General features: G+C 43.2%; 5 protein-coding genes across 6 annotated transcripts; 3 read left to right on the top strand and 2 right to left on the bottom strand.

Annotated features, from left to right (window-relative positions):
- The first annotated feature begins 1,314 nt into the window (after positions 1 to 1,314).
- LOC139337471 (transcriptional enhancer factor TEF-3-like) lies at positions 1,315 to 40,690 on the top strand. 2 transcript variants are annotated; one of them, XM_070972061.1, is made up of 12 exons: positions 1,315 to 1,457; positions 11,471 to 11,824; positions 26,353 to 26,417; positions 27,906 to 27,968; positions 29,431 to 29,565; positions 30,147 to 30,190; positions 30,482 to 30,543; positions 30,740 to 30,870; positions 31,609 to 31,782; positions 35,941 to 36,081; positions 37,383 to 37,535; positions 39,730 to 40,690. In XM_070972061.1, exons 2-12 carry the CDS (start codon positions 11,818 to 11,820, stop codon positions 39,841 to 39,843), a joined length of 1,089 nt encoding a protein of 362 aa, XP_070828162.1. In that variant the 5' UTR covers positions 1,315 to 1,457; positions 11,471 to 11,817; the 3' UTR covers positions 39,844 to 40,690. The 2 variants fall into 2 exon arrangements, with proteins under 2 accessions (XP_070828162.1, XP_070828161.1); XM_070972060.1 differs by having other exon boundaries at positions 27,906 to 27,977.
- Positions 40,691 to 42,730: 2,040 nt separating this feature from the next.
- On the top strand, positions 42,731 to 44,813 carry LOC139337069 (MANSC domain-containing protein 4-like). Its single transcript, XM_070971420.1, has 3 exons — positions 42,731 to 42,950; positions 43,083 to 43,217; positions 43,945 to 44,813. The coding sequence occupies exons 1-3, from the start codon at positions 42,731 to 42,733 to the stop codon at positions 44,811 to 44,813; spliced, it is 1,224 nt and encodes a 407-aa protein (XP_070827521.1).
- Positions 44,814 to 45,659: 846 nt separating this feature from the next.
- mrps35 (mitochondrial ribosomal protein S35) lies at positions 45,660 to 53,245 on the bottom strand. Its single transcript, XM_070972124.1, has 8 exons — positions 53,082 to 53,245; positions 52,142 to 52,194; positions 51,783 to 51,950; positions 50,827 to 50,887; positions 50,579 to 50,718; positions 48,416 to 48,525; positions 48,238 to 48,307; positions 45,660 to 46,047 (listed from the first exon to the last, which is right to left on the bottom strand). The coding sequence occupies exons 1-8, from the start codon at positions 53,212 to 53,214 to the stop codon at positions 45,778 to 45,780; spliced, it is 1,005 nt and encodes a 334-aa protein (XP_070828225.1). The 5' UTR covers positions 53,215 to 53,245; the 3' UTR covers positions 45,660 to 45,777.
- Positions 53,246 to 56,737: 3,492 nt separating this feature from the next.
- Positions 56,738 to 156,945, top strand: kcnq1.2 (potassium voltage-gated channel, KQT-like subfamily, member 1.2). Its single transcript, XM_070972190.1, has 17 exons — positions 56,738 to 57,231; positions 67,644 to 67,734; positions 72,979 to 73,105; positions 73,257 to 73,335; positions 73,431 to 73,527; positions 74,933 to 75,073; positions 77,372 to 77,482; positions 77,779 to 77,874; positions 78,430 to 78,567; positions 81,014 to 81,158; positions 86,194 to 86,250; positions 86,360 to 86,477; positions 151,920 to 151,995; positions 153,089 to 153,183; positions 154,630 to 154,670; positions 155,711 to 155,772; positions 156,904 to 156,945. Exons 1-17 carry the CDS (start codon positions 56,738 to 56,740, stop codon positions 156,943 to 156,945), a joined length of 2,010 nt encoding a protein of 669 aa, XP_070828291.1.
- Positions 156,946 to 224,043: 67,098 nt separating this feature from the next.
- On the bottom strand, positions 224,044 to 226,976 carry cdkn1bb (cyclin dependent kinase inhibitor 1Bb). Its single transcript, XM_070972971.1, has 3 exons — positions 226,227 to 226,976; positions 225,847 to 225,975; positions 224,044 to 224,405 (listed from the first exon to the last, which is right to left on the bottom strand). Exons 1-2 carry the CDS (start codon positions 226,666 to 226,668, stop codon positions 225,860 to 225,862), a joined length of 558 nt encoding a protein of 185 aa, XP_070829072.1. The 5' UTR covers positions 226,669 to 226,976; the 3' UTR covers positions 224,044 to 224,405; positions 225,847 to 225,859.
- Positions 226,977 to 228,230: the final 1,254 nt, after the last annotated feature.

Below are 228,230 nucleotides of genomic sequence, written 5' to 3'. Positions count from 1 at the left end.
ACCTATCAATAATCATTGTTGTAAATAAGCGGCCAGGCCCCCCTTAGTGGCTGGGGGCTCCAAGCAACTGCCTGGCTTGCCTGTCCGTAAGGCCCTCCCCTTGCAGTGTGTGGGGTCACTGCTTGAAACGGTGCTTGAAACCAGTGAACCAGCCCTGTCGTACCCACAGTATCCAGTGGAGGTCTCTGTTACCCACTTCATGTCACCCTGCATGCGTTGCCTCAGCAGAGTCCAAAGTTCAGAATCACATCTCAGACAATCAGGCCTCCACGCCTTTAATCACTTGCACAACATGCCCAAGTCCAACAGTATGACTGCTTTTGTCTCATGTGAAGTGAAAACTGGGACAGGAAAAGACTGACAGAGGGCATTCCCACCAAAACGGAAGAATTTAGCTTAACTTACATTTAGCTTAAGATATAAAATATAAAGCTTCAAATATATAAGAATTTTCTCCTTAACTACTAAAACACATGACAAGAGGCAGCAGGGAGGGAGACTTAAAGAGGGTCGAAGAGCCTTTAAATTACTCTATCATATATAAATAATGTGGTGAGTGGGATAAAGGAATTAGTGTTATGACAGAAAATAAGTATAACACACTTAATTCCAGTGTTAAACATTATCTGCTGGGGGTTAAAGCGTAAAGTCAAAGAAAATCAGTTTAGTCAAAATAAAATATGAACTCCTGTTATTGCTCATAAAGCAACACAGCCTAAGTCCAATATTGATTTTCAATAATCAGCAAAAAGTTGACCTTACTACCAAAATCATTCACAGTAGTTTGCTTATTAAGTTCTCATCTGGGACAAAGTTGGATCGTTGTTTATTTCAAACTAATAATAAAGTTGAATAAACTTTATTCCCACAAGAAAAAAGTCTGAGTGTGGACACAGTTTAGCAGCATTGTCACACACACACACACACACACACACACACACACACACACACACACACACACACACGCTGTTGTGCACACCCATCGTAAGTCATACTCAGGAGTGCTGTCATGTGTTTGTTGCTCCTCATGAAGGCACTGACAGTTTTCTCAGCCTGCTCCAGTATTTTTTTATTCTGATGATATTTCCTTTGGACTCACCACCCTTTCCTTTTGCTTTCCCTTCCTTTCTGGAGCCCTCCTCCTCCTCCTCCTCCTCCCCTTCGTCATTGCGTGTTGACCGGTCAGACCTGCCTCCCTCCCTCCCTCCCCTCCCCTCCCTCCCCTCCCTCTCTCCCTTGGTCTTTTTCTCTGGCTTTTTCCAGGCTTCATGTCATACCACGGCTAATTCCTGAAATTCCTGCCCTCCTCTCGCTTCAAACAAACGGCTTCAGGAAGGAGACGAGGCAGCAGAAAACAAACGAAAAAAAATTGAAAAGCCCTCAGTCAGTCTTTATTTTATATTTAAAAAAATCTAAAACTGCTCCACCTGAGTGGCGGACAGACAGAGCCTCAGCAGGTAAGCTCCAACTGTTTAATCATTTTCTCTCAAAGTGCCGCTCTCACGTCAAGCCTTTCGCCGCGTCTTCTGCCGGAGCGACAACTTTGCTGAACATTGTGGATGTGAACTCAGTGTTTCTCATCGCTTTCTGTCTCTGAATCAGTCTCACTCACTGTAGGAGATAACATTCCTCAAATATTTGGCATTTCTGCGCTCGAATTCCGACATTTTTCCCTTTAATTCCTGCGCTGGTGAGCGCGCGCCGCTGCGCTTCCTGCGCTGGAGCCGGAACTTTTTCTGCTGTTTTTTTTTTTTTTTTTTTTTTTTGCGGACTAACGTCACAGCGGTGCGGTCAAACATTAGCGCCTGTCTGGGTGAAGTTTTCCACCGGGAAACTGAGATAATTCAAACGGTGTATTGATTAACTTGTTTAATTCAGAGGAGTTTACCTCTTCTATCAACAAGTGTGAGCGGACTGGAGGTGTGACTGCTGCTGCTGCCTGTGTGTTTCTCGGTCTGTGACATGATTTAATTGCCTTTTTAGACAATGTAAACACCTGGATTTAATGATACGATATCATGAGCATTCCAAGAGGTGTTCGCATCATTTTACTCAAGTAAAAGTAGAAATACCACAACGTAAGAGTACTCATCATAAGTTCAAGTCTGGCGTAGAAAGTGAAATAGTATCAGCAAAGTGTACTTAGTGTAAAACTATTCAACACGCAGGCGAATAGTCTGTGTCAGTGATATCATCATATTAGGCTGCTCTTTGATCTTTATTTAATGGCTAAGCAGCCTTTTATTGTTGTAGCTGGCTGAGTTGGAGATGACCCCTGCTGTTGTTCTCTAATCATGCGTTTTTAAAATGTTTGAACTGTCGAAGAAAGTGCAGTAAAAAGTAAATTTCCCACTGAAATATAGTGAGATGGAAGCATGAAGAAGTAGAAGGTAAAAAGGAAGAAAACTCCAAGTGTACTTACAGATGACTTTCACTAGTACACAGTATGCTTAGCACATACTATATGTATCTGTACAAACCTCCTCGTGCAGAATGGCCCCGTCCTAAACATAACAGTATCATGTATGTATTGATTATTAGTTTTATTTATGAATTAAGGGGTTATTTTGATATTGTAGTCGACTGAAGTGGACCAAACGTTAACCATAAACTCTTGAGCAGTTGAGTGCATCATATTGTGTAAATTTAGTTTCTAAATCTGAATGTACGAGTACTTCAGAACTGTCCCCTTACGTAAATGCACTTAGTTACTTTCCACCCCTGGATGTCACATAGTACTGAGTACATACTGTTTATTTTTGCTGAACATGGATGGTATCATGTGCTTCTGTCATGCAGTTTTTTAAAATAATGTATGTTACTCTGTTATTAAATTGTTCTGAATGTAATCATCTGCTGATACACTCCACATCATGTTTATTCAGAGTGATGTACGATAAGTGCATCCAGCTGCAAACCAAATAAAAATCAGACACTGCAAGTGCTTACAGGTTTTGTTTCAGAGGGAAATATTGTACTTTTTACTGCATTACATTTGTTTTACAGCTGTATTTACAAGTTACTTTGCAGATTAAGATCTTAAATATAATCACCTCAGAAAATAATGTGATTGTTTTCGATTAAACTAGTTCAATGAAGTCGACCTCCACCAACCACTTTATCAAAATTCTGCTTACAGCGTTTTGCCTCGTCAGCGATAATCCTTCACTATAATAGCACCGAGTTGAGTCATTCTGCTGCTTTATAATTTGTTTTTGATACTTTAAGTTGATCTTGCTGATAATATCTCAGAATGCAGGATTTTTCCTATAACTGAGTATTTTTACCTTGTGTTACTGCTACTTTTAAAGATCTGAATACTCCTACCACGGAAAATGAGACAGAACAAATGAAATGGGATGTCAGGGGAGTCAGAGTCTGTGAATGTACTTCATGTGGGTGTCTCCAAAAGCAGGGTTAAGATATTAGGAACCCCTTAGTAGTACAAAAATGTGTAAATCTGCTCTACCCTGCTGATAAAGACTTGAATAAACGTCTCGTAAAGAGTGCTTTACAGTGAGCAACATTTCAATAAGTGTATTTCATGATTTCCACTGAGAAGGCAGCTCAGATGTGTTGGAGAACAAAGAAACCTTCATCAATTAATGTGATCATTATTTTAAGAATTAATGGTTGACAGTACAAAATCCAAACATTCAATTTTATCATCATAAAAGACAAAGAAAACCAGCAAACTTTCACGTTCGAGAAGCTAAAACCAGAGAATTTTGGCCTTTTTTGCGAAAATGTTTTCATCAATCAACTCTTCACATCATTGTATACAGCATGCTTTTAGATCTTGTGACAGACTCAACTCAACTTTACCAAATGTGCTTCTGAAATATGGTATTCTATTATTATATATATTGTGCGACATGTCAACAGGTCCTCTCTGCACTGCAGAGCTGAAAAGTCGGCGTGCGAGTGAATGTTGTCAGTCAGGGTTCGAGATAGCTAACACAGGGCTTGCCAGGCTTGTGTGTGTGTGTGTGTGTGTGATGGTGTCTTGCAGGGCAGCTGAGAAGAGTGTGTTTTCCAGAGGGGCAACAGGTGGAATGGAGCAGGGTGACAGTGTGTCGGGGGGGTAAAAAACACACCTGTCAAAGCCTCCCTGAAGTGTCTGACAGCCAGAGGAGTTTGGGTTTTTTCCAGGCCTTGACCCTTTTGTTTTCAAGGCTTTGGGTTCACGATTGTCTCAGACAGATGAATTATATTGTAATGTGAACTTGTATTGTTTGGGTAGCATTTGTGTTTGTGTGTGTGTGAATTTGTGTGTGTATGTGGGGGTTGATGTGTGGGTGGATGTGACTGGGCCTGGAGGTGGATGTGTATGTGTTTGTGTGGGTGACTGAGTGGAACAAGTAAGAAGGGAGTGAAACAAAAAAAAGTACGAAAAGGTGTGTGAGCAAGCAGGAAAATTTGTTTTTTTGTGTGTGTTTGTGTGTCGAGTTGCCCTGAGACAGGTCCTCTCCACAGCGGAGGAGGTTTTTTTATTTTTTTTTTGCTGCGCTCATCCCACATAGCGATCATTCCTCCTCCGCTCGCACGAGAGAAACGGAATAATGCCTCAGATATGAGCCTTGTAGAACAAAGAGTTTCTGCCTCCCCTCCCCTCTCCTCTCCTCCCTCCTCTCCTCCCTCCTCTCCTCCTTTTCTACCAACAGCGCTGTGCACCCACAGCTCTGTGCAGTGTGTGTGTGTGTGTGTGTGTGTGTGTGTGTGTGTGTGTGTGTGTGTGTGTGTGTGTGACTGTGTTGTCCATTGATTCCAGCCAGTCTGATGGATCTATCTGTTGGATTATCTGGGGCTGATCTGATAGACCCTCTGTCCACTCTGGATGCCATTAGATAAGGAGCTGGAGCTGTGGGGTTTGTGTAACAGTGAAAAAAAAAAAAAAAATCAAATTTCAGCTTGACATATTATCACCTCATAAAGTTGATATGTTAAACTTGTTAGCGCCTGTTGACGGATCCAGCAGGAACAGAGTAAAACTAGCATGTATTTGCAGTTGTGTTTCTGGCCACCTGATGAAAGTAATCTTCACACTTCTTGTTGGCTCTGTTTTGGTCGCCACCGACTCCAAAGACAAATATCTGGCTCTTCAGCAGCTCACTATGTTCACCAGCTGGTTTAATGCAGCAACTGATGGTTATTGTCATTATTGATTAAAGCACCAGTTTGAGCATTTAGTGGCATCTGGTGGTGAGGTTGCAGACTGCAGCTAACAGATTAACACTCACCTTCTCCTCCCTTTCCAAGCATGTAGAAGAACCTACCATTGCTTTCAGGGGTCGTAGAGACATGAAAAGCCAGAGTCAGTGTTCAGTTTGTCTGTTCTGGGCTACTGTAGAAACATGGTGGACTCCATGAAGGAGGACCCGCTCCCCCTGTAGAGGTGAAGAGCTCATTCTAAGCTAGCAAAAACACACTGATTCTTATTTTCAGGTGATTACACATTAATGAAAACACTCCTATGAATATTAGATTTATTTATTCTGCCAGTAGATCCCTCAAAAGTTTAGCGATAAATTGATTAGTCATATAGTTAATAAAATGTTAGAAAATAGTGAAAAATGTTTGAGTGCTTTTGTTAAAGACGAAAACAAAATATGAGGTTGGCTTTATTTTTTACTCTCCAATACTGATATCCACCTCCATCACATATAATTAATGTAGAGCTGAAAGGATTAATGGACACGTCAATCGACACAAAATTATTTTTTTAATAATCAATTCATTTAGCTTGAGTAATCTTTGCTAAATTGTCAGTTTATCAAGTTCCAGCTTCTCAATCCTGATTATTTGCTGCTTTTCTTTGTCTTATGTGATTAGAGGTCGAATATCTTTGAGTTTTGGACTATTGGTTGGAAAAGCAACTTGCATCTGCATAAAATAAAGTGTGATGGTGTATTTACTGCTTTGAACATTTTACATTGGCAGATTAATCAACAATGAAAAATAATCAGTGGTCGCATCCCCACAGTCATGCTGTAGTGTTTGTGTGTGTGTAATACTTCAACTTTTCATATCATTGTGTGCATGTGTGTTTTGAAGGGCTTGTTTGCTCTCTGCATGTTCAAATGAACACGAGTTTCTGCAAAACACTGGTTTGTTTTTGTGTGTGTGTGTGTGTGTGTGTGTGTGTGTGTGTGTGTGTGTGTGTGTGTGTGTGTGTGTGTGTGTGGTGGTGGTGGTGGTGGGGGGGGGTACAGAGCTTGGAGACTCCCACTGGTGTAGCCCAGTGGGACTCAGTGCCAGAGAACATGTGCTTTCAGCAAAAACCCGACAAAACAAACCCGTTTGTCTCCACCAGCTCTCACCGCGACTTTCCATCGCATAGCCTGATCCCATACTGCTGCCTTAGTTTCAGACTGTTTCCTGCTTTTACATTCCTGGCCTGATTAGTGGAGAGTGTGACCAGTTCAGTACACACACACACACACACACACACACACACACACACACACACACACACACACACACACACACTTGGCCAAACAAAAACATTCTCAGACCGACAGACATACTACATACAATGCATAAGTCACAGCAGGTACTGTAGTATTCTGGAGCTTTTGAGTACTGGAGGCAAACACAAACCTACCCAAATAATTAAGGCTTACATTTCAATATTCCTCTTAACTATTGACCTGTTCTACTGCACACTCTGACCTTTGCAGTTCTTCCTATTGATTGCTGATAATCACAGTCACTTCCTTGGAATTTGGTCGTGCTTAGATGCAACATTTGTCTTGTTAAATACCAAAAAAACAGAGTTTACAGCCATGCTAGCAACTCTGTGAGGCTACAGTAAGGCACTGTTGTGCAGTAGAAATGCTAACACGCAGAAGCTTAGCAGGCATAATGTTCACTTTTGTCACCAAATTTGTTAAGCATGTTAGCATGTTTATGTTTACTAATCAGTATTTAACACAAAGTACAACTGAGGCTTGTGGGAGTGTCAAAAGTTTTGCAGGATCACTGAAATTATTGCAGTTTTCATCCTGGGCAGGGACATGAATGTGTTTGTGTTGTGATTTCATGGAAATCTGTCCAATAGATTTTGATGTTTTCAGTCTGTGGGGTCCATCCTCTGAGGACCAGGAATGTCTGTTCAGTAGCTGTTCATATATTTTAGTCTGGACCAAAGTGGTGGACAGACAGACTGACATTGACATCCATAGAACTATGCTGTTGGCCTGGCTAAAATTATCAAAAAATATACGGTACCCTCACGCAGACTCGTGAGTTCAGGCCTCAGTGCCACTTGTAGCCTAGCTACCAGCCCACCTGGCTGGCACGGTGCAATGCAGGGCAAAGGTGAACAGCAGCTCAGCCACCTGCAGCTTCTTGAGGTGTTTGCCTCTGGTTTAGTGTGTATGTGTATGTGTGTGTGCGTGTGTATTGCAGGGAGGGCTTTATTGTTTGACCGCTACAGTGTGTGTGTGTGTGTGTGTGTGTGTGTGTGTGTGTGTGTGTGTGTGTGTGTGTATATATTGCAGGGAGGGCTTTATTGTTTGACCGCTACAGTGTGTGTGTGTGTGTGTGTGTGTGTGTGTGTGTGTGTGTGTGTGTGTGTGTGTGTGTGTGTGTGTGTGTGTGTGTGTATTGCAGGGAGGGCTTTATTGTTTGACTGCTACAGTGTGTGTGTGTGTGTGTGTGTGTGTGTGTGTGTGTGTGTGTGTGTGTGTGTGTGTGTATCTTTCAGCCTTGCATATTCTGCGTTTAAGCATCTGTGGCTCATGAGTGATATGTGTGGGCCCCTCTTTGTTCATTTTCCCCTCATGATTTGATGCCATGAGTGTGTTTGTCTCAGCTGGTCAGTGTGTGTGTGTGTGTGTGTGTGTGTGTGTGTGTGTGTGTGTGTGTGTGTTTGTGCATGCAGACGTGTTAAGGGGTGGAGGGCAGTTGGGGGGTTACGTGGCCCCCTGACCGCAGCACCAGCTGGGGGATTATCCTGTTGAGCTGATCCAGGGAAGAGGGGCCTCGCTGGGGATGGATGAGGGACTGGGCTGGACGGGTGAGGGAGGGAGAGAGAGGTGATGGGGGAGTAGGTGGAGGGGGGTTGTTTTAAGGCCTGGCTTAGGTTAATTAACCTCCTGGACACTTTGACTGAGGCACTGAGCAGCACACTAATGGTTTATGGCCTCCACAGATCTCACAGTGACCTACAGTGGCCCTGAGCTGGAGCTGCAGTCACTTTAAAATCAGTTACTAAAATGGTGGAAATGTCAAATTTGAGTCATGTTTTGCGATTTATTTCAGAAAGTTTAGATTTATAATGAAGCCATTGGCTCACTGTCACGTTGCTGGTCGGCTCGTGATCAAGATTAGGGAAGATTACTGGATTGTGCACCAGAGAGATTGTGAACTAATTTGAGTTTTTAGGGATGAAGGGTAATTGACAAAAGTTGTATTCACAGAAGGAAAACTGTTAAACGTTGTCTCTATTGAATTTAGTCAAGTTGATTTACATCATCTGCTTCTCTAATTTGATTTTTCATGTTTTCAGTCATTTGTGTTGGTTTTCTTCATGGCAGAGCTCCGAGATCTGCACTAAAACTGTAAAAAATATGCAGTAACATTACAGCAGGTGTAGTTCTACCAGGCTGAATATATGCATATATGTTTTTTAAACATAGGCTGTAAATGCAGTCAGTTAATAAAAGCTTCACAGCCTCTCAAGAGACGACCTGTTAACTAGTTGATTGTGAACAATGTTGCACTCACTTCAGTGTGTCTGAACTCTGTGTGACCCTAAAGCAAAATCTGAACTATCAAAGGTTCGACTGCTGTTTTCATACTGCGCAGCAGTCAATAGAGATTATTTCCAGGGCTGAAACTCAGTTATTCTCATTATTGATTAACCTGTCAATCCTTTTTTTAATTAACTCATCATTAATGTTGGCTATAAAATGTCTGAGAATACACAGAAATGTCCTTCACAGTCTTAGAGTCCAACTTTTGTTTGTCATTTTTCACTTTGGTGAAGTTTTCAAAAGTTTTTGTCTAACAGATGGTCCAAAACCCCGAAGATATTCAATCTAATCAACCAAAGGAATCCAGCCAAGATTCAGAATTTAGCTGTATTTTTGCTCAGAATGACAAAAAATAACAATCAATCAGAACAGTTTCTGATTTATTTTTCTGTCCATCAACTAATCAATCAATAATTTCAAGCTTTAAATATTCCCACTTTGTTGAACAGTGAGACCAATAATCAGCTTCTCTACTTTGGGGCCACAGCTAAAAAAAAACATTTCCATGATGGAATCTTTTTAATTTATCATTCATGTTATAAAATATCACCAATTCAGTCCAAGGTGATGTTTTCAGATTGCTTCTTTTGTTCAAGTAACCTTCTGACAGATATGGTGGGAAACAGAAAAGCAGGAGTCCTCACATTTTTAGAGAAGTTGAACCAGCAAATCTGAAGGACTGAAATGATTGATCGATCCATTTTGTCCTTTGATAGACGTGTTTACCAGTTACTGTAACTGTATCAGTGCTACATTACTTTGCTCACGTGTTGAGATTACTTGCTCCTTGTACTTAATACTACCAACTCTGATTTCAGCCTTTAAATGCTCATATCAGTCATACATATCATGCCCGTCTGTGGAGACTGTGGAGGGAGTGCAGCTCTGAGTTTGTTCTGTCTGCTCTCGAAGTATTTCTGCCTGTCTGTTAGTGTGTTGGTGTTTTGTTTGTGTGGGCATGAGCTTATTTTATCACTCTGTGCTTCCATGTCTACATCTCTTTATACACCTTTGTGTGTGAGTGTGTGTGTGTGTGTGGGGGGGGGGAGAAAGAGATGGAGATAATGGCCGCCTGGCCGGACACTTTACAGGAAGTGTTGTGGAACATCAGCAGGCTCAGAGGAAGAGCGAGGGGGGGAGCCGGCCTGGCTTGAGAGTCTTACTCACTGTTAGACCCCCCTGTACTGCCTCCACACGTAACACACACACTCATGTTTGGGATTATATCTGACGTAACGGTCACCGCTTTTCTTTTTGTGGCCCTAAATGGACACGGAGGCCTCTCGGTTTCACGGTGGCAGGAAAACGGTCGATGACGAACACAGAGCTCCGCTCGCATTGACTCATGTGTTTGTGAGTTCCTTCTTCAACGCGTCTTACCATCCGTTTCCATTTTTCTCCTGAGCGTCCGCCGAGAGGAAGAGGTGGAGCCGATGTCTGTGTCATGCACTCCACCCAAATGTATAAGCGCTGTGCACACATCCTAAACAAACTGGCGTGTGGAGAAAACAGGATATGAATCTGCTGGGAGACATTTTGCATGCTGAACATCCCCATGCTGCCATTTTTTTTAAAGAGCTAATGGAATGTGAAGTTAATCCTTTTAATTAGTCAGCTGGTTACTGTAATGCTCCCCTACCCAAAAATGATGCACAAACACATTGATCAGACTCTCAGCTGAGGATCTTAAGTCAAATAAAGGAGTCAGATGTATACTGATGAAGAAATGGGCAACCTGAAAAGCCCCCTGGCCTTAATATCCTGGCGTGATCCTCCCTGGCATGTGTGTCTAAGTGTGTCTAAGGACCGTGATCCCACTTTAATGCGTCTCCTCATTCGTTGACTCGAGGCCTGTCCCGCTCCTGCTCTTGTCTCAACACAAGGTGCCATTTCATTTGTTTTCTCTAACTTGTTTAATGTTCTTTCCAAGTCTGGATTAGCAGCTGTGGGGTGACAGCGATCGTGTACTTCAATCTGCCATATGCTTCATATGACTGTCTTAACAGATGTAATGATGTCATCTGCTCCCTGACATTTATTTTACAAAATTTATGGTAAAAAAAAAAAAGTTTTCATTTTAATTAATGGGGAATTAGATCTGCAATCTGAGCTCGAGACCCTGTCAAACACCACTGAAGAAACTCTGAAGGACTAAAAAATTCCTGTATTGTTGACTTTTTGTGGGTTGCTTTGAAAATCAGCAACTTTTTATAAACAAATGTTTTTGTGGGTTTCAGCTCCTTCAATATGAGAGTTTGCTGTTTTTCTCTGGTGTATTTCATTATTGACTGTTATCTTTTGGGTGCACAAAACAAATAGTTTGAAGACATCTACTTTGGTTATGGTGAATTTCCTGCCACTATTATTTATATTTTAAACAATTCATTGATTAACCCCCCCCCCCAAAAAAAAGATTAATTGATAATGACAAGTAACCAGAAGCTTGTTTGAGTTGTGTCTTTTCTTTTTCCTGTAACTTGTAAAGTTTGCTTGAATAAGTTTTAAAACCACATTTTTTTTCCACATGATATCAGCTGACTTCAAACTGAATTATGTAGCACATTTGTAAACAGTATAACTCTTGTCAGAGAGATAGAAAAAATCTTTACGGTTTGAGCAGTGTTTGAAATCCTTGGAAAATGTTTCCTGGATAAATTTGGATTTGAAAAACTCCCGATGTTCACTTTATCATCCTTTTCTTGCTTTCCCAGGACTGCCCTGCCACATCCAGACCATCTTCGTGACATCTGTGGATTTCATACAGGGAGGCACACTCCTTGGAGCTTCCTCCCTTTCTCCTAGCCTCATCTCCCCCAGCCCAGACCTTCCACCCCCTGCTCTGTGGTCCCCTCTCCGTCGTCCCACCACGTCTGCGGAGTGGGTGCCGGCTCCCTCCCCCAGGGGTGGGAGTGAGGAGCTGGGGGACGCCCTTGACAAACCCCTGGAGAATGATGCAGAGGGTGTGTGGAGCCCGGACATTGAGCAGAGCTTCCAGGAGGCCCTGGCCATCTACCCACCCTGTGGCCGCAGGAAGATCATCCTCTCTGATGAGGGCAAGATGTACGGTACGCCCACCTTTATGGTCATACTATCTGTGTGCACTCGCTCTTCTTGAATGGGATGAAAAACCTGAGGATCAGCTCATGTGCAGGAGGATAGTCAGAAAGTCATTCCATAATATTGTCTCTTAACATGTACATTAAATGTTTATACTGAAATAACACAAATCAGCCATTTATTTTTTATGCATGTAACTTTTATTCAATCACTTAGTCTTGCAGTTGATGTAGTTAGCTCTTCATTTTGCTGACAATAGATGCACTCTGAATCCATCTGACAGCAGCTGATGCTTTTGCTAAGAGAGAAAATAGAAGCTTCAGGAGCTAAAGTGACTGACGAGCACCAGCCTGACTGTTAGCTCACCAGCTACAGCAGTTCACCAACTAGTCCTACGAGTAGTCACTCAGTGTCAAACAGAAGTCACTTTTTGATGGGATGAGCCCTACTCTAGTAAGAGCTTGTTAATTAAGTTGCAGCAAAGGTGGCTGCAGTTCACCAAAATCTGTCTTTTCTGACCCCTGGTATTTACTTCATTATGGTGTTATTTTCCTCAATACACTTGGGCTTTGCTGCATAATTACATTAGGCAAATATTGAACTCGGTGTCATCATTTGTTGCAAAAAAATTGATCATGTTAAACAAGCTGTTTTGAAGAGAAACGTGAAGGAATAACAATAAATAGCCTTTCCTGCTGCTTTTGAATCTGGAGATATATGGCTCTGTAGAGAGGAATGTGATTAGGTTTGGCACGTAAGATTTCACTGATATGCAAATGAGAAGTGGGGTGAAATGTATATTTTAATGGGTTTAGTGAAAGGAAGTTGTAAGCTGTGAACCTCTCCTCATACAAACACATCTGCAGTATTGTTGGGCAGAAACAGGCAGACATTTGTTTCATTTAATCTCTCCAACACACACGCTCCTGTTCACCACCACTCATGTTCATGTTTCACATCACTCCTGTTTCCTGCACAGCTGTCAGCTCCACCTGGTCCCGCAGTGTACAGTATGATGGCATGATGTGTCAGAAACAGGCGCACACACTCCTTCTTCTGCACATACATGCACAGTATGCCTCTCATGCAGGCTTCAGTTTGTTCATCCACTCAAAAAAATGTCTCCACCTGAAAGCTGCATTTCTATCCAGGAGCTACAACAATGACGAATGACTGAAAAGTAAAGCATTAAACATATCACTAACACACAGCGAGACATTTGGGCTAGACCTTTGTCCCATTGTATTTCTGGCAGTGATAGTGGAGAGACCTTTACAGCATTCCTGTTACCAAAATTAGCCCCAAATCACTCACCCCAAACAGGTTCAGAGGAGTGGGGATAATTCTCACTTCCTACCCATGGTGCACTGCCTGTATTAAAATAGCATGGATGCTAACTTTGTATGTTGTTTCCTCAGGTGATCTATCAGAACTTTTGCAGGAGTTTTCCATGCTAACTGTAGCTCAACCGGATATCATGTTTTTAATGTTATTTAGCCACAGATCATGCCCTCATATCATTTTCACTCAGCTTGAAAATAATGATTTGAGGTTTGAAGCAGCAAAATTACATTACTGCAGGTCTTTTCTCAGCAAATCTTTGGGTAATATCATTGCCAAACAAATGTCAGGAAGTTGAGGTGATGTTCCTCCACGGCATCTTGCTGAAAGATGTTTGGTAACAGATGGTTTGGCCACAGTGTGCCCTCCTGCCTGAGTGTTTGATAAGGGATCTGGTTGGTGGAAAACAGGCGGATGGAGTGGATGTAGTGGTGCCATCAGATAGCCTCTGTCATCGCCTTGTTCTGTCACTGTGCCAGACAGCTCCTTTAACTGTTAGCTTTGCCTAGCCTAGCTTAGCCACATATTGAGGTCATGGCCATCCTCTGATCAACACTTAAACCCTTATAAAGCCTGTAATAATAGTTGGAGGGGGGCAGAGGAGAGAGGGGCAGGTGGCTCATTCTGTGTCACGGGGATGATGGGGGGAGGCTGGATGGGCAAAGGTGGTGATGGTGGGGTTTTTGGCAAGGCAAGCACTGAGGTGCCCCTTCCTCCCTGTGGGGGTCAGGGGCAGGTGATGTGCGCCAGGGAGCGCGTTGGCCCGCCAGGAATGGCATGTGCACTCGGGAGCCGGGGGTTCAAGGCAGCTCGGCTGTAACCCTAAACCAGAATAGACGTTTACCCTTTGAGCGCCTGGGGGGGAGGAGGACGGGTGGACAAATAAACACCAAGGTGGGCAGTGGTGTCTTGCATGGCCTCGGGGCTCAGCAGAACTGTCTCACACCTGTCCTTGGTGTGTGTGTGTGTGTGTGTGTGTGTGTGTGTGTGTGTGTTTGTGTGTATTTCAGAGAAGGCTGGAAGTTGTGTCTGTGCTTACCACCTCTGCTCCCTGCTATTTCTGTGATTTACCTACCTCTTATCTCTTTGTCTCAGACTCCCTGTTTCTCTTTGTCCTTTACGAACACCCTCTTCTCCCTCCCGTCAGTCCGTCCGTCTGCCTTTCAGTTCACCTCCAGCTGCTCTGAGTTCAGCGGCACTGCAGCAAATCCAGATTTATGACTTGAGATATGAGGCAAGGCTGAGCCTGTGCATGGCCCGCTGTGCCCCCATTGCCCCTAAACAGCCCAACCAGCCCTTCCCTTCCAGCTCCCAGCAGCTCCCCTGTCCTCCCCTTTTATCACCATCCCTGAGGTCACAAGTGGCCAACAACTCAAGTCATTCAAGCAACCACAATCAATGCAAAGCCACTTTGAAGGTCTTTAGTGTTGTTAATGTTGTTAAAGCGCTGATGGGTGGTCTTAAATCAGGTAGCAAATCAAATATCAGCCGAGAATATCTTTAATGGCATACATGAAATGGTGAAGTGATGACTTGCTGGTTTTAGTAATGTTATTTAGTCTTCCTGCATGGGCTAAATATGGCTACATAGACAAAACAAACTAGCAGAATAACTGTCCGTTGGCCGAGAGCGACATACTCCAAATTTTAGGTTGAATTCCCCTCAGAGGAATGAATGCCATTCTTTGCTAAACAATATGATATTGAGTCTCCGAGCAGTGAAACAGAGGGAATGTGTGCTTCCATCCATTGTAAATTCCTAAATTGAATGGAATGTTTTTACCCCATATTCCCCGTACATTCACTGCATTTTCTTCCCATAATGCTGTGCATAGCTCTAGTCCTCGTGCCCATTACTCAACAGACCTATTAGCTCGCTTATTAGGGACGGTGTCACAGATATTGTGGAGGTTATGTGCTGCAGCGGTAATTCGATGTGCATCTGCCAAGGAAAACATTTCCTGCCTTGTGTGGCTCTCGGCAAGAGACGTGCCCTGTGGTCTGACCGAAGGCCTCATGCTGCAATAATGGAAAAACAGTCCCAAACTTGTAGTGCAGTGGAAACCAATGTGCTGACAGCTCTTGCTAGAGGAATGTGGCACTGGAAATATGATTATCTTCCTCTTTATTTACTGTCATATAGCTGCCACATTAATTATGGTTGTGCTTTTGCAGATGTAATTGTTTTATTTTATGACGTGTTTTCACTCGTTTTTATTCAGCAGCGTTAAATCTTGCATCACATCATGTTTTATGCAGCTGTTTGGTTTCGTCACACTTGATTTCCTGACATCTGTGAGAGGACCAATTTTCTCACATTTTGATGGATCCTGCTTCCTGTGGGGGGGGGGGGGGGGGGGGGGGGGATGCTGCATTAGCGTAGTGGATAAAGTCAACAGTTTCCCTCAGTAGTGGCATATTTTTCTGTCAGTTCAGAACAAAGAATACCCACACAATGAATTACGCTCGTACTAAGTTTCGCTTGTGCAACATGGCGAGCCATTGTGGGTTTTTGTCAGGCGATGCAAATATGTTTTCATCCCAAGTCATTCTCATTAAGAATGTGATGTAAAGGTCAGGGAACAGCGAGTCCTCACCCGGGTACAAACTTTGGCACTAAAGTGAGAGATTCAGCAGTGTCCTTGATCTGTTGACCTCTGAAGAAGCCTCTGGGGCCTGTGGTGTCCTTTTGTTAACCATGCCGCAGTTCCCTGCCTGAAGACGTACACGTCTGTATTATGTTTAGCTAATGCTGCAATATGGAAGAGATGAATAGGGAGGGAAGATTTTCTCATATGGATGTACACTGAGTTGTCAGTTTATTTATTAATGCAGTCTAATTCAACAGTCCTGAAATAAATCCTTCCTTCATGAAGGTTATTAATGTTCAGCTTTTGCTGAAACTGTTTGAGATTCTCCAGAATGATCAGAAAGCTGAAAAAAGACATTTTAACCGTCATGAAGGTCGATTAATTGCAGAATTGTTGAATTAGAATTGAATCAGGTGTTACCTGAGTGTATGTTCTGCATTAGCTTCAGTAATGTTTACACAGGAGAAAGTGTTTAAAACATGGTGCTTATTGGTAAATGGACTACATTTATATAGCACTTTTCCAGTCTCAAAGTGCTCATAACACATGCCATGCACACACCACTGACACAGCATTGGGAGCAATTTGGGGTCCAGACTGCATGTTTGGTATTTTGAGAAACTTGGGAAATCTCGGGAATCTCCACTAGAAGTAACAGAAGTTAACACAACATATGGCTGTTGAAGTACCGTAAGGTTGCATTAAATATCTCATCTGGTCTTATTTACTTATTCTTTGATGAGATGGCCATTGTTAGATTATTTTATCCTAGAAAATGTGCAGGTGTTTGGATGCTTTTAATATTTTATGCCTTGTTTGGATCCTGTTAGCTTTCACGGAGAGGTTGCTCGTCTTCCTGGAGTCCAATATTTGAGTTTGGCTTCTTTTGATTGAATTAAATAAAAGGATTTTGTAATAGAACGTGCTACTATGAATTAAAAAAAACCCCAATGCTGGATGCCCTGGCAGCTTGTCTAGAAAATAAATAAATAAATAAATAAAATTTTGAAAAAGAATGTAAGCCCAGAGGATCAGAAGGACACATTTTAAGAGTTTGTGTTGCACTGATGGGGGACGTGGGAGCCTCCATGATGTGCTGTTTTTTTTTTTTTTGGGGGGGGGGGGGGTCCCTGGTTAGGGGGGTCATATGAGCGGGGGGATGAACCTGAACCTCCAACCATTTAATCCTGAGACAGACCTTCAGGCTCTCGTGGGATTTGGTGCTCTCTGGAGGGTTTCGAGGAAACCCCCTGCTGAATATGAACCCAGCTCCCTCCATCTCAGTCACTGTCTTTCTGTGCGTCTTCATATCTCATAGTGTAACCAATAGGACGCAGTGAGCAGTGACACATTCACTGTCACCTTATCTAGACATCTCAGATCAGCAAGGTGGAAGGCAGACGGATCCAAACAGGTCAGACGTCTGTCGATGTGTCTGTGCGATTAATTTACGTTGAGCCTGGTGCAAACTACCAAGTGCATAAATCTCTGTAACTGCACAGACGCTCGTGGCAGGTTGTGTTAATATAACATGACATCTGTTAAATTTACTCCTGCTAGAAATACTATACTTTGTTGAAATCAAGACCAAACTTCAGATTTGGCTGGGACAGCAGTGCAACTGGTTACCAGATGATCAGAGACCAGGTCACAGAAATTGAGTTAATAAGGGAACAGGAGGAGGGGAAGTCGCACTTTATTTTTACTGATCCTCTCCTTGCTAATAAGAAGACTTTGTTTTTACGTTAAAAACAGTTGTTGAATTCCAGATGAAAGATATGCTCCCATCTATATTTATCAGTATTAGGAGCCTGATTCAGTGCATATGTTGAATCTTTTTCCTTGAGACAGATTTTTGCATCAGCTGTGCACTGACGAAAAGAACTGAGCTCCATTTCACCTACTGTATAGTTAATACCAAGCAGGCCAGTTTTTCCTTCTTCAGCTGTGAACTTATGAGTCTGCATGATTTTAAAGACTTTTAAAGACTTTGTGGGCAGTAAGTTGTTGATTAAATTCCTTTAATTTTAAAAGAGCATATTACAATTGCACACATTAAAGAGAAATAACAGAAGGTGATGATTTGCTAATCCTTTCTGACATATACTCAATTGAAAACAGTACAAAGACATTATATTTAGCATTTTGCCCAACTTTTTTGGAATCGGGGTTGTATATTTCTAACATAGAAACAGAGGTTTAGAGCTAGGTTAATCTTGAAGAGGTTTTGAAAGGAGAAACAATAAATGAAAATTGAAAATGAAAGAGTGTCTAATTACAAACAGATCGCTGGGGTTGGAAGCCTGCCAACCTTTCAAACCACTGCTTGTGCCATGTTGTCATGTCTCCACATGTCCTTTCATGATGAAGTTAAGCATTTCCCCACACTTATTATGCATGTTCCACTTTGATATATTCACATTTATTCACTACGCAAAGGGAATGAATGAAAAAAACTGCAGTTCAATTTATCGTTCAGTAAACTGCAGGAGATGAACCAAAAAAATATGTATGTCCAGTTATCACTTTAAATAAATGATTCGGTTCTGTCTGTCAGTGTCTCGTAATCTGTCTTAATGCTGCACCAGCTGGGCTTTTCCATCACTGGCTCTATCCCGTTGTAGCACTTGACTTGTTGCTTTTCTCAAGGCTTCATAGAGGTCTTTTCAGAGCTCAGCAGGCTGCGTTCAGGCTCTATCAGAAGGGAAATGACACCCAGCCAAGACATTCCTGCAGCCTAAATGTGACCTTTGTTTTCCTGAGCAGACACAGTGGGGCATATGTGCTGCTGAGGGGAAACGTATGGCCGGCAGATGTGTCTGCAGAGAGGATGGCAGTTTGTATACAGTTAGACACACAGGCACAAATGTACACATGCACACACGGAACAAATGTTATAATTACTCTAAGGCTTAAATTTGGTAGATTAAACTGTGTAAGCACAGAGGCTCACACAGGGAACAGTGTTGTTCTGCAGAGATGGCTGAATCGTACAAGGTGTTAATTGATTTTGAATTTGGAAGATAATTAACAGACTTTGAGGCCTAATTTTTTAAAGTGAGGTGATAAGCAGTTCCTTTGGACAACCATGTCACAGGGAGTAATTAGTTCCTGTCTATAGGGGTGTTGTTGTACACACACAAACACGACTTGCACCTGTGGGGTGATGTCGGAGCAGCAGATGGACGACCTGGTGTGGACCAGTCAGTGTGTAGGAATGTCAGGAATGCTCCGGCCTGAGACAGACACTGAGGAGAAGAGGGAGAGAGATCAGAGCAGGCCAGTGATGACCGCAGCCGCAGTGGGAAAGGGCAGATTTACAACCAGCCAGGCCCAGAGGTTGACTTTGGATGGGACTCTATGGGCTGTCTTCACTGAGCTGTCCACCTCCTCCTGACCTCTACCACCAGGCCTGAGGAGAAGGACGAGAGGAGAGCCGGAGGGAAAGCTGGTGAAACAGTGTTTGTAGGCTGTTTTGGATCATCATGGCTCCAGAAATCCAAACTTTTGTATGTTTTTTGTGCTGAGGTGCCAGCCTAGAAGAATAATGCATTACTTGTTGCACTTTAAATATTTACATTACTGTCAGTTTTCTGACCTTAAATATTAGCTACTTGTGCTACTGTTACAGTAGGTTTTAGATTATTATTTTACATAGGCATTTCAGTTTTTTTCCAGGCTCTGATAAAATTTTAGTGCTACTTACAAAGTAGTGTCTTTTTAATGGTGGTCTATGGGAAAAATGCTTTTTTCCTTCCTGCAGTTGGCTTCAAGGACAAATTGTAAGCAAGGCTGACCCTGCTTTACCATATTAAGTTCTCAGAATACACCCACTCTCTCGCCACATTGCATAGTTACGCCATTGTTAAAAGGGCTGACCCACGAGAATCTTGGGAAATGAAGGGAATTCAATGCACCATTTTCCTGTAATTACCACTTGTGGCCACAGTTCAGCAAAGGTTACACAAGCTAACTTTAAAGTGGGCCTAATAGATATAATGATATAATAATAAGGTATGAAAAAACAAAGGGAAAGTGACTGCTTGATGGGCCAACAACTTTACTGTTAGGATTCGCTCTCACAGCATCATTTTCAACTGCAGAAAAAACAAAAAAGCTCTGAAAATCTGCTTCGTCCCAACAGCAGACAGTTAGCGACCAACTGGTGAACGTCATTTGAATGAATGATGTTTCTTTAACTGCTGGATGTGTAAATAAGCTACTGTTTGTCATGTTCAGATCTTGATTTGCTGCACCCAGGTGGCCACAAAAATCAGGTATTGCAGGCTGAAATTAGAAATATAGAATTAAAGGTGTGCTTCGGGACACTTGAACAGAGAGTGTTAGACATTCACTTTTGAGTCGGGTCAAAGACAACTGTGCTGGCAGTGTGAAAACTAAAAATATCACACAATCTGAAGCACAGACCGGAAACTTAACGTTTACCAGCAATAGAAATATTCCTTCTAAAGGAATATTGAAAATATGTTTTCTAAGTTGCGCAACCCGGCAGCATCCCTTGAACCCGTGGACTTTGCTGCTGCGGTCAGTCACTTTTCATGCCCTTCAGACATTTTCGTAGAATCAGATTTCCTCCAGACCAGTCTGTGACTGCAGGCAGTGTGATAAACAACATCAAACTGTGGACCAGTGGGTGATGGTATAATGTTCCTACTGACTTCCCTGCAGCCTTTGCTGGCACAAGTTCCTTGTGCTACTCCCGTTGGATATCATGATCTCATCGCTGTGTGACTGAGTCCCCTCTCTGATCTCATGGGTGTGTTGGAGGGTATTTTTGATGAGGCCCTTCCCCAGGCTCACACTAGGAGTGGCAGGGCATCTGATATGAGTGCATGAAGCAAAGACTGTGACAGCCCATTGATGAAGCTGTTCAATGTTTGCAATGCATACATGGTTAATTTTGAATGGGGACACCATCATGATAAAGCAGTTTGTCCTTTGCTCTGACAAAAAACCTTTTTCGTTTTAATGTAACAAACAGAAAAGAAACGTCTTTATAATGCCAGACATGCATGTCAGTACTTCCACAGAAGAACTTTGAACTTTGAAAGGCCATGAAAGGCTTACAAATCTGTACCAGAGTCTGTAAAGTGTCTGGCTACCAAAGTGAAAAGATGGCCTGTTTTTCTGAATTCACAAATAGTTTTTATTCATCTGTGGAGACATGCTCACGCATCTGTGTCTGCTGCTTTGAAAATCCCTGTTGGATTGGATGCACAATGTACATCTTACTGTACACTGAAGTTTCCTGAAGATAAATTGCTGGGAACTGGAAGAACTCACTGTTGTAATGTGAGGAACTCGATACGGGCAACTTAATGTTCATTTGAGGTCAAGTACTGTGAGGACTTTGACAAAGCGCTCTGTTCGTCTTTTCAAGAGTTTGATTGCGAGGAAATGTGGAACACTTTCTTAATCCCTGGGGAATTAAAGAAATATGCATTTAGGGGCTCAAACAATTGGCCGGCGAGTGCACCTCCCGATAAACACTAAACGGTTGAGGAGCTACAGCTCTGAAAGGAAAATAAGATTGAGACAGAATGAATGCTGTGACTGGGGCTGAAGTGTGTGTATGTGTCAGTTTATGTCTATGTGTGCGACTGGGTGTATAAACTGGAGTAGACGGCATTTGAGAGAGGGTTTTAGTTCACAAAAGCTTCACACAAAGGCTGTTCTGGGTAGTGTGCGTGTGTGTGTGTGTGTGTGTGTGTGTGTGCGTGCGTGCGTGCGTGCGTGCGTGCGTGTGTGTGTGTGTTTGTGTGTGTGTGTGTGTGTGTGCTTATATTTCAGGGACCTGGAACTTTTCAAGGACTCTCATCGACTATTTTCTTCTCTTTTGCTCTTCAAATCAACACTGATTCATTCATGGATTACATCACTCCGTTGTATAATCTGAACATTTTTAACATTTGTTGTGTTGTCATGGAACTTGGGTGAAAATCCATTTTTTACAGATGTCAAGTTGAAGTTAGTTTGCTTCATTTAACCACGATCCCCTCAGGATAAGCTTCAGCTCTTTGCATCGAGTCCTGCTTACATGTCATAAGACTGTATAAAACGAGGACGTAGTCTCCGCGACATCACCCATACAGTAGATTTCTGAAGAGCCATTGTGAAACTCAGTGTCAGTGGCTCCGGCAGTCGCCATCTTGGCAGTGTCGGACTCCGTCTAACTCCTGGCTGATCCAAAAACGAGCAAAGAGGTGGAGCATGGGTGGAGCTGAGGTGGGCTGAATGATGCCTGGTTACTGAAACTTAGTGGCTAGCTGTCACTCAAAGCGGCCATGCCCATAATTATGCTGAAGATTTAATATCATTTGAATGAATGAGTTGTAAAATTCACCCTCTATACGGCGACATTAGTTATAGAGAGCAAAACTGTTTTTATACCAGGCTGTAAACATGTTTATTTTTTCTATAAAGTTTTAATATAGGGGTCTATGGGATTGACTCACTTTTGGAGCCAGCCTCAGGTGGCCATTTGAAAAACTGCAGTTTTTGGCACTTCCACGTTGCCTCCTACATATTAACATATGAAATAGTCCATACAGCCTGTTGATCAGCTGTTCAAGTGTAGATGCGTCCGTTGAGATTGTCCTCCCAAGAAGAATGACATGACCCAACAATGTTCAAACCCAGAGAAATCCACAATTTTATTTAACAGTGTATTTCGTTCAGTCGCCTGTTGCTTCAACTTCGGTGAAACACCAGATGATACGTCTGAGTGAGGATGAAAGTCAGTAGACATGACTAAACTTCAATATGATTTCTGCCAGAGTCACGTCCCATAGATTTTCATCTTATTTGACAATGAAGACAACAACTCCTACGATGCTTCATGAACTCATCAACATCTCCATCTTTTGTTGTTGTGTAAGGCAGATAGGACGACGCTGTCCTTTTGATAGCAGCGTCAGAGCAGACAGCTCTGCCATTGTTGGCAAGGACATGAACAAAGGATCATTTGGAGAAGTTGTTGGTCCAGCTGATTCCACATAGTGGCACAGTGATACTGCAGGCTGCTCTTCAGCACAGCATGTTTGGCTACAGGGATTTCCAGATGTGCGTCCCACCATTCGAAAGCTTTGTCGCGAGTCTTGTGCAGCTGTTGGGGGCCGGTGGTGAAGCTCACCTGAACAGTTCTGTCAAGTGTGGAGGATCAATGTCAAGAAAAGTTATTTACAACTACAATTAGAATAAAAGTGTTTCAATAATCTGACTCAACTGTTGGCTTGTTCACAACCTGTCTGATCGTCTGCCTGCTCGTGTTTTTTGTCCTGTCTGACTCGCTGTGTGCGCTGTTGTGTTTCAACATGTCAGCAGTTACTTTGGGGAGTACCGTAGAAACAATGGCACAGACAAAGAGTTATCCATTAAGAGATCATGTTTTGATATCTTGGTTGCAGTTTGTACAGGCAGACTTCTGGCTGACAGGCTGTCAGTCTGTACACCCAGCAGGGAAAATCTAAGCTGTTTCTGTAAGGACTTAGCAACAAAATTCAAATGCTTTCAAGCATTAAGAGGGAACACATGTCTGAGCTGACTGCGAGGGCTGCGACAGACTTTCACATGAGCACCGGCAAGAAACTGTGTTTTGCATTCCGCGCAAAATCTGATCACTTTTATTGGCTGACGAAATTTCTGATGGCGCTTCACCCAAGCTTCAGGTTTCTTCCGTTCCCCGTGTGGGGCCGCGGTTTGTGGAGCGTTGTGAGGTCTGACCCGAGCGTCACTATGTAAGGGAAAATGTGAGGGGTTTGTGCCAGGCTGTGTGTCGTGACTGATCTGTGTGTTAATTCACATGGAGATGTGGTGCCAAGGGAAAAATGACCGTGTTTAAGAGGTGGTGCAAAGTCTAGCAAACTCTTTGTATTGGGGGGTGGGGGGGTTGGGGGGCGTGAGAGACCTCCTTTGAGAGTGCTGACTAACTCCAAATGAGCATGTGTGTTTGTCTGTGTCCTTTTATTAGTGCCTGTTTGTGCTGTTCTCTGTATAATTAACACTTATTTAAATTTCTTTACATAATCTATCCATCCATTTTCTATACCGCCTATCCCTTTCGGGGTTGCGGGGGACTGGAGCCTATCCCAGCTACAATGGGCGAGAGGCGGGGTACACCCTGAACTGGTCGCCAGCCGATTGCAGGGCCACATGCAAGGACAAACAAACATTCACACTCACACTCACGGACAATTTAGAATCATCAATTAACCTAATGAGCATGTTTTTGGTCTGTGGGAGGAAGCCGGAGTACCCGGAGAGAACCCACGCATGCACGGGAAGAACATGCAAACTTCACACAGAAAGGCCCCGCCTGACCCGGGGATTGAACCGGCAACCTTCTTGCTGTGAGGCACGCACACTACCTGCTGCGCCACTGTGCAGCCCTACATAATCTATTATTTCTATTTTTCCTCATCAATCAAATATCCAAAAATTGTGCAAAATGTGGTGTTTAAATTGCTTCTTTTGTCTAACCAGCAGTCTAAAATTCAAAGATTTTTTATATATTATATATTTATTTATATTTATATTTATATCTATAATATATAAAAGAGAAGAATGCAGCAAATATTCAGTTTTTAGAAACTGCAACCAGATTATCTGTCAATGAACTAATAGATTATTGACTAATGTCACTAAACACTGTCTACAAAAGTATGTATGTTCCATGTACAACAGCCACCAATAGCTTTTATAGTCAGCCTCATCTTGCATGGCTCTACTCCGGGGCCCCTCACGCCACGTTGTTTCATTCACAATCCTATCCCTGAATTACAATCCATGTCTATTTGTGTGTTTTCTCAATCTTAGCCATTAAACTAGAGGTTTAGTTTTGGAGAAGATGGTGAAAGAAGCCACGTGACCGTTGCCCTCCACTGTAACTGGAGACTGTGGATGGAGGAAGGTGGAACAAGCCCAAGATTTACTGCGGGCGTAAAGGCATATTCCATAAACATTGACACACAGACCAGCTGCCTGGCTGCTTCTCCAGACTGGGCCCCCTTTGGTCACCGGCCTGTGCCGTGTCTGTCCTGAGTCCGGTGCGAGGATCGCATGGCTGCAGCCTCCACCTGCTCTGCCAGTGTGACCTGTCTGTCAGCAGTGGCAGCGCACAAACACACACTCACTGTAGAGATTCGAGCTCAGTGTACACTCAGGGGGGTCTGACTGAGTCTGATGCAGATTCTCAGACACAGATGTATATGCCCAGTGATACACTTATGGTTGCACTTTTCAGCGTTGACACACTTGACAGCCTTGAGTCTTGCTTCGGACGTGTGTGTTTGCACACTCGTCCATATGTACACGCGTGCAAAGTCTTCCAAATATGTGTATGCACACGCAGATATGAATACAAACATATTTTAGGCAGTTAATCTAGCTAATTATACAGTGACTGCAGCACACAAGTATTTGTATAAATATGTGCACAGAAATATACATGCAGCATATACGTTTCCTCATTCCTCCCTCTCATACCTTCTCGTTTGGCCAGGCATGCAGAGCAGGCTCACTAATGGTGACTTAATATTTAGCTTTGAGAAACATTTAAATTCCTGCACGCCTAGCACATGCTGCCCCTCAGCCCCTCACTTTCAGTTTAAGTACACCCAGCCAGAATGAAGATTTCCCTGTTATGCTATGTTTTTGTTTATAACAACAAAGAGGAAGAGCTTAAGAGAAACTGTACGACTGTTGTGTCTTCTTGTGTATTTAGTCTCTTTAAACTTTTCTCCAGTTTGTAGAAAAAACAAATGCAAGTTCTGTGCTGGGAAGTTTTTGATGAATTAGCAAATCCTAAAGATATCGATGCCTTGTTAGAAATCACCTAATGAGGCACACACCTACTTTCTTGACTGCACCTGTGACAATTATCCAGTGCTGCTCTGATGTCCTGGCAGCTGATCTGTGCACATCTGTGAGCTTGTTTTCACATTCCCTGATGAAGACTGGCATGACGCATTGAGTTGATTTATTAAAGGATTTTTATTTTTTCCAAAGCAATGTGCCTTGGTTTTTTACTTGTTTGTGACTTATTGATCACAAAGCAAAGTTCAAGTGTCACATCTTTCTTCCTTTTTCTCCAATTAGTCGTATTTTTCTAAGATTTGGAGGAGGTAGTGGGATGTGTTAAAACACATCATATGTTCTAGAAACGAAACATTTTTTCAAAAGTTGAACTCTGTCACAAGATGGACAAGTAATTGGACAAATGAGCAGGTATAACATGACATGAAATAATGGCAATAGAATCTTTACTTTTCCATCCTGTACTTTTTTTCTGCTTTAAATTAAAACTAACAAGCTGTTTTTCCCCCAATAATTCTCCTTATTGCTTCAATATGTGCAATAAGACCAGCGGAAGCTACACTGCGTCATTTCTTCTTCGTCAACCTTTCAGTATTTAACATGCGAATGCTCTTTCCAGTGTCTCCAAATTTGAAGGAAAAATGCAATATGAAATTGAATGTCAAACTAATTTAGAATGATGTTGAGCTTGACAGTAGCTGAACTGTGGCTCAAAGCTCCAGGAAGTGGCAATGTGCGCTAAACTAAAATGATTTTCTGTTCCCCTGCAGGACGAAATGAGTTGATTGCACGGTACATCAAACTTCGCACAGGGAAGACGCGGACCAGGAAGCAGGTACGTTTGCTGCAAATGCCTTTTGAAGCTGCCCCTATTTTTGGAGCCCTCCAGAAAGCCCTCTCTTGTTGAGTGATGCCCTAACACCCTGGGCACCCCCTCCCTCCGTCCTATGTGGAGGACTGGAGATGACGATTGATTTAGGGCCAGGGCCCAATGCACAGATGCTATAGGATCATGTGTCGGTGTTGTTTCTTCACCACCTCATGGATCTGGTGCTTGTTAGACGGGGGAAGAAGCCGGGGAATATGGTGACCTGGATGGGAGGATGAGGTGGGTCGGGCGAGGGATTTGGAACTCTATCCTCACTACGGTATCTGATATGGAAGGACTGATGTATGGGCAGTGATGGATGTGGAGAGAAAGGGTTCCTGCTAAGTCATCTGGCAGAGTCAATGTGGGAATGAAAAGAGATGAGTGGAGATGGGGGGGGGGGCAGTGAGGGATCAGAGATGGATGGTTGGACAGGTTGGAGGGATAGAGGGACACCTGCTGGTCTGACAGCAGTTATCAAATGACAGCTGTGTTGCTTCTTCAGAAAGGTAGAAAATCTTACCAGCAAAGATTCAGAGTTAGGAAGGAACAAATGCCATTTTTTCAGTTATTGTAATGCATATTTAATCCAGGTTGTAATCGAAATTGTGAGATGGGGCAAAGATGGGGCAAAGATGGGGCAAAGCAGGGTAAAGTAAAAACACAAAACATTTCAGCAATATTTTATGTCAAAAATGTGTATTAGTGGTGTGGCTCACATTCCCTGAAGGAGCTGCTGTAACCCAAAAGAAAACAGTCAGTTTCAGTCTGTGGATTTTTTTTTTGGCTTAATAAGGTTTTTACAGATGTTTTTTCTGCTATGATCTAGGCGAATTAAGTTCATCTATATTACAAGAAGATACTCTTCTACTTGGTTTTAGTGGTATCACTGCATACATACAGTTTTGTTTACCAATATCCCAATATGATGGAGGTGAACTACTTTTGTGGAATCATCAATTCATACTGAATTTCAGACAAATTCCAATTTTGCATTTTATTTATATTTATTTTTATATTGCTTGCTCACATTACCCATACTGTACATCTGTGTGTAGTGAGGCCTCATGGACCAAAGAAACCCCTTTGGAGTTAAATTAATGCTGACTGAGCTTCCATCCATATCAATCTGTTCATCCTGTAATTGGTTGCTGGGATCTTGGCGAGGGAACTCTGTCTTCAGCTTATTCACACTCACACTTTTAGTCAGTTTAGAGTCTCAAATTCACCTGAGTGAAGGTGAATCTTTTCTTATTTCCTGTGGAGGGAAAGTGAAACATCTGCAGGAAGTCCAAACACACAAGGGTTAAAAGATAAAAGTCCCCATCTGGACAGGTCAGGTTTGAACCCAGGACGATGTCACTCTGAGGCCACTAAGGCAACTCATTTTAGCTGGAAACAGGTCACATAAGTAAATGCTTGTCTCTGCTGTGTGGTCTGCTGTCTGTCTTTCAGGTATCGAGTCACATCCAGGTTCTCGCCCGGCGGAAGGCCAGAGAGATCCAGGTGAAGCTGAAGGTACGCTACGTGAGTCAACTGCTTTTTTTTACATTCCCTAAATGTTTTGGAAGATTTAACATGTGTTGATTTTGTTTAATGCACTTAAGAGAGCAGAGAGAGTTGAGGATATTTGGATTTCATGTGTCTGAATTCTGCTGTACAGGTTCTGTTAAATAGTTTTTCCCTATTTTCACCACCAGACAAAAAAATAGTCATTGCTGAGTTAAGGGGGGGCGATTAGTACGTTGTTGTTTTTTATTTTCATTTTGAGATTGTTTAGATCATAATCAGAGCACAGTGCCTGCATTTGGTCGAGGTTGTTATCATGATTTTAATCATGTTGCGCAGAGAGATGGAAAGAGGGTGAAATTGTTATTATCCTGTATTATCTCCTTTTATAATGAAGTTTCATGTTTTGTTAAAGGTATTCCAACATTCATGACCCCTTCGCTGACACATATTCACATTCCATTAATACAAAGGCACAAACGATTGGCTATTTTAATTGCACCCTCTAATTGATGCTACTTTAAAATGGGATGCTGACACATTTCAATGAAATGTGCACATATTTCTAGAAGCCCGAGGCTTAGTGTGCACGATTATGAACAAGATGAACCAAACGCAGGAAACAAATTAATCCCTGCGTTATTCCTTCCAGGTATTACATTTGATAAGTTCCTCAATAAAGGCTCTCCTGTATGATTCACAGGGCTTACACATCCCTGTATCCCCAGCACTTTCTCAGTTTACATTTCTCATACACCCACGTACTTGGAGTCACGGCAGGCAACAGGACTCTCCCTCACCTTGGACGGCAGCCATGACGGTTCAGCTGGCAGGGTCCGGCATCGGTCACAGGGCTGGCCCCTGTGACAGCCCTTTTTAAATGCGTCTTTGGTGTAACTGAGATCCCTACCACATGTACCCCCCATATTTCAGCTATGCCCTTGTGTTAGCCAGTTCTGGGAAGAAGAATGTGCCTGTGGCCTTGCCCATTAGGGCTGGGCGGCAAGTGCTTGTACTCCTCTGTGGTTTGGAAACTGCTGAAGGAGTGGATTCAAAAACAAGAGGTGTATCGCTTTACAGTGCAGCAGAGGAAGTATGATTCTGGCTGTCTAAAACTTTTTTGATTGCATGAGTGTTTAGCAATTTTGCTACAATTATTAGAATATTAACATGTCACCTCATTGCCTGCCTTGTCTTCCAGTTTGACCTCCAACAGAAGCTAGTTGTCATCACTGGCTTGCCCCTGCCAAAGCAATAAACTTAACTCTTGACCCAAAGGCCCTTGACTGTAATATCACCTTCTCTTCAGCTCTCTGCCTGGCAGGGATTCACCGATGATGCAAGCTGGCCTCAGCCCTTCGTTTCCCCTTTTAGGGCTCTGCTTGTGTTGCCAGTGAAGTGGGGCGCCGACTTAAAAGGAGTCTGATGAGTCCTCTCCCCTTTGCGTAACTGTTTGTTTCACTCTCCATAGGACCAGGCTGCCAAAGACAAGGCCCTGCAGAGTATGGCCACCATGTCCTCAGCCCAGATCATCTCGCCCACGGCTTTCCAGAACAAGATGGCTCTCCAGGGCCTGTCGAGGCCGGCTTACCCCACTACTGGTGGGGTGAGTCCCTGACCAGTGTCCCCCACACCATTTAATTCAGATTAACATGAAAGGCTGAGCAGTTGCCGCATTTATTAAATATATACCTTTGATTTCATCCCAAAGTCAGTCGTTTCTGCTTTGCTAATTAATACCAATTAGCAATATTTTTCATTGCTCAACATTATGATACATGTACAGCATTTCCCTGGATGTTGGTTTGTTTTATCTTGTGTCTGCTGTTCCTCTTGGTAAATTAAGTTTGTCTGAATTTTACATATTTGAGACTGCTTCCTATCACTATTTTGCACATTTTTGATTCAAGAAACTGTAGTTTGCCCGCAGATGATTTGACATAAGCTACATTAGAGTTTAAATCCTATTTTAAAGAGGTGTTTGCAGTATTTTATTTATTCCACCTGTGAATAAAAATACATTCAACTTTCAGAAAGATCAAGTTTCATCATTTTGATACAACACATTTCAACTCTGTGCTTCTATTTTGAAATGCAGAATAAACACAATAAAAACACAGTTGATATGTGAGACTGAGTGTCGAGGTGGAACAAAGTAACAGAGTGTGCACTTTTTGTTTTTCCCAGTTTTGGCACGGGGCTCTTCCAGGACAGCCAGGAGGCCACGAAGAGTGAGTCTCCATTCTTTCTTCTCTGTAGAGCTCCAGGATCCATCAGCAATTTCTCACATGCTCACATAATAACCATCAGATAGCTTTCAGTCAGAGACCGAATCTCAGAACAAATTCATACGTATCAGTGCAATTATAAAGAAAAGTCGTCAGCTGTCTGACTTTCAGCATACCGCTCTGCCCCCTGTGTCTTTAGAGGTCAGGTGGTCCAATTAGTATGTGAGATGGGGTCATGAGGCCGAGACGGTGCATAACATGCCTCTCCCTCTCTTGTCTGTCTCGTCTCTCCAGCATTAAGCCCTTCTCCCAGCAGAGTTACGCCATGCAAGCGTCCGGCCCGGCCCCCATAACAGGTGGGTGTTCTTTCGCCCCTGCTGTGTTGACAGAGGGCTGTCATGCCGTCAAAGTGACGAGACAACCCAGCTCATGATGAAGAGCCCGCACAAAGCTCAGAGAAATGCCTTAAATATCACTGCATTTTGCTTTTAGGCTTTTTCTTTGTCGCACTCAAACCACACATTTACACACTCACTGCCCTCATGTCTGCAGGTTATGAAAGCACGGCAGGGCTGTCAATGTCTCCCGGTGCCCCCCCTTGGCAGGGTAGAAGTATTGCCAGCTCCAAGCTGCGAATGCTGGAGTTCTCCGCCTTCCTGGAGCAACCTCAGGACCCAGAGACTGTGAGTAGACAGGAGATAATGTTGTCTCAAAGGGTTTTTACTCTCCACAAAAAGATTTCATTATTTGTTTTTTATCAGTACAAGGTCCTTGCACACTAGAAAGTCTTATTGACACTATTTTCTTTGCTCAAAACTGCTTCATCGTCTGAAAAATTAAAAAAACATTTCATACAACACAAGGCTTTTGTGACTGACTTTGAGAACAAGACTCCAATAAATATAGTGTCTGTAGCTGTCTTTGTTCCTGATTAACACTGTATATTTAATTAAATCTCTTACAGACGAAGACGCTAGTAGTAAGCATGAGCAGTGATTCAGATATTCTGAAATCAAAGATAAAGAACTTTATGGTCTTGTACAGAGAGAACACATTGCACTATACAATGAAATGATAGCCAGCAACATGAAAATAACAAAGCTACCAAAAAGGCATATTCTTTAACAGAAAGACTGGATGTTATGGTTTAATACTTAAAACTGCATATGACAGCAACACAAACATCACACACAAGCACATTTCACGATTATGAATGGTGGACAGTGAGAAGGAAAGGGTGCGACCCTTGAGACAGGTGATGAGATATTCTAATAACTATGATTTAATGGAACAGCAGGCTGAAGCTGACAGATGTTCTGGAGCGCCTAACCATGCGCTTGGTGTGAATGGCAATTTAGCAAACTCGACATTTGTCCTTTTTGGCTCTGTTCACCTCCTGATATGCACTTTTGTCTCTCCAGTTCAACAAGCACCTGTTTGTGCACATTGGCCAGTCCAACCCGAGCTACAGCGACGCCTATCTGGAGTCTGTGGACATCAGGCAGATCTACGACAAGTTCCCAGAGAAGAAAGGAGGCCTGAAGGAGCTGTTTGACAAAGGGCCACACAACGCTTTCTTTCTCGTCAAGTTCTGGGTAAAGCATTTTTCTGCATTTTCTTTTAAAGCTTTTTAGAGAAATCCCCTTCAGTTCAGATCAGTCCAAAGCCATTTTGCCCTTTTCACTTCCATCCAGTTCCTCTGAGTTTAGTTTAATTCTTTTTATTCCATTTCGACTGATTAATCACTCATTTCAATTAAAACCCATTTGACTTGTAAAGCTCAGTCCGATACTCTTTTTGTGCTATTTTTTCATACATCTCAGCATGTAATCCTCTCCAAGTCATGAAGGTGAAGTGAGAGTACAGTGAAGGCTGTTGTTAATGTTTTGTAGCACCTGTTGGCTGTTAATGGCCTAGCGGTGTTAACTGTGTTGAGATAGCTGCAGCCTTGGAGTTAAAGGAACTTAAGTGTGATTTGAAGCTAGAATGAATGGAAAGTCATTGCTCCCATGACCTGATTGGTGGTTTATGCCTGCAAAGAAAGCATTACTGCACAGCATGCATTAGATGTGGGTGTATTTGTATGGATGTGTCTGTGATGTGTGTGTGTGTGTGTATGTGTGTGTGTGTGTATGTGTGTGTGTGTGTGATTGTGTGCAACAGCAGCCTTGGGGAGAGTGGCAGGCCTGATCTTTCACTAGGGGAAATGTGAGCCCAGGCACCTGTCTCTGTGCTATTAGACTGAGTCCAACCCTCATGCCCCCACCACATATTTATTTATAGACAACCCCCCCAAAAAACATACATGCGCACACAAACACATCACACGCAAAACTCACCATTACACACAGACAGAGATGAGAGTAAAGCATGATGAAAAAGTCCACTTAAGGTGCAGGCTTAAGACTGAAGGTAGAAAGAGGAGAATGTGTGATATCATTCAAAAGAGTGGAACTTTGCAAATGGACAGTCTGAAAGGGACATAAAAGGAGACTGGGAGAGACACACACACGCACAAACAGAAGTGGAGCACAAGGGTGTAATTGGACACGTCCATTTTGTTCATCTCAGCTGATCTGGCCACCTTGCCTTACCTCAGGACAAGACCTTTGGTATTTGTATCACGCACAGCACGTACACACTTACAAACCCACGAGTTCTTTACCTCAGAGCACCTCCCTCTTCACATGCATTCACTCCTTACTAAAGTGACTTTTGCTAATGATAGTCCATGGCATTTCATTCAAAAGTTTTGCTCCGCTTTATGTGGGCATGTTGGTTTTACGGCAGAGGTTAATCATGATTAAGACACAATTTTGACCACATAGGAAAATTAGAATAAAGACATAAAGAATTAAATGAATAAATGAAAAATACCCAACATCTAAATATCCATCCATCCATTGTCTATACCCAACTATCCCTTTTCGGGGTTGCGGGGGGGCTCGAGCCTATCCCAGCTGTCAACGGGCGAGAACATCTAAATATGATACAGAAATTTGGGTGAAACCAAATTATGAACTGCTTAAAGTTTCTTCTATTCATTAGGGGTGGGTGGGCATATTGCTGCCATATATTTAGAATATGGACATATTTAATGTCCAGTCTTCAGGTCCATCTACTGCAGGGACCTACAGTTGCCAGTGCTCCCATGGGGCACACTGTAATATTTTTTTGCTCACTATGGGTAGAGGTTAACCTGCACCAACCTAAACCTTGCTGGACCGAAAGAAACTCATGTTTTGAAGTATAAGGGACATGTTGACCGGAGTCTCGAGAGGTCGTCCACCGTGATGCATGCCTGTCTAGCTCTTCATCCACTATAACCTTCTTCTTCATTACTCGGTGACTGGCAGGGCCATTTCAGTCGCACCTGAGTCATTCATGTACCACAGAGCACACCAGGTGACCCAAACACACATCCTGTCCAAGGATCCTTTAACTAGTGTGGTTTGGAGATTGGATGCAGATGGTGGAGGCACACAAGGCCGTCTCAGGGAAAAAGGATGTCAAACCATCATCTTTACTGCTGTGAAATATTGTGAAACATGATTGCTATCATCCTCTGATCCACTTTGTCAAAAAATGTGTTGCATTGAGGCCACTGGAGACTTGGAAAGCAGATATATATTACAGTTTTAACCGCTGCGGTTCAAAGTGCCAAAGACGTGCAGAGTTCAAAGTGCCGTCTTGCAGTCTCAAGCCACCAGATGGCTTTGTATGTATGACATTACCCTTCTCACATGTTTGCCTGCCACATTATTTATTGAGGATAGATAAAAGACATTGGTGAGTGACACCATTTGGGAGGTAGGCTCCTCCAGTCCTTGGAGGGAGCAGCTGGTCAAGTCATGGCATTTGATTCAGGGGTGAGGGAAGGTGGAGATGAGTAGCCCCGCCATGCATCATAAAGAGAAACAGAGCAAGACAGCAATAAAGAGGAAGAGATAGAAATAGGGACACAGACAGAAGAAATATGGGACGGCAGGAGAAATGGTGGGTGGCATGTAACTGACAAGTCATTCATCAGTGAAATATTACTGTCTTGATTCATGTCAAAGCCTGTTCGAGTCAACAGTTATGACATGTGCAACTTCCCACCAGAGGAAAACAAGCTCATAACACTGTCCCCTCTCAGTCTGTTCATCTTATTGTATCCCAAGGGGGTCCTCCAGTTCTCAAGGCATCCATGACAAAACACAGAAATGCTACAAAACAGCTGGGCATTTCAACACCCATGCTGGAAAAAAACAGCAAAGATGCTCTCGGCCATGAAAATACGCAAAATGAAATCCTCGACACATCTGAAAATACGATAACTTTATTTACGTCGTCGTAAAAGACAGGAAGAGGCTATTTGATGATGCCGCAGTGGCACAGCCACGTGGCAGGTCATGACTTGGGGGGGTGTGCTGAGGAGCAGGTTGGCATGGTGACAGTGACAGGCTGCTGGCCCACCTCCAAAGCTATGGCATTCTAGATTGAATTTCCAGTGAACCCCCCCTGTCGGCCGCTGGCTGCCCTGCCCCTCTCCCCACCTTCCTCCTCACCCCTCAGCGCCCGTGGCCCTGTCCTAACGGATTGTCTCACGCCTTTGAAGTGCCGAGGGAATCCGATTTGAGCTGGCTCTGCTAAATTGTTACACAGCCAGCCTGCCCACCGTGATCTAATCAGCCAATTGCACGCTGATGATTGTAATTGGATGAATTCCCTCGCAGGCTGTTAGGGAAGCAGGGAATGGCGGTTCGGGGAGGGTCACTAGGCCCCAGGGATGAAGACAAATAGAGGAATTACATGAGCCAGGGATGAAGATGAACGGGGTGATGAAGAGATGAGAGGAGGCTGAGCGGTGTCTCAATGGCCCATTAGGAGACAATAGCCCGACAGGGGAAAAGGTAAAACAGCCCAGCTGTCTGACGGAGGAGACGGCACCTCAGTCTGATCCACAATCAGATTATACTTGCCTCACTTCAAACTTAAACTAGTGGGAGGATCAGAGATAGGTGAATCTGCATCCACCTGAGGGTGAAGAAACTTTATGCTGCCTTAAAATTGAAGTTGAGGTCATATTTTTGACCAGGAAAGTCAGAAAGTCACAAATAACCAGCAGCGTGTGTCAGATGGAGAACGTAGAAAAGAGAAAACGGTAAAAGATTTTGTTTACTTGATTTAAGTATCACAAAAAAACAACAGTGTCAGCACATGTCTTGTGAACAGGTGAGCTGTAAGACAATTTCCAGCTCTCTGGGTTGTTCAGTGGACTCATGAACGGGGTAAAGACAACAACACTTGAATGCACCACAGAGAGAGATAAAAATCATCTGTATTAAACCAAAACACACACTGGAACACACAAAGAAGTACACAGCATCTTGGCAATCTTGAGGCTGGATTTCACAGCATTATATTGGGTTAACAAGGATCTGGCCATTGAATGCCTCTTGGCTTTGCAGAGAATCACTCTCAAGCTTTGTTGAGCCATAACACTTTTGGTGATACCTTTGTCAGACTGGCACACATGTTTCTTGACATCCATATCTGTGAGCAGAAAAGCAGAACCTGATATTTTGTTATAGATTATGGAGCTGGAACTGTATATCAGCACACATGTCTCCAGTTAAAGAAGGGCAGCAAATCCTCATCCGTGCTCATACACCACCTGGCCGCAGTCACGGTTCCTTTTGGATCAGACTGACAGGTGTATATTGATGTAAGCTGATCCACATGACACGTTGTCTGTTTCTTCACTCCAGGCGGACCTTAGTGTAAACCTGCAGGATGACAGCACCTTCTTCTATGGTGTTTCCAGTCAATATGAGAGCTCTGAAAACATGATCATCACCTCATCCACCAAAGTCTGCTCCTTTGGCAAGCAGGTGGTGGAGAAAGTGGAGGTAAGGCAAAGATACTGGGGGCTAGCAAGAATCCTTTCTCTTCTCTTACCCTGCACTTTCTTCACCCTCAAACCAGTTCTCATAATGTTTAACACTGAAAAGAAAGCACATGCAATTCCACTTGTGCTTGAAGGGCAGCAGCATTTCAATAAGTGGTTTGCTGAGGTGCTCATCTGTGTCACTTTGTTATCATTTGCTCACTGTTTTTGCATGGGTGTTGCTTCTAGGGAGTATTGCCACACTAAATAGAAAGTCACCTGAACTTCTGACACCCAACATCACAGCTGGGTGATATATACTCTATGATATAGAGTGGTGGTACAAGTTCTCACAGTGACCAGTAAGCCTGAATCTGCAGATACTGCGCAGGACTACAAAAATGTACCACAGCAGTAAAAATACATTAATCTATGTTTTTGTTTCGATGACTAAACTTGAAAGCTAGGCAGTAACGTAATGCGCTCTTGATATGTACACGCCTTGATTTTTGGTTTCAGGTTTCTGTTAATTAGTCTAATTTTCAGTAGGACATAAATACAAATTCTATATAAATATAGAACTTAACATAGCATATTTAATTTTTTTATTAGACTACTATTACTCTGGAAGGCACAGTGAGTGAGTGGTTGTTTAATGTCTTATTCCTGTGTTTTCATGTTCAGTGTTTTGGGATAGTATTGTTCCTACAATGACCACACTTCAAAAAGTTTGCATCACTGAGGGATATTTCAACATTCAAGAGGTCATGACCATCAAAAACCACTATTATCATGCAAAGGAGTGAATAACTGCTACTGGTGGAGAAGGATTCCAGTCAATTACCACTGATCTGTGGTCAGGAAACTGACGTGGTTTCCAAATCTCCCCAGTATGACTAACTGTTATGCTTCCCGTTAACTAGACACAATAGTGGCCCTGCCCCCATCTGCTGCTGATGGATTGTACAATATAAACACATACACACACATCCCTAGGTAGAGCCATCTGCCTCAGTAGGCCACATGATGATATTTAATGGCTTCATCATTTGATTACGTTTGTCACGAGAAATATGTTTATTGTCATATCTGGCATGCCATATGCTGCATTAGATATATTATATTACACACATTGCAGCTTATCACATAGATGTTCATATCTAATGTATCTAACTGAGTTTCAGTGGGATGTGTATCCCTGTTTTTTGACCATAGATTTCACATGTCATCCTTTAATGTGTTTTAAATTATCTTTACACATGGTATATGTTCACATAGATTAAACTTTGTGCTTTTATTGTGCATTGTATCCCTCTTCCCTAGACGGAGTATGCACGTTTCGAGAACGGGCGCTACGTGTTTCGAATCCACCGTTCCCCATTATGTGAATACATGATCAACTTCATCCACAAGCTTAAACACCTGCCGGAGAAGTACATGATGAACAGTGTACTGGAGAACTTCACTATCCTACAGGTACCCACAGGGATCAGGGATATACAGGATATGAGTGTACAGAGGCTGGAGATTTCAGTGCTTCAGTCTTTGTATGTTACTCTTCTGGTATTATATATGATATTCAGGTATTCTGTCAAATAATAAAGAAAAAAAAAACTTTTTCTTGCTGAGAGTTAGATGAGATCAATGCCATACTCATCTCTAAGCTAAAGATGAAGCTATAACCAGCTGCTAGTTAGCTTAGCACAAAGACTGGAAATTGGGAAACAGCTAGCCTTGCCCTGCCCAAAGGTAAAAATCAACCTTGCAGCACCTCTAAAGCTCCCAAGTTAACATGTAACATCTCATTTATTTAATATGCACAAAAACAGAAGTGTAAACACAAGACATTGTGGCTTTACAGCAGTTATATGCTAGACAAGATGCCTTTTGAGTCTTGCCATCACAGTGAACTATTGCTTTAAGAAGCCTTTTAAGTTTGATATCATATTTTGGAAAACTTAATATAATATGCCACTGCAAAATATGAACTAATGAGTATGTTTCCCGCTCACTGCAGACTGTGTTACTCTGTCACCATAGCCCTGCTCTGAAAATGTTGCCTATGTTGTAGATACAAAGAGGCATAAACATCCTATTCTTACTTCAAATGAATTTTGATAAGAGTCATTGTCTGCAGCACATTGATGCATTGAAACTCACCGTCCTTCATCATTCTTGTAGTTCCTTTCATGCCATTCAGAGACGATGAAGCACACAGGGCCACATAGACGTTCAGTATGTGTGCAAATACTTTCATTTTCAAAGTGCCACCTGTTGTGAGCAGTGTGAACCAGAAAAACTGTTTGGTCTCTAAATGAATATACTTGTGCTATGATGAACAGTTTTTCACTGCATTTTGACCACTGAAGCATTTTTTACGGTTTCTCATGGAGTTAAAACATTTCACCCATTCCACTGTATGACTTTTCTGAATGAGCCGGTGTGCTCCTCCGAGAGGGAGCACAGAGAGGGGAGTGTATTGAGTGGAGTGTATCACCACAGTAACAAAGTGGTCCTCAACACCAGCGTTCAAAGACATTGGTGTCCCTTCCATTGGCGACTGCATTCCTACTTGCCAAGGGACAATGACCATATTGAGCCCACACTGACGACTACATGGCAGCATGTCATTAGGTTTCTCAATGGGCTGATTTAGCTCATACTAACCATGGACAGCTCATTAACAGATGTGCACGCACACAGACACGCACACACACGTAGACAACAGATGCGGATTCCACATTGCAAGGCTGAGCACAATGGATCGATATGCCTCATGTAACAAGTGCTGTGTTCAGTGCGACAAAATTGAGCAATAATGAATTGCTGAAGTTGTGTGCTTGTTTTATGCTTGCTGCCACACTCCCCCTGCTGTATTCGCAGATACAAATTCGTCTTGTACACAGAGTAATGCAACATTTACAACCAGAGAGATCATGTATATTTTATTATTCAATATTAAGTCAAAGTATAAAATGCACTGTTTAAGGAACACTAAATGAGTGTTACTTACAGTGCTGATCATCATTTTGTCATTGTGTACATAGATTTGTTTGATGTTTCTCATATGGCCCAGTGTGGCCATATACATAGTGAACAAGTATGTGAAAGTATGATCATGCAATGATTGTTTAAGAGGAAAAATTATGTTGAAAGGAAAAGCTCATTCCACATAAGAGCTGCTGTTTTAGAGGTAGCCATTTGAGAGCAAAGAAACCGAACCACATGCTACTGTTATTAGATTTTAATGACATTAACATAGTATTATGGTTTGATAATCATTGTTTTTCATGTGTGAATACAATTTAAAGGCATGTATGAACACACCTAAACCCATAGCTCAACCAAAACCACAAATAGTGGCAAATAAAGAGTTGTATACAAGATGAAAGTTAATTTTTATCAAGAAACTCTTTGTATACTCAGTTATTTCACTTGATCTGAGTAAAGTAAAGGTTTTTTTTTTTTTTTTTTAAAGATTTCAGTAGATTCTTATAATTGTCTGCATATCGTCAAAGGCCCCTCCACTCTGCAAAGGACTGAAAACGTCTCTGCAAACTTGGAGATTGCAAAGAGATTCAATTTTAGATGGCAAAACATGTGTAACCAAGGTTATAGGTTTTCATCCTCTATTGCATGACTGAACAGGCCCTTCTGTGTTTGTCCACAGGTGGTGACTAACAGGGACACACTGGAGACCCTCCTGTGCATAGCTTACGTCTTTGAGGTGTCCACCAGTGAGCACGGAGCACAGCATCATATTTACAGGCTAGTCAAAGACTGACACAGTCACACAGTTGGAACTGCTCTAGACCCATTGTAGCGCCTCAGTGAGCAACAACATTAAACAATGGACTACTTCCTCCATAAGCTTAAAGCTGAAACCACACAGCTCGGTCAGGAGCCCAGAAAAAACACTCGTTTTGTTAGCATGCCCAGGAACACGACTACTACTGCTGAGGAAGAGGTGGATTCGGGATTGTGGAAGCTGAAACAGGCTTTGTGTGAAAAGTGGCAAGAAAAAAAAAAGAAGAGGACCCTGATACACTGTGGTCTCTATACCAAAGGAGCCAAACCTTGCCAACAAGACCTGCATGAGAAAGTTGTCATTGGTGGTGTTTTTCATCTCATTTTACTAGTGCTTGTTTTTGATTTAGATTCTTTTACACACATGCATGTGCAGGGGATGTTTGTTACAGAGGAGTTCGGCTGCCTCAGAGTGCCACCTAGTGACGTAAATATGAATAATGATGGGGAAAAATAATAAAAAGTAGACTGAGAGTCCCTCCTTTGCACATCCATAAAATATCACTGTTTTTGGTGCCAATCTTTTTGTGTTATTTGAGCATTTGAGTAATTATGTACAGTGCCACATCATCTCCTCTAAACAGAGTTACAAAGATAAGAGGCTAAAATGATTTAAAAGAGCTATTGTATTCACTTTGTTTGATGTTTAATGTAAAATGTTTCTTGTATTGTCTTACTGTTTTTGATTGAAAATGATCTGACTACAACAAAAGGCACATAATAACACTGCTAACTTGAACCAGGTGTAGATCTGTAAGCTGATTACAGAGGTTGACTGTAACTTGTCCTGAAGTGTCAGATGAAAATACAAGTGTTTCTTACATAACTCCTGAGTTTGTTGCGTTCTGTGCGATGACTGCAGCGTACTCATTATGTACTCCTGTTAGATATAATGAATTTAATTCACAAGGGGAAACACAGCCTGTAGATTTCATGTTGATGGGCGCTACTGACCCACAATGTAGTGCACGAAGGAAATGGAGGAGCTGCCTGCAGGTGCAAAAAATGAAAACTAATCGTGTATGGTGGTGATACAGCTCTGGGAAGACACCATAAAACAAAAAGGTAAGTATCTAGAGCTGCAGCTTACAGTTATTTTCAGCACTGATCAATCTGTTGATAATTTTCAACCATTTTTTTAGAGTCAAAAGTCAAAAAATAGTGGAAAATGTCTGCAAGTTCTTAATGTGCAGTATAGAGCTGGGGTTCGGTTATAATGGAATGACCATTGCCATCTGGTGGTGATGAAACATCATTACACTTTTCCTATCCACATCAACATTAGCAATTTAAGACACTGGCCCTTTTAGACAGGGGTGAATGCTCTGATACTCAGACTGGTTATTTGAGTTGGACGTATAAACTTAAGCCTTTCTTGTGAGGCTACTACCTGCAAGCGCCAGTTCCCATATAATCCAATGTCTGTTCCAAAGAATCAGTGTAAAGTTCCCACTGCTATGGGGAAAAAGTCCAGCTGGGGCACAGGTCACTATATACATGGTAGTCTTACTAGTTGCTTCTCTGAGTCACTCAAACCACATCAGTCATTTTGAAGAGGTTAACCTGTGGAATCTGACACCCAAAAATATTTTTATGTCAGCTGAAGCACCTGAAATGCAATGCTATTCTCTCAGTTTGAGCAGTACTATTGATTTCTACTTCAAAAACTTACTGCAGAATAATTCCCCCTTAAATTGTGGCCTTTTTCACCCTGCACTCCATAAGCTCTTTATCCCAAAAAGGTGCTTTCAACTCCCAGGTGTAAACTGAGAACATGGCACTGTGATGGAGAGACAAGCTCACAAAGGGTGAGAGGAACAGCCTAACAGGTGCAGTGGATCCAAAAGCAGGGAGCAAAAGGCTTATTCTGATAATCCCGCTTGAAAGAAATTAGGCAGATTGCTCCAATTAATGGCAATCCACTCTCAGATGTCTGACCTCGCTGAAAACAGACCACTTGTTTGGTCACAAAGAGAACAGAAGTTATTGGAATTTTCTGCCATGTTCCTGCTAAAGCCAGAGCAATATTTACGTTACAGTGAGAGCTTTGTGTTGAAGCTATAGCTGCACTGTGGAGATCCATCCAAACCTCATCGACGTCAGTGTTCACAGGGCTGAATCATGGCTGAGTTACAACATTATCCTCCATGTTTACAGGTCAACAGAGATTTTAGTTAGACTGAGAGTCTAAAGAGCAAAACTGAGGAAATTCCCCAAAATGCTCCCATACAGATACACAGGGGTGGCCACAATAACATGAACACCATACTGTTTACAAAGACTGAGGTTGAAAGGTGTTTTTTTTTTTGTTTTTTTTTGACATTGGAAACCACAAGGTATTTTTCGGTTGGTGTTTTCAAGGTAAAGAAATAACTTTCCGTCTGAATTCCCAGCCCAACATGGACAAGAAGTTCTTAAAATGATCAAAAAAGATATTTCTTGCAGTGATGTTTGAGAGACATTTGATATTACAGCTTAATGTACACTGATTGTAAGGTATTTGTGACTGACCTGTATTAGTATCATATCTCTCTTTATTGTGTTTCTTACTACAGTATTCTTTAAATGATATTCTTTATTAAAAATCTAAAGTAGTTGGTGCCATCCTGTCTAAAAAGTAGCCTCTTAAATTGCTAACCAGCGTCTATATAGCTGCCTTGGCACAGTCTGGATGCCTTACGCACGGCTGGGTCTCCACCTCCTGCAGGTGCGTAACTGTGACACACCTGCAGAGGTACTGACACCAGTAAAACCAGACCACTGGCTCTGCTTCATGCCTGTCAACTCCAAGTAATCAGCGTCCCAGATATGTCGGTGCTCCGTCGAGATTGCAATTTAACATGGTCTGATTTCCATTACGCGCAATGAATGTCACATGGGGTTTGCTGACGGTTTTGAGTCTGGTGTGCCACACCGAGTCCAGGTGCTCACCGACCTCTTACTATAAGAACTGCTGGATTCGACGCTTTCCTGGGATTTTCATCGACATTGAGGAGTCTCAGAGGAGAGGAGCGCAGCTTCTCAAGTCCTACCAGGAGGAGACCGCGCTGAAATGCAGCCGCACCTGTTGCCTCACCAGAAACTGTGAGTCCTGTTTCTAAATCAGCGTAAAGGACACACATATGTTGGAGTATGAAGTGGCATTCTTTTCCCTTTCATTCATTTGTAATGGCCTATTATATAGCCCATCCTGATTTATCGTCTTTCCTCTTGTAGTTTCCTGTAATATGGCCATTTTTCACTACGACACCACTCAAGAAAACGTGAACTGCTTCCACCTGCACTGTCCCACACTGGAGAGCTGCATCCTCAGCCACAGAGGCAACGTTGTCCTGTACAACATCACAAAGGGTAAGCGAAGTACTGAAAAGGCCTTTCAGTACTCTGATTCACAATAATGTTGTCTGTGGTTGTATGTTTGTAGACTTATAGCCAGGGTCTATTACATTCTAATCAAATGCGTTTTTCAACATACTAATGCTGCATTACTAATACCAGACTTATTAGTTATGGAAAGTAAATAAGCAGTACATTTACTCAAGAACTTATTTTAAGCTATTTTGCTTGAGTATTCCCATTTCCCGCCTCTTTATATTTCTCCCTCACTGCATTTTGGAGGGCAATATTGAACATTTTACTCCACTGCATTTGTTCGTCAGCTACTTACACATAAAATATCAGTGATAATAATCCATCCAATAATATTGCAGAATAAGAAGTACTTTTCATTCTTTATATATTTTTACTAACACTAATTCTGCTTTTAATTAAACTTTTTTAATATCTGTTTTTAAATGCTTTTACTTCTAAAGTAGTATTTTTCCTTTTCCTTTTACCTGCGGCTCATTTGCTGCGTGTCGTCCCCTCTCTCTCCCCCTTTCCTATCATACCTTCAGCTGTCTCTATCATAAAGGCTAGAAAAGCCCAAAAAATAATGATAATAAAAAGGATCTTACTACTTGTTCCAATGAGACCTGCTCGTACTATTACTAATAATAACAATGATAATAGTAAAATTAATGTCAATGAATAATTCTTTCACAGATTATTATTAAAGTGTCATTTCTTGGTTTCATAGGTGTGGATCCTGACCTGTTGGTGTTTGGAAAATACTTCACCTCCAATGTGCGTGTGTTACCCCACCACTACAGTCGAGTCAACGCCTCAGAGCCGCTGCCCTCAGACAAACGGCAGTTCATTCACCCACCTCCACCTGCTGCATCGCCCCTGACCTCAGCACCTACAGTTAGACCCCCTACAACAGCAAGCAGAGTGATCCCTGCCACCACCACCACCACCACCACCACCACCACCACCATCACCACCACCACACTGCAGAGCACCGATCAGCCTTCAACAGTTCCCATAACTACAGCTGCCTTATCTTCCACTCCAAAGACTCCACTAGCTTCAGGGAACCATGCACAAACAACCCCAACCACCTCCACCATGTCCCTTGCACCCAGCTTTACTACACCTCCTACATCCACCACAGCAATCACCCTCAGCTCTTACCATCCCAAGCCCACTCCTGCGTTTTCTACCACAACTGCACAGCCCTCCAATTCCCCTACCCAACATCACACCACCACCAGCCCTCCAACTTCCACAGCCGTTCTGGGCCATATAGAGAGCAGCAAGCAATACCCCAATGAAACCAAGGGGAATCTGGGGAAGAACCACACTGCAGGCAGTGAGGGGGACCCGAGTGTCAGCGGAGAGGACACGTTCGGGGGTTTGGGACCCGGCTGGCATGTAGCCACTCACACCCTACTGGTTGCAGTGGCCATCTGCATCACGGTGCTGCTGAGCTGCTGCTGCTCCATTCTGCTGGTTGTGAGCTGGAGGGGTCAGAGGAAGAGGATGGGACGCTACCGAACATCATGGAGAGGCAAAAACGGCTCCATGCGTCTGATCAAGTATGTGCTGGTCAGAGAAAACACCTGAAAGATGGGATAGAAGCGTGCTGGAATTTGCCTTTTGTTTACAGCTGTGTTTTTAATGAAAGAGTCCAGGATGAAGAGACGTAAATTAGCATAAGTAGTGTTATATTTCTATAAAATAATAATTTTCACATGCTGGATTATGCTAATAGCAAGGATGCTGCTTTATTTTGAGAAGATTGGGATGAAAATGTAGTTACTGTCAACTGATACAATGAGGTTACAATTCTGTGTATTTAAACTGAACAGAGACATATTCCATGGCTTAGATGAGATTACCAAATACATAGTTGCAATGACTTTGGACAGAAGAGCTGAACTCAGCCAATGCATTTGACCGCAGCAATTTGCCTCAAGAAAGACGATATGATGTCCGTTTGGCTGACCGACATTTTGATGTATGTTTAAACTGATGTTGACGCCAAACCTCAAGGACTTTGGACGGTTGTCTACGCTGGTCTTAAGTAGGACTTAATGGCCGCTTCCAAGAAAGAAAAAAAAAAGAAAAAGACAGCTATAATTAAAGGGTTGTTCAGATCGTCAACATTGCACAATGATGGACTACTTCTTGCTTTGTGGCCTTCAGTGTTTAACCCTCATGCAGTGCAGCACATCTCCTCACTGCATTGGGTTTCTTCTGACCTAAAAGTGCACGGACCACAGACCAAAACTCCTTAAGAAGGGTGAGGTACTTTTCAACAACCTGCTGCTGAAAGCATCCTTTCACTGGAGTGCCACTCCTCGACCTGACAGGGACGAGAGTGGGACGGGAGCTGAAGCTGGAATGGACTGAAAGGGGCTTTTATCACGTACAAGCTTCAACCATCATGCACAGGAACAACTTTCCAACTTAGAACCGCAGATATCAGGCTTTTATTTTTGTATTAAAGACAGCATCATTCACTTATGACAGTACATTTATTTTGGAAAATAAATACATTAGTTGAGACTGTTTTCATATAAATGTGTCACAGGTTGAGCACTTTCTTCACAGCCTCTTTGTACTGCAGTATGACGCTCTCACTCTCTCCTTCGTTCTTCAGCCTTGTGACGCAGTCCTTGTACTCCTGCACCTCTTTCCTTCCCAGCAGCTGCTCTCGCACCTCCTCGCCTTCTCCTTCCCCAGCCACTTTCATGTGTGCTAGCATGTCCAGGATATTCCTTTGGGACGGGCTGTCCTCCCAGCTATACTCCTCCATGTCGGCCACGGTCTTCTCAGCCTCCCAGTCCTCCGTTTTCTGACCAATGTGGAAAACAGATGTTTGTTATCTTTCAAACACAGGCTGCAAATGGAAGATTTATACAACCTGACTTTTCTGCAGCATTAGGTTTGAATGGGAATATGTGCTACAGCAATACCGTCACACTAATCTGTCTACATAGTGCCAACTGTGGAAGGTGTTTTTTCTGTAGGATAGCAAAAATCTATATTTTTTAAAGGATCTGGCTCAGTTTGGAACACAGTATGGCAGCAGATGTAAAATGGGGTGGAGGCGGGGGGTCACCCCTAACCCCTTCTTTGATGCTCCTCTCACAGAGATAGTATTTCTCCAGATGTAGCGCTCTGTCCGCTGCCTGTCTAGCTGTCATCACGTTGCCTTGAGAACAATACGCCCCGTTGTGCAGCAGCTTAAAGCAGGGCAGCAACAGAGCCTCAGCTCTGCTGCTGTCCAGGTGTTTGAGGTTAATGACCATCATTATCGTGATACATATCTGATCCACCTAACGTCCAGTCTGGAACAAGTCCAGATTCTAGTGAGTGAGGATCACTAGATAAAAAATATTTTCTGCAGTGTGCCTCGCCGCGACAAACAAGGGTCTGCAGATTATCATCATAAATCGAGGCAATAACATTTGATTTTAAGAGGGAAAGTTCAGTCATACTGAACTAAAAGGCTGATTGTACTGAAAATTTAAGCTATGTGTTACAGTAAAACTCCAAACTTCTTCCTGATGCTGCTGAGGGTTTAATACAATATGTAAAATTAAAGCAGTGACAGCATGTCTGTCTTTGCATCTGTCACAAAGTAGTTTGGTAAAAAATACTTAGTGACTTCCACTTGTCTATGTACCTGCTGAATAACATGTACAGTGTCAGTAAGGGGAAAGGACAGGTGTTTGGGATGGAGTGCCTCTAGCGGCACACTTCCCTCAATGTTGGAGGCAGCTTCGCACCATCAGCCCCAGCGCTGGCCTGGATTAGCGCACACTGGAATTAGCAGGGAGGGTCCGTCTCCCTGAGTGGGGAGATAAAATCACCACCATGGCTGCTAACAATTGGCCTCTTTGTGGGCTTGCGTTACAACCTGAACGCTACGCCACTCTCACAGCCTCCACCAGCCTGCTGGACAAGCACTGTGCCTTCCATTGTGTGTCCAAAAGGGCAGCGGACAGTGTTCTGCTTCCTGGCTCGGACACCTTTCACAACTCAGAGAGCTTTTTTTTTTTTTTTTAAACGCGGTTAAGCCTTTACGGGAAAAGCTCCTAAAGGCAAAGGTTGTGCAATAAGAGGTGGTCATTTTCTTTTATGTGGCTGGCACCTTGTGCAGATTTCTCCGATGTGGCTTGGTCTGCTTAATGTGAATGAGTATCAGGGTCAACACCTGATAGCGGAGTCTGTTTTCCCCCCATCTGTGGAGAAATGTCAACTGGACAATGCTGCTGTTTGCCATCCTGCTGCCCATTCAGGTCTGATACCTCCCTAATGGGCTTAGTCTCTCAGATGGACAAGAATTCCCCTGGTAAAAAGGTGCTGTGCCATGTCGCCCGCCATAAGCAAATGTCACCAATGACATTTTCTAATCAATTAATTAAGTTTTTTTTGTAAACATTCTTTCCAAAAATATATCATTAATACTGATTTTCCTCGTATTTTTACAATATCTTAATGCGCACCATTCAGGGCCATTGGCTACAACTTTATTTATCCCTACAAGGACAATGATATGCAACAGTTTGCTACCTTGATCAACCCATGCACAAACAAAAGAGAAAAAAAAACTTGGTAACTGTAGCTTCACAAGTGAGTTATCCTACACCACATCATAAATCAAGTGAGGGTGCTGCAGTTCACGCAGGCTCTGTGATATCTTTTTATAATGCACGCTGCAGCGAGTCAGATCAAATGTTATCGTTCATCTGAACGCAAACAAAACCTCTCAGAAGGGTAAACACACTGAAGTGACGGCAGATCATCAATACTAGTAATGCTAGAGAGCAACCAGCCTATAAATGAATGGCTGTGTGTTGAAAGAAGACAAAAAGGTCAGCAAACAAAAAAGACTGAGGAGAAAAACAAAGTCACAGGAGACGTGACGAGAGTGGACTGAGAGGAGGCAGAGGTGTCTCAGAAAGCCCTGCTCGGATTAACATATGGACCATTAACCACAGTGGACACAGCTGAGGAGAGAAAAAACACTTTAACTCACCCAAGACTCGTGGTAGAGGACAGTGAGCAGGTACATGGCGTAGTCCTTATTCTGCTGTCTCAATGGACAGCTGGTGGAGGAAGAGAGGAACAGACAAAAGGGGAGAGAGTTAACAGCATCGGTTTCATTTCCTCACTTTATCATGGGGTGTACTGAACTCTAAGCAGGGACTGTTTACCTGTCAGTTTTGATGGTGAGCGTATCAGTTTTCTTGCAGTATCTTTCCCCAACGAGTTTGCGCATTTTCTTGTGTGCGTGGTCGTCCAGATTCAAGCTGGACAGCTTTACCTGCGAGGGCGAATGACATGACCACAGGAGAAACGTAATCGCTCAGGTCCTGGTGTTTCCACATAAAGCTTCGTGATGTAAAGAGAACGACACGAAAAGATTTGGACAGATGTGATCTCATTATGTGCTCTATCTCCTGCTTTATCTCTTTAGATAAAATAAGACCACAACACAGACTAAGAACAACGTTTGTTTTTTTTTTTACCTACACAGGGCTTTGACTGTGGTGATTAAAATACTATACTTTTTACAGATCACAGCCTTTATGCTGTGGCCAAGAATAACCTCTAAGCCCCTCGAACAATGGAAAGTGGGAAAACAGAGATTATTCCTTGATTACGCTGTTTTTCATGGCTCTGACTTGTATGACTTGAACAATGCAACAAAAATGCATTCATAGGAAATACAAGGTGCATGTGAACATGTACTCTGTGTACTTCACCTCATGTGCTGACAACACAGAGCGAGGTCACTTAGAGGAGATGTGTTGAAATTTATGTCTGGCCAGGATCAAAGCCTGCCACAGATTTTGTTTCCAGGATTTTCCTCAGCCTCCCTCACCCTGCCTGAATAAACAACAGAATAACCCTACGACATATGTGCGTCGCTCAAAGATTAAATGAATTTTTGTTAAACTGAAAATGGGATCTTGGTCCACTTGTTCAGAACCCAACTGTGGGAGATTCACTCTCCAATCTCTCTCTCTCTGCCTAATCCACCTGGATTAATGTATGAATAATTCCCACCATGATGATATTATCTAAGGCAAAGTGTCAGTGGAGCAGATGGCTGCTGATTAAATGACACATTACCACCTGGGAAGTTACAAATTGGTCAAAGGTAGTTTAAATTCCTGAGTATCTGTGTTGTAAGGCAGGACTTCTTTTGGCAAGTTTAAGGGTGAAAATGCTCAATTGATTAACTTGTTTGAACAAGAAACCTCAAAAAGGTTTTACAGAACAGAACAGTATTATTATTCTCATGTGGAGAACAAGGTAAGCAGCAAAAAAGTGAATAAGAGCATTTTTCTTCAGCTGCAAAGAAACTTATGCTTTGCTTAATATAATTGAAATGAGTTAAATAAAAATACACTGTACGTTTGTCACAAATGGGGAAATTAGCTATAGAGACCTAAACCTTTTTTGTGCCAGGCTGTTTATTTCTGCTGTAAAGTTGAGAATTCTAATATGGGGGTCTATGGGGACTGGTCTACTTGGAGCCAGCCTCAAGTGGCCATTTGAGGAACTGCAATTTTTGGCACTTTGGCATTGGATTCATTTTTCAGCCCCAGAGGTTGCTGCTTAGTTTTGCTCTCTTTATATCAAACTGTGCAGCTGTAAAACGAGGCCAACACCTTCACACAGACGTTTTGTGATTGTCAAATTGTGATTTGGTACATTAAGCAAAGGACCTATTTTTTGTTCAAGCGCCAAAATCTCTTTAATTACCATTTGCTACATCTGTTATACTGTTATATTTTACTGACCAATTTCAAATTGTATTTGATAGTTTCTCAGATGGAACCTTCAGTGTCAATCGTCTTTTTCAAGGGTTGTGGTTGTTTCCTGTTATCACATGTATGGCTCTGGTCTGTGAGGAGGAGTGCATATTGATGGATTAGTGTTGGGGGGGTGGGGGATTAAGAGGAATATCAAAATGTCCCAACAAATATTTCAACAATTAAATATTTTGTAACTTTTGAAAGAATGAAGTTGTAAAAAATACAAACACATTTCCAAAAACCAACACAACAACAGCAACAGAGCTTCAGCACATGCTTCAATATAAACTGATTCTCTGGGACTCTAATCTCTCTAAGACTTAATGGCATGATTTCTTTGGTTTGAGGTCACTGGACAATGACGGTCTCTGTAGATAAGTCACAGGGATGTCAACGGGTGATTATGCATCCCTGTAAATCTCTAATCTCATTTTACATGGTGGGTTTCCCCACACTTAACTTTCTGTCCATTGATGAGACCCAGTTAAAGTCCAAGATCATCAGGTCACAACCTTTTTATGGAAGCTGTAAAGGAAAAAGTGGGAAACCTACACTGAGATGGACAATACGAGCTGAAGGGTTTCTGAGGGACGGGCCGGCGGCCACGTAGTCGGTGCTCTTGACTTTGATGGGGAAGTGCTCGTCACATTTGGCATCAGTGTCCAAGGCAGAGGGCCACTCTGTACAGAATGCTGACAGCAGAGAAAACACATTTTTAAAAACACTTAAAAAATCTGGACGTGTGTCAAAGTAAACACCACCACAAAATAAAACACAATTAAATTAAAGAAAGAAATTACGTTTCAGAGCTTCACAGTGTTTCTTGATGGCTGTCGGTGTCAAATGCAGGAAATTAGGTATCTGAAAGAGATAATGAGCGAGAGATTATGTAAACGTGTGAAACTGGTCATGCAACAAAAACATGAAAATGGCCAGCAGTCTTAATGTCAACACCCCAGAAAGGTGTCAAACAAAGCTCACATCACAGACACAAAATTTCTGGGTGATTTCAGAATACACTGGTTTTAAAGGAGATGGTAAACACAGTGGAAAACTACATCAATCCTCCTTTAACTAAAGGATTATATACTGTGTAATATGTACAATCATGTCATATATTCTATATTGATATCTAATGGGTCAAATTATTGGCTTGTGTTTGTACACAAACACATCAGCTACGAGTCATGATTAAAACAAGCATCAGACATAAGTAAGGGGTGCACGGCAGCTTCATCCCTCGTGGCAGGCCGAGAGACTGAAATCCATATCGTAAGGCTGCACGGCAGAGCTCCAGCTGTGATGGGTGACAGTAGTGGATCTGCAAGTGGCTCAAGTCCAGATGGAGCAGCTGGTGTCTGGACACAGCAGCTCAATAATCCGGGCGCAAACACAGAGCCATCAGAGCCATGCAGCAGAGCAAAATGCGCTCTATCAGTGCTGCAAGAGCACTGGCTGGCAATTAACTCAACCAGTCACAACGAATACTGCGAGGTAAACGCTAAGATAGACAGATGGGACGCACACAGCCCACAGACAGCCGTATGAGGTCAAACTTAGTGTGTACAAGGCCTTAATCTTTTGAACCACGTGCAGCCCTACACCTTAACTCAGTGCTTATTCCATAAGTATTTGTAGTACTTCTTCATCAATTTTTTTGTAGTTGTCTTAGCAGGTGATTGCCTGTTTTTCTGATTTAATTTCTAAAACTGCAAGCGCCCATGTGTTAGAATTTGCCCTTATGCTGTTGTCTGACCTTGATTAGCTCCAAGTTGCCCTTCTTCTCTGGAGGAACGCCTCCCTTCACAGGGTAGCCCATCCTCACTGGAAGGGGGACGGAGCTCCATTTGAAGGAGGCTGCTGCTGGATAAACTGCAGTCCAGTCCTGATCCACGGGCATCTTTGCTGTCCTGGGCTGCCCAGGCTGATACAAACCACAGAAAGGGAGGACGCCAGTGAGAATCATGACAACTCTCGTAATTTTTTTAAATCTCAGTCATCAGTGCGACTATGTTCAATAAGAAATGTCATCAAAAGTCTTACTGAATATCTTATTTCATTTTTAGTATGTGCATCTTATTATATTATATTCAGTCTTGAACGCTGCACACTTACATCTCTCTTGGGTTTTCTAAGAGAAGATCCATGATCACCTCTATAAAGGGCGCCTAAAAATGATATTTAAGTTTAGAGACACACACACACACACACACACACACACACACACACACACACACACACACACACACACACACACACGCTTAGTGTGAAAATAAAAAATAAATGCAGTAACAGCATTTCATTTGCAGATGCAAGACACTTTACCTACCACATATATTTCATTTCTAAAAGCCAATTTCTGTATTCACGTGTCATATTTACTCAATAACACACGTACTCATTGATGCCATGTATGTAGGCTGTATGTGACAGGTGCATTTTACCGTCTATACAGTGCGATGTGTATTGTACCTGGTTTATTTTTCATGATTTCTGGCTATAGCTGAAAATTGCTTTAAAAGCTTTGTTGATTTGAACTTTGTCAATGTTCAGGAATAGTACTATAGTACATTCAAGAGTATATAAGAAATTTGATGGCATCACCTTGAAACTGTGATGAACATTTGTCACTGCTTTCTGACATATTTCAGTAATCAAAAGCAGATTTAAGCCCCAGTCCACCATCCCATCTTCTTTTATGCCATTTTAACTTTTTGTCTGTGGGGGCTGGTGGGAAGATTATGATGGGGAGAGAGAAAATGCCATCCGGGTAGTGACATAATGAACCAGTAAAATAGACACAGAAGTCCACACGTAGTGCCCTGAGACCTCCCGCACCGCATTTTGGAGTAATATACAAATTACTACAGTTACAAATATGTTTCTACTCACAGTCAAGTGTATACGTAAAGTTTAGGCACTCTGAAGTACATCGCTGTCAAAAGACAGGAGACACCCTAACTAGCCTTGGCATCTGCATTTCAAGCAGTTAGCTTAGCGTGCAGCTACGGTTCTGAATCAGCGTGAACTTCTTTACAGCGACAATGAAACTCACCTTTATTTACATTAGAAGGATTTACAGACACGCCGGTCGTGTATGTGGCTCTGCTCACTGATTTCTGAAATGCAAGACCAGAAACATGTATTCGACCTAGGTTAAGAAACGCCTTGCTTGTGTGAGAAGCCATTTTTTTCTCCAAATGACTACGGAAACTAACAAGGGACAAACTACATATTTTGCGAAACGTTTAAATTGGCGTCGAGTGAGTATTTAGTGCCTCCTACAGGTGAATACAGGTGTCGTATCACAGCTCATGATGTAAAATGGGACTTCAATCACGCAGAGGTAAGACTAATAAATATCATAAATTCAGTTATTTAAAGTTTTGCGACTCTTCTTCAATCGTCATTTACTGTATGTGCACGCGCGCGATCATCCTCGTGTAACCAGCGGCTGCCCCTCCGCCAGCTGCTGCTTTTTGACACCTGTGGTGCGTTTACAACCCCCCGTCCAATTTCCGACGAGCAAATCGTGAAAATGGCTGGGGCCTTACATCCATGCAAACACACCTACATTAACTTAAAAAGTGAAGCATGAACAAGGATTTGCTTTCAGTTGGAACCAGTGTCTACACACTTAAAATGTATAAGTATTTGTTGTTATTACATGTGTTGAGTGCGTGTTGAGTGGCACACTTCGGCAATTTTGGACAGTATGTGTAAATATTTACAGAGATAAGATTGCGCGAAGCGGAGCTAGCAAAAAGGGCCTCCATGTGGGGTACATTTGCAGATATGTTAGCCTTATTTGTTTGTATTGAGGTTAGCTAACAGCCAGATTGTACAAAAAACTGCTAATTTCAGATTACTTTCTTTAATATTTTGAAGACAATCGTAACAAGTTTTTGCTCTTCTAGTGGAAAACTCCGTTTCATGCTGTTACATTACATGGATATTGACCTAGTTTTATATTCACAGTCAGATTAAGTTGTTAGGGGGCAAAAATAGTCGCAAGACCCTGGCTAAACATTCACCTGTCGCCCAACCTCAGGTGTTTCTCATAAGACTAAAGATTAATACAGTGCCGCTCTACCAGACAGGGCCACAAAATAACATAATTACACACATGGTTTGACATTGTACCTTAGTATTGCTAAATAATAAAAAGAAAGATTATTTCATTATTCAGATAGTTGTAAATTGCAGCCCAACTACAACTAGTAAACACATACTATTCAAATTAACACAAATACATACTCTGGAGCCATACATCGACAGGCGTGGCTAAGCTATCACAAACAATTCTGCCTACAGTATATATTATATATTTTTTGCTTTGCATTTAACTTCATCACATATACGACACTAACTACGGCCTTATATTGCATTTTGTCTACGTGGTAGCGAGATGTTTCCAGGGAATCGTTTATTCACTAATGTTGTGGTTACAAATCTCCCTCAATCCGTGAACGCCTCATCCAGGCACAAGCTGCGATGCACTTCAAAGGGACCAGTCCTCCGGGCAGCAGCCGACCAGAGGCTGGAGCTTTCACTGCTTTTCCGATATTAGGATTTGTTTTTGTTTTGTTTTTTAAGTTCTAATTTATATTATTAAGTTATTTTACGACTAGAGATTGTTTTTAATTGTAAAAACAGCAAAGCCGCATTAAAAAAAGTCCACGTTATTCACGACTGACTACAACTTGAGGTGTGTTTCTGCAGTTAAAGGTAAGATTTGACATATTGGGTTTGACATACCATTATGCAGTTTAATTCGTGGAAGAGTTTGGCTATGTACAGTAGCGTTTAGCATTAATAGAGGTAAGTATACAGTACATTTGCTTGATTATGCAGTTTCACTATACAGACCTGTTCGGTTTTTTTTTTGTTTTTTGTTTTTTTTTCCTGGAGGTTAGTTAAACAGATGAAATTAGGAAAACGAAAGTCTTTTAAGGAGAGGGATATAAATGCTCTTAATTTAGTTCACCCCACATTCTGTCATATAATTTGTGTTACAGGTCCCATGCCAGGGTCGGTTCAGTTTAATGGAAAGTCACACGATGCTCTGTAACTGAGTCCCACCGCAGCCTATGCATGTCTGACAGTTCATTGTGTATCTCATGACTGTGTAGTTTTAAAGCTAGAAACTCTATCTACAGGCAGACAGCAGCATGTGCCTCTTGTCATCAGCTCATCCTTAGTTGAGGACAGATATGGTCTGGGGTGGCCGCCTCCAATTAGCCTCCCTCTCATGTCCTGTGAGACTTTTTCCGATCCTTTTAGGCAACATCCAGCCATCTATCACACTACCTTTCCAGAGTAGATACTCAACCACCTCCACTAATTAATGGTACATAAGTCAGCAAGGAATAGAATTCGCTTTGTCCTTGCAGATGGAAAGTGTTTTTGTAAGGTTGTCATGCTGTCCAGACTTAGTTACAGGGTTGATGACATTTGCAGGCATTGGGAGTTTAGATATTAGACACAATATTTAGGATTTTCTCCTGATGTGCAGCTCCCATTGCCTAATTCACACAGTGAACAGCTTACCTGGACTCAAATAATTAGTTTCCTTCATTACATCTATTTTCAAAGGCAGGTAGTGGAGGGCTTGGGCTCACTTGAAATTGTGTGTTTGACTTTTACCTTATCTGACAGCAAAAAGGTGAAAGACAAGCTGCAAAACAATCATTCACGTGGCTCCAACTATCCACCGCTTTAATCAGTCTAATTTTCATCTGCCTGCATGTTGATTAAGCCTCTGTGATGTTCTGTGTAACTGTTGGGAAGGTCACGTTGTAGCTATAGTGGCTTAAAATGTGTCGCAGGCTTGTAAACACACTGGATTATTTTATCTAAATGCTACCAGAGTGCATGCTGAGCATTTGATTTACATTCACAGATGGAAGACCAGACAAGGACAATGCAACAGGATGCTGTATTTACAGTAGCAAATCCTCAGAGACATTCGGCGGAAATGGACTTGTGTTTTGTCGCTGCCACATTAACTATTGGATGATGCTGTTTTTGCAGTATTAATGCCTGTTACTCCTGAATTAATTACAGTGTGACAGCCTACCAGTATAACCATTTGCAAAAGTTCAAAGAAAATTCTTGCTATTCCTTCTCTTTTTACCTTCACAAACATGGCACACACATGCTGCTATACCTTCTGTAGATATATCTGAGAGCAAGAAGTAGGACTGTTACACAATGAGAGGCCCTAATCGGCATCAGTGGCGTAAGCACAACAAGCTTCTGATCTACAGCTCAGAAGTATCGTGATGATGGGAAAGACCTTCAGTTTTTTTCAGATTGTAATGTGATGATATTTTCTCCTATGCTTGAATCTGTAGCTGCTACATAAGATGTTTATGTAGCAGCCAGGAAATTTAAGGGGTTTTTGTATTAGTTCAGCAAACTGAGCTTTACGCGTCTTGTATTCTGCATGACTGATGTTAAATTAACAAGGTAGAGGGCAGGGCTTACTTTTAGTCATACTATCTCCATGACTCGTGTCACTTCTTCCACTGCAGGTATGGACACCCATGCAATACAGCAGAGGGTCCTCCTGTCAGCAGCGGGGTAGCTAGCCATGCCTAGCTAGGAGTCTTATCCTGTTGGGTTGTTCCTTTCTACCTGAACCTTGGTTATAACCTCCAGGACTAAGTCCCCCTCGGCCCTCTGAACAGGACCATCTTGAGGGGCATCATGGGTGAAAGGCGGACGCACTCCTTTCACATGACGTGCCACGTGCAACGCGACTATGGCAGCAGGATGGCGAGCTCCTTCATAAGTTGCAGGCCCAATGGATATGCCAGCACAAGCCTCAGTCTGGACAAGCAGGTGGATGCTGGCCCTGCAGCGTCTATCGACACTACAACTCCTTGCTCTGCCCTACGGGCTCCTGCACCTGACAGAGGCCACTACTCTCCTGTTTCACTGGAACTGGACCCCGCAGCTGTGAATAATGGATCAGGCATTCCCTGCTGTCCGCCAGCGGATACAAAGGACCCAGCGCGGATGGCCATAGACAGCCAGCCCTCTATCACCTCTGTCCCTCCATCTCTCCCTCGTTCGAGCTGGCTGCATCACCATCAAAAGGATTTCCAGAGCCCTTACATCAAGACTAGCATGCAGGGCGATGTTTACAACTTCCTAGAGAGACCTGCTGGACTGAAATGCTTCCTCTACCACTTCCTTGTGTGAGTACCCGTCTAGTTCTGCACATTTCAGCACAACCTTGATAAGGCTTTATTACTCAGTGTAAAAGCTTTTGTTATCAGCGCTGAAAGCTGTTTAAAATTCAGTTAACAGTCCAGTCTGATACAGCTCTGGCACGCATCTCTGTGGGTTTCCCTTCTTCAGTTCCAACCCCTCTCTTGTTAATTACATCTAGTGCTGCTCCTTCTAGTATTAGGTTCTGGTTCCCAGTAACAATAGGAGAGGTGTCTGTGGCCTGCAAGCCGTCTGCGCTTGTTTTAAGATAGCCCAACAGAAGCAGGTCAGTGTCATCTGGTCAACCACACCTCTGGCTTGTTATATGCTGCACTTCCTTACGGTCAACAAATCAGTAGCCTCATGCATGAAACATGGAGCTTCCTTCTTGATGCTGCTAACCTGACCTGCCAGGGGAGCACACTGACCCACAATTAAAACATAGCCGATGATTCATCGCATGAATCATTTTTTAACTGACACGTAGGAACACTGTCACTCCTTTGTTGGTATTAATATGCTTGGCTGTGATAAAGTGTGAGTGTTTAGCATGTGTGGAAAAGACCGCGCTGTGGATTGGGGAAATATGTTTTGGTGTCACATCCAAAATGTAGTTTATGCTGTATTGCATCGCCAGTCCAAAATGTCTAATTTTGACCTCATGTTTCCAATATTCTGCAAAATAAACTGAATATGTAGTGTAAATAAGTTAAAGAAGCAGTGAAATAATATAAAAATGCATGGTTAAAAACTTGGCTGGTATGTGCTTAATATATTAAAAAGCAAAAATAAATATTTTAAATTCCAGCCTCAAAACATTTAATGTTATCACATTAAGAAGTTAGTAACAATTAACGTGGCATTTAGCTTACTTTTTGTTTTTTCAAAAATTAAAATAATACTCTTAGAAATCAATTTCATGGCCAGGAGTACCCTCCTAACATGTGACTAAAGGATCTTCTGTGATCTCTGAAGTATCCCACAATTTAGTCCCAGACATCACAGTAAGCCCTGAGCCCGAGGATTTAGACCAGATTAGATGAAAATATGAATGATAATAATAGAAGTTCAATTGAAGATCCTCTTCTGAACTCTTCGACATTCTGCTGAATTACACACTGGGTAACGATGACAGCAGGGCTTCAGTGTTCTGTGTTTTAAGGCATTATTTTGCTGTGCTGCACCAGCCACAGTGGACTGTACTTCACTTTTTCAGCTCCTCCATGGTGTTGTTTAGGTACAGTAAAAACAGGCTAATGCAGCATCCTGCTCTGTTTGTTTCCAGCTGACTTTGAAAGGGTGTAGGGAGGATTAGCTGCTGCTTCTGCTGCTATAGTTACACATGCATCCTGAACTGGATCATTAATTTGCTGAAAGGTGCCTGCTATATACCATGTTGTGTCTAAGTAGACCTGGGCTCAGGTCAAGTAAAGCAGAGCACCGTGTGGTTACAAAAGCAAAGTTGTGTCCTGACAAACAAAGGGACTCCAAAGCACTTGGTCAAATGGTTATGGGTTGTTAGACAAATCCATTTATATGCATATATTAATAGAAATAACACAGCAGGAGCCACTGCACAGTAGTGGGAGTATTATCCACATGTTTTTCCACATTAGTTGCCAATTTATTGTCCTGTAAGTTATTATGGTTAACTTAATTTTTGCCAGTAAGGCTTGCACATCCATTATGGTCCCATATGTGTGAAAAAATCCCACACTTTTCCCAGAAAATGCAGAAAGAATTAAACCCGCAAGCATATATATGTGTATATATATCTAGCATTTAGTTGTCATCAGTTTTTCCACCACATGTTCACAATGTACAACACAGCATCTCACATTTGTGGTCATGACTCAGCAGTAAGGCAGCTGTGACCCAGAATAACCACGAGTGTTTGGCAACAATCTCAAAGACTTCAGAAAGTTCCCGTTCCTCCCAAATCATCCATTATCCAAACACATGTATCCCCCCTCTATGGCGCTTTAGCCGAGTTGCCTTCAAATAACCTAATTGTTTAAACATAGTCCAGGCCTAACGTTTATTCATTAAAAATGGAGTGTACGCCGACCACTTTTCACCTCTGTCTGTTTGAAGTTGTGCTTGAAGAGAAGTAGAATCAGTCGGTCTCATTAAGATCTTACTTTTGTCAGTCAAAAGATGATGGAAACACTGCTGAGATTCATTGTTGTACCGTATGTACAGTGTGTGTTTTGTGCGCCTTGCATTGCTGATAATCCGTCCCCGCAGTAATTGAGGCTCTAATGTTCTCTGCTCACAGAGAAGAGAGAACCCGAGCCTTCATTTAATATTAAACCCTTCTGACTGATCCCCACTGACACTCCTTTAAGTAACTCTTACTTGTCGATGGTGATCGCTGGTGGCCATCTATTCTCATGGCCTCTTTAGAGATTGGCAGAGGAGAAGGGAGGCATAAAGGGCCGTACGCAGCACTCATGACAGCCCTAATTGGCCTGCTCTAATAGACCTGCTCTACATTAGGATGACACACACGCACACAGCAACACACACCCACACAGGTGGTTGCTCAATTCATCGCCGCTTTCAGTGTGCCAAGGCCAGGATCAGCAGCGTTTCCACAATTCACCACACACAGACAGAGTACATGTTTGCATGCATCCAGCCAACACACACACACGCACAGATGTGCAAATGTGGTCGGATCACAGTACAATAAATTGAAGGGAAAAACACAGACATACTGGCTCACACGGGCTTATGTATATCAGAAAATGCACTCATCAACGCTCCAGCTGGCTGTTTCAGAACATCTGTCCAATCAACAGGTAGCGTAAAGGCATGACACAGATCTATGGGTGGCTGTGACACAGATGCATGCTTGCACAATACACACATGTGCATTTAATGTGTGTATTAATGTGTATATAACCCTTAAATAGGCCTTTTCTGTAATAGCGGATGGCTTTGACCAATTTCATTGGTTTCTGAAAGCTGTTACATGATTTTAGATTAATGTTGCAAATAGCTGAAATTGTGCACTAATATTTAAACATCGTAGCAAAGAAATCAAATGAGTTTGTGATTGACTGATGCTGTTATTTCTTTTTGTAAAACCCTTTCATAGGGGTTTACCGGGAAAACAGGGAGGGAAAACATTAAGCCTTTATTAATTTATGTTTTCTAAACGACTTTATTAATTTTGTTTTTAGTTTTTAAATCTTTACCAAAATCATCATCATAATTATTTAATGAAGGATTCTATGCATAAAACTAATTAAAAGATAAATAATTGAATGAAACTGAAGCAGTTTCAGTTACAGAGTTCATCGTCAGGGAACGTTCTCTCTCCTCTTGATGTTGGAAAACAATGAATTGTTAATATAGACTCATTTAAACAAAATTAATCTATAATATATTAAATATCATGTCTGTCCAACCCCAGAGCAGACAGAGACAAACACTAAGGCATGCGCAGGCCATGCTAATGATGACGGAGCTCATCAGAGTGGGTAGAAATCCCTTGGACCCGAGACAACATATGAAAAGACTGTTCTAAAGAGTCTTATGCAATGTCATGCAGACTCAGCAGCACACAGACAACCTGCAGCTATGATCCCCTTCACGTTTGGGCCACTCCCTCTGAGTCTTTTACATAACCAAAGGGAACGAACATGTACGTATGTCCTCATGATTCCCAAATGCCCTTCTCATACTGCAGGCAGATTACAGCCGTACCTCTTCACCCTCTTATTGACCAAATCTAACAGTCGAGCTTCTTACACTGTGGTACAATGCAGACAAATCCATTTTACACAGAAAGCAGGAGAGAGAGCAGCTTACAGCCTGTTAAACACAACCCTTATCTTTTCATTTACAGTGTTCGCAATCAAAATGTCATGTTCTGTTAAAGGTTAATTTTTTTCCTCTAACATCTTTATACCACAACCAGTTCACAGGGGAAGAAGCATTGCACCTGTTTATCCTCGTGAAAACACAGCGGGCCAGATGTTGTCTGGAATCGTTGGTTATGTCGTGTGTTTTTATATCTGGACAGATTATTGAAATGGCTATAGTGAATCCCCTTCATCTATGTGGAAACGGCAGAAAGGAAACCTCCTGTTGGATATCTGCTTACAAGAGATTACTGACTGAATGAAGTGTACTCTATGGGTCACTTCCATTTCTCAGTTCATGTTTTCTTCAGTTGAAGAAGCAGCTTCTCCAACATGTTATAACAATTAAAAAAGTGATGCCTCGTATAACATTAAAACATATGATGACTTATTGAAGGCTAGCTAGCAACTGAACGGATAATACAGTGACATTCTTTCATTTTAGGTACAAATGGCCACTGTCTTTGCTGCAGATCTCTCCTTCTGTTGTACCTCAGCAGAATTTAAAGCTGCTGAACTCTAAGGTCCAGTGTGTAGGATTCAGGGGCACCTAGTGGTGAGGTTGCAGATTGCGACCAACTGAACACCTCACGCTTCACTCTCCATTATGGTGGCTGTGAAAATGGAAAATTTTATTTACAATAATTTGGCTGTAATTTACTTTAATTTACTCCTTTCCAATACTGCACCAGCATGACATTTGTAAACTTGATCCTCTTGACCCTCCTGCAGCAGATTATGCAACCCCAGCATCCTTCACGTTGTCTTGGCCTTCCCTTGTGCTGCTTTGATGTTGGTCTGGATATTTAACCTTGTTGCATGTTTGGCCTTTTGTAGCATTATCTGAAATGCTTGCAAAGGTGTGTAAATATACAACTGAATTTAACAAAGAAGCTGAGGGGATTGGCCTCTGGCTTTGCACGTTGCTGATGCTGAATCTGGTTTGTACTTGGTGAAGTTACTGGTTATGAATGATGATACCCCTCCTAACCATTTCTCTTGTCATTCATCTTGCCCTCCAACCTGTAAGGAGATTTACATGTATTTTCCAAGTATTTGGGGACAAGATGATAGCTAAGCCAGGATGGAATATCCATGTTTGTGACTGGTGGCTGATGTGGTGTAATCCACCCTAAGCTCCTCCATGGATGGGATGTGGAGGGGGGTCAGTAAAGAGGGTTGTGGAGGGCAGTTCTGTCACTGACCATGCTCGCTGACAATGATGGTCAGGGCAATTTGTGTGCTCTGGGCTTGAAGTTTGTGCTTTTCTGTGTCACATGCTCTTTTTTCATGCCATGCCTGTGAAGCAGCAGAATAGAGAGGTCCCAGACTCGGGCAGAAATCTCAGTGTTTTGGAAATATGTAAAGATTATGGGAGTTAAGTCAGTCACAGGTATGCAGACTGTGTAGGCAAAGTTAATACTTGGATTTGACCCTGTGCCTACGGGTGAATGCTGGACCAGAGATCGGCTAATATGTTAAATGAGCAGCAGTAGCAGTGATATCAGCTGTAAACTGAGGAGTATTACATTCTAGCCGTAGAATTATCACCTTAAAAAACATGGCAGACAGTACAGTTAGTGCCAGAAAATGGCTGTGGCTAAAGAAAGCAAGTGGCTTGGGTAAAGGTAAACAGATGTAGGTTCTCTAAGCTGGAGTTCTAATGACTTCAGCTGTTGTAGAGGCAGCTTGTTTGTTGGTTTGCAGGGGTAAGCTGGTCCAGGTGGTAAAAACTACTGTTGGACTGTGATGATACCATTTCTGTCTAGTTTTGTGGTCGTGGAAAGATTAGTTTTGGAGATGTACAGTATGCTAGAAAAATGCACGGTGTCATGAGTAACTGTGTGTCCTGATTGATATTTAGCATGTAAATGCCATTATGAGACCTGGCTGAAGAGGAGGAAGAGTTGTTCGATACACAGTTCTGGTTAGTTTTTGCTTTGGACGGCAGCATTTAGTGTGTGGTTGCAGGTCTAGAGGGTTGGGAGGTGATTCTGGGACACTAGAATGGTCCAACTCAAAAAAATAAACCTAAGGAGAAGTTGCCAACTTGCCAACATCATCGACCTCATTCATACACTCTTCTATATAATAGAGAGGATTAAGACAGATGTAGGCACATTACACAACCCACTGTTTTCACTCTCTACATCATTTAAAGCTTTTGATACCAGGGGTGTTGATTTCAGCTGCAGTTTGTAGTGGATCTACACAAATTCTGCTGACTGGACACTTGAGCTGGACTTGGCTCATGATTTAGAATGTAGCTCAGGCTTAGCAGATGCAATGTGGATATGGGACTAGCTGAGCGGACTCTGTACTCTTTGCATATTTATATTTAAACACAACCAAGCCAATGTTGGTCCAGAAGCTTAAAGTGTGATATTAACATGCAAGTGCTACTGTTGGTTGGCTTCATTCGTCACAAGCCCCAGAGTGAGAACAGAATCCAGCAAAGCTGAAATGATTAGTCAATGAATTGATTATTTGATTGGCAGAAAATAAACATAGACAATTTTGGCAACCAGTTAACTGTAAAATTAATTTTAAGCCTGTGCTCCTAATCCCCTTACATGAGATTAAAACGATTAAAACTCTATTATAGCTGCAGACACTGAGGATATGGACCTGCTGGTCAAATAAAGTAAATAATAATAAAGTAATCAAGTGGCTTTTCTGCTGTATTTACAGAGGAACAGCTGGATAAAATAGACGTAATGGTCCTCAGTGATTAGCAATCAGGCTAATGTTGGAAAGTTCTGCTTCTGTTTTCAGTTCATACTGTGTGTGTGTGTGTGTGTGTGTGTGTGTGTGTGTGTGTGTGTGTGTGTGTGTGTGTGTGTGTGTGTGTGTGTGTGTGTCTGTGTGTCTGTGTCTCAATAGTATGGGACCAGTGTAGAAAGTGTGTGAACATTCACCCACACTTCTGAGCTCACAGTGTCCCTGCGGTCTGCAGCTCCTAAGCTTATATTGCCTTAGTTTCACAGTTGATTGAAGGGAGGGTTTGCTGTGGCTCAACACTGTACTCATTTTAGTGAAGCTGGACGGATCTGTAGTCAATAATACTCGCTAAAGCCCCAGCTGTTTTGTTTTAATCAGATCCCAGGGGTTTTGGCCCGGCTAAATAAGGTTGGCTAATGGTGGGGAGTGACCCAGTCCTGTCTGCAGCAAACACCTCCCCGGGGTGTCAGTGCAGAAAGGTTTAGGATATGACATTAGGAAAGTGCTAAATCACTCCGTCTAGCTACTGTCTGTGCACACCCTGACTGAATGCACCACCTTAAAACATTGCAGTTCAGTTATTGTCACATGTAGTAGAAACGCTTGTGCTCTGACTCTCCGTGCCTTAAACACAAAGGAGGACACACACTGCAGATTTGTGCAGACTGTGTGCACTGTGACTTCGTACATGATGTACACAATATGCAGTACACAATAAGACAGGAGTTTGAGGTGCAACCATCAGCTGTTCAGCAAACTGAGTGCCTGTGGAAAGAAAGTGTTACTGAGATGGGTAGTGTCTGATTCGATGCTGCGGTAATGTTAGATGCATCAAGAGAAACTTGAAACCATGACAGCATCAAGTATGAGCTATTTTATTTGCATGTTTAAACTCTAACCTCGTAATCTTATGAGAACAGTGCATAATGTGGCAGAGTGGTCTGTTATTAGTAAACACTATAACTATAATATTATTCACTCTACCTAAAAAATATGATCTTCACTTCCAATTTAATCAGTGATTTCTGTGATCTACAATCTAATCTGCATTAATGGTTTCCTATAATATATTTAATCTACTGCCCTGTATTCTCTGTTTTCTCTGATATTCATGGGGAGAGTGGCAGGAGGCTTTGGACAGCTTTTATCAGCTTGTTTTATGTCCCAGAATGAACAAAATGCAGCATTGTACAACATGGAACAGGAATGAGTGTGGACATCATCAGTCCACTGACGGCACTGTGTGTTAGAGGGTTAAAGCTTTTAACAGCACAATGGGACATTTTAACAGCCATTTACACAGAACACAATATATAAATAAACAGAAATTGGACTTCATGCCGTCGATATGATTAATTCAAGAAGTCTTTGATCAGCCTGATCCTGATGATGAGCTTGGGACATCCTTCTCCATAGATCCTTGTGCTAGATGGCCTTTCCAGTGAGTCCTCATGCAGTATGTGGACTCCCACAGATACCACATTGCTCTTTCATCCTCTCAAAACACAGCAAATGCTAACTCCGAGTCCTAGTCGAGCGCAAAATAGACAGTTTTGCAAAGACTTGGATCTTTTTTTTTTTCAGGACTTTAAAAACGGGCTTTTTTTTTTAAGTCCAAGAGAGGGAGGAAGAGATGTGTGTGTGAGTGTGTGTGTGTGTGTGTGTGTGTGTGTGTAGAGCAGTAATCCTAAGAGACTAAAATCACTGTCCCATCTGGCCAGTGTGTCATAGTCCGTGTATAAGGGGAATCCTCCTTTAGGAAACTTACCCTCCATCACCCCACTTTGTCTTGTGTCTCATTCATCCACCTGAGAGGACAGAAATGTCCTCTTTTCTGTAAAGCACACCCTCTTTCTGGAAATGAACTGGGTCATATGAGCGTCCAGTGTACAGGTGTGGCTCACATGGATGTCTGATACAGTAACATGCTTCTCTGTTGGGAATACTCAGAAAATGAGGACAAAGGCGAGTGAATGGTGACTTCAGTGCTTGCAGCTTTTGCAAATCTTTTGTGTGGGAGTATATACATTTCCGCATTACTTTGTATGTTCCATGAATAATAATAAACAACAGATACTTACATAAGGCTTCCAGCATATGGCATGTAATCCTTCTCGTACACAGCATCATAATGCACCCACTGCTGTGTGTTTTGAAAGTGAGCGCCAACATGATGGTGCTGCATGCAAACACTGAGTGTCATGTAAAAGCACTTTAAAGATGTGTTCCAAGGATTATTTCTGGTGTGGTGGAAATGCACACAATTGACTCATAATCCTGCAGAGTCAGGAAAGGCCAAGCAAAGCCCCTCGTGAGCCTCTTTGAAAAATTTGGTTGAATAAATGAACAAGGAGATGGACAGCACAGTGGTTTAAGAATGAATATAGCTGTTGTCTAAGTTGGAAAATGTCTCATTAATGTTATAGATACCCAATCTCAGTCACCCCTCTGCCTTCACTATCACTTTAATCCCATCTTCCCCTCCATCCTCCTCTCCCTCCTTCCCTTTCTTCTTCCTGTACCTTCATTTAGGTGTGCTCGTAGTGGATGTTCAGCCCACAAGGCGTTATTTGTAGACTATGTATGTACACTGACAGATGGACCGTCTCGTTGGAATGTTTCCTTGTTGCGAGGAGACGTGGAAACATCCTGTCAGCTGTTAATACGAGCAGATTGATGACAAAAAGAAAAACAGAGACACAGAACCTTGAAGTCTTTGTAGGACAACTGGTTATTCAACAGCTTGTTTATTTTATTTTGTAGAAAAATGTGTAAACCCAAGTAAACCCTGTGTAACAGCTCCCATCCTTCACACCTACAGTTAACATCTTGCCTCCTGGTTCCCTTTTTAGAGTCTCATTAACCAAAACAAATGTGTCCTGTGCTGTCCTCTCTGAGGAAACGGTCACTGAAGCTCGGCATCCTTTCATTAATTTGTGTATGTTTCTGTTTTCCTGGTGTGCTGTGCAACTAGTTACCATTTGGCAAACAAATAAAATGACTGCTGGTTTCAAAATGTATTGAGGGTGAATTGAAGGTAATTATAAAGATAGATACACCCTAACCCTGATTACACAAAAAGTGTGCTCCCTGTGCAAGTGAAGGCCAGCAAATTCAGTTTTTGGCTTTAGTTTACTACTACGGAGGCTCCTGTAGAAATATTTTGAATGTTGTTGCACCATTAACAGAAGTTTTGAGGGGTTTGTGCTGTTTGTTGACAGGGTTTTGATGCTGTAAAGGCAACATTTTGCTTCCTCTCTTTCACAACCCTGATTCCAAAAAGTTTAGATCAAACAGAATTGGCTAATCCTTTTGAAAACAGTACAAACACAATATGTTTAACATTTGACCAACGTCACTGATTTTTGTAAATATCTGCTTATTCTGAATTTGATGCAGCAACACGTTTCACACAAGTTGGGACAGGAGCAACAAAAGACTGGGAAAGATGTGGAATGTACGGAATTCCATAGGTAAACAGGTTCACAGGTGAGAGTATCATAATTGGGTATGAAAGGGGCATCCTGGAAAGGCTCAGTCGTTCACAAGCGAGGATGGAGCGAGGTTCACCACTTTGTGAACACATGATTGGATAAAGGAGAGTAATACATGAGCTCAGGAACACTTTGTAAAACTGTTGCCGGTAAACAGTTTGTTTGGAATCGAGGTTGTAGTTGAGTGAAGGTCAGATTCCCAAATCAGTGATCATATAATGGTGTTGTCAGCTTTGTTATTTTCTTATTAGTGAAACAGTGAGTGATATGTGATGATGACTGACTGAAAAAAACTGTTCCCTCTCCCTCCAGCTTCCTTATGGTCCTCGTGTGTCTAATCTTCAGTGTCCTGTCCACCATAGAACAATATGCAGACTTCGCCACTGGAACCCTCTTCTGGATGGTGAGTATTTTAATCGTGCAGGTACATCAAACAGAAACCTTTCATAGCTTTCATAGAGCTCCACACTTGACAGCTACACCCAGAAGCATCTTCATAATTCCCTCATGTGAATTGTACATTTAAGATCGCATCAGTTAAAAGGTGCTGCTCACAGAAATAAATGATATCAATTACTGTTTTAAAGGCTTTTATCCAAAACACTTTATAATTTTCCTTTCATTCACACTCACACACTGATGGCAGTGAGCTGCTACACAATGGCCAAACACTTCTGTCATTGAACCATGGGTGTGCACGCCCTTTAAAAACACACGCATGATAGTAGTCGTGACAAAATTGATCAATTAATTGGTTCATTGGCAGAAAATGTGCAATTTTAGCAACAGATTAAATGTGATGTTAATTTTCAAGCAAAAAAGCCAAAAAATCACTGTTTTCAGCTTCTCAAATGTGAAGATGTGCACCTTTTTTATTTCAGTGTAAATTGTTTTATTTTATTGGGTTTTGGACTGTTTGAAGCACAAAACAGCATTTTTAAGATGTCACATTACGCACTTTGAGCCTCTCATATTTATTTTACATTCCCTAAGATTAACAATTATAAAACAGATTAAATGGACGATGACAATAATCACTGCAGCCCCCATCATGTCACACATATCTGTTAAAGACGTTGTTATCACTGCTATTTTTTGAGAAAAATGGATTTCACGATATTTTCTTGACAATTGAGAGTTTCCCTGTGGAACAAACTGTTTTCTTATTTATAAGATTAATACATATTTTCTTAGAGAGACGGATCGAGTGACAGATGGCTTGTCTGAAAGTATTAACGCTTCACTGCAGTACCCCCCTGTATCCCCATGATGGCGACAGAAGATCTCGTCTGGGAGGGATTCTACCCGCCATCTTCTTACACCTCAGCTCAAAGATATTACAAAGCTCAAAAAGAGTAATCACTTTCTGTTATTGCAAATACCACAAAACACCTGCCAGCTTGTACTGCATTCATCCAAAGCTCTTGACGGACAGTGACATGCACATACTGCACATTACTGGCATGGGAATGATCCGGAGCCTGTGTTTTTTAACCTGTTGTGATGACACCAGTTATGCAGAATCATTTGGCTCCACACAGACTGTGCTTGCTGATACTTGCTGGTAAATTGACTTTTTTGTGGCTTATTAGGCTGTTAAGGCTCCTAAGTGATGCAATAAATCCAGGGCTTACAACAGGTAGAGGAAAATTATGGCTGCAGTTTGGAAACCCTACAAAGAGCTTGCATCATCCATCTCTCGCTCGCACACTGTGAATATAAATACACACGCAGCTACTGCGAACTCGCACAGTTTACACAGACATTTACACAAAGGCTGCACATACACAGACATACACAGGCGCACACAATCACAAACTACACACATGCACCACCTCCTGAGTCCCGGGGGTAAACAGAGGACAGAGTGGACACTGTGTTCTGTAAACTTTTGGCCAGTGCCCTTTGAAGACCTACTATCACGGTTATTCATTTATTTTTACCCAGGAAGAGCCAAATACTCTCTATCATTATCCCTAACTCTCTTTCTGTCTCTGTCGGTTTCTTCTTCGATCTCTCCCTCCTCCTTCCACCTTTTTTTCTGCTTTATTACTCAAGAGACCAGCAGGAATCAGCTTCATAAAGTCAAAGAGAGAAATTACTGTTAGTCTTTAGTCTTGATATGTCGAACGCTGCTTATTTGTACACCTGGTCGTGTGTTCCTATGTGTGTGTGTGTGTGTGCATTTGTAATGTCTGGTTTTAGTTCAATATTAATTGTGAGATAAGATAATCCCTTATCTTGTGTGTGTATGCATGCGTGCACTTGTGCCAGTGTATGTGTGTGTCTGTGTGTGTGTGTGTGTGTGTGTGTGTGCGTGCGTGCGTGCGTGTGTGTGTGTGTGTGTGTGTGTGTGTGTAAGGGGGGTGGAGCCCTGTAAGCAGTGTCATGGTGGCATATAGTGGTGGTAGTAGCTATACTTAGAAAGTTCAGGGTTAGCTGACATCCGTGAATCACAGGCTGCTTGTTTTGGACAGCAGAGGGGACATTAGTCCTTGAGGATATTTGGCCTTCAGGGCAGCTGCCAAAGTAAAGCTGGCCAGGCTGAGCGGGAGGCACAGAAGCATGTACACACACACAGTCTCTCTCTCTCTCTCTCTCTCTCTCTCTCTCTCTCTCTCTCTCACACACACACACACACACACACATATTGCATGGACCTCTTCTTCACCTGGTCATCACGTACTTTAAAATTTCAATGCATATTTCACAGCTGTTCTTCTGCCCTCAGTAAGTGTGTAAGTGCGGAGATATGCAGCTGAACACACCCCCAGCCTTTGAGGATTTTACTGCAAGCAGTTGTGAAACAGTGAAAGCAGCATTAAACAATAAAATTGATGAAGAGTAAAAGTTCCTCAATCCCACAATGCAGTACGCTGTGCTTAATATATTTATTTAAATTACAGTTGTTCGACTCAACAGCTGTCACTGATGGTGTGACATGATTAGTGTCTGATATGTGAATTTGCTGCTCACTGTTGAGTTTCCTTTATATAGAGTGGTGAATGAGTGAACAAGGGAGGCGTTCTGGATACAGCCCTGTGCTGTGAGGGTTAGGGGTGAATGTGTTCATTTATCAAATCATGAGGTTTTGGTGACCCCCTTACTTTTTATGGAGTGGCACCCGTAGATTATGTCCACTACAAGAAATATTGAAATCTAATGGGAAAATTGACAAGAGAATGTAAAAGGTTTTATGGCAAATCTCATTTTGAGTGACGCTGGCAGGAGCAGTAACAGCGGTTATTGCTCCCACAAGCCATTCATGTGTTTACAGTCATTATACCAGTGAACCACAATGAATGAAAAGGACCTAACAGGAACCAAACTGGTTGGTGAGATGCAATAATTTTGTCATGTGATTTGGACAGAATCATACAGGCTAGAGGAAATGAAATACATCAATGTTTTCTCATATCCTTAAATCTGTTATAAATAGCTCACCTCCACCATTAACATCCATGACTTGAAAAAGCTTTATGAAGTTTATGAATGACTTTGGGTGTATGTGTGTGTGTGTGTTCCTTATAGGGACAAAACACAAGTCTCCATAATGTAAGTCATTAAATTCTAGGCTGAAGACGTGGGTTTAGGTATAAGGGTTAGTATGAGGCAAGTGGTGGTTATGGTTATGATACAGTCAGGGTTAGAGTTAGAGTTAAAGTGTGTGTGTGTGTGTGTGTGTGTGTGTGTGTGTGTGTGTGTGTGTGTGTGTGTGTGTGTGTGTGTGTGTGTGCCTGCGCATGCGTGCACCTCCCATTGTAGTGGGGCACACAGATGAAGCAATCTAATCACATTTTCATCTGATACTGTAATTCTAAAGCGGCTCCTCCAATGAGCTTCATCCTCGTCTGGCCTGATGAGATTATCGCAGTGCAGGCTGTTTTCAGTAAACATGTAGTTGCCAGTTTCTGATACACACTCAAAAACACCCCAACATCTGGGTGACCCATTTTATGGAATTATTATGACTAATCCCTTCAAATTCCCCAAAATCATGCATACCTTTGACTTTCAAATGTTACCCAGATGTTGTAATTACTAAACTGGATGAATTTGGATTCTGTCAGCATTTTGTGTTAGTGTTGATGTTTTGGTCTGTGTGAATGAGGTTTTGTGTCTATCAAAAGTTCCCACCTTGTTTGTCAGTGATGTATTCAACTCTGTATAGTTCATAATACAAAGAATAAGAAATACTTGTGCTGATATAAGCTCATCTGCCAGAACGAGCAGCACCTTTCAGTCAGAACTGTCCATGGATTATACAGTGTTATACAGACAAAGCAACAGGAACTTTAAACAGTCTTTTACTTTCTTACACAAACAATAAGGTTATGGCTGACTGGGCAAGTTCAGCTGAAATGGATGTAATAGGTAGCATGGTCCCAGACCTCTGAATGGCTTCCCAGATCTTTGATTTGTTCAGTGATTCAAATCTGAATGAATGAAGTGAAACCAAATGGTAATTCAGTCTAATTATCAGGCAACCATATAGAGACTTACTGAACCATTTCTGCCTGTCTCTGTCTTCACTTCTGCCTCTTTATCTGTCCCTCTCTTTGTCTATAACTCAGTGACTGAAAATGAGCAATTCATGGAGATGAATAAGGGGCATAGGAATCCCAGGCCAGACGACTCATGTGCAAAATCTAAAGCTGTAAACATGGTTAATTAATGAAAATGAGCAAAGTGGAAACACAGCACTATTGCAAAAGTATCACTAAATGCACACATCAGTGCTTTTTCTTGATGTGCTGATAGTGGAGCGACACTTTCGCCAGGCAAAATAGTGTCTGCTTTGACTGACAGGTCATTGTTTTGGGGGCTCCGTGGTGCCGTGTTATTGCAGCAGGGCTCATGGTATTAGGTTTCATACAAGGGGCGGTCAGGGAGCAGCCAGTTCAAGCAATCAACGAGATGGCCACCCACACGGCCTTAGGTTTGAACAGACAGTACGGTGGCTAAATATTATGCATGCACGGTGGCCAGGAAAACGATCTCCGTCAGACAGGCTTAATTAATTCACAGAGGCACACATGCATGCACATAATGGAAAAACATATGCACAGTGGCACATATTGGAACATGACTTCAGCAACCTCAGCAGATATGCAGGTGCATATAATTATGATTCCAAATCAAACCCTTGTGTTTCATTTTTTCATAGTGAGTATGGTTATCAGTCTTCAGGTTGTGCAGAAATGTTTAAAGTTATGACGAGAGCTCAAATTGATGATTTAGCCTTCTTATCTGTTAGGCAGCAGTTTGATGGCATTTCATCCTGTGGCTTCAATCACTTAGCCATTGACCGTGTCTCTATATCAGCTGTCATCAGCCATGTTATCAACCTCCATCTTTCCGCCTGGGTGGCTGGGTGATCTCGGTACTTCTAGACCACCTCAGTGTCGCTCTTTCTCTGTCTCACACACCTGTCGTTACCCACTCATATCATGCCGTAAATGTTAATGATTGATTATAATGGCCGTAATGCTTTTAGATTAGTCTTAATGCACACCACAGTGCTATCAATGCATTTAATACCTTATCTCCCTCCACATCCTCTCGTCCTGCATGTGTTTCACAATCGTTGTCTCTGAAGTGGTGGATTAATATAACCCTTGCTCTGTGTTTGCATTGTGCCCCACAGGAGATTGTGCTGGTGCTGTTCTTTGGCACAGAGTACGTGGTCCGGCTGTGGTCTGCAGGCTGTCGCAGCAAATATGCAGGCATCAAAGGACGCCTCCGTTTTATCAGGAAGCCCATATCAATCATAGGTGCACCTGGCATTTTCCTTTGCTCCCATGTAATACAGCGGATGTTGTGATTGTTCTTGTAGATCAACATGCAATGTAGCACTTCATTTAATACAAGGTTTCATTGAAACTGAGGTGATTGTAACCTTGATTTTCTCTCTCTTTCTCACAGATTTGATAGTGGTTATCGCCTCAATCATCGTGCTCGGTGTAGGGTCCAATGGCCAAGTGTTTGCCACGTCTGCCATCAGGTAGAGAGTCTTTTGTTCTGTGTTGTATTATTTACTAATAGCTGGACAGGGCTGAGAAGATAATGAGACCGATGAGGGGGTGTTGTGTGTTGCAGGGGCATCCGTTTCCTCCAAATCCTGCGAATGCTCCACGTGGATCGACAGGGAGGGACGTGGAGGCTGCTGGGATCTGTAGTCTTTATTCATCGACAGGTGGGTTGAAAGTGTTCAGGTGAAAGCTGTTTATTCAGTGTTGTATGGTAACATATTAGATTAGAGGAGCTCCTGTGTCCGCCTTCTGGGTCCGGCTGTAATTTACTACTTATTACAACAAATCCAATGAGCACAATCAGAAGTACATACACACAGAAGCCACAGCAGACCTGGCTTTATAAGGAGATCATCAGGGTTGCCTTGACTTTTGTTTCGCTGTATCCTGGTACACTCGTTTTAGCATTTTCTCAGGCTGATACACAATGAAGTCAGAGGATGTAATGTTCTTTTCTTAATCCCCGAGGAAGACCGTGTTCTTTGGCTATAGTCAAACCTGACATTCACTTCTCTTTGATGCATAAGAAGAACAGGACTGATCAGTGAGGACTGTGTGCAAAGGTCAAGAAAACAGACGTAAGATGAATCTAAGACAAGCCTAATTTGATTTGTTGCCTCTCCCTGCTGTCAGATGACCGCTTTATCAAATGACATGCTCTGTTTAGTGGAATATATTGCCTTTAACATCTTGCCTTCTGTGTCAGTAAGTTAGTGGAAAGGATCAGACTAAACGCATTAGGATGTGTGCTCGGGATAGCATTTGGTTTGAATGCTTCATTTAGCAATATTTCCATTTCCATGTAAATGAAGGTACTGACACGCTTAGTCAAAAGCATTTTCAGAAACAGGACACATCGTATCTAAATCATTTACTATGTTTACAACATTTGTTGTATTTTACCTGTATATACAGTAAAACAAGACAGATACAAGACAATGGTTACATATCATAACCCTGGTTTTATGAATGCAGGTGAAGCCCTCTAACAAAGCTCTGGAGGTTTAGACACTGCACTTATTGACCTTTGCCAGTTAATCAACCTATTCAACATTATGGGGCTGATTCTGGAAAAGACTCTGTAAACTATTTCTCATCGTTTACAGCATGTCTTAAGAGACAGAAAGGTGACTTGTTGGAAGTTTCCACTTGAATTCATTGAACTATGGTCCTATTTCACATCGACCTCTGACGTGTCTCTGTAGGGCGGCCCAAACGTTTTCCCTTTGACGACTAAAACTTTAGTTAAGTTAATGTTGGGCTTGGCCAAAAGCAAACACCTATTGTAATGTCACCAACCTGGCTCCCTAATGCAAAATTCAATGATTAGGCCATATTGGCAGTCGACAATATCCCCTGTATTCAGGCACAGTCAGCACTGAAAGACATGAGGGATCACTGGTGGGTCTGAGCAACATGTGGGGCAGAATCTTTGGACAAAGCCATTTATGGCTGAAGGAAAATAGTGAATTTTTAGTATGGTGATACGGATGGCCAGGTATATTTTTCATAATCTTTCGTTCAGCATTTTCATGGTATCGTCTTTGGTCGACTTAACGTGTTTTTCAGGAGCTGATTACCACCCTGTACATCGGCTTCCTGGGTCTGATCTTTTCCTCCTACTTTGTCTACTTGGCGGAGAAGGATGCTGTGGATGAGGAGGGCAAGACGGGCTTCTCCAGCTACGCCGATGCCCTGTGGTGGGGCGTGGTAAGCAGCTGAACTAGACAGTAGAAACTGATTGTGCATAAGAAGTCCTTCACTAATTTAGTTTTTTTGCAATGCATATATTACGTGCCTCCTTGAACGTGACTTGAATTTCCCAACATAGCCTACATACCTGAAAGGTCACATCACATGTACATGAAAAAGGATTCTTCTCTCTGAGGAGCTGTTACAAATTATCTGCACAATGTACCCACAAGTGGAGTCTTAACCAGATATGGAGATTGCTGGCCACCCTGGTTAGACCAATTATTGACCTCCTTGTGTTTTTATTCTCCTCATTGGTTCTTCGTATTGCATGCATGTGTTGCTGCAGCACTTAACGCAGTGGCAGGTGTGTTGATGTTTTCCGTGCGTAAAGCTGGTTTTGCTTATTTCCCTCTGTACGGAGGCTCGGGTTTCCAGAGCAGTTAATTAAACATTTGAATTGAAAGCGCAGAGTAATGAGAAACCTATGGCAGCCTTGTGCAGGGGATCAGCGTGCCACAAAGAGACGGTAATAAACCATTCACCTCTGGGCTCTTTGGCTCAAAGAACTTTTAGAGCACCAATATAAAGTGTCAGTTCCCTTAATTAAAACTTTAATTGTGGGATTACTACCTTTATGTAACGAGGGTTAGAGGGGTCACATTGCTCCTCACTGCTCTTTGGAAAGTTGAAGAAAAGCTGTTATTTGTGTTGCTCTGTTCACAATGTTGAGACGAGAGTCGCGGCTGGGGATTTGCACCTTTTTGTTTTTCTGAGACTGTAAACTTGAGGGTCACGATATGCTATCACAATAGGTTCAGTCAGGTTTGTGAATGTAAGTGTGTTTGTGTGTGTGTGTGTGCTTATTGAAATGAGATTGTGCTGATTGGAGAATGCTAAGCTCTCCCAGCGTGTATGCCTTTCTTGGCATGATTTCCACATTCGGATGTGCAGGTGCGAGACACAGCTGGAGGACAAGCCAATGCCATGATTCATATCCCCCTCTCTCTCTCTCTCTCTTTCTCCCCGTCTCTCCCTTACCTTGCCTGCTTCTCTCCTTTTGCCAATTGCTGATGGTTTGGTAATGGCTCTCTGATTTTAACAACCTTCACTAACTTCAACCAGGACGCAGTGCTATACTTGCCATTTTGTAGTTTTGGTGCTTATGTGCAATTTAAAGTGGGTGTAATCACACATACAGTACGTATGCATGCAGATTAGTATGCATGTAAACAGACATGCATGTACACACACACTTACACATGGTCAAAGTCCAGGCTTGTGACCTTTGTGTAGACATGAGGAGGTTTTTGCCACACACACCCTACAGTCTGAATGAGAGGAGTGTTTTTCAGGAGACCATTCCCCTCTGATGGTCAGGAGGACATTGTTTAGTCATCGGATTTGTGGATGAGGGATTAAATCCCCCGCCACTCCACCCACCCCCAACATACACCCACCCGCCCTTCCCGCCCCTGCTCCTTCTTTTTTACTCCCAAAGCCCTTTTAAGTATCTCACCTTACATCAGCCGCTTTGTGTTAGCGCTCCGCGGCGGCTCACGCGGCGATACCCCATAGACACCCACAGTAAGCCAAGTGTGTTCTGAATGTGTCAGAATTGGCTCGGCTTTCAGAGCGGGTGTACATGCAAATGCAAGAGGTATTTGTCCCCCCCCTCACCCTAGCAAATTCCTACACTCACTGAGGATTAGTGGTCGGGAATCTTACTCCCTTTGAGGAGCAAGAAACTCGAAATGCTCCGGCCATCGCTGACAGTTGTGGAGCAAGACCAGAGCCGCTGATGTACTTTTTCTTTATTGTCTCACTCCCTGTTATAGACTGCTGTGGTAACGCTTAGAGAGCACTGCACTGACTGACATTTTCATTTCATCTGCAGCTCTGTGAAAATAAGAGGGAATTTGGATATCTGTCTGAACAAAGGTTAGCTTAATGTAAGACTGTAATGCTTAACAAGTAAGGCGAAATTACTTCCAAAGTGAGGTTCACTTGGGTAATAAAAGAGTTTCTTGTTACTTGGCTGACTTTGTCAGTTATTGAATTGGATTATTGAATCTCATGAGCAGATTTTTGGGATATATGAAGAACAGATGCCCTCTGGTTTGCTGCCTCAACCTGCACTTTGTGTAGCTTTAATTTGGTTAAAATCACATCAGGCCCAAATGTTCTGACTTTTTTTTTTTTTTGCACCACTGAAGGGGCCATGTATGCTGCCGGACTTTTCTTTCAGACAGCTGTCACACATATATTTGCAATCTTCTCATAATAAGAGGAACTTCATCCACTCTCTATCTTTAGGTGACTGTCACCACAATCGGCTATGGAGACAAAATCCCTCAAACGTGGATAGGCAAGGCCATCGCCTCCTGCTTCAGTGTCTTCGCCATCTCCTTCTTCGCCCTGCCTGCTGTAAATATAATTTTAATCTGAATCATATGAAATTTATGAGCTGTAAGGATTTCTTAACCTCATTTTGCTTCATTTAGTTCCAGCCTTATTACAACATGTTTGGCTCGTGTTTTTCATTTTTAGCTCAGATGTCGCTCTCTGAAGAAGTTCAATTAGACTATTTGTTTATCGCCATCCTTTGATTTTTTTGTATGATTCTGGATCTACATTTCTAACCTCTACGCTGACTGCTCCAGCTTTAACACAGGTGCAGATACAGTCTAACCTAATTGTCCAACCTAATTCCTTCTGATTAGGGTATCCTGGGCTCGGGGTTTGCCCTGAAAGTCCAGCAGAAGCAGAGACAGAAGCACTTCAACAGACAGATCCCAGCTGCAGCCTGCCTCATCCAGGTACACTTTAGCATCGTATGGTCCTATCTTGGCTTTAAAATATGCGGTGTAGTAAGCCAGAAGGTATACATTAAAAACCAGGTCAGACACAGTCCATCAATAATTGAACAGTAGACACATGACCCCTATACCACAGTTTGTACTGGACTGTGAACATGGTTGCAAAATCTCCTCAGTCTGATCCTGATTTTTTCAAAAGGTGCAAACTTGCACTTCCACATCTTGCCAATGTAAGCTTCAGGAAACACTGGAACCTGAACAGAGAAAATGAGTAACAGTATTTGTTGTCTGCAAATTCCTCCTGAGCCATGGAAAAGGTGAGCTGCATCCCACTTGCCAAGAGTGAAATGGTAGACGAGCAGGCTGCTATGTTGTGCCAAAAACTAACCATTACAAGGATTACAGTTACCCTGAACACACTGAGACACAACCACAGTTCAGACACCTGTGACACAGAAACACTTAAATGTCTGTGAATGTGGAGGAAAATGGGCAAATTATGACAGGTTATGTGGATCAGCGCATTAACTTGCATTAATTCTGTGTCTTCCTCAGACGCTCTGGAGGTGCTATGCAGCAGAGAAACCAGGCGGCTGTGCTGCGACTTGGAAAATGTATGTTCTAACTCCGCAGGCTGTCACCGTGGTGGAATCTGACAACTTCAGCCCTAACATCAGGAAACTGAACATATCGGTAATTATGACGTTCAACGTAAATTCAGAGCCAAGGGTTATGTTTTGTGCATTTTTCAGTCGCAATTGATTTGACCTCAGTTTCCTTCTGAGGCCACTCTGTATCCCTTAAACAGGAAGTATGGCTTTGATGTTCTGGGTTTTGATCCAATCTCTTTGTTTCTCTTTTAGTCTTCCACTGTTTATTGTGTCTCTTTACTTTGATCCAATAAAGGTGAAACCCCATCCAGGAAACAGCATCCAGCCTTTAAACACTTTGCTCCTATGACCGTTCACTTGCTCATTTTCCTCCTGCAGATAACTCATTTTGAAATGACAAGACACATATGTGGTTTTTTTTCATATGTGAGACAGACGTTTTCTTTTCCAGTCGACATTTGAAAGACTCTTTTGAGCTTGAGGTGCGGAGCATCACGAAGTCGACAATGGAGCGTTGTCAGAAAACGCTGTCAGACTGCGATACCGCAGGGTGGATTTGCATAAGTCTGGCCCATGCTGTATTGTCTCCTTGTGCAGTTCACCTTTCACAACAATATTAGCGATGTTGTGCCAAGGCCATACAGCATAAAAGGGCAAGTTAAGTTCCCACAAACATACACACACACACGTGGAAGGACACACAAATACACTCACACACGGCAGCCCCACCCCCCTCCCTCCCCCAAGGCCTGACTCCACCAGGATGACTCGGGGCCTTTGTCTCCGCCGGACAAAGACTCAGTCAGTTGAGATGATGTCACTGCCGCCTTTCTCATGGGAGTAAACCTTTGTCTAGTAGAACAACAACAAAAAAATCTTTGTGTAGCATTGAGCCCACATGTATTGGGGAGAATGAAGGCTGCTTCCGCTCTTTTCTGTTTCAGCATGTGACTTTCTCCTCTGACTTCCCTCTGTCTCCCCTTTCCTCCCCCTGTCGTTCGTAATTCCTCTCCTGTTTCTTGTCTGTTTAACGGACTTTATTTCACCCTCTTCAAGTTTTCTCTCTGCCCGTCCATGCCCTCGTCATTGTCGTTCACAACGGTTTTCTCCCTCTCCCCTTTATATCTAACTCCATCATTCTCTGTGTCTTTATCTTTCTCACTCTTAAACTCAGTGTCTTACAGTCTTTCTTGCTTTTTCCTCTTTCAGTCTTATGACACCGACACCCATCACCGCCTCCCTCTCTCACTTTCTCTGCTAATGAGTCATTCAAACCTCGGGTAGTTGGATTGAACTGCTGGCCAATTGTCAATGCCAAAGTCTGATCCACTGAGTCCTAATAATTGAGTTTCTATAAAGGCCACGTCCATGACGTCGGTGTGGGTCAGTGGGTCTAAGGATCGGGCTGGAGGCACCATTCAGGTCCTCAGAAACCCACTGACTCATAGCGCAGATAGCTATGATCTCACTCAAAGAAACTGAGATTAAACATGTACATCTGACGTCACCAGCGTGCGAGAATAAAAATTTGGTGAGATTATGATGTATAAGAACAACGTGAACTACACATGTTCCAACAGAAAATCCTGTGTTTCGACATTTCACTGTTTCTTTGGAATAGCATGGCTTTTTAACAACTTGCTGAAATGGCTCAGTAACTTCACTTAATCTTCAGAAAATACATTTCCTGGACAATTTTGAACCCCTGAAATGTATTCAAGTTTATTGTGTTTATTTATTTATAATGTTCAGTTACAATGTTGCAGTCTTAAATTTGCATAAAACATGTACATTTGTTAATAGAGTATAGATGATTTACAGTAAGACTTATTGCAATTCCTACCCCAAACACACAGCATTGGAAACAAGCAGACTGTCGAGCAGCACAGAAAAGATAAATAACCAGCACTTTTCAGCCAAGAAGTGCACAACCACAACATGCATCAGCAAGCAAAGTGACGAGTGCTGCTTCAGGTTACAAAAATGGCTACTTTGTCTCCACTCTATGTTAATTGATTTTGCTTGTTGATCGTGCATCTTCAATACTGAAATTTCAGTTTGAGCTTTTTTGTTTATGAGATGAAGAGCCTGTCAGGAAAAACACAAAACACAGAAGCAAATATTATAGACAACACTTAATCCAAATAGGAATGAATCGTTTTCTCAAATTATTCTGGAATATTTTCTCCTTGCATGAATGAGGCCTTACAGACAAAGTCACTGACAACCTACGAGCGTCCTGTGGTAAAGGAGTTTGCATGCTCCAGTGACTCATGGAGCTTTTTTGTTGGTCTCCTATAATAATTTTGCCTCTGAGGGGCCAAAAAAGAGCCTTTCAAAGACTTTATGGATTTGGAAAGGGAGATCCCGCCTAGATCCAGAACTGTAGCAGGAGCTTGCTGGCGAACATTTGGTTTGCAGAGCTGGTTCACCTCTGCTGATCAGATCTTGTAATTGTGATTAGAGTCTATCATAACAGTAGTGAAGCACTTCTTTTTTATTAACTGAGTTGATATTTCCTCTGGCAGAAAAGGGGGCCCAAAAGGAGGGTGAAGCCCAGAGGTAATGGCTCTATGGGTGTGGCCTCAGAGAGGGCCGTATCGATCCCCCAGATCACCTACGACCACATTGATGACTCTGTGGAGAAGAAGGACGTCTCGTTCTTCCAGGAAAAGCCAACAGGGGCTGTTGAAGGTAATACACTGGAAAGAGCGCTGCTCGTATGTTCATGTAATGCACAGTATCAAAACAGTTATCAAACACATATCAGGGGTTATTGCTGCTTGCTAATTTTAGCACATGTTTTTCAAAGAAACCTCAGCTAACCTCTGTAAATTGCCTTTCTTCCAACAAGTCCGGCCCAGGCAATTCAACTAGCCAAGATTACACATGAAAGCTCTGAGCCCTGTTTTATTACTGCTTGATTAAACTGACTTCATTTTGGAGCTCCTAATAACAGATTTTTTTAATCTAAAGCTCGACACCTCAGAACGCCGTGTTCTTTGAAGAAGGTGTTTTTGAATGGCGCTGAATATCGTTGTGAAGTTATCTTTGCCGTTTCAATACCGTTCAAGGCCAGCTGGCAGTGAAGCCTGTGTCATGTGGAGGACATTTGACGAAGTGAATTACTGCAGTAATGAAACCAACTTTTTTCTGTTCCTGTTAATACAATTTTGTTTGATGAAATAATGTGTGTTGAGGGCCCTGAGATGATGTCATGCTGCCTTAAAGGCCTTAGAAGTCCATTATTTCAGTAAAAGTTTGATGTGTTTTTGCATTCAGTGCATTTAATTGGCCAAAAAAAAAAAAAAAAATTCCATGATGATTTTTATAGCTCTTGCTTTATAAATATTAGCTGTCAGCTTGTACTTTTGTGTTGGCAGGGGTTTGTCATCCTTATTTTGAATGGCTGTGAAAATAAATCCTGTAGATAAAGAGATGAAGATAGATAACATAAGATCACCCTAAAAATTATGTTGCCAGCTTAACAAATCTAATAATGCACTTGCATATTTTTACACTTTTAGGCTAATAGAGTCCAAACTAGAAACTAGAAAACAAACATTTTACTGATTCTTATAGATCTGAAGGCAATGAATGACTAGAAAGACGGTGCTCACAGCTGTAGGATTATGCTAATGATTGCTTCTGATATATCCTGTAGCATTTAAAAAACACCACATGGACATTTTAACAAGGTTAGAAACTTGATTTACATGGGAGGGGTCCCACACCTTTACTGATATACGACCAAACACCTGTAAATCCAATGACTGTCCCATCAGCTGCTCTTTGTGTTTAGTACTAATTAGTAAATGCTATCATGCTAACATGCTAAACTATCATGGTAAAAATTGTACCTAGCATGTAGCTCAAAGCAGTGCTCTGACAGAGCTGCTAGCATGGCTGTAGACACTTACTCTTATTCAAAATTCTGTCATTGTCATATTATCATCGTTGTTCCAGCTTGAAGTTAAATGTAATTATAGAACAGGCGACCATAATGTGGCTTTTAAAGCTAACCTCTTGTAGTTTGGTTCTCTTTCATTCACTGTTTCATACAAACTGTGGAGACCATTACACATTATGGGAGGAGTTGTTATGTGCCGCTTTCTCATTTTCACACAGTAAACAGAGGCCCTATCCTGATCCCCTTAGACCCAAGATGGCTGCCAGGTGTCTTCAGTAGGCCAGATGGAAGCTATTACAGCCTCAGTGGTGATTAGAGGTCATGGTTACAAGCTCTTTACTGCTTCACTTGTCCCTTTTGCTGGCCACAGACACTCGAACTGGGCTTAAGTGGAAAAAACTTTAAAATACGGGCTTATCAAGGTTACAAGTGGGAATTTCTCGTAATACCACTGCAGTTTACCAATAATGCTGCAGTCATGCCAAAGCCAACTTAGCAACAAAAAGCAAAATGACGATGTTGATTTCAGATATTTTAATGGTTCCTAATTGTTGTCAGCACGCGTACATAATAATATAAACTGTTTATTTTATTTTATTATTTTTTTAAATGCGTGTCTATACACACAATATATGATTGATGACTGGTTGGTCAAGGGGCGGCGGTGGTCTACTTCCTGTGTTAAAAGACATCCCTGCTAAATGAATTGACCCAGACTCCAGGTTAATAAATGCACTTTATGAGTTTTTCCTGTCAAAGCGTAGTATCATAAAAGGAGCTGGAGTGGCATAAACTTGACATAAAGGGAGACCATCACTAGAAGAACAACCACTTATGAGGGGAAAAGTTGTTTAGTTTCCTGCTTAATTGGGTGGATCTTAGATAATGAAGGGGAACACATGTCTTCAGTGCATGTGGAAAAAGCAATCAAATCAAAGACAGAGCACTTAGATTACATGTACATTACAGAGTACATTTTATCCAGTGTTACTTCTCTTTATTACACATGTTCAAGCTGTCAACATGCATGAATTGTATGTTGTAATAATTTTATTGTTTTGCTGATATATTCAGTAAATAAACATTAATAGATGCTGAAACCATGAGGGGGAAAAAGGAATTGGCCAAGCTGTAGATGGCATAAAACCATGTAAAGAAGCCTGCAGCCTGCTGTCACTAATGATAATGTGTAGAGTTGAAACAGCGTGGGACTGTATGATCTCTGCTTCAGAGCCAGCCATAAAGTAGACATCCGCAATGTTAACTGTCTGCACCAGGGCTGCTGCTGCTATTTCATTTATTGTTTTAACTTCACAGTTCCAGCATGGTGCCGGGCTGCTGGATTCATTAAAAATGAGTGAGATGCAACTGTTTTTTTTTAATAGTTTTATTAAAATACGTTCTAGATTAATTTAGATTTTTCTGTCAGGGTTTGCGAGTCAGCCAATCTAAGTTGCATGGTAATGCAGTTTGGGTGTTTTTGTGATTTGCAAATTAAGTACATGGTTGCATTGAAAGAAAATATGGATGAATAGACAATCTCATCTGTGCTTCATGCTTTTCCTATACTGTCATGGACACTTTTTCCTATTGTCAGTAGCATTTCAGCCACTTTTGAGCTGCGGAAAAAAGTTGTAGACATAGCGTTGACATCATCACATTTAAGTTGATATGGTGACTTGTTAGCAAGCAGTTGCTTATTACAGGCTACATTAGCATTCATTTGGAGTTGTGTTTCTGGCCACCTGGTGATTGTGAATGCAATACTGACTCTTTTTTAGCTTTGTTTTTGGTCTCCTCCGACTCCTGATTGAAGTATCAGGCTCTTTAGCTGCTAAAAGCTGCACTACACTCACCGGCGACTCAATAAACTGTGTCTGTTGGCTGTTTGGTGCTGAACAGGGAGAGTGCACTTTATGTTTGGAGCTTCGTCATTGAAAATAGCTCACTGCTTCATCTGAAAATGATGCTTTGAGAGCAGTGAGAGTGATGTTGTAGGCAGCTAAACAATAAGCTGAAGTTGACATTATTATTATAAAAGTATTGATAATAGCCACTTTAAGTAAACGCCTTCAAGTGAAGCATGTGATGGCAGACATCCAGTATGTTGTCCTTGTCAGTGAAGGAAGAAATGCTGTTGTGTTGCAAAGCAGGAGCTGATAGAGATCGTGGATTACATAAGTAGGAAAGATGTGACCTTTCTGCTTAAACTGTTGAACACTCCAGCCATGCTGCAGTCCCATATTAACCACATTTCTGCCTTTCTTTGCAGGAATCATCAGAACGATCAGGCAACCAGGTGAGTCCTTCTCGCTCCCCCATCGCAACTGATCCCAGGAGCTGGGTTATGACCTTTTGTTACATCATAATATCTTAATGCATTCTTGGTCTCATGGTAGCTTTATCAAGACAAGAAAACAAGAATGTGTGTTTTATGTACCTGTTATCCTTTTTCAAAAATACAGACACAAAGGGTGAATATATAGTGTGTATGCAGTCACTACACTGTCAAACCAGTAACCCCGTCCACTGGTTAAGTACTCCTTTTTCTCCTATTAAAAACTCCTCTGTGTTAATCATTAGCTAGCCTGCCTTTTTAATGTGGCCCAGACAGTATTTTAATTAGACTCGCTGGCTGGCTGGGCCTTTGTCCCCAACCGGACCAAACCAGAGCCAAGCAGAGAGAGTCAGACACTGGTCCTGAGTTGACCTGGCCTGTTTTCTTTACTGGGTGCCCTGCCAACACCACGGGTGAGGAACAGGGCTGGCCTGGCTAGGAATGGACAGGGGCCCAGGGGACTGTGGGGACCCAGACTGGGACACTGAAGTGAGGGGGTGTGGAGTTGATAAGCGGCCATTGTGGAGCTCCAGTGGTCAGAAATAAACTGGTCATTGTTTGATTTAGTCAGTGTCCGGCTTATCGCTTCACTTATCTGTCTGGCCGCACCCACCTCCCCGTCTGTGAGAATCTCTCAATGGAGCGCCTCTCTCTCTCTCTCTCTCTCTCTCTCTCTCTCTGTCTGTCTGTCTCTCTCTCTCTCTCTCTCTCTCTCTCTCTCTCTCTCTCTCTGTCTCTTTGTCTCTCTCTCTATCTTTCCACCTCTCCTGCTCTTTGCTCATATTCTCCCAACCAAACACGTTTGTACTGATGGGCCAGATAAACTGCATGTTAATAAACCCTTATCCTGTTTGTGTAGCCGATAAGCCAGTTCACGTCTCCTTTGGTAAGCTGAAGTTGAGGCTAAAGGTGGCTCTTGTTAGCTCTGGTTACCCCCTCCCCCCTCCTCTCTTTCTCTCCTTCCCTCTCTCTCTCTCTCTCTCAATTGCTGTCTCTGCTTCCGGATTGGACAATGTTAAACAAACTCGATGATGGAGTGCAAGAGAGGTTGAATGGATTTTGCTTGAATTGGACTGGTCATTCTGTTCTTCGGCACAGATTTGCCTCCATTCTCCATCACAATGGAGGCCTGGTAGTTTGGAGGAGAGTCTTGTCAAACTCACATCTGACCGTCTGAGTGCAGGTCAAAACCCAGCTACACACGTTGTTCCTTGCTGTTGTTTTTAGCCGAGCCACTGCAATTTCTGCTTCCACATAAAAAGTCTTCAAAAATATGCAATTTAAATACTTTATCCCAGCAGACACAAGATAATTCCACCCTAAAATCACTCCTCAGATATAGAAGCTTTGCATCCTCTTTAAAACCTCCATGTTAATGCTAATATTAATGTTTGTTTCAACTTTTTTTCCTTCTCCTGTTTTTCTTTTCTGTTGTTTTACCATATTGTCTTGCATGCCATCAGGCCCTCCTCATCATTCTTGGTCGTCTTTCACTCTGAGCTGCCCTGGCTCTCCAGGTATCTTTCTGTCTTCTTGTGCCTTTTTTCACACAAACTCACATATCTGCACTTCTCATTTTGCCTCAGACTGTAAATGTCATCTGTCTGTCATCTGTGCTCTTTGCAGTAAAGAGGAATCATGATAACAGCACTTCCATCGACATCTCCCGCGCCAACAGCTTGACTGATGAGCTCGACTACATGAGTGAGGACATTCCCCTGCCGGTGGTAACTAACAAAGCTCAGTAAGTCCCAAAAAATGTCCCCGCTGCTCTTCTCTAGAGCCCTCATCTCCCTCCGATCCATCACCCATGGGCTGACCTCCATTCTTTGATACATATAATACTGATTTCCTGACTCGTCATAGTACCTAAAGGCCTTTTGTGGGACAGGAGAGCCCCTCTAGCTGCTCTCTAAATGAAGTTGTTTTGTTGAACTCTCTTGAGGGTTAAATAGACTGTTGAGGACCAAGGCCATATCAGGTACAGAGAGTTATAAAGGGGATTATCCCTTTAGTCTTGAGGGAAATGTCAAAGAAATCCCTCTCAATAGGTTGTAGGACATGTTAAGGTACTGGATGGCTTGTCACCAGATGCCCTCATAGGATTGAGACGTCACTACCTTTGGTTGCTGTGTGAATTGTGAATGTGCTTTGATGCTGTTCCTTCCTCCCGCTGACCCGCTCATTCAAATGAGTTTCCTTAATGTGAACCAAAATGCGATTCTGATGTAATTAGATTTTCTTTGCTTCCTGTGTCAACGCGCTGCAGCAGCGCATGTTAATGACGGCTGCAAAAACAAGTCACTCCTCATTATTTCTCCGCTGACTCCTGTCTTTTCACTGGCATCAACAAACTAGCGCTCCCACATTGTCTTTCACATTGTTTTTCAAAGTTTGCACTATCAACAGTAACTGCAAGCGCTCACATAGAAGCAAAGTGGAGCGACTTTGCACAGACAACATGTCAACACTATTGTTTGGCTTAATCCCAGTAGTGGGAGACTGCTGGAGCGCTTTTCCCACTGGGACCGACTCATATTGCGTTATTCCATCCAGATTTGGTGATTACATACTGAGCAGGCAGGTGATACCAAGTCCCATTGGTCTAAATGCAGAGGGTTGGAGGTTTCAGTAGATTATGGGCTTTGGATGCTACACAGGGCTGGAGCTGATGTTGTGTACATATGGTTGTTCCCTTTCATTAATTACAGATATGGTTAATTCATAGTGAACATCCATCACAGTGAGCTGCAACGCCCATTAATGCCTCAGATGGCAGCATATGTGTGAACTGAGAGTTTGTGTTTTTTGCTTGGTTTTACCTGTAATGTTTCCTAGCTGTTCTTTTGGTCAGAAATGTTTATCTATAATCATTTATGTCCTTCTTGTGCTTCCATTTTCTGACCAATCTCAGTGGGTATTTATGGGGCATTCTTAACTTCTAAAGTGCTGTACAGAGAGCAGATAATGTCTTAAAATGACAAAATGACGGTGTTAAAATGAGATTGCCTTTCTAGTATTTTATTTAAAATCTTTTTTTTTTTCCTTTTTTTTTACTTATTCTCATTATGTGCGTTTATCCTCATTCTGTAGATGCGTGTCAGTAAATGCTGTTCATGACTACAGGCATTGTGCTCCCTCCGTTAGCCCTGCAAATTTACAGCCACCTCCGCTGTTCAGCTCCACCTCTGGCCTTTTGCTTTTTTTCTTATTCATCCTACGTTCCCCTCTCTGTGCCCTCTTGAAAACAAAGAGTTTAGGCCACCTTTTGTTCATTAACATACAGGGCGAACACCTATACACAGTTTCCCCCAATTTGCAGTTTTCGTTCTCCACCCACAGAGGATCATCTGATCCTTTAATTCAAGTAAAAAGATTAACAAAACAAACATTCACAGTAGAACAATGGTTATGAGCAGCACAACGCTTCCTCTCTCTCTTTCAATCTTTTGACCTGCACGTTCGTGGCATTGGTCCAGGACTCTTTCTCCACACGGCACTTGAATTCCACAAGTTGCAGCACTGGTTCTCCCACTATTCTTCTTCTTCTTCTTCTTCTTCTTCTTCTTCTGCTCTTCTGATCTTATATACTGGTCAAAGGGAGACTATGGAAAACATCATCTGTGACACATCATAGAGACCATGACTAGCCACTACCCAAACTCTTATTAATCATTTAAAATTGAATGTGTGTGCCGCTTCTGGAAACTGTGATTACATTTTTTATTCTGTGGGCTGTTTTTCTTTTTTAAAAGGAACCTGTTGTTATTTATTGATTCCTAAGAAGACTCTGCTTCATGCTTGAAACTTTCTGCCACAGCCAAACATTTCCACTCACGCATGTTTCGTGCGTACTCTATTCATATCTGAGCTTATAGTGACCATCTTTGCATCAAGGAAGATGTCATTGATAGATGTAGAAAAGAGATGATATTATTTATCAATTACTTTAGTCATAATACATTGTAGCACGCTACAATAAGATGATAGATATAGGATTTCTAGCCAAGGCTAATTTGTGTGACACTGAAACCCAAAGTGCTTTTATCGTGGCATCGAATTCTCTGTGAAAAGATGCAAAGAGTGTCATGTCTAATAGTGATCCAGCCCTTATTCTCCTGACAGAAGGTGGTGCAGCTCTTTTACAGTATGCAGGTAACATGCTGGAATAATATGCCATTAAAAAGCCTATAGCCTGTTGTTTTAGAGGCCCTGATTGCTCATTGCAACATTAATACAACCTTTGTTCCAGTCAACTGTGCAGTGGACTATTTCAGAACATTGTATGCCACAATTGGATCTTACACAGTCAATCACAGCATAAACATATCGAGTCTGCCAGTTGATTGATAATTAACATCCCTTGAACAGATGTGGGAATCATCTGATCCTTTATTAAAATGACTTTCATGGTAATCTGTCAAGGAAATTTCAGCACGTGTCATCTCATGGCTGGGATACACACAGATTTTTCTTTAATCACCTTTTTTTGTGTGTGTTTGTCTGACTGTTTGTGTGTGCATGTGGGCGTGGGACCACTGGATGTTAATCACTGAGTGTGTGAGAGAGTGAGTCTTCCAGCTGCAGAGACAGACAGTGTCTATTTGTATCCATTGCAGGGCCTCTGTGCCCATAAGTCAGCTGTAACAGCCAAGCTCAGATTTGGGCCATGCTGGGCACATTCCCATAACAGCTGGTTTGTTTTGTCCCTGGTGTCACGCCACTGAGGACAGCACTGCGATTTGGCATCCTTATCTGGCTGCAGCATCCACCCATGCTGCCTGAGGCGGCTTGCACGCACACACACTGTATTGGTTTTCTGTTTCTGTTCAGTCTCCACACCTTCTAGCCTTAATGTAAATTTGGCATGAGCTGGCACTTTCCTCAGTTTAGCTTGGTGCTTGTTCAGCCAGCGTTTATTCCACATTTCTGGGGCCTCTATCCCTCTTATTTCTCTGACCGCACTGACTGGAACGCTCCGCTGTTTGTTTGGCTTTGCGGAAACACACTACCCCAAAACTGAGTGTGTGCGTGTGTGTGTGTGTGTGTGTGTGTGTGTGTGTGTGTGTGTGTGTGTGTGTGTGTGTGTGTGTGTGTGTGTGTGTGTGTGTGTTACAGTAGTTCACACGTGAGAAGCATCAGTACAGCTGGGCTTTGACGTCTCTGGACTTCTGAAGAGGAAGTAGTGCAGGGAAGTGTCCGCACGCAATCATGTCTTTTGCCCCTCTCAACCCAAAACATACACACACACGCCCCCCTACACAAACACACAAGTACACTTTTTCCCCTCTCAGAAGATAAATCTTCATTTTTGCGTTATTTGTTTGTGTAAAACCAGCTTACAGTGATTTGTTGGATTTCATGTAAAATCTCAAACAGAAAAAAAAACAAAAAGCTCAGACACTTGTTCCACCACCATCAACATAGTACTTCCCTTTCGACTGTAAACACTACTCCTGCACTATTTGTTTACTTGGCCCTGTGTAAATGAGGCTTGATTTTGTTATGATTCGGTTATGGTACAGTGTGTGTACAGCAGTGTACACACACACACACACACACACACACACACGCACACACACTTTGAGGACGTAAATTTCTTAGATTTACTGATTAACTGTTGAATGAAATCATAACAAACTCCAGCGGGGCTGCTGATCCTAAATCCACCCCAAAGCAGATTGACATTTACCCTCTTGGAGAATGAGTAAATGTTTCCAAGTACACTTCTTAGGCCCCAAACAGAGGAAGGCCTTGTTTAGGTGATTGCAGTGATTGTGTCCTATCTCTCTGCATGTCCTCTGCTGTAATACCCTTGTTTCTTATCAGTGCATCATCTCTCTGCCTCCCCGTGAACATGAAAGACACCCCAAAATGAAAAGAACTTTCCTAGCGCTTCTCTCTGTCGAGCAGCACGAAATCAGTAATGTCTGTCGTCTTGTGACCTGGGGCAGTTGCTCCTTCCTCCCATGGGTGTGGCCAGGTTTTCCGCCCCTTCTCCTCCTCCTTGTCTCCTCTCAGACCCGTAAAAGCCTGCATGAGCCACCTGCAGGCAGCTCTTAATTAGTTCCCCTCTTACAAGCTAGCCGGAGATAAACAATGAAAAGCCACTGCAGCGCCACAGGAGGGATTGCAGGCAGAGACACATGCATCATGGCCTGTCCTCTTCAAGTAGGGGCCTCTCTCTGCTGAGCAACTGGCGTCTTTTGTGCAGAGCTCTGAACAAATTGACTTTTTGTCTGCGTGGCCTCTGTGTGCTTGTCTTTTACACTGTACTCTGATATTGATGGCACAGAGGGGTGTTTCAAACATATGGTGTTTAGTCAAGAGGAAAAATCTAAAATGCATTCATGGTTTCCTGTCACAGGAGCCTTCTTAAACCTTGAATATTGTCACTTTGACAAATGTTTGTGATATAAGTTCCCCCCGACAGCATACACCCCTTCTCCTCAACTTTGTGCTCCGAAACATGTGCTGACTAAGGAGTTATTTTATGGGGCTTCATGCAAGATTCAGCCGTGAATCTAATGTGAAAATATCCAATAAATCCTCTTAATATTTTTGGCTTTACTGCCAAGTATTAGAATGACAAACTAGACTAGGCAAGGGCCCCACTTTGGGCACAAACACACGCACACATGTGCACACAGACAAACGGATGGGGTAAGATCTCTGGCCTCCTGCCCTGCAGCAAGAAAAGCTGCCCGGGTGCTGCAGCTTTATGAAAAGATAGTGAAAGAAACTGAAAAAGAAAAGAACAAATTGTGCCCCAGTATCTTGACTTTCTGCCAATTTTGAACGCATAAAAAAGACAGAAAACAGTCTTGGTGCAGTAAAACAGCCACGCACTGATTCATATTCTCTGGACAGCAGAGCTGTGCATGGAGGGATTCAGTAGTTAATCTCATTACAGACTCTGGGCTTTTTATGTGGTTGCTGACCTCCACTCTACCTTTACTCACTTGGACGTATTAGAATCAGTTTAATTGCTCTCGCTTTTCCAAAATACAACCAGCATCAATGCTACAGTTAAGCTGGCAGCATACTCGAGTCAAAAATTGAAATTGGCTTGTTCTTACAGGCAATATGTTGGTCGGGGGTGTTTGGGGTTTGATTGCTGCAGTGTGTGCAGGCCTTGTGGAACATTTTTTATGTGTAAGCTTAAGGTAGATGTGTCTAGTTGACCTGTTACTGTTTATATTATTTCTGCTTTGGATAGATGGAAGGATTGCGACACAAAGAAAAATCCAGTTTCATGCAGCTTGGAGAGAAATTCATCATCTGAATTAGCTCGTATTTGGCAAGTTTTTTCAGTGTATTTCACAGTACCACGAGAACATTTTAGCAATGCATGCATTAATTTCAGTTTTCTGCTAAATTTGGTGTCGACAGTCTTCTGTTTCTGGCATCGGACTGCAAGTTTAAGTGTCATCTGTCACCAACTTTCATTTAGAATTGAAGAACAGCGTTTTCCACCAATGCCTGGCGGTGAACTTTGACTTATAAAGCTCTGCCCCTTTCTCGCTGAAAAACAAAACTGTATGCCGTTTCTTCTGCATTGCGTTACGCTGACATGTGACGAGTCACTCATGGGGCAGCATCAAACAGAACCGCAGGTTCTTTCCAGAAATCAAATTAAAGTCATGACTTGCAGTTTGCAGTGCATTTAGCCACAAATCTCTATATGTACAGTCAAACTTGGAAGCTTGAACAGTGACCAACAACGCAGCTGCAGACTCCTTCTTCTTGTTCCAGTTTTACAGTGGATACCGTTGTGCTACAGCTACACTTTCACACATTTCTAAAGTGAATGATGGTTTGTGCCCTGCCAGCTGTTGGTCAGTCAGAAAGAATGAAACTGAATAAGTTTACCAAATGCTAAAAACTGTAGTGCAACAAATTCTGGGTTCTCTGTCACCTCAAAACTCATTCTGTCAGAGCAAACTTCACAATGATGGGAAAGTCTTATGCTGTTTTACACAGAGGGAGCACACCATACGTCATTCCAGGCCACAAGGGACTTTTCTTGTATGATTTAACTTGCACATGCACGAGATGGAACATATCCAATGTTACAGCGTGGCCTACTGCAATAAACGTCATGAGATTTTTTTTCTACACCATATTTATTTTTGAGTGTTATATAGATTTGTTAAATGTTAGATATGTGATACGTGTGAAAAAAGTAACTAAAATGTAATACTCCTTGTAAAACATGTTCCTGGTTGGATCGGGCCACACTAATCTAAATCACACACTGTATACTGCAGAGAATAGATGATGCCGTGTGTTTAAAATTTTACTGTTCTTCCACAGAGAGAGATCACTGGCAACTGGAGCCAACTCTCCTACCAGGGGCCAAAAAGAGAATCAGCAAGCCATCTTTTATGACAGACACGTCACACCCAACGCAATAAAGGCATTTTCATGAAGTGCTTAATTAAAGAGTGCCTTTAGTCGGGCTTGACACTGGCCATCCCGCATTAATGAAGGCCCTCGTGCTGCTCTTATAAGGGGTGAGAGTGTTTACTCCTCTTCAGTGGTGTTGGTGGTTCTGGGAGGGTTTTATGGCCAGGGACCATCAGTGACTGGGAGAATGGGCCGCTTTATGGCCTCTCACCGCAGGTTGAAAAATCCAGAGACTCAGCAAGCAAGTACTGCATAAATAAACCGTCCAGACCAAATAAAAAGATACTCTCACCAACATGATCTCAAACTGCTGCATCCATGTTATTGACCGGTCTGTGTGCAGTGGCTGGAAATGATATTTCGGCTCTGTTAGCCCCACTTAAATCCGCCTGGATTGCATGCAGCGGTAGAGTGAAGCGAGCCTGTCACGGCATGCTGGTTTAGTGACTATCCTGGTGTGGTGTGGTGGATCAGGGTCGAATCCAAAATCAGCATGAGTAACTACCCATGAACCAGACTGAGTCAAAGCCAAAAAATAGAAGAGTTGAGTTCATTCACATTAGTTTTTCCTCTTATCTGACAGTGTGTAATACTGCAGAAATGCGTGTGGGTGTTTTCCCTTTCTTTTCCTCTAAAGATTGATCAAGTTGGGTTTCTTGGGATGCTAGCAATTTAGCAATTCATGCTGATTTTACTGTTGGACTCATAGTCACTTGCTGTGTTTAATAACCATCTAATATACTCACAACTGAAGCTTTTATTCACTCGAACAATGAGGAGCATTCCAGTAAATATGCCCCAACATCATGACTTATTCAATCACCCGAACGCTGCCTGATATACCAAGTGGAAAGATTTGGGTCCAAAGCAGAAATGAGCTGTGTGTTTTTGCATGCTTATGGTTTATGTGTGTGTATGCATGGCCCTGCATCGCTTTGTCTTTGGCGTCAGAGTCTCTTCACCACCACGAAGAGAGAGAAAAAAAAAAAAAAAACAGATAAAGGAAAAGGAAAATGAACTCAGGAAATTGCTGTTTTCGCAACGTGACTCACCAAGCCGCTCTGTGATGTCATAGCTGCTCTCTCTTGTTTGAGGGCAAAAATGAAAAAACTGGAAAAGTGTTTGTTGTGATTAGGCCTGAGTGCTGTTAACAATTACACACTCATGGGACAATATTAATGACAATTCGTGTTTTTGTTAGTTGCCTTTCTAAGTTCGTCGCTCCATGCAGCACTTTGTTCGACTATTTGGAGGGTTTTTATTTAATAATGCTTGTCCTAATGGATTGCAGCACTGAGGTTAAATATACAAATTAAACTAACGAAGCAACACAATTACACAAAGTCAAATTATTCGGGCCCTATTAATGGAAGTCAAAATCAGGTCGCTCGAGGGTATTTATTTCCTCACAAACACAGCCATAAACAAACTGATGATAAACTCCAGATGATTTGGAAATGTTTTTCTTCTTCATTAGCCATCGCAGAACTCGTTGATGACTGAAGAGGAAGTAAGTAGTCTAAAAACAACATCGCATTAATTACTGAAAAGGGCTTTTATTTCTGAGATCACACAAAGAACAGTTAGATTGTTGATTAACGTTTTCAAAGAAATATGGAAACAAAACAGCGTAGAACAGCCAGTACAAACCCTTAATTCTAATTGACAAATAGCATCAAATAAAAGAAAAAAACAAAATGTCAAACAGAAACAGTGGCTCATTAGTTTTGTAAGCAGATGTTATTCCAAGGATCTTTTTTTTTTTTATTATTTTTTTTTACATTTTTTGAGCTGTCGAGAACATTTTAGAGGCCGAGTTCTGCTGAACTGATCGACTCAGTGTGCAAGCAGCCAGATGACGTAATACCTGATGTTTGGTAAGAAGGATGTTGTGATTTTTGCTTGACTGGAATCTTCTGTGGAGGGTTCGGCACACTAACGCAGTAGTAGTGGTAATAGAAGTAGCAGCAGCAGTGGTTGTAGTTGTAGGGATGCCGTTGAGGAAATGTGATTGCGCCTACATTTGTTTGCTTTCACTTGTTGCACAAATTTATTTATACCTCTAATTTCAAAGCATATCATTAGTGTGTGACTGTGTATTTAGATTGTGCTTCTCCAAATCCCGGCAACTCCTACTCTGACTGCAGAGAAATCAAAGCAATGCCCAACCCAGTCCTTCACTTGGAGGATTCCCAGACTTGGTATAGATGCTTGCCTGTCCCTTCGAGGTGTGTCTCCCTCCTTACTTCAGTATTAGAGGCACCTGTATAAATACACTCTACCGTCTTTTGTGTGTGTTTCTCTCCACGTTCTCCTCCTCCTCCTCCTCCTCCTTCTTCTCCTGTGCAGGGCTTGGTTTCTTCTTCACGCCCGTTAATGAAAACAGCAGTCTGCAGCAGCACCTGAGTGGCCTGTTTGTACAGCCAATCCTGCAGCCTTCCACAACTTTTTTTTTGCTTTCTTTTTTGCTCAGCTCTCGTGCTCTCAGGTTTTCAAATAGGCCAGCAGTGCCATTTGATGTGGGCCGGGGGGCGGGTTTATTCAGGTGTGGCGACCAGCGCTGCCGCCACCTAGCCTCTGATGTTGCGTCCATCCGCAGCCAGGTGCCGGAGCTTCGTCAGAGAGCCCAGTGTTCCGGGCCTGGAGATGAATAGAGGGCCTGTTGATGGAGCTCGTCTGTGGGGCCCTGTGGTTTCACCCCTCTTACACGCAGAAGCAGGGATATGCTACAGGCCGGGGCGTTTACCTGCTGGAGAGGAGAGGGGTTGACTGAAGGGGAGCTACAACACTCCAGCCAGTGCTTTGACCCCAGGGAAACTTATAATATGGATTTGTGTGTGTCCTTGTGTCCCCATGTGTATGTGCGCTTCCACCCTGGCAAGTGCCTGCCCCACCTGTCTGAATGAACACCTTCTGTGTGTTTGAGCGAAGGCTGGGTCCGGGTCAGCAGAGGTTGAATTGGCTAAAATGGGCCACCTGGCACGGCATCAAGCGTACTGCCTGCGATCACATTATGAGGTGGGAGGGTTTGGGTGTATTTTCTTTGGGAGAGTGCTCTGAAATATCCCTTCCCGTTATTTTAGATAGGAGAGGTGGGTTATTTATATAACACTGACATAAATGTATTTTGGTTGGCCAAATCGCACTGAAATATGCATGTAACACCCAATTCTGAAAGAGGAATGGAAACTGTTCTTTAAGGAAAGCTCCAGAATGTGAATACCTTCACTGCAGGTTCATATTAGACTTCCCATAGAGGAATTTAAACACTTTGCATTCACTTAATACACCATGAAAAATCTTAAAAAGTGTTGAATTTGTTTTCTTTGTGGAAAGAAAGGCCTAGAATTATTCATCTATCCACCAACTTTTTTGCCATCAATTGGTTATTTTACTAGATATTATTGTTATAAACAGTTGGGTAGTACTGAAAAAAATGTGGTATAAATTTGTGTAGTTAATAATTAACTTTTTTTTCTAATTTTTTTACACGACTGTAAAAACGGTATTAAATTGCGTTCTGCATGGTGTTAAAAAGGCTGTAAAAAGTCTCAAATTTAATTTGAACACTGCAGAAAGCCTGATCCTGCACTTGTTGCTGAACGGCATGAATAAAAGTAAGCAAAGTAAATTGAACATGTGTTATACACAGCGTTACTTTTCTGAGAAGCAGCCTGTTTCAGGAGCTTGAACTTCCTGGTGGTACCTGGTAGCAGAGTTTAATCGAATGAGATTTCTCTGAAAGAAAGTTTGTGTGTTTTCAATTGAACTCTAATCCTCAGAACTTTTCTTTATCACTGTGACCACTGTGAAAGACAACAGGGGGCTGGAGTCAGTTACCCGAGCGCTGCCTCTATCGCACCATCACCGGGCTTTTTTATAGGCGCCGCTCACAGCCACACATTTGCAGCTTCACCACAGTGAGTATACTGCAATTTGGTGCGCTCTTTGCTTCTTAGAGAAATCCAACCACAGTGTTTCTGTGGTCGAATTTCTGACTAGATGACATCTCGGCGGTACCAGGAGAAAGATAAGCAATGCAGAGGATTAAAGCAAAGAGAGAAAAATACTTCTTGTGCTGCTCTGTATCGTACGCTCGCTGTAGCTGGAGATTAAGAGGCAGTCGGCAGGTTATCAGTCAAGACCTTAAATGCCTCTGGAGCCAGATGTTTTAAAGCAGTGGAGGGAAAGAAAAGCTATAAATCATGGAAGGGGAACAGGTAAGCATTGGCCATGTGTCTGTCACCTCCACTCCCCAAACTCTCTCTCTCTCTCTCACACACACACACACACACACACACACACACACGCACACACGCACACACAGACACACTTCTTTCTACTCCCCCGGTATATTTTTTCCACTGCTGTTAATAGGAGCCATATAGAACCCAGTTCATAATGAAAGACCCCCCAGGGGCCAAGGCAGGGACTAATAACCCTCTAAATAAGTCTCTTCTAGTGCTGAAAGGCCGGCCTCTTTATACTCCTAAGTGTATATGTGCTGTAAAGTCTTTTCCAGCCTACTACTGTAATTTTATGGCTCTGTTTTATCCTTTTCTTTCAAAGCCTGTCAGAGAAATTGGGAGGGAAGTCAGAGAGGGTGTCCGTGGATCAAAGTGCTGTAAGCCCTCCCAGCTCTCTGAGAAGCAGTAAAAATGCGTAAAATTACTTTAAATATCATGGATGACAGTAAAATTCAGAATTTCCATGCTTTGATTAAGAAGTATTTATATGCAGATGGTGCAGATAGTGTTCATCGTGTGTTTGTGTCTGACTGCTGAAAGCCTCTGCTGGCTGTGTAATGAAGAGAGGGTAGAAGTTACATACAATCAAAAATAACCAAAAATAAAATATAAGTATAAGCCACTAAAATCTTAAACAACAAACAAATCCTGGTCCTTACATCTAGACATTTATTTCTAAGAACTGTAATATTAAATAGGCCAAACCATTGTTGTGTTCTTCTATTTTAGCGGTGTGACACAGATACCACAATACACCAACATAATATTAGAAGCATCAAAGCGGTACACCAAAAAAAAGAAACGATCAAACAGATTCAGACTACAGTACAAATAAAAGGAGACCTTCACAAGCGTGTGTTTGAAAGGGATCCGGGCACTAAACTGGTGTGTGATCTCATCAGAGATATTTCGATGGTAACAGAGGTGATGATAATGTTCCACAGTAAGCTCATAGAAATACTGTATATACACACAACATGGTGGTGTCAGCAGAGCAGAGCAGGGTGGTGCATGTACAGTTAATGTTACATAGTGAGTCAGAGGCTGAGGATGGAACAAAGTGTGAAACATCAAACAGCCTGATGCACACTGAACAGATCAACAAGGGTTTTTCCTTTTTTAAAAAAAAAATCAACAACATTTGGGTACAATTAAAACCGCCGTCTAATTTTAAAATGCATTTAAATAATGATTAGTCGCATTTTCTGGGTTTTTAAAATTCCTTTAAAGGCAGTGTCTTCCAGATTTTCCCAACATGCTTATTTAAATGAAATTTCAGCGCCACTGTCACCAAACAGGCAGGAATAAAAGTTTGATAGTGAAATAATGAATCCCTTTTTGTTCATTTTTTGCTTTGAATTTCAAAATACTAAATCTAAAAAGAAAATCTAAATAACACACACACACACACACACACACACACACACACACACACACACACACACACACACACACACACACACACACACTCAAAAAAGTAGCATGTGTATCATTTAAGAGAACAATTTAAAATGCACCAATAATAACTAAGAAATAAAAATATCCAGAAAACTTTAACGCCAGCTACAGCCCTGCAATCGCCTCTGTCTTAGTAAAGTGTTAAAAAATATATAGTTTTGTTTTGATGACTGTGTATAAATGAGTTTAAAAGTAGTACCAGAAGGTGAGGAAAATCATTTGAACTGTGAAAATATATCCCATTTTAAGTCACTAAAAAGTGCAGCAGTATTTCATCAACACTCTAAAGTACACCAAGTGTGTTTGTGGATTCTGTGCAAAATGTGATAGAACTAAGAGGACTGACGCGGTCATGTGTGGTTTGATATTGTCCCATGCAGGTGTTTTTGTTTATGCTTGTTTTGCTGGTGATGAACACGTTATGTCGGAGTAAAATGCTGAAATAACAGCAGCGTAAAAAAGCCAAACGTCAGCAGTGCTGCACGGTGTGGAGGAGGGGAGCGGAGTGGAAGGGTGGATGAATTCCCCTCTGTGGCCAGCAGGCTGTGCTGTAGCAACACCACTCCTCCACCCCCTTCACTTCTCCTCAGTGACAGGCAGGCTGCAATCATTGAGCTCTTTTTTTCCCCCCAATGTTTCAGTCTAGATTTAATAATTCTGCCTCGGCTGGATTTCCACGGAGAGAAAGGAGGAAATGGTAAGTGTAGGGTTGAGCTCAAGTGGAAATGTCCTTGTCGGGGTGTTTTCATGAGTTTGGTGCCTGCAGCCGGGGTGTGCCCATTACCAAGACCATCAACACCACCGCCACCACCATCACCGCTGCTACCCTGTTCAACCTCTCCTCCTGCCTGTAACTCATTATGCTGCTATCCCACTTTTCCGTTATGGAGCGAGAAAAGGAGAAAAGAAGAGATGCATGAAAATAATTGACAAAACCACACTTTCCCTCCTCTATCAAAGTTTTTCTTTTTGCGGTCCAACAGTGTTTTTTTTTTTTTGGTCAGACTTGGTCTAGCTGTGAACAATAGCTGTGGTGTGCCAGTTCCAAAGCAGTTGATAACAGTTTGGTTTGAGATAAAGACTCCGAGCAGGCACTTTTATCTTTGAATATAGAGCTATCTGGGTTGGTGCAAAGGGCTGATCAAAAGCTACAAATGTGTGTGCGTGTGTTTGCTTGCATGTGTTTCTTTGAATTTGCAAGCTCCATTTGGTGTGTCACTCCACTATTTACAACATTTTTCCTGACTGTACTGTAGGCCGAGTCACCCACTTTCTCTCTTTGTCTCTCTGCCTTCCCCCTGTCTCTCTCTTCCTCTCTTCCTCTCTCTCTCTCCTTCTGCTTGTCTCTTTCACGTTTGGTCTGGCCTCAGTACAAGTCCTCGCAGTTGTCAGTTTCAGGAAATGCACTGCGCTCTGTTGGGAAGTGAGGTATCTGCCCCTGGGCCAGCCGCCCCCTTTTTTTTTTTTTTTTTTTTTTTGTAATTTTTATCGGCTGCTTACGGGAAGCAGAGCTCCTCCGTGCACACAGGACTGTTCACTCAGCCCTCTTTTCTCTTGCTGTTTTTCTATGCAGGGTGATACTTACACTGGCTGGATGAATAGATAGCTATTCAAATAAATGGATAGCTGGTGGGTTGTATGCAGCACTGTGATCCCATGCCCTCTTATTGTCTTATTACGAAGTGTGTATATGTGTGTGTGGCGTGTGTTCATGCATGTAAGCCCTTATTGTGCATGTGCACACACTCCAACCAGGCACTGTTCTTCCCTCCCAGTAACCCAAATGCTTTTGCACTTTGTTTGACTTGTGATTTCTACGGGGTGCACTGCTGAGCAGCAACTTCAGCCCACCACACCACCCACAACCATCCTATACACACACACACACACACACACACACACACACACACACACACACACACACACACACACACACACTCACACTCACACTCACACTCTATTGCCTCTGCACCACCAAACAGTGAATCTGGTTAAAAGTCTATCGAACAAGCCTTATATGATTTGCAGTTCTGCAGGAGTGTGCACAGAAAAGCAACAAAAACAAAGCTGTATGTTTTTGGCTGGGGCCTTGAGTGTGATGTATGAGCAGTGTATGAGCAGTGTATGAGCGTGTGTGTGTGTGTGTGTGTGTGTGTGTGTGTGTGTGTGTGTGTGTGTGTGTAGGTAGGTGTGTGTGTGTGTCTGTGAAGGCAGCTTGAGTCCAAACAGGATATTGTAGTACATGGGGGCACAGATTCTTCCTGCGGCAGTTTGGCTCTGTGGGTTCAGGACAGACTCTGCGACAAGCAGGCAGCACCCCCTACGATGACACACACACACACACACACACACACACACACACACACACACACACACACACACACACACACACACACACACACACACACACAGAATCTCCCAGCCTCCCATCAGATAACTGACTCAATAGCCAGCCTCCCTTTCTATGAAGGAAACAATATTATTGGACTCAGTGACAGCTTCCTGAGATGAGATCAAGTTCCATAGAAACAGAATAAAAACCTCTTTCATATCGAGGAAAATAGTTATGTTTGAATGCAAATAAGTTTAACAAAGCACATTATCTCAATCTACACATATTAGACTATGTACTTGAGCAACTTGACAAATGCAATCTAACTTGAAATAATTTGCTCCCTTAAACATTTAAGCTGCTAATTGTCTGGGGTTGATGTAAATAACAAGTTGGCCTCAGATGTTCCATTTAAGAAGGTTTTCTCTGTGAAAATCACACCACAGTGAACAGGATGCAATCTGATCACAGAAAGCATTTGTCAGACAAGTAACAGAGATGTAAGAGCGATGTTATTTGAAGAATAAATGGGGGCAGCATGCCAGAATAACCTTGCAGCAGTCAGCTCCTACTCATGTTTGATACAACTGACTTCTAATGGAGCATGGGCACCCCCAAACTTTCTCCTTAAGATGTCATTTATGCACAGATTGGAGCAGAGGGAGGAGGCCAGGGAGGATGTCTGCGAGTGGAACAGATTCACCTCGCATTTTAGACCTGAAGGGGAAAGATGAGGGCGAGAGGAGCGGTGTGTGTGTTGTGCTAAGAAGGGGTTCATCTCACAGGGCTGTCAGGAGCATTAAAACAAGCTGTTTGTCAAGCGCCAAAGCCGGCGGCGCCCGTCCACTTGCTCCAACCTGGGTCCCTCATCCAGAGAGACTACATGGATTTTTGTGTGTCCTTGTCTGGATAAATAAATAGACAGACAGACGGATGTGTTGCTGGATTGTTAGATAGGTAGAGAGGAACATGTCTGTGCACTGGAGGGACAAAGTTCTGTAAAAAAAAGAGCAGATCCTGAAAATAAGCACTGAAACAATTTGGGCAGAATGTGAGAGCTAACTAAACTATTAGCTTTGGATTAAGACCAACAATTCCCGTTTTCTTCCATTCCCCTGCGTTCTGCTGTGTTTCTCGGTAGCTCCATAAAACATTGTTTGGACGAGAAAGCAGACATTGTTATTTGGCTAAATTTTATTAGTAAATATGACTTTATGAGCCCCTAGTTTCCATCATTTTTGAGCCATTTGCATTTGGTCATTTGTTTGCTATGAAATTTAAATCAAGTCCTCATTTGTTGCTTAACACTAAGTATTTTGTATTGAAACAAAAGAGCCATAATGTTGTTAATTTTGTGTTTCCAGCAAAATTGTTTATGAAACCATCATTAATCATCGTCAATTTGTTCCACGGAATCTGGGAAGAGTTTTCATTCACAGTTTTGTGTAAAAACTTGGCAAAAGAAATTCACTGTCATTTAGTCAGCCCAATCATGCACATACACCGTGGGAATGGCCGTCCAGGCTTGCATTGATTCTGTGCACAGTGTAATTGAAGACTTTTTTTTCTAAAGTCTTGTTGCATCTTTATTGTCAACCATTTTTTTCTTCATAGTTCATTAAAGTTATCAGAAAATCTAGCAAGTGTAATAGTTTAAGATCCCGTCACACAAACACTTGTTAGTTTTTTCTGATTATGAGTTTATCTTATCGCTTCCAGCCCTGAAGTACACACTGTGCTCAAAGCTTTTTCTCTCTTATCCGCTGATTTATACATTGCAGTGTTAACATGGACATTGTGAAACATTTTCTTTATTGAACATGGAAAGGAACTGAAAACCTTTCAGTGGTATTAGGCATGAATAACAACAATAATGCCTCACTCACGACCTGCAGCCTTTTTCCTTTTAATCTTGAGTCATTCCTCATGTGTGCTTACTTAATTGCCAAAGTTAGGACTGATGAAAGATGAACCCATCCCGCTGCCTTTGCTGGGAGTACATTCATACAAACCCCCAAGCAGGGAAAAGCAATAGGAAGCCAAAGCAATAAACGGCTTTGACATTGATGGGCCTGTTTCCCAAACACTTAGGACCTTAAGTCGTCTCCTCTCAAGTCTGGCTGGAGGGGCCGGGGCTCCACTTCTTATTGCTGTGTCTGACCAGAGTCGCCATGCCCCAGAGAGGGTCGACGCTTGGTCTTGGCCCCTCAGTTCCTGTCTGTCTGTCTGTCTGTCTGTCTGTCTGTCTGTCTGTCTGTCTGTCTGTCTGTCTGTCTGTCTGTCTGTCTGTCTGTCTGTCTGTCTGTCTGTCTGTCTTGTCTCTGAACATGCTACAGAAGTTGGCGTGGTGGTGGGCTAAGTGGGTGAGGAATTTCTGTGTGTGTCGAAGGCCTTCAGCAAACAGCTCTCACAGTGTGAAAGCAAATACAGAGGCCTGTTCTCTCGTGCAAAAAAACGTCTGACGGTGTACTGCTCAGTCACAAGTGCAAAACGGAACAAGGGGAAGAGTGGTGGTCGTAACCAGAGAATATTGCGTGTTGCTTTAGGGTGCAAACAACTCAATTTGCATAGAAATGTTACAGGCACCTATGCAAAAACATGAAGGGCAGCCATAGAGAAATAATCATTTTCGGCAAGAAAACTTAACTTGGCTTCATTTTCATGTTACTTTGAGAGGATTAAAAACCAACACAACCTCCTTTTTTTTCAGGTTCCTGTTGAACAACTTCTTAACCTCCTCCGTCCGTCCATTTGGCTTCACTGGCTGGATTAGGTTCATGCACAAGGCCCCTACTCATGCCAGTGGATTGCTTATGACAGGCCCTTATGCAGACACCTTGACTGCCATGAGCAATTACTTTAAATACACAGGAGAGGGCCAGAGCTGGGCTGACCTGTGGGAGGGTGAGAGGTGTGGAGGGGGCTAGAGAGACAGAGGGAGAGAGGCACTTAGACAGAGGGAGAGGTGAAATGGGAGGGAGAAACACAGCACAGATAATTCTACATTATGTAGAATTCAGTTTTTTTCTTCCCCTGAGTAACATGTAAAAGCATTTTATGAGAGTCACGGGTGAAAGATGAGCAGAGCAGGAAAAAAAAGACACTATTACGCTATACGTCTAGAAAATCTTCAGCGGTGAATAATCGGATAGCGCTCACGTCGCATTCATGCGTCTGTCTCTCCCCTGCGCTGCTTACAACCTGTTAGCGTTACTAAAATCCATCCATGTCACTGTTCATTGCTACAGTTCAGCTAGACTTACCTGTCTGTGCAGCTGACAGTGGCAGAACTGACAGCAGTCCTGATCCCTCCCAGTCTCCTCGAGCCCAGTCTGTCTGTCGATCAGGTTTCATACAGATCTGGACTAGCTCTGTTACACTACAGGCCTTGTCCCCGCTGCTGGGTTTTTGCTGGCTCTGCTCTGTTTCACCTAAAATTAGGGCGGGTGCTCAGACACTGACTGGGTGCAAAGAGTTCATAGGGCTGTTGGTGTTGAGGTATAGTTTGCAATGTATATGAAAGAGAAGGACTTGTTTGTAATGAGGCTGTGAAAGGCAGCGGTGCTTTGGGTGTGTTTAAGTTCTGATACCACATCCATCACTCTGTTAGTGGTTGTAAGGTTCAGAAAAAAAGAAATGTTAGTGTAGAGGGAAATATTATTTGTTACACATATATACATTTTCTCCTGAAGTGCTGCACTGCTGCTAGTTTGCTGTCAGTAAGATAACATTACACTCTTTAAGGTTATTGTTGAGATGTAGAAACTTCGCAACATCACTCAAAAAAGAGAGCCGGGATGAGAAACATGAGCAGTTAGATCAGACAGGTTTTAAACAAGTCTATATTAACTAACTATATTAGCCGAGACAACTAAGACAAAGACATCCGTTACAGGTTCAGCTTTGACCTACAGTGCTTATTTTAGTTTTTCACACATTTTGAACGCGCTTACTTTCAGTTTTTACTGTCAAATAAAGTGGCTGAACTGTTTGCTTGTTTACAGCTTTCCTTTAGCTTGGTTGGGTTTTGTGTGTGTGTATGTTGTGAGTTAGGGTTGCCGTATCTAGTTTTTGGACAGTACTGTGAGAGAATAGTTGATGAGGGCGTTAGATCTGTGTGAGAATGAAGTGGTGAAGGCCAGAGTTTGTGTGAGGTGAACCAAAGTTTTTGCACTTCACCTCTTTCTCAGCAAACGTCTTTCTCTCTGACTCCCTCTCTGCGACGTCTCCTCTCCTCCTGACACACACAAACACACACACACACACACACACACACACACACACACGCACACACACACGGCGTAATGACGAGAAGTGTGTGGAGCTGCTGAGCTGTTCCACATGTGTAGGGTGCGTCAGATCAAATTAGGCCTCGTTGACAAAGAGCCTTTTACACACAGGTGGATGATGGGGGAGCGGGGGTTGCAGTCAGCCGGTCAGTCCAAAACCCAGCCAGTCAGCAAACCGACCAGTCAGTAAGTTAATCAGTCAACCTGCCACTCAGACAGCAGGGACTTCAGCTGCACCGTGTGTGATGTTTGGACCGCTGGAGTGCGATTTGACAACTTTTCCCTCCGCTCAAATGGCCCTGAATGTGTGGATTTTCTTGAAACGTCTCATCATCGTTATCGTCATCATTTTGGAACATCTTGAACCCTTCACACTATCGTACTTCTGTGATGCTCAGCCTCGTGGACTGCAGCTTTTGAACGGAGTATCAACAAGCTTGGCCTTGACACGTGCAGTCCACCCCGTCAAATCATAATACACAACCCAAATCACAACAGCATGTCAACTGGCTGCGTTTGTGGAATGAAAAGCGCAGTTCCCAAATTTTTGGGACTGTGTTTACATCTCTTGACCAAAGTTTATTACGTTCTCTTTCCAAGTTGTCACTTTTCATATATGAGCATAAATCCCCCCATGGCACACACACATAGACAGAGACACACACACAGAGCGACCCCCTGGGTGCCGGGGTAACCATAATGCAGCTGCGGCAGTGCAGGCTGAGTTATTACGTTTAATCCGTCTAATTGTTGAGTTTCATAGAATGGGACCCAGTCTGCCTTGGAACTAATTCTGTCTGGGCATTCTATTTAATTCGCCACACTGGGCCCTAAGCTCTTCTAAAGGCAGGCTGCCCCCTCCGTTCCCTCCACCCCACCCTTTAAGAATATAAACCCCTTATCTTCTCCTCTCCCTCCCTCTCTTGCATGGCAGAACACTGGGTGACTTGTGCTGGAGAGTGATTTCTCAACAGTCCATAAAACATTCTTCTGACATTTTGGACATCCACTCTAATGAGGCGGGATAATGGGAGCAGAGCTATCATGAGAGGCAAAAAGGCCCAGACGCACCAGCCTTGCCAGCAGACACTTTTAAACAACAACAATATGCAAGTTACATGAAGACATGGGGCAAGGCATGAAATGAATGGAAATTGAGATGCACATCTTGGAGATGGCTAAAGAGAAGCGTATTGACGGCGTCACGTGTGCAACCCAGACCGCAAAAATACCCGTGTTATGACACAAAGGGCTTCTAAAAATAAATCTGGTCTGAAAACCAGTCGCGGATGTTGGACGTGTGTGCTCCAGCTGGCTCTTAATTGTTGCCACTGTACCAAAGTAAAACAATGAGTCCGGCGTAGCATAGCTGACGTGCTCACAGTCTCAACCAAAAACAATGCTGCTTTAACTGGTCAGATTGGCGGGGGGTTGATTGGTTGGTTGGTTGGTTGCGTGGCTGAACGGTGATAATCCGCACTTGCAAATCCCATGCGTTTAGTCAAATTATTCCAGGCCTTAAGGCTCCCATTGTGGCCCACTGGCTGGTGTGCTGCTGTCTGAGCCCCCCACAGAGACAACAATGCCACCATTCAAGGCCACTCGCTGCTACCGACTGGCAATTTCAGGTGTGAATTGGCTGTGTAGCCAGTGGCTTATATTAAATGACCTGAGACGTGACCTCAAAGGGTAAGAGAGGATAGAGAGGGAGGGGAGAGAGGGGGAGAAAAAAAGAGTGGGCTTTTGGAAAAGAGAGATTATGAGAAAGAAGGGCAGCGCTCCAGTCATGTCAAGTTCTGTCATCATTTTGCTCTGATCGTCTTAAAAGCTGGCAGAAGCTGCATTATTTGGAAAAGGGATGAAGAATGAGTGGGAATATGTGAGAAAGTTAAAGAATGATCCCTTCGGCCTGATATCCTCTCTTCTTTTCCCTCCACTCCATTCCTGTTAAACCTCTCCTCTGTCCTCCCTCCTTCCCCCAATAATGTGCTTTTAATCATATCTCCTTGGCTGGCTCGCTTGCGTGGGTGAGCGCTGCGTCCAGGCCCTTTGATGGGAATTTGTGATGCACCCAAAAGTCTTTTGAAGTGGCCGGCTGGGGAGCTACAGGGGGGCTAGCTATGGGGCCGGGAGCTTTGATGTGCCAGGGTCTGGAGAGGCCGGCTGCACGCTGCCCTGCACCGATCTGTCAGTAGCACAGCTGCACTCCTCGCTGGGGAGCCCCTGCCTCCAAACCTGACTGACTGGTTGGCTTTCTGACTGTCCGGCTGACTCACCTAGATGACTGTATACACTATGTACCTGCCGAAATAAGTGCCAGCACTTAGGGAGAGGGCAACTTTAACAGAAGGTGAATTGCTTGATGTCACTGTGTGTCAACTTCATATATAGTGTAACTGCACTGTGTATGCATTTATTAATACGCTGCTTTGAGTGAATACATCCCCAGAGTTCATACAAATCCAAGTCCTGCTGCAGAGCGCAGAGTTTCATTTTTTCTTTGCTTCTCCTGCTATTTCCTTTATTTCCTGTCAAGCAGCTCACAGAGAAAAAATACGTAGTGGACGGCTGTTTTCTGCTCAAAGTCTATGTAAATGTGCCATTGGGAATTTTTCAGTTTGACTGTTGCCAAATGGAATCTGTTTTCTCTGCAGCTGCACGAAACCATTAAAAAGAGAGACCATGTGTTCTAACCTGTTAGGTTTCAGTCGAGCTCAACCTTGGCTCAACTCTCCACCTGGAGAGGAGAGCAGTTTCCAAGGCCGAAGCTATTGACACTTAGCTCACTGCACAGCTTTTCTCTCTTTCAGAGGGAGGATGCATTAATTGCCTGACTGCAACTGAGAACATTATTTAATGGCGCAGATATTTCTTTTATATGCATTGCTTTCCCACATTTGGTTTTAATATGATTTATTTCAATCTTCCATATTATTGCATATAATAAAGGCTGTTGCATTATGATGAATGCTACAAAGGGAAAAGCATTACAATGACAGCCAGTTACTTAAGCCTTTGGTTAAATAACAGTTGACTCTCTATATTTTTGCATTAAGTCAAGACTCTGAATACCAACACTGCAAGCTTTTACATGTGTGCACTTCATGCAGTAGCCTGAAGAGGAAGTGTCACTAATTTCTTTCCCATTTTTCAGAAGTCTGAAAATGCAGCCAAAAGAAGTCAATAAGATGCATGGTCAGTATTTTAACACTTACACATTTTCACGCTGGGGATTTGTCCAGCATAACAGCACAGTGTGTTCTGTACTGCTATCCGCTGAGCATTTCCTTTGGATTAGTTGGCGGCTGCCTACTGTAATGTCACAGTAGTTGCTGAGGTAGAGGAGAGCATTTTTTACATTTGCTTTTTCCTCTCAGGTTTTTCCCAGCCTAGTCCAGAATTCACACCTGCAGACACGTGGCCACAAGCCAGCTTCTGAGTTAGCGACATTTGTTTAACAAAGTGCTTCAGCAACTACCGTGATAGTAATGGAATATGGACAGAAGGCTAGATAAATGACAAGAGACTAATAGGAGCCGAACCCCTGTAGGAGTCATTTATTCCTGAAGGATTAACTTGACTGTAATGACAAATGACGGCAGTGAATGGCTCTCCAGTGGCAGTTAGTCTGTTGACATTATTTCTGGATCCTCTCCTCCTCTGAAGGAAGGATCATCCTCAGTTGACCTCAGCTTCAGTGAACATCAGAAGGATTTATGACTCTCCTCCTCTCACCTGTGGTAGAGGACAGCAGGCATGACTGATAACCAACACCAATTTTAGCCCCAATCTGTCAATTTGTGGGATTAATTGGAAATTTTAAATGCGTAGTCTTGCTAGAGCCATGTTTCACTGCCTTGTTCCTCTTTTATTTCTTAAGGTTGGAAAAATCGTCTAATTTGTCATTGTCTCACAGTTGCATTTATTATTCTGTATTGGCTTGTTCCAGCTCTTTGTAGAAGCACTATGACGTTTACACAAGACCCTATTTTTATGGCTGCACTTTTCCATTGAAGAGCCCCTCTACTCAAAAATGTGTTTTCCTTATGTTTAGTGTGTGTCCTTAAATGTCTTACCTTGGTTGTATTTACCGACTAAACAGGTGTTTATAAGGGCCATTCCTCTCCTGAAGAGAGAGCACGTCGCTGAAATCTGACATTCAGTCGTCGGGCAAGCTAGATTTGATATATCACAAATTTGAAAGCCAATCACTGTCTAATATATGAATTCTGCTGCTGCCAATGAGCCAGTTCCCAGGCAAACCTGGCTGGCTGTCAAGATAAACAGATATATGTAGTGTAAACCTCAGCCAGATGAAATGTATCTTTCTGCAAACTTCAATTAGACCTTTGGTGTGTAGCTCTGTATGTGATAATGTGAACACACTGTAGCATCGCAGCAGTAGTTATTGCATGTTTCAGAACCGCTAATGCTGTATCAGCCACTGCCAGTTACAAGGGAACAAACAGCATAAATGAATAAGAGATGCTAAGTACACTTCTGATGCGTCTGTGAGACTCCTCACCCGAGTCTCGATCTGACTGAGGCTCAAACTTGAAAGGCTAAATCCCTCTGATGTTTCCTCTAACGCTCGCCGTCGTGATGCGCACTGGTCTTTCTTCAGCCAACCTAGCGCAAGCAGCAATGGTGGAACTTTACATCTTTTCTTGAGCATCATTTTTACAAATTTTCTCAAAATTCAGCCTATGGTGTTTGCTATCTTTGAAAACATTGTGATCTCCTCTAGAACTCAAGTGAAGTTTTGGGAGCATGAACAGTGCATGGCTCTTCTGCACAGTTCATAATGTCTGACCCACCAATGGGTCAGCCCAAACCAAGCCTGGAGATCTGACCCACCAGTGGGTCAGTGAGGCTCAAGGGGTCCCACAACTTGCTTGACCATGTTAGAGGAGATCTGAACTGCCAAAATTTTCACATTCACCTTCGGTGTGATTTAAGAGCCAACCAACTTAAGTCTGAGATTGCTTCCAAAGTGTCCTGGCGCTGCTCCGACTCGTGTCAGGCTGAAGGCAGAAAATGAAATATGGACCCTTTGCAACTGTTAGTGAAAACTCAATTCTGTTGGTGCCGGGCTCATCAGATGCCCTCGCCGTGACCTGTGAGTGCAAACCCGCTATCTTCAACACATCTGTGCCTAGTTAAATGAAGGTTGTATTTTAGGCCTATTATAGTCAAGGAGACAACACGGTCTGACTGCTAGTTTGACCACTCACCCCTATCTGACTCGCACATGTGGTCAGTCACTATGGCAACGTGCTGAAAAGACTGCTTCCTGAGACTTTGTTGTGTTTGGGGCTTGGCAGGGCATTGTAACCTAGATATTATTTTTAGTCCGTCAGCGAAGGCCCAGTGCGTGTTGATTTAGGATGTGAGCTGACTGCCTCTTAGTGAGCACACACATACAACCCCTTGAGTACACAAATGCAGAGACCTACAGAGCCTGACAATAGCAGACATTTTTAACTTTTGCAATACAGCACTGCAAAATCAAGCACTGACATTTTGCATCTCTGAAGGCGCAGACATCTGTCAACCAATCTCAGGTCATTGAAGTCATCATCAGCAGTGACGGTATGAGAAAAGCTCTCTGTTTCTCTGTTCGTCAGCTGTGTTGTCCCACACCCATCTGTGGCTTTTTATTGCTTTTCTCTCTCTCTTTCTTTCTCTGAGTCTGTCTCTCTCTCCCTGTGGCAGGCAGTAATAAAGGTCTGACAGGCAGAGCGTGAAGGTCATGGTTATTAGATGGTAAAGGCGAGAGCCACAGCTGGGCTGGGCAGGCCTCCTCTCTGGCAAAAGTGATGAGTTGTGTGCGTTGGGACCCGGGGGGGGGCTCTTATTTGACACAGTGTTTTTTTTCTGTCCTTACGGCCACCTGGTTTGGTGAGGGAAAAGCCCCAGGGTCTTTTGATAAAGTGCAGGGTGTGAGCGAGAAGAAGGGGTAGTGATTATGAGCAAGCCAGCGAGTTGAAATACTGTCCAAGTGGTGTGTGTTTGTGTATGTGAGCTCGTGTGACAGCCCCAGAGGCGTTCACACCTGCTGCTTCTTCAGCTCTATTTGAGCTTCTGTGGCCAAGGTTGCTCGAGCTAAGCTGTGACACATGTAGACACATACACACTTCAATCCCTTTTTGATGAGAAGGTAGCTTTTCAAAACCCGTAGTGGCTCAGAAAGCTAAAACCAAGCCCTGGAGATCTTAAAGTTTCAGAAAAGTTTACTTGAAATCAGTGTCTTCCAAAGTGGAAAATGGATATTTTAGCTTGAACTTGAGGCCTTCCCTTCGGCAGCCCAGCAAAGCGAGAAAGCACTTTGAGTCTGCATATTCGGAAAATGGAGGTCTGTGCATGCAGTCCGCTTTCTTATCAAGGATCATTGCCAAGCTGTTGTGGCCTTATATAGATGCCTAAAGTACATACTGAGAATTTAGCTTTAGCCTTTGTAATTTTACACAGTGGACCCAGTTTATGTTCATGGATGCAAAGCGGTGCAGACCTTCAGTGTTATTCATGAGCAAATTCTTGTCCTTATCACATTTCACCATTAACAGTATTGAGCTTGTGCAATCGAACAAGGAATATAAAACCACTGTGCTAAAAATTCGTCCAAATAGCAGGTTGTAGCTCTGCCTGAAAAATCTGAAACCTCTGTTTTCAGGTTTTTGGAAAAGGCTTTCTTGTTGATTTATCACAAAGGAAAACAATAGCTATAACTTGATACCCATATAAGTGGTCTTCACGAGGGAGCACAAGCACAGAGAATCAAACAGAAATGTAATAAGTATAGATGGTTTGTCTTATGTCCTCTTTTTATCAAAAATATTGTCTTTGGGTGACATCCAACTTTTCTCCGAGCCACTGCCAAAATCTGACTCCTCCAAACCTCAAGTATTCTCAAGAGGGCTTAGAGCTGTTTTGGAAAAATAGTGGCGAGAGAGAGCAAAGTGGAGTAGCTCCACATTGTAATGAATGATGCATTCAGCAGAGACTGAATCAGCCTGCTTTTCTCTACCCTGTACACAAATCTCATTCTCAGAAAACCTAGCATCTCGCAAAGCGTTCTAGGATGAACTCCCCTCCAACCTCATTTGCATTGATATGAAATTTGGACAAAAATCTGATAAAGGGGGGACACCCCTGGGTGATTACGGGGTCACTAGCCAACCATAAAGGAGAATCCCTACAAGCCGCCGTCGCCGAGGCCAGGAAAAGAAGCACCACGTCGGGCGAAAACAAGACTCAGACTAGGCTTCATTGTGTCTGCTATCTGTTGTTACACAATGAGCCGTCTCATTCTTTGGGATGGGTGTCAGGAGTTCAGCCTTTATCGCCACGACCTGCGTTTGACCTCCCAGGAGGGTAGAGATGCAGCTGAAGAGGCCTCGTTGAAGCTGTGGAGACAGAAACACACACCCCCGGGTGCTTCTATTAGGCTCATCACTCAGGAGGAGCTGGGAAAACAACCCCGGCACACAGACGCAGTCAAACTTACAACACACAGAGACCTAAATACACTTACACTTCACAGATGAGTGAATGAGAATACAATGAAGAAATATCTACAACATGTCAACACACCGTTCTCTGCTGACAGCTTATGATGAGCAGATAGAGAGTTTAAGTAAACATCAACAGATACAGAGAGATGTGCAGCTGACAACAATGTTTATTCTTTTCTGAAGAGAGAGGAGGTGAGGGAGAGGATCATGGAGGGATACGAGCTAAGCATGACAGGGTGTCTGCCATGTCTGCAGCTGCACAGCAGGTTGGGCTGGATGCTGCCCAAGTCCAAGGTCAAATGACAGTCATCTTAGTACACAAACATCTGCTCATATGCACACTTATATGCACTTTTTAATGATTTATTTTTTCGTTCTAGTGCTGACGCTACACCTGAGTAACCAGACCACAACGATAAACAAGTTCAAACTAAAGAGATGGAGCTTCTCGAATCTGTTATGTCGAATGTGCCTGAATAAAATAGTCTTAAATGTCAGTTACACAGTAACACAGTGGAACATTTAGCAGCTAATAAGCCATATATTTCCATCAGGAGTTGGTGCAAACTAAAACAAAACTAAAATGATTTTTAAAGTGGCCAAAAAAAAATCTGTGATTGCAGCTTTAAATCAAGAACTGTCTAATTAAGACATAACTTTGTGTATAATTTCTCATCACCGTCACAGCAGCCCATACTCATTATCATCCTCATTGCTCATCATTTTAGCTGTCATCAGTTCAACCTCTAATTTTTTTGTCAGGATGAATTACCCAGATCTCAACCTAACCCCAGCATTATAGTGTTATTCCTCCATAGGCTAGAACCTCGCCCCACCCAGCTCTCTCTCTCTCTCTCTCTCTCACACACACACACACACACACACACACACACACACACACACACTGACTTCAGTCACTTTTGGGAATATTACATAGATATACATTCATTACCTATAGACTTACCCCAACCGTAACCACTGCTTGGCTAACCCTGACACTGGCCCTAACAACACATTCTCACTCCTAACTCATCACATACGGACATGTAGTCAGGACCCCTTGGCGTCACTTTTTAAGGCAATGAGGACCCCTTTACCATGATTTTTCAACATACAGGGCTCCACATTTAAGTTAGCAATAATAAAAATACAAAACTGAAATTAACATTACAAAACAACAATATGGTCACACTGTGTTCTGGTTTAGGAACAGATCATGGTCAAGTACAGTAGTTCCGTACGTTGTTTACATACATTAAATTACTTTTGTTGCTTAACTTCTAAAGGAAGTAAACACACGCTTCATTTTTGGATGCACACTGGACATAAGCTCCAGTCTCCTGAGTGAAAGTCCGGCACATGGCCCATCCAACCACTCCACCTTCTGCCAAACGTTGGCTGTTCTCGCTCTTCATACTCTTTCGTACTTCAAGTCATCTCACACGTTGAGAGTGGTTGTTTACAGAAATCTATCCGACTACCCTGCACGTTGAAAAATGACGCTAAAACTGAACTGGCGCCTTAAAAAGCGATGCCAAGGGGTCCTGACCAGCATCTATATGTGACAGGCTGGGAGTGAGGACGGGTTGACCCAGACCTTAACCACTGACCCCAAAATCAGCTGTTTTATCATTTCGGTTCTTGGCTTTTGTCCTGTCCCCAATTAATTGACTTGGAAATTTGTCTTTAGGGGGGAACATATGAAACTGAAATAATCCTCAGCTCCTTACTCTAACCTCAGCCATCACAACTAAATCCCCAACCCCGAGCCTTACCATACCCGCAACCTAATTCTAGCCTTACCTTTAAAACCAAGTCTTAACCCTCAAACAGCCCATTGGAATAGTGAAGACCTGCCAAAATGTCTACCCTAAAATTAGTCCTTACAGAGATAGATGTACATGCACATGCACATGCACATGCACACACAGTCATGTTTCCATAATTTCTGGGGACATTACATAGACTAATTTCCTAGAGACTAAACATAACCACTACTTGCTTAATTCTAACTAACTTTACCCTAACCTTAACCCAAGTCTTCACTCTAAAATGTAATGATTTACATTATGGGCACTTGCATTTTGTCCCCATAGGGAAGGCAAGTCCCCACAATGTGACTGCGTAAACAGATTTATGTCCCCACAACATGAGGAATACATGTCCACACACACATACACTCACACGAGTCCTCTGCGAGGGAAACTCTCTTGTTTGATTTCCACTGGTTTTGGAACAGATTAAATGGCAGAGCTCGGGTCTCGGGTCAGCACCGCTGCTCATACTGTACAAACATCCCACATCCGTCTGAGGGCAGGGCGGACCTGCTGTCAGTCAGAGAGGGTGGAAAACATTTATAGTCACGTCATTTGGGCGCCCAGCAGGAGCTCATGGATACACACATCAGCCTCACCTTCACACACACACTTGTGTCAGTGGTGTTCTCACCACTTAACATTTAAGCTGATTGGCCCTCCTTTGTGATCAGTTAGGTTAGTGGTCGGTGGATCGTTTGATGTTCTGTGAGCTGTTTTGCTCCTTTGATCAGCTCCTGCTCAGAGCTGTCAGGTGACGGTGCACCAGTGAGAGATGAACTGTACTCCATAGCTGCTGACACCAACAGGTGGCTGTTTGCAGCTGTTTTAGTTTTACACCCCACATCTCGTCAGTCTCTCTGTTTATATGTTAAAGTGTCCTGTTTCGTGCATCTTAATCGTATTTCAGTGCTTGCTTCATTGTGCTGTATGTGTTAGTTACTCTTGTCTCTATGCTGTGTAGTCACACCAGTCTGTCTTTGTTTCTCTGTTTTATTCTGACTCACATTATTTTGTGTTCTGCCTTCTCTTTTATTGGTCCTCTGTTTCCTTTTCGCCTCCTTTTCACCTCACTTCATATCACATGTGAAAAAGACAGCTGCGTGTTGGATGTGGTTGTGTGTGGGTTTCTGTTTGTGTGTGCACATCTCGCTGTTAATTCTTAGCTGAGCATGTGCTCAGAATCTGTGTTGTGCGCTGTGATGTGTTTGTATGTTTGTGTGTGTGTGTGTGTGTGTGTGTGTGTGTGTGTGTGTGTGTGTGTGTGTGTGTGTGTGTGTGTTTGTGTATACAGTATGTATGTCAGCTGGGGAGATAAGCAGGTTGTCGCACCTTTGCAGACTTCTCTTACACAGGAAGTGGATAGCTGTGGTGGGTTAAGCACCAGCATCAAAAACAATTTGCCACATAAGACAATCTTTGTTCTGTCAGTTGGGCCTTTTATCTGTCAGCATTTCTAAAATTTAGAGAATCTGTTGTGTTTTCGTCCTGCATTTATGATATACTAAAGAATTTGGGACAGGTGTTTGGACCCCAGGTTCACATGTAATAGAAACCTGAATTAAATCCATGCATGATAGATGTGATGTAACTGTTTTACATGTCTGGAGTTCATTTTCTTGAGAGTTTTTAAAGATTCCTCATTTATTTGTCCTGTTGTGCACTAAGTGTGGCTTGATATGTCTTGGCTTGACAATAATATTGTCCTCATTGCATTCGCTGTTTACACAACAGCCATGCACCCTCCATCACACTCCAGTCCTTGTCTCTCGGTGTAAAGTCGGGAGAGGAAAACCAACACACAGTCCCAACTCTGCCAATCCACTCCCCTCCTCTCGTTTTGGCGTCGCTAGGCAGCCCTCTTTTTTCGGCACCCTCTTTCTCTTCCTCCTTTTCGTGCATCTGAAAGGGGTCAATGCCTCTGCATGATGGAACCACAGGGCTAAAAGTCTTTGGGCCAGACACTGGAGGAGTCCACTACTAATTGCTCTCAGCGAATCCCCAACCATTGTCCTCCACTGGGATTGAATTTGAATTTGAATGGAGGTAGCTAGCTGGTGCTGAGAGTGTAAGGTACACAAATGACTGTCACTGGGAATGGATAGCAGCGCTACAGGGATTGTGAACTTGTCCCCTAAATAAGCACTGTTGGCTTTTTGGCTCTGCATAAGTAACGGTGTGTTTGCACTAGCATAAGCGCCATATTGATGTACGCTTGGCTGAAGTAGTATTGGGATTGAATGGGAGATGTTTTGGGGTGGACATTTTGTCAAGAGGATTTCTTTTTGGCTTTGATGGAGAGGTGCTAAGTTGTTCCTTGCCCGGTTGCAGCATCCCATTACATCATAGGATGCATAAAGAGGGAGTTTTGGGGAAAAATAATTAGTAGCCTGAAGCCATTCCACTTGACATTCATACTTTTTTTATTCTTAAAGCTATTTGCCTTTCTCTTCATCTGTGACTGCTAGGACACCATAAGACAAGTTCAAGTTGGCCCTCAAGTGCAAAAGCTAAGTCAATACATCCAAAAGAAAGATGGAAAGACAGTGAGACAGACTGGCCAGGTCTGCTCCGACAGACAGACAGACAGCTGAACAAATTGCCAGACCTCCCCCTCCCTGCAGTTCACTTGTTCCTTCTCTATAGAGGCGAGGGTCCTGGTCCGTGTCCCCCTCTTCTCCTGCCCCACTAGTGGTTAATTGAGCCCCTGCCAGGCCTCGCCCCTTTATTGCCTCCATTTGTCAAAGCCTACAGGCCTGAATGGTGCCAGAGACCTTATACAAATGAGGAGCCTCCTCGCCTCTCCATCCCTCTCCATCCCTCTCCATCCCTCCATCCCTTTATCGCTCTCTCCATCCCAGAGAGCAAACAGGTCTGACCCAGGGCTGCTCAGGGCAAACAGTGGCTCAACAATGGCAGTGGCTCCATCAGGGGGTGTGGGCAGGTGGCTGATGTTCTCCCTGACACCTCCAAGGTCAGTGGCGCTAAATCTCACCGCGGTACATGTGATGAGCTTACCTTGTGGCATCGGCATCGTCTGCTCTCCCGAAATACCACAGATTGAAACACGTGCATGCTAAAAGAGCATCATGGATTTGTTGTGGATTAGTTCAGACCTTGCAGACCTCTAAGCGGGGGACAGGTGTACAGTGGGAGGTATTGTATGGCGCCAGAGTCTGTCCAATGTGAGGCTGTCATCAGCACATGTGCTGCTGCCATCCCGTGGCCTGCATACTGCAGATAAGAGCAGCCATTCAGCCAAGCGGTGAGCCATTCACTATAGTCATCTTTGTTTGCCAACGCCAGAGACAGACCTGAAACGTACAGAGAAAGACATGGGAGGGGGCAGGAGCTCTTACAGGCAGAACAAAATACAAGGAAGAATGACAGAATGAAGGAAACACCAAATGAAAGAAAGAGTCGGTGCAGTGCCATATGGAATCAGGAACACAGGAGACCGTTTGTCTGTGCTGCGTGTGGCAGCCGACACACGTACCATATCAGATTAACGCAAAATTAGAATTAGAATTGAACTTGGCCCAGAGTTTCATAAGGCCATGCTGTGGCTGCCGAGCCCTTTGTTGATATTCTCCTTGTCATAGACACAGTTACCGTCTAAAGGGCCATTTTACTGATTTTTAACCTGGATCCTGCAGCTCCAGTGTGAGGCGACGTGTGGAAATCAGGCATACAGTATCAACACCTTTTGTGCCTTTAAGAGCCTACCTGTTCAGGCTTTGGTAAAACTCTATAGCCTTTGTAATCATATAGAAAGCAAATTCAAATTCAGAAAACTAAGAAATTCATCTTGTTCGCTTAGTAGGAAGTTAAGAAAACATTTTAATGTGACAGGCTGATGACAAACTGTTGGAATTAGATATTAAGGGCTGCAACACTTTTTGTATTGTCAGTCCAATATCCCCATATTAGCACAAACAGTAATATAACACAGCCTTTCATTTCTCCCCACAGCCTCATTTACCTTTGTTGTGTAAAATAGAAGTAGGTCAAATGGATGTCACATTTTAAACATGTGTACTTTGTCCAGTGATAAGAAAATGCATCAAAAAAAGGCAGCAGTTTAGGCAGCTACTGATAGCGCTGCAATCAAGCGGCTGGCTTGGCTCACCAGCTTGCCAGCGGGTGGTATGATGTGGAGTGCTTTGCTGGGAACCATCAGGTACAGATGACTGGTAATATTTGCGCTCCAGGGCAATAGAAACTGAGTCACCGTGGTGCAGTTTCACAATGACTCGAGCTTTATTCTTGTGTCCACATCAGTGCAGAGGGAGTGCTCTTGTTTTTGATAATGAGCGGTTCCAAACTAGAAATGTAATGTCATTAAGTGGTTTGTTGAACATGGAATGCTTGGTGTAGTATTCATAGAAGCAAAACGTTTGCACATTTACAGGTAGCACAAAGACTTTCTCCTACACTGAGACACATTTTATCACACTAAAATATTGTTGATGGTTGTTTCTTTCCTTTTTTTCTTTGGCAAACATAGATGAAGATGAACTGGACTGTTGGCAGGGATTGAGTTGATGGTGACATAGTTGAAGCAAATACTAGGAATTAGTGGAAACTGCTCAGTACTTGACTGTCAATAGCAAAGTGTTACTTTCTTTGCCAATATTTGTTATGTTTACAAGATTGATGCTTCTCTAAGTATGTTTAATACACAAGATTGACCTCACATCCATAATTATGATGGTAAATTATTTCCAGAATTTCGTTAAGGCCCCTTTTGCTTTAGGGCCCCTTAGCTAGTCCAGGTCTCCACATTTTCTTCCATCTAACTGTTAATATTTTGAAAGTCAACACAGTTTAGAGTCTGAGCAGAGAGGAATTCAGTGGAAATGATAAAGTAATGTAGCCGGCAAAGTGGTGTTCACACAGGGACAAACTGCTCAGACATTAAAGCATCTGGCTTTCAGCTTACCACATTTCTAGATTGAAGTTCATTCTCTCATGCATCATCACCCGTTGATGTTTGTTTTCCTAGATGGCCGGAGACATTGCGTCATACGCGGCTGTCTTTTCCATGCATGACCCACCCTCAGTGTTTTTGATGTTCAAGTTCATCACCGGGACCCTGAAAGTTCATGTCCAAGTGCACAAAACATCATGATGTTCTCGCGGTCGTAAAACGTTCGGAGCATTTGAATGAGGCAGAGAAGTGTGAGGCACATTTGTCTGGGTGTGAATGTGGTGGACGGGGGAACAACAGACACTCAAAAAGTCCAAAAAATGGATCTATGATTAAGAGCTTAATACTTTGGAAAATTTATTGTGCTAGTAACTAGACGAGTGTTCTCACTGTATGGACTTAAAGTTTCCAAGGTATTATTTGTACAAAATGTAAAACATTGCACTTGTGCATACTTCATCTTTGATGACTAAAAATAATCTTGTTTACACAACGCTCTCCATTTTTTTTATAACTGTTTCTTAATGTTGTGAAGTGATAAATTCACGCACAAACCTGCAAACAAAATCTATATTTTGATGTATATTGTTTGGGCGAGTGTGTTAGACCGAGTGTGTGCACATGTGTTGCCGTATGTATTTGTATTCATGTGTGTTTGTGCATGTGTCTGCCCCACCCACCGGGGTGCCATGCCCCGGTGCAGGGGTCTTTGTTGTGAGCGCGGAGCCATGAGTCAGGCCTGTGGGAACAAGCCCAGCTTCTCTCCTCTCTCTCCCACGCTTTCACACTCATCCCATCCTGTGTACCTCTGCCTCACCCCCGTTGATGGGGAGGTGGTGTGTAGTGAACACCGCCGTGGAAAAACTCACACACACATGTGTAAGGGTCACCAGACCCTGAGAAAAAGAATGTGCGTGTGATTGTATGTGTATATACTTGTTTGCACGTGTGTGCATCCGTGTGTGGCTTTTTTTTCCTATTGACTCTGGTTTCCTGGTTGACTGTGGTTATTCTTGCTGCTGCCGTTGTCTGTTAACACCCCTGCCTCACATGAAGTGGACTGATGTATTGTTTAACATAGATTACGTATAGACAGAGTTTATGGGCTAAATGGAAAAAGACACAAAGAAATTCATAAGCCGCCCACATCCTCTCTGAACAACAGTGAAATCTCTCATGCTTTCGAATATATTTTAATATATCTGCTGTCAGCTCATGTAAATGATCAGAAATAACCAATATATACTGCTGAGGGATGTGTAGTTACCCTGCAAGACCTGAGGTGACCTAAACTTCGGCCTTATCTGTAGTCTTTCTCATGTCACAAAAGCATTATATCACAAATACAGGATACATATCACCCCTTTAATGATGTGCATCTCCTCAGACTTCTTTCTGCTCATCACTGGCTGCAAGGTTATTTTTAGATCGAACTTAAAATGAAAAGTCCAATGATCCAATCGCCTGTGAGTCAAAAGGTCTAAACCAGTGCGATACCCTGGCTCCCATTAAGTCTTGCCAGTGTCGTATTTTTCTCCCAGTCTCAATCTGGCAGTACCCAGTGATCCCCATCCAGTGGGTGCCATCTGGCTGGCTGTGCCCCAATCAAAGAGCTCATTCGGGGGTTAACTTAGCAGCAGCAGAGCGATGGGGGAGGGTGCGAGGGGTAGAACCAGGCAGCCAGACCAGACCCAGGCCAGGGGGCTTTGAAGCCCCTCACCCTAGCCCACAGACAGGGGGCCTGGGCCAACCAGCCAGAGCCAGAGAGAGGGAGAGAGTGAGTGAGAGAGAAGGGCCTTTATCAGCAAGCCTGAGTACAATTGTGGTGAGCAGTGTGGGAGTTGGGGGAGTTAACTCTTTGTATAGATGAATGGATGAATAGAAGAGGAGGGCTGAAACACTAGCATCTCCCCCTTCTCACTAACCCACCCACCCATGCTGGATCTCTGTATGTTTTAGGTTGGCCATCTCGGGGCCCCAGGGCCCCTCTCCATGGACAGACCGACAGATACCATCAATTACCAAGGCCAGCCCCTGGCCACCATATGGCCGGTGGCTGTATAGGAAAAGAGCCTGTTCACTCCACAGCACCAGCCCTGCATATGCTGCAAGCCCACTAGCAGAGATGCTTTGCAAATCGTGTGTGTCTCCGTACATGTGTGTGTGTTATGTGCATAGGTTTGGATAGTGTTACAGGCTGGCCTAAGTGTCAGGGGGTCAGGATTAAGTTACAGGATCGAGTTATACCTGTGTGCATGTGTGTTTGAGTGCTGTTTTATGTCTGTCTTTGTGGGGACCAAATTGAGTTTTAGACCTTATTTTAGGAAAGCATTTTGGTTTATTGTCACTGCTTCAAACGGTTTCCGGGTTCAGACTCCATGTTTGGGTAAAGATTAGAATACGGTAAAGCAAGTTTATTGTAGGATACACCTATACTCTCAGAAACTGGGAGACAAAATAACACAATCCATGTTATGTCTTAAAGTGCAGTGAGTTACAGGCTCGCCGTTGTCCCTGCGCCAAACCATGTACCATCTCCTCTGCAGCTGTGAGCATGCTGTCTGCAACAATTAATGTGCACATAACTTGTGCAGGCCACACTCTTGTCTTTGCATACCCGAGCACATGGGAAGACTCCACATGAAGTTGATGAATGCAGGAAAAGCCGCACATGATGTCTGCTAAAGCTTTCACATGGGCTGCATGTCACCATTTTGCAGTATGTATGTTGGTTTTATGAGCCAATCACCAACAAACCACGACGCTTCAGCTTTTAGGAGGCACACGTGTACGGCTGTCTGTTGCAATTACGTAACTGGTACATGTGAAGCATGCAGCAGGCTGAGACAAAAATCTTCCAAAATTACAGTCTTTTGCAGATTCCTTCTATGTGTTTAACCAGGGACATTGTTCGCTTGCTGAGGTCTTGGGTAGTCACATGTAGGTTTGTTGTCATGATATGAAATTGGCAGCAGCCACTGTCAGGGCAGATTTGGCCAATTCAGACTGGTGAAGCCTCATATTAGCTTCAATATTAGCACTTTCATCGTACTTATTGGGATATATGTATAGTAAGGATTGTTTTAAGTCTTTAAAAAACAGAACCTATCCTTTAATATGGTCAGAGTGAGCGGCTGGGATGCGTGTCAGTGTTGATGCAGAAGTCCAATAGCGCTTTTCCATTGGACCATGTGGTTGTGCCAAGTCCAACCATGCCACGTAGACTTTTATTTTCCGTGCCGAGTTGGGCCAAGATGGACCATCCCTGAAGTTAGGTCCAAGCAGGTTATGGTGACATTATATGGGCTTCGTCATCATTCATGGACAATTCAGCGATGTGTTTGAATAGCCTCCGCTGCTATTGCCAGACATAGCAGAAACATCATCAGTTCTGACTGCATCTCAGATACTGCGAAGAGAAAAGAGAATGACAAGCGCTGAACAGCCTGAAAATCTGTGACGATAAGTAACTGGCTACCAAGAGCTGTCGCACAGTGCAATGGTAAACACTAAAGAAGGCTCTCCTTTTAAACGCCATTGACTCAAGACAAGCGCGTCATCAATTAAAGACACACCTTCTGGCGGGCGCTGTTGTAATGGAGATGCAAATCCCTGCTGCGCTGGGCTGATGCGCCGAGTCAAACCGAGTCAAGCCAAGCTACCACATGTGCATGGAAAAAGACTTTGAGTGTGTGTGTTTGTGCGCGTGCAGCTGTGTTTCATGTTTCAGCTGCCAAAGCCATTATCTTCACCTGAGAGCCAATCAATACACATGATCAGACACCTGTGGACCGGACAATGGAAAGCAGGAGTTGATGCTGCAAAATAAAAGCACACAGAGTGATGAAGTGACAGCCGAGCTGTCTTTCTGCTCCGCACTCCAACTTCTTGAGAAGGACAAATCTTCCCAAATGCACTGTAATTTCATTAGACATGTCTGTTTGAAATCAAACTGCAAGTGGAAAAGAAATCCTACTCTTGCTGGTCCGTCTCCACTTACTACATGCCCATTAACAAAAAACACATTGCCTTATGGGTGGGTGGCAGGGGTGTGGGGGGGGTGGGGGGGAGAGAGATGTTTCTGTTTGATATATAATGTGAGAAAGAGCCAACAGCAAAACAAGGAAACATCTGGGTGATTAATCTTTTGGGAGGGAGGAAAACAGGGAGGCAAATAGTACCAGCCAGAATAGGCACACATACTTCCACACACACACACACACACACACACACACACACACACACACACACTCAAATATGCACACACATTCAAATATGCACACACATGCACGCACCAACAGCTGGGAGCCAGAGACAGTGATCCATGTGAGTCATGATCCTCATTAATATTATATCAAAGCCTCTTTGATTAAGGCTCTGGTTGCATTAGTTAGTCAAAAAAAATTAAAGGGAACTTTAACTATGACCAGTTCAGGACCTGCTTATTAATTAAGAACTCATGTCCACCATTTACTCAAGTTTTTTTTTTAATAGGCTTTAGTGTTTAATTCCCAAGAATGGGTTGTTTTTCATTTTTAGGCCCTTTTACTGGGAACACATGCTCTTCTCATTCATTCGGTAATGCACATTCACACTCAAGAAGCTGCCCAGTACGACCACAGCAGTTACACTTATTGCCACTGTGCTTTACTCCTCCGGAGCAGCTGTGGGCAAAACACCTTGCCTAGTGGAGGGAAAGTGTTACTCACTCACTTTCCCCCACCCAAATTATGCCTTTCTTGGGATTTAAACCACAGACCTACTTATCACAAACCAGCCCCTGTAACCTCTAGGCTGCTGTTGTGTTACTAACAGAGCTCACGAGGTCAGAACAGCCTTTTGGTGGGATGGTGTGAAACAGCTCTTTATGCTTTTGTGTGTGTAGCATGCATCATTTCGCCATACATATCTTTATATTAATGAACCTGTGCACTAAGATTTTATTACATTTCTTTACAGTATGGCTACATACAGGTTATTGCAACACATGGGCAGCTGCAGTGTGCAGTAGACTGTTTTTTCCCTCTGGCTTGGGCCATGAATCCTCGAGGCAGAACAGGGCACTGCTGTTTACTTTAGCTGAAGCTGACTTACAGTAACAGTAAGAGGCTGCAGCATAACAACCCAAGTGGGGATGAGTTGAAACTAGCACATTTTTGCCGCTGCACAACCAGATGAGATGGACAGATAGACGGGGAACATATGTTTAGCCGAGCGTACGTGCACCCACAAGCACACACATTCATACACCCACCAGGGCCCCCACAAGGGGCCTGATCCTATCGTAGTGACTGCAGGTGTCCTGTGATAGGCACACACACTGACAACGCATGACCAGACCACACACACACCCACACGCACACACACAGTATACAGCACTGACGTTAAAGCTCGAAACGCACATAGCCCATCTCACGCACAGTTGGCACTGTATACTGTGACCAGCCCATATTGGCACCATCTGTTCTTCAGAGTGAATTTATTGTACAACACACAACAATTTGACATGTTAATCACTGGCATTTGAGCAGGATCTGCAGCTGTTTCTAAGTTCTAAAATGAACTTAAAACAAAATTGTTGAATGTTTGCTCTTGTTTTGGAAGTTTGTGTCTGGAGCTGGGCAGCATTTTTCTTTGGTTTTGTTTGGTGCTGTTGAGTGAGGGAATCATTTTGCAAATTTGTTCCTCTCCATAAACTAGATTCAGGACAAGGCAAGGTGAGTTTTGACCTTTTTTTGCTGCCTAGCTGTACCTGAGCTGCTGCAACAGTGAGTGAGTGAGGCCTAATGGCCCTGATGAAAATGAGAAACAGTATCCTGAAGTGTTCAAGGTGAGCGCAGTGATGCACGCTCTGAGTGCGGTCAGTCACGGTTCAGATTCCCTGGAGCATGCAAAAGCAGGGGAAGGTGCCAAAGAATTGTTTGTGTTGTCCCTGTAAGTCTCCTTTGTCTTGCACAGTGAGTTGGTGAGCTGGTACCATGTGCAAAGCCAAGGGATGCTGGAATATTTCCACCATAAATTACAATTATTGTTGTGCTCCTGACTGTGTTCAAATGAGTGCAGCTTGGGAAGATGGTGGTTATTACTGGCAGTACTACAGGTAAAGCTGCATAAAAGCACTGTTTGACCGCTTCGCTGACTCATGGTAAACCAGTGAAGTGTGAGTTTGTGCAAGCGACAGTGACATACCTCAGTCAGCTGGGTGGTCAAGGCAAAGTGTGCAATGGAATTCAGTTTTTGGGTTTAGTTTGCTAAAGAGGCTCCTGTAGAAATATTTTGAATGTTGTTGCACCGGTAACAGAAGTTTTGAGGGCTTGTGCTGTTTGTTAACAGGCTTTTTGACAATACAGTTCCTCTGTTTTATAACCCGGATTCCAAAAAGTTTGGGCACTGTGTGAAACATAATTTGAATGATAATTTCCTCATCCTTATGTAAAGATATATACTCAGTTGAAAACAGCGCAAAGACAAAATATTTAATGTTTTACCTCATCAACTTCATTGATTTTTGTAAATATCTGTTTATTCTGAATTTGATGCAGCAACATGTTTCAAACAGGAGCAACTAAAGACTGAGAAAGATGTGGAACGCTCCAAAAACACCTGTTTGGAACATTCCACAGGTAAACAGGCTGATTGGTAACAGGTGAGAGTATCATGATTGGGTATAAAAGGGGCATCCTGGAAAGGCTCAGTCGTTCATAAGCAAGGATGGAATGAGGTTCACCACTTTGTGAACACATGATTGTATAAAAGATGTCACTACATGGGCTCAGGAACACTTCGTAAAACCTTTGACGATGAACACAGTTTGTTTTCAAATGATTGCTTTCTGTTTTATTTATGTTTAACACAGAGTCCAAAGTGTTCTGGAGTCAGGGTTGTAGTTAATCCCTCGTGTATGCCTCCCTTACTTTCTATGGTCTCATATGTTTATCAGAAAGGAATATACAGAAAAACAGATTTAAGTCTTTTACCATTGATTTACAGTGTAATCAGTTTTCTTTCATCACACACACATACATGTGTGCACACACACACAGACACACACACGCACGCACTCATTGCTCTGTTAGTGGTGGCGGTGGGCCAGTCTGAAGTCCCGGCTGCGGTCCCATTGTGCTGGGGTTTTCCACTCAGACACACTGGCATTGGAGGGCTCCGCCAGCCTCATGTGAACCCTCCTACACAACCAGAGTGCACACACAGACATGCGTTTACTCACAAAAACACATGCACACATGCACTACACAATGTACTACAGAGGTTTACACAAAGTATAATTAGAAAAAGCACCTAACAAAACACATGCACAGAGGCAGGAAGTGCAGCCAGTGGCTCTTGGCTGCCAGTTCAAACCTCTCCTGTTCGTCATGAGACCAGATCCTTTATGAATGTCCTCGCTCCAATTCAGTGGATGGAGAGTGACAGACAGGTTGCCCACTCCAGTGGAAGGGGCATCTGTAGGCCTGTGTGTGTGTGTGTGTGTGTGTGTGTGTGTGTGTGTGTGTGTGTGTGTGTGTGTGTGTGTGTGTGTGTGTGTGTGTGTGTGTGTGTGTGTGTGTGTGTGTGTGTCTGTTTTTGTATGAGTGTGTGTGTAAAGCTTAATCCAGGATGTGCCTCCTCTCCAAGGAGTAGTGCTCAAGAAGAAGTGAGTTGTTCAGGCAGGTCCTGCATGTATTCTGCTTATATTTTTATATTAATTTAAGGCTTTTGATACGTTTTTGCGTTTCTTTTACTACATTATCATCAACATATACATGATGAATGGACTGTGTTGTCTTTTTCTGTTTGTTTTGTTTTTGTCTGGCTTCTTTAGTAGCTGGATTATCAGTTTTAATACTCGCATTAGCAACTAATACGCTTCATCTCTAGGCTGCTTTGCTGTCAGCAAAATAAATCTCAATCTGTTATAGGTTTTAACTCAGGCTGTCTTTGTTGCTGTGTCCTTTGCCTTCATTTCAAGTTGGGAATATACATAACACATTATTTCTTTAACCCCGATCTGGCCATGATTCCTGAGACTGCAGATCGTCTGCACTGTTCTGACAAATCATGGCAGGTCACCAGGGATTGTCAGTGCAGGTTATTATACAATGTAGTGTGCAGGAATACAGGATTCAGTTTTCATGCTTTTAATGAGTCAAGCCTAAGTAAACATATTTGATTTGACCATTTAATTTATTATTATGTCCACAATTATTATTACCCATCTACAGCTTCTGTTGCATTTGCTGGCTCTTTAAACTTGACTTAATGACAGTTGCAGAATTATTCATCATCTCATACTCTGTCATTGTCAGTAGCATCTATCCTGTCAATGCTGCCATCAGTGTTTCCATTGTCATTGTAGTCAATCCCTAACCAGTTCCAACCAGAGCCGATAGCTGCTGCACTTAGTAGCTGCACTAACTCTCCCACAGCCAGTGAGGTGGAAGCAGTGGATGTGGACCCGAAATCCCTACTTCCCCTCCTCATTCCCATACTGCTTTCCGTCCCATTCCTGTTGTGGGGACAAAAAGGAATCCATCCGGTCACACGCTGTGCAAAATCACGCAGTCAGGTCAAGGGGATCGTCGCTGGCTGCGACTATGCCAGATTGTTATCACTGGATAATCCCCTCTGAGAAGAGGCAATGACACACCGGCCATGTTATTCTGTGACACTGCAGATGATATTTTTACAGTATGGCTACACATAAAATGTTGGAAAGAGTTGTTTTAGGTTAGTCAGAGCATGCAGCAACTTTTTTTTGCAAAATTGGGAAAGTTGGTCTGATTTGATGTAGCATGAAGCTTTGGTTCTCTGGCAGGCCACACTAAAAGCAGCCTCTCCAGAGGTTGTCATATCGGCCTAATGAACAACTAACAGGCCAGTTTCACAGGAACAGAGGGATCTGAAATGGACATACCTTACAAAACCGTCAGAAATATAAGCAGGTGCTAATGTGTCTAGTGACAGATCTTGAAGTCTATTCAAAGAGAAACAAGCAGCCAATGGAAGGACTTAAAAACAGGCAGAATTTGTGCTTTCCTTCCTGACTTGGCTCACACATGTACTGTTTCATTTTGGATAATCTGCAATTTATCCAAGGCTTATTTTGGTTAGACCCGAAACAAGCATTGCTTGTGATGAAGGCATGCACACAGTTAGAGTTTCGCAGTCTGCTGAAGACAGAAAAGGCTTCATGTGCTCTGATAATACTGCATTTTGTTTTTGTTTGGGGTTTTTGTCCTTTTTGATGCCTCACATATTACAGACATTTTGTGCCCAGTTGCATGGGTGAATGCATGTGTGGATCAGTGTGAATGCGTTCAACATAACTACAGAGAAAAAGACAGAACATTGTGTTGCACACACACGTAGAGAAAAAGGAGATGCATTGCTGTTGTGTTGGAATGAAGGTGTGTAAAGCTGTGTGAGCAGTGACAGTGACACAGGGCCCCATGGCGACAAACGAGGAGGGATGGATCCATATCATTGTCCATATCAGCTGAGGCTCCCCTGGGTTTGTTGCCTTAAACAAATCCCTGCTCTTCCTATCTCAGTAACAACACTCCCACTGCTGCATCCCTCTGTGTGTGTGTGTGTGTGTGTGTGTGTGTGTGTGTGTGTGTGTGTGTGTGTGTGTGTGTGTGTGTGTGTGTGTGTGTGTGTGTGTGTGTGTGTACTGCTATTTTTGTTTGAACCAATTTGAGATTTAGACCTTGGGAATGAGGACATTTTTGGAAAGTGAGGACATTTTGGTCGATCCTCGCACTGGGACAGACCTTCAAAGGGCTGTTTGAGGGTTAAGACTTGGTTTTAAAGGTTAGGTGAGAATAAGATTAAAGGCATCAATACTCAGGTTATTAGGTTTTAGGCATTTATTTGTGATGTTGGGGTTAAGGTTCGGGTAAGGGCCATTCTGTCAATGAGTGTCCTCATGAAGGAAGTAGAAGTATAAATGTGTGTGTGTGTGTGTGTGTGTGTGTGTGTGTGTGTGTGTGTGTGTGTGTGTGTGTGTGTGTGTGAGAAATCAATTTCCAGCAGCAAAGTGGGAGAGATGCGAGATGCACTCATGACTGTTTGTGTTTCAGAGTGGTTCGGAGTTCACTTGGATGAAGCCCAAAGTAACACAACAGTAGTTTTTGTATTCGCTGCGTTTGTTCTGATCTTGAACCGTGTTGATGTAAAATCTTCCTCACTTATTTAATGTCACGTTTTTCGTGACCCTTTCACTTATGAAACATATATTTCTCTAAATGCTCATCTTCTATAACAGTTTCTCTAAATCTACTTACCAAAGGGTGCTTATAATGTCTCAGCTAATTAGCATCAAACTAAACTAGCATGAACGCTTCAGCTCCAATGCAAATTCCCTTTCCTGGGTCTTGCCCTGGGAGATTGTACTACGTGGCCCGGGCGAGCGAACCAAAGCGAAGCCACATATGTCTTGCATTTGGACATTAAAGCCGACTATTATGAGATTAAATCAGGGACTTGTGATATATTCGGTTCAAATCTCAGCTCCCACCAGCCTCAGTCACGCAGAGGGAACTTTCAAACTGATATTATGTTCAGTTTCTGCCAAAGTTTCACAATCAACCACACAATGAAAAGGAAGTGAATGTAGGTGTTTTGTCTTGAATTGTAGCTCAGACACATTTGGGAAAGATTCAGCTGATGTAAAAGCTTTTTTTAAACTGTGGGTTAAAAGGGTCGTAGGCCTAAAGATAGAGCCTTTCCTCTGCTTTGCACTCCTATAGCACACAAATACATACACATGCATGTTTTTTTTTTGTTTGGAAATGCAGTTATTCTCCTTTCAGCACTCGCTGCAGCTGCCTATCTTTTGACAGCATCAACTTTTCCTCTTTTTTTCCCTGGGGTTGTAACGGTCGACCGAGTCCGGGCAGCAAGGACTTGACTGGCAGGCAAATTAAACCGTTTAATTGTTTTTTAAAGCAGAAATATGCCGTCATGTGTGATGAATTATCATAAAAAGGGGCCCTGAGAAGCGTGGTGATATTGGATATTAACGTTGTTCTTTGCACCTCCTGCCTCCGCTGACAAGCCAGGGCCCTGTAAAAAGTGTTTTTTATTATGTGGCGAATATTGTTACATGTACAATAAAAATCACAAGGAAGGGACAGAAACCTGCAACATGTTAGTGCACTTAAAAAAGCGAGGGAAGAACTGTGAATCAGCAAATGTGCTTATGGATTACTGGTGTGTCTCATGTCTTATCCATGGATACATCTCACATTGCCGTCCCTGTACCAAACTAACTGAGTCCTTTTTGTGGATATAGAGTGTGTGTGTGTGTGTGTGTGTGTGTGTGTGTGTGTGTGTGTGTGTGTGTGTGTGTGTGTGTGTGTGTGTGTGTGTGTGTGTGTGTGTGTGTGTGTGTGTGTGTGTGTGTGTTTGGCACAGTGGGAGCTCCCCTGTCTCTGTCCTGTGGGCCTGTTAGGTGATGAATGACCTCCAGGCCCACGAGTGACAACTTGGGTCCTAATGACTAACTGACTGACTCACTGGCCTTAATGGAGGACCTGCAGAGCTCTGGGAAGGCTTGGGCACACGCGCGCGCGCACGCGCACACACACACACACACACACACACACACACACACACACACACACACACACACACACACACACACACACACACACAGGAGGCTCCACGTGGAGTTAATTGTGACATGTATCCTTGCATTAAACAGAAGACACACGCAGAAACACACACACTATCACGGTACACATTACACACACTGGATGGGTGGGAATATATTTTTCTCTGCCTGGTGAAAGACACACATGACAGAAGTTGTTTCTCCAGTATTTATCACTGACACGGTATGATTGTATCATATTACTCAGGCCAAACTCCTGATTTTTGGGAGGCAACAAGTCGCCGCCACCCCCCAATTTTATATTTTTCTTTCCAGTCATGAGTCTTATTAGTCGCTTCCAAAGAACTGGAGGCTGGGGTAGGGAGGAGGGGTGAGGAAGAATGAGAGAGATGGATGCAGAGTGAAGGAAAAGGGGAGGCAGAAAGGAAGAGAGAAGGAAAGAAACTGAAAGAGTAACAGAAACAGTCCTGTTACTGCCTTCAGACAGCCAGCTGGGCTCGGTCCAGTTGCTACGGGTTCTGGAAAAAGAAGCTATCATCTGCAAACCATCATCCGGTGTCCACACTTGGACCCGCTTTCGGCACCTGTCACCCGTCCTGTCAGTGTGACAAACTCAAATAAACATCCCAAATTAATCACGCTATTACCGCTGAACCCAACAATTTCTAAAAAACACCAAAAAAAAATCATCCCCAACAGAGCAGCTGCGGGGTTTCCTTCTCCCTTTTTACTTTTTTTTTTCTTCCATTCCTTCATTTATGTTTAATTGTTACGAGGCACATGTGTGTTCATACGCAAAGCTGTCAAAAGTTTGGGTGCGGTTTACAAGCCATTTAGTCACGGTGCAGTGAGGGAGGGCAGCGCGGTTGGTTGTTTCATTGCTGGATTTCTCCCAAGGTCTTTTTACAGTGCGATGCAGTATATCAGCCCACTCATGCTCTTTACTGACAGCTGTCTGTGGGTGCCCACATGTGACAAGATTTGCTTTGAATTAATTAAGTTAAACTGTGAGTTTTGCCAAATGCACACAAGTGGGCTGCTGTAATCTGCATAAGATGAGGCCAACATGCTGCAGGGTGTGAATGTGAGCTTAACACTGAGACTTAACAGGTTGCAGCAATGTGAGATGTTCACAGAATGAGCTTCATGCTATCACTTGAACTGCAGCCTTGAAAGGAATCTTGAAAGATACACCAAAATCACACTTGGCTTCACTAAACCAGCTCTACATGCTGGGAAAGTGAGGTGAATGTCCTCCACATTTTTTTTTTTTTTTTTAACACCTTCAGCCTTATTTTGGCTGACTCAGTTCTTGTTGGACTCTGACAAGATTGGATCTGTCTCATCCTGGACTGATAGCAAGAAATTTTCACACAAGAAGGAAAGAGAAAAGGAAATGAGCCGCTTCAATAGCCATTCCACCTTCACTGAGTTAGAACAGTCCTCTATGAAGACAAATGACAGCCCCAAAACGACGAGGAGTCCAGGATGAAGAAAACTCTGAGGTCAAGATTTCTGCTGGCACGAGGAGCAGGAGGGCTGTGTGTTGACCAAATGCAGGCTTTGCATATAATTTTTAGGCCGATTTGTTGTTTTTAGTCATTGAAAACCAAAACAAAGTTTCTCTGCCGTATATTCTATTATAGGCTGTAGACCGTCTTAAGCTGATCATTGTCATCTTCTTTTTTATGTTCCCAGAACAACCTCCTTTGTGTTTGAATGTAGACTTGTATTTTCATCCTTTTTTGATGGAAAAAATACACGGTACATGTGGTTAAAGCAGGCCAGGAACCTAGCGTGCATAGTGTTTGTGCAGTGTGGTTCTCTCTATTGTCTCTTTATATTGTATTGTATTCTACTGTGAAGTTTTTCCATGCTGGGTGTTTCCATGGTTTTACTGCGTTGCAGGTGTGTTTATGGTGCAGCAGGTGCTGCTGGCTGCCATGCTGCGCAGCGAGGGAGGGAGGGTGTCACGGCCAATATACGAGGGAAAGAACCTCTCACACATGGCACTGGTATTGTGGGCCTCTGGAAAATCCATTTAAGCACTCACACGGCCCGACACACGCTCACAGCAAGCATGAAGACGTGCACATAAGTCACATAAACACACAAACTCACACATGAGGAGAAGACACATGTGGATATGAAGAGACAGTTTCTTTTCTCAAGCATGCAGACTGCACAGCAAAGGCTGGCTTGTTTAATAAGAAGTGCAGAGGAAAGTCACTTTTCCTGAGAAAATATGTGGTGAGGGTAATTCAAAGCATTCTGCTAGGCTGTACCTTCTGTCTGTGCAGCCTACCTTATCAAATTGTCCATCATTTGAGGTGAATAAAGATTGAATTTTTTCATGTTTTATCTACAGATTTCTGCATATATATATAAATTTCTTGGACTCTTGTTGATACTGTTCTATCCATCTGTGGTTGCGTCAGACGCCGTCAGCAGAGCTCTCTTTTCTTTTTCTTTTTTGTCTCATTCACTGAGTGTCAAGGTCATTGCAGTCAGAGCTCCTGTCCTCTCTGTAGGGGGCACTGTCCCTCTTCTTCCCTCCCTCTCTCTCTGCATCTTGTTTCTGTCAATACATAAGCTCTCTTGTTTTTTTTCCTCCTCTCAGCCTCTTTTTTACATCTCTCGCCCTGCACTTTGCTCTTCAGTTTTCTCTTCCTTTTTTGTTTCCCTCTCTCTGTCATTCGCTAACTCACTCACCGCTGGTCACTGTACACAGCGTCAGACGACACTGTGTAAACAGTGGAGGTGTTTGTGTCTGCATGGCCAGAGGCCTTTCTTTCTCACTAGCTGCAGCTAGGTTGCATTAGCAGACGGTGTGAACATGTCTCAGCGACATAAGGATGATGGGGCTTCCCTGAAAATGACAACAGTGAACCAATGCAACCCCTCCCTGCTCATGCACTGACACACTCAAATACACTTTCTTCTTGTGGTGTGAACCTGAGTCTACTTTCCTGAAGCGGTATTGTTGACCCTACTCTTGGCTGTTGTGTCTCCCACTCAAATAAATCCCCTGCTCATTATCACAGAGCAACAAATATTTACGTCTACCCTAAATCTCAGAGAAACATTCTCATGGCCTCCCTGATTGGTTATGTCATTCGCAGTCCTGCTGTGTTCATTTTTGCTCATGAATCATTGTCCAGTAAAAACCAATAAGACTTTTTTACTGACTTCCCTTTGTGCCCTTGAGGCTTGTGGGTAATTACTGTATTTACGTCCTGGTGGATGGAGCCAGGCTGGCGATCACCTGGGTAGCTGCACAGGTATGCCTGTCGCACTGTGTGATTTTCATTATATACCAACCTAAATATTTGCATTCCACCGCAGGACGAGCCTCCCCCACAAAATTCAAACTCTCCCACCGTATAAAACGTCCTGGGCCTCTGAGACGTCTTAAGGTGTTTGTGGCCCCCGACCTGCCATTGCACCATCAGGTGATATCATGGTTAGGGAACAAAATACCTCAGCAGTGTATTTGTACATGTCCGTGTGTGTGTTCCCAACGTGTGTCAGGTGTAGTTGACAACTCCACACAGAGGAGAGGAAGAGAGCCACTTCCTGCTCAGACTTTGATGTCGAGACTCATTTCCTGTCGTCACAGTACTAGAAAGACCAGGGAAGGGGGAAAAAAGCCATGTTCTTTTGAACGGGCTGCCTTTGTTTTGGCTAGAGGCCTTTCTCATTACATGCAGAATAGTGATTGCGCCAATAGGGATTGTGTGAGCTTCAGACTCATCAAAGCTGGAGCGACTTCCGTATTGCAGTGATGTTTTTCCAGGGTTAATTTTACGGATGACTACTGTGACATGGGAAAATATTATGTTTCAGAAGAGAGGAGCGCTCCTGCTCTGGAGGACTCAAGGAAGACCAACTTCTACATTTATAACCCGTCTGTAACAAATATTGAGGCAGAGAATCTTTAACCGGCCCCCAGGGAACAAACCAGAACATTCTGTTATTGTTTTCAGAGAGGAAATAATCCGTTAACAGTAGGATGCGCTCTGCTGGCTGCCTTATTTATTTCTTTTCAGAAGCAATTACCGTCCGTTAATTAAGCCCGTAAAACACAGGCAGAAGTTTTGCTCCAGGCGCAGCCATGGCACTCAATCTGGCACGTTTCTCGGAAATGAAATAGTGAAGTTTAATCATTCATTGGAAATGGAAAAGGTGTGTCAGCAAGGGAGACCTGGTCTTAATCTCTGAGGGAAGTGCATTTAGGTTGTGCTTTGCCATAAAGGAAGCCCGCTTTGGTAACATTATTCATGCAGCAGATTATTCTAAATTGAAATGTGAAATGAAAACATCAAGGCATGTAGGGCAGATTAGGTTACCATTTCCTGAGAGCCTTCATCGAGTCAAAAATGCCATGTATGATAAATGACACCACCTTGCCAATAGAGAAAAAACACTTTAGGGCATTAGATGTCTCATAAGTAAATGGAAAATATCCAATAACGGTATGTGGCTTTTGTAGTGCAACAAGGTTTGATTTTAACTTTTCATAACACTTACCAGTCACGTGTGATTATGGCTTGACGGAGCTTGGTGTCCAGCGCACCAGGTGACAGATGTAAGTGAGTGTATGCCTGCCTCTTATGGTGGACTCCTCTCTAATGAACTGTCAGCGCTGTGGTTGTGACAGCCCTCAGCAAAACAAGACCAGAGGGCCTGCAGAGCTGCTGCACCACTCCGAAATGTCAGTGTGTGCGTGTGTCTGTGTGCACATGTCAGTGTGTTGTTGTGTTGGCGAGTATGCTGTATGTCTGCATGTAATAACAGCTTTTTTTCTGGTGTATCGCTAACATATGTGTGCATGCATTAATAATGTACTGCACATATGGAAGCATGTTTGAGTATGCACCCTTATGTTGAAGTGTGTGTGTGTGTGTGTGTGTGTGTGTGTGTGTGTGTGTGTGTGTGTGTGTGTGTGTGTGCGTGCGTGCGTGCGTGCGTGCGTGCGTGCGTGCGTGCGTGCGTGCGTGCGTGCGTGCGTGCGTGCGTGCGTGCGTGTGGAGTTGTCTAGGGATCAGCACACCTGTAGGTGGGTGTTCATTACAGCAGGCCTGAGTGATGGCTTGGCCTATGGGAGGCCCTTGTTCATTGTCATCTCCCTTCACTTAATTAGCCCTCACTCACAGGTCAGAGGAGACCACTGAAGGCCCCCCTTGTGTGTTTGTGCACGCACACACACCCACACACATGCATATGTTTAGGCTTGAGCTTTGTGCTTGATATGGTGCCAGGGGATACACAAGAGCATGCACACACGCACACACACACTGTATCTACACCTCCTAACCCTATCACCAAACCACCTGTGCATAATTTTAAGAGAGATTAGACTGGCACAGACTGGCCCTTGTTTCCTTGATACGTTGAAATTACACCTCAGTTCAGAAACAGCAGCGTGGAACCAAATGGAGATTAGAAGTTGACCCATTACTGGAAATGCTGTAAGCAGGCCTCATTGTTGTGAAATAACACTGAGCTCTGCTGCAAAAAAAATGCAAAGACTAAACGCATACTGTACACGAAGAGCAATGCATTCTTTATCTGACAGCCATGTGCTTAACTTTCCCCTTAGAGCAGAAAGTTTAGATGGTGCATTCTTCTATATTAGATGTCATTGCACGAAAGTAGAGATAGACTGACACGCAGGTATAATCAATTCTGATTCAGACTGACAGAAAAAAGCCTTGGCTGGACATTTTTTGTAGTGTAGATGCCTGTGCAGGTCGTTCTCGATGGCGTGTGCGCTGGAGTTAAGCTGCTTATTAAATGACATCGCTATACCCACCTTGGGCCTGGACCCACTTGGCCTCCAGCGAGTGGAGAAAAAAAAGAGCGTGAACGTGAAATAGGAGTAGTGGAGGAGAAAAGAGAGGGAAGAGAAGGTGAACAGTATTCTTTAGAGGGAGAGGATGTCGAGAATAAAAACCAACTGAGTTTATGAAACCGAGTGTGGTTGAGGGCGTGTACTGTGTGTTTTCAGTTTGAGTGTTTGTGTGTGTAACGTGACTAAGAAAAACATGATCGCACTCATTCATGTCAGGCTCGAATATGACTGTTAAAGCGTCTTCTCAGAAATGCTTTTGAAATATTCAGACCACAAAAAGTAGCCCGCTTCCAGATCTGCAGTGTGATTGCAACAGAATTGAACAGAGAGCAACACAGACTGAATTTATGATCGATTCAAGTGATGTGGTGCAAGAAAAGAATGATCTTTTTAAATATATATAAGACATGGATGCTCCATGGTATAGACAGTTTGTGCATAAAGTACTTTGATTTTATTGTGCAGACTTTCTTTGCACCAGCAACACGAGAAAAGAGTGCAAAGCTTTCAGGGGGAGCAGTGGGTGCTCCCAGCTAATAGCATTTCATTTGGTGGAGTCAGTAGTATTCCTGCTCTTTGCTCCCTAACTTACACCCATCCACTCCCTCCAACGGCGCTCACATGTGTTCTGGCATCGCTCCGGGGCCTGGGGGTGGTAGAAGACGGGGAGGAGGAAGAGGAGGAGGAGGGTGGAGGGTGGGTGTGTAGGGCGGGTGGACTCCTTTAGCTCCTCTTCCCTTGCCTCTTTCGGACCTGTCAGGCAGGCGGCCAGGGAGTAATGTGGAAATGTGGCTGGCTGGCGTCGACTTGATTAAGTCTGCGCACGTGTCTCTGCAGAGAGGAGACCCCAGGCTTAATCACCCCTAGCCCTGACACTGTCCTCCTCCTCCTCTGCTGTCTCTCTCTCTTTTTCTCTCCATATCTCTTTTTTCCTCCTCTCTCTCTGTCCTCCCTCTCCTCTGCTGCCGCTCCTTCTCACTCCTCCCACTCTGAGGCTGAAGGCAGGGTTTTTTTTCCCTCTCTGCTGTTTTTTTTTTTTTTGCTGATTTTCGTTTTCAGTGCTTTTTTTCCCCGCTCTCCTCGCTCCCTGTGTGTAACTGACTTTTCTTTTGTTTGTCAAGCCCTTCTTTCACTCTCTTTATCTTGCACTCTTTCTCCCGCTGCCCTTTCTCTCGCTCTTTCCCTTTTCTTGCACCACTCCCCCCCACCCCTTTCTTTCTCTGTTGTTTCTATGTGCATGTGTTCAAGGCCTTCTTTTTGTGACTATGTGTATCCTTATCTGTGAGAGGAGCGTTGAATACACACATGAGCTTTTGTGTGTGTTGTATGTGAGCCTGTGTTTCCCATAGTGCAGCAGTGTGCTCGACGCAGGGGTGGACAAGAACCTCTCTTGACAGCTCTGGGCTCCCTTACCTCCTGCATGGAGAGGATTTCATGTATGAAATGTCCTCCCTCCTGGACTGGCGTCAGGCCAACTGTAGCACATACAACCCAGTACTTTAAGATCCTACACACCCAGCCACATGTCAATGAGCTTTTACATTAGTCTGACTCACAGGAAGTATGCTGTTGGTACAAACCTGCCGTAGGACGACTAATTCAGGTGCATTCTCCTCCCCTTCCACTATCTGCATGTCAAAGCTATGCAAAACAACAACAGTAACCTCCAAACTAGCAACCAACAAGCTGAAAATGAAAGTTTTGACAAACATTTGGATCGTGCAGCTGATTTATCCGTGCTAACACTATGGCTCGCCTCCCCGCATGCATATCTTGCAGAAAACAAGTCCTCCCCCCCATCCACTCCAGCGCTTTTTTTCAAGGGTGCCATCGCTGCATCCTGGGCTTAGCGACGCCCAAGATGATTGTGATTGGTGTAAAGAAATACAAACAAGCCACAGCACTTTTTTTCCCCTATGCCAGAATGATAATGGATTCAGCCAGACCGGTCTACTCAGACTACTTTTACATTAACCTGTTGGCTAACATGGTTAGCTCACTGCTTTTACAACAAATGGATTAAGTTGAGTATGTTATATTATAATATACATTTCCACCATTCAAACAAATAGTCAAGTGGAGTTTGAAGTATTTTGCCCTTTGTGCATGTTTCATGTCAGTCCTCAAAAATAGGACGGATGGATGGCCCTTTAGTGCTGCCAGTAAATTTTAAATACTTTGTTGTAGGCTGACGTGATCCAACACAACATCAACAAATAACATCATTTTAATCTCAGTGATTGGATGTTTTTTTTTTTTTTTCCTGGTTGATTTGGTGGGTAGACACAGCAACAACAGCAAATGTAGTTTAATATTACAGGTCACATCATTCTGAAATCAGCAAAACAAAACTATTGTTGCATTAACAAAGATGTAAGACCATGATCTGATTTGCACAAGGCAGAGTCTGCAGACAGCAGAGTAAGGTGAAATTGAGCAGTTTGTTTCCTTGCTGAGAAATTGAAGTTGGTTTATAACAAACTAACAGCTCACTGTTTCTGCTCTTTCTTCTTCCTTTATTCTCTGCAATATTTCAAACTGATGTGCTTTAAAAAAATGCTCCAAATGAGCACTGTCTTGCTTTGTAGACACATTTTTGATGAATGATGATGGTAAGTGCAAAGCTCACTGACAAACACATTGCATTTCATGTGATTACTTCATAATAAAAGCCAACTGGTGTTTCAGCAGTGAAATGCTTTTAATGTGAAGCTGCAGCAGGAAGAAGTGTTCAGTTTGCATTTGCAGTAAGTTAATACAGCATAGTTTCCAGGACTGTCACCACAGACACCCAGCTCGTAAAACTGCAAATAATAAATATTGCAATTCTCTCATCAGTGGGCCATAGGCTCAGTCCCCATTGTGTTACCTCATTGGGCCACAGTGACTGAACAGATATTTATTTATATGAATATCCTTGAGATTAGAATGTTTTTTCTGTTCTCGATTCTTGTAACAAACTTATGACCAAAGAAAACATTGTGTTTCAACACAGTCATCTTTCACACTTGTGATGCAAACTGGAAACTTTCATGGCATGAAAGTGCCTCAGCTGCCATTCACCTAACAGTGCCTATGCAGAAAACACTCTGGACTCCTTTTTTCCCCTTCTGAATGCTGGCTGCCTGACGTAACTCCTCCCATTTCACTAATCTATAGGTGTGGGCACACACACACACACACACGCACAATGTAAACTGTAGAAGCTTACTGCGCTGCAGTAATGACAATGGCAGCATGCAGCATCTTAATTATTCCAATTTTCTCTACAATCTCTCACTTTGAAGTGGCGATCCAGTATAGCATTCTGTATCAACAAATAAAAGCTTGAAATGATTGCATTTCTAACGTTATTCTTATCCAAAGTATTTTTCTTTTGCATGTTTGAGTTTGGAAATTTGGAGGTCAGCGGCAAACTGTGAGTGGCAGTTTGTTTTGGGGAGTAGGGGTAGAGGAACATGAGGCAGTCCTAAGCTGAGATGGCACAGTGCAACAGGCTTTCCAAAAGCAACATGCCCAGTCATCATTTTACTCACACGCTCAGAGATAGACAAGGCTCTGTGCATGTTGCCAAGAGGGCCTTTGCCATGCTTATACACACATGTCAGTGTCAGCACAAACACATGCAAACACTGAAATTCAGATGCAGAAATATAAACACACGGATCCTGATGCGTGCACCTCTAGCAGTGCTAGCTACCTCTACAGTGAGTCAGCAGGGCTAACGTGGCAGCAGCAGCAGCAGCAGATGCAGATGCAGATGCAGGGCCTTTGCTCCATCAATCACATGCTGTCCTTATCCCTGTGTGCTAAGTGATTCTATCAGCACGTCACGCTGTCCCCTCAAAGCTCCCACTGTTCCCACCTCCACAATGTGGTTCCAGCAATCCAGCCCATGCGTTGATAATTTGCCCTGAAAAATTGGCCGGAGAAAAGCATCCAATTATGGCTTTGCACCCCTTTCCCAGCGCCTCGTTTCAGATAACCGCCCTCATAACCGAGCTCTTTGAAAGCAACATGAATCCAGCACTTCTTCATCTTCTTCATGTTCTTCTCTCTGTTCTTTCTTCCTCATCATGTCTCCAAGTGTTTGATGTCAACATTGTTGACTCAGTAGCTCAGTGCTGTATCACACCAATGGTAGGTGAAGTACGCTGACAGATATCAGATGATCTCAAGTTAGTTTAGTATTATGACAAATAAATGCTTCTGAAGTTCAGCCTGTCATTTAATGCTCTGGGCGCTGAGCCAGCATGTCTGTTTTTCCTGTCTGTCAGAGAAGCGTTGGAAATCATTTTTCATCATATTCCTTTCCCCGGTGTGCAGACGTGTCGTATTATTAGGTCAATGTTGTTATATCATGGTAGTATTACATCAGTTACAACAAACTGCACATGTCCTCGCATGATTTTCTGTAGCTGTCTTCTATTTGTCTGCTCACATTTGGCCCCAAGATAAGACTCCAGTAACTTAAATCTGCAGGATTATTTGACATAGTTTTATTACTTTAAGTTATTATTCCAATACAACGTATATATTCTTCTGCGTTTTGTTTGGAATTGAGTTTAGTTTTACCTTCAGGGCTTCTAAATTGGACGCTCAGTTCACTCTATTATGCTTTGAAGGTTGGCAGCTGCTCCTTTTTTCAACATTGTCCCAATTGCTCCGGCTATTGTTTGTTCTCCCACTCAAATTAGATTTCATGTCTTTCGGAGCACAATCTCAAGATCAGAAGATCTGGCTGCAAACTGGTGCAGAACAAATGTCACGCAAACTGATTTTAAACCACACTGGAGCTATATTCAAACAACATTCAAGCATGCAATCGATCAAGCAATGTCAAAAGTGGTGTCGTTGAAAGATATAGACATCTAATGCGAGTGATATGTTTTTAACTTCATGGAGACGTTGCTGATTCAGTCCATTACCCATTTACATCGTATTCACACACCACTGAAAACAGATTAAATGAAACATCCTGGCTCAAAATACTGGCATGTCAAATTTTACTGTGCTGCCTCAGGGCCTCAAACAGAATTCAAATGTTGTTGAAACAGCTGTCCAACAGCATTTAAATAACACACAAAACGGCGCTGATGCAAAAAAAAAAGTGTTGAACCAAAAGTGTAATTCTAAGAAGAGCTTAAGAGCAGTGATACAGGCCCACAGATCCCCCTGACGCACTCCCCTCTCACATCTCATCTCACCAGAGAACATTAGGAGGGTCAATTTGGCCAATCATAGACCCCGCTGCACCCACCGAGCCCTCTGATCATCTTTCACCTCCTCCTGGGCCCGTGAACTCTCAGTGTACAGTCATCTGATCCCACTATAGCAGCAAGCAAGAAGCAGTTCCTGACCCAGACTGCTTACACACTCACAGAGTTGGGATCATAGCCTGGAGTCAGCTTTTTCAATCTAACAGTGTTCCTCATTTTGTTCTCAATGCGCGTAAACAAGAACTGATACGGACGTACATTTGTTCCAGTCACACGACACCACGCTGTGCTCAGCTTATCCAAAAACGTCTGATTGACCCTTGACTGTTTGACCACAGTAGGTTAATGTAACTAATCAGGGAAGAAAAAAAAGGAACTCATCTCTCTTTGTTTAGATATAGCAAAACTTAACAATCCCAGTGGGCAATTGGGAGCCACTGTAATAGCGAATAGTGAAAGACACCCTGCTTCCAACAGCTGAAAAACACCACTGCTGGAAGAATTAAACTATAAAACGAAAAAAAAAAAAAAAAAAAAAAAAAAAGCAGTTAAAGTGGCTTTGGATTTCAGATTGAGTCAAAGAAAGAGCTAACTGAAACATCTGGACACATGACAATATACTAGAAATAGGAATTATGTGCTATATCAAAAGATGTACATCTGATTCCTGCATCATTGTTTGAATCATGTTCACCCATATAGTTCCCTCTCACAGTCCAAATGTAGATGGATCAGGTTGTAATGGACTGAGCAGCCTTTTGGGACAAGTTCAAGCTAAGTTATTCTAGACAAGTCCGTGAATTCAGTCAAGTCTCATGTTTACAGCCTGGTACAAAAAACGGTTTTGGTCTCTGTAGCTAATTTTCCCATTCATGACAACTGAATGGGGGATAAAGTTTTCTGTAACTCACTCGTTCACTTTATATAAGGGGGCTTACAGTTATGCATAATTATGGGCATGGCCCCTTTGAGTGACACCTAGCGCCAGGTTTCTGCAACCAAGCTTCATTTAATCCACCTCAGCTCCACCCATTTGTCAGTGAGGGAGAAGGAGTAGGTGTCATTTACAAAGCAAATGAACTAGATCATTGAACTTTTTCATGGAAAAGCTATACAGTACACAAACACAGTATTTTATGTGCCTTAAAACATGTCTGTATGAGGCCTGTAAAATATTCAACACCTGCCTGCTGTTGTCTTGTATACTCTATGTTATTCTGGCATTTTAACTGGTCATTATCTAAGACTTGCATGTGTGACTCTGAACTGCTACTACTGCCTGGGGCCCATCTTGAAAAGACTTAGCAAACAAGACTTCTGAATAATTATAATAACTGTATAAGCAATAAATCAATAGCAAAGGATTATGAAGTGGCACCAGCCCCATTCAGCTTATCTCATCATCTTTCCTGTCTCTCTGCCTGTCTGCCTGTCTGGCTGTCTGTCTGTCTCTTTGGTCTGCTGGTGTAATTACCATCCAGGCAGGGACAGACCTGACAGAGGCAGTGTGCTAATTGTATGGTGAACCAGGAACGGAAGCTAGTAAAGCGAGTCTCCAAAGACCTTCTCAGCCTCATCTGCTCCCATAAATCCCTCCTCTTCACTACCACTCCCTCCACCACTCACGTATCACTTTGCTTCCCTGTCCTGACTCAAAGTTTGAGCATAATGTTGTTCTATTATTGACTAAGCAGCCTGATTTGCAAAAGCCGAAGACACTAGAATTTGAGCTAAGTATGGGAAGAAATGTGTGGGAGTTACAGAACAGAGAATGTATTTACTGGTCATCTTATCATTTTGTTTGTCTCTTTTTATTAGCTTGCCTCTCATCTTTTATCAGTGCAAATAAATGAAAACCAAACTAAACCTGAGATTAACAAAGACTGAATGATTTGTTAATTAGTCGACCTGTGCCCACTAATTTCCTCTCCACGTTCTGAAAGAAGCTTGTCGCGTTGTGTTTGGCCAGATCTCTCAGCCATATCCCTCTCCTCCCCTCTCCTCTCCTCTGTCCTCCTCTTCTGACAAAGGGACTCGAAAAGGTGGCAGTCCCATAGTGATACAGTTCTAGTTTTCCTCCATTTTCATTCTTTCAGCCGTGAGCCTGGTGAATAAGGCGAATGTGTATTTAGTTGAGGAGACTCATGGCCTCGACCAGGCTTGGAGAGGTGGCCCCCTAAGCTTCAGGATTGCAATGAAGAAGTGCTCAGTCCCTCTCACACAGTAAATCCAACAGCCTTTCATTAATGGCTTTACTTACTTAAAACCACTGAACATGCCGAGATGGAAGCATTCAGCAAGTTTATGCTTTCTTAGGATATTGATCAAGAGGCTGCACGTATCAATGGAGGATAAAAAATGCTTTCCTCTCTCTGTCATACATGGATGGATATAGAGCAACCGCCACTGGTCATGAGGGAGGCCAACCAGGCCTCCCATAGCTGAAAAGCAGGAACAAAAAGGCTGACCACTGTAAAAAAAAGGCCTAATTAAACAGCAGTCTTTAATGTCAGCCAGCCCCCCACTGTAGCCCCAGCCACACATGAATCAAAGAATAATGCTCTTTTGAAAAGGAGCATGGTTTTATAATCTAAACCGATTGCTTGTGAAAGGGAAGCCCCTTAGCTAAGAAGGCCTGCAGGTCACCCTCCATCTCTTCTTTTCTCTCCTTCTCTTTCTCACTCTCTCTCTCTCTTCTATTCTTCGTCTCTCTCCTGCTGCTGGGTCCATAGCCAGGGTTAAGCCAGGCTGAACATAGGCAGGTCTGTGACCGCCACGTCCACCGGGCCCTTGCTCTCCCGAGGGCATGATGGTGCTAATTGTCCCTGGATACACATGCTCACACATTAAAAAAAAAAAGACAGATGAACAACCATGTGTGTTGGCATGACCAACGACTGGGCTCATGTGCTTGGATTATCAGAGTGCTGTGAAAGAAAAACAGCCAATTTAATCCAAAGATGGTGGCTGTGGTGGGAGAGGAGGGGGTGGGCTTGCATGCTCAGCGGCTCAGTACCAGGGGTTATCTTGGAAAATGATTGGGAGAAAAATTTCATGGGTCCAGTGTGCAACCCCCCGACCTCACCTCACCACCACCCACCCCCAAAGATATCCCCACCCAGGCAAGGGGACCCCCCGACTGGCAGCAATAAATAGATTCTTTCTCTAACATGCCTAATCCTGCTAAACAGCAACAAATCCTATTAGGCCATGAATTATAAATCCTTCTTCACCACCTCACCCCCTCGTCCCCCATTGGAGAAACCCAATTGCCCTCCTGTCTTCATAACATGCATGCACACATGCATATAAACACGCTGGACCTCAAGAATGTCCCCAAACGGGAAGGAGTTGTCTGTCCTGGATGTCAATGCATTGGTAAGTATGTTCATATATGTGTGCTTTCATGTCTGCTAGATACTGGTTCATACAGAAGTTTCCTAATCCACTTTATTCCTGCCCAAAACCAGTCAGCCAAGCTCTTATGCAGATGCCCAAAGGCGTGTGCAAACAGGGATAGAAATTAAAAATGCAAGTTATGATCCCAGTAGGTAGCATTCCTGTAAGCTTTTACACATTTTACACATTATTTTTCATTCACATATTAGGCCTCTTGACTGTAGTTGAATTGAGGGAGCTTACAAATGACACATCTTGACAGTAAAGCATAAAGAGCAAACATTAATCTACTGTGTCAGCATCCCAAACACAATGATTAAAAAAAGGAGGAGTGGAGGGTGTTTGGTTTGTCACTAGTTCACTAGTTCAAAGGTCAGCCCACGATGATGTGTTCAGGCCTACAGGGAAAACAATGGGTGCAGATGTTTTGCCCCTAAGCCAGACTAAGACTGAGACCGACAGCTCTGTGAGGCTGTGATGCTCAACGTGAAGTCAACTGTTAGCGAGATACCAGAAATTGAAAATTGTTAAGACATTTCAGTCTGGACTAAAAAGTAGTTGACTGACCCACCAGATGATTGACATTGCCGTAGAGCCACACTGTAAAAGAGCGCACCTGAATTAAGGGTAGAAGAAAACCCTTTTACCCTGATACACTCGCTAACATGCAAGGCAACATTACTGACACACCTGAGGCTAAATGCTTAGACTAGAAGGTCTGGCACCAAAGAGGGGGTCATTAACCCCAAATCTGCCCAACTCTCTAATTAGGCTCACTTTGAAGACTAGTTACAGCCATGTCCGTCTCTTGAGGCTACACCTTAGGCCTTGAACGTCCATGAGGTGATCATTGTCCACAACATTTCTTTAATGCTTCCAGTTTATTGATAGCAGGATTAGCAGGAATCGACTGTATTCATGGGTGTATCAAATTAGAGAGTGCATTACGATATACATAAAAACATTAATTTTATTTAATGTAAGATCCCATGGAAACAATGCCCTTAAAGTACCTGCAATTAGATTTTTTTTCCTCTTACATGTTATTACAGTCTTAGTTCCTTGTGGTCTTCATACCCGAGTAAAATGCGTTTTTCCCACGGCTGTACTTTTTCATTTTCTCGGCTGTCTAACTGGAAACCTCCTCGCCCAAATCTTTAGTTAATTTGACAGTTGGAGTCGTGTCAGGAAGAGTTCACCAGTCATTAGTCTACTTGTTAGATGTGTGCTCCTCTCCAATCTTGTCTCGCCGCGGTGGGAAAGAGCTGCGTCTGTCTCTGTTCTCCTCAAATAATGACAGGTTGTGAGACTTGGCGTCATTAACATTAAACATGGGCGGGACTGGGTCACCAGGATGTCGAGCATCTCTCCAGAGGAGCTATTTTCATTGGTGGGATTCTTTCATCAGCTTAAAGGCAGGAGACTTTCATTTACATGTACCTTTAGAGGCATGTGGTGACTGTGTGTGTGTGAGATCAGACCATATAGGGATACTTTCCACTAGCAGCATCGTATCTAATGATGTAAATCCCAAGTATATATCACCACATCATCTTCGGCTCATTTACTAAGGTTTCGTTTCCTTTCAACTCTGTTTGTTGAAGTCAAGCTACGCTGTGTGGAAAAGAATGTGCGAGGCAGATTAAAGCGCTGTATTTGTCTGCATTTGTTTTATAGATTCCTGCATGTATATGTATATACAAACATGTCCTTCTCTCACAGTATACAGTACTTTCACAGTGTGTTTGTGATAGAAATGCAGGAAGTCGTGGTGATAGCAAACCTACAGCATCTCCGGCCTCTCTCTGTCTCTCTGTGGCCACACACATCAAACGCCGCTCGCTCTCTCTGTTCTCTCTTTGTCATCAGTTCTTAATGGGCACTGGGCTTTCATGTGGTTTGGTTGCCGCTTTTGTCTCCAGCGTGTCTTGATCAGTGTCTATTGATCTGGTGGGGACACGAAAACAACCGGAGCAGACACAAAGGGAGGAGGGAAGCGATTGTATCTGAAACCATATTTGACCAGCTGTGTCTTGCTGCATGCGATGCTGTTGAGTCTTTCAGGTTCTGGACGTGTCAAGTTTGAGAAAAAGAGGAAGTCAAAGTGGTTCCATCTAACTTTCCATCTTTCAAGTGAATTTGAAGCATTGAAATATTTGGAAAAAGGGGAAAATAAAAGTAAATTAGGCAAATCAACTGGTGTGGAGCGGATAAATGGGGCTATGCAAAGCAAAGTTTTGGCAGAGGTTGGCAGTATTGGCTATGCTACACATGGCTGAAATAAATAGAGTAGAAGAAGTAGAGGCTGCTAATCCGAAACAAAACCAACAACCGAAGAAGAAAAGAAGAAACAAAGCCAGTCGCCAACAAACAAACTAGTCCTGGAAGACGCCAACAGCAGAAACTTCTTCTTCTTCTTCTTCTTCTTCTTCTTCTTCCTGTTTGTTGTCTTCTTCTTCTTCTTCTTCGGCAAGCAATCAAAAAGTAGTGATTTGGATGTCTCCGTACAACAGCGTAGAAATGACTATTGGTCTGGTTAACAGGTCAAATAATGACAACAGAATCATAAAAATATTTTTTTTCACAAGGAATTAGCATCTTCACATTTAGCTGTCCTGTTGCAGAGTTGGCCTGAGATGGACAAAGTTGGGTTAAACTTGTGCTTCTTCTTGCATGCAGAGCCACTTTAATTCCCCACTAGACAAACCCTTGAAGAAGGATCCACATGGGAGCATTTCTTGCGTCGCAGCCCATTCATTTTAAACCCCTATTGAATGAGGAAGCTTGGCCGTTACCATATAGTGTCTTAGCAATGTGCCCTTATAATTCTTACCACGGCGCCCTCTGGCATCCCATCACTTTTAGATCAAACATTCCCGAAAGAATGCAGTCATCTTATCCGTCCAAGATATGATAAAAGGATGTCTGTTTTTGAGGAGAACAGAAGAAGAGCCCATCTCTTTGATGGACCAAAGCACCAGTCATAAAGCTTATCTCACACACACAGATGCATACACACACACACACACACACACACACACACACAGGCCAGCAGTCTTGCTGGGCCCTGACCGTAGCACATTGATGTCTAAGGCTGCTTTCTCCTGACTGACTCTGAGGTTATTGCAGCGCACCATGGAAGCACAGGATATTTGACAGTCCCCTGCCAAAGAAAGAGCCAAGGGGGTGGGAGGGAGACGAGGGAGAGTTGCCATTGACAACTCCAAGATCTCCGAAGTGACCATCAGAAAATGAAAAAAGAGAAAACTTATTAAGAGAGAAGGGTCCAGGGGAGGCCATGGGGCTAAATCTGTCACAGCTTTTCAGGAGAGGGACAGGGCCAGTTCATGACTCCAGCAATTACAGCTTGTACATGACTTCTACAGTTGACCTAATGAAGAATAGCGAGTCTGTTGAGAAGTGCTAGGAGTTGTGGTTTAATCCTTAAAATAAAAAAACCCACACAAGCAGCCGTCCCAACAGAGAATGAATCATACAGCGCAGGACAATGGAAAATATATTGAAGTCGTCGTGGGTGAGATGTGAGCTTTGGAGCTTTGCTGACTCAAGAGGAGTCCCCTGGATACCCTGTGTGTCAAATCTTCTGCACAGCTGAAATGTAAACACGGCGAAGAGAAAAGAGAGTGGGGGAGGCGGAGGGAGATGAGCAGCAAGCGGAGTCAGAGCCGGCAAGTGTTTGAAGGGCAGCATCGGCAGAGGGATGTGGGAATTACATTCCTTCAGTTTCTGTGTGCCAAATGTTTAATGGAGTGGAGGCGGGAGGAGGGGGGGTGCGCAGAACAAACCTATCCGTGTTATTCTTTTATCACACTTACCCAATGAACATGTGTGCGCGCTCGTGTCAAACGCAGGAAACGGGAGGAGGGCAAGGAGGGAGCGGGGTACAGTTGTACAACGATCAAAACCGCACATGTTTTTTGTTTCCTACATGTGTTTTCTTTCCCAATTATGCTCGAGCGTCCGAGTCACACAGAAAGGAGGCGGAAGGCGGAAAACACATCCTTCTCTTCATCGACGATGGAGAACGAGGAGGTGGGGAGAGGGAGGGTGCGCTTTTTTTTTTCCCAAAATAGCCTCACGCTCTTTATGTTTGGTATTGTTTGTGTGCATTTCCCCCTATAGCTCGGGCAGCCCCGCACTGAGAAAAGACAGCAGCCCGACGGCCTTTGATGTCGTGTTTTATGGCCCCATGTCAACACATTGTCTGCTAAGTCCTTCTGTTGTCCCTCTGCCTAATTAAGACCTCAGAGGGACTTGTTGACTCCACGAAGACTCTTGTTTGGGGAGGGGGAGGATGAGGTTGGGTGTGTGTGTTTTCGTGTGTGTTGAGGGTGTGCACGTTTGTGTGCATGTGGGTGTGTCTGCCTTAATGGGGATGCTGTTTAAAACAGTGTGCGGACACATGAGCGTTCGTCCTACACACAAAAGCGCAGACTTTGACTTAAGAGTGGAGGCGTTCCTTTTCTGTTTGAGGCAAACATCCAGTGCATTATGGAGCTACATTTCTGCATCCTGACAAGCGTCTACAAGTGATCCTACCCTTTGTTTTAATATTTACAGCATCATTTTTTTCTTGCATTCTCATTCGGAGTTGCACCCGACTGTCTTCCATCCCCTTTTCATTTTGGCCATCTTCCTCTGGATCTCTCCAGCAAGAATCTGGTGACGTCAGTTCGCTGTTAATCCACCTCCTCAGAAGACACACTGGTTGCATACACACACACACACACACACACACTGTCCCGTGGCTTACCAGCTTAACTTTGATGTCTCTGATACCAACAGATGGCTGAAAGGTCACCTGTCTCTGAGACATACTGTACATGAAATAGAAGACAGGTAGAGAAATGGGCCTGAAAAAACTGCTCACCCAGTAGCCAGGAACTGTTTTTACCATGTTTTCTTTGTTTAACTAAATGCTCCAAAGTCATGCATAAGACTATGAGTTATCTCACTGTGTGTAAGAAATCAAGTCTTTACATCAATAAGCACATGAAGGTTATTTAACAATCTAATACATTAACATTTGAGTTTGCACATTTGAGTCTTTCTGAAACTTTAGTGCAGAAAGGTTCAAAATGACTGATTTAAAGAATGAAGTCCGCATTGAAGATTTATTTTGGCATCAAAACCTAATGATGAACAGTACAGTATCAAGAAAAATAAAGAGGCAAATATTTCCTAAAAATCACATGTTGATACATTCTAAATAAAGGCAATAAGCACGTAAATATAGCATCATTAATATATATATCTGCAGTTTTCTCTTTGCCCTTAAAGATATAATACAAAAGTATTCCTTTCTCAGATTCACATGATGATTTGAGATCTCTATTACTGCTGGATGCTCGGTGTGTGTCCACAGTATTTGTGTGTTTTTCAATAAGTGAAATCCGATCACTCGTCCATTTTCACCAATAGCACCAATCATCCAGACACGCAGCATTCACACATGGACCATCCGAAGACATGTTTGAGCATTTTCTGACAGATTAATCACGAGCACCAGTGCAAAGCACACAAAGTGCCTCCTTGAAAAAACAAACACGAGCGCATGCCATACAGTCACTATGGTATGCAAGCATGAGGCTGTGTGTGTTGTTTGAATCCAGTGGTTTCTGTTTCAGTGTTTAGCTCCACACCAGCGGGTTTTCCCTTGTGTTGACACAGATGTGCTGCTTTGAGCCGAGGGACGTGGGCTCGGGACTCCTCTTAATGCAAACTGAGTCTGGTTTTCAATTTTCACTTTTCACCAGGTTGCACATTCATGCCTGTGACCGATAAGGAAAGCACTGATAGAGAGCGGGCGTTATCTGTGTTGACACATTTATAGTTATAGGTTAAATGTGCTTTTTTGTGTGCGTGAATCCATACCTGTTGGTGTGCGTGTGCGTGTGCGTGTGCTCTCCTGTCAGGGTCACATGTGTTTTGCTGGGCTCGGAGTGTGCAGCCTTTCTTTTTCCTTTTTTTTAACAGCTCAGCTTGTCCAAAACAAGCTACTTCACATTTTACAGCAAGGAAACATCTGTAGACTTAGCCGTCATTGTTTTTGTCATAGACTTAATCAGTCTCCCTTTCTGTCACAGGTTGTCCCATGCCCAGAGATCAGCTGTAAAAGTCCTCCGCAGAATGCAGTACTTTGTGGCCAGGAGGAAATTTCAGGTAAGCAAAAGGAAATCCAGACGAGAGGAGAGAAATTCTGCAGAGGAGCAAAGGAGGGAGAGATGGAGAGATAAAGACAGAGACAGATTGGGAGTGAGAGAAGTGTGTGTGGTGTGTGTGTGGAGTGTGTGTGCGGTTATATAGGATGAGGAAGCCCCAAGGGCATACATCAGCTGCAGCTCTGCTGTGCGTGTGTGTGTGTTTGGGTGTTTGTGTGTAAATGCCTGAAACCTGCACCTGCATGTCTTCTTTGTGCTCACTTCAGGCGTAGTATCATGGGAAATCTACTAACCTGTCTCTGGGGCTACAGTAAGAATTCACTTACTGTATGCACTCATAAACACACACACACACACACACACACACACACACACACACACACACACACACACACACACACACACACACACACAGTAGGGCACGGCCTTAAATAGCACTAAAGTCAGCAGAACTATGTTAGAAAATTTTGCACAATAAATATTTAGAAAAAAAATGCATAATCATGTTTGAAATACTTTGGCCATCGTTTTCATGCTACATGTTGTTGTAGAATGATTCCTGTATTCTTACCGTTTCCAAGTGTTGTACATGTTTTCAATTATGGCTTAAGTGATCTCAGCTGCAGAGGCTATACTCCATGTATACCAAGGATACCCTAAAGAGTTCACTGGGTTCTTTCTGATGCTGCTTGTATCCACGTCACACTAAACAAAGCTGTGAAAGGACCTTAACACGACTGCTTTCAACATGACCATGCACTTGTTAGTGCACGCACGCACGCACACATGCTAACGTGCACAATGAGTTAACAATGAACCCTTTGCACCCAAGGGGGTTGGGGATGTTTTCGGGGCCCAAGCAAGAGCGCCTATGGTTGACAATGGCTTTTGTGTCCCTCTGTGTGTGTGTGTGTGTGTGTGTGTGTGTGTGTGTGTGTGTGTGTGTGTGTGTGTGTGTGTGTGTGTGTGTGTGTGTGTGTGTGTGTGTGTGTGTGTGTGTGTGTGTGTGTGTGTGTGTGTGTGTGCGCGCGCGCGCGCGCGTGTGCGCGTGTGCGTGTGCGTGTGTGCGTGTGCGCACGTGCATTGATCCACAGCAAGCGCGGAAGCCGTATGACGTGCGAGACGTGATCGAGCAGTATTCCCAGGGTCACCTCAACATGATGGTCCGCATCAAGGAGCTGCAGAGAAGGTGGCGTCTTTGATCCCTTTCTGTCTCAAACTTTTTGTCTGTGAATTTAAACTTTATTCCACATTTTTGAGGCCATTATGTCTGAAAACAAACATAGGCTCTCATTTTAAATACTACAGTAAGCTATACTGATATCATGGTGAACTGAACTGGGTCATGAAGGCAGCAGCAGGAGAGATGGCCCCATTAAAAATGTCTAGACTCAGGTTTCAGTAATTTTCTTAACAGTTGGATCACACTCCTGCAGTGCAGTTTGTTACTGTTCATCTGACAGATAGGAGCCTCGCTGGTTTCTGATTTGTCACACCTTGTTATGCTCTGTTGAGCTGTAATGAAGTCCAGTCCTCAGTGAAGTGAAACCTTTTGTCTTCTTCCCGCACATTTTCCCTGCTTTTTTGCCTGATTTTCCTCCTTCAAACTGCACGACGCTCTCCCTTGAAGGAGGTCGGTTAGGTAATAAATTGGGTCAAACTTACGTAACTGTATCACCTGGACCTCGTAACACCTTTTGCTGTAACTCAGCTGAACCACAGTGAAGCGCTGTGAGGTTTTGGAACCAGCAGGGCTTCATAGCATATCAATAAATCAAGAAAAGACTCTTATTTAATATAAGTTATAACTAACTACAGTGATTTAAAGCTTCAGTGCAAACAATTATGGAAGCAAGTCTCTTTTCTAATCACAATTCCACTCATTTCGACAAACTTTCACATACAAATCTAAGCTAGTGATTTGTTATTATTGGTTATTTAGATAATAATTTATGTACAACAACATCTTAACTTACAATCAATAAACAATAATTAGGAAATTTTTGAGGGAAAACTCTTAGATAATGGCCTAGTAGTTGTTGGCATTAGTAAATGTTAATAAGGAGCTAATATGCCACTAATATGCATGCTAATAAAATGGAGAATATGTGCACCTATTATAAATTGTTATCATATAATAATGATAAAACTACAAATTATTGTTAGTAGTATTTGAACTTGGCAACAGAAAGTCCAAAGAAAAAGACATCACAGCTCCAGCCACATGTGACTCGTGTGCAAACACTGCAGTAATGACTGCTTTGCATCAAGTGGGTCACCAGCATTAATGAAACATAGCTAAAGACGTGGGATTGCTGGTGATAAATATCGGCCCTTGTGGTGCTTTGCAGTGCACGCTGAGCTGCTTTCCCTGCTTTAGCAGATTTATAGATGACCGACGGTCCACATGAGCACGTTTCATTGTTTATTTTCAAAGCCTGACATTCCTGAAATCAGTAATACATAAATACTGTTCAAGCTGACACCATTTGTTTAATTTTATTGGCTCTATAAATTGGGTTTTATTATTTTACTGTTTTCTTCATGAGCTGGAGTGAAGTGCTGTTTTGCTCAGTTGAATCTCCTGTTTTGTTTTTTTTTACCTTTCTCAGTCTCATTTCTTCTGTCTTTGCAGGCTGGACGGCACGCTGGGGAAGCCAGGAATGTTTCTTCCAGGTAAATCCACGGCAAACACAGCAGCCTACATCTGATGGACAGCCATCACTCCTCGCTCCATCTCTGTGTTTATACCTCACACATACACGAGCTGTGCCAGACTAAATATGGGAGAGAACGGTCCCTGATGTGTGTGTGTGTGTGTGTGCGCGTGCGTGCGTGCGCCTCTGTTTGGTTATGGGTATGTTCACATGTGTGTGTTTTCACCCTGCTTGTTTCACTGTGCCCGTCTGCCAGAATAATAACACATATACTTAAATGAGTGATTTTTAATTGTGCTGTTTGTGTTCTCAGCTGTAGTCATTTGATCCAACTTAAGCATATAGTTTACTCAGAATTCATTGATCATGAAGACATTATTTGTGTTATCAGCAGGCATAATGTGGGTCTTGTGGGTCATGCGGATTGTAAACTGCAGCTGATCTTAACTATGGCAGTAAAATTATAACGAAAGGGATATTGTCAATACACCAGACCTATGAATCAGCACCTACACCTCCGATTTACTCAATAACTTAAACAGGATTGGGGTCAGGCTCATTAATTTCTGTTTCCCCTGGAACAATTGATGAATTAGAGCTCTGCGGGTGAGATTAAAAAGAGTCAGGTCAGCTGTCAGCTGGACAAGGGACTGAGTTAAGTGCTGTACTGTCCGATTTTGCATACTCTCCAGGGATACAACAAACACATTTTATACACACATACAGAAAAGAAAACTAAAACAAAACAAAAATCTCCATTATCATTCTTGTAGAGGTTTTCAACCTCTGAGGGGAAATGCTCATGCTCATGCTTTTAAGGTTGCATTACTCTATCTGACATTTGATGTGTACATTACAGCAAGGGAGTGTAAACTGCCACTGTGACAAAGACAAAAGCAGCAGAAAATAAATGAATGGATGGTTTGACTAAGAATCACGAGCCTTCAGGGCTTTTATTGTAAAAGTTCTTGTCATCATGCAAATTCATTCATGTAAGCTTTGACTGTTGTGAATGCACACGTTTGATTGTCTTTGTTCTCCTTTTTTTCCATTCACCAGGAAAAGGGGAAGATAAGGAATACCCAACGATTGGAGCACGACTGATCAGACTGGAAGATAAGGTAGGCACACTCCTGCTGCTCAGCGTGCGTGTGTGTTTTGTCTGTGGGTAAGAGAGATAAACTGATTAGAATACCTTTGGTGCTCATAACCAGGAGTGTGTGTGTCTGTGCGTGTGTGTGTGTGTGCGTGCGTGAGTGCGTGTGCGTGTGCGTTGGTGGTTGTGTCTGAGTGTGACTCTGTTTGCTTGTGTCTGTGTTATCAGATGGATTCGTGTGGTGGAATCTTTTGATATGACCACGTTGTGACTGGGCTCGGTCAAATCTGTGCCAGGTTAAATGGGTTGCGCCCGCGTGCTGTCTCCACCTTATCAGCGTGTGTTCAGTGCTGCATTTACGTTCCTGTTCATTCTGCTCTTTTTCTCTCCTCTTTTGCTCATTTTGATGATTTTCCATGAGCCCTTCTTTTTTCCTGTCATCCTTGGTAGGTTGATTGGTGACAATTGTTGGATGTTTGTGTTTCCATCAGGGAATATCAGACTACTGGAAGCACCAGGGGGTCTTTGTGCAGTGAGGCATAGCCCACAGGCAACAGCTGTGTTATGAACCCCACGGGTGTAACTAGGCGTGCTCTCTCTCATGGAGGAACAGGCACAACTTGATGCCAGCCTGATGCCAGCCTGATGCCAGTGTGATACAAAGATAGACATTTTCCCTCAGGGGGATGGTTGTACCAGTTGGACTGGTCTGTGTCTGCCTTCCTGTCTTTCTGTCTGTCTCGATGTCTTTCCATGTGCAAATTATAGGATATGAAATGTGTTTGTTACTTTTGGTCTGTGGCTACATCTGTTTGTCTTATGGTGGCATCACTAGAAAGTGAAATTATCTTTGTGGATTTGGAAAAGTTTGGAGATGTGTTTGGGCACTCAAGCATGTTTTTCTTATGAAGCTGGTGTTTAAAATTGAATACTAACCTTATAGTCAAGTTGTTCCCACATCTTACAGTGAATGAAAACAACTCGTATACAATAGAACAATGCATTCTGCAGCCACTTCTTTTCTATTCAAGCCAGCCTCTCAGGATTTCCCCCACTTTTCCTCCGCATTCACCATCCCATCTCTGTCAGCTCATCAACACTGATGTTCTCTAATGTTTGCATGTGTTTGTCGCTCTCAGACCCCTTTGTTACAAAGAGAGGAGTAATGATCTTGAGCCAGTGCGTGCTCCAAGCCTGAAGACCTCCCTCAGTGACCGAGTTACGGCCCATTTGCTCTGGGCTGCAGGTTGTGATCGCAATCTCCTGATTGGAAACATAACCTGCATTCAGAGGTGCCTCCTCTACCTTTGGCTCTCTCAGTCTCTCTCTTTTCCCTGCTTGCCTTTCTTCTCTCCACTCTACATCGACGTAAAAGCGAAATAAAACTGAGAGGAGGGTAATTGAGAGACAAATCAGTGGAACCCTTCTGACGCCCTTTCCCTCTCAACGGTCATCACCATTGACCATTCAGAACTGCATTCGCATGTGTTGCTCTAAAAAGCGTCCCATCAAAGTGGAACAGAGGAGGAGCAGCAGCAACTGTGACACCCAGAGTCCTTCATAATTGCTATTTTCCTGGTCTCAGCACCCACCCCCTCCGCCCGTCTCATTTCTGGTCGTGTGAATTTGTTGTTTTGATGGTTCTGACGGGCCGGCACACCTGCACATGGAGACGGGGCCTCCTTTTTCCCTCAGGCAGCAGGTGGATGAACCTGTCGACCCCTGTTACTTAGTACATTCCCCGGTCCTCCTCCAGATACGTAAGCCTACAGCGTCTGGGTGCGGTCACACATGCGTGAACGCAGTAGAATGACCTGCTGGGGCAAAATTTGTATCAAAGTTCAGCAAAGTTGAACTCCATGCGAGCATGTCACCTGTATGTTTCTGGAATATGGTGATTTTACACTTACACTCTGCCTAATCCTCATAACTGACCAGATTGATCTCGTTTATAACTGAGCAGAGCATTTCCTCCGTGCTCCTGGCCCATTTTCACTCAGCTCTTTAGTCTTTAGTTTTTCCTTAAGAGTCTGATTATGTTACCCTTGAAACAACATTTCCACATGAAACCCAATCCCCACATAACGCTCAAGCTAAATGAAATTGTATTACGAGATGAAAATACACAATGAATCAAGTTTGTTGTGGTTTGAAACGGTTAGAGCGCCCTCGAGTTCAGCTGTCAAGTGGCACGTTGTTTGCAACAGAATCTCCATAACTTTTGTTTGTCTCACATCACTGCATGTACTTCATAACGTTGTGTAATTTCGAGGTTGCGTCACCTCTTGCATGTTGCCCATAATAGTAAACCTAATAACACAAAGCAAAAGCCTGGTGTCACAGTTGAATCACTTTGGAATACGATGTTTCCCAACAGCCCTGAGGAATTATTCATCAACTCTGTACCCTGATGTTTGTGCGTGTGGGTTTGTGTGTGCACAAGAGTGTGTTCCCATGCCTTTCTCAATACTGACTCTTGGTCAGCATCCAGCTGAGTTTTTTTTTTTTTTTTTGACAAATTCCCACTTTCTGCTCCCCTTTCCCCTGTAAAACACCAGACATGGACCACTCTGACTGCGCTTTATGCTGCAGCTGAGTAAGTAAGATTTCATTTTCTTGTCCAGCTATTGTCAGCACATCACTTGTAGATGAATTTATCTTCAGTGGACTGAAGGGGGCTCGGGCTTTGTGTGTCCTGTACAGGGTTAGACAGTGATTTATCACACACAGACAAAGACACATATAGATCTTCACACACATACACTCGCACACACACGAGGATGGAGTTGATTAATCACCAATGTGTCTAACCCCACACTCTCAAGATTGAATTCTCCAGGAGCGACCTGGAAACGAAGATGGATGGCACTCTGTGACAGTGTGTTATCTTTCTGTCAGACACACTCGATGAAAAATACCCAAACGACAAGCTCAAACAGTGGCCAGTGTCTCTGGGCTTCAGCGTGGCCTTTCAGAGAGGAGCTCGCTGCATGCTTTAGGATGAAGTCAGCCCACTGCTTGTGGTAAATCTCTCCCAGTTTTATAGCAACAGGATTTTTTTTTTCTCAGAGCAGTAGACAGAAAGGGCAGGGAAATTACAACAATATGCTTTCACATAGCCTGTAAATGTCTGTCTGCAAAACAAGCTTATGCTTTTTTAGTCTGATCCTATTTTGTTTCGGAGATTTAACAATATTTTGAAGTGTTGTGCAGCCCAGAGCGCAGCTGAAATTAGTGTCTAGAGCTGACGGCAGCAGCCTTTAATTATGCAGGGAGAGAAATTTGTTTTGTTAAAGGTTGAGAGTTTTTCACAAGGCGGAAAAAATATTAAACCTTCAAATGTCTAATGTTTGATAACTGGCTTTAGATTATCTGTTATTCAGTGATACATTTCTTATTCATAAACAATGAAAAATACTTTAATCAAGACTGTAATTTACTATTAAAATTGTACATGGCCAGGAATCTTAAAGTTCAAATTAAAGGACACTTTTGTTTTTAATTGTTTAAGTCTGCGTTATACACATGCTCCTTAAACATGCGTTTTAAACATGCTCCTTGCTGCATTATTGTTTTACTAATATAGACTTAACATTATATAAAAGACATAAAAAAGATATGCTCAGAAATAAATCTGCTGCTGCACTCCCTTTAAAAAAGCATGAATAAAAAAATACCTCAGTGTCTGAAAAAACTCAACGCTTGGCAGCAAGGGGGCAATCATTCACTTTTTTTGTTTTCACATTAAATATTTAGTCGATCATAATTTAGTCATCAAAGTGGTATTCGGTTGTATTTGGAAACTGCATTGCTGGGTGTAAAACCATCATCAGTGTCTAGTGAGGAATAAACCCTCTAATGCACCCTGCAGGCCTGCACAGACACGTCCCTGCTCAACACATCATTATTTGTGTTGCTCTAAGTACACTACATGGACCATAGATCACACTCACTCTGTGGTTAACTTCACGCCGCTATATTAGGGCAAATATACTGTGCCATGTATGTCGCGCTTATATCATGTGCATTAGCAGTATGCGTACGCAGAAGAATGCGCGCCCTGACCGTAATAGCATCTCAATTAGGTAAGTATGCTGTAAATTATAGCAAGGCCAAATACTGGGAATACTTGAGGGCCGGGACAGAGTGTTGTGTTTGTTAGGAGTCCATCTGTAAGGCATTTAGGGCCCCTCGTCTTTAAAAGCATGGCTTTGAGGGGGGCAGGAGTGTGTGTGTGCACGAGCCTGTGTGTGTGTGTGTGTGTGTGTGTGTGTGTGTGTGTGTGTGTGTGTGTGTATGCATGTGTGCCTGTGTATGTTTAGACTGGTCCGATCCAGACCCAGTGGAGGGCTTTAGAGATGAGGGCCTGGTAAACACACACTCACATATATACATATTTATACATTAGACCATAAAAAAGTGCATAGCCAGGGATATCCAGGCACGCACACACACACACACACACACACACACACACACACACACACACACACACACACACACACACACACACACTTGTCCATCCAGCAGTTTCACAGCTCAGCTCTAAGCAATGAACAGCAAACAGGAACAGCTTCATTATCTCTCCAGCTGGTGCAGGAGGGTACTGACAGTGAACGGCTGGAGGGGAGAGCAGAGGAGGAGCAGCATTTCACGCCTTAAATCCATCCGTGTGTGCATCCCTAAATCTATTGTCCCTGATCATGTTTTCCTCTGTTTTGTATATTGGCATCCAGAATAAGTTAAGGCCACATCAATAGGAACTTTTACCGTAATCCTGTTTTAGTGCCCGGGGTATTCTCCGTGGCTGTCCTTGTGATGTTATTTTCTCTGCAAAAATCTTTTAATTTTTACGATCACAACAGAATTAATGCACAGGAATCAAAGACTGGAAGAAATATTTATCCTTGAATGAAACCACGTAATATTGTAATAAGCTGAACAGCATGTTGCAGACCACAAACAGAGATGTAAAAGTTTTTAAAGACATTTTTAAATTCTTTGGACTTGAAAGATGCTTCAGAGTTCAAGGAGGTTTCCACTGTTCTTGTGTCACGCTCAATTGATTTTTAGAGAGAAGGGTTGTTTTTTGGCCTGTTTGAGTTCACTGGAAAGATTTAAAGATTCTGGGGATTTAAAGCTTCATCGTCTTTTTTGGATTATAAAGGGGGTAATTAGCTACATTATGCTGGTATCCTACACAGCACAATCATGTCTACCAAACGGACTGGTTTGTGGTTGTATAAAAAGGAATTAAAGAGGCAAAAAAATAACATTAGGGAGTGCATTCACTCACTGTTGTTGTCGAGAACAGTTTTTGTGCTTAAGTGTAAAATTAAGGCTGCTTTATTCAAGCACAAAGGGTTTCAGGACCAAACATACCTCTTAACTGCAGCCCCGCTTCGTTACTTAGTGATAATACAAATGTATTTGCCATTAGATTCCTGTTGACAGTCTAAATTTGGATATTATTCCATTATAAGCTATTAAAATGATCACATTTGTAGCCCCTGGAGTTGCATCTCAGTGAGAGTGGTCACACTGTACCTTTGCCCCGCTCCCTCCTTCCTCTCTTCCTCTGGGTCACTGGTGTTGCTCTATTCATTCTGCCACTTTCCTGCATACAACTCAACCTTCTCCCTTTCCGTCTGTAATTAGAGTGACGGTCACAGTGACCCACCGCCTCTCCTTTTTCTGCCCTTCTGCTCCAAAGGTTGAGTCTGCTGCCATCCCACCACCCGTAGTCCAACAATTGTCCCAGTTTGCTATTCACTGTCTTTCTGTCTTTCTCTAACCTCCCCTTTGCTCCTATTCCCAGCACCTCTCTGCCCTGAGAGCGCCCTGTCTGTTGTTGTGCTTTGTTTTGATATATGTGTGTATTTGGCCGCAGCGTGCTCGGCGGGGAGCCGGACTGACCAGGCCGGTCTAAACAAAGAGAGGAAACTTGGCAAAGGAAGCGCATGCACACACACACACACACACACACACACACACACACACACACACACACACACACACACACACACACACAAACAGAAATCCTGGAACACACACTTCACTGCAGCGGCCGTGCTCTTACTGCCCCGTGCTGCAGACAAGCACATACAGAATCTCCCTGCATGTCTGAACTTGGCCTGCGATAGCTATAGCACGCAACAGCCGAGCAGTTCCCTGTGTTTTCTTTTCTGATTAAATCTAGTTCTCTGAATCCTGTCCTGCACAGGCTTCTTTGCGCTGCCCGTGAATGCACAATTCTCTGGATAAAGATCTGCGCAAATATGCTTGAGCTGCTCTGTGTTGTCAGTGCAAGGTGGCACTGGGGTAAAAAAAAGTTTTATTCATCCTTAAAGGGAAATTTTCTTTTTACTGTACCCCGGCCCAAGAGAGGTCAGAGGTCAGTGTGCTCTACAGAACAGCAGCCCGTGGAGCTGCTTGGCTGTCAGTATTTTGCTCACAGACATTTGCATTACTTCATGTTTGGACTGACAGTAGTTCTGTGTCTAATTTTAACCTTGTTCATTTCAGCGAACATAATACAGGAACAACATATTAAATGTGTGTAAGCATACATCCAGATTTTCCTCTCATGAACAGATTACTGTACAGTGCCATCTGATGAGCCTCCGAACATCCAAATTATACGAAAAATCATTTCCCGTCTTCTCACTGGGATCTGTTTCAACACCAATGCAGCCTTTATGGTTTTTAACACACAATTCTTGTGCTATTTTCGGCCTTACTCCTGACCCAGCACCTTTTCCTTTGCCTGGCTTCACCACCCTATACAGCAATGAGCTGAGCTGGTCTTTCTCACGTCGACACTTCCCACCATTGATGTGGTATCTTTATAGCGTTGTGAACTCGATAGCATGCAAAGAGTGGTGTATGCTGCTACGAGTTAGATAGCGCACCAGGAGCGGTTTGCTGTTTGTAGTGCAGTCCAGCAGTAAATCATGTTTCGGCAGTGCGCTGGGGATGCAGCCCCTGGCAGCTCCCAGACGGCCTTTGGCTCTGGCTCCCTTCTCTTAGCGCCACTCTCTAATTTCAGAGCCGGGACCCTGCCTACTACTGTGTCTTTACCGCATTCCCACAAACCAGAGACGGACAGTCTGCCTGCATGTCTGGCTACTCGCTCTCCATCTCGCAGTCTCTCTCGCTCTCTGTCTCTCTCTGCCTTTGTGTCTCTCGATCACTCTTTCACTCTCACTCCCTGTTTTTTGCCTGCTGAGCTCGCCCCTTCTTCTTTCCTCTGTCTCTGTCTGGTTCTGTGCCTTCAGGATTATAGGTCTGCAGTCTCACTCACAGCATCTAAATCATGTTGTACACTGCCACTGTCTCTTGTCAGCCCCCCCCCCCCCCCCCCCCCCCCCCCCCCCGTCTCTCTCTGCATCTCTCTAGCACCCACTGTGGGCTTGCTCGTTGGCTGTAAATACCCATGCTACATTTCTATTTTAATTGCCCAAGTTTCGCAGGGCCCTGGGATATATTTTTTGCACATATATTTTATTGTCCTGGCCAAATGCCCTCACTACTTTCGGTTGGACCTGACCGCTAATATACTCCACTACATGCACCAGTTCATTATCAGCAGGGAGGTGTGAGCTTATTTAAGAAGGTTATGAAGGGGTCAATATGCAGTTCATGAAACATGGGTCTGTGTTTTATTGGGACCTGTAGTCTTACTAATACACAGTGCTAAGTAGCCCTGGTGCCACCCTACTTTTGACTGCTATTAAATCAGTCTATACTGCATGGAACAGTAAACCAGCTGCGAATAATGCCAAGCTGTGTAAATTACTCCGGAGACCATGAGTGTAAATGTCACCTATTAAGTCAAGCTGGTACCTGGGGAACCTGTAATGGGGAATATGTGCATACGTTTAATGCTGTATGTGTGTGTTTTATGCAGATGTGTATCTCTGCTATTCGACCAACAAGCACAATGAAAACTCATCTGTAAATAAAAGCTGCAATAAGTGAAACATTAATTTTAATTATACTGTGATGTGTTCCCGTCAAGCCTGTAATTGCTCCTGTAGTTTGGCTGGTTTCCCAACCTGCCAAAGCCTGACTGCCACTTCTACCTCTCAGGGGCTGGGTATCCAGGGATGGGTATGAATGCCGATACTTGTTGAGTGCTGATAAAAATGTGTCTGTTGAAATGCTTAGTCAGATTCTTAGTCTTGTTAGTCTTGTTAATTCTTGTTTGGCTGCCTGCGTTAAGACAATGTTAAGCACTGATGCACTTTGCAGGTTTGTTTTCTTAAGGATAAAGGGATTTGTAGAAAAACATCCATATCCTCCTCAAAGTAAGAAACTGAAAGGTGTAATTTTGGTATTAACCTGAAGGTATTTGCATTCGTTTTGAATGCATGAAATTAAACCCGGACATATCCACAAACAACTCCTAATTTTGATCAAAATAAACAAGACAGCAAAGGAGTGGAGGTAACTAATGCATGGATGGATTGTTGTAGACTCCTTTTATGATGGGTTACTGTAAAATACTGATGTTTACCTGGTGTAATGTTTACCATCTTACTTTAGCATGTTAGCATGGTAACATTTTCTAATTAGCACTAAACATGAAGTGATGAAGTGAAGCTGAGGCTGATGGGAATAACGGGGGAGGATTCAAACATTTCGAGCTGAAAGAGGCTCTGCAGTCCAACACTATGACAGAAATAGTCAAAAACAGCAGAAAGGCCTCAAACATCCTGCTGAAGTAACTTAAGAAGTTCCTCTGCAGGGTAGCCAGTGTAGAAGTCACTGCTGGAGGATCCACCGTGAGCATTGTAGCATTTTGGTGCCACAACATCTAGGGTGTGTTCGACTTCACTTATGCCACATTTCCACTAGCGCGGCTCAACTCGACTCGACTCGACTCTACCCGGTTGTTTTGTGTTTCTATTAGGGATAGTACCTGGTACCTGATACTATTTTTAGTACCTGCTCTGGCGAGGTTCCAAGCGAGTAGAAGCGATACTATATGTGTGACGTCAACAGCCTGATTGGCCACTGATTGACCGGAGAGTGTCGTCACTGGTCTGCGACGTCCAACACCGGAAAAACAATCCCGCCCCCTTCATTGTAACGCCGGGCAACAGCAACCGCTGACTTTATTCTTTATTCTCACTCGAGGGAAATGGCTGCTTGTAAAATATCACCGTGGTCCGTCGACGAGGCTTTTTGTGTGACAAAAAGCCACAAACCGAGCAGCAAATACAACATCGCCTCGATGTCCTCCATTGTTTGTCGGCTCTGTTTGCGTCGCGTACAAATTGACGTCATGGCAGTTTCACGCAGCCGTGGTATGACGACCCCGCCTACGTTGAGGAGGTACTATGAAGTACTCAATTGTAATGGAAACTCAATCAAACCAAGAAGAGTAGAGTAGAACCGAGTCGAGTAGAGCTGGAACTGTGTAATGGAAATGCGCCATTAGTGTGCTTGATGGGTGGTGCATTAAATCAGTGTTTGATTAAGGTAGGTGTGACTTTTTTCTAACTATACCGAGGTACAATAATGACTGACAGAACAACAAATTTATTCATATTAGAACTGCATATTTATCCAGAAAAACTGACATAGCCTGTTATCATTATGATTCCCGTCCCGCCCCGTCCCAGTCATGTGATGAACAGTGAAACTGACTCCCATCCCACTGGAATCCCACAGGAATCCTGAAAACATGTCACCCTCATCAAAGTATTCGACAAATTAGAATTTTGACCTGATAATGGAGCTAGACGTAAGGTAACGGATCACCAAAGTTGGATTTGTCATCTGGGGACCATGAATGTTTGTACAAAAGTTCTTATCAATCTATCCAATAGTAGAGTGACATTTCCATCGTCACCATGATACAGAAGCAGATTAAAACAATTTTGTTACTGTAGCTGAGCAGACTAGCGCCTCAGTACATGGAATGGTTTTAACTAGCTGTTACTAATGCAGGCGTGTTTATGACTGTGTAAAGAGTTGACTGGGCCACTTGTGGTTCAGACATTGGCCCTATGGTACTCTGTGCCCAGACACATCCCGAAGGCAACAGTGGGGTTGCTAGTGCCCGCAGTAAAGGCTGTCTAGTGTGTGCATGTGCTCACCTATGTGTTTGCCCAGCTTACTCCATCCACTCTATGCCCAGTCTCCCGTCGGCTGCCGTTTGCTTTAATGGTGTCAGGTTTGTGCAAAACACTTAACAAGCTTGTCTGTATTCCATAATGCCTTTTTGTTTCCTTCGGTAAATGACTAATGACTTTACGGGAGTATAATGGTGGGTGTTTTTCTATACCTCTGGGCCCTGTGTTTCCCTGTAGAACAATTAAAGGGACACACCTTTCGATTGTACGCAATTAACTTTGTAGTCCACACAGGATACAGGCCTCGCCTAGACTCATACGGTACAATGGATAAAATCAGGAAGCTGTTATTTGAGGCTGAATCAGTGAATGGGGCTGTCAGGGGGAACTGCATATTTGCAACACTTTGAATGTTGACCATCAAAAAAGGCCCCCCACCCTGTGTCTGTTATGCAGCTATCATTGGGTAGTGCTGCGACAGGCAGTGCAGTTATCCTGTCTCGACTGTTGTAGATAAAGTTGAACACTTGTATTGTAACTCACATACCCACCAAGTCTCACATTTTACCTGAAACTCATGTTTTATTGTCTTTGCTGGCATCAATGAGCCGTTAAATCCTTGGACTTAGTGATCTCACTGGAAAAACGTACAAGAAACTCTGGTAAAAAGGAGTAATTTCTATTGTCTGCTGTGGTTCAAGAGTATTATTGCTGGCCTCGATTGGCTTCGAGTGAGACAGATAAGCCCATTTGTTCTGCCAGAGTCGATTTTCTGTGTATGACATGCTGCCCGTTTACTTGCTGAGGACCTCCCTTCCAGGAATCTTTCAACATGGGTCAAGTGGGGACAAAAGCCACAAGTCACAGTTAAAAAAAAAAAAAAAAAAAAAAAACATAACACAAAAAGTGCTTTTGCATTTATGGTTCTAAATAGAGACAGCGTGGTAGTCACAAGAGAAGTCTTGTGCGGGCGTTCCTTAATATAAGCAGATAAGTCATGTGGGAAGAAATGACATTACAGATAAAAAATATCTGCCGTGGGCTGCCCCATTACTGCCCCCATGACTGGCAGCGTTTCAACCTCAGGTGGATTTCTTTAGGTGAAGGGGAGCATGAGAGCACACATATACATATAGTGACAAATAGTTATGAAGTTTTGCATTAAACATATATTAACAAATTTGTTTTTGCCTATTTAGTAAACAACGGCCCATTTTACATATTCAGCAGAGCAACATTAGCATTCGTTCATGCACCTGACCAATATTAGTCCAACATTCACTCCGTTGTTTAATCTAGTTTTGGTCTTCAGAGGCTCTTTAGCTGCAAAATGCTCCACTGTGTTCACCAGCTAGTCTCTACTTTGTCTGTCTGCTGTGGCTTTCTGTCTAGCTTTTTTGTTGTAAACACTTGCTTTCTGCTGCAGCCAAAAATTATGCTGATGAGAGTGGTGAGAGTGAACCAAAACAATAAAGTTACAGGCCATAAAACCAAAATAATGAGTTTAAAGACACCGAAACGCTTCGAGCTCAGCAATGCTGCAGGCCTCATGTGTGAAGGATAAAGTCAGACAGTTAGAGAGACAACAAAACAGAAGCATTCACAAACACTTCCTCTGACGAGCACGGTGGCAAATATTCATATCAGCTGACACTCTGCATGCAGACTGCTTGATACATCCGTTCACTTTCATTCCAATGGTACTTAGGATGCGAGACAGACAAGCAGATAGAGATAGAGCAAGAGACAGACATTAGTCTCCTCCATGACATACTGTTGAGGAAGAGGGAGGCCAGGGGTGTCAGAGCTTAAGTCGGCGTGATAAGCAGAGCAGATAAAGGGTTGCAGTGAACCCGCAGACGGAGACGAGAACGAAACAGAAGGGCAAGCTGACTGGGATATGTCTCTTCCTTCACACACAAGGAGGAGACCAGAGAATATGGGAGCGACTGGACCGAAGTCAAAGTGATAAGGAGTCAGATAAGGTTTTCTGCTGTGTCTCACAGATCATGTTGGACAGAAGGAGTGCGATCAAGTCGGTGTGATCCTGTATAGGAGTTGCTCTAAAAATCATCCAAAGCACTGATTTTGACGGCAAAATGACATGTTTTTTCTTTCTTTTTTTTATGAAACTCCAAGTTTCATAATTCATTTTTTGCTGAAGTCACTTGTGAACGTCACACACACACAACCCTAACCTCTAACCCCAACCCTTTCCATCACTTCTGGAGACATTACATAGACTTACATCCATTTCCTGGAGCCTTATCCTCTCCATAACCATGACCGCCACTTGCCTTCCGGTAAACTTAACGTAAAACTAACCTTAACCCAAGTCTTTACCCTCAAATGCAAAATGATTTACTTTATAGGTTTTGTCCCCGTAAGGAAGACAAGTGCCCATAATGTGAATGTGTAAACAGAACCGTGTCCCCACAACGTCTCTCTCTCTCTCTCTCTCTCTCTCTCTCTCTCTCTCTCTCTCTCTCTCTCTCTCTCTCTCTCTCTCTCTCTCACACACACACACACACACACACACACACACACACACACACACACACACTGACACATCAAGTGCGCTCTCGGGCAGCTTGTGGTGAGAAGTGAACATCGAAAGGTCAGCGTTGGGCAAGAGTGTCATTCCCACCAGTCCACCGCTGGTCACACAGCCTGTGTCTGGGGGTCAAAGGGCATCTCAGCAGGCCTGGTAATTAGGGCACAATGGAGCCCGTTCTTGGCCGTTTGTGCGACTGTGTGTCTTGTCTTGTCAGTTTGTCTCAGCTAACAGGAGGTTGCACACAGCTCGAGAGGTGAAGAGGGAAGCGACAAGAGTCTTCTCTGGAGGGAAGAGGGTGTGAGGCCACTTGAGAGCAGAGATTGTGTGCATTAGTGTGTGTGCTCGCATGCGTCTTAGCGTGGGTCTGTTCTGTGTCCACCATTGACTTTTGCAGGAAGGCAAGTAGAGAGCGTGTTCGTGCATGTGGCTATTTTTGACTTCACGTCGAGAGTAAGCCTGTGTGTTTGGAGCTCCCCACAGCTCACTCAGCACCTTGACATTGGCACTGTGCCTCGGTGGAGATCTGCTGTCTCAGCTGGATCGCTCTCCTCCCTTTTCCTCTGACCCTTCTCCCCCTCCATCACTCACTCCCCTACTCCCGCTCTACTCCCACTCCACTCCAGCCCCTTCCAGTTTCCCTCATCCAGGGAAGAAGAGCTTAAATCACTCCCTTCTCTCTGTCTCTCCAAAGCCCCCCCACCTCCTGCCCACACTCACCCCTCATCCCTCCCTCTCTGATAGTGGCGGGGAGGGGGATGGGCTGTGACTGTTGACTTGGACTACTGTGGGAATGCAGGTGCTGTGTGTGTGTGTGTGTGTGTGTGTGTGTGTGTGTGTGTGTGTGTGTGTGTGTGTGTGTGTGTGTGTGTGTGTGTGTGTGTGTGTGTGTGTGTGTGTGTGTTTTTTGCGTGCTTTGGTAGCCCCTCCCCGTGCTCGCCTGCCTGCTCGCTGTCTGTCGTCTGTCACACCAGCCGTTTAGACTGCACTGGCATTGGTATGACAGCATGCTATGACAGATGGCTGCCAAAATATCAAAACAATCTCTTCTTAACTCTCACGCAACTGTGGTTTTAGTCAGAGGTAATTAGACTCTAAATTGTGTTTTTAATTATTAGGTGTTAAACTAAGGATTATTTTAATTGGTGACTCGTCTGTTGAGTACTTTTTTAATTGATTCATTGTCAAGTCTACACAATAGTACTCTGTTTGTCTAACTTTGTCCGACTATGTCTCTTTGTCTCTGTGGAACTTTTTGCCATTTTTGCTTCATGAATGACTTAAACATTTAATTGATTATCAAAATTGGAAGCATAAAGCAAAGGTAGAATTACATGCAGCAAAAAGTGTTAAATGTAATCAAATATAGGGAAACACTAACAATTGTCTACTATAATTTGAATTAAATAAACTCAGTGGATTAGTTTCACAAACCAGCTTGGATAAAGGAAGAAAAATGCGAAATGTAGAGAAACACTCATGTTTTGAAAAGAATGAGCGTACTGTCCCTTTAAATCAGAGCGACATAGAGAGCTATTTGCCAGTGAAGGCATTTGACAATGACAGCCCTGACAGTCTTTGTTGCCTTATCTCCCGTGCTCAACAATGACAGATGGTATCTATGGCAGTCGTCACGTCACTGTGCACCACAAGTCCTCCGTGCTCATGCCTCATTCTCACTATAACTGTAAACAAAATGCACAATAGGCGTGGTCACAGCACCAGGCAACTTTGTTTTCCATAAGTTTCTCGAGACCGACCCACCCACCCCCTTAAACTTGTGTCTATATCTGTCTCCTCCTTTGTTTTGCCTCCTCTCCTTTTTTTCTGTCTTTTTTCCATTGCTCCTTTTGTTTCGCCTTTCTTTTCCTTCTCACCTCATGCTCCCTCTCTTCTCTTGGCCGTTGAGGTTAACCACCACTTGTATTACACTGCATTACAACTCATCAACAATATGCCGGGCAGAAAGAAAAACAACCCACACTTGTTGTCCTCTCTGTCTCTCTCCCTTTCCTCTTGCTTTCTCTCTCTTGCTCTTTTTTCTCTCTCTTTAGCTAAATCACAAAACAAGCAGGCCAAAAACAGTGAATTGCCTAGAAACCCAATATGGACTCCACCCTGGAGATTACACGGTCAACTCAGCCAGCCTGCACTAGAATAACAGCCTGGCCTGCTCGCACTGTCCCCTGCCCAGTGTGTGTGTGTTAGTGTGTGTGCGCATATGCATCAGACATCCTTTTCTGTGCATTTGAGTTGGTTTGTGTGTATGCATGTGAGTGTCTTTGTCACGTGGGCCTGGGTTTACCTCACAGTGTCAGAGATGAGCCATTCCTCATCAGCTGTTGGACAGGAATGTGTTGTAGTACAACTGTACAAAGTGTATTGTCTGTTGTCTGACACGTCCACACCTCACATTTCACACCTGCCAGCAACAGTCACATCATTCAACAGAGGCAGCCGTGTCTTTGATTGAGCGTTGCTTTTTCTATCTTAAAATGAAATCTTAGATTTGTAAGATTTGTAAGATCAAACCAGCAGTGTAAGCAACTGAATATAAAATATACCTTGAAAGAGCTGCATGTGTTAACTGCTGCAAGGATAGTAAATTCTGCAAGTTTAATCAGTTTTTTCCATTATAAATATTATATTGGGTCATTCAGCTTGTCACATTTCACTGGATAAAGTAATCAGATAAATTCATACAAAGCATGCATTAACAATATACTACACTATGTTGTGGCACAATGACAGTGTGGTTAAAAAAAAAAAAGAAAGGATCCAGGAAGTGATCAGAAGGTTATGTGATGTAAAGAAGTCAAAATGTCCTGCTATCATACATCATATTCATGGCATATTGAATAAAAGATGAAATAGAAGAAAACAAATAATAATTTGTATAATATGTATGATAATGTATGATAATTAATTTATAATTATAATTATCTCATAAATAATCAATTAGGGGAATGTCTTGTGAATTTTCCTTCCTTTTGTTGTGTAAGGTGTGTATCTTACCTGAGTATTTTAGTTAAGTCTTGTCCCAGACAACATTTCTGTCTCACTGCATTTGTGTGTTTTTTCATGCTATCTGTAACTGCTGTTAGCTGGTTAGCTAACTAGCGGTCTTATTAGCTAGCTAACTCTGCCCAGAATGGGAGCTTGGAGCAAAGAGGCAGTGCAAGGAAGGAACTTTGGACTGCTAGGAGGAGGGGACAGGGGGACCCAGCAGGGAATGCTAGCAGAGAGTGGCCAGTTTGACGACAGGCAATACAGAACTGAGCTGATTTATAGCAACGCCAACTGGGACTCTGACTCTTTGGACAGCAAGGACACAGTAGCTTCAGGTGGGGACGGGAGAGGCGTGAAGCAGGAGAGGAGAGAGAGAGGGGGTCCTACATCAGTCAGCGCTCACCTGCAGAGGCCTGAGCTATAGGACTATCGCCCATTGTGGTACAAGTGGTATTTATGAGAATAGCTAGTTAGCATGCTAACTTCAGTAGATACAGTATATCTGCAACGCAACATAATACACAGACATTGTATCACTGTTGACCATTTTAGTTCATTTTTGAATGTTTTAAACTAAAATTCTTACATATGCACCTTAAAGCATCGCTGAGTGTTTATTGCAGCCATCTTTAGTAACATTCACAAATCATATTGATAATAATCTGTTCTGGGTGGTTGATCTCACTTTTTCCAGAGTTTAAAAGTCATATGTTGACAATATATGGAAATCAATAAATTGCATGTCTAGGCATCCAGCATGTATGGTGACATGGGGAAAGAAGTCTATTTTGACTTGGGTTTCTGAGATTGTGCTGCCCATAGTTTGGAAAGCTGGATCCAATCTGAGGCCAGTCAGGCTGTGGTGATCGAGGCTTCTCTAATGCTAGGTCTGTAGGTCTGCAGCGCCTGACTCTGGCCTACAACCGGGGCAGAGTGGCTGATTGTTTCCAGCCATGATGGAGGTAATGAGGGGGTGGTGGTCATCGTGATACACACTTACACACAGAAACACACATAGAAACACATACACACAGACTGACCTATAAGGGAATATTCATCCATGCATGTGCATGTGCTTGCGTGTGTGTGTATGTGTGTTTTCAGCCACAGCACATTGGCTCTCTCCACAGACCGCAGGGTCACTCTGCTATAGTTGCTCATTAGTGGTCACCTCTACCGGAGGACACACACTCACACATACACACACATACAAGCACTCACCACCGGCTTTGCACATGGAGTTTTACCACACACACCTTAACGTAAATCCACTCATCCAGTTCACAGTATTGTGTTTGATGCACACCATGTTAGGAGCCTTAAAGTGAAACCACATGCAGCTCAGTTCAAGCAGATCTGCTAAATCTCTGTCAAAAGGTGGCTGAATCATGCCTGTGTTGGGCGTGCAATCACACATCTGTGGCTGCTGTATCACAGGATGCAGTGTGACAGGCCTCGAGGAGAAAAGCTGACAAAACATACACCAATATCCGCTTTGTCACGCTCACTCAGACACACTTGACGGCACAATAGTCTGAAAACAGAAGCGTTTGGGGAAGTAAATCTGTTTATCTGTTTAAATCAGTTATGAAGAAGAGGACATGTAAAGTTGTCTTTCTCAACCAAAGACTTTCATAAGATGAAATGACTAATGTCAAAAAATTTATAAGAAGCATTTCACATAAAGTGCTGCAAGTCACGTCACTTAAGGATTAGAGAAGTAGGTTGACCACCCTTGTGCTCCTTGATGAAACTATACAAATGCCTTTAACAGTTTCAGAGAACTACTGTGTGAAGGTATGAGCCTCGATATACAATACATTCATGACTGCATACACCACCACAGGGTGTTCCAATGAGCAGCACACTGATAGTGAAACTGCACTGATGGGTTAAGTTTCTAAAATATAACTTGCTCCACTTTCTTTCTATGATGTAAAGTCTTTAATGATAGACCTGAAACTATCAGCAAAGCTTTATCACTCTGTGACATTTTAAAGCACTGCCATGAAATTGAGGGTGAATGGTGTGGTAACATAGGATTGCATTTTCCCACGCTTTCTACACTTGTATGTTGAGATTTTCCCATAGTTCAGTCCATCCTTTCCCAGCCAAATGTCTCCAAATCTAGTGTGGCAGGAAAAGCTGGTTACTGAGGGCCCAGACACACCAAGCAGAGAATTGGTTGTCCAGTTGAGTGCTGGTGGCTGACCATTGTCCATAGTTTTGGCAGTGTGTTTTGCAGCGTTTCTGCTGCCATTTAGCTTACATACTTTTTTGCGTATTTTTGGCTGTGTTTGATAGCAGCTAGCAGGGAGTAAGAATTCAGACCAACTTCATTCATGCCTTAAAACACAGTCACCTCATTCATTTGGATGAGGCCAGTCCATCAATGCAGGGGGGTGTCAATGAAGAGGCAAAGCTAACAAAGGAACAAACAAGAAAGAATGGTAACCTGGCGCTCCAGATGCTTTTTTACACAGAACCATCCGCAAAGTCATCCTTGGAAACTGTCTGGAAAAGGGCAGATACTTTCAAAAAATACTTGATTGGATGAAGCATCTGTCCATCATGAGCTAACTTCAACCAGTCAGACCATATGTTGTAGCACAACTGTCTTTTCCATCAATAAAAGCCCTCAAGACAAAATACTGTCCAGTTTTGATATAACAGATGCTGTGGCAACATCTACGCTAACCTCTTGATGAGCTGCCATTGTTGTTTTTGAGTGAAATCAGTGGCCAGCTATAGCTACCAGTAGTTTCTCACTGATTGGTACAAACCACTATAATTTAGTCACAAATGCATAAACTTGAAGCCTGGCAAGATGGATTCTGGGCTTGAGTAGAGGTCTCTCTGTTGGTCGGTCAAATCTAACACACATTCCTTGTAGATCCTGGCTGTAACACAAACACTGTATTTCTACTGTTTACCTCTCAGTGAAAGATAATGCTTCATGCTGTGATAACTTTCCACAGCCACAAAATGCTTCCTTGTGATATTATAAATTGGCATCAAGCAAGCCTTCAAACTCATGGCTCTGTCACTCGAACTGGACTTCCTGAATGATACTGTATTGTCTCACCTGTGTCTGAAAGGACACACCTGCACTGTTGTAGCCCCTTGTGTCACAGTCTGAATGCCCACTTGAAGAGATGTGGAGAAGAAGCATGAGGTGAAATGTGTTAAAGGTCCCCAGCTGGACCTGAACCCTGGATGTTGCATTTATATGTTACCTATCTTTGACCACTAAACCACCAGAGCACCTCAGTGATTTCACCTGCTTAGTTTGGTGTCCTCTTTTGCCTCTTCTTTCTTTCTTTTCCCACCAAAGCCTGACAGGGCTTAAAATGCCATTGCAACGCAGAAGGACTAGTAATTTCCTTTCATTCAACATAGTACGTATGTTCATATTGTCAGTCAGCTGGCCAACGGCTCTACTCAACATGCAACTTCTTTGCATGGGATGTGCGTTGACACAAAGGCTTTGATCAGTCAGCCTTTGTTGGCTCTGGTTCTTTGAGATTGGCCTCAGGGGCATCAAAGAGAGGGTCTCGACGCAACTGACAAAGTAGGTTATCCTCTGTCCCTGCAGCACTAGTTGAACAGGTTACATATTAACCAGCCACGCGAACATTTGGTCTGCAACGCCAGCTCCTGCACCTCTGCTATTGTGAGCAACATTTATTGCAGCGTAAAAACCCGCCTGAGTGTAGGAGATAAATGACGAAAGTTTAAAATATCATCCAATTTTAATGCCTCAGGTAATATATTAAACAGCTCAGGGCCCAACGCTCTTCAGCAGAGCTGCAAGTTATATATTAATTAATCAAACTGAGGAATTTAGGAAAAAATCTGTACTTTTACTGATAAAATGTTGCCCTTTAGAGCAGACATAGAATTTCTAGTCTTATCTATTGTCTAGGATTATATGGCTTTCAGGCTGGATGAGAGATAGAGTAGGCCTTTTATTGTGTTTTAACAACTGTTATTCATTGACTGCTGCTTGGCGTCCCAACCAAGCGTTTCTCAGTCCATAAAGCACACAGCAGCAGCCTAAAGAAAACACTGCGTGGGCTAATTATTTAAAAAACACTACTCAAAAGAAACAGATATTAAACAGCCTTGTCTCGTGGATTAGGAATAATTGAGGAATAGTTGAAGGTGCACTTGAAGGTAAGAAGGAAGGGAACATGATGAAGACACAGCTGCCACCTCGGTCTGTGAGATCAAATGTAAAATCTTGAAGCCATTAAAAATGTAAAATTTAAAACAAATCTTACTTACTGTAAGAAAAACACAACACAAACAGTGTGGCCGAAGACTCGATCACCTGATATTACACAGTTAACTAATTCTTAAATATTCCTATGTCCAAATTGGAATTACTGGAAAATAACAATGTGCCTATGCAGCAGGCAGTAATTTTGAATGATGGGATAGATCCAGAAAACATCAGGCCCCGAGCACTAAGAACCTGAAGACTTGATTTAATTTGACAAACCTTAACTAGCCATTTCCCCAGTCATGGAAAGCTCATTTGGGCCTTGTAGGAAAGGGCTGAAATTGTCAGCCTCACTGTGGTTGTGCGGGAGGAGGAGTCTGGAACATCGGGATGTACCATACTTTTCTGATATGTAAGCATTACGTAGCACCGGGGTGTGGTTTGTCAGTACATGGCTGTGGCTGCTGCTCAAAGTCTGTAGTATATATGGGTAAATCATTGGCATATTTTGCTGGTCGTGTAACCTCTTTGGTATTGGGGGTGGTTTTTGAAGGAAGGAGGAATCATACTGGAGGAGTGACATCATTCCCTGTGCGCATTACAGACAAATGTCCTGCAGGTAATAAAATTTACCACTCCCCTACATCTGGGAGTTTTTTTTCACAGTCTCACCTGGAAATATTGCTCAGCCTAACAATGTCAAACAACCCTATAATAAGCCTCACATTTGTCTGGAGCCTAACCTAAATTTGCTCATGTTCAACAGTCCAAGTCAATATTTGTATGGGACCTGCAGTGTCCTATAGGTTTGCACTTCACATGTGTTTGCATAACAACACACAAAGGCTTTGCATATCAATAGATAGCCTGTGTCTGCTAGACGTTCCCAGAAAGTACCAAGCAGTGCTGGCTGAGGAGGGCCTGCCCTATGTATGAATAGCCTGTAATTGCAGCTTGATGGAAAACACTAATGCAGCTCGTAAAAAACGGGACACTTAAGACTGGTACAATTACTCTTTCCAGCAGACAAAGCCAAGAAAACACACCATGCACCGCACTCTTCAAGTCATCAGGCTTCTGACCAACAAACAAGCAGCAATCAATCCAAACTACTGTTTGCTTTTGTTGCTTCTTAAAAGCTAAACTATGCTCCATTGTTTTAAGATTAATTTAATAAGCCACCACAAAAGGAAGAATTGTTCATAACTATATATCTGTTTGACATGAAGATGGAGTCAGGATTGCTTTATTAATAGTATTGCATTAGAATGCTTGTTTATACACATAAAAATGTAATTTTGGCTGTAAATCATCAAGACCGCGAAGAGTCAGAGAGTGAGAGAGAGAAAGAGAGAGAGCCTATGGGTATTTTGTCAGACTCATGCAAAGCAATCAACCAAGCGTGCTGCAATCATAGCAGATAAGGTTGCTCTGACAAACACTGCAAGCCATTAAGCATTTGATGGCCAATAAATCATTAATCTCTGTACAGGATTCTGCAGAGTTGTTCTGGCACAACGGTCCCCTTCTTGAGAAATATCCAATGTCACTGCTGAATTGAATTAGTCGCGAGGTCACAACAGGCCCAACGTGGCTTCAGGCCTATTTTCGGTGAACTTTCACCATCCTTGTTTGTTGAAGGAACGAATAAACTGAAGCAATGTCAATAAAACTGGAGAAGTTTGCAGAGAGACGTCTGGATGAATCACATCAAGCTAAATAGACCAGAACATGGAAAATATGGCTTGTTGCTGTATTTAGAGTGCCTTTATGTGGTTGTGATTTTTGGGCTGCTGTAAACACGTGTCTGTGTGTGTGTGTTTGTAGTGTGTGTAAGGAGCAGTACATGTGTGTGCATGCATGCTTGGGGAATGGGCACAGGTGTGTTCAATTGTGTCATTTGGTCATTGCAAACTAGTATTTGTGCCTTTCATTTTTCTTTTTGCTGCAGCCCCTGACTCAGTTCCCATGGGCCTCATTCTGCTGACTCGTCTTCCCACTCTTTGTTTTGGTTGATGGCATTATTTTTACCCTCTTGTCCTAATTATCCAGTGTGATGATGGTAATGAGTGTGCGTCACTTCGAGCAAAGCTTTGTAGATTTTCCCGCTCTCTCTGGTGCTTTTTTCTTAAACTGTGGTTTGTCCTCAAAGCAATTTGTGGTGCAAAAAACAAAGAGGAGCTTGTTAGGAGCTCACAATCAATAGATTGTAACCCTGCTGACTGATCGACAAAGACAGCGAGAGAGGGAGATACACATAACAAGAGAGCGAGAGGCAAGCAAAATGAAGTGTTTGGGTGGTTTGTCATTTCAGTATTTCTGTGCATGAATGGGTATTTGTGTTGTGTGTGTGTGTGTGTGTGTGTGTGTGTTTGCAGTGTTTAGACCTGTCTACCTTTTTGTGCGAGGGTCTTTGTGTAAATATGTACCTTTTAATTAATTACACAGATTTTTTAATCAAAGTTAATTTTGTTGTTCAGTCAACTCTGCATATCCCAGGGATCAGACTTGGGTTTCTACTTTGTTTCACATAAAACAAATCAAAATCTGTGAAGTAAAATATATTTTTTTCTCAGGATTTATATACAGACATGAAAGATAAAGATATTGATTAATATGCTGATTATTTTCCCAATTAATCACACAATCATTTTGTCCATGAAATGTCATAAAAATGTGAAAAAAAAAGATATATTTCTTTGCTTATTCGTACATTTAATTGCCTACGTACTTAAATTAACTTAGGTTAAGATATTTATTTATTACATTTCATCAATTATTTATTTTATTGTCAATGTATTATCAATTTGAATTAGTCTTTTTTATTAATTGAATTATGACCCATGTAGTGTTGCATTAAAAAAAAATGAAAATCCTTAAATGATGAACTGATTATCAAAATAGTTGCTGCTTCATTTTCTGTTGATTGATTAATGGGCTAATAGTTTCATCAAAGTGTAGGAAATTGTTTTCATTTTTTCAAGACTGTCTATAAAGTTTAGAACCGCGTGTCAAAGCACAAGCGCTTTTTCTATGTGGTTGCTTTAAATCCTACATACATTATTTTCATCCCACGAGTTGCAAGACAGAAGGGACCCTAGTGAGCGTTGCACCCTCTAGGGACCACTACAGGAGCTCCAGGTTTTGAGTCTTGTTAAACATCACTGCTGCATCATTAATAGTGAGTCCTGTAAACACATAGCAGCAAAGTAGAAATGACAGTTTCTCTCCTTCACTCATATTTTTCTGTCCTTGCAGTCATAATTATACAGTCAGGTAGAAGAGAGCGTAAAGTGGAGTGTATAACTTTGGAGGCTGTTTGTCCTCAGTAAGTTTTGTAATATGTGTGAAATGGTGTAAACTCACTGCAGACCTTCTCGTCCTATCTTACATTATAACCGTCCCGAGGCAGCCGACCACCACATGCACCGTTTCTCCTCTCCTATCCCCCTGCAGTCCTGCTCTTGCAGCACAACCCAACCCTGTATCGCATTCCCGCTGTCCATCACTGGCACAAGGCCCCCGCTTAGCAGCAGAGAAAGTCCTCGGGGTCAGCTCATAATGGACCTAAATGCAGCTCATTATCCTGATAAGGCAGGGGCGGTGGCCGGGCAATGGCCGCCTGACTGGCTGGATGACAGCCACACAGCTTTGACAGGTAGACAGAGGTAGACACAGCCATGGCGGCTATCTGATGGACCCGGCTGACAGATCCAGTTGCACCGGCCTGCTGCTCTGAGGCAGTAGAAGGTTTTGGAAACTGGACGCCGCAGAGCCACACAATGATATCTCCAGTTCTGGCCCTCTGCTGTGTGATGGGGTGCTATGAATGTGACTCCGTGCACTGCAAAACATATCCAGCTTGATAAGTCAATCTGCTGCATGTAGCCAGTTGAAAGTCATTGTTTTTCTGCAGCTGTTGGGTTATGGGTGTGGCACAGTGGGTGTTGATGATTTATTGCATTTGTAGGATTTGGATGTCTCCTTAATTTCATAACCTTATGTCCTAAGAAAATACTGAAAAGTTTATTTAGTCAGTCAGTCTTCATGCCTTAAAGGCAAGATAAAGTTATTTGGTCACACTTTATATAAAGGTACACATATTCACCATTAACTAGTTGCTTGTTAGCGTGTGTTTGTCTAGTGTTAGTTAATATGGACATATTAATAGTCAAGCAGGGAGTTTGGGTTATTAAGGGTTAGGGTTAGGCAATTCAAATAACAATAATAATATATAATAATAATGCACAGCAACTTCCTTACTTACTATGAATCAGCAGTAATTAGGAGTTTTTTGAGGGACAACTCTCAATTAATGGCCAAGTTGTAGAATATAATGATGCAGAATAAGGTGTGGACCCTGATATAAAGTGTTACTGTTCAACTTGTTTCAGCTCTGGTCTTACTAAATTAATCAATCATGTATCATCATTGGACCTTTGTGGCAAATTTGGACATACAGCTTTCAAGGATTTATTCCATTGTTCATTTTCCAGACTGGTTTGAATGTGAAGTTTCTCTTTACTTCGACCATATTCTGCTGTGTGTTGTGCCCAGGTTATTTAATGGGATCATGTCGCTTTCAAAATGACCACAATGAAAGAAAAATGAGTAAGATGTTCGTATTGACATAGCTTTTCATTGTACTCTCACCTTCTCCTGAAGTGTTGCAAGATATTCCCAGTTGTTTGGGGAAAGTGTAACTGTGCTTTGGAGCAACAGCTGAGCTTATCTTATCTCAGTGGCTCCATTTTGATCAGCCTGAAGATGTTGTGACTGTATTTGGAGTGGATTATTTGATAAAGGCATGTTTGCAGTCTTTGTGTGTTTTTGTGTGTGTGGACTGTGGTTCAGGCACAGTCAGTGGAAAGGCCACATCGCCCCATTGCTATCAGTCCTTACCATCAGGCTGCAGGAGGTACGGGGGGGGGGACTGTCAACAGCCCCAGGCCCCCAGGCATCTAAGTAGCCACAGATTCTCTTACAGCCAGATGTCAGCCATAACAGCACCACACACTCTCACTCACAAATCAGCTTCTCCGTGTCCGTCTCAACCATAACAGTATCCTCTCTCTCCTCTCTGCCCTGAGGTGTGTCAGTGTGGGTGTGTGCCTCCAGTTTCTCTTTGTGTATATTGTCTGTGTGTGTCTCTGTGGTTGTGTATGAGCGGGTGTGTGTCGGCCTGCGTTGATATGCCCGGTGGAGACATGTTGGGCAGATGCCGACTTTCCGTCAGTGGGTGTTTTGCAGCTGGAGGGGGATACGAGGGCATGAGTGTCATACATTGAACAAATCTGACTCCTCTCTCCTGCCTTTGGCACGCAGTGCTCTCGTATAGGGTGACGAGGTAAGAGATAGCCCTAACTGGTACGCTTTGGGCACTGCTCACACAAAAACAGACTCTCCTGCTCAGACAGCGCACACGAGCATCGGGGCTAAAAAACCAAGCTAAATGCACTAATAGAAAATGATTGCACACACACACACACACACACACACACACACACACACTGATACCTGCTCATTTTACATGGTTTTAGACTGAACCATATAGACTGTACCAAGCTTTCAAAAGGGGAGGCATTTTGAGGGTAAGGAGGTATGCGCCTTGATAAAAGAGTGGTTGTGAATGGGTATCATGCTGCTCAGCATATTTTACCATAATTGCTCAGAGCCATAATTTTGACAAAGCATTCCTTGTGAAGTTTGCAATTTGCCATCTCCAGCGTAAATCCACATGATCCAGGTGCATATATGCTACCTGCACGCCTTTTTTCAACAGGCTTGCAGTGCTCTTAAGCAGATTAGGAAATGGTTTTTCTTCTTAGACGGAGATCTTATGGGCTTTTTGGTTGTCTGTTACAGACTCGCTCCCCTCCACACCTTCATAAGATGTAAAATACTTAATTATAGCTTTTGCTCAGACGTACAATTACAGCTGACTGCTTTTGGTCTTTTTGCACCCACCAACAAAGGCATGGAATATCACATATAGTCTCATCTGTTATTTCAACTTGAATGCAAGCCAAGGAATAAATTGAAATATGAATGATCCTCTGAAATTAACCATGTCTGCTCTTCTGTGTTGGCCTTATTTGGATTTTAAGCCTCGCTGGGAGGACTGATGTGGGAGGTGACATTGTGTTTTGATGTGGCGAAAGTGTCCCACACTCTCTCTTTCTCACACACATATATGCATCCATACGTACATGCACACACACACAGTACCCACCTCTGTTTCTCACATCACTCTGAAATAGCTCCTTGTTCACCTCTGATGAGAGAGGTGGGGGAGGTGAGAAATGGCAAAAAGAGACAGAGAAATGCGAGAAAGGGTGAGAGTTGACCTTTGGGTCCTGCTGAAGCGAGCTCTGTAAGTGAGGGGGCGGGTGGCTGAACTAAGTGGCTGATTCATTTCCCCAGAGACCCCAAGCCCATGCACACACACAGACACAGACACACACACACACACACACACACACACACACACGCACACACACACACACACACACACACACACACACACACACACACACACACACACACACACCCTCTCCCTTGTGGATGGGTCCAGTGATCCAGGTGCTGGCCTCTGCAGAGATGGCAAAATGGCCTCTGTTGACCCAGAGGGAGCCCAGCTGGGGTGAAAGGTCAGGCCAGAATCCTCCCACTGTCTGTCCGTGTGTGTTTTTGGCATTGAAGACCACAGGCAGAGCCCCAGGAAATATGGCCGCCACTGGGCCCTGCCTGACCTCTTGTCGTTTTTTTCATCTTTTGACAACAGAAGATCAGCAGAGAGGAGAAGCTGAAGTTGAGTTCAGCTGAGTTCAGACGTTTAGGTGGAATGTGCCTATAGGGCTGGAAGAAATGAGAGGCGGTGAGCAAAGTGAGCTAATATTTCTGTGTCAGTGGAACAAGGGTTACATAAGGTCTAATAAAGGCAGAGAGGTTTTATTGTTTGGATATAAATGAGCTATAGTCTTGTTAGTTTGTGGTTTTGAATGTACTCCGTGTCATTGACTATACCTATCAACAGGCCGACATTTACATTTCTTTCCACCCTATCTCTAAATAAACTTTTCTTTCAGCGCTGTTTGTTCCAGACAAGGCCTCCAACATTCAGCATCACGCATATGAACTTGGCACACAAATGAACTTGGTCTCCTCCCCCACCCGCCTCTCCTTCCCTTTCCCCCTCCCTCCCTCCATCCCTCCATCCCTGCCTCGTCGGTGTTTCCTTTCAGCTTGACGCTAAGTCAAGCAGCTGTCTTGTTTTGGGTAACGGTGAGTGACGCTCAGGTAACAAAAGCTCAGCGCTGCCCCGTCAGCGCTCTCCCTTCTGTCAGCAGTGTGCTGAGGCAGATGCTAGCTGAGGCTGAGGTACCAATGCAATGCCTGGAGCAGACAGCAGCGACGGCTTTATAAATTAAAAATCATCACTTTGTGAGTAATATAATGGCCATAAGTTAGAAATGCGTAGCGAGGAAAGAAGAGCCAGCATCAGGTTTGTATTATAAATGAAGTTTTTTGTTCTATAATCACGTGTCCAAACATTTCTGGATCAGGTTTTTCATCCACTTCTTCATTCCCTCCTCACAAACACATTAAAATTAATCCCTGAGTGAAAGTGTGAAGATTTATAACTTTAATACTGAGTTTCATATATAAAAAATGACATCTTGACAGCTGGTGATGTAAGCAGTTATTTTAATTTGGGCAGCTCTGAGGCCCAGCTTTTCAAGTTTTTGTTAATACTTAGGAAAATCTTATTGAATCTTCTGACAAAAAGGGGGTCAGAGGCATTTATGAACATAGCTGTTCGTGAAAAATTTCAGTGTTGCAGCTGAATTGCTTGGAGATGACAACATGAACTGAGGTGCTAAGGAAAGTTAAAATCTAAAATTGAAAAGGTAACCCATTTGTAAATGCCCCATGTTGGATGAACTTTAAAGAAACTTTAATAATTAAATGGAAGTGTGCGGAATGACTGATGTGTTCTATAATGTGCACAAAGAGCGTTATTCAAGGGGGGGTCCTGATGCCAGGTAGCATGGAAACAAGCGAATTCCCCATCTCTTTAAATGTAATGGGCCTGCTGAGTGAAGACAGGCTGCACAGATTCACTGTAGTGTCATGAAAGCTGCACAGACATGACATTGACGAGGTTGCAAGCAGGAAACAGACGACAACAAACACACAGGGAGCATCTGCAGACTGAATAATTACAGACTGAACAGAAACAAAGATGGTAAAGACTCGTACACACACACACAGACACACACACACAGACACAGACACACACACACAGACACACACACACACACACACACACACACACACACACACACACACACACACACACACACACTGTACAGTGAGGACAGCAGGGGTTTTAAGGATAAAGAGGGATAGACTTTACACACTCGAGCTCACCCCCCTCCACTCTGTGGCGGTTCCAAACAGAGACCCGAAAGATACACCTCACAAAGATGCTGAGTGACAAGAAGAAAGGGAGAAAAGAGGCTCAAAGAGAAAGACGGAGTGGCACCTAGTAAAGGAAGAGACAGCGTGTCTTTACTACTTCCTGCCGCCTGGCAGCTAAAGCTGAGAGGAAGATCCTCGTCTCCCTCTGCCTCCTTTTAATTATGGCCAATTACAAGGCTAGCACGCCAGGACTTATTACACGGCAACCAAAGAGCCCCCCTCGAGTATGTTTGTGGGACCGAGGCACATATTATGGTGGTTTAGCGTAGCGAAATTTCCAAGGCCCGAGCTCAGAGGGGCCCTTGCAGTTCTCTTTTTGTGGTTTTAATGAGAACTGAAAGCATGAAAATGCAGCAGTAGAAGAAGGCCCCCCACTATAAATGAGCAGCACTCTTCCCTAGTTCACCACAGGCTAGCTCTGGAGGTAGCAGGGGGACAATGCTCCTACACATGTGTCACTCCTCAAACTATGTTATGGTTGCTGGTAATGTCTTTATCATAATTGTGCATGATGGAGGGGTAACGGGGCCGTGAGACAAAGGAGCTGAGATGGTGGTCCGAGAGATGTTGCATAATAGGAAGAGAATGAGCTGAAGTAGGACTTCTTTTGTATTCCCACGAGGACTGATATGTTGGGGGGGGTTTGTTGTTTGTGCACCCACAGTATTTGCCTGTTAGTAAGGCTAATCAAGACACCAGTTTCTCTACATGAAATGCATTTGATATCTTATTATCTGTCTGTGCAGCACATTAATGGACCAATTAATGGTACCATTAAGAAGTGATACTCTGCAGAACATCGAGCAGGTGATTCGGCAAAAGTCGTCACCTTGTCCTGTTTCACAAACCTCAAGAGGTGACAGCTGGAGGGGTTGAACCTTAAAGATTAATGAGACTATTTTTGATGCATTCAGGCTCACAACAACACTAATAGTAACAAAATTTAATTTATAGGATAGTCTTTCCAATCAGTAGGTCGTCTTGTCATTAAGGAACATGGGAAAAGCAAACGTTGTGGCCTGTAGACACTAAAGACTTTCATGCTCTTCTTTAGAGACATACAAGTCTGTTTCTTGGCACAGATGATGTGGCACATCCCTCCCCCGGTTGGCAGGTGTGAATGGGGCTGATTAAGGCCTCTCTCTCAGCTCTTTTGTGGCTTTGAGTGTTCGGACACCTCCTTGGCATGAGGTGTGAGGGCACGGCTGCTGGCGAGCGCCAAGTTTGTGTGTCGATGACACGGTTTCAGCAGAAGAGGGCTTGTCATGCGCCAGCCTTTGACAATACAGCGTGATGTCAGGTGGGTGGTCACTCCGTTAGGCCACATCATTCCCTCCATTCTGTAAGTTTATAGCGTCCAATGATGTGGTGACTTCACATCATCCATAAACACTGACCTAACTCACAGAGCAGAGTTTTCCCCCCTTGTTCTTAATGTCACGCACATGTGCATGTCTCACTGATGCCCCTCTGAAAATGTATTTTGAAATTCATAGCAAGTCCTCATAAAGTCGTACAGTTTACTAGACTGTGCATTAGCAATACAGAAAAAGAGTTCAAAAATAGTGAAATGACAATATGTAAAGTGGATTTATGGGCCTGATCATAACTTTCTGTAACACTTTTCTGTTTTTCTTCCCTCCCTTCTCTTCCTCTCCTCCTTCTTAGCTTTTAGCAGTAGAGACAGAGCATGCTAAGACAAAGCAGCCTCTGATATTAAATCATCTCATCTCCAGCTCACTGGGCTAGTTTTGGGGAGGAGGGGTTCCCAGACTTTGGAGGGCATTTCGGGCCTCTGATTTATACCCCGGTGCTGCATAAAACAGATGAACGGCTCACAGGAAGAGGGACATTGTTAAATGTCCACCAAAAGAGGAGAGAGGACAGATAGAGAGGGGGGGGATAAAATAGGTTGAGGAGACCTGTGGAGTGTTAGCCATAGCTGTTCTAGTGTCAGTGGGAAGAGAGAGATTAAAAAAGAAAAAGGAATCAAATCGCCATCTCCCTGCTACCTCAAAGCATTCCCATATTTCCCTTTTCCACGTTTTTAGTAATAATTGTTGTCTCTGTAGTGACCTTCAGTGTTCAGAAGCCCCCACGTTGTTCACAAACAAGTGGCAAATTAGGCTTCACCCCGCCTTCCCCATACTGTGGAAACCACTCCAACAGGAAGCTCACACCAAGCAGTAACGGGGCTCTGACGTCAGTTGCACATCACACATCCCTCCTCCTGCTTCAGTCACCTCCGTTCAGTTTCTATTTACTCACCATCACGTGCGTTATAATCAGCATTACCTTTCTTTTTTTACCTCTGTCATTCTCTGCAGCTTTTTTCTGCTTTCTCTCTTCTACCTATTTGTTTCTCTCTCCCGTCTTCGCTCTCACCCTCTCTAACACATAAACACACACACACACACACATTCCCCAGACTGAGCTCATCTAATCGGCATCTTATCAGCCATCTTGTGAGCGTGCTGTTGTTATGACTAGAGTTGTTTCTATTCCCAGAATAGGGCTGACACTGAAATAGAACATTCCCATGTAGCTTCTCCATGCCGCCTTTCGAACCTCCCCCCGAATACCGGTTTCAGTAAATCACCATCTTCTCAGCCCGTCTCTGAGCTCATCCCTCCTACGATGTCTTGCATTGAAAGCCATGAGATTCTTGTGTGAAAAACACCGAGCTGTGCCAAGATTGGATTCCTATTAGGCTGAAAAACAATGCATTCTTCAGGCTCGTGTCTGAGTCATTTTTGTGTGGAATCTGTAAATGTTTAGCTTAATATAAATGCAGATGTTTTGAAACATTTGGAAGTGAATCATTTGCACTTGCCTAGGTATGAAATTGAGCAGTCTGATTACTTTGGAGGGGGTTCATGTGACTGCCCTGTCTCATTATTCAGTTCAGTTAAACTAAGAAAAGATGAGAAACGGGAATCACAAGATGGATTGTGCACTCAAATTCCTGTTTTTCTGTTTACAGCAATTTTTCTAACCAGGGTGATTTAAATAGACGAGCAATTAGAGGATGCAGCCGTTCATTTATGTGTTAACCTTGCTGCTCAGTGGCACAGAGTTGTGTCATTATTGCTCATTTACACAAAGACAATTTTTCATTTAATTTCCTACTTAACTTCTCTGCGGATCATCAGCTCACAGTCTGCTGTTCTTCCACTTCTATCACTCCCCTTCTCCCTCCTTTAACATGTGGCCTCTCACACGCACACTAATGCTCCCAGCAGCTACTGCAAGAGAGCAACAATGAACCGTGGGTGCAACCGTGCTCCCCTCTCCGCCCGGTGGAGCCTTTGATGGGGCCAGGGGTAGCCAGAGAGAGTTGAGCCTGGAGAGCCAAGGGGGGCTCAGGGGGCAGCCAGCAGCCGTTCCTCCCCTACACCCCGTAACTCCATCTTGGATCATGAGCTTGGGGAGAGGCCGGCACGTGCCACAGGAGCGCCGGAGGCCCCCCCGGCCCCGCTGTTGCTTTTGGACGATGTGGCGGTGCTAGCCTGCTGTTGAGCCGGACCCGGTGTCGAGTTCTTCATGGGGCCTCCGAGATGAGACGATGAGATTTTGTACAGGTGCTGGTGCCTAAACGAACATGCGCGCGCACACACACACGCACACACACACACACACACACACACACACACACACACACACACACACACACACACGATCCTCAGGAAGATTTGCACAGCTGTGTGAAGGGGACCCCTCCCTTGCCAAACGTAGCGGCAGCCCTCTGTGAAGCGCACTCCAACACACACATAAAGAGCGGCTGCTGCTCACCGGCACACTGCTCACCGGGCAGCACAGGAAAAATAAAGTTCAAGGGCCTGGCTCGCTCCTCTATTACATTAATTACTTTTATGTATTGATTCAACTCACACTGAAAAGGAGTCTCCAGATAGGTCTCGTTCGTTTCCTCGTCTTGCTTGTTTTCCATCTATTTCGTGATGTTCTGGTACTTCTGTGTACTTCTGTTGTGATCAGTTGTGTCTTTGTATATATTCATGCGTGTTTGTAGTGCCTCTGAGGTGTGTATTACTGTTACAAAGGATTGATCCAGTTGAAGTTGAAGTGGAAATTTCCTGCCCATTCCTTAAATGGATCTCAATCTGGGAAATGATTCGTCATCGAGCGCTGCAGCTGCACGCCTCACTGCCACTCGCTGGGCAGAGCAGCAGCAGCAGCAGCAGCAGCAGCAGCAGCAATGCTGGAACATCTGTCTCTGTTTCTCTCTGCTTCACACACTCCCACTTCTCTCTCTTCTATCTGCTTCTTCATCTGTTTCCTCCGATGTCTCTCACTCTTCTTTCCATTTTCTCTCTGTCCTCACTCTACTGATTCTGCCCCCCCTCTCGCTTTGTGTCATTGTTTTTCAGCTCAGTCACATGATTGAAACGACTGAAACGCTGCAACCAAAGAAGGGATGTAAAATGTTTGATAGATTATTGTCAACGTGGCATAATCAGTCACACCTAAACGAGTTGATTTTCACTGTGGGTCCATCAATATGCATGTGGTGGGGGACATTAAATTTCATTGCTCCAGGATCATAGTGAAGCAGTTACAGTAGAACAGGAATGGAAGAATTAAGTAAAATATGCAAGAAAATTCATACATGTATGTATATGTGCATTATTATTATTATTATTATTATTATTATTATTATTATTATTATTATTATTATTATTATTATTATTATTATTATTAATAACAATAATAATAATAATAATAATGATAATAATAATATCAATAATAATAATAATAATATTTAATGTTGTTTTTAGATTTTTGTGTATATAATGTACACATACATATATTTGATTTTTATTGTCTATTCCTTTTTTTCTACCTCTCCTTTTTATTCTTGCCGTCTTTAACAACTAAATTTCCCCATGTGGGATCAATTAAGTTTTATTTTATCTTATATTCTTCTCTAAACACATAAAGTGTTTTTGTACAAACTTTTGAACTTTTGGTCTTTATCCTAGGTTGTCAGATACCATCATTAAATGACATTTTATCATGCTCCCATGTAAACCCATCCATGGCAATATTTGACACTTAGCAAGGTGACGTAGCATAAAGAACTAAAAAGTCCTTAGAGGGGTGGAGGTTGGGGTAGAGTGGTGGTTCATACACACAACCTTCACCCAGAGGACCGGGCTTTGAGTCCTCTGTGAAACCAAAAGTCAACAGTCTTTTCTTGTACCTAACCAAGTAGTTTTGGTGCCCAAACCTAACAAAGCTGCAACCGTTTCACGAGTCAGAGAGGCTATTCTTAACTTATCTTTTCTTTAGTCTAAGCAAGTAGTTTTGGTTCCTAATCTTAACCAAACTGAGCGCTCCACAACTGTGACTGCTTCACAGCATTAACCACGTGGCAGCAAGGCTTTGCACGCAGCACAGAGATGCTGAAGTACTGTGCAGCGTGTATGAGATCAGAACATAAAAAACAACCTGGGATGAGTCTTGAAATTTTATGTGTTCAAAGCAGTGAATTAATATCTTGCAAAAAAAAATCTTTCATGGAAAACATTCTCTATAGTAGCCTTTCTGTCTTCACCCTTCACACACACAAACACCCTCAAAATCATAACACACATATCATGCCACCCTCCTCACACAGGCACACACACCCTGTCTTTGTTAGTCTCTGCATTTAAGCCGTGCCCCCCCCCCCCCCCCCCCCCCCCACACACACACCTTCAGCCCGCTCCAGATGTGCGAGGACAGAGGGAGCCCAGTCACATTCACTCAGCCAGCCACTTTCACCCCAGAGTGAAAGTGAAACACCACCTGTGTGTCTGTCTGCATGCGTTTCAATAGCCAGAACCATAACCCTCACCTCACCGCAGGCCAGCCGGAAAGCCTCGCTGATGGCGTCCTGAGCTGGACGGCGAGGTGATGTGGAGACAGAGGGACTTGTAGTGTACCAATGAGTTTCCAAATTCTGATTTTCTCCAAACAAGTGACAAAATCTGATGTCACTTAAGCCTGTCCGAGAAGCAAATCAACTTATTTTATGGATTTTCTGCAATTACGTGTCATTTGTGTATATTCTTGTGCAGTAATTTGCCTGATCCTGTCTTCTATCAAGATACTGATACTCATTTCTACAAAATTCTTGGAAGAAGTTGATTTATATTGAAAACAGGTTGAAATAATTTTACTGCACTGGCAACAGGCCTTTCAGGGACTCGTAATAGAAATAAATTACTTGGTATGATGGAGAGTTTGTGCAGCGCATGACTTAATAAGCTTTAGAGCGATTTGTGTAATTAAATGTGGCCAAATGTGGAACTGCTTTTTGTTATTGTAGATAGTAATGATTACATGCAACTGCTTTAAACCAGCTATACAAAGCTGAACTAAAGTGGACACAATGAGACTGGTGAGCCAAGAGAATTTAATACAGTGTATTACTTCAAAGAAAGACAGGCGGAGAACCTGTGAAGTGAAGAGAAAAAGAAGTTCACCTAAACACAGAGGTGAGAAGGAAGTAGATGTAAAAAAAAAAAACACACTCCTGCAGCAGTCCTCTGAGTATCCCTCCCTCCCCCCTCTCTACACCCTTGCAGGCCTCAGCAGAGTGGTGATCCAACACCGTGCTTTATAGCCCAGAGGGACCAGGCCTAAATCTGATACTGGGCCTCTTAACACACACATAAAGTCAGCACATCCCTTCAGCCTGCTGAGATCAGTCCATATTCCTTCACCTCTGTGACAATAGTGACTTTATCTGTGTGCCATTTGGATGAAGCTCTCCCTGAGTCTGTCACTCAGAGCAGGTATCCAGTGTTTAAGAATATTTTTAAAAGTCAGAAGTCAGTCATGAAAGTAGTAGTACTGCATGAGGTGAGAGGCTGTCCAGTCCCCATGCTGTACTGAGTTCATGCATTCACTCGCATCTTTTAGGCTGTGTTCAACAATAGCAGCGGCAGCGTGTCGATGTGTACCTCGACAGGCTGTATGACTAACATGACTAACAAGCTAACGGTTTGCAGATTTTTAAAAAAATCTTTTGACTGATATTTTGGTTGTGAAATGTCAAAACTCTTTGGTTAGGTTTCCTACACAGTGGTTTGACATATTTATACCTCCCCTTAGAGATTCCTCCCCCAGCATGCTAAAAATGACTTGACAATTAAATACAGAGACTGATAGCACTAAAAGATATTCCCCATGCCAGAATTATCTCCATTCTTTTCCTCTTATCACAGGCTCAAGTTACTTCTCTTATCATGTTAGAGAAAGTGCTGCATTCAGCATAATTCCTCCTTCTCTTGCTGTAGCCCTCAGTGTCAGCCCTCTGGAGGTGCGCGTCTGTTGCAGTATTGCAGAGGAGGAAGCTATAGAGGATAGAGTGATCATAAATATGATCCTTGTGAGTAATCAGAAGCGGTAGCAGGGTTAAAACAGGTCGTCAACTATCACTCCATCACTGCTGTCTGCTAGCTGCTGAGCTAACTGACTAACTCCACAACAAATCTCAGAGTTTGCCACCACAAAGCTTAGGTCAAGAGGCCAGTGAGACAAACAAACCCCTGTCTGACTCTCTGTTTGGACAAGGATTTGTTCCGGAAAAGCCCTCACTCTGTCTTCCTTCCTGAGGTGTTTATTTGCACTCGGCTCCCACCAGCACCTCAGCTGTTTACAGTGTTTGTTTGAATCTATTTTATTTTCCAAAAGAAAAAAAATTGTTTGGACAATGTTGGTTTGTTTCTTGACCTATAAATATTTCTAGACAGGCAGCCGGATAGACATCCTTCCCATCATTGGAGGTCAACCAATTAGCTAAAGGAAGCCATCGGTGCAGGGTGTTTTTATTCGCATCGTAGCCGTGTTTCTTTTGCTAATAGCTGTGGTTTCATGTCTGACCTCACGGGGCAGACCAAGTGTAAAAATATTACAGCCACTTCTTTTTTCCACGTACTGGTCTGCACATTAATTCCTACTCGCTTGTACTTCTTCTAACCAAGGAGATCATTTTAAGATTTTTGCACATTGAGAAAATGATGTGTATAATATAATCACCCTCTGTATTCATACTCTTCCACCTCCATCCTAAGCTTAATTTCTGCAGTTTATTTTCATTTCATATTTTAATACTGTAATACAACTGCTGCTAATAGTCTTTTTATTAAAACAGGAAACATTTGAGATTGTTGCGTAATAAATGACTCAGTTAATGTTTTTGGTTAATTTTCAAGCGACTGCTTAGTAAAAGGAGCGGTATACTGTAATGCATGATTGTGCAGTGACATGGTTTTTGTCACGGCTGTTAGCTGTGCATGCTGTATTTATTATTTGGGCCTTTAAGAAGTTCTACTGTCATCAATTCAGGTCCCGTGGATAAGAGCCAGTGTAATTCCTTCAAATTAAGATGCAAATGAAAGAGGGGCTCCGGTGTTAAAAGGAGGCGATTACTTCCCACTAATTAGAATGACTCATCCCTGCCTGAATCAGCAGCTTCGCAGTTGAGCTCCTCACAAACTTAAAGCTTAACGCCGTCCTCTCTCTTTTGTTCTCCCCTCCTCGTATTTGATCGAGCACCCGTCGAAAATCAAGCCATGTTTTGTCTTTAATTAAAGAGCTTGAGAGACGTAAATGTTAAGGAGTCAGAAGCGTTACATGATTATAGGTATCTTGCTATGTTGACAGACCATTGGTTTCAAATTTTAGCTAAACTCCCCAAATGTAAATGCAGACTGTCGTGTGATTTAGTTCTTTGTCTGTGTTTAACATTATGATTTATGCTTTTATTTACTCAGAGAGTGGCTGAAAGTGCTCTTGTCTTTTGTGCGCACATCCACGACCACCATTGGCCTTGCAGCATCCTCCTAGGTGCTTTGTTGATGATTCAGCATTGTGCTGGCAGGAGTGGTCCGGATGTTAGGGGTTGGCTGCAGAGAGGTTAATCAGGATCAGAGCTCCAACCCTCCGGCCTTGTTCAGAACCAGCAAAGCATACAGCTCTCTGTTTTCACAATACACCCACGCTGCCATTAGTGCTGTGTCACCAGACAGGGCCTTGTATATGTCTGTGACAGTATATGTGTGCGTGTGCATGTGTGTCTGTGTGAGCGGAAAGAGTTATGAGTTTCAAGAATCAGGAACCTCCAAACACACAACTACGTACTTGGGTATTCAGTTCCATGAATTCACCCACACACACGTTTGGAGGCGGTGAGTCCCATTAGCCACCTCCTGGCTCAGGGTGGATTTTGAGGAAGTAGAGGCCAGTGGACCCCTGCTTACTCATGCCTGGAAGTGACAAAACGTAACTGGCCTGCTCAGACTTACACTAATAGGCCATTATGTGGCCAGTATTGTCCTCAAAAATGTGTTCACTTGAGTTCCCTCTTGTGAAGGTTGTAATTTCTTGGATTTACAGGGCACAAGAAAGCACACCTTCTCATCTGCATATTTTATATATACTTACAATTATATATAGCAGTTTCTCTTGTGAATTTCCAGAAAGTTTACTATATCACAATTGCAGTATAAAAAATGCTCATACACATGTGATAGTAGACTTTATCCAGATTGAATGCTGTCCTACAGCTGTAGCAAGCCTCTGTTTTGCTGTCTTTTACTGCTAATTCAAGGCATTCACTTCCTGCTGCTGCCTTTTCCCATTAAAAGCTGTAATTGGCAAATCCCATGAACGCTTTTACTGGGAAGCAGCTACAGAAAATGCATTGTATCGGCAGACTGCAAATATATATGGACAGAGATTTGCAGCTGATCAGTTTTAAATATTGCAGGGAGGGACACTATACTGAGGAATTTGGATGAAAAAGTATTAAAAATGGCAGCCAGCATACCTCTAAGACGTCAAAGAAGTAAACATCACTCATGCTGTGAGTGTGTCAGAGTCTGGTAGCGGTTTCTCGTGACATGGCACAGTGTGGAAAAAGGTTATTATTGACCTGTTGCCAGAGATTTGATCATTTTTTATTCATTACAACCACTCACATTTGAAGTTGTGTCTTCTGTCTGGTTTGGAGGAGGTTAGGGTCTTTTATTTTGTACAGTGCCTTTAAGTTTTCCCTTGACAAAACATAACACACACTATGTATATATATATATATACATAATGTGGTATATAAAGAAAGGGCAATCATTCTGCATTTCACCTTGAGTGTGGGCTTTTATTTATTACAGTTCTGAGCAGTAGAACTGAAGATTTAGTTCAGAGAAGTGATAAAAAAACTGATTTCAGGCAGGTTTACCCATGTTTGAAGAAAAGCAGCGCAGACTCAACACAGGCATTGAGAGATGGGTCTGATCTTGCAGAGATCACAGTGGAATACATTGGCCCCGCGCTGCTGGTTCTGTCTGAGTCATGTTGCCTGGGGCGGCATGATAATGTGACCTCAAGTGGCGTGATGTGTGACATGGAGCTATTCCCTCTATTATAAACCACAATCTGTGAAGAGGAGTGGCATTCAGTCACCATTGCCCAACTTGGGTGGCTTCCCCCCCTTCTCATCGCATGTGTGCACCCGGGAGAAAATTGCACAACATCAAATTAACCAAGTCGTCTTTTTTTTTCTTTTTTCCACAGTGAGTGATAAATGCTCAGCCATACATGTGGAAGTTTAATTCTCCTCTTACTTTTTTCCTCGCGTTTACCCACAAGCCTCTTTTTTTCTCTGTTTACTGAACCCAAAATAGACTCAGCTGGGGGGAGAGGTATAACTCATGGCACACAGTGTATATTTCCAACATGTCCTGTTGGATCAGTGGCGGCAGCATAGCATGTCTCTTTATGTCTTTCACTCGCTGACAGTGGGCGCAGTGTGCCAGGGCGGCGTGGCTGTTAAAAATATAAAGAGTTAACTCAGCAGAACACATGAAAAGATTTAGCTACCTGCAGACTTTTCCTGAACAGGGGAACGTTTCCTCCCGTCTGCTGGATCAACAGTCATCTAAATGAGGACTGTGATCTGTCGTGACTGCTTCCTCTGAGGGGCCAAAGACAGTGACAGAGGAGATCGTGCGAGATGGAGAAGCAGAGAAAGAGAGGAGGGTAGGGGGTTGTGTTTGATGAAAGCCTGGCTCTCTGTTTACTACAAGCTAAAAATACTACCCAGCCTGGTTTGCAGCAGGCATGAAGAGGAAAGGCGGGGGTGGGGTGGGAGCGGGGGCTGTTTGCGTCTGTCGCCCCAAATCCAACAGCTGGAGGCTGGAAGGCCGAGAGGCTTCAACGTCGCTGCAGGGGGAGCGACAGGTGGACGCAAAGGCGTGTGGTTCAGCACTGTACATTTGTCTGAGTGCATGCTGGCTTAAGGGAATGTGTATGTATGACTGGGCGAGCGTGTGCAGAAGTCTGTGCTTACAAGTGCGTACATGTACACGAGCTTTACACACCAGTACTCCTTGTAAAAGTCCCAGTGTCACACAGAGACTGTGTCACTGGCCAAGCCTGAATTGTCTTATTCATGCCCTCTAATCTATTTAAATCCCACACTGAGGCAGTGCTATGAATCAAAACTAATGACTGTGCTGTTGATGCTGATGTTAAAGCTCTGGTATGAGTACTGTATTAGCCATTTACAGCAGCAGTTCACTCACTAGCCCTCTATTTTTACGTGTGCATGCATGCAGGGGGGCTAGCATGTGTGTCTTTCCCCACTACTTGCTTTTACCCTGATGACAAGAGGCAATTGGCCTTCTCAAATGACAGTGACTAGGTACTGTGAGGGCGATTGTACCCAGGCAGCTGTGTATCTCTCACTCCCTCAGCCCCCCTCACACAGCTAAAATGAAAGTAGTTACTGATTCTGTGATTAAATACCTTCCTGTTTGTGCAGGGACCATCAGATAAAGGTTACCGCGCAGGGAATGCGAGGGCTACAAACAAGGTAAAGCCGGCAGCCAACACACTTCCCTTGGCCATTACTGGCATACCTGAGATGCTGAAAACACACAGGATGGCTGCACTGAAGCAGGAAATTGTGTGTGGACGACAACAAGAGAACGACGGTGAATGAGTCACCATATGAACCACCTTTTTTCAACATTTTGGGAAATATGTCTGAGACTCCAGGAAGCTGCAGGAAATAGTGCCAGACTAATTCCTGGCCAAGAAATAGTCCACTGCTGTAGAGGTGTTGGTAGGCTCGCTGTTTTGCCGTGTTTCCAGTATTTACACTAAGCTAAGCTGACTGGCTGCTGGCTGCCTCATATTTAATGGAAAGCATGATTGATTGAAGTCTTGGCAAGAAATCGAATAAGTGTAATTCCCAAAATGTCGGACAATTGGTCCTTTAATCCTTTGAACTCAATTGACATAATTGGTTTAAAAAAAATTACACCCCATCTTCTAAGAGTCAGATCAAATCACACACTTCCTCCTGAAGTCATCATTGTGACTTACTCTTTCCAGTGATGGCAGTATCTTAGACGTCCATCATGGAAGAACATCCACGAAGAAATCCTACAAACTACACTGTGCTTATCCAGTTCCACTACCAGCTAATGCAGCATGACTTTTCATGGTGCAGACTCGTGAAAATGTAAAGCTAAAAACAGGGTGAATCTGAGTGTGCCCACTGTCACTGTAAGCCAAATGAAATTTGAGTTTCAGGTTTAGTGTTCTCCAAATTTTATCCATATTTAAACCAATTTCACTGCACCCACACAAAGATACAGTGGCAGAGGTAGTGAACGGAGGATTTTAGGCCAAATGAGTGGAATACTTTCATCTGACCTTATCCGTTTCACGTCTTGTTTTGTCTGTCGGGCCTGGCAGGCCCAGTGTTGGTCTTCAGGAAAGAATGTAAGGTCATCAAGCAGAGCTGATGGAGTTATTATGAAATTTGGCTGTGGAATAGCAGCAGACATCTCTGTCCACTGTAAATGGGAAATCATCAGTCCAGCTCTCATTCCAGAAGTATTTGGTAATGCCGTGAGGAAGCTGTTTCATTCAGACATTCTAACATTCTGCTCTTTGTAATTTATCGTTAAGTTGGCGCACTCCTGAGAGCTCTCTAGACCCGGTGACCTGCGCCGCAGTTTCCCGGGACACTCTGACCAATGCCTCTAAACACTGTCACCGACCAACCTGGCGTCTCCGGCCTGCGTAATCATCCTCCTCTGCTTCCGTCCAACATTTGCAGACGGCATCAAAACATCACTCCTCGAAAAGCCAAACAAACGTCTCCACCGAGCGAGGCTCCCAGCTAACACCGCTTCTCATGTCCACATCTTTGATGAGGCAAAACGGCACCATAACAAAAACAAGAGGCCGAGTGGGACGGGGAGAGATGCTATATTTGGAAACAGACGAGTGGGCGACAAGATGTCTCATCTCTTTCTTGTTCTGTCTCTTGCAGCTTTACTATGCTGTCTGCTGCTCTGCTTCTCTCTGCCTGCGTGTGTGTGTAAGGGCAGCTGTGGTCGTATAGTATAATAAGGCTCTCTATCCGAAATAATGACTTTAATGCTGGTTAAAAGGGGAAAGGGGGTTGGTTGGGGTCAGGCTGACTCCTGCGCCCAAGGATCAGCTGGCACGCCGTCGGGGCCGTGGCACCAGGCAGAGGGCCACTGTCTGGGCAGGGCAGACAGCTGGCGGGGGGGTTGGGGATGCACACATCATCGTTAATTCCCTCCACTGTACCCAGACAACTCTTGTTTACATCGCGTGTGTTGTATCATGTCTCTCTCATGTCTAAGTAGCGTTGTGGTTTGCAGTTTGGATCATTTTTTCGGAAAATGAAGTGAGCAATACCTGAGTGGACGCTTGCTGAGTACTTGCAGAGTACACAAAGCTCAATCATGCCAAAATTTGTGATTATAGAGTTTGCGGCTATTAAAGAGCTTAGTTTAGAAAATATCACAAATCTTTCTGTCAAATAGTTGATTGCAGTGAATCTAAACAGATTATTTCTGTGTTTTTCAGAGTGGAGTAATAAGTTGTTTGGCTGACAGAAAGTTGTTCTTCTGCAGTAGAGTTACTGTGCGGATTTGATGGTTTCTTCTTTTTATATAGTTGTACATTAAAACCAATGGGCTCTGCAATGTTGCACAAACCACACGAGACATTCAGAGACTGCAGTTTAACTTCACAGAACTTGTGCTGGGCATTTTCCACTCGTGACTCAATGATAATAGACAAAAGAAATGTCAAATTAAGCCATAATGAAAATTCTCATTGGCTGCAACTGTGTTTATATATACTGTATGAAAGTGTTTTGGCTCCTCAGAAAACAGCACCGTCTGTGTTGTTGAGGGAAATTATTTCCTGTGCATAAGCCACGATGCCATTAGGATCCATTTCAATGGTCCCCCTGAACCTAGACCAAAGTGCTGGCACGCCCCTTCTCATTTATAATATCAGGCTGACTGGCCTATTGATGACGAGAACAAAGCCACAGTGTGGTCGACCTACAGCAGTGGCCGTAGTAACATGGCACCTCCCCGGTGACTGACGATGCCACGCTGGCTGCCACCACAGCCTGGCACGGGAGGGGGGAAGGCCGGCCGGCGGCGTGGGGGGGTGTAGTGTGTGTATATGTGTGTGGGGGGCATTTGGTGGTTGTGGCAGCTGGCAGTGAGAAGACGAGGGGGTGCGGGGGGTTCCTCATGTATAAAGACTCCCCTGTGTGAACCCTATGCGAGGCCACACCCTGGATGCAAACTGGAGCTGGCTTGCCGAGGTGCACGTACACACACGCTGACACATGCATACACACACACACACACACACACACACACACACACACACGTGTGTGCCACTACAAAGATACACACAAAGTATGCAGTGGTATGGACAAGGTGACTGACAGGTTACGTTTAAATGCCAACACCCTGCTCTGGTGCTCCGTGTCTCTGCCCTTTCATGTGTGTGGAGGTGCATATCAGCATTTGTGTGTGTTTTCTTTGCAGTGGATGAGTGTGAGTGATTCAAAGGCTCAGCAGCCTGCAGTTTTGTCCTGTTGAGTCATTGCTGCTTGGCTCCTGAAACGGAGCATGGTGTCACGTCGCTGAGCTGTTTATTAGCCCCGAGGAGACAGGGGAATGTAATCAAACTGTCCTGATTGAGCCATGTGACGGCTATTCATCTTCCCACATTAGAGCCCACAATGAAGAAATATTAGTGTTTGGCCTCTCTGGATGTGTTGAAATATTTCCTAGAAGAGAAGAGGCCTCAAATAACCAGAAACTCTGCATATGTGTGTGTGTACAAGCTCAGGTTTTGTTTTTTGTTTTTTTTTTGGGTGTTTGCGTACACGTCTGTATTATATCTAAGTATTTATGGGTAAGTGTGATGAAACATGACAGATATTCTTGTGTCTTTACGGTTTATGTTCTGTTCTTTTTTTAATGGGAACTTACAGTATTAAACTGTGTTCCGTCCTCATGAGGGCCACCACACTGGGGACCAGTTAGGAGCAGATCATGTCCAGCTGTCTCTGAGGACAAATGGTCCATCAGGCAACTGCTTATTCCCTCCACCCTCTCCTCTCACTCCTCCACCCTCCTGTTCTCCTCACCCCCCAGTGTGTTTACTTGACTTTAAAAACCATTTTGAGTGCTTTTATCGTTTTATCGATTCAGTCAGAGGCCTAGAATAGCCGCGCGTGGTGACAGCTTCCTGGAAATCGGATGGTGGAGTTTGAAGTGTTTATGGTTAGATGGCGTTTTGTTTTATGGCTTTCACATGGAGGGTAATGGACACTTGAGTTTGTTTTTATATTTTGTCAACTTGTTCAAACTTGGGCCTCACTCCGGCCTTTTTTTTTGTTTTGTTTTTACAGGTATAAGTTAACATTTGGCCTGAAGTTAACTGAATTGTGCAGAATAATGTAACACAATCACACAACATCAAGTGAAATTATTTCTGTTTGATATATGTTATATTAATTTCTGTTTTATTTTAAACATAGAATTTCTCAACAAATCCAGAATTATTTTTTTTTGTCCACAAGTCCATAAAAATGCTCATATTTTCATCACATTTTGTGTAACCACTAACATATTCCTATGAACGTGTCATGGTCCTCACAAATAATTTTTTCCTGTACACAGGCAGTGAAACACACTCCTCTGAGCTGACAGCAGCTTCATCTCTTGGCAGCCTTCTCATAATTCATCTCTTCTGGCTTGTTTATGCTGCACATTTATTTTGTTTGCGGTAACATTTCCCCGACCCTCAAATCTCTCAACGTGAAAAACGCTAATGCGCCTCCAACGCGACATCAAAGCCTCTCCCTCGCCCCAACGCTCTCTGGCTGTTTTGATTTATGGCTCTTTTTTTCCGACAACATGAAAGACCATCAGTGTTTCCCGTACGTACGTATGCGCGCGGACACACTCGGACGTGCACGACCACATGGGGATACACGTAGGCGCGCGCACTGTCTCCCGCTCACGGCCTCGCGGTCACGTCCAAACAGAGTGATCAGTAAATCAAATAAAACACCCACAGTGTTTCAGAGAGAAGGAGTGTGCACCGAACAACGCAGAGATAAAAAGCAAAAAGAAAGGGGAGGAGGGGAGGAGTGGACACGGGGGATTGTACGTCCTCGTGAAAGTAGCCCTCAGAAACAAAAGCAGCTTTGAGTGCGCACCCACTCAGAAGAGAGATTAGCCGGTACACACCCCCCTCAACACACCACCACCATCACCACCACCACCACCCCTGCAGAAAGAGCTTTGGCTGCAGTTTAGCGGCACGTGGCGCAGCCCTTGATACTTATCATGTGCGTCAGGTGCTCTCGCTCGGTTTCCTGTTCTTTAAAACATAACCACCATTTCCCTCTTTCATTCCCTCCTTCTTCTCCCTCCCTCAGTCTGCAGCTAATCCATCCACACCCCTGCCATCCAGCCTTCGTTTCTTCTTACTCTCCCTCTCTCTTTTTCTGTCCATCTCTTTCTCCTGCTTTTACAAATACAAAGAACATATTGTATCTGCCAGCGTTAAAGTGAATCCATTCTCCTTGGCAGCGGCCCGGCCCGTGGTGAATCTGAGCTGGGCTAGCTCTGTTTTCCAGCTGGCACTGAGGCTGCTGGTAGAGCGGGTTGGTTGCTCGTTGGGTTGGTGAATTTTGAGTCCAGCTGACACGTCGGTTTAGGACTCATTCACGCAGTCTGTCGTTCTTGCTCTCATTCTTTTCTCGTTCTGAGTCAGCTTGCAAAGAATGACCCCGGTTCACCTCATGTGAAGCACTTTTTAATGTGCGCTGTGAGGGTGCTGGTTTATAGCTTTATTGCACAACAAAGTATTACTATAGGAACTTGGGTAATATCACAAGCCTGTGAGAGACAAAATTATTCAAGGGTATTAACGAATTCTCTGGGGGAGTTTTGCAAACGGTCACATGAATACATCAGACTGACATTTTCACACATCCATTGCATTAGTTGGTTTGTGGTTTTTTAGCTGTTTTCTTCCATCTGTATGGAAACCAGACTGTTGAGCCCTGTAGAGACCGGAGGAAGAACATCGTAAGGTCATGGAAGCGCTCCTACTTAGTTGTGGAAATTCTGGGAAAAGTCACAGAATTTTGCATCAAGGCCGCAGCAGGAAGCCTGAACTCAAACACAAAAGCACACACAAACTCTGAAAGACACAAACTAACAACACCCTCACGCGTTCATGCAGGGTCGCACACAAACACACACATAAGCCAAAGTAGCACACTCTTTCATGAAAGGCGATATAAACGCAGACACATCAATAATTAGATGGTATCATCTGTCATCATCACGGTTCGGACCAGAAATGAATCTTCCTTCAGACAAATATGAACGAGCCCAGAAGATGAGTCAACACACTCACAAGGCAGCAAAAACAAACTGTTAATAAAGGCCACCAGAGCTTTTTGAAGTTCTTCTGACCGCCCTCCCGCTTTTCTCTCTTTCATCCTTCCATCACATCCACCTCCTCCTCTGGCCTCTCATTAACTTGTTCCATGCTTGTCATAAAACAATCATACACTCTTTTACATTTCTGTGTCGTTTGTTTTTTTCTGCCTGTATGTTTGCATTACATTTTAGAGCACTTTGTGTGCAGCTGTATGTGTGTTACTCCCCACATCTTCTGAAGATGATAGCAAAGGCTCTGTTTTATGTATTTTTTTAATAGTCTGTTGGTTAATGTCGCTGTAAAGTGATCAGAGCACAAACACCACAATGACAGATGTTGGTCATTACCCAAACCCTTTGTTTGAAAGTTCCATTCTCAGGAATTAGAAATTAGGAACCTGTGGCAGTTTAATTGTGAACAATCATGAACAACATCCAGAAGAAGAAGACTGAGACAAGATGTTCATTTGTAAAATATACACTGAGCAGCAGCCGAGCCCAGCAGCAAGTGCTGATGACACGACTGACTGACGAGCGCAGTTTCCAGAACAGCTGCTTTCAGCTTGTTTTTTCAATTTAAAATCAGAAGCAAAGAAGGAGAGACCTCAGTTAATGCACAGCTGACCTTGATGATGCTCTAGTTGCCTGCTATCATAAGTGTTGCACATTCGTGGCACACTGACTTCTCTGGATTAATGTGTGTGTGTGTGTGTGTGTGTGTGTGTGTGTGTGTGTGTGTGTGTGTGTGTGTGTGTGTGGTGTGTTTGTGTTAACCCCCTCTCCTTTAGATAAAAGCCAGTAGTGTCTATATTTCTCTTGCTTTCAAATTTATTTTCCTTTTCTTCTTGCTTTTTAAAAAATTTCTCTCCTCCTTGACTTTCTCTTTCTGGCCTCTGCCTGCCCCCCCCCCCCCCCCCCCCCCCCCCCCCCCATCCCTGATCTCCATTCTCCATTCATGCAGCCCTGTCACAGCGATGATAATGATGACCTCTGTGTAATGCTAGCTTGTTATTGGCCCACCAGCGAGGCCAGTGTGTACACCCTCTGTTGCTTTTTCTGCATTGACCATTGTGTTACGAGCGAAACGCTGGACCTTGTGTGTGTGTGTGCGCGCATGTGTGTGTGCATGCGTGTTTGTGTGTGAGTAGTTGAAACACAAAGAGCAGGCAGCCAGTCTGGATAAGTTGCACACAGGATATACGAAGAGGCAGAGAAATTCACCTGAAATGACCCTCTGCTGTTGCCGTTGCTATTATACTGTAGGTTTTATGGGAACTGGGTGGAAAATAACTGGAAGCGACCACTCCAGTCTCTTTGTTTTACTGGATATTTACACATAAGTGCCTTATTTGTGTGAGAATTATTGAAACATGAAACCGCTTTTTGATTCAGCTGAATTAACTTATTGCTGCCTGCTGTTGCTGGGTGATATAACACAACAGGAGCTTTAACCTGTGGGCTGTTCAGGACAGCAGCTGACAAACAGGAAATTAATCATTATTACTTATGGTGAATGTGCAACTTTAGCATCCATTTACAAACATGTTCCTGGCTATTGTCCAGTCCGATATTCACTCTCCTTTCAGCTCTGGTCCCGGTTTGGTGATGGGTGGTTCGTGCACAATGGGTTTATCAGAGCGTTTTCACTGAAAACAGATTCCTGCTGTGGCTGGAAACAGGTTGATAACAGTGGTTAGAGTGACCAAAAACAATAAAGGCGCGGGCTGTATAACAAAAACAGTGAGATGAAAGATGCTCCTTCGAGCTGAGGGTGGCCAGAGTGGGATGATGATTCTGTTTCCCCTTGTTGTCCCATAAAAAATGTTGATTCTGTAATTTAATGCTGATTGAAAATATCAAGGAAGGACAATATAATGGTGTAACACAGTGGTATATTTATTAGCGATAGAAAGACAGCTTTCATTAATTGAGGGTAGTGTTGAAAAATCTCTGATGGTTTTATTGATTGGATTTTTTAGCAAAGATGCTCTATAACAAAAAGATTACCCATTACAGACAGCACCAATGGTCTGATCAGCAGCACATCCAGTCTCCTGCTTCCTGCATTCTGCAAAACATATGCCTGCCAACATCCATCCATCCATCCATCAATCCATCCATCCATCCATCTTCTTCCACTTTATTCCTGGGTTATTCCTGACTTCCCTCTCAACAGCAACTTTTTCCTAGCTCCTCTTGGGGGATCCCAAGGCGCTCCCAGGCTAGATGAGATATATATTTCTCCAGCAAGTTCCAGGTCAACCCCGGGGTCTCCTCCCTGTTGGATCTGCCTGGAAACCCTCCAAATGAAGGCCCCCCGGAGACATGCTAATCAGATGCCCGAACCACCTCAACTGGCTCCTTTTGATGTGAAAGAGCAGTGGCTCTACTGCACAAGCTCCTCATCCTCTCTGAGGTTGAGCCCAGCCTGAAACTCCTTTTGGTTGCTTGAATCCACATTCTCCACAGCTCATGCCAGCAGGTGAGGATTGGAACGAAGGTCAACCGTTAATTGAAGGCTTCCTGCTCAGCTCCCAATTCACCACAATGGTTGGGTAAAACTCCCAAGTTACTGTTCACACCCACTCCAGCACCACCTATACCTCCACCTGCTCCTGAAACAACACTGAATTACAGGAATATTTTATTATGGACAGAATGCATAATGCATTCAAAAGGTCTGCTTGGCCTTGAGGATAGAGGCAATATGTTTTAGTAAGAAAAGGTGAATGTTAATATAACAACTCTACAGGGTACCTTTAAGTACTGGTGCATTTAGAGTGAGCTGCTGTTTTCACTGTTGCTCAAGAAGTACTTTATCAGACGGAGTTTTTCATCCCTGGACAGTAGCAGTGTGAGTTTAAACGGCTTCACATCAACAATGATTGCTCTATTAAGAAAGCAAGTGGACTTCAGTCAGCTTAAAAGAAAGTCAGATATTTTCTGTCCTCACTGTAACTGCATTTCAAAACCTTGCTTAGTCACTGAAAAGGCCCTGGAGCGATATTGAATAATTCCTTTCCACTTGAACATCACATGAGTCACGCGAGTGCCTTGTAAGCAGACACGATCATAACAAAGGTAAGAGAGAATTATGACGCTGTAAAATTGTCTGGTGTTACACGGGTGCAGCACCAGGCCTTTTGAGGTCACAGTGATGGGAAAGCACATTACACATTCATTACAGCATGCAAGGACGGTGACCTGTGCAATTGTTTTCCTCTCGTCTTATCTCTCCTTCTGTCCCAGCTCCATTGTCTCGTGCGATTGAGAGCATTTCAATGACAGGAATCTTGTTTTGTTGAATAGCACGGCCTGGTCGGACACGGATGCCAAGACATTCCTGGAGCTGGTAGTCTTTCCTTCTGGCAGCGCTGCACCTCTGTCTCCTCCACTTTACTCTTGTGTTTTCTCTATTTTCATTCCTCTTCCCTCCTTTTCATTTCTTAGTCTTCCTCAAGGTGACTGTCAGCGAGAGAGAGAGAGAGAGCGAGCGAGACGGGGAGTTATGTGTCTCTATGAGTCGCTGTGTTTTTGTTTGCCTACGTGATCGGTGTCTGTGTGTCGGCTGTTCAAATAAAGACTATGTGCTCGCTAATACAGCCAAGACCGCGCTATTCACTGTATATACTGGCCTTGTTTTCCCCTGCTGGATAAGCCACACCACTCCACATCACATCACCTAAATACCATTCATTACATGTCAAGGCTACCGCGCACTCAGCCTCAGCCAGTATCTCATATCTCTCTTGCATGTCATGTCTCCATTTGTCAGTAATGATGCGATGGTAAAATTTGGCACGGCTCACAGAATACAGTGATGGCAGCTCCACGCTTTTCTCCAGGCGTCATGACTCTCCAACAGATGGCAGTGTGAATCGCTCTATCTGCATCGACCGGCTGGTGAGGACTGCGTGTGAATTAAGGACTTCTGTTCTACATGACAGCCATAGTGTTACTTCTCTTCTCTTCTCTTCTCTTCTCTTCTCTTCTCTTCTCTTCTCTTCTCTTCTCTTCTCTTCTCTTCTCTTCTCTTCTCTTCTCTTCTCTTCTCTTCTCTTCTCTTCTCTTCTCCACATGCTGAAACACCTCACAGTATGACAGATATTTTTGACTCTTGTACACCAGGTGAAATATTCAAACCAAAGGCACTGAAGCGGTATATTCTGTGATAGAGGAAGTATTTTACATCCTGTACTTCAGTAAAAATACCAATGCCACATTGTAAAAATAGTGTTGCAAGTAAAAGCCCTGCATTGAAAATGTTGCTTAAGTAAAAGCACTTAAATGCCCCCTGTGACTGTTACACTATTTATTGTATCACTGGATTATTATTACTCACAAATTCATGTAAAAGCAGGATTTTACTGCTCTAGTTAGTTGAGGTGGAACTCATTTTTAACTAGTTTGTACAGGACCGGTGATGTATTTTCAATATGGCTGTATCTGCTGGTTATTTTCTCCATTTATCGATTGATTGTTGGATTTGCAATTATTTGTAATTGTAATTGTAAAATGATTACAATGATTTAAAGGAAAGGCAGCAAATCCTCACATTTTTCACACATGGCTGGAGCCATGTAGTGTAGTGTTATGTTCCACCACTGTCTACATTTCAGCAGTCTTGTGCATCCTTTTGCACACGTCTCACAACATGCAGCCTGATGTACGAGGCATATCTGGAAACTTTTGCATCTGCAGTAAAATCAGAAATCAAGTTTGGCCACACGACATCTGCAGAGAGCCTCCGGTGAGCTTTCTAAAGCAAACCCGTGTCAGATCTGGATGTATGATGTAGTGTATGTCTGACACGTGCTGTTGCCTGTTCTCAGTCTGGCTGCTTTTATTGCCCTTTGTGCTGCTGCTCGAGTGTCTAGGGAAAAAATGCCCTGCAGGGATAATAAAGCTGATCTTATTTCATCTTATCATGAATTTCATTTGCGTCCATGTACCGAATTTAACTGGAAAAGCCTTAATCTACTCTACTACAGTCTACTCAAAAACTCGCTACAGCAGCTGTTAGCATGTTACATTTGGTTTACTTTGCATGACAAACGGCCTGTCAGACTGGTGACAGCGAGGCTCCTGATGTCTTTTACCCTGTGGCATCACTCATTCATTTACTCACATCAGCTCTTTATTAGTTTTCCATCATTACTCTCTTGCCTAAACTCTGCCCTGCAGCTCTTTGGCCACAGTTGATGCGGTCCCTCGTTTGGCTCCTTGTTTGTTTGTTGTTTGCTAGGTGACAGGCAGACTAGCACAAACAACTGTGTGGACACAGTGTTTGCGCGCTTGCTCTGTGTTTGTTGGAGTTTATCGGACAGACGGTCCCAGGGGAGGGCAGGAAGGTGGTCCAGGAAGGGTGTTCCTGTGTGAACAGGAGCTCCGTGTCCTCCCCACTGTTGTCTTGATGTCTCCGCCAGTTGCTGCAGTGCCTGGAAGCACAAGGAATACAGGTCAAAGTCCAAATGTACTGTCGATACAGTATCTGTGTTGCCTGTTGAAGCTTTCCTGGTGTATTAGATATTGAATGAATATCCCTGTCCGGTTTTCTCTTTTATAACACTGTAAGTGGATTTCAGATCACTGATTGGACAAAACAAGCAATTTGATGTTACCTACATCTCTGGGAAACTGCAAGGGGCTTTTTTCACTATTTCTGAACTATTTATAGATCAAACAATGAATTGATTATTAAAAGCAAATCAATGGATAAATCACCAAGGAGTAAAATCAGTTGCAGCTCTATATGGGATCTATTTTTCTTAAAGTTTTTAGTGGCATTGCATGCAGGGTGAGACTTTTCTATCTTTAGTGTACAAAAAAAAGTTATATGTTATAAGTTATGTTCTCACTGTCAGGTGATAAAGGAAATCCAAAGGTTTACAGACACACTACATGTAGGTGGATTGGAGTTAGTTCTTGTTTATTCAGTTAAATGAGAAACTTGAAGAGAGTAGAATAAAGCGGGAGAGAAGAAGATTTCAAACTGACTCTTCATTAAAAACCATTGAGTATATCTTGAATTGACTAAGGCAATAAACTTAGATAAAGCACTTTAAGGCACTGGACACTTGGACACTTGTCTCTCTCTCTCTGAGCGGACTCGACTGTAGTCAGAGGGACCTTATCGAGTTCAGGGAAACTCCCTGCTGCTGAAGGGTCAGTCCTGCTTTTGACTGTCCCATGTGTTGTCTGTGGTCAGGGGGCGGGTCAGGGACAGCTGGAGCATCACCTGTCGCCTGATCACATGCGTTTATATGACACAGCAGCGGCGACACCCAACTCCAACATTTAAACACTGTGCAGGGGGAACAAAATAAGAAAAAGCTCAATACAGCAGCCCTGCAGTAAATGTCAACTGAGAGACTCTCGTGTAAATTACAGTACAATTCCAAAAGCAGCCACAAACATGAACCCCAATTCCAAAAAAATTCATTAATAAAACTTCCTTTTTGACATATACTCAAATAAAAACAGTACATAGACAATATATTTAATGTTTTACCTTGTCAGCTTCATGATTTTTGTAAATATCTGCTTATTCTGAATTTGATGCAGCAACATGTTTCAAACAGGAGCAACTAAAGACTGAGAAAGATGTGGAACAGTCCAAAAACACCTGTTTGGATCATTCCACAGGTAAACAAGTTCATCGGTAACAGGTCAGAGTATCATGATTGGGCATCCTGGAAAGGCTCAGTCATTCACAAGCGAGGATGGAGCGAGGTTCACCACTTTGTGAACACATGATTGTGTAAAGGATGTTACTACATGGGCTCAGGAACACTTTGTAAAAGTTGTTGGTAAAGACAGTTTTGCAGATGATTGCTTTCTGTTTTTATTTATGTTTTACCCAACTTTTTTTGGAATCAGGGTTGTATTTAAATAGAAAATATCTGCATATAAGCTCTAATGGCTAATTGCTTATAGAAGTACAAAAGGCCAGACAGTAGCTGCAAGAATTGCTTTGACATCCGTCATCAGCACAGCAAAAATTATGTAATGTGGCTAAAGGAAACGTCTCACACATCATGACAACATACAGTACAGCAGGTCAAACACAGGAGGAAAGGGTATTAGCAAAGAGGAACACAAGCAGAGTGTCACTAACGCTGACTGTGGGACTCAGGATATTTGCATAACAGACGGCAGAAGCTGCAGACATTGAAAGGACCTGTGAGTCGAGTCATCATCTCTGATAGTTTCACCAAACTGGAAAAAAACTAAATTAAAACTAAACTAAATTAAATCTAAAGAAAAAAGCTCAAAACTTCTGCCTCTCTTACTTTGTCCTCTCTTAACTGTAATCACACCATCTCTTTCACCCACATCAAGGCTTGGAAACACACACCAGGAGACGTACTCTTGCAACACTCGAGCTCACATCCACCAGTGACACATTCATAAACATGCGCTTGCACAATCTTGCCCTCTCACTTTTGCATCTCTCCCCTACATCCATCTCCACAAAACACACACATGCTATACACACAATCAGCAGTTATAAATAAGTCTAATTCTGTTTTCCTTGTCCCTCCGTGGGTCTCCTGGGCCACTCCTTTTAGACACGCAGCAGGAGGAATTCCTGATCCATTTTAAGCTCCAACGAGAATGTTGATAAGTCTGTAGATTACTGCCCAACATGTTTATGATAGCCTATTATTCTCTAAGCTTCATCCGGGCCCAGCGCGTGCTTCGTCTACTTAGCGCAACTATTTAGGTCATGGTACAAGCTCAGAGGAAAGCACTGCGATTGGTGAAATATCAACAGACCTCAGCAAAAAAAGGTCAAAAGGAAGCAGTTCTTGCTCTGTCATGCTGGATTTCTCTGAGCAAATGGTTATATTGTGGCCTGGTTCACCTGCAAAGGAGGAAAAATCACCACAGTCAAACAGCCAGTGTACTTACACATGACCTAAACTTCACTGTCTGTGCTAGCTTTAACTGTAGATGCACGCAATACATAAATATTGCAGTAATAAGATCTAGAAACATCTAAAAACAGCAAAAAAGGCAAAAGTACTGTGCTTGTCTGCAACCTCTGGCTCGTCAGACGTTTTGACGGTGCTCAGCTGTGTATAAATTGTGATCACGGTGCGTGCTGGGATGCGATTCCATTCTTCTCTGCGACACACTCTGATATTTCAGATTTACGCTTCCTATTATGGCTCATATTTCAACAACAATAATAGCTGCTAAATGTCCCGCTCTGCCATAAAAACGTCCGGACCATCAGGCACACGCACTAAAAGATGAGGAGAAAGAGGGGTCATGCGCTTGGGCCTATGAAAATGCCATTGATGTTAACTATCTGACTGCGCCGTGCCAGAAATACCGCAGTTGGGCCGGAGTTGTTCGCTATCAGTGTTTAGTAGAGACAGGAGTCTGAATCTGTCTGTTCTGCCTGGTGCGTGAGATGTTATGGCTCTTTGATGTGCTTTGCTGTTTAGGCTTTGATTTACGAAGCGCCATCTTTATCATTTTCCCCGGTTTCTTGAAGCCGATATTGCTCTGTGTGTGCGCGCATGTGTGTGTGTGTGTGTATAAGTGCCTCACGAGGGGAAAATAAATAAGTACAGAGGTAAAACTGAGGCCACGGCTGCAAAGACGTAGAAAATCTCTTTGAAGTTCCAGAAGTGTGTGCAATAATTCTGCACGACTGCTTTTTTGTGGTTGTGAGTGCGTCTCGCTGTATTTGCATGTCACCAGGCAGTCTGTTGTCTGTTTACCTCTTTCACTCAGGTGGAGCCATTCATCTGTATTCACACCATAGTTAGGCCGGCTGTGCCCTGTCAGAGATGTCTCCGCTGGGTGACACACCTGTGTTTACAGTTGGGAAGGCATGTAAACAACAGCGGCCTGTGTTTGTGTGTGTGTGTGTGAGTACAGGTCTGTGTGTGTGTGCGTGTCTGTCCGCCCACTCTGGGATCATATAGCTCAACAGCTTTTGTAATGAGTGGCTTTAGCAGGTAGACGGCGACGAGCAGACTAACGTGTCATTACATCCCGCACTGCTCTGTCATTGGGATGGCAACTGTATTAAAGAGGCAGATGGATACGAAACAAAAGCACAAACGCTCTGACATTCTTTGTTTCATCAGGCATGTCTGCACTGTACTTACGCTCCCAGCGTTTATCCTGGAGGCATTCATCTGACCTAACCTGTTTGACTTTTGTCATTGTGTGAAATCCAGGTCTATCAGATGGACCAGAAAATGGACTCGGTCCTGCGGATCCTGATGGAGCAGTTTCCGCCCCAGCCGGAGCTGGTGTCCAAGCCCTCCATCCGCAGGGTGACCATTCAGAAGCGCATGGGCACCAGCATTGACGAGGGGCCCTGATGCAGCGATGGGTAAGATGGAGTAAAGGACCAGGACTTCACATAAACAGCCCAGCCCTGCTACACGGAGGCAAGCCTGCACGTAATAAGGGGACTTAGTCTTCCAAAAGAAAAAAAAACCCTCCCTCTCTTCCATTTGCAATCCCAAATTTTCTCATTGACTTTTGACCGCTGAGAAGAGAACAACTTTTAATTGCCCGCTTGCCGCTGTGTTGCTCTGGGACATGAGGGCAAGAGCAGCCGTGAGAGTGGGATTCATGGTGTGGAAAGAAGGCTGACTGACCTCTTTCTTCTGATGATTGTTGACCCTGCTTGGGTCTATTTTCTCTTGTCTAAATGTTGCTTTCTCTCCTCCACGAGCATTGTGGGCCATCAGTCTTCCCCTGGAAGCAGCGACATGCTGCATGAATCTATTTCAGAACATTAGCCTCATAATCGCACTACTCAGATAATGTTAATTTATGTGTGGCCTGTCACTGAGCTGCATTCCTTTACTCCAAATATTATTCCAAAGCTAACTAACCCAGTAATGAAGCCGTAATGCAATCAAAGCACTCAAGTTCCCCAAAGACACAGAGAAAAACTGAGAGTCCAGCCATGGCAGAGGCATTCCTCAAACCCCTCTGATTATCTTGGCAGCGTCCACACCCAGTACACAACGGGGTTATTTCCATAGCCACATATCCATCTAGCCTAACTGTACTTAGGCTGCGGCGGGTGTTTGTTAGTAGTGATCGAATAACACGAGGAGGGAAAGGCAGATTATCTGTTGACTTTGCCCTGCGTCAGGAACCGGAAGGCGGGAGGAAAAGAAATGGAGCTAAGGAGATACGTCAAGCTAACTTGCTGCTTTGCAGCTACAGCACATTGAAGCTCATGAAAATAGCCAAACTGCAGTGACAGGGCCTGGAGCTGTAACAGGAATACAGTCAGAGCGTGTGCTCTCCACTACTCACACCACCGCCACCAGGACCCTGCTTAATATCCTCTATTACCCTCTTCAGGGGGCTCACACTGCTGTGTGCAATTTGAAATAGATTTGCCCCATTAAGGCTCTGATTATTTTTTCTCTCCAGAGCTAATTAAGTGCTGAATTCCTGGTAAGGGGAGATTACTCACTGTGAGCGACTAATGAAAAGAAACACTGGAAAATGTGCAGAATTTAAACAGTGAGCTTTGAGGAGCAGGCGCACTAATTCTGTGTGAAAGGTTTGGAAGTACCCGCCCACCAGCGAGAGCACACGTTTGAAATAAAAAAGACAATGCTCTCGCTTTGTTCCCATGCTCATAGAATTTATCTGACAGGACGCCGAGGCGTGTAGGAAGTAGAGAATAGAAAATAACTCAACTATATAGCTACTGTATGAAAGGCTTCCTATAATTATAGCATGCACGTTCCTAAAAAGACGGATGTGCACACAAAAGATGGGTGAAAAAGGGAAGAGGAAGAGGCTTTCTCTCTGCACTACTATATATTTTCATATTTTTGCGGTGGTTAAATAATAGCTGTTATTTATCTTGAATTAAATAAAGTGGTTGTATTTTAAAGGCACCTCGGTACAAATCTTTCTCTTCTCCTGTACAGTTTTATAAGAGTTGTAAATAGAAACATTGCCTTATTGCACTGTATTTATTATCACGTGGAAAGATCAACCCGGAACATGTCTGCTTGTTGAAGTGATGAGAAACACAGAGAGTGAGGCTCCTGTTGTACAGATAGATGGAAATGATTGTAAATGATATTCACGCACGCCCTCTGCACTGTAGCTCTGCTGTAAATAATAAAACTCCATTTCATTACACTCTGGCCTGCTCTCTTGGTTTGGGAGGAATTTGATTACCAGCTCATCTATTCCATAATTTGCTTTCATTGGAGGGGGAAACCTGTCTTATAGTTTTTCGGGGCCGTTTGTTCAAATCTCGAGCCGTGCTGGGTCAAGGTAAGCCATGGGCCGGAGTTTCCATCCAACTAAAATCTCCTCAACTCCTCATTTTGCTGAATTCCTTTCACACTGCAATCACCACGAAGGGGGGAGAGAAAGAAAAAACAACACGTTCACCGCACCTACTTTGAACTTCAATATTCCATAACCCATTGAACAAGGCGTGCAGAGGAAAAAGAGAATACGTCTCATATTACCACTCAATTATATTTGCTTTCAAAGGCCAAAAAATACTGGGGATGTCCCAAGATCAGCACAGTCCAGCGCCGAGAGAGAGAGAGGGGAGGAAGGAGGGAGGGTCATCCCATGGGAGGGGTGGACAGGCGGCGGAGAAAGAGAGGGAAGCAGGAGAGGCAGGAGGAGGACAGCAGGAGCGTAAGTGAGCTGAGCAAAGAGGAGAGCAAAGCCATTTTCAATTAGCCAGAGAGACTGCATGGGCCCGAGGGCCGCAGAGCTCCGCTGCCTTTTGTCCTCCTCTGGTTTCCATCACTGCTGGGGGATTTTGGCAGGGAGGGACAAGGAGAGACCCCATGGCTACCTCCGTCTGCAGAGGCCGCTCTGTGTCACCCCGTGCTCCTCTTTCATCTCAAGACTAGACAGAGAGAAGAGAGAGCGAGAGACTCCCACTTCAAAAGACAGTTTGATCTCAGAAGTACACAGGAGCACAACCTAAAAGAGGATCTGAGGAGGCAGTTAAAAGGGGAATATAAGGGACGCACTGTCACAGATGCTGGACAGTGAAATCTGGCAACCCCAGAGGCTGTGCAGAGGAGGAACTCATGCTAGGTTGTGAAACGCTAGATTCTCTGGGCTTTGTCGATGGTCCATGCCGTCTTTGATCGTGCCACCTGAGCCATGCTCAGAAAAGAACGTAGAAATCACAAATCACACACTGTGGTGCCTATACATCATATGCATGAAACAATGAAAATAATCAGCTGACTGAATGCTAAAATACTGTAAAAATGTCCTGAACTCTTCAATAAGTTAGAGCAGAATCAAATCAGCACATGCATTTCTATGAGTCCTGTTTCTGTCAAATAGAAATCCCCTCATGTCTTATAAACACGTTTGGTTCTCAGCTCCTGAGTCTCCTCACTGTCGCCAGTCACTCGTGTACTTTAGCTGTCTTTGACTTTTTCCATTGGACAGGTAGAGTTCAGCTAGTTGATGTTAGCTTGTAGGCTGCAAACCCATAATTTGATGTGTTTTTAAAGCAAAAGAAGAAGTGAGGTGTTGACTGTCATTGTCAGTAGAAGTAGCAGCCCTTTCATTTTGAAGTCAGTCATTTTATTTAACGGTAAATAAATCATTTAAAGCTGCTCCATTAACTAACATTATATTAACAATGGATCAAATGTCCATGTGCTGTGTGAAAGGGGTCACTTTAGTCATGAATCCTCAGAGACTGATCATATAACTCTGTGGTCCCCTTTGTTGACTCTTTGTTTGGGGTTTGTGGCCCACAAGTTTACTCTTTTGGGTCAGTCTCACTGCTCTGCTGCTGTACACTCACTGACCAGCACTCAATAGGACACAGACCAAGTTAGCAACTTGCTGGTGAACATAGAGGAGCATTTAGCTGCAGAGCCAGGGTGGTGGAGACCAAAACAAAACTTGAGGTAGCATTTATATCAGACTGGACACAAATACAACTCCAAATGAAAGCTAATGATGCTTTGTGTCTGTTCAGTGTGTAATGAAGCCACTGTATGCTAACGCGCTCACATTATCAACTTCAACTTTGTGATAATGTCACAGCTTGTTGCACTGCCCCCAAGTGGCCAAAAAAAACCTCCGTGTTTGATTGATCATTTTTCATATTACTCTGGTGGCATACTTTTTTGTTTGAAGACGCGTCAATCACAGCTCACGGAAACAGACTTAAACAGACTTAGTAAATAAATCGTTACATACATGAAGCATCAGACTTACACGCCCAATCAAGCTTCTGCTTCAATGAAGAGACGCAAATTAATTAATTAATATTGTATTTCCATCATGTTTTCTACATTTTTTTTTAATGATTTGAGGTTTGAATGATGCTGTTTTTAATACGCACGCTCTTCTTCTGCCATATTTTAATGGCACCCAACCAGAGAATCAGCACCACCAGCTGCTTATCTTGATGAACGTAACAGTAGTGGATGGAAACATGCGTTCATTTGGATTTTCTTTCACTGATTTTTTTTTAAAAATTGGTTAAAATTTGCAGTATTAACATTACTTAACATACTGTATTACTTAATATAACAATGATCTGTTTGGCTGGAAATCCAGGAGCCCAAGCACATCATCATGTACCCATGATGCTTTGTGTTTCTCCTCCTTCCCCATAGTTCCTGTTCCTCCCTTCAAAAACAGTCACATTCAAAAAAAACAGCCGATCAGGCTCAGCTGGGAGGCCGCGGCTGGTGAGCAGATCGTAGTTTTTGGGTTGTGCAGCCGTGTCTGCCTGCCGTGGGGGTGCTGGGGAGCCACCTGTCCAGAGAGGCCCGGGCATGCAGAGGCCCAGCAGTGCTATATGAAAGCAGATATGGGTCAACAGGTGTGTGTGTGTGTGTGTGTGTGTGTGTGTGTGTGTGTGTGTGTGTGTGTGTGTGTGTGTGTGTGTGTTTGTACTGTGTCAACCAAGACTGTGACAAACAATGTCAGCAGCAGCAGCTGATGCCAGCCACTCTGTCAGGAGTTGTCCCTAAATAGCTGAGGCTGCCAGTTGCCTGGAGGACAGTTGCTGCAGCTCCCTGCCCTCCCCCGCACCTCCTCACCACAGAATATTTGACATTCCCATTTTTGGTCCTCAAGTATAAAATAGACTGTTCCAGTTTACTCTGATTGGCTTAGTCTGGCTCAAAACTGTCATAAAACACCCAATAAACACACACACCTGTGATCCCGTCAGAGTCAAACATTCATGTGCAACCCCCCAAAATCCCAGCTCATTCAGGAGAAAGGGAGTTTCTTGGAAGAATAATGTTATAGAATTATTTTTGGCGAATGTAAAGAGATTTTTTTTATGATTATGGTGTGTAGGCAGTTTGGTATGAAAGCAGGTCCACCAAGGTTAAGCTTGAGTAACAGGAGACATGAGACACAGCTATTCATGCGCACCTAACAGTATCTATTAGATGTCAAAATCACTGTTAAGCCCTCTTCTTACTTAAGTATTGATTTAGTTTCAGTGATACCCTAGTGGGAAAAGCAGCAGTGGAAAGGTTCCTCATCTTATGTGGCCCTGCAGTACGTGGAGCTCTGTTTTCAGGGTCCTCTGCCTCCCCTTATCCCCAAATCAGAAAACTGGTTCTCTATTCAGCCTTTCACAACAGCAACAGATACAGTACGCCCTTTGACCCCTTCTCTGTTTGGTCCGAGCAGGGCGACATCACCCCGTGGGATAATAAATCAACCAGAGGCCAGGAGGTTAGATTGACCCCTGTGACCTTTGGCCTTACGAAATTTCCCTCAGCCATATGTCTGTGGCTCGCCGTGCCCCACCCCTCCCCGGGACCAGAGGAAAGCTCCGCAGCCAAGAACAACAGCACAAACCGGCACCGTTCAGCTCCAAAGATCCATCTGAGCTGCTCAGTTTCACATCCTGGGTCCAGCCAGCCAGAGAAACCCCTCCCAGCGCTGGCTATGCTAAGTGTGAATGCCGCTAATGTGTCATTACGGCTGCTGCAGATTTGAGCAGAGGTCCGAGGACGCTCTGATAGGGGGCACGAGGTGCGGGAGAGGGGTAAAGGAAAGCTGGCTGGGGGCTGCCTATGTAGGTCATATTATTGGGGACTTTTCCCCCAGACAGGGAGAGAATTCCTGGCTTGAAACTGGAAGGACTTCAGTGGTGTGCTGGGGTTTGGCCCGCCGAGGCAGAATGTTAGGCATGGTGGACAGCTGCACCACGGAGCTACTGTAAGAGCGAAAGGGGGGCTGTTATTTCAAAACAACACAGCCGTGATATTCCATAGAAGCTTTGAGTGTCATTCTGGTGTTACGTTTCGATCTGTAAGATTATTGTTAATTAGAAAAGGGAAGTGAAACCAGAGCATGAGAGACTAGCATGAATTACTTGAAAAACGTGTTAGATATGGTTTCACTATTACTGACTTCTTAATGCACATGACACGAATTCTCTGAAGTGACGTATGAAGAATGAGGTCTGATCAGGAGATAAGGTAAACACAGATTTCCATCCTCTCATCAACCACTAATAACATCCAGATCAAACTCTCTCCAGTCTGTTGGAAACAGAAGTCTTTTATTCACTGAACAAGGGGAGTAATAGGTTTATATGTGAGGCAAATACGCATATTTAGATTTTATACCTGTCTCCTCAGTTAAATTTGCACAGCAGGGCAGCTCAAAATCCCCCAAAACAGCAACATGGTAATCTGCAGTGGGTGAAAATTGAAAACAGAGTGAAAAATTGAATATTGGGAAGCCAATGGACCACATCCACGGCTGTCCAAAAACAGAGGTAGGTTTCATATGGTGAGGAGTCTGCTTTTCTCATCAAGCCCTGTGTTGGAGAACATGTTCACTCATTCTTATGGCAGGAATCTTTTCAACACCAGTACTGAGGACCCTGCAGTGCAGAGGCCCCACGAGCCTCCTGATGAGGGCAGCAGAAGCAGGACACACACACGAAAAAAAAGAGCCAAGTCAGAAAGAAGTCTGGGTATATTCATATGAAATCTGGTCTGCTTTATTGCTCCTGAAAAGTGGAAAGTTGATGCATTTCTGGTACCAATCCAAAACAACGCTGAAGACAATTTTCCATTCCGTGTCATTCTCACCAACAGTGTTCCCTTGTCATTGGTTTAGACATCATGGCAGGCCGGCTGGGTGGATGGGATGTAATTTGATGTATACTGTGGTCAGTGTTGTAAGATGTATTTTGACTGACTGGAATTATTGCCACATACACTTCTGCAAATGTTACAAAAAGTTGCATCATATGGAAATATTTCACATCATGTCAAATTCACGTCACATCCTAACACACCCGTCCTGCGCTCCTCTGCTCCGTGACACACACTTACTGGACATTATGCATAAAGTTATACTGCACGTACAACTACGCCTGGTCATGCAACATTAGCTAAAATTAATATGTGGGGACATGCTGATATAAGTCTCCAGTGGACTTAAAGACAACACTCCAGCACACTCACACACACAATTTGACTTTCACTGAAGCGCTGACTGCACCACAGTGAACTGCTGTGTATCACTACAATCACACACACACACACACACACACACACACACACACACACACACACACACACACACAATTTCCACCACTGAAATGGTTGATCCAGTGACTACATGCAGTGTCATGCTGGAGCCTGACCCTCACAGGTCAAATTAGTCAGGGCATGTATTTTTATTTATTTATTTATTTTGTAATCTATTTCAATGCTAAAATGACAAAAATTCTAACTTATTTAATCAATTGGGTCATTTATTATTTATTATGTTCTGCTTCTCACAATTTTACATAATTGCACATTGAATAACTTTGAGTTTTGTCTGACAAAACAAGAAATTAGAAGATGTGGAAACTTGGCATTTTTCACAAATTTCTAATATTCTTTGGACTACTTAATTGCTTAAAAGAAAAAAAAATTGTTGCAACTATAATTTATGATTAATTAATATAATGCTTAGTAAGAAAAAAACAGAGTGCTTGAGTGTTTTTTTTTTTTCAAGAAATTTTAAGATATTTTAATTTCAGTACTTTTTTTTTTTTTTAACTCAATCAGTTTGTGATGGTGGCAGAATTGTCCACTTTGAACAGGCTGTACAGGTAAAGTTAAGGTTTTTTTTTTTTGCATCATTATTTATTTATTGCATTTAATGAAAGAGACTATCACCGTGAGATTGACAGTAAAAGACCAAGAAAATAATAATATAATATCTGTCGTGCAGTTCTGCACAGCTGGAAACTCTCCCTCCGTTTCTCGGCCAAATGCATCTAAACGCATCCTCAGACATTCCTGATGGGATTATTGGCCCAGGTACCATCCACTGGTCAGCAGAGAGAGAGAGAGAGAGAGTGGGAGAGAGAGATAAGGAGAGAATGAGAGTGAGCGTGCAGCACAGCCTGCTTGTTTTCATGTCTCGGGCTGCGTGCCTGAGCAGATTTGCCTTGATAAAAGATAAAGGCGCTTTGATAGGCTGCAGGTGCGCTGCTTTAATGAGCATTACCACCACCCAGCCCCCCTTCTTCCCTGCAAAAACGCACCACAGACGCACATCTGCACATCTGTCATTCGACGTTCTGCAGCATCTCCCCCTCCTCTCTGCCTGCCTCTTATCCCCAGACTCTCACACACACATCACACACACACACACACACACACACACACACACACACACACACACACACACACACACACACACACACACACACACACACACACACACCAACCAAAGCGCTGTTCAGTGAGATCGTTTTGCTGTGTTGATGCAGCTTTCCTGGCTGGCTGCATCTAATTGAGCTGTCCTTAACAACAACAAAAAAAACCCATCAAAAACCCCGCCCACCTGGGGCATTCCAGGCAGGGTAAAACAAACGCTCAAAGAAACGGAAAAGATACAGTAATTCAGATGCAATTTGGCCTGCTCTCAGCCTATTAGAGGCACACTGGGGAGGGACAGAAACAGAGACAGAGGGACAGAGAGAGAGGGATGTTGGGTGTTTGTTTGAGGGCACTTGCTTTCCCCTGATTCAGAGCCTGAGGTGCCAAGGGAATAGCTTGATGACGTGGGTTGTGGTCTGGGCAGGAAACATGGGGAGGAACTTGTGACTTTATATTAAGTGCCCGGGCGGTTAACAGGAAAAGATAACCTGTTTCTGTTGATATAGCAGGGAAGTGTGAATTCTTGGCACATGTGAGATGTCGCAGAGGCCGAAGATGCCTTCCACCTCTCTGACTGACCGGCTCGGTGGAATTTCCTCGAGTTCGCCGCGGTTTTGTTTAGGTGGCTGTGATGGGGTGTTACAGGAATGCTCTCAGGGACATTTCCTGCTGTAACAGAAAAGGTGTTTCTTATGCAAGGAGGCCCACTGTTGCATCACAGGGGTCACACGGAGTCGCCTCACCTGTGACCTCTTGACTGACCTTGTTGTCTGAGGTCACTTTTGTGGAAGTAAACAGTCTAGTTTAAGCAGACACGCTCATTGTTAAAGGGTTGTGTAAAAGGAGCTGTGCCTCAGCGCTGATGAGGCACTTCAGTGAAGAGATGCAAGGTCAAATCAGGAAAACGTGATGAAACTGTGCTGCACTCCAGGCTGCTCAAACTTTCCTTTTCTGGAATTCAGCTGAAAAAATATATATGTAATTTATAAAGAAATGTGTCCGACTTTTGCAAACATTTTGTGCTCACTGTGTGTAATTATTACATCAGTGTGGTGAAATTATACCTCTCATTGCCTGAAGAAATAAGAAAATGTCCATGTTGCACTTGAGTAATAACAGGTTGCTGACACCACACCCTACAGTGCATGTATAGATAAAAATAATGCTTTGTTAAAAAATGTTGTAGAGCATGGGATTGTCCTCTGCAGCTATGCAATGCTCTCTCTCACACACACGCGCACACACATCAGCATTTATGGCTGGAATTATTACACTTTACTGAAAATGCCATTTTCTGTTGAGCTTTGCCATTTGTCATATATACATTGTGAATCACTTCCTGTCATGTGGCTTACACAAATCGTGTAACCTACACATTCTTACTTGCCACAACCAGAGAATGCCTGCATGTAGCTGTTATTTTCTCAAAAATCCTTGATGCATTTTAAATTGTAAAAAAAAAAAATCCCTGCAATTGTCGTAATTACATGAAAAAAATACTGCCATTAAAAGCAAATTGCAAGTGCGTTTTTATTAATAGAAAAAAATTTGCATGTGGTATTTAAGGCTTCCTATTCGAAATATTCAACACTGTTGTGCGCTGGGTATTGCAGATTGGTTGAAACACACACTTCCTCCTCTTTTGCCTCCATCCAGTCAAACAGACACCCAGTCAGCCATCCAGTCAGTTAGTCAGCCAGTGAGCCACCTAGTCAAGCAGTCAGTCAGACACCCAGTCAGTCAGTCAGTCAGTCAGTCTCGTGTTTGGGCAGGGTGGAGGCTCGTAGACGGGATCTTTTGTCTGAGCAGAGAAGCCCCAGACACAACAGTGGCCAGCCCGGCCCCTCACAATAGCCCTCCACACAAAGGCCCACACACTGGGACAATGGGTCGGGCTCAGAGTGGGGGTGGACGGCTGAGCTGAGGTTACCCACCTGCACACTTCAGGACTGGAGACCCCCCACCCCACCCCACCCCTCCTCCCCTAACACCCACAGCCCCCACCCACCCAGCTTTAAAGAGCTGCTGCAGGTGTCTTCCTGTGTCTGTGGCACGAGGAGGAAGCAGGGAGATGCCGTGCAGTGAAAGCATTAATTTGGGTTTCACAGCAGAAGATGTGCCATGACAGAGAGCGAGACACAGGCGCAGCACAGCGACTGCAGGTCAACGAGCGTCTGGCCACGGATTAGGCCTCTGCCTCCTCATGCGTCACGCTCAGCGATAGAAAACGTGAAAGAAAATTCAAATTAAAACAATATTACAACAGGGATTTGTTTTTAAGCAAATTACAGCTGGGTTGTGTTTCTATGAGGAACATTTATTTTTAGTTTTATAAGAGAATCTCATCACTGAATATTTGAATAAAATCATAGAAAAATATCCAATATATATGCTAAAAAGATTTAATTATATTTATTTCAAATTATGAATTACCCATTTTTGATTTAAATGAGAGGTACACAAATACACTCCCTTGCTTGAATGCAATTTCACCACTAATCAGATCAGTTTTACAAAAAAATCAGTAATTTAAAATAAATGTAAAAATCTTATTAGATAAAGGATCAATTTAAGATGACAGCATAATTTAAAACACACCACACAAGGCTCATAAGTGAAAACAGTCTGTCTTGCTCTTCTCTCTCTCCCTCACACACACACACACACACACTTGCTTACACTCAGACATGCTCACAGACACACACACACTCTCACAGAAATGCAGATGTGACCGAGGCCAGTAAAACAGTAAAAAAATGAGTGGAGTTGCAGTGTTTTACCTTGCAGCTGAGGATCGTATTCTGAGCTCAAAGCACTTACATTTTTTCCCCTTTTTTCCATCCAGAGCCATTCCCATGATAAGTTACTGAATGTTACTGGCTGCAACAAGTGGTCTGCTTTCCCCACTCTCCTTTTCATTGGATGACCAGAGTGTCAATCATCAGCCCGCTCAAAACGCTTGTGGATTCATATTGGGAGTGTCACTGCATTGTACCAGGATGCCTCCATGCACTCAAAGACCTGCACATCCAGAAGTGTGTTTTACACTTTGAGTGATAGAAAAAATTTGTGCAATATTTTTTTCCTGCAGTTATTTTCAAAGGGTTAGTTTTAATAGATAAAACTTAAACAGTGTATGTGTGTGTGTGTGTGTGTGTGTGTGTGTGTGAGTGTGTTTGTAGTGAGTTTACACCAAGTGTACAAAGCATGCACAAGTCAGATAGATTTAATTTTCTCTTTTAATTGATTGCAACACATTTTATAACCACACATTACAAAATGCACATCAAATATTTTATCAGGCTCAGTTTGCAACCTTATTGATAAGAAAAAAAAAAAAAAAAAACACAAAAAAAAACAACTACCAAAAATATGCTTTTACAAAATAAGACAATTATAATAAAGTAAATGCCACTTTGGATAACCATAATCAAAAACCCATTTTTATTCTACATAAAAAAGCTTGACATAAATAAGTTAGTATAATTTCTCAGTGTTTTTACAAAATTATGTACATAGGTACATTGCAAAGATTTACACAAATACACAGGCATGGTGACTGCATTTCTGAGACGAGCTGTTTTCTCTCTGTCCAGGTGTACACTGGTCTCTCTGAATATAACCCACACTTTAGGCAAATAAAGGGAAGCTTTTAGATGCTCACATCTGCATCCTCAGCAGGCTAACAACATTGGTGAATAAAGTACAAACATACATGGAAATTTAAGTCAAGGTTATCACAAAGTAAGACGATGTGAAGTCAATTAAGGAGCACAGGTGGCGCTGGCAACCGTACTGAAGCAACCATGTATTTGGTATTGTAGGACATTCAACCCCTTTCAGGAAACCTCCTCTCTGAAGAGCGTTAAGGCTGATGAAAACAAAAGGAATACAGTCAAAGAGAGGGTGACGTTACAACACAACCTGTGCAGTTTGCATGGTCTTTGTCCTTCAATATCTGAGTACCTCACTACTCCAGAGGAAATCAAACACACCATGATAATGTGGCTGAGGTGTGCAGGAGAACTTGAGAAAAAAAAAAAAGATCATATTCCAGGATTCAACTGATGCTAAGTGCACCTATCACAAAATAAATATCGGGTGATGTGAAGGAAGTCCGAACAGAAATATTGTTTTTTTTTTTTTCCTACTGATTTCCTGGGGAAACAGATCTTCTAGGAGAACCTGCACTTGGTGACACTGAAGTGACCAGAGGAAGAAAAACAAACAGATGAGCTACATTTGTACCGTTCTTCACTGCCGAGTTAGGAAGATGACGGAGTGAAGATACACTGTGAAGAAACTGTAAGAAGCCGTGATTTCGTTTTGAATGTAGCAACTGGGGACTGTGTCAGAGTCACACTGCCTTTCAGGAGATAAAATAAGAAAATCAGAACAGCATTTGGGAAACATGTATAAACCTACACTGCAACTCTTCAAGTCAAATCAAAATTCACACCTTTTTACACAGAGGATTTGTGATCAAATCATAATGTTTTTCTTATGTGCTACATATGGAAAGAAATATATAATATGTATATTTATTTACACACAGGTAGTAAAAAAAAGGAGCAAAAAAGGAAATCAAACCTAATTGCACACTGCTACATCGACTGCTTTTAGAGGCAGTAACTTTTTCATTGAGTGCCACAACTTTAGTGTTTCTATTCAGTGCTTCAACAGCGTCCTCCCCCGTCGTCAGGAGAGCTGATATGTTTCTGATGCTGTGTAGTTCCTCTTCCAAAAAAAAAAAAAAAAAAAAAAAAAAAAAATCGGCCAACACTGAGGTTTCCCACGTAAAAGGGGAAATACATCTTCGGCTCTGTGGGCAGAAAAAAAAATCAGATGAAAAGAATAAGAGGCTGCAAGGTTAGGACAGACTAATGACAGTGAGCATCATGCATCACTTGCAGAACATTTGTGCATAGTGCTCAGCTAGAAACATGGAACTGTTTGCATTTCTGTATGCCGTCTTGCACTTTGACAAAGCAGAGGTGGATTAACTTGAAAACAACAAGCCAGCATCCAAAAATATGGTGCAAAACGTGCAAATATGCTGCAAAGTGTCCAGCAAGTGTTGCTCATCTCTGGTGAATTGATGCTAGTATTGTTTGTTTGCACATTCAGATGAGTCTGCACAAAACAGTAGAGGTGTAAAAACAGCAGAAGGTGTGATTTTAGATTTTAGATCAGCACTTGCACCGTCTTGACTCTTATACTTAATATTACTTATAATTCACAGGATTCTTATTTTTAATTTCTTTTTTTTTTTTTAGAGGCCGGCTACCATAAAGCAAAACCAACAAAAATCTGACATTTTTCTGCTCCTCCTCCATCACAACATTTTCCACACACTGAAAAACTAAAAAGGCCAGGTTTAAGTGTTTCTCCCTCACTGCCTGCAGCCCTGACAGTTCACATCCCGCCACTACAATGCACATTTCGTGCCCCTCCGCCGTGACCAGCCTGCGCACTTGCTTTCAGCCCTGCGCGGCTCCTCTGCACACTCTCCACCGGCACAGACAGATGTATGTGTGTGTCGTAACATTAGTGTGCAAAGTGCGTGCAGCGCTCGCGTTCACGCGCACGCGCAGAGACCAGCCCCTTCCCGTCCCCGCGCCGCTCCTCGCGGAGGGCAGTGGCTGCTGACGTGTTACTACTACACTGTTGTTCGGCACACTTGTTGTTTACAGTTTAGTCGGAAACTCTCGCCGCGGCAGGCAGCGGTTGTAGTAAAAAAAAAAAAAAAAAAGGTGGAAATGTGCAGCCACGTTTCTTCTGCCTTTTACTCTGCATCTGCATCGATCTTTGGTGCATCGAAACGCGATGACGTGCAAAAACGCGAATGAAGGCTTTGGTGAACTCCACCAGCTGCGACATCCACTTTTACTCCACCGTCCGCTCTGTCGGTGTTAAATGAATGGGACAGCCTGACAGCACCTCACAAGTGCGCACACGCAACCGAACGAGCATTTTCCCTGTCAAAGCTGCACGCATGTTAGAAATCCGAATTAAAATCATTGTTTCATCTGAACTCCAAAGAGGCTACATTAAGGGTACCACCTGATAGTGTCATAATAGCACAATAAAAATATATATTTTTAAATAGTATTGTTTAATTTCCAAATAAAAATACGGAGGCAGAAGCGAGCAACAGCTGGAAGAGCGGAGACGGCATCTGCTGCCCCGCCGCTCTGGTGACACCATGCAGAAGCCCGTAAGAAAAATCACCTTTTTTTTTTTTTAAAGCTCCAGTTGCTTACCGTTTCGTCGTCCTCACGTTTGCCTCCTGGGACTCGTCTTTCTGGGTGTGTATTCTGCAGAGTGGCTCAGGCTTGGACAACTAACCTCATCTGAGCTGGTGTGTGACCTCTTATTTTGGGCCGAGGGGTCTGCAAAGGCAAAGTTTACCGTCAGTAAGAAACTATGAAAAGCAGATGAATTTAACTGTTCGTGCAGCATGTTTGATCGCCCTTTGACATGGGAATTTTCATTGTTGCATTTTTAAATCTAAATAAAAATTATTTTCGGCGCAGTTCCCCCCACTGTGATCGGTATGCTGCAGTGAGCCCCAGCCTGGCTACCTGTTACGCACAAACGCAGTCGGGTGAAAACTGCGTTCATTTGGATGCAAATCTAGTACCGTGACATGCAGGTCTCTTCCTCAGCCCGGTGCACTGCTCCGTGCACTCCATCTGCCCGTCAGACCTGTCGCTGTCTTCGCTCGGAGCCACCACAACACAGTTATGATTCCCATTAAGATCCACATTGTTATTCCCAGCGGAGCAGACGCCCTTCTCCCTCCGCGTTTGCCCGCTGTAGAAATTCGGGACTTCTCTGCAATCCACTAATTCCCAGTCGAGCCTGCCGTTGGCCAGCGGCGTGTGATTGGCGAAGTCGAAGCCCCACTTGGCGGAGGCAGCCTCTTCCATCTCCCGCAAATGTCCCTTTAAATCCCTCTTTAACTCTTCGTGATCCATCGAGCCGAAGAGGCTCCTGCAGGCTGACGGTTTCGGGTGATCCGACACCCGCGGGTCCGTCCGCTCCAGCGTCGGGCTGCCGTTTGATAGTCGAACGTCTGACATTTTTCCCCCCAGAGAAAGACCGAATTTTTCAAGCAGCCGGGAGCGTCCAGTTTTTCACACGGAAAAAACACACCGCTCAAAAACAACGGGTATCTCCTTGTTGCTGAGCAAGATCCAAAACAAGCGTAAAACGACTTATGCCATGCATACGTCGAGCTGGAGACGGGAACAGCGGCGGTGTCGTGAAGCCCCGGGTCGTCTCCGCGGACCATCAAAACAAAGTGTTCAGGAAGCGAAGCCGCTCTGTCAGTTTCGTCCGTAGTGAGAGCTACGCTGGACAAACCTTCTCAGTACCCAATATGGCGATTGAAAGATGTACTTGGGATTGAGAGCGGAGCCTGACTGAGAGGAGGGGGGAGAGGGGAGAAAAAAATTGATTGACACTCGGAGCTATTTAAACGCTAACCTGGCCGCTCATTGGTTGAAGCGCTTCAGCCCGCCCACAGCTTTTTAAGGTGGACCAGGGAGTTGCAGCGGGCTCGCGAACATGGTGCACGTCTGCGTTTTAACAGCAAATCCGAGCTTTTCCTCAAACTCGAGGCTGCTCTGGCAACGAAAACAGCAGTGAAAAATGAAGTAGAGAGGGTTAGCATGTCCTCAAAAAAGTTTCAACACAAAACCACCTTGATTGTTGCTTGACAAAGGATTTTTTCTTAAATACGCGTAAACTATGTTTTTTTTGGGGGGGTCAAACTAATAAGTCCAAAATAGTTTAAATTTGTTTTCTATTTCACCTACCAAATTAGAGAAATAAGTAGTTTAGTCTAGTGATGAAGGCTGCTGACAAATTTAAATATTAAGTGGTAAACATGTATGATGCAAATTTACAAAACTTCATCCAAATAACAAACCAAACTAATAACTTAAAGGTGGAGTTTGAGATGACACAATTCTTTCTTTTCATTTTGAATCACCCCTGTAACTTAAAAAAATATCTATATTATTTAAAGACTTAAATCACAAAATACATATTTACATACAAATTTAAAAAAATCAATCATCTATCAAAAACAATTACCAGTAAGATTTGGAAAAATAAGTTGTTTTCAATAATCTGTTTTTTAAAACAAAAGACTCGTTCACAAACATTCCACCTTAAAACATGACATTTCTAAAAATGCATAGGCTAAAGCTTCAAGGTGTGGGCCCTCTGCTAGAGTAGGTATAGCCTCGATGTCAAAACAGCCCAACGCAACAAACAAACCAACCATTTCTGAACATTGGCTGAATGAGCTTGTTTATGACATCGTGTTTCTAAAAGTTCTCTGGAGCTGAGAGGGTAAGTCAAGGTCAGCACATGCCAGACCCTGTCCTCATCTCCACTGGCCCCCAGGAGAAAAAGAGAAGAACAGATGTCCTGGGACTGGGAAGCCATGAACATCTCCACATTCAGAAGTCTGCAGAGGAGAAAAAAATCCACAAGGAAAAAACAAAGAGTGACGAAGGCCCTGCACTCAAACTGAAAATTATTATTCACACCACACTGCAAACTCTGCACTCAGAGGAAAAATCTGATGCCAACACTGAAAAAAACTACTACTCATGAAAATCTAAAATTTATG

Source organism: Chaetodon trifascialis, chromosome 10, assembly GCF_039877785.1.
Source record: "Chaetodon trifascialis isolate fChaTrf1 chromosome 10, fChaTrf1.hap1, whole genome shotgun sequence".
Taxonomy (NCBI): Eukaryota; Metazoa; Chordata; class Actinopteri; order Chaetodontiformes; family Chaetodontidae; genus Chaetodon; species Chaetodon trifascialis.
The sequence above is the reverse complement of the archived record's forward strand: the minus strand, read 5'-3'. Positions and strand labels throughout refer to the sequence as shown.

Bases quoted from the DNA above. Each gene is read 5' to 3' on its own strand.
- LOC139337471 (XM_070972060.1), top strand. The intron at 36,082-37,382 runs GTAAGGCAAAGA...CCTCTTCCCTAG, and splicing joins AGGTGGTGGAGAAAGTGGAG to ACGGAGTATGCACGTTTCGA. The intron at 37,536-39,729 runs GTACCCACAGGG...GTTTGTCCACAG, and splicing joins AGAACTTCACTATCCTACAG to GTGGTGACTAACAGGGACAC.
- LOC139337069 (XM_070971420.1), top strand. From the start codon at position 42,731: ATGAATGTCACATGGGGTTTGCTGACGGTTTTGAGTCTGGTGTGCCAC. The intron at 42,951-43,082 runs GTGAGTCCTGTT...TTCCTCTTGTAG, and splicing joins CTGTTGCCTCACCAGAAACT to TTTCCTGTAATATGGCCATT. The intron at 43,218-43,944 runs GTAAGCGAAGTA...TTGGTTTCATAG, and splicing joins CCTGTACAACATCACAAAGG to GTGTGGATCCTGACCTGTTG.
- mrps35 (XM_070972124.1), bottom strand. From the start codon at position 53,214: ATGGCTTCTCACACAAGCAAGGCGTTTCTTAACCTAGGTCGAATACAT. The intron at 48,308-48,415 runs GTAAACAGTCCC...TTCCTCCACCAG, and splicing joins CTCACCATCAAAACTGACAG to CTGTCCATTGAGACAGCAGA. The intron at 46,048-48,237 runs GTGAGTTAAAGT...CACATTGGTCAG, and splicing joins TCCTCTACCACGAGTCTTGG to AAAACGGAGGACTGGGAGGC.
- kcnq1.2 (XM_070972190.1), top strand. From the start codon at position 56,738: ATGGGTGAAAGGCGGACGCACTCCTTTCACATGACGTGCCACGTGCAA. The intron at 78,568-81,013 runs GTAATTATGACG...TTCCTCTGGCAG, and splicing joins TCAGGAAACTGAACATATCG to AAAAGGGGGCCCAAAAGGAG. The intron at 86,251-86,359 runs GTATCTTTCTGT...TGCTCTTTGCAG, and splicing joins GAGCTGCCCTGGCTCTCCAG to TAAAGAGGAATCATGATAAC.
- cdkn1bb (XM_070972971.1), bottom strand. From the start codon at position 226,668: ATGTCAGACGTTCGACTATCAAACGGCAGCCCGACGCTGGAGCGGACG. The intron at 225,976-226,226 runs GTACTAGATTTG...TTGCCTTTGCAG, and splicing joins GAAGAGACCTGCATGTCACG to ACCCCTCGGCCCAAAATAAG.